This window comes from Diceros bicornis, chromosome 38 (genome assembly GCF_020826845.1).
Source record: "Diceros bicornis minor isolate mBicDic1 chromosome 38, mDicBic1.mat.cur, whole genome shotgun sequence".
Classification (NCBI taxonomy): Eukaryota; Metazoa; Chordata; class Mammalia; order Perissodactyla; family Rhinocerotidae; genus Diceros; species Diceros bicornis.
In genome coordinates this window covers 29,777,821-30,022,159 of record NC_080777.1, presented here as the reverse complement: position 1 = coordinate 30,022,159, position 244,339 = coordinate 29,777,821, and the positions used below count along the sequence as shown (strand labels likewise).

Genomic DNA, 244,339 nt, shown 5'->3' with positions numbered 1-244,339 from the left:
TTGTTACCGCAGCTATATACAACAGGTTGCTTTCCAGGTTGTTTTGCTTCTCTACATTGGATATAAAAGGGGGTCGATTGGAAGAGGGGAGGGTCAGATGAGAAAAAACATAAACACACAGACACACACATATCCTGGTTTTGGGTTTTGTGTTCAATAAATTAAAAAAAAAAGTGTTGCAAAAATTCCTGCCCACCTTCCACCTGAGGTTCGCCATGCATTTGAGAAAGAAAGACTCCATCACATAAACAGTGCTGCCTAAAACCGGATGGGGAGGGGAGAAGGAAAGGAATCTAGCAGGGGTGGGAATTTATTGTAAAAAAGATTATTCTGTTAAAACAAAAACAAAAACACAAACACAGCAGGAAGTGGGAGGCTTCTGCACAGCAGCAGCACAGAGACCAGCTGGGTATGGGGCTCTTGCCTTATAATCAGACATCTCCAGTCTCAGAGAAATGGCAGGGAAGCAGGAAGATCCCACAGGAGATGACCAAAGGACCCATCGCCTGCCTTCTGGGGGTGAGGGGTGATTTTAGTGCAATTGTTTTAGACTCTCCTTCCTCTGTGGCTTAGTTCCAGAGCTCAGGAGGACTGGCATGCTTGTCTTCCACCCACAAGCTCTCTCCCAGGGAAAACAGACAAGTTTGAAACAAAACCAGCTGTCAACAGCCTCATCTCCCCCATGGCCCCATCAGCTGGAGTCAGTGAGTTTGGAAAGATCCAAAGCTCCTTTCAGATTTTTAAAGGGTTTTATTCTCTGGCCATGGCTGGGGAGTTGTGTATCCGAGTCCTGGTGTGGGGAAAGGAAAAGGGGAGCCCAAGGACTGAGGTGCCCCAGGACTGTGCCTTCATCGAGCTGAACTCTGTCCTGTGAGCCAAGCAGAGCATGGAGAGGGGCCTTCGTGGGAGACAGCATCACGGCTGTCTGCCGCATTGGGAAGGAGGTTCTGGCCAGGTTCTCAGACCTGCAGAGCCCAAAACTGGAGTAGGGAGGGGGATGTTCCTAAGACAAGTTGTCATGGAAATACAAAGGAGGTGTTTTGACTTTTCTCATCCTGTTACATAATCGGAAAAGGCTCACAGTAGACACAAGTAATCCAGAGAAGAGCGATCTGGAAGAGACTTCCAGCTGCCGTCTTCTGTGGGAGCCCCTTAGTGTGCCAGCCAGACACTTCAGAGCCATGGGATTTTTCTCTGAAGGTTGTGTTCAACTAGGAGAGATGCAAACATCCTGCTAACCTCAGCCCAAAGGCACACATACCTTTTCTTTCTGTGTTAAATAAAAGGAGAACCAGAAACATAAAGAAGCATGAGAAAGGTAACTTTGGAATTAATGTTGATGTCTGCATTATAAATAGGACCTTCTTATTCTAGGTCCCAAAGCTCCTCAGTGTGGGGCCTCTGATACTTGGCTTTCCCTCTAAAAGTGAATTTCAGACTGTAGTGTGCATCAGAATAACCAAGGGGTTTCGTTACAACACTCATTGCCGGGCCCTCTCCCCAGCTTCTGATTCAGTGGGTCTGGGATGGGGCCTCAGAATTTCACTTTTAACAAGTTCCCAGATGCTGCTGATACTGCTGGAAACACACGTTGAGCACCACTGCTTTAAGAAATGAAAGAGCTGAATCAAGGAACCAGCTGCTCACTTACTTCCATGACCACTCTTGTCATAGAAAATGCTCCATGGCATAATCATTAAGAAAACTAGCCAAAATATCAAACTGGGAGGACCCAGTATACACAGGTTTAGTTTTCAACTGTATTGGTCTCTCTGCAGCTTCCAAATTTCTACTGGTGTCCTCACTTTGAGACTATACCATCTTCCAGTTTGCTTCCATCTTTCCCAGGGTCTGTGGCTGGCAGTGCTTGCTTCCATGGCTAGGCTGAGCATACAGGCACCCATGGCCCCTCGGCAGTGGGGGGAGCTAAGTGGGTGGCCCCACATATCCCTGATCAGGTTGATTGAGGACTCGTGAATACATAAAGCTGATTCAATTATAAAGGGCAATATCTTCAGGCTTTGGCCTTTTGGGAACATAGTGTTCCTGGGACCATTTTGTTACTTATGGCCTCTTTAGTGGGGCCATGAATCAGAACTCGCTAGCAGCTATTGGTCATCCTAAGAGTGTCCCAGCCTTCCACTAGCATATCCTTCTCCATGAGTAAACTCTGCAAGCACGTTTCACCTCATCGCTGGGGTTGGCTCATAAAGTCTACTTATTAGCTTCAGCTTAGCTAAGGCCCAGCAGGAAGGAAAGGAAAGAAAGGCATGATGAGGAGCTACATCTGCTGACCACGATCCCTTCAGCACTTGAGCCCTTGTGCTGTGTGGTTAGGACAAGACCAACTTCCTCTCCCAAACACCTTGCAATAAAGAACCCTAAAGCCCCACGTAGGCTCTCCTTGATCCTGGTTTGCATGACCAAGTCCTACTCAGTCAGGCAAACTTCACCTGGGTGCAGGGTTTCTGTAGATGGGTGCTGTCCCAAGTGGTGACGTGAGGTGTCTGTGAGAAACTGCAGGCTGCCACTGCTCCCCTCCTACTCTGCTGGAACCCTAGAGGAAACAGTTACCTCTCAGACCACTCCAAATAGTGTGACCCTTGTCTCAGGGAGCTACAAGTGAAGAGACGGTGAGGTTAAATCTACTCAGAGTCTTGCAAACCAGGAAACCCAGAAGGCAAGAAATGAAATGAAAAAAAAAAAAAATCACTATTTTGTCTTAAGTCATTAAGGAGTATGGATAGATTAGTTAGAAGGTTGGTGATTCAAGCCAAAAACTTGGCATGCTAGCCAATAAGGACTTCATTGTAAGGTCTCTCCGTGGACTTTTTGCAAATCCTTCTTCCCTGCCAGCTTCTAGCTTCCCAATGGTTAGACTACATAAAAAACACATTGGTCTCAGGATTCACATAAAGACAGAGATAAGCACTGTAGAGCTGCCACAAAACACAGATTTTAAAAAAATACTCTACGAAGCTTCAGAAGATAGACAACAGTAACAGCAAACTGCTCCTGTGAGAGAAAGAGACACACACAGACATCAGGTCCCATATTAGCCTCAATTACCTAGTATTTTATTTGACGCCTAGGCAGGGATGGAGAAACAAATACACTGGACAGAACATGTTGGTCTTCTTCATCCAGAAACGAGAGGGACTCTGCTGAGGAACCTCTCCTGGAGCTGTGGCTCTCCCCAGAGGTTAGTGTTGGGTATTGAACCATGTTGTCTGTGAGCCAACTTTGGTGAGGAATGGAGTTGGGGGCTGGAGAGGAAGGGCATAGCACAAATTCCAGTATTAGGTAGGCTGGATTCTTCTGAAGGTGCTGGGGGTGGGTTGAGAATTTAGCTATGGGACCCAGTTTCTCTTTTTTGAGGGACCCCGGTGGTCTCCACCAAGAAGCAGGTGCGTAGGTAGGAGAACGCTGTGGATTTGCTCTTGCCATTAATTTCAGGGCAGCGAGGGGGAGCTCAGGTTTCCCACTTCAGAGAAGTCTGGATGAGCATCCCAAGGGGTTATAGCACCATGAGGAGGCTCAACCTTCTGCAGTTGCCACATACCCATGATTCCTTGGTGAGATGATTGATCCCCACAGTGAGGTGCCCAGGTGTGCAGCTGTAAACAGGGTCCCAGGCTCCAGAGGGGAAGCTGAGGCTGCAATACCAGCTCATCAGATGGGATCACACTTTCTGTAGGAAAGCAGCTGGAGACCTGGGCTAAATGCAGCAGTCAGCTGAGAGCAGAAGGTGGTGGATCCAGGAACAGAGATGAGAAGTCCTAACATGAGAGGCCTCCAGAATCAACCTGCTGAGGATCCAAATAAAATTCACGATGGTATCCAGGAAGGCAAGAATCTCTTTGGGGTCTGAGGCAGTTGGAATGGAGGAAGGGGTTCTCCCCTTTCCTCTTTCTCAAGTAGCCAGTAACATCCGTGACAGAAGGCACTGGCTGGGCAGCACCAGAAAAGAGAGTTAAGGGCTCAACCACCTGATCAAGAGTCTGAAACTTGCCACGGGACTGCAGCCAAGGAGAGTGTTCAGAAGAAGCCTGGGTCCAAAGAAGGCCCCTCTGGTCCTCCCTCCTTCCAAGTTAGAATGCTCACTCCAGGGCCGCCTCATTCTGCACAGCAGAGACCTTAAGGCAGTGATTTCAGCACCATCCTTGGACAAACAGCCTCTTTCCACCACAGAGTTGCATATCTTACAGCTGGGTTGGTTGGGGGTCTTCACAGCTCATGGATTTAGCAGCAACAGCAATACTAGTCTCCAGCATCGAGGAGCCTGTCAGCCCTGGGAACTACCAGGTGAATGCAGAAGCTTTCTTGGGGAGCAATGGACCATCTTTTGGACCCAAATGAAAATATTCTGAAGATTCAGAAGCATCTGCTCCTTGCTTGGGTGGGACAGTGATCCAGGTTAGGATGCCCATAGATGCTGATATGGTCTTGTGCTACTTAGGAATCTGCAGAGCAACCACTTGGGCCCAGGCTCATCACAGCTCCCTGATCTGCACAGCCCTGACACTTCAGCCTCACTGGGCAGCTCAGCCTGGATCTGGCCCCACAGGGTCTTTCAGAAATGGAAGGAAGCGGACTTGTCCACTCGAGATAAGCAGGATGTCAGAGTCCTTCAGATTCTATCTTAACTGATCCCAGATCTTCTGCCCTCAAATATGGGACATCTAAACAAAGGCTTCTTTCCAGCTGGCTCCTTGGGTTTTGGTGACATTTCTTAGATGATCCTGAAGGTCTGGATAACAAGGGGATGTGTGCTTAACGGAGGTTAACACTTCCTACTGCGTTGTGAACATAAAGGCCCAAGTCTTATCTTTTTTTTTTAACCAATTGACTGGTACACAGTAAGTACTCTATAAGTGCTTGTTGATTGAAGGAATATAGACTGCCAACCCTGAGGGCAACTTCTGCAAAAGGTGGATCCCTTTGGAAGGCAGATCTTTGCCACCAAATCAAACTCCTTGAGCCTCCTATTCTGATTGGGACTATCTCATGTGGATGTCCAGTCCTACATGAATAACAATTAGTAAAGTCCAGTGTGGGATTTTGGACTCCGTCAGGCAAAGGGGCTGCCATCAGAATAGCGCAGTGAGGGGCTAAACAGGCCGCCAGCTAGAGGACTATTTCTAGTCTCCTGGTTTCCTCCAGGCCATGGTGAAGCTTAGAGTAGATCTTCTATCAAGATGCCAGAGGCTGGCAGCTGAGTTCCCAGGCAGAATGTGTGTTTTCTCTAAAGGGAAGTCAAGGTTCCTCTTCTCCCAGTACTTCTGAGCCAATGCTTCATGTCCCACATAAGCCCCAAGGATGCCAAAGATAGTGGCATAGCAGGTGTCTACTGGTGCCAATTAGATGGCATCAGATTCTCCAAAGAAAACCCACTTGGAAAAGCCAAACCAGCCCCTGGAAAGGCAACCCAAATGTCTTGTGAACATGTAAGGAAATGGAAAAGAACAAACCAAAAAAGAAAAGGAAAATAAATAGGCAAATGGGAGAAAAAAATAGAAACAAAACAAAAATAAAAAATAAAAAAGTAGGGTTTATTGACTCTCATGCATGTTAAATTATAGGGTATAAGACAGACGTAGTCTTTCTCTGAAGGCTGTCATGTTATTTTTGTGGTTTGGTGACTTCTTAGCTTGGCAGCTGTCTTGTCAACGTCCCCATGTCATCCAGAGGGCAGGGCGGGCAGCGCTCTCTCTACCTTGGCATTGGTTTCCCTCTCTCCAGCTTCATCTTTTCCATTTTTTTTTTTTTTTTTCCTTTTACAGATTGATTTAAACATTTTCTAAACCACATGCTTCTTTTTCTGGGCTTCAGCCAGATCTCTGGGGGAACAGTTGTTGGCAGTGGTGATGGAACTGGGTAGGGTCTGCGAGAATTCTGGGGAGCTTCTGCCTCCCTCAGATTTCCCCACACAGGACTGTGTCTCTCATAGTTCTTCATGAGAATCAGGAACTACTGCGAGTTTTTTTGCTGTCTTCTGAACCCCTCCCCAGAAAGCCCAGGAGTTTGTAATTGACATAGGAAATCAAGGAAAAAGACTCAGAATCATCTTTACCCCAGAGTCATGAGAGGAGGCCAGTAAATGTATCTAGGGGACATAAGTTCCCAAATTCCACCCCACCAATCCTTATGAGGAAGTTCTCAAAGAGGCAGCACCAAGAACCTGCGCCTCTTCTGTCACCTCCTCCTCCTCCCTTCTGTTCTCCTCTTGGGCTGGAGAGCCAGTGGTCTGGAAGAGGAGAGCGGAGAGGAGGAGCTGACATAGCTGATATCAGTGTTCTGCTGTCCCAGGGCAACAGTGACTGCTGGACCCTCAAAGCGTTGCCTGGAGGTTGGGGTCCAGGATGGTTTCTCGATCTGGAGACTCAATGTAATTGGCAGCTTCTTGAAGTTTCAGCAGCATGGCCATCTGAAGAGGGGCAAAAAGATGGATTAACGAGAGTTGGGACTTTAAGTCTTACCCACAAAAGGGAAACAAAAAATCTAGATCGTGGGTCTGATCCGTGGTTTGAAAATGATGAAGAGCCCAGAGAGTCTAGAGGCGGTTCATTAAAAAGAGCAGTGATGACTGCTTTAACCCTATTTGTAGACACGCACTTGTGTAACAGATACTCGGGAGTGCCTGGGCTGTACAAGGCACTACGCTGTGAGGTGAGGGGGAATGGCAAACAGAACAAGACCACCTCTGCCTCCAAGGTGCTCATACTCCAGTGGAGGACAGAAGGCCCTCTGTACATATGTGTATGTTGTATGTACATACAACAAGGTACATACCAGCTAGTACTGGGAAGCATGGGGAAGTGCCAGAAGAAGGTCTCTGTCTAACAACTTGTCCCTCCAATAGACTATAACCCAACAGCGAGACTCAGTGTTATCATGAACCTGTTTCTCCGAGGCTCACAGACCCTATTGATTCACGTCAAGTCTAAACTCCCCAGGGTCTTTGCCTCCTCCCTCTTGACCTCTTCTTTCCCCTTCCTACTTTCAGTCTGTGACCCTCCACTCCAGCTGACTAAGCTTGGGGGAGTCTCTAGTGAATCTGCCTTCTACCCTTCTAGTTACACGATTATTAACCGTCTTCCAATTTAAAAGCGTTTTTACACACATAACATCTATTTTCAACAAAGTAAAAATTAAAATAAAAATGTATTACGACTAAAGAAGGAGAATTTCTTATTGAGAGGTAAAATTGCAAGGTCATAGGCTATGTGCATGTTAAGTTTTCATACAATCTGTCAAATTATCCTCCAAAAAGCTTTCACTAACGAACACTCCCACCAGCAGAGTGGGCAAGTCCACGCTTGCACACACACTATTGTTGCCAATGTGGATGGTCATCTCCTTGTTGAAATATGCATTCCCTCAGTTACTAGAGAGGTTAAGGATCTTTTCATGTTTTTATTGGCCGTTTGCATTTCCTTTAGTCAAATGCCCGTTCATATCCTTTATCCATTCGTCCGTTTGGAAGTTTTTGGGAAGTTTTATATGTTCTAGATATCAATACTCTTTTGGTCATAAGCATGGCAAGTATCTCCCCCACTTTGTTACTTGTCTCAGCTTGCTTTCCACAGGGGGTTCATGAAATCTTATGAAGGAAATTAGTCCTGAGGATACCTCAGAGAGCAGAAATACTGCGCAGCCGTCGGGACCCGTCAGAGAGCGAGGGGCGGAAGCCGTCCCAGGGACCCCCGGAGAGCGAGGGGCGGAAGCCGTCCCGGGGACCACCGGAGAGCGAGGGGCGGAAGCAGTCCTTGGGACAGGTCAGAGCAGCAGTGGAAGCACAGAGAGCTTGTGTGTTGGCGGCCTGTTCTTTGGCTGATACTCCCACCCGTGATTTGCCTGAATCAAGTCTTTGCTAGAATACATCTTGCTGGCTCGCATTATTATGGAGCTTAAGCCAGGTTGCAGGCATACAATTTGTATGACCCAGGATCCTGCCAGTCAGAGCTCCTCACTGGCCTCATCCTGGCCCTGGCCTTGCTGACCCTCTTCAGCCTCCAGGCCCCCATCAGGGTATGCATGAAGAGTCAAGTCTGTAATACTCTTACTCTTACCTTAGAATGGCTTCTACTCACCAGAGGGTCCGAGTCCAGGGAACTTGGGGTGCTGTCTTTGACTGTCCTATCCTCAGGAGGGGAGGCAATGGTGTGAGGGCCCACGGTGGGTGGGGGCAGGTGGTACAGCTTCGATTGGTCTTGTTGGGCTGACGGCCAGGGAAGAGTGTCCCGGACCCACTCCACTGGGTCCTCCCAGGCGGCTTTCTGTCCATGGACCTGGAGAGAAGGAGAGATGTGATCACTGAGAGAGAAGTCCACAGACTAGAGGCTGTTCATGCAGCCTCCCCATGGTGTGTATTTCCTCAAATGTAAAGCCTGGAGGCTCCCATCCCCAGGGAATTTTCTTTGAGTCTCCCAACAAAGTAAATAGTTGGCATAAATTGGTAAAACCATTTTAGGGGATAATTTGGAAGACTATGTTAAAACTTAACAGTTACAAATCTTATGACCCCATAATGTTTTTTTTCAAGTAGGAAATTCTTCCACTTTATTAACAATACCTTCACAAAAGTTTTTGACTTTGTTGAAAACAGATGTTATCTGTGTAAAAATTCTTTTAAATTGGAAAACTATTAATATTAATGCAAAATTAAATGAAATAATGATTTCTGGCATCAGTGCGATAGAAAGCATCTCTAGAAATTTACCATGTCGTCAGGAGATATCTTTCCATCACAATGAAAAATTACTTTCACGGACAACACATGACCAGTAGGGTCCAGTTGCTGCAACATAGCTCATTAGTGCCAGAATGGGCCTCAGTGATCATATGCCCTAATTTGCAAGTGAGACAACTGAGAGGTTTAAAAAAAAATGACATCTTCCTCTTGCACAAAGTTCTTATTCTAACTTTTAAAAATTTTATCACATATTTCATATGTCTTCAAAACAATCCAGTGATTTAGGCACAGCAGAATTTATCTCCTTTTTTTACATATGAGGATGTTAAAAAGGTTAAGCAACTTGGCCCAAGCAACATTTTTATTAGGAATAATCAGGTTTTACTTAATTCTTAGCTCAATTATTTCTCTCTTTGCTCTGATCCCTAGAGAGTGGTCTGAGTTTGGCATACAGCCAGAAGGCCCAGGACTGGAGACACGGCCTCAGCAGCTGTGGTCATCTAGCCCTTTACTGAATAGTGGTTGAAGGCAGGAAAGCAGTGTAGTCTCTCCAGTGCCTTCCTGTACCTGCTAGGAAGGGAACCTCACTAATCTCAGTAGCCCCAGGTCTAACACTGAAGAAATGTGTCTGCTTTGTTAGGTAGGACAGCCTGGCCTTGGCGAATGAGTAGAGTCAGAGGGTAGGGCTCACCTTGATCCCATCCTTGGCTCCTTCTTGTAGGTAGGGAATGATAGAGTTGTTCCACAGGTCAATGAACCAGGTCCGGAAGTCCTCAATGCCAATGGGACAGGACAGAAAGAAGCAAGGGCCTGGGGAAAAAATGGGGCTGTGAAGATAGTGCCTGGCTGGCAATCTCATAAATCATGCTTCACAAGGTGGAAGTGCGGTCAGAAAGTGAGGGGAAGCTTTAAACACCCTCCTACATATTTTCCCTCCTTTTTTCCATTAATTGTGGGAAAAAATGAAGGAGAGGGGTTAGCTTTCTGATAGTTGAAGTGATTTATCCAAATCGTGGTGCTAAGTGTGTTGGGAATGCTTGTTAAGTAATTATGTGGTTCTAAGTCTGAAGCCACAAGGTTTGCAGCTCCTTTACATGCTGAAGACACCAGAAAGAAAGGGTAGCATCCCTCTGGGGTGGCCAAGTCGGAAAAGGAAGCCACCTCCTGACCCCAAGGGGAAGCTGCACCCCAGTACCGATGAGGAAGTCTGAGGTGCTGTGCTTCTCAAGGAAGGTGTGGAGGTGGTACCACAGCTTGGGTACCCAGTCGAGCACCCGGAGCAGCTCCTCCTTGTTGGCATTGATGTCGCTGTCTGACTCTACCAGCTTCCTCCTTAGGTAACGGACCAGGAAACCATTGGCTGGCTCCACGTTGTTGGAGAAAGTCAGCATCCTGCAGCCAGGGGTGGGGAGAGTGGGGTCAGAGTGGCAGTGGGGATGTTGTCAGGTTCATCCCCTGCCAGTCTGTCCCTCCTCTGGCCTGCCTCCCACTGATGCCCACTTGGTCTCTTCTCAAGTAATAGTGAGGTCAAGAGAACTCCCTGGGCAGGCAGAGCTGATTCTCAATCAGTGACCCTTTTCAGATAACCACCTGACCTCACTGACCCGGATGAGGGAGTGTATAGGCATAGAACCCGAATTCCAGCAACCTAGCTGCGTCTCTCGTAGTTTTACGGGTCCTCCTCTGCCCTGTAACTGTCATGGCAGATATACCTGCTCTCTTCCGAGCCCATGGCTCTGGCTGGTTCTCCTTCCTCCTGCTCTCTACTGCCTTCTGGCCAGATCCTGGGATTTAACTAGTATATAGACTCTTGGGTAGGGTTGGAAGGTTCGTCCAGGGCCACAGTTCTTACCTGAAGCTCAAGTGCAAGCCGTGATTGGGCGTCATTTTTACAGGCTGATTGGTGGTACCGATAATATATGGACTGTGGGAAGAAAGAAGAAAGAGATCCACCTAGACTTGTATACTTGCTTTCTGCCAGGTGCCCCAAAAGGAAGCTCATAGGTTGGCCTGGACCGGGTTCCCCTTCTTCCCATTGTGGTGAGTTTCGGCCTGACTCCAGCTTACCATTTGTGGTACTTGCAGGTCAGGGCCCCATTGACCAGCTCACTGATGGAGCCTGCTTCACTCAGGTCATCCAGGAGGATCACCAGGGGCACGTCTCCAATCCCTGTTTCCCGGTCTATCTGGTTGGCCAGGTTGGAGAGATACAGCTGCAGATCCTGGAACAGAAGCAGGCAGCAGGTTAGCACTCAGGAGTCGTGAGCACGTGGGTCAGCCTTGGAAAGAAGGGTTTAGGAGAAGCTGTGCTAGTTCTGGGTTTCCCTAGGGCCCTTGGTTCCTGCTTGATGCATTCGCACATTTGACTGTAGAAGCAGAGACTGATAAAACAGTGGTCCCAAAGGCTCTAAGGCAACCTTCGTAAGCAGGGGCCCCTAAATCCCCCAGAGGTGGGGAACACGTGCTATTTCCTAAATGGACTTTCATGGGTTGGTCCTATGAACTCTTCCAATGGACATGTCTCCCCCAGCTGAGAAGCCAAGATGTGAACCAGCTCCAGAGTGTTAGGGTGTGCCTAAGAGACTTCAGGATTTTGCAGGGGATGGCACAAGATGCAGCACTTAGTTCTGAGTGCTTCTCCCAGAAAGCCCAAAGTTAGAGAGTGATACTGAAAAGAGAGGTGGACGGAAGAAATAACAGACACGGGATGGGACGGACAGGGTCAGAAGAGAGGGAGGTGGCAGTGAGGAGGATGCAGTTTAGTCAGTGATCAACCGAAAGGAAAGGAGCTCAACAGAGGCAGTGGGTGAGAAGACAGAATGGAGAGGAAAGCACGGAAGAGGGGGAGGAAGGTTAGGCAGACGAGAGGAGAGGGGAAAAGGAAATGACACGGTGGGAGGGGTCTGGGAAGGCGCTGGGGGAAGCTGAGGCCTGGACAAAGGCTGGTGGGGGTCTCGGGAGGCACCCACCTTGCAGGACTGCTGGTGCATGTTGAAGGTGCTGACGATGCCCTCGGTGACCTCGCGGCCGGAGCGCTCCACTAGGTACTCGGCCAACCGATTGGTCAGGTAGGTCTTGCCCGTGCCACTGGGGCCCGAGAGGACGAGGCGCCGGTGCTTGAGCAGGAGGCTGATGTAGTGCTGCATCATTGGCTTGGGGATCAGTGTCTCAAACACCAGGCTGTCGACGCACTTCTCCTTCAGACCTGAACCCCAGCCCCAGAAAGCACGAGTCTTGACCAGGGCCCTGAGGATGGCAAGTGACCCTGAAGGGCTCTCTTTCTTCATCTAGGAGCCCAATGAGAAAACTCAGAGCCACCTGCCTAGTGGTTCCACGGGAATCCCCTAACCCCTAGTTTTGAAAATGTAAATCTTACTTTTAGGGACACGCTCTGAGCTACAGGTGCGTGGGTGGTATGAGAAACCCAGGCTTGGCAGAAATGTCCCTGGGAATAAAAGTCAGGACTGGGTCCTACTCATGTTTTTGTATCTCACATTACTTAAGCACAGTGACCTTCATATTGGAGCTTCTCAATAAATCCTTATTGAATGAATCATGATGGACCCTCTGACGCTCCTCTCCCTCCATTCACTCCATATCACCACACCCCAAGAGACAAAGACTGACCTTTGAGGGAAACTGATATGTTATTGACACCTCGGCGGCAGGGAGGCATCTCTGGGGGCTCCGCATCCAACACTCGTTTCACGTGGCTGATGCTATAGCCATGGATGGACTCAGTGCTTAGTCCCAGGGTTGAGGCTGGGTCCATCTTAGAAATATAGTCCTGACAGAAGAGAAAGGAAGAAAAAGAAGATGGTGAGAAACACTGCAAAGACACAAACACATGTAAGAGCCACAAGAAAAACAAGCATTAAAGGGAACAAAAGTAGATGGAAAAAGGGAGGAGCGTGCTTTTCCTGTTTAGCATTTCTCCATATAGCATCCGAGGTCCCCAAGATCCCAGTGCCTGATGAGCAACCTCTGTGGGAACATGTACCCTTTACCTTGAACACTTGGAAAACAGCTTCATCCAGCATCTTCCAGTCGACTTTTCCACTGACCTTGCTGCACCCCAGGAAGAATTCCTGCTGCTTCAAGTCCTGTGCGGCCAAGGTGGAAGCATGTGAGCCCCAGGGCAGGTAACTCCAAGAAAGGGAGACCCTCAAAGGAGTGGAGTACTCTGGTTTTGGGGGTATTCAGAGCCCAGATTCTCTTGGATAAAAATGACAGTGTCACTGGCCCTCCATCAAGTTCCTTACCCCTTTGATGATGTGCTGGGGGGGCATCCTCACCACCACCCGAAGGGTCACTTCCTCCTTTGGACCACAAGTGCTGATGCCATCCATAGGTGACAGGTCTGCAGGCAGAAAAGGGACTACCAGTTTTAGAGGCCCCCACAGGCTTTCTAAAACCTTCCATCATTAATCCGTTCCAAATAACTCTTGATTTACCACAAAGAAGAAACAGAAGCCCCAAACTGAGAAGTAATTAAGGTTAAGGGACCATAACAGCTCTTGGTGTCCCATGGCACTGGCGTCTCCTTGGTTTAGGCTTCGTTACCTTCATGACCCAAGGAAGATGCCAACAGAGCAAGCAGAATGGTGTAACAGTGACCCAACCCTTTTCTTCCCTCCACCCTATGGGCTCTTCTCCCACACAGGTACCTGTGTCTGTGAGACTTGGGCTGAAAGAATGGGTGAGTGCAAGGCCCAGGGAGCGGCGAGGGGATGATAAAGCCGATGATCCAGGGGCCTGCCCTGGAGTGGAGCCCGAGGAGGGGCCCGGGGCCACCTTCAGCCGGTCATTCTCTGCCTTCAGCAGGTCCACCTCCAACTGTGGCAAGAAAACAGGGAGGGTGGCAGGGCTGGACAGGTCTCTAGCCTTGGCCCTCCCTTTCCTCAGCTCTTGGCCCAGGTACTGACTTGCATGTTGTGCATGGTCTCCCGAAGCTGGTCCAGTTGGTGGGCAGAGTTGAGGGCCTCCAAGCGGATATCTGTAAGCTTCATCTCCTTCTCCCACAGCTCAGAGCGCAGCTCTGACACCTCCTTCTTCTCTGGCTCCTCTTCCTCATTGGCATGGAACAGCCTCGTGTGGGGAGCCGGGTGAGCAGGGCCCCTGTAAAACAGCGAGAGTCAAGCTCGGCTACGAGAAGAAGCGCTGGAGGTACTAGGGGAGACTGAGACCCGTGGCTGGTAGTCTTGGTTCCTCCTGCCCGAAGATGCTCAAGCAGCAGTGAGAGGAAAGAGCCATCTCCTGGTCTCGTCTGCCCAGGGAGAGGTCTGTAGCGGGGTACTGTTAGTTCAGGGTCTGATGGGCTTACTGCCAGCTCTGGCCAGCAGTTTACACTGGCTCCAGGCTGGGTGGCGGGCAGTTGGAGAGCACTTACTCAGTGACATCAATGCCCACAGAGGACGAGTTGGAGGACTTGATGGAGGGCGAGGCCGTCTCTGTGGAACCATGCTGCAGTTTGGGCGAGGAGGGGGCTGAGGAGTCAGGAGTGGCAATCTCCTCGATATCAGAGTAAGAGGAAGCTGACTTGGGTCCCTTTTTTATACTGAAGGCTTTGTTGAAGGAACTTCGAAGCTAGAAAAAAGCAGATCCAGGGAGGGAGATGTCAGGGCTCCACTCTGGGGATGGGGGAGGACTGGTTTGGGACTTCTGGGACAGGTATAGAGGCAGGGGATCTGCTTGCTGTAATTCAGGCTCCCTCTTTAAGGCTTCACTTGATTCATGGGATATGGACGTAAGAGTTGCCTAGAAATTAGGTCTGAGAGAAAGGGGAACCTTCTGTCTCCTGCTGTTGTAGGCTCTGGGAACTTCTGGGGTCTTCTCTCTCCCCTAGGGGAGCTGTGCCCAAGAGGGACAGAGAGAAGCCCCCAGGGGTCACTAGTGTCTCTCTCAGTGATGGAATCCTGCCTTCTCCAGCAGACCAGTACCTGCTCAGTCTAGACCCTTGCTCACTTTGGGCCTCAGGATCTACCTCTGCCCAGGCTCATCAGACTAGAATCTATTCACCTACCCACCAGAAACTGACAACGTGATTCTGTGGACATCAACGGAAGGGAGTGGTGTCAAGTCTCTTTCAGCACATCACAGAATGGTTAAAACAACCAGATATAAGAGCTTCTCCTATTTCCACCAAATGTCGTAGGAGAGGGGATATTTCCCAGCATTTCCTCAGAGTATGTGGGGTAACAGCTTGTTTGATCGTAGGAGTCGATGAGCTTGGGTGTTAGGGATGTGAGCTGGAGATGCAAATCAGGGTCCTGGCCCACACCCATCCTCATGCATCCGTACAGCATGCACACACACAGGGACACATGTGGAATGGCAGCAAGAGACAGAGAGTAAAGGAGGGGTCAAAGGCTAAGGGGACAAAGGCAAACCAGACCTCTCACAGTGAGAGAAAAGAGGGGAAATCCGAGGGTCCTCTAAGTGTCTCTCCTGGAGCACAGGAAGGCTGTGGGGTGCTGGCTGGAGCTGACTGGTGGTGTGTGTTGGCGTCTCTACTACGTAGGACATAAAGGAGGACCTCTCTGGCTGTGATGAGGATAGGAGTGAGAGAGCATGTGTGCAGGGGACACACGGTCACTGAGCAGTCGGGGCTCCAAGGTACCATAAGGCTCAGTTCTCTGTAGAGGAAAAGCAGAGAGCTGACTTGCTTGAGTTGCATAACTTTCTAATTTTCAATCTGATGAAGTCTTCTCTGCACCACTGCCTCACGGGAAGCCGTGTGTCTGAGTGTGTGTGAGTGTGAATGAGAGTACATGTATGAGAGTGTATGTGAATGTGTGAATGACAGTGTGTGTATGAGTACATGTGTGTATGAGTGCATGAGTGCATGTATATACAAGTGTGTGTGAATGAGAGCATGTATATGAGAGCATGTGAGTGTGTGAATGAGTGTATGAGTGTGCATGTGAATGAGTTTGTGCAAGTGTGTGTGAATGAGTGTATGAGTGTGTATGAGTGAGTGTGTGAATGAGAGTGTGTGTGTGAGTGCATGCAGAAAGAGAGCCTGTGACCACATCTGCTGGAGCCTAAGCCCTCTAAGATCACTAAATCCTAGGTGAGCAGAGAGCTCTATGTGTATTCCCAGAGCAGAACTGCCAGGAGGTGTTGACTGGTGTCATATGGTGAAGGATTCCGTGGTCAAATGAGTTTAGGAAACAATGGATCAAGCAAAACGAGACAGGACTTGTCACTGAGGGACATCTCAGAACTTCTATGCGATGTGTGCTGTAGAAATGCAGTGCATTTCCAATTTGATGCTGGCATCACCTTTTTTTTTGAGGAAGATTGGTCCTGAGCTTATATCTGTTGCCAATCTTCCTCCTTTTTTCCTTTTGTCTCCCCAAAGCCCCCATAGATAGTTTTATGTCATAGTTGTACATCTTTCTAGTTGCTCTATGAGGGATGCTGCCTCGGCATGGCTTGATGAGCAGTGAGTAGGTCCGCCCCCAGGATCCAAACGGGTGAACCCTGGGCTGCCAAAGCGGAGCATGCAAATTTAACCACTATGCCACCAGGCCAGGCCCTGGCATCACTTTCTAAGGAGCATCTCAGTAGACTAGTGTGGACCACGCTTGAGGAAATGTGAAACTAGAGAATCAGGTTTAAGTAATTTTCCTAGCATTTCAGGCCCTTCATATCTGTGCTCACTCCACTCACAGTGCTCCGGCCAGACTGCTTTCTCCCCACCACTGCTCCCCTTGATCAGTGTCTGTAGAAGGAATGCAACACACTCCTCTCTGCCTATCGCAATCCCACCGCAGTGTGGCGTTTAGCTCCTTTGTGGTATTTTCCCTGCCTTCTGATATGAGCCTGTCTCTCCATGAACTCCGTTAGCACTCATTGACTGACTTAAACATTCTGGCACCACTGAATTGTCATCAGTTTTATATACAATATTGTTTTTTGTCTCCCCAGCAATTCTGCAGGCTCCTTGGGGGCTGAGATGACAGACTCCAGTTTTCACAACCTTCACAATGTTGGGACAGAGTTAGGGTGGACCTCAGATGGCTGGTTTGTCACTTAAGTTCTGGGCTCACTTTCCATTTGCCATTTGTCTGAGACTATTCTCTAATCCCTGAAATGTCTTTGCAAGCTCCATGGATGCTCAGAGGGCTTTGGGCTTGAGGGTGACTTGAGGGTGCCCTGGCCTGGACCACATCCCTCACCTACCTCTGCCTCATCTTACTCTAGAGCTACATCTGCAGGCTAGACCCAAAGTGAGCTGGCCTCTGGGAAGCATGGTCAAGATAATGTTCGCCCAGTGATTCTTTTCCATTTTGGGCTTCTAGGGGTTGATGGAACAGAAAATAAGAAAGCTCACTTTCTGGGTAGGAGGAGCTCCATTTGACTGCTTTTATAACAGGCTGATTTTGTCACAGGGGAAGATGAGAAGACAGGAGGGAATAGGTCAGGATTCTGTCTGACGTTCCCATTTGGCCCCCAACCAGACCACTCCTCTGTCCTCATGTGGGGCAGCCGTGGATGGACCATGCAGTGGAGCGAGTTAGGTACTCTAGGGTGGTTGTTACGGTTAGTTTCATGAGTGGCTGTTCTTTTTTTAAGGGAGGGGGTTGCTCTCGAAATGGGGAAGGTATGGCGAAGGGAAAGAGAAAATGGGGGAGAGGAACTGGGTCTCTTACCTCATAGACCTGGAAAAAAATAGGGATTTGAAGTCAGCATTTTGAAGGGAAAAAAAAAGAAGCAACACTTAATCACTCATTGCACACAGCTGGTAGCTATCTGCACTACCCCCAGGTTTGCGGCCAGGCTTACTGCACAGAGACAGTGGGACAAGAAGTCCTCTCCAGACCATAGGCAGCAGAGGAGCTGAGAGGGTTTTAGACCTGCCTCAAGAATTTCAGAAGGGTCATCCAAAGTCAGTTTACGGTTATCTGGGGGAAAAAAACCCCAACTATCTCTGGACCAGTCAAAGGTAATATAAAGGTTCCTCTTGAAGTAATCTGGAAAGTTCCACAAATACCTCTCCAAAAAATTGAAGAAAAGGACCTCCAGGAACATCTAGAATGAATGGCTTTGTTCATAAAATCTTCTCTCCATAGTATAGAAGGGGGTGGGGGTGGGGGGCCTGATAGGACATTCCCTTCTGGATATTTCCTTCTGTTGCCCATGCACTTGACCTAATCAGAATGGAGAGCCCAAGGAAGCAGATGTGTATGAGGGATGGAGGGATGGCCTTAGGACAAGCAGGGAAAGACTGGGGGAAAGGGAGAGTTTAGCAGACCTTGCTCTGAGCAGACTCAGCCTGGAGCTTAGTATTAGAGAGACTATATCTTGGTTAATCCTGGAAGGATCTGCTCCCTGTGCGGAGGTGGAGGTGGTCCACCATGGTTCTACATAGTGCCCGCCCCAAAAACCTTTACCTACCCAACTCTTTTTTTTCTTTTTTTTTGCATCAGCATCCTTGCTGCTGCCAATGCTGGAATGGCTGGTGATGCTGTTGAGGCTTGAGATGCTATCCGAGGAGTTCTGTCTCTTGATCCGAAGTTCTAGGGGCCAAGTACAAGTAGGAAGAACACAGTCAGGGCAGATTTAAAGATGACAGGAGAGGCTGGCCTGGTAGTGTATCGGTTAAGTTCGTGCACTCCGCTTCGGTGGCCCAGGGTTCGTGGGTTCGGATCCCGGGTGTGGATCAATACACTGCGTGTCAAGCCATGCTGCGGCAGTATCCCATATAAAGTAGAGGAAGATGAGCACGGATGTTAGCCCAGAGACAATCTTCCTCAGCAAAAAAGAGGAGGATTGGTAACGGATGTTAGCTCAGCGCTGATCTTCCTCACACACACAAAAAAGAAGACAGGAGACTTAAGGCAAGTCTAGCTGCAGAAGGTAGAGGAGAAGGAACCAACCAACACCTAGGTCCACGTTACTCACTCAATTTTTGGATCATTCTTTCAACAAACATTTATTGAGTGCCAACCATGTTTCAACATAAAAAAAATGCTCAAGGTAAAAAGGTAGGAAATCATCCCTTTCTCAAGAAGCTCCCAGTCTTGTAGGAGCAGCCGCAGTACATGAACTAGTGAACTCAGCGTGAAGAGGTCTGAGAGGGGCTTCCCTAAAGCTGGCCTCTACGGTTCTGTGGAGACATCACCCTACCGTTTGTCGTGATTTTCTCCAGCAATACTTGGATGCCTGGGCAGCCAAGGCCAGATGCCCTGCATTTAACCTGAATGAGCTTTAGTTTTCTCATCTAGTAGGTAGAAAATCTTTGGCTCCCTGAAGTTTGTAACGGCCCAAAAGATGACCCACTTTTCTGAAACAGGGGAGGAAAGGGTTAATAAAGGAGGTGATGTCTGAGTCCTGAAAGAACAGAACTTCTTTCAGATGATAGCATTGGAAAAGGTATTTAGGGTTGAAGAAACAGCATATGCAAAGGCCCTGTGCAGGGCCAGAACCTCGGGGATGGAGCAGCACGGGGGCCAGCATGAGAGGATGGTGGAGAGGGGGCCCAGGCCAGGGCAAGGAGAGCCCTACGTGCCTTTTACAGAAGTCTGCCTTTGTGCCATAGGCAATGGGCAGCAGAGGGTCTGAAGCAAGGGTACACCATGACCAGATTTTTAAAACTTTTTATTTTTAAATAATTACAGATTCACAGGAAACTGCAAAGAAATGCACAGGGAGGTCCTGTGTACCTTTTACCCTGTCTCCTCCAATGTTAACATCTTGCATTACTAGAGTACAAGGTCAAAAGATATGTTTCTTCCTAGAGCCTACCACAGTAACGAGGAGAAAGACGAAGTGGAGGGAAGCGAGTCTGGAGGCAGGGGGCTGTCTGCTATGGCTCTCTGAGAAACAAGAGCTGGTCAGTGAAGGAGCTGTGGGTCATATTTGGTCATTTTCTCACTCTCTCTGTCACCAGAAAAGGATCTTTAAATTCTAATTTTCCCTTCAAACCACAGGGAAAACAAGACCCTAGGATCTGATGTAGGAACTACCTGAGCTCATAAAGCACATGGAAACCCTCTGTTCAATGATTATCCAAACAGGTTTATCACACAACAGAGTCCTCTCAGTTATTTAAAAGGGATGGAAAATTCTCAAGAGAATACACTGAACTGAACTAAAGAATTTTCCATTTGTATGAAAACATATATGTATCTATAGATATTTGTTTGTATATGCATAGGAAATTATTTCTGGAAAGATTCACAAGAAACTATTAGCAGTAGTTACCTCTGGGGAGTGGGATTTGGAGGGGGGTTCAGGGAGAGGGGCTTTGTCTTTTACCATGTACCCTTTTGTGTACTTTACATGAGGGGCTAGCAACCTTTTACTGTAAAGGCCAGAGAGTTGATACTTGGGCTTTGCAGCCATAGGGTCTCTGTCACAACCACTCAGCAATGCTGTTGTAGCATAAAGCAGCCACGGGCAACATGTAAATTCATGAGTGTGGCTGTGTTCCAGTCAAACTTTATTTAAAAACAGGTGGTGAGTCCGATTTGGCCAGTGGGCCATGGTTTGCCAACCCCTAGTTCACATTTTCCCCCAGAACATGTATTGCTTTTATGATGAAAACAAATTTAATTAAAAATGAGTTCATTAAAAACAAAATGAGGGCCGGCCCCGTGGCTTAGCGGTTAAGTGCGCACGCTCCGCTACTGGCGGCCCAGGTTTGGATCCCGGGCGCGCACCGACACACTGCTTCTCCAGCCATGCTGAGGCCACGTCCCACATATAGCAACTAGAAGGATGTGCAACTGTGACATACAACTATCTACTGGGGCTTTGGGGGGAAAATAAATAAATAAAATTATAAAAAAAACAAAAACAAAAAACAAAATGAAGCACAGCAAAATAAGCATGTGCATCTATCTATCATCAGTGACTTGGAGGTTCCAATTAGTTGTGAGCCTATAAATTAAATTTTAAAAATAGGCTATATAGTACTTTTAAGAGCAAAAGATGTATTTTAGAATCAAGCAGTCTTCAAAAAGTTAGGAAATCTTTTGGGGCATTTTTAATCTTGTGCCATGCACATTTATGACCTATTTACAAATGAAAAACAGTTAGGCATCACTGCCTTAAGCATTAACTCTTTGAATGCCCCCAGAAATCCTCCTGACCAAGTTGCGCCTGGGTCAACATGAACTGAGGAAAGCGTGAACACTCACAGCAAGAGAGGATGCGTTTCTTCACTCAACACACACACATCTGAAGAGTAGCTGTCCTTGGGAAACCAGAAATAGCTTAATACCCCAGACCCATCACTTAGGGGCTGTGTTTGAGCAGCTTACTTATTTTCTCTTCTCTTACTCTCCCCTCAACTACAAAATATTGAGTTGTTATCTGGAATAAATTAATTAACATAAGTAATATGCTTAGAAAATGTGTAGCATATAGCGAGTGCTCAGTCAACACTGGCTGTTACTATTGCCACAGCTGGAATACAGAATGCAGGGGGACAAGTGATGGGAGAAGAGGCTAGAAAGAAAGGCCTGCCTTAGGTCAGGAAGAAGAGGAGGTGCCACGCTAAAGGGTTTGGGATGTATCCTCTTTCCCTTTAACTTGTTTTTCTGAAATGTTTCAAACACACAGAAATACTCAAAGCACAGTACAATGGACACCCGGATGCTCTCCCCCTAAGTTAACAACTGTTAACATCTTGTTGTATTTGCACTTGTGTGCTCTCCTTCTTCTTTCACATACAAATGTGCATGCACATACACACAAACACACATACACAGAGATATTTTCTTGAACAACTTGAAAACAAGTTGCAAACATGACACTTTACCACTAAATTCTTCAGGATGCACCTTCTAAGAATAAGGACATTATCCACAACATCATCACACCTAAGAAAATAAATGGTAATTCTTATAATTTAATCTTTAGTCCATACTCAAATTGCAATGATTCCTGGTATTAACTGATGCGACTGGATTACCCTGGGGGCAGTGTGAAGGGAAGGACCGTAGCAACACAAGACCAGGTAGGAAGTTATTCTAATAATCCAGAAGAAGAGTGGTGAAGACCCGAGCCAGGTCTGACAAGACACAGGAGGAATAGAAACAAGATCTATAGATACATAGATATATTTAGGAGCTATATATATAACTGACTGACCATATAGTGTGAAACAGTGAGACGAAAGCATGACTCTTGTATCAGCAGTTTGGGTGACCAGGCAGATGATAATACCTAAAATGAGGAGAAGGAAAGGGCTGGCTTATATATTCATAAGGGAGGTGGAGGGAACGCCTTTTAACGTTGGACATGAAGAGTTAGAGATATCTATCAGGCGAATTAGGTGGACACGTCCAAAAGTAGTTGGAAACAGGGGTATGGAATTCAGGAGAGTGATACAGATTAAGAAGAGAGTGTAAATCCTAGAGAGTCAATAAATGAACTCAGGAAGTTTGCAGGATATAAGATCAATAAACAAAAACCCAATTGTATTTCTATATACTAGTAATGAATAATCTGAAAAGGAACTTAACAATTCTATTTACAATGGTATCAAAAAGTAAATTCAACAAAAGAATTGCAAGACTTGTATACTGAAAACTACAAAACACTGTTAAAAGGAATTAAAGACTATCCAGATAAATGGAAAAGCATGCCATGTTTATGGAAGACTTCAGTTCATATACAGAGTCAACATAATCCCTATCAAAATCCCAGCTGGCTTATTTGCAGAGATTGACAAACTGATCCTAAAATTCACATGGAAACACAAAGGGCACAGAGTAGCCAAAACTATCTTGAAGAAGAACAAAGATGGAAGACTCACACTTCCTGATTTCAAAACTTACTACAAAGTTATAGTAATCAAGGTAGGGTGGGACTGGCTAAGGATGGACGTATAGATTAATGGAATAAAACCGAGTCCAGAAATAAACCCATACCTTTATGGATAATTGATTTCCTACAAGGGTGCCAAGATAATTCAACGGGGAAAAAGAGTCTTTCCAACAAACGGTGCTGGGGCGACTGGATAGCCACTTACAAAAGAATGAAGTTAACCCCTACCTCACATCATATATAAAAATTAACTCAAAATAGACTAAAGATCTAAAGGAAAAAGCTAAAACTATAAAACTTTTAGAAGATAACATAGAAGTAAATCTTCATGACTTTGGATTAGGCAATAGTTTACATACAACACCGAAAGAACAAAAAAAACAAAGGAAAAAAAAAGATAATCCTTCATTAAAATGGAAAGTTTTATTCTCCAAAGGACACTATCAAGATAGTGAAGACAATCCACAGAATGGGAGAAAATATTTGCAAGTTATATATTTGTTAAGGGTCTAACATCCAGAATATATTAAAAACTCTTAAAACGCAAGAGTAAAAAGACAAATAACATGCTTAAAAAATAGGCCAAGGATTTGAATAGACATTTCTCCATGAAGATATACAAATGGCCAATAAGCACATAAAAAGATGCTCAATATATCCTTAGCCATCAAGGAAATTCTAGTCAAAATCACAATGAGATAGCACTTGACACCCACTAGGATGGCTATAACAAAAAAGAAGGACATTAACAAATGTTGGCAAGGATGTGGAGAAATTGGAATCCTCATACATTGCTGGTAGGAGTGTAAAATGGTGTAGCTATTTTGAAAAACATTTTGGCAGTTCCTCAAAAAGTTAACCATAGAGTTACTGTATGACCCAGCAATTTCACTCCTAGGTATATACCCAAGAGAACTAAAAACATATGTCCACACAAAACCTTGTACATGAATGTTTACAACAGCATGATTCGTAATAGCCAAAAAGTAAAAACAACCCAATGTCCATCAGCTGATGAATGAATTATGATTATGGTGCATCCAGAGTGGAATATTATCCAGCCATAAAAAGGAATGAAGTACTCATATATGATACAACATGAATGAATCCTGACAACATCATGCTAAATCAAAGAAGCCAGTCACAAAAGACCACATAGTATGTGATTCCATTTCCATGAAATGTCCAGAATAGGCAAATCCATAGAGACAGAAAATAGATTAGTGGATGCCAGGGGATGAGAGGCGAGGGGAATGGGGAGTAACTGCTCAGGGGATGGGCTCTGTTTTCTCTGTGGGATGATGAAAATGTTCTGGAATTAGATAGTGGTGATGGTTGCACAACCTTGTAAATATGCTGAAAACCACTAAATTTTATGATATGTGAATTATATCTCAATTTAAAAGAAAAAAGAAAAAGTTATAGAAGCTACAGGAGCGATGTGAACACCAGGGAAAGTATGTGGAGTCCTAAGAAAAAAAGCTGTGTCTGGAGTCCTGAGAAATAGCCCACTTACTTGAGGAGTAAGTAGATGAAAAGGAGTGGGCTCCACGAAGGAGTCGGAGTAGCAGGAGAGACGAAGACGGGAATGCTGACTCAGAAGATAGGGGAAGAATTTAATAAAGAAAGGAGATCTTAACAGGGCCAAATCTTGGAAGTCTTGGAATACTGGTTGTCTGTGTGTGTGTCTGTGCGCGCGCGCGCGTGCGTGTAGAAGAGGTTTTCTTCGAGCACCTAGTCTATGCCTGGCACTGTGGTGGATGTTAACGTACATTCTCTGATTCATCTGAGCCCCATGTAACTTCTGTGACCTTTGTCTCATTTGAAGAGTAGATTGCATCTCCCTTGGAGAACTGAAATGAGGATCAAATAAGATTATATATGAGTGTGTGTACGAATAACACGTTTATGTAAAAATGTAAAGTGCTAATTCCTCAGACTTTATTTTTTGGAGCAGTTTTAGATTCACAGTAAAATTGAGTGGAAAGTACAGAGATTTCTCATATCTCCCCTGCCCCCACACAAAAACAGCCTCCCTCATATCAACATCCCCCACCAGATTGGTGCATCTGTTACAATTCCTGAGCCTACACTGTCACATCATACTCAGCCAGAGCCCACAGTTTACATTAGGGTTCACTCTTGGTGTTGTACATTCTATGGGTGTGGACAAATGTATGATGACATGTGTCCACCATTATCATATCATACAGAGTAGTCTCGCTGCCCTAAAAATCCTCCAGGCTCTGTCTACTTATCTTCACCTCGGCTGCCCCACCCCTGGCCACCACTGATCCTTGTACTATCTGCATAGTCTTGTCCTTTCCAGAATGCCAGAGTTGGAATCATACAATATGCAACCTTTTCTGATTGGTTTCTTTCACTTAGTAATGTCATTTAAGACTCCTCAATATCTTTTCATAGCTTGATAGCTCATTTCTTTTTAATGCTGAGTAATATTTCATTGTCTGGCAGTTTATGCGTCCATTCACCTACTGAAGGACATCTTGGTTGCTTCCAAGTTTTGGCAATTATGAATAAAGCTGCTTTAAACATTCACGTGTAAGTTTCTGTGGGGACATAAAATTTCATCTTCTTTGGGTAAATACCAAGGAGTGTGATTGCTAGATCATATGGTAAGAGTCCCTGTAGTTTGGTGAGAATAAAGTGCTATTTGAGTGATTGTCGTTGATAGCTCTTTGGCTCTGGCCTAATGGCTCAGGGGAGGACCCCTGGGGACTGCAGGCCTCCTCTCCTCTCCCTCATCCCCAGGGACGGCAGCATCGTGCCCCTGGCACTCCTCACTGACCAGTCCAGAGCGTCACACTGAAGGCTGTTCAAGGACCCTCACCTAGGAAGTTGGTATAGGACCCGGCATATTGCATCAGATAAAAAATTGCAATAACCTTCCTTGCACCCCATTCCTGCGCTCCCTCAACCTGCGGGTGGATGTCTTACCTTTGGGTGTGGTTTCTGAGGCATTCAGGGCTCCCTGAATGACCGCCTGGGCCTCAGAGTTCTTCTTCTTCAGAAAGTCTATGGTTTCTCGCAAATCCAGCAGCTCGGTGTCCTGAGAGAGAAATGAAAATAGTGTCCTTATTTGGGACTGGGAGCTCCTATCATGTGCCGAGCACTGGAATCCACCAGAGTCGATGGAGAAGGGCAGGAATTGGGACCAGTGTATCAAGGGGAAGGTTGAGAATTCGGGGTGACAGGGAGGGAGGAGCTGGCAACGAGGAAAGGGAGGAGGTCAGCCGCAGCCTGTGTGTCCAGGAGAACCCTCCCTGCATCCGTCCCTCCCATCCAGGCCTCTCACCTTCTCCTCTGCTGTCTCTGCCAAGTGTCGCAGGCGGGAGGTCATATTCACCAGGCTCTGCTCGAAAGCCGCCACTAGGTTAGCCTGAAACAGACACATGAGGAGTTTCTATGGTTGCCTGAGGCCTAGGGAGAGGAAAGGATTGAGGTGGAGGTAGTTTTAGCTGAGCTTCTGGCTCAAGCTGAGCACTGCCCACAAACCTCTTGGGGATTTTTAAGAATTGATCTCCCTGAGCAGACAAGGTGCAATCAGACGCCTTCCTGGCCTGAGGAAGTTTTCTGGCAGGGACCAGTTTTCTGGCAGGGAGCAGTTTCCTGAATAACGAAGTGGTACAGAGAGCATGAGGGCAGGTTTCTGGAGGCTCTTGGAGACTTGCGACCCGGCACCCATCATTTACCAGAGCTGGGACTGTCCCTCTGCTCAATGGGAGGGCCAGAACCTCGGGGTCACGCCTGTGCTCTTGGTCTAACTCCTCCATTGTCTAGCAGGCTGGCCCCCAGGATCCGCATCGCCTCCCAGTAGAAACTGGCACATCTTTCCAGCTCTGCTCCCAGGTGGCCTACCCTTCTTAACTCATTCCTGCTGCTCCTCCTTTCTGGCTTCTTCAGCTCCCTGTGCAGGGCTGGAGAGAAGCAGCTCAAGGAACGTCAGGGCATCCCACAGTCGGCCACTAGATGTCAGGTCTGTATCAGGAGTGAAGGATGCCCGGGACCAGGGTAAGAGGCGGCTGGGGACAGGTGCTCAGTGGAGCTGAGGCCGGCAGAGTGTGGCTGGAGCTCTGGCTGTCCAACTGGCCGCAAGGTGTGCGGGAAGGGTGAAGGGACCAAGGCACGGGGCTATAGAAGAGACACTCGGGGACAGAAAAACAGGCACCAGGGGAGAGTGTCTGAGCAAGCTGATGACCCTAGCGATGGATACAGTCTGGGCAGGTCCTTCATACAGAGCCCTAGGACGTCGGCAACACTCTCACTGCCTCCTGTCAGCTAACAATTCTTCCTCCCTGTTGGGCCGATTCTAGTTTCCACCCACCGCCCCTGAAACATTCCTGAAGGCTGCTTCTCCTTGACCATGGCTGGAGGCAGTCGCTCTGGTCCTCTGTGAGCCCTTCTTCCACTTGTACTACAAATGTCAGCTGGGCGACCGGCTCATTTGTCACGACCCTGGGCGGTTTACTTTCACCCACTGAACAAGGAGCTCCTGTCTTCTTGGCCTCAGGTCAGCTCCTGTTTGCTTCTCCACATCCCACATATCTGTAGACAGACTGCTCCTGGTCCTGGAAACCCACTCCAGGGACCCCGAGACCCTGGCTTCTGTGTGCTTTTCTGTGCTGCTCTTCTCGCTGGGCTCTCTTGACAGATCTGGGTGGGCTCTCCTCCTCGTCCCTTCTCTGAGCCTCCCCAGCCCTCAACCCCACAGGGAGCCTGTCAGAGCTCAGGGCAGAGTGGTGGTACTGAGAGAGGCTGGCATTTGGGAGGGAAAGTGATCCAGGCCCTTCCCTATCTAGGGATGCCCTCAGCATGGGCAGCTGGGAAGTTCCACGGAACGAGAGCAAAGCCGAGCTGGGTCCTGAGGAGAGCTGCAGACCTTCCCCAGTCCTGCATCACATCTCCTGCAAAACCCTCAGCAAAAGTCTGCCTCTCAAGTTCAGAACCCGTCGGGTCTGGGCGTTTAGTTTGTTCTCTGTTAGCCAAAGGAACTTCCTGTTCTAAGAAAAATCACCCTCTAATCCATTCTCTTGGCTTTCACCCAGCCTGGAGAGCACGATGGCTGACAGACTGCAGTGTAAATGAATCAGACACACTAATGTTCTCTGCCTCCCTGGCGCCTCTCCCCGCAGCATCTCCCAGACATGAATTTCCTGGGGTGTGCAGGACGTGACCCAGGCCACCAGCCTTGGTGGGAGGGGCATAAGGGAGAGAAGAGATGGTTCTTGTTTATATTATAATTCTTGTGGGTTCCCAAGAGGGGAAAACAGTGCTGGCCGTGAGCTTCAGACAAACGGGTGAGTACACGACTTATGAACTGAGGATTTGGAAAGAGAATAACCAGGGAACTGCTGCTGAAATAGACTGGAAACAGGCAAAGTCTTGGTGAGAGTCCTCCACCTGATTACAGGGGAGACCCTGGGCCTGATAGCTGGGTCCCCAGAGGGGAAAGGAGAGAACACCAGAAACTACTGCGGAAATTGCACGTTACTTCTGTGCAAACGCTTGGAAAGCTCCTACAGATCCGGCTCAGCTGTTGTTTACAGCTTTGGGGGAAAATGGCTCTTGTGTTCTCGGTTTGCAACTCGGTCACCAGGGAGAAACGGCCACTGCCCAGTTAGAGGAGGTGGCTTCATTCCTCCCTGTCTCATAGGGGAGAAGAACCAAGGAATACAGAAAGAAGAAACCCATTCTAAAGGGATGCACTGTGGGCAGGTGGAGGGCAGGAACAAATTCTGGCTCCCAACTGAAGCTGAGCTCATTTCTGCCAACTGCCCAAGGAGGCTACTAGGAAAGGCAGCTGTGAGTGAAGGAGCTGGACTAGAATGGCAGTGGGATTCCTAAGGGTGTCATGGTCACCAGACAGAATTCTAACAACCAATCCCGTGCCTGCCCAGTTATGTGGCGTAAACAACGACATGAACACACCCCAGGGCAGTGGTAAAGGACTCTGAGGGCTCTGTGATTATAATCCAGAACTATTTCTGTCCACGGCCAATGGCAAGGTGGTTTCCACCTCCATGCAGAACCACTGAAAATCTTTAGGGAGTTCAAAGACCGTCAGACATGAACTCATCCATACCTATTAATTAGGCTGGGGGCAAAATGGTTCTTTATAAAAATCGAGACTCGGAGAAGGGGAAAGCAAATCCCCAAATCCTCTGTGGTGGAGCATGAACAGGACCCGCTCCCGCGGAACCTAAGCTGGGGATGCCTCATGAGATGATTCTCCTCCTCTGGCTGAACTTATCTAACTTACGGCCAGAACAACTGCCTGGGCCTCCCCGACTTTATGGCACTCACGTTGGCAGACAGTTGAGACGTCAGGGTAGCCACCTTTTCCTGGGACGATTCCAGCTCCCTACGAAGCTTCCGGATTTGCTGTGAAAGGAAGAGAAATACAAACTTGAGGTGGCAGAAGTAAGTATCAGACTTGGGAGGGAAATGGGGTGCAGCGGTGTTAACAAGCAGAGACAAGGGCTTTGCACCCTACCTCAGATTGCATCCTCTCCTCAGCCTGAAGAAGGGAGCACAGAAGGAGAGAAAGAGAGAAAGGAGCTAGTTACTATGGAGGTGAAGAAGCCAGGCCCAGAGGCAGGCAGAGAACTTGAAGCAGTGACTCAGAGGTGCAGACTCTTTCCTGCCCCTGGCTCCTCACAAGATCGGCTCAGACCCTACCCTAGGGTTTACAAAACAGACTTCTCTGCCCACTTTGTCACTGCCAAGAAGGCTAGGAAATGAAGACTAATCCTTACTGCCACCAACTGGAAGGCGGAAAGAATTAGGGGCAGAACAAACCTAAGAAATAAGTTATACTCTACAGCCAAACGCAGTGCCCAGTGCCCCACAAGGAACACTAGGTAAATTCTGTACACTATTAGGGTCCAGAGTCCTAGAAACCTACCCATCTCACCCTCCCACTCACCATGACACAGAATCGGCTCCACGACAAGGGGACTCTCCATCTTTCAAAGGAGGGGAACTAAAGGCACTGGAGTTGCTTGGGCATTGGCAACAAGGCCAGAAAGACCACTGAGGAACTAAAGGACCCAACCGACTAGTCCCAGCTCTGGGTGCCTCCCCACCCCCACCCCAGAACACAGGGTGTAATGAAGGGACAGCGTGTCCCCACCCCCACCCGGTCACCCAACCAAAGGAGGTTCTAGGGAGCAGAGCAGCTGTGGTAGGGGAGGGCAAGGGGAGAAGTTAATGCTCTTACTGAGGAGTAAGTGGAGGAGGCACTGGAGGCCAGGGACAGCACCGAGCCGTGAACTGCAAGAGAAGCAGAACACAGAGTTAGACTTCCAGGGACAAGGGTGGGGTCCTGGGAAGAGCCCTAAGGCAGGAGTTTGGATTCTGATTCTGGAGAGCATCTGCAGTGAACAGAAAGAACAGAACAGGGGAGCCCACTGGTATCCCAACAGCCCAGAGCAGGAGCGTCTGCTGAGCAGGCAGGTCCTGAGAGAGCCGGCCTCCTCCTTCAGGCTCATTCTCTGGCAGCCTGGCCAGGGTGGCCCCTTGCTCGGCCTGCTCCGAGGAGCACAAGGGTTAAGGGAGAGGGAAAGGGGACGTTTTGGCGTCATCTTATCTTCCCAGTCAGGGAGGTACTTCAGCTGTGGAAAAGGGGATTCTCCTCAGAGCTGCTCGGCACAAACACTGCATTTCTGCCTGTGCCTCCTCTTCTCAGCACTGGGGCACTTGCCTAGGAGGCTGGGGACCATTCAGATGAAACAAACATCGAAGTGTAAATACTTGTTCTGATTATTCAGTAGAGCCACTGAGAGAACTACAGCCCATCTGCAAGGAATGAGCGTCCTGAAATAACAGTGGGAAGCCTCTTCTCCCGGAGAGCCTGGTCTTCCAGGCTGACTGGTAATACCGAGATCACCACCAGCAATCCACAGGGCCCTCCCTGACGCTAATCCTTGGAACATTCTTGAAAGAGGAATGAGATGCCTAATTCTTCATAAGGATTTAAGAGCTACCAGCATGCGCCTGAGACATGGGATGTACTGAGAGACTGTGGGGAGGAGAGACCACTGCTGGGATGAGGAGGACGGGAGCCATGGGTTCCAGAGCATTCTGTGGGGCACCATGTAACCTTCTGTGCTCCATTCCCTCCCCAGCCCCAATGGCAGATGCTCCATCCCAAGCTCCAGTGCTAGACGGTGCCACCCACAGTTTCTGGGCCCCCAGACCCTTCAAAGGGATGGGAAGAAAGAACTGAAATGGCCCAACTCAATGTCTGTGAATCATATAGGTGTGTGTGGTGGTGGGAGTGGTGGGAGTGGAGTGGTGGTGGGTGAGGGGACCCAGCAGAGCTGGAATGAGCGTGAACCGCGCTGGCATGAAGTCTCACCATCGTCCGTGGGGTCTCGGAAGGATCCTGACCGAATCATCCCCTTGGGTCTCTCGGCCAGGGACAGGGTGCTCCCCATTTGGGAGCCGCTGTACAGCTCGAAGGCCGCCTCGTGGGTGGGGATGCTGTTGGAGCGGGTGATTCTTGGCGTGGTGGCCGCAGTGGGACTCACTGGAAGGACAGAGGGAAGGGGACAGGAGAAGGGGGGAGGGCAGAAGAGGCAGGGTCATCAGCTCTCTGGTCCCTTGGGGAATGGAGCACCAGAAGCATGAGAGGTGATGGAGAGAGGGCAGGAGAGGCGGGTGGTGGAGCAGTGGGAGTGTGCAAGCGGCTGGTGGTGAGGAGCTGGGTCTCCCGCGGGAGATCTAGGCCTAGTGGAGAAGGACCTGCTATCTGGAACAGGGGGTGAGCAGCGCCCCCGCAGCCCTGCCTGCCCCGGAGTTGTCACATTCTAAGGTCTGGCTGGGGGCCTGGCAGTTTTTCTGAAACCTTCACATCACTTGGATGTGCCGATGAAATGGGATGCTGTGCTTCGCTAAAATGCAACCAGCAGCTTGGAAGGACTGAAGATTCAGACCAAGACTCAGATCTGAATGATGAAAACGAGCCAGCTGGACAAGGGGGCTGGGCCATGGGACTACAGGCTTGGCATTACAGAAGGGAGTGCGACTCTCCCCACAAAGCAGCGTCCTTCTACATCACGGGCCTGTTCTAACGCAGCAAGAAACATGGTCCTCTCCACCCAGCACTGCCCCGGCTTGACAGTCGGAGTAGGTGGAATGTCAGGTCAGGCTGTGGAGTCCGTTGTGAGGCCAGGCCCAGCTGACTCCCTGCCGCCCTGCAGGACCTCTCCCTGTGCCCCACGCTGGAGTGACAGCCTCCAGGGGCTCACACCCACACGGAGCCCCACACTGTCCTGCTGCCCCCACACAGGTGATGTCTAGTCTCTCCATCCAGACCTTCACAGAAGGGAGCTCACACCCCTCTCTCAGCCCTGGGGGTGTAACGCCCTGGGTGTGTAACGTGATCAGTTAGCCCAGCCCCTCAGCCTGCAGCATAAATGAACTTCCTGTGCGGCCTTCCTGGAGATGGAGAACGAGCTGGCCCCACCCTCCATTTGATAGCCCTTCAGGGACCAGACGACCTTTCCTTAAGAATCATTCCCTTCTCTAGGCAAAATGACCTTATTCCTAGTTTTTCCTCAGGTCCCTGACAGCCACTACAGGCACGTCATGGGCCCTGGAGGTTTCCTCACTCGGCTAAAGGAGGAGACAATCAGGGAGACACAGTGAGGGAACGCCAGGCCTGTCCTCGGCACCATCCTGAAGGGCTCCCACGGCGGCCAGTCCCCGCACGCTGCCTCCCAGACCAGGGTGGTGCTGGAGGCCAGCCAGGCCCTCTCCTGAGCTTCTTCCCTCCCTGTCTCTGAATCATGCTGTCACTCCCCTCCTCCCTGGCTTTCCCCTCTCCTCGGGCTTTAGAAAGGGTGTGGCCAGGACGTGTCTGAGACAGCTCTGCCTTTGGGGCTAAGATGGCCCTGGCCCAGCCAGAGAAGTTGGGCAATCTGGACTTTCCTGGGTCTGGAGGCAGATCCCATCCTTTGCAATCAACAACCTCTCCCTCCTTCCTCCCCAGCAGCCCAACATTTTAGAATGGCAGCCCTGGGCGTGGCGGCTCCTTTCTGGCAGTGACTGCCTCCTCACTGCATGACTGTGATGTCCGGCCTTGGGTTATGGCTTTTCCAGGCCATCATTCCAACTCTCTGATGCCACAGGGATCCTATAACTTGTGACCGGGGCAACTTTTCAGTTTAGGATCTTGGAGCATGTTGCCATCAATCTTGTTTTGGATGGATGACCTGAGGCACCATGAGGCAACCCCATGTAGTGCATCAAATGTGAGATGAAGCCGAAGCTCAGCTGCCTTGCCTCACCCCGCAGGGTGACCCCTGCGTCATCCCACGCCACACACAGTGATGGAGACACTGACCTATGTTGGTGAGCTGGCCCTTTGCACTCAAGGACATGGAGAGCGCAGGGGGCGAAGGCAGCTCTGACTGGTCGTCAGACTCAGGCAGCCCACCAATGGTGTGGGAGTGTCGCCTCTCCTTCGTCTCCTCTTGGGACTGAAGCTGGTACCTGCAGGAAGTAGCAGAAGAACTTGGTACTAGTAACTACGAAGTGATACCAGAGGTTTGGCTGGCGTGGAGGTTCTGAAAGCAGGACAAGGAAGGGGCAGCAGACAGGGCCACCCAAGGAGGGAGCAAGAGGAGGTGACTCAGTATCCTCTCCCGACGATCAAGAGGGTGCTGAAGGGCTGGCAGGTGTCTCTATGGGACCTTCCTGAGGTGGGGACCAAAATGATGGCGGAGGCAGGAGAACATCTTCCCTGAAGCTCAGGACAGAGCTCTGTGATTCCACATATGGCTTCCAAGTAGTGGGGTCACCCTAGTGGAGCCCTCAGTGCTGCAGTGATGGAGCAGGACCAGGTGGTCCCACTCCGCCTGTCTGCATGACCCTAGGGCCAGCCTGCACTCCCAGACTTCGAGGGGGGAAAACCACCGAGGAAGTTCAGCCAGCGTTGGGATGGCACAGGCCGGTGCACGTAAGTGCATGATTCCCACGTGCAAACCTGTTTCTCCTCTGTAGCCAAAAAACAACGCTGGCTGTAAAGTTGACTCACACAGAAGAGTGAGCTTGGGCAGGATGATGCGAGGTCTGTGTACAGGAACCACACACAAATGCCCTGATTAAAACGGTCACTAATTGTGACTGGGGCCCGGGACGGGTCAAGTTATGGTTATTTCATACAGACCACGAGCCCCAGGTGGAGGGAACAAAACACATTGAATGGTTACCTGAGCCCTTTCTTGGGAAGGGTGTTCCGATCCCGCTGATTACTGTGCAGAAAGAAAAGAGAAGCATGTGGGTCCACCTTAGAAACCGGAGTTTCGGACAATAGGTTTGAGGGACGCAACACCTGACCCAGGACATCAAACTGTTAGCCCCTTTATCTCCGTAAACAAAACAAGACAGCTGCAGCCTGGGTGTTACCATTTAAGAAATGCACCTGAAATGCTCAATGCTGTTCTCTGGTTAGGAGTCGGGGTGTGGCTAGCTATCTACAAGATCACATTAAGGTGTGTGAAAACCAGGTGTGATATATCAGATCATTTTGGACTAGGAAGCAAAAGCTTTGGATGACACGTGAAACTAATGATGAGATCTCGGATGAGTCATTTAACATCTTTGTGCACCGGTTTCCCCATTTATAAGATGAGAATAATAATTTAAAAATGAAAAAATCCTACCTATCTCATGGAGTTGTTGTGAAGCAAATGGAATTACTTAATGTACCTGAAAAAATCTGGGAAGTCATGAAGCGGCAATCAAACACAGGACAGTGTTAGCAACAGCCAGAGGGTCTCTCTCCATCCACCCACCTGTCCAGTTGCCCAGTTCTGGGGCTCCCGCTCCAGGTCAGCTCTTCTGTCTCTTCCTCTGCGGGTGCAGCAGGGGGAGCGGCTGGGGTGGGGATTGGGGTGCTGCTGGGGAAGGCACTGGGCAGGCTCATTGGCATCTGGAGGGACTCCATGCTCCTGTGCAGGCCTGAGAGTTTGGGGTACATGCGGGTCTCTTTGGGGACGCTGAAACCACTCATCAGCTCCAGGCCCTGGGAGAAGCTGGCTGAGTTAATGTTGAGAATGGGTGCTGGACTGGGGGTGAAGCAAGAAGGGAGAGGGCCCCCGGTTCCTGAGCCTGCAGCATGCGGATCCGGGACCTTCGAAGCATGGGTGTCACCGGACGATGGCAGATCCAGACTGTTGGAGTTGACCTTGTCTAGATTGGCTAGTGAGGGTGGCTTGACAAAGCTCTTAGCTGTGGCCCTGAGAGAAATGAAGAGAAAACAAAATATTTAGAATAACGGAGGTAGAGAAGCAAGAAGCAGGTGGATCTGAGAGAACTCTAGTCCAGGTTCCTTGCTTTCTGGCTGTTTGCTAAGTACGAGGCTTAAGCCGAGGCTGCTGTGAAATACACGGAGGGAAATCCAACGCCTGACCTAGGGGCACCTTCAGTGTTAGAAGGGGGCTGGCAGACGCATATGGGAGACACGGCGGGGTGTATATACACACACGGATGTGTATAAACAAACAGTAAAACCACCCGTACAAGTGCCGAGGACAATTAAGGGTTGATCAGGGACTAGTACAAACGAGGTGAATTTGGAAGACAGTTTTGAAAGAAGAAGGAACTTGGCCTATAGGGGAGTGGAAGGGCCAGCCCAGGCAAAGGCCCAGAGGCAGCAGACAGGCCACGCCTCACTGGTCTAAGGAGTGCAGGGACATGTGAAGGGAGTCAGGGCAGACAGATGGGGAGGAAGCCACCCACTTTGGGTACCTGAGAGGGGTTGGTGGCAGCTCCGCCAACTTGGTGGCTGGGGGGTGGCTGGCTTGGCTCTTAGGAGTGCTCTCTGGGGAGCCAACGCTCTTCAGGGAGAGGTTATCTGAGTCCAGGGCCACTGCCTTGGCTTTGGCCTTCTCCTTTTCCCGATCTGTCTGGTTGACAGGGGCTGGAGCAGTCCGCGCACTGGCCACCTTGGAAGGCTCCTTGAGTCTGGAGGGTGTCAGGGCTCCCTGCTTGGTGCTGAGGAGGCTGGGGTCGATGCTGCTGCTGACAGGGCGAGGGCCGCCCCGCCCGCCCGTCACGCTCATGGAACTGGACTTGGCCGGCCGGGGCAGGCTGCGGTACTGGATGTTGGAACGGGCTCCGGGAGCCAGGAACCCGGGCTCTGCACTGTTGGACACATCGAGGCTCGTTTTGCGTCCGTTCACGGGCTTGACAGGGATGCCCGAGGACTTCTGGATCTTGCTGAGAGTGGCCGAGCCACCCGTCTGCATGACTGTGGCCGTGCCTGTGGCAGGAGGAGGTTTCTTGTAGCCGAAAGATCCTGAAGTGGAGGGGCGAGCGATGCCCGAGGGAGGCTTCTTGGCGTCACTCAGGCGGTCCCGGCCAGCGTCAGAGGAGGAGCGCTGCAGCCCGGGGTTCTTCACTGCGAGCTTGCTCTTGTCCGTGGCTTTGCCTTCAGGTTTGCCTGCAAGAGGGCAGGATGGAGTGAAGAGAAGCTGAAACCAGCTGTACCCCGGCAAATCCTTCTCCCCCTCCACGGGAGAGGGGAACACTGTCAACATGTTCTAGAGTTTCAGGGGCCTAACGATGGGTCAGCAGGTGAAATTTCTTGCCAGAGGGAAGGAGACACTGTGGAGGAGTGGCCTAGGGATTTTTGTTTGTTTTCTATTTTGTTGTTTTCTGCTCTCAGAGTAGGATATTCCATTTTGGTTAAAGTGGCTGAGGCAACCACAAAAATTACTAAGAAGTGCATCTGACAAGCGGTCAAGGGAGGAAAAAATGGAGGGAAGCAAATGGCCTAGAGTATGGCACCATCTCCTGGGGATTAGAGATCAGAGGCGAATGTCGATTAGGGTGGAAAGTTCCACAAAGGGACGACTTGGGGAGCAATACAATTCTGATTGATCGGTTTCTTAGGACTCCCCCTGGGATGTAAAGCAAGCACCCTGTGAAGATAAGTACACCAACCAAACATCTTGGGAGAGGAAAGAAAAAGCCCATTGGGAAGTGTTTGAAGGCAGGTCAAACTAGCCTGTGAACACAACATACTCCCTCCTCTATTGCTTGTTAGCAGTGTGATCTTGGCCCAGCCTCTTAAACTCTTTGAGGTTTTATTCCACATTTGTAATGCCCGTCCTTCCTAACTCACAGGACTGTTGTGAAGACCAGATAAGACACATTGGAGCACCAGGCAAAGGTCTGCTACCATTCGAGGGGGTGATGGCTGTCAAGAGCAGTGACGGTTGTCCCTTCTGCTATCCCTTTGCCCCTGTCCTTTTGTTCATTCCAGGCTCACCTGCAACTTTAAGGGCACTCTGGGCCGTGTGAGTGATGGGGGAAGTGACAGCCACTGGCGGGGTCTTGCCCTTCTTCAGGGAACCAGGCTGTCCCAGGCTGAGGGGCTTCTTCAGTTCTCCAACCTTGGATGAATCCTCACAGCTCTCAGGCCGCTCTCTCCGCCACTTGGAAGTCCCAGGTTCCATCTTCAGGCTACCACTGTCGTACTCCAGCTTTTTGGGGGCCTTCTCCTCCGATTCACTAAACCAGCTCAGCCCACTTTCTGCCAGCGAGCGCTTCTCTGAGTCTGTGCGTAGCTGAAGAGCAGAAGAGAAAAAGCAGAGTGAGTCACTCATTTGGGGACAGGAAAATGGCAGGCTGAGAGGATTTATTTTGGTTGCTGGGTGGCCCTGATCTTCCTAGAGTATTAAGTCAACCCAGGGTTTCTACCTGCCCTCTAGGTGCAGAGGGAAGGCATCATACATGTCTTCGGGTTTCTTTGTCTTCTCCAGTTGGAACAGCTCTTACGTGTGTCACTCCAAATTGGGGTGGACACTAAATACAGGCACTACTCACTATGACAACAGCCAATGTCTTGGGTGACTGCTTGGTGGCTTCAGGTTTCTTTTTGCCAGCTCTAAAAGGACTCGGCCAAAGGCACGTGGGAACCAATCCCATGGACTAGGGGAGTATATGTGCAAACCTGCACATGGCCAGTCTGCCCTGTGGTTCTTCCTGAGATGGTAGCCTAGGTGTTTGCGAGCTCACGTACCACTATTGTAGAGTTCCTGCGAGAGGCAGTGGGAGTGGTCGGGAGGGAGTTGAGTGAGGAGCTGGCATTGAACTCTTCCGAGCTGAGGTTGTCTGAGGCATCACTGAGCCCACTGCTGATGGAGCTGCTCTCATCCCAGCTACAGGACAAGAGAGATCAAGGTGAGCAGTTAAAACAGAAGCCAAAGCAAGAAATAAATTTTTCGTATTGATGGAAGAATGGCTGTATTCCAGTATACAGATTGGACAAAAGCTTAGGGGTTAGTCCTGGGTCTAACCAGTAGAGTAACTCAAAGCGTGGCTTAAACTTCCTTGTCATTTGGTGAGTGTCTTTTATAAAAGGGAGAGACTCTGTCTTTATCTGGCAAAGGAAGATGTTATATCTCTTTAGCAGAAAGGTATATCCTAAAGACAAGGCAACTCTTGGATCGATCTAACTAAACAAACCAATTTTCTCTCCCTGTAAGGGCCTCCATTCTTATAATTACCATCTTTGTTCATTTTCCGATGTGTCTCCAGGTACTTTCCCTCCCTTTTTCTAAATTTTTCCATACCTAATAACAAGGGCCAGAAAGAGATTTATCTTTTCTAGAACCCCTTAAACCTGTCATTCCTCATTGCTCCCTGTTTATATAGTTCACCCCGTCTTGGGATTCTGCTTCTAAACAGCCTGTACTGCTTTGCTGGTAAATGACCCCACTTAAGGTGCTGTGGTCTAGGAGAAGTGCAAAATTTGTGCTGAATGGTCTTACTTTTCTGTCAATCGCTTGCAATATCAGAGTTGTGGAATCTGGGAGAGACTGTTGTTAAACATCTGTATCTGAACATCTTTATACTAAGTGAACTTAGCACAGCCTCCTCCTCTTCATAGCTTGCACTCTACCACATTCCATTGGCTGTTCATTTTGTGTTTAACAAGTCTCCAGTCAGAAAGTTTATTCTTAACACCTAAACTAAATAGCCTCCTCTACATCTATACCAGTTTCCTTTTGTTCCATCCTTGTTTGCTATTCACAAGTTGCTTTTGATCTCACATTATTTTCTAAGCTCGAATTCTGTCTCCTACAACCTTTCTTCAAAGGTTCCATTTTCCAAGTCGTTCACTGTTTCTATTACTTACTGCTGGGCCCTAAAAAGTTCTTCAGATTTCACTCAAGTTTTAGAGCCCAAAACTGAACACAGAACTTCAGTAAGACTGCAGCGCATGAGCATCTGTCCGTCCTGCAGGAATTAATCTCTAAATCCTTGAGTCTGTGTTCAAAGGAGGTTTGTTTAGCAGCTTTGCGTGTGAGCAAAGACTTAGAGGCTGTAGATGTTTTTTGTGAATTAGCTGCTATCTGAACAATTTTCCTTTTTGATTTATTTTGAGTTCCATATCATGGAACTAAAGTCAGACAGACAAGTCATCTAAGTGCTTGGCTTGGATTTCAGCTGGCCTCCCTCTAATTTGTGTGCAGGGAATAGGAAAGTGGGTGGTTTGGATATCTGGCTTGGTTCTCTGTAGTGATGAATCCAAACACACTGAGAAAGAGCAGAGAGAGCACGGGGATTAGAACACCCTACAGAGTGGTTTCAACTGTATTCCTGTGAAATACAGCCATTATCAAATGAGAAATCAACCCCTTCCCCCCACACTTGTGACAGAGTAAATCTGACATTCGTCCTGGACTAAGATATCACACCCCCATTCTGTAGAGAAAGAACACTGAGGAGGAAAGATTGATTCTGGTTTTACGATCCCATCAGCTCTTCTGGGTCAAGATAAGATCTCTGGCAAGCAAACAGACCACTCCCAGTGTGTTTTCTTAGGTCAAAGACAGAGGAGCCTGGAGCACTGAACCTTCCTTCCAAGATGAGTTATTGGTGAGCAAGGTCTTGGAGCAGAGGAAACTCTTAGGGAAGGGCGCTTGCAAAAAGAGAAGCTCTGCTGCAGTCCACCAGTCCAAAGAAACCCTTCCTTTGCCCAGTGTTTATGGAAAGCCTGAGACTCAAACACGAGAGGGGAGTTTATCTTCTCAGAGAGAGTTCAGGTCCAGACTCTTCTCCTAAAGTAAGAAAGTATAAACCTAAAATGACCAGGGAAGGTTGGCGAGAGGATTAAAGATTTCCTAGCAAAACTCCTTTGCAGGTTCTGAACAAAAGGAAAATTCTGTTGTCATTATCTAAGGGTTAAGCATCCCCACTGGAGATGCTCCACTGGAGGGAGCATATTTTCTTTCTTTTTCTAAAAAATCTAGAAAAATAATAAGTGCTATAGTCAAGACCCAAACATTATATAAAAATATGAAGGGAAAAAAGAAAAATGCCCCTCGTTGCCCTCCCCCTTTTACTTCTAAGGTAAGCATTGTCAACAGTTTCTTGTGCTTCCTTCAAGAACATCCCTGTACATCTCCTCGTCTTCTAGCTGTCTGCCCTCTGGATCTGCTGTATTGCTGACATTACGGGACCACACCTCATCCTCTGGGAAGTCCTCTTTACCTGGCTCTTAAATGGAGCCTCAGTATCCCTTTCTGGTTTACTCCCTTGTTGTAAGTAAGCATCTCTTCCAGTAGGTTTCTGGAAAAGGATGCTTGGAAAGCAAACTTTAGAAGATCTGACATATTACAAAATGTCTTTATGCTATTTGTATATGTGAGATTTTGGCTAGGCACAGAATCCTAAGCTGAAAATAACCTCTTTTCGGAATGTAAAGGCATTGCTCCATTGTCTAGCCTCTGTTGTTGCCGTCTTGGTTCCTTGTCCTTAGTATGTGACCTGTTTCTTTGTTTCCTTTCTGGAAACTTTTAGCATCTTCCGTGGTGTTCTGAAATAGCATTAATGATGTACTTGGTGGGGCTGATCTTGACCCAATCAGTGGGGTACCTTCCTGCTGGGCCTTTTTCATCTGGAAGCTCATGCCCTTCAGTTCTGGGAAATTTTCTTGAATTATTTCTTTGATGATTTTCTCCTCTCCATTTTTCAGTTCTCTCTTTTAAAATGTCTGTTATTCAGATGATAGATTTTGAGGCTGCTACTCTGATTTTCTTACTCTCCAGCACTATATATATATTTCTAACTCTACTTTTTGGGTAGTGGCCTCAATTTTATCTTCTATTGCCTCCATTAACATTCTCTTTTCTGCTATTATATATATATATATTTTTTTTTTAAAAAAGATTTTATTTATTTATTTTTTCCCCCCAAAGCCCTAGTAGATAGTTGTATGTCACAGTTGCACATCCATCCAGTTGCTGTATGTGGGACGCGGCCCCAGCGTGGCCGGAGAAGCAGTGTGTTGGTGCACGCCCGGGATGCAAACCCGGGCCGCCAGCAGCGGAGCGCGCGCACTTAACCGCTAAGCCACGGGGCCAGCCCCTGCTATTGTATTTTTAATTTCAAAGAGTACTTAAAAAAAAAAGCACATTATTTTTTCTTTCAAGGACGCAATCTCTTCTCTTAACTCTGAGAGACACTCATTCATTCACTCCTTCATTTGGAGGGGCAGGTTTACAACCTCTGCATAGTTTCTGGTTCTAAGACACTTTTTTCTGTTTGAATTGGTCAGACTTTCAGGTTATAGACCTTCTCAGACATCTCATGATCCTTGGCCGCTTACTCCTATGTTAAGACTGGGACACTCATTCTAAGTTATTTGGAAGCTGTGTGTACGTAGGTAGGACTTGTTAACTACGGCTTCAGTACAGAGAGATGTGATTGGACTGGTTCATTTAAGTTTTTTCTCTTGGGCTGGTCAGATTTCCTAGAGATGAATCTTTCAAGCTCCTGTCTAGGGGATATAAGACCATTGTTCCGAGAGTTGAGTTGGGGAAGGGGCCTGGGGGTTTCAACACTCAATATGCAAAGTTTCACTTAACACTCCTTGTTTTTGGTTCAAAATATATGCCCTTACTTGTGCCAGGAGTCCACTAGCTTAGGGACCCCCTTGTTTTATTCTCTCCAGAGTCTCCAGTCTTCTGTTGAGGAGGGTGAGGGAAGTTGCCTCTCTAAGAGTAGTAGAGGAGGGGATCTGAGAGTCTCACGCATCTTTGTACCCCTCATACAATATCTCGTACACAGTGGGCTTGTACACACGTGCAGACTTGAATCTCTGGCTTATGTGAAAGTGGGAATGCATAAACTCAGGGAAGGGGTTACAATTCTGGAACTGCTACTTATCTGTTCTCCAAGAATGACTAGTAGTTTGTTTCCAAATAATCCTTGCTTCAGTGAGAGTTTATAAACATTCTCTTTTCAGAACTTCCAGTTCTCTGCTTAAATTTGCCATCTGTTCAAGAATGTAATCCACCTTTTCTATTAGATAATTAAATATTTACAAAAATTATTTTACAATCCTTGTCTGCTAATTCTAACATCTGAGTCATCTGATGGTCTGCTTCTATTGACTATTTTTTTCTCAGTTATATTTTCCTTTTCCTCATGAGTCTTACAACTTTTTATTATATGCCAGATGTTGTGTGTAGATGAATGGCAACGTGTATACCTAAAAAAGGACATGCCCCTTCCTCTGTCAGTTTGCTGGGGTTGAGAGCTGAGTCAGTCTAATCTGTAGTGGAGCTAGGTTTGGGCTTTGTTTTCACTGTGGTCAAAATCAGTTCACCACTGGTTTCAGATGTTTTGAGGGCAGAATCAATACTGTCCTTCCAGTAGGGCTTGGGATCTGACCATAGTGAGACTCAGGGGTCTCTCTCTATGCTTTATGGCCCAGATGCCAGCTTTTTGGGCTGCTCTGGAGTTCTCTTTGCTCTTGGTGGGCCACTTCCATGCACTCAGTGAAGGGCCCTTGTGCTTTGGAGGGGTCTTTCTCTACCCTCCTGCTCTGCTCTCAGATTTCTCTGTACTGTGCTGCTGCTGGGTACCCAATGAATGCCCTGTGCACATGGGGTGGATGCCCTGCCCTCAGCAGTCAGCTCGCTGCCACTGTGTGTATTCAGCGAAGGCCTCATGGGGAAGAATTAGGAGTGGATGGGTACATATTTGCTCTGTGATTGAGTCTCCTTACAGCCAGTTCACACGCAGGCTTCAGAAGTCTGTATGAAGTTCAGCCATTTTCTCCACATCCTCATCTACGGTAGGTTACTCCTCCTCCTGCCATGCCCCTGGGGCGTGAGCAGCCACACATTCTCTCTCTCCGAGGAAGGGCTCATCCCTTTCTGGAATTTAGTTCAATCAGAATACTTTGCATCCTTAGATACATATTTTTTTCTTTTCTAAGTCATGTTTGTTACTTATCTGGCTTATTCTTATTGTTAAGGTGGGAATGACAGTGTATTGTGACACTAAACGATTCCTTTCAATAAATCAGCCCCTTGAGCGCTAATTTATCAAACCCTCCAACTAGGGCTTTAAGAATGGCAACTGACTCCTCCTCTTGTTCCTTTCCCCACTTCCTAGCATTGACACCATAGTCTAAGGGACACTCTGGTACACCCCATCTCCTCCGTAGGATGAAGAGAAGGACTGTGAGGAGGCCAGCTCAACTGAACACTGCTCTGTTTGTGTCTGTGCAGACACGCGGCAATGCACAGGGCAGGGAACACTCCTCCCCTCTGGGAAAAGCACCAACACTCACGTAGCTCTTGGCTAGGACCGGTTGCCCCTCCCAGACTTCTCTCACACAGTCTGCTCCTCACATTTCAGGTCCAGCCATTCCACAGAACTGGAATGGCCAAAGGAGCCTGCAGGCAGCCAGAGGGTCAAGGGTGTGGGCTAGCTAAGTGGGAAGGGTGGACTACCGTGACTGCATAGGAAAAAATCCTTATTGTTTCTCTAGCACAGCATGGTTCCCAGAAGTCAGACTTGAACACTAAATCAGTTCTCCTTTTGTCCAGAATATATATGTCTGGTGAATCAATAACCAAATTTCTCTAATTATTTACCACTTAATGGATAAGAGCTCTGCACATGAAACCTTACTTCTCTTCTGCAAGTGGAGAAAATCTGCAATGCAATAGGCTAGTTATAAGAGCTGGAGTTTATTTTTTTCCTTTTGGAATTATTTTTACTCTCAGGTAGAGCTGATGGAATTGGAAGCCTAATATTATAACCCCAGGAGAGACCTAGGACTTCCTGCTCTCCTGTCTAGGAAAGAGAAGAGCTATCCCTCCCATCTAAACTGGACACAGGCTCCAAGACAGCAGGAACATCTTGGACCACACAGTGTACCCAACTGCTGGGAAATGAACGCCCAAACTACTCGTAAAAAGAAGCCAGAGTCAGACTCGGGATGCTTCTCAGTCCCCATCACTGTACCAACAAGGGTGACTGTATTCTAGAAAACATACAAACATCAAATGGGGTGGAGTGGGAAAAGGTCACCAATAGCCACAACCTGATATTGTCTCACTCGTGGGGTTGTTGGGTGGTGGGCTAGGTCAGGCAGCTAAATAGGCAACAGTGACTACTGGTGAGACAACGTGTGCACAAGACCCCGAGGCCCAGAGCAACCTGACAGCCAAGATGGGTGGGAGGCCAGCAAACAGGATGAGCCTGGCTCTAGGTCCCCTGCGGGCCGGAAAGTCTGTGGATCACAATAGAAGGAACATTTTGCTAATGCCAGTGCTGCAGATAATTTTGTCATTGGATGGTTCTGTAGCCAGGGGTATATCATGACATCTGTCCCTAAAACTCAAATTACTCTTAGTACTTCAAGGGAACAGAGAAAAGAGTACATAAAGCTTGGTCTAGGGTCAGCCCGAATTAGAATTAAATACATAAAGAGACTCAAAATTAATCTGTCCTCTTGGGGAGGCTAAGTTTATGGCTGGAAAGGGACCAGGCTGACTTCAAAGAGCACATTTCCAGGGATCAGAATACATTCCTGATACTTGTGCTAGTTTTGAAAATTTCCACAACTTCCTTGGAATAACACCAGCTTACAGTTAAGACATAGCTTTCCCTGCTGACTACCTCAAGAATACTCTTGCCATCTATGATGAAATTCAATAGGTCAAACCTCATGAAATTGCCAATTTTGTAGGTAAAAAATGGTTAAACGTGGGCACTTTCATATGGTTCAACATCAAATATGTTTATTTTCATGTTTGTCCTATGCTTCAGCACTCATTTGCTACAAAAGTGTGGTAGTGGGTTCTAAACTCTTCATAGGAGGAAACTAAGTTCTGAAATCTCAGTCAAATAACAGAAATGACAACCCGTCCTGACCAGGCCTAGTTTGGTACATCTGAGCAAGCGATTGTGTTCTGGACTCTTCTCAACCCAAAGTTCCAAAGATATCCCATTCTTCGTTCATCTTTTATACTTTCCTCAGGCCCATTCTTAGAGGTAAGCCACCCAATTGATAGCCAGCCCAGGTTTCCCCAAAGGTCCTTCAGCCAGCCATGGAGATGTGGGATCCTAATGAGAGAATTAGTCAGCGATGTCCCATCACTGGTCCCTACAGCAAGTGGACTCACTTGCTCTCCTTTGTTAATAAGGTGGTAATCTCCTAGATCTATGTAACATGGTAGCCACTAGCCATATGTGGTTACTGAGTACTTGAAATGTGGCTAGTCCAAATTGAGATGTGCAGTGTGATTTCAAAGATTTGGTACCAGATTTCAAGAAGTTAGTATGCAAAAAGAATGTATTATCTTATTAATAATTTTATGTTTGATTTTAAAATGGTAATATGTTAGATATATTGGGTTAAATAAAACATGCTATTGTAATTAATTTCATCTGTTTTACTTTTTAAAAATGCGTCAACCAGAAAATTTAAAATTACATATGTGGCTTGCATCACATTTCTACTGGAAAGCACTGTCCTAAACAGGAAACTTTTGGTCAATGAAATTGTCAGCTCTGAAGAGCTGGAGTTCATTAGCTGCTACAGTAGATACAGTTGGTCCAGAAAAAGCTATGGTTTACAGTTAAACTTCAGCTTACTCTTCTCTTGATGGCATCAAATGTGGTAGAACTGTTGGGTACATACATTGAATTATTAGCCACAATCCTCAGAGAGCATTCAAGAGGTTAAAGAAGATAAGTGATTTAAAAAAAAAAGATAATAGAAGAGTCAGAGTGAAACTGGGCAATTTTGTGATGTTCAGTTTTGAAAATGAATCAAGGCCATGTAGAAAAACCAACCAAAGTTCTCAAAGTCAAGAAGCTCTCCTGCTCCCCACCCCCACATGGCCTCGGAGCCCTCCAGGATGAGGGCAGCACAGGCCTGCCTCATTATTGTGGTTGGCAGAGACCACAGCAAGCTAGCCCACTCTGGCTGACAGAGCCAGGCAGTGGGAGGAAACGAAGAATGGCACAGAGTGAGAGATTTACAGGAAGAGGGGATGGAGCAGAGAAGAAGCCAATGTAAATTTTTTGAGCTAAGGGTTTCCCAAGTCTTAAGAGGGTAAAGATCATCAATAAGAAGAGACTCTAGGGGCCAGTCCAGTGGCGTGGTGGTTAAGTTCGCACACTCTGCTTTGGTGGCCCGGGGTTCGTGGGTTCGGATCCCAGGCACAGACCTATGCACCGCTCATCAAGCCATGCTGTGGCGACATCTCATGTACACAAAATAGAGGAAGACGGGCACAGGTGTTAGCTCAGGGCCAATCTTCCTCAGCAAAAAGTGGAAGATGGGCAATGGATGTTAGCTCAGGGCCAATCTTCCTCACAAAAACAAAAAACAAGTGACTCTAAGGAACAAAGTGACCAGAGTCTGGACGAGGTTCGAGGCCAGGTACAATTAGGAACATTCATTTGTCCCCTTGATATTTCAGCAGTGAGCGCATACTCCCATCCCATCCATAAGAAAACTGACGGTTTCAGTAACTTGTTAAAGACACTTCCTAAACTCCAGTTTGAATCACAGATCTATCTGATTAATTTTGCTCAACTCTCAAATGTGGAGGCTAATTGTGTGCATGACTATGGGCTGGGGACCCCAAAAATTCAGATTTAATTCCTACAGACTGGTTACACAGCACTACCTGCACAATTGAAAAGTCAGAGAAAACAGTCACCTCAACTTTGGAGCCTATCATTTTAGGGTATCTGTTGCAACATCTAGGTGATTAATTCTTACTCAGACCAAACTGGGAAGATTATAAAGATTAATACCACAAATTTTGAAAATATTTCCTGGAGCTCAAACCCAGCTGAAGTAAAAGCCAAGAAAATTAGGCCTCAATGCCCTACTGTACCTTGATCATTCTGTAAAATTCTGAAATCAAAGATTTCCACGGTTGCCTTTTTCCTTGATTTCTACAGTGACTGCCAGAGATCTTGTGGCATCTAGAAAGGGGTAAGTGTAAATAAACACAGGGCTGCTTTACCACCAAGAAGAGGAAAGGTCACCATGATGGACCCACTGAGGGAGGACTTCTACTGTTACTTCTGATGATGCTGGATGCAAGAGAAAAGAGAGAAAACTCCTGTCCCTTTGGTCCCAGTGTGAGCTCAACTAACTCTTCCCTGCTGAAGTTCTAACCCCAATCAGCATGTCCATTTTCACTTACTCTCCTTTCCTACAAAGTCGAAGTTTTTTTAGCAGTTGCAGGATCACAGGCCCCGTCCTGGGCAGAACCCCAGTCAGAATAAAGCCGTGAGTTTTTGTTTCGCATCCTGTGCCTGAATCTGTACAGATGTCATCTCATCAGTGGCGAAACAACGTTTTCAGAGAGAATTAGCCAATGAGCATGGAGTACTGACTTGGTCTGGAGAACTGGATGACCTTGCAGCTATGTACAGAATTTTGTGCACATGTGCAATTTTCTGGTCTCTGATCATACTTTCAGATTCTTAAATGTCTATGACCCAGAAAAAATTTTTTAAAAATTATCATCTTGCCTCATAACACCCTGCTTCAAGCACTGCCTTCTTGATTCTGGCGTTTACTCTTTGCCTGAAGGTTAAGAGTTTCTTCAACTTAGACCATTGTTATGAACTGAATTGTGTCCCCCAAAATCCTTATGTTGAACCCGTAACCCCCAAAGACTATATTTGGAGATAGAGACTTTAGGGAGGTAATTAAAGGTTAAATGAGGTCATGAGGGTGGGGTCTTTATCTGATAGGATTGGTGGCCTTATAAGAAGAGACACCAGTGAGCTCTTTCTCTCTTTGCACACAGAGGAAAGGCCATGTGAGGACACAGAGAGAAGCAGCTGTCTACATAAGCCAGGAAGAGAGGTCTCACCAGAAACCAACCCCAATGGCACCTTGATCTTGGAATTCCAGCCTCCAGAACTGTGAGAAGATAAATGTCTGTTGTTTAAGCCCCCCAACCTTTGGTATTTTGTTAAAGCAGTCCGAGCAGACTAATATAACTATGTTTTTTTAATTTTTTTTATTTTTTATTTTGTGAGGAAGAACAGCCCTGAGCTAACATCCATGCCAATCCTCCTCTTTTTTTGCTGAGGAAGACTGGCCCTGGGCTAACATCCATGCCCATCTTCCTCCACTTGATATGGGATGCTGCCACAGCATGGCCTGACAAGTGGTGCGTCTGTGCGTGCCCTGGATCCGAACCCGGGCCGCCAGCAGCAGAGCACGCGCACTCAACTGCTACGCCACGGGGCCAGCCCCTAATATAAGTATTAAGTGATGACAATTAGCTTAGTCTTCGTCTACACATCAACACCCCCACTAGGCTCCAATGGACACTGACCACCTCCACGATTCCAGCTAGTTCTCAATTCAGAGACTTACTAACCTGAGGTTTTTGATCATGATACCATAGGTCATTACCACTGAAATAAAATACACAGATCCATCAGCTGGGCTCCGTAGAAGCTGTGGACCGAGAAATCAAGGACGCAAGCCAAGTAGAAGGCATTACCACCGGCGCTTTGACTTGGAGCAAAACAACCCGGGAGAAATGCCCTCTTTTATGATGAAATCAGCTTCTGTGTGTGCTCCTATAATGACACCATGCATGATTATTCAGCCTGCCAGCAGCTCACAGAGCACTCTGAGGAACGAGATGGATGCAGCCGGACTCGCGGCGGCAATGTCTCTCACTGGGATCTTAATGTGGGAGGGGTAACTGCAGGGGCTGGGTGAGAGACAGAGAAGGCAGAATACAAGGGGAGACAGGAGAGGCTGGTCCTGAGGTGTGGGTTAAAGCTTTGCCACGTCAGCTGGCAGGGCCAGAGCAAAGAAAAAATGAGCGGAAAGCTGAGCTGGTTGACGGGAGTCTCCCTAATTGGGACCAACTGCGGGTGAGGAACGCTGACTCGGCTGGCCACAGCTCGTTGAGTTCTCTCCAGCATCGGAGAGTTCCCTTTCTGCCTGCCCCAAGCCTTTCCCTCCTCTGCTTCTTTCACGGGGGAGCAATGGAAAAACAGGGCACCTTCCTCTCTTTTTCCAAATGAGGCAATTTAAACCCTTCACGAAGTAAAAGATAACCGTGAATCTCTCAAGAAAAGGGGAACACTCTCAGGGAGGCCCTCAAACTCGCCTTCAGAGGATACAGGCAGCCTCCGGAGCAGGCTCTGGAATATTGTGTGTGCACATCTCTCCCCACTGCTCTTGCTATGAGAGGTGAATCTGTCTACTTGTCTTAGCCTCAGTTTCCCCAAGTCTGAACAGGTAATTCAGCACCTACGAACCAAAATGCTTGGAAAGTTGAACATGAGGGAAAATAATTTTGATTCTTAACTTGGGCAAAAAAGTATCTTGATAAAAACTAAAAAGTCACAAAATTAAGGTGCCAATTAATAAAAGTGATCTTAATTTGAGTTTCCATGCTTTTATCAGAGAGGGCCTGAAGGGGGCTCTAAGAACAGCCAATAGGGTACTGTTGGGAACCAGCATTTCCTTCTCTTTCTAAAACCAACAGAGAAGTCCCATTTTTATAGATTTTTGGGAAGGGATGAAAATGATATTTAAAATGTCGTGAGGGCCCAGCCCCGTGGCATAGCGGTTAAGGGCTTATGCTCCACTGCTGGCGGCCCGGGTTCGGATCCTGGGCACGCACTGATGCACCGCTCGTTAGGCCATGCTGTGGCGGCGTCCCATATAAAGCGGAGAAAGATGAGCACAGATGTTAGCCCAGGGCCAGTCTTCCTCAGCAAAAAGAGGAGGATTGGCATGGATATTAGTTCAGGGGTAATCTTCCTCACACAACAAAAAAAAATAAACAAAAAAAATCAAATAAAATGTCATGAGATACTTCCTGCTTCCTCCCCTTCTCACTCATATCCTTCCCACGGCGCTTCATTCCAAAATCCCTGGAAACTAAAAGGAAGTGACACAACAGTGTTTGCATTTCTGCATTTCCTTTAAACCAATAAGGAATTAAGAGACAACTGACAATACTCTGAGAAGTAGGAAAGTTTCAGGTTAAATGCCTAGAGCAGGGCGGCACACTCCTTCTGTATAGGCCCCAACAGTGACTATTAGGCTCTGAGGGTCACACGGCCTCCGCCACAACGCCACAACTCTATGCTGTAGCAGGACAGCAGCACAGACACGACGTAAACAGGTGAACGCAGCTATGTTCCAAAATAACTTTATTTATGTCTAATGAAATCTGAATTTCATATAATTTTCATGTGTCACAAAATATTATTATTCTTCTAATTTTTTGCCCCAATCACTTAAAAATGTGAAACTATTCTTAGTTTTGTGGGCCAGAAAAAAACAGGTGGTAGACCAGATTTGGCCCAGAAGGCCAAAGTCTGCCAACTGCCAGGCTAGACCGAATTAAAAAAGAAAGGGAAAAGGAACAGTAATTCTTCAGCTAACAAGTCCTGGACCAAAATGCAACTCTGGACCAAGAAGGCCCTCCATCCACTCTTATCCCCTTTGAAGGCCTTTCTGATCCAACCCGCTTGGTTTTCGAGTCAAAACAAGATTTCCTACTAGCAATATGACTCGCTCAGTTTTGACCCAGGAGAAAAAAGGGTGGGGGAAGGAGGAGGGAGGAGGCTGTGGAGACTAAAAAAGAAGCACCAGCATTGCTCGCACCTTACTGCGAATCCTCCAACGGGGTCAGGCGGTGCCCCAAAGTAGGATGAGATTCAAACATGCTTGTAGCTTCTAGAATGATTTATGCAGGGTTGACAGAAGCAAAAGGCTTTTTCAGTTAGAAACACAAATCCTGCTACACAGACGGGTTGGAAGAGGTCATAGACGGCATATGTCCTGTGTTTCTGTTATGCTCATCTTCAGATCTCAAACCACCGTTAGCTCAACGTGAGCAGCAAGAGGAAAAAGGGCCCTAAAGTCAGACTACCAGGCTAAAGAATCTGTGCACCTTCAGGCATCTTCTGTCAGGTCCAGGAGACTCAGGCCAAGACAGCTGGTGTGAAACACTGAGCTGGCAATGAACACCTCTTGCCTGCAGGCTGCTCTCTCTTGTGGAAGGAGGCTCCCACCACGAACCAAGTGAACTGCCAGGCACTCCCTCTGGACACATCACTCCTGTCCTGACTTCTCTCTACCACATTCTACCTTCTCACCCTGAAATCCCGGGACTTCCATCACCACCTTTTCTCTCTTTTACCGTATTAAATAAAAAGTCCACTTTCCAACTTCTGCTCTAGTGTTTTCACATAAACAGAGGAGATCATATTTTTTCTCTTCCCTGAGCCTGCTTGTTCAGTCAAAAATCCAGACTCTAACTAGAAGGTGAATGTGCCACCCAAGCTTTCTGCCTGTGGCCTCCCTAATGCTGCTCACATTTCATCTACCAAAGAAAAAGGAAAGCCAGGGGCTGGCCCCATGGCTTGGTGGTTGAGTTCGTGCACTCTGCTTCGGCGGCCCGGGAATCACAGGTTTGGATCCCAGGAGTGGACCTACACCACCTGTCAGCCATGCTGTGGCGGCAACCCATATACAAAATAGAAGAAGACTGGTAACAGATGGTAGCTCAGGGCAAATCTTCCTCAGCCAAAAAAGAAAAAAAACAGAAAAAGAAAAGCCAGCAAAACACAACAAACAAAAATTCTAAATCCTAAAACCTAAAGAGAAAAGTACTGGACTCTTGTTCCTCGTGTCTGCCTGCTCACACGCTATCATACTGAACACATGGTGGCACACTGGTGAGAGACCCGAGGGCCTCTTTAGATCTAGAGACTTAAGCACCAAGGAGGATCCACTCAGGATAAACACAAGGTATGTGACAGTGTGACACTCAGTAATGCACACAAAGGGAACGCCATCCCAATCCATGGGTTCACCGAAACCACTCAATTTGTTTTCCACTTCAAAAATAATACCGAGAAACCAATCCACAGCAGAACACAACCACCCCTCTCAGGAATTCACACCCTCTTGGGATCCCTCAGGAAGAATTCCGTGAACAATCTTGGATGAAGATGGTCACTCTACTACAAGTCAAATGCAGGGTCACACAAAAACAGCTGTTGTCCCTTCACTAAATACAAACGAAAATCATATCCCAGGCTGGTTGGAGAGTCATACAGAAGATAAAAGATGAGGCTGTTTTCCAGGTTATAGAAACTTTTACTACAGCCTACCTGGATCACTTTGAGGTTCCGACCTCAGTGACTTTGGCTAGATTTCTTCATTCCCGTGACTTCTGCAACTTCTATTTACGTCCCATCCTCACTTTAATTCCAAACTAAAAATATCAATTATATACGAGAGCAGTGGCCACAAGGGTAGGAGTACAAGCTGATAACTTCATAACTGAATATTTCTTAGCCTGTGTGGATTCAACAGTGAAGGTTTTCGTTGTAGCAAAGCCATCCACGTAAAAGTCTGAGGTCTGAGGCTGCTTTGTGGAAAGCTGCTGTTCACTTCATCAGCAGGCGGCTGGGATCTGACTCAACGTTAGCTATTCCTTCTACCCACCCAGTCAAACACAACCAACATACCTCAACGTTGCTGCACAAACACGCAGCAACGTCCTGCACTTAACCAGAGGAACATCTGCAGTGTTACTAGAGACTCGTGGCTTTCTGGAAGACAACCCTGAATAACTTAGGAACCTGAGAAGAACCAAATGAGAGTCACGAATAGTCAGGATCTCTGCATCACGCCATCCAACATCAGAAATGCTGACACCTGGGTAATGGTCCCCTCAGTCTGTGGAGTCAATGCACTTATCCAGCTCACTCATTCGTTTGTCATCTGCCTATAAGCTTGCATCAAATCACAGCAGTTTCTCCACTTTTCTGCTACATAATGCACTGTGAAAATCCAAACAGTGTTTCTGAAATACCCACTGTTAAAAGGCAGCTTTAATATGCTGCCTGTTATACTGACCCATGGCACCTGCTTTTGTCAAAAGGGCACACGTTTTACATTATTTTCTAGTGGAGATGCTGATCCACGCACATATTCTAATCTTATTTTTCTTTGTGAACATCACCAAATCACTATTAAAACAATAGTTGCCGTATGTCCAGTATTTAAATATGTATGCCAAGCACTTTGCCGGCCACTTTTACATACACGTACAACCTCATTTAATCTTCATATTAACCCTGAGTTAGATATTACTTCCCTTTTTCCTGTAAGACAGCTGAAACTTAAGACAGGTAAAGTTACACGCCCAAGGTCCCACAGCTAGTTAAGAACCAGAGTCAGTTTAATATCAAGATCTGTTCTGACTCTAAAGACCCTGTTTTTAACCACCACACATACTATAAATACTCCCATCATGAGAGAGAGAACTGAAGTTGCGGTGGTCACAGAATAGCCAAACTAAATTAGGCATTTACTCAGCTCACTAGGGAACCACTGGGCATTACTGCTGCACTGCATTATTTGGCAGCTTTCCAAATGGTGTTCCACTGGAAGGCCAGGATCACTTATGTATCTCGAGGGTCTCTTTGCACAAAAAGGTGGTCTCCAGGTCAAATTTCATGTGTGTCTGCTCCATCACTTTTACACCGCACCTCATTAGTTACTGAGGTTTGGAAGACCCCGAATAGCTAAAGGAATCCTGAGAAAAAAGAACAAAGCTGGAGGTATCACACTCCCTGATTTCAAAATATACTACAAAGCTATAGTAATAAAAACAGCATGGTACTGGCACAAAAACAGACACACAGATCAATGGAATAGAATCGAAAGCCCAGAAATAAACCCACACATCTATGGGCAGCTAATCTTCGACAAAGGAGCCAAGAACATACAATGGAGAAAAGAAAGTCTCTTCAACAAATGGTGTTGGGAAAACTGGACAGCCACATGCAAAAAAATGAAAGTAGACCCTTACCTTACACCATACACAAAAATTAACTCCAAATGGATTCAAGACTTGAATGTAAGACCTGAAACTATGAAACTTCTAGAAGAAAACATAGGCGGTATGCTCTTTGACATCAGTCTTAGCAACATATTTTCAAGCACCATGTCTGACCGGGCAAGAGAAACAATAGAAAAAATAAACAAATGGGACTACATCAAACTAAAAAGCTTCTGCACAGCAAAGGAAACCATCAACAAAACGAAAACACAACCTAACAATTGGGAGAAGATATTTGCAAACCAAACATTGGATAAAGGGTTAATCTCCAAAATATATATAAAGAACTCATGCATCTCAACAACAAAATAACTAACAACCCAATTAAAAAATGGGCAAAAGACCTGAACAGACATTTCTCCAAAGAAGATATACAGATGGCCAACAGACACATGAAAAGATATTCAAAATCATTAACTATCAGGGAAATGCAAATCAAAACTACAATGAGACATTACCTCACGCCCGTCAGAATGGCTATAATTAACAAGACAGGAAACAACATGTGTTGGAGAGGATGTGGAGAGAAGGGAACTCTCACACAGTGCCGGTGGGAGTGCAAACTGGTGCAGCCACTGTGTAAAACAGTACGGAGATTCCTCAAAAAATCGAGGATAGAACTACCATATGATCCAGCTATTCCACTGCTGGGTATTTACCCAAAGAACTTGAAAACACCAATGCGTAAAGCTACATGCACCCCTGTGTTCACTGCAGCGTTATTCACAATAGCCAAGACTTGGAAGCAACCTAAGTGTCCATCAAGGGACGAATGGATAAAGAAGATGTGGTATATACACACAATGGAATACTTCTCAGCCATAAGAAATGATGAAATCCAGCCATTTGTGACAACATGGATGGACATTGAGGGTATTATGCAAAGTGAAATAAGTCAGAGGGAGAAGGTCAAATACCGTATGATTTCCTTCATTAAGTAGTAGATAATAACAACAACAAACAAACACATAGAGACAGAGATTGGATTGGTGGTTACCAGAGGGGAAGGGGGGAGGGAGGGGGGAGGGAGGAGGGCGCAAAGGGATAATTCAACACAAGTGTGTGTTGATGGGTTGTAGTTAGTATTTGGGTGGTGAACATGATGTAATCTGTGCAGAAATAGAAGTATAAGGATGTACACCTGAAATTTATACAATGTTATAAACCAATGTTACTGCAATAAACAAAAAATTTAAAAAAAAAAGAAAAAAAGAAGGATTTAGGAAAATAAATAAATATAAAAAAGCAGCATAAAAAAAAATAAAGTTACTGAGGTTTGGGATTGAGAATCATGAAAAAGAAACAGGGTTAGTTCCTAGACCTCAAAAAGCCTGCAAACCAAAAGAGAACTTGCCTGAAGGAGTGACATGCTCCTAGCTAACTCCAGGAAGGGCTTTAGCAAAAGAAGAATGTAAGACAGCCTACCTTGACAAAAACCTTTCCTATTTGCTCAGACTGGTTCCTACAGTTTGCAAAGGCAAATTAGTGCACTCATTTAACACGAACACCACCAAATAAAATCTCCACGGTCACAAGCCTGCAGTGGAATGGGTAAAACTAGCTGATGCCAAGGTACCAGCAACACAGGCTGAGAGCAGCTGGTGATAACTGAACTGACTTAGCATTCCGCAAGTGGTCGCTTTTTTCGGAAAGCCTCATCCCAGTACTTTCCCCTCTAGGAAAACTGCTCCAGGACCCTTGAATATTAAGTCCAATCTTCTGGGCATTGCTTTGCAAAGGGAGTCTTTGTAACCCACCAGTAAGAATCCAAACACCACTCCCTCTTAGAGGGGCCACTACATGGGGACATCTGGCTCGGGCAGGGCACCCTGTGGTCCCGAGGGGAAGGGAGGCCACAAGGGTGCCCCTACACATGGGGGCAACCCAGGGCCTCCACCATGGCTGCGTCTTCCCTAGGACCCCTCATGACACCCTCACACGCTACGACCAGGTTGGCCCAGAGCACTGGTGGTGCCTCCTCTTCGGACACCTCTGTCTTCCTCTTCGCGCCTGGGCCTCTTCAGGGTCGGAGTCCTATGCCGTGGCTCCCCAAAGCTGTGGGGGCAAAAGCTTCAGGATAGGGGCTTCTGCTCACTTCCGCCCCAGCAGGAAGTCCCGCCCACTGGCCTCCTCTCCGCTTGTCTATCAACCTCCGGGACGACTGCCGATTGGTCTTCTGCGCTGAGCCTGTGTCCCACCCTTCCGCCCGTTTGGTTTCTTTCCGGCGGTTCTCCTGCCGGTGCTGATCTTAGTGGCGCAAGTCCGGAGGCTTATAAATGGCGCGGCCACATGTGGGTGGGTTGGTCTGTGCTAAAAGGAGACAGGGATGGAGTAGGGCCATGGGCTAGACTGAGCATAAGGAACTCCAGAGACACCCCCTTCCCCAACGCATAAGAGCTTGTCCCCTAATCTTGCTGAAAACCACAGACCCGTAAGCACTGGACATCTCAAGTTCAGGAGCAAATGTTCCTCTCTCGTGCCTCACCGGATGACAATGAATTCAAAATCGTGTCCCAAGTTAATGGCAGATGTCCCAGGTCAGCTGATTTGGGGGAACGTCATTTGATGACAGTGCTGAAGATAGTATATGGTATGAACCACAGCGCTGTGTGGGCTCTGTCCCAAGACAGATGATCAAATACAGAAATGGAAGGAAGCCTCTAGGGACGCTTTCCCTTTAGAGATCCTGAGGAGGAGCTGCTTTTTCAGATATTCAGTGGAGGGCAGGACATTAAAGTCAAGCCCCAGGGGCAAGTTGTTGAACAGCAAAATAACAGGGATTGCTTTTCTGTCGCTGATAACAGAACATTATAACGTGGCAGTGGTGAGAACCAGGAGTGTTGCGTTGGTTGCCTTCACATACTCTTACACCAGACGGGCCCTAGCACTGTGACCACAGAAGGACGTCTTTGGTGCGAGAGAATCATTTTCTGATCAATCACAAAGATAGCCAAAGTAGAAAAGAAAAAAAGAAAAGAATTTCTCATTAGTTCTGTGCCCCTTTTCAGATCCCTGGGGAAGGATGAAGTTTAAAAAACGTTGGATGTGTTGGAAGAGAAACCTATTAGTGTGGAGAAGGAATTTTTCTTCAGAGTGAAAATGCAGAGAATTTTTACATATTCAGATAGGTGAAGGCAAAATACTGACTGGAAAACAAAGCAGCAAGGAAGTGGGGATCCTGAGGCATTATAAAGGACAATGTTTGCTGGAGTCTGCCCCAGTCAGTGGCAACCCAGGACATCATCAGCCAGAGGTCAAATGTTGAGTTTTCAAATGTAGAGGCCCTTGAGACACTTCTTGGCCCCTGTGTGGACATCTTGAAGAGATATGAAACAATACGAAGAGTTGATAAAATGGTCTTGGTTCAGAATTAATAAGGAAGTATGACGTATTCAGAGAACTAGGCTTTTTAAATGCCTGAAAGTATGATTACAGTGCTATAATCTAGATAAACTCTGTAAAAACACATGAAAACTGAAGATTTAAATACTTTTAAGTAGGCTCTGCGTTATACCTACATTTGTACATTTTCTCCTTCATTTTCAGTCTGTTCCTTGGGACATTTTAACTCTTAGAGGCAACTCTGAACTCTTAAGAGGCTACTTTTTCATGCTGGAGCTATTCTGCCCACGCTCCATAATTAAAAAAACAAAAACTTCATTTCTAGGACCCTCTCCCCCATTTCAGGCATCAGGAGTGAGCACCCTTCAATGATTTCACCTTCTAGGTACTTCCCCACATATAGTCTAGGACATTAGTGGCCAAATCTCCCAATCCACACCACCCTGATTCTTGTGTTATAGTTTCCAAAGAAAATCAAACTAAGAATTCAAATAATTTCTCAGCCTGCATCTGGCCACCAGTGCAGAGTAGTTCCTACTCTGTACCAATGTGGACAGCCAATCGTTACTGCCCCTTCAAAATAACCATAAAAACTAAGTTAAGCTAAAAATAAGTATATCCTCCCTCCATCTTAAGTTTTTTAAAAGTATTTTCATGCAAAAGATTTAATTTTTATTTTACTGAGATAAGAGGATTTTTTTTTTTGTCAATTCTTTCTAGTGTTGCTGAAACAGTTGAAATGTGCTGTGTGCAAAATGTCAACTGGGCAATATTTAGGCAAGGTATTAAGTAACAAGTTGCCTGGACTTTGAATTCTTATTACTGATGTTTAAAGACACTAGTTTCTTTAAAGTTTTATCTCAATGTATCTAAAGTTATTCCTCTGTTCCTGACTGGCATTTTTTCTTTTTTTTTACATTATACCTGATACTACATTTTCTTTAACATTTTGATAAAATTCCACTGTCTGAAACAAATTATTCATATGGGTTTTATTGATAATTTTGAGACCCCATTATACATGTTGAATGAAATGGATTATTTCCCCATTTAACAAACTGGTTAAGTTTGTGATATTGGATTTATAGTAAGAAATATATATATTTGGTCTTAGTCCCAGTTTCTGGCACAAAGTTCCTATAACCCTAGGAATTTTATAAGCATAGGAAGAGATGAAAGTTTCTTTTGTTATGTTAATGAGGTGACTTTTAGATGGGACCTAAGAATGGGGCTGGTTGCCAGAAAAACCAACCTTGTGGTTAGAGGGTTGGAACTTTCAGTCCCACTCCCGACCTCCGGGGAGGAGAGGGGCTGGAGGTTGAATCAATTGCCAATAGCCAGTGATTTAGTCAGTCAGGACTATGTAATGAAGCCCCCATAAAACCCAAAAGGATGGGGTTCAGGGAGCTTCCAAGCTGACGAACACGTGGAGGTACTGAGAGTGGCGCACAGGAGCTCTGCGCTCCTTCCCACGTACTTGGCCCTTGCATCTCTTCCATCTGGCGGCCCCTGAGTTATAACCTTTTATAATAAACTGGTAATCTAGTAAGTAAATGTTTCCCTGAGTTTTGTGACCCGCTTCAGCACACTGATCGAACCCAAGGAGGGGGTCATGGGAACCTCCAAGCTATTGCCAATTGGTCTGAAGATCAAGGGACAACTGGACTTACAATTGGTGTCTGAAGTGGGGGGCGGGCAGTCTTGTAGGACTGAGCCCTTAACCTGTGGGATCTGACGCTATCTCCAGATAGACAGTGTCAGAATTGAGTTGAACTGTAGGACACCCAGCTAATGCTGGAGAATTGCTTGGTGGGGGGAAAAACCCACACATCAGAATTGGTGTCAGAATTGAAGTTAATATAATGCGACAAAATAAACTTGTATCCTGTGGTACAAATAACACAAAATGTAACTTTCTACCACAGATGAGAGGATTAAAAAGGTAAAAGCAGACACAGCGGGAGACGGTCATCTCCAGTCTGATCCTGGTGCCTCATCACTCAGGAGCTGCGTGGAAAGGACTCACCTCATCTGTAGGCTCCCGCCTGTCCTTTCAACCACCTACACTCGTCTCCACCTCACCTCTCACTTCCTCCTCTGCTCTCTGGAACTTGGCTTCCATCCCCACTGCTTCACTGACATCTCTCTGGCAAGGGTTACGAAGGATTTGTACACTGCTAAATTCAATTAGGACCTCCTAGTCCTATCTTTACAGCCTCTCAATTGCATTTAACAGTGTCAGTCACTCCTTGAAATTCTTCCCTTTGTCAGCGTCAGTGACAGCATTCTCTTCCTGTCCCCCTTATCCAGACTCCTTCCTCTTCCTCTGCCTACCCCTTAAACTTGGCCTCTCATTGTGTATGGCCCTTGACTTACTGCTCTTCTCATTCTGCCCACTGTCCCTGGCAAAGATGATGGCAAAGCCTCTTCCTGGACAGGGTAAGAGAGGCTGGATGGAAGGGCCTGGCACAAAGTAGATTCTCAATAAGCACTTGTTGACTGAACGAATCAAGGGGTCATGTTAAAATATTTTCCCCAGAATGGACATGGTTGAGAACCCTACTAGGGTCTGTGACAGGAAAGAAGGCCAATATGGAAAAACAACAATTGCTAAATGTTTTCAAATCAATTTTATCCCACTGGGAGTTCCTGGTTCTAGCTTTCCTTCACTTTCCTCTTCCTGGGGCAATCATCGGCCATCAGATTGGCCATACACCTACTTTTGGCAAAGAGTTTAATAGCGTCAGCTTGGGTTCCTGTAGGGTCACACAAGGATCTTATTAGCTTCACCTTTAGTTTAACAACAATAATCCCACCAGAGGCCAACACTTTATGTAGCCCCAATACATTTCTGGGAAGCCCTCCTATGCAGAGTTGGCCCAGAACAGCTTAAAAATGCAAGACGGGGGTCCGGCCCCATGGTGTAGTGGTTAAGTTCAATGTGCTCTGCTTTGGTGGCTGGGGTTCAGTTCCTGGGCGTGGACCTACACCACTCATCAGCAGCCGTACTGTGGCAGTGACCTACATACAAAATAGAGGAAGACTGGCACAGATGTTCGCTCAGGGCCACTCTTCCTCAGCAAAAAAAGAAAGCAGCAGCAGCAGCAGCAGCAAGATGGAAGCAGAATATGCTGTGAAGTCGTGTCTGTGCAAAATCTTTTGACCTTTCACAATGAGAGCTCCTGGAGAAGCTGAAGCCTTGTCACTTCTCTGGAAAACACTTATCCTGGCCAATGCAAGACACACAGCATTTGAGCTGAGCACTATCATTTTGCAGGAATCATTGGAGAAGCATCACTGACATGAAACATTATCCCAATCTCTTTCTCTAATAAGGACATTTGAAAGATGTGTTCTTACACCAACTTTAACCCCTGTCCAACCCCAGACAGTAGTCAAACGTAAGGTCACCAAATTTCACCGTCCTACACTGGATCATGGAATTTAATTAAATAGGAGGCTTCTCGAATTACCCAATTACGGGCTGAAATTTAATACAGCACAATTGCTTCTGCTTTTTCCACTTATGAAATATGCTATGTACTTCCTACCGGGGCCCATCATGTCTGTCCTCCAGGGCGGGCTGCAGTGCTTATACCACAGTGGCTCCTAAATAGACAATTTTAGAAGTCATTCCATTATCATCTTGTCCCTTGAAATGGCCACTTCTCAGAACTCACGAATGCTCTTCATCTGGGAAGAGAGTTATGGGCGACCAACACAACTTTCTTTGCTTGGAGGGATGTGGATTTCTATTCCATTCTCAGATCCCAGACAGATCTGAGATACTATACAAGGTAACCTTTAATTTGAGCCTCCCTTCCCCCCAAAAAACAACCCATACATTCTTTCCTAATGTAAAGATTTCCAATAACAGCATAAAACTAGCAGTTAATAATAGGTCCCAACATGTAAATTACAGTGGCCTCCAAAAATAAAGCTTCACAGGGGAAAAATTTGCAAGTTACCACTGTGAGGTGGATGCAGTAAAAGAACCGTGTCCTCACACCACGGAAATCTGGATGTCCTCGCACAACTGGCAGACAAGCTTTCTGAACGCAGTCCTTGGAAACGATTTTTCTGTGTAAACCAAACCATGACTTTTCCCTACCTCGCCTCTCTGTCTCCCTCTCCTCAACCAACCTTACAATTAAACACCCAAAGGCTTGTTCCTCAGTCTAAGTCCTACATTTCTATTTTATTTTATTTTTTGTGAGGAAGATGGGCCCTGAGCTAACATCTGCCAATCCTCCTCTTTTTCCTGAGGAAGACGGCCCTGGGCTAACATCTACGCCCATCTTCCTCTACCTTATACGGGACGCCGCCACAGCATGGCTTGACAAGCAGTACGTCGGTGCGCGCCGGGGATCTGAACCGGCGAACCCGGGGCCGCTGCAGCGGAGCGCGTGCACTTTACCGCTTGCACCACCGGGCCGGCCCAGTCCTACATTTCTAGAGATCACAAAGGGGAAAAAAACGCAACATTCTAATCCACTACCTCCTTAGCACTTTGTCTAAGCTGACAGCTGGGACCACAGGTTATTTACGAAGTTTTCTTTCTTGCCCACCAGCCCATAAATGGGCTGAAACCCTTGAATGAGAGTACTCATTAAGGATTTCAAAAGAAGTGCTCCCAAGAGGCCCTCTGGATTTGTGCATTCTGAATAGCTTCCTCCCCCACTAAGATGCTCTCCTCTTCCTTTATCAGTTCTACCAAGGAACCCTGGGCAGGTGTGTCCAAAGAAATCCTAGCATTAAGAAATCCTATTGAATAGAAAGTTTACTTGTCTCTTTAATCCAGGTCTTAAATTGTTGCCCCCACTATGGCAAGATCCGTGGTCTGGCCGTGGTGGGCACTGTAATTTTTATAGACCTCTAGCCTTCATCTTTATCTCAGAATTAACGGCCTTCTTATCTTGAGTCATTTAGTTCATGGACTGCTTACTCGCAGTGAAATATCTTTGTTGAGGGCTCTGAAGGTTTTCACTCCGGAGAACAGGGCAGCTGAATACCACATTGTGCGTGGGGGCAAAGGTCAGCGCCAGAGAGAAAGACCCTCACTGCTCTGGTGAGTCTTCCGTGCATGGGAAAGTAAGCGCCATCTCTCACCTACTGCAAAGCCTCAAACAAAAAGAATGAAAAGGAAAAGGGATCTTAATTCTTAACTACTTTAAGTGGATGAAGCAAAGATCTTATTCCAGAGAAACAAACCAGCTGCAGGTGTTCAGGCAGGGTGAAAAGCCACTCACGATATGCCCCAGGCAAGACATCCTGCACACTTAAGGATGAAGGATGAATGGAGGGAACAATAACAGGGAACTGAAAAGACTGAAATGTCCCAAACCCTCACCTGCAAATGCCAGATGTACGAAACATCTCTGAAAGGCAGATGTCCTACCCAGTTCTTACAGAATCAGGTACTGAAGTATCTGTAGTGCTTTGCAAACACAAATACCTGGCCATTTTTGTAACTGGTTATTGCTTTCAACACCCCATGAGATTGCATTGCTGTAATTCTGTAGCAAATCCTCACTGATGCACTTTCCATTCAGACAACATTCCATTCCCTCCAGACTATCTCATGCTCATTATGCATTAAATGCCTCTCAGCTGCCAGTGGCCTCCTTCTCCTTCAAAGAAGGGGAAATCAGGGCTGCAAGGTTTGCCCGGGGTCATGGAACAAGTCACTGGCCAAGTCAATATTAAGACTTCCGGGTGCTTCATCTCTTCACTTCAGCATCAAAAATGTATGGCAACCCTCGCTGATATAAAGTGTACACTTCACATACGCTGGATACAAGTATGCACTTCACATACACTGGATACAAGCGTGCACTTCACATACGCTGGATACAAGCGTGCACTTCACATACGCTGGATACAAGCGTGCACTTCACATACGCTGGATACAAGCATGCACTTCACATACGCTGGACACAAGTGTGCACTTCACATACGCTGGATACAAACGTACACTTCATATAACTGGATACAAAACATGCACTTCACATACACTGGATACAAAGCATATACTTCACATACACTGAATACAGAGTGTACACTTCATATAACTGGATACAAAGCGTGCACTTCATACTGGATATAAAGTGTATACTTAGCACAGCATCAACCCTTCTCCTGGCCTCTCTGAAGTGTCCTTTTACTCATGCCTTCCTCAAAAGGTGTCCTGCCACATTACCTCCCCCAAGTTGAGAGGGAGAATACCTCCCCCAGGTTGAGAGGGAGAACGGTTTTTGTTATCTAAAGATACATATCTCGGGAAAAAAATAACAATTTTGAGAACACAGGAAATGACTGGCTAGGAAATTACTTTCGGTATTAACATGGTTTTTCTTGGGCAGCTATGAGCTGAAATCTCTGTCCTGAGGCTTTAGGATCAGTCTTGGGCTTTTGGTATAATCCTTAAAGACTTGGGCTTTTGGTATAATCCTTAAAGAAGTCAAAAGAAGGAAGAAAATTAAAATAAGAGAAAGTCAATCAAAATCAAACTGGTTTTGTTCCTGGGGATGGTGCCTTCAGGCAACAGACAGGAACAAAAACATCTTGCGATTTCTTCCATCCTGTTCTGGTGCAGGACCCATCCAGAACCCCTTCTCAGCTTAGAACCAGTCCTCGCGGCTCCACCTTGCCCTCCAGCCCTCCTCTGCCATCGAAAGGGGTCTGTGCCAAGGAGTCCTGCCTGCCTTTCTGAGATTTGGAAGAACAGAGCCTAATGGGGCCGCCCTCAGAGGTGACAGCCCCCTGGGCAACAACCAAGTGTTAGGTTTGGGTAAATATAAAGTTCATCAATTGTCACTCCAAAGGAGTTGAAAATGAATGGATATGAAATACGACTTAAGCACTAAAAATATGTCCTCTGGTCTCCCTTGCGGGGAGCTCAGTTCAATCTCACATGGATTTGGAGAAAGGAGAAACACAGAAAAGAACTAATCTAGGAGTCTGCAAGCTCTTTTTAAGAAGAGAACCCTTTTTACTAACATTTTTGCCAGAAGTCTCCAATGTCTAAAACAGGTAAAAACAGGGCTGCTCTGGTTGAAAGGGAGGCAGACGCTCAGGGTCGACCTGTTCCCCCGCTACCCCGCAACGGGTGGTCCCCCCCCCCCCAATCGCGCAGTTGGATCTCAGCCATTTCCTCCCCCATCACCAACACACATGGCATCCGGGCAGGTGGGTGTCTTTCTGCGTTTAAAGACCCCCAGGGAAGGCCTTCCCCACCCTCCTCAGGCACTCATCCCTATAAAATCCTTACAGCAGCAAGTCCTGTTACAGAAAATTACACAGAAAGGAGCCAGTGAAGCTCCGTGCTACTCAAAGTCTAGAACCAGCAGGATTTCCCCCGACACACTTCTGCTTTCCCAACTCCACTCTTCATACCTACACCCACAGTGCATTAAAGTGGAGCGAGATTTTCAGGACACAGAGCCATGTGAGAGCAAAATCCTTCTAGAGTTTTATAATCTCCCCCAACCTTTTGAGTCCTACATGTAGCTCATCAACAGTTTTCCTAACAATCTGCCTTCTCAAGCGTCCCAAAGCCTTCAATAATGTATTTATAGGAACAATTTTCTTTGTACACTCACACTTCATCAATTTATGTAATAATTAAAGGGTACGATTTCAACTGGCATAAACAGGTTTGGGAACAAACAACTCTTGGAAAGCACTGAACTGGACGGTGGGCGCAGAAGGGTTCAGGGACACCAGCGAGCAGCCTGCTGGCAACTAGCGGTCAGCGTGCAGAGGGCACAGAGGGCGGCAGGGGAGAGGGTTCTGCTGTATGTGATGCCCAGAACCATTTCAGAAAGACAAGAGTAAAACCCACAGGCTGAAGCCATGGTCACAGCTCCACTTCTGACCTTTCCTGCTTCTCAATACCTTCCTACTTGCTTCACCTCTGGATTTCTTTGCTATATATAAAGACCAGAGGTGGGGATAAGGAAGTGAGGCTGACAGAAATAAAAATTCAGGTTATTTCTGAATACTCGGGCTCAAATCATGTGACCAGTATTATTTTACTTGGATGGCATTATTTTACTGGTAGAACTGTTCTGGGTTAGAGAGAGTCCTAGTTCAACTCTATAACAGGAACATGGAGTGGCTAAGAGGCTCCCCAGAGCAACTGTTATGTGCAAACCAGATACCAACCCCAGGAGTCTCGACTGCTCTGGGGGGCTCCGACAGGTTGCAGTGCCTCCTCGGCACAGCAAGATTTTTCCCAAGGGCTTTTGGACTCTCTGGGGTTCCAAGCAGCTTTCACAATGAGCAGCTCTGTGCAAAATCCCAGAATTCGTTTCTCAGAGAGCAAGGCAGCTCCTGACCCAGGTTGCACATGAGTGAGCAGTGACTTCCTCCCTCCCGCTGGAGGTGCATGGCTAGTTTCTCAGACACAGGGCGGACTGGTCTTCTATCCCAAGGTTCTGAGGCCAGGGCTGGAGCTCAGAGGAGGAGACTCTTAGGTTCCCCGCTGAGCTAACTCAAGTGTCACAGCCCAGATTCCATCTCCCTTTCTCAACCCCACATGTGCTGATCCTCTGGGACCACAGCTTTGCCAGGGATTTCCCTATGGGAACTCCAGAAAAGAAACCCACTTGAAGATAATGGCAAATATGAGATGCATCTGTAGAGGATGAATCAATTTCTATAAATCACAGGAGAACTGGTGGTGTTACATATGCCACCTCCTTCACATTTAATTAAATGTGAATGAATCGACACTATAAGAGCAGAGAGAAGAGGACCCAGTTAATAACTGGACAAGGAAAATTAATAAATTAACAGACTGCTCATTACACTTCGAAGGTAATAATTCTAAAATGCATTATAAGCACTGAGAATCATGGTCTTCATGAACTTTCCTCATTCAGAGAGCCACCTCTCCAGGAAAAGGTGATTCGTAAGTCTTCCACAAGATCGGTTCAATGCTTGCTTGAAAAGCATCTGCCGAGTTGTGAGGCAGGAACCCCATATAGTAAAGGACTCCCTGGGGGCTGCTGCAGGAGCTCTGAGTTCTGGAAGAATGTTCCACAGGTAAGCACTCAGGAGGAGCAGGTATAAGACTCTGGGCCTGGAAATTATAAGGATGCTTACCAAGAATTTATGAGAGATAAGCTCCAATGGGGAGAAACAGTAAATTATGGGAACCAAATACATATATAACATGGGAAATAGGAAGAAATGGCACAAATTTCCAGAACATGGAAATATACCACAACATAAACAGGATTCCATGAGGGAACTATGCAGACAAGAGGCATCCATCTCCAGGGATCTGATTCCCCCAGTCCAGGGCTGCTTTTCAAGCATGTATCAGAGAGAACTAAGAAACAGGGTCCAGGATGTGCGGCACGAATACCGCTGCTGTCTCAGCCACCGTGTCCAGGGGGTCGAATTCCACAAACCCATGACCCCAGGAATGGATCCCAACTATCTGTTTTCCTTGAGGGCTTTTGAGCCATAATTCCACCCACTGGCAGAAATACTATTTTTGTTTTAAAGCTGTTAAAACCTATTTTTAAAATCATGCAGTTGGCAGATCACCAGGATCAAAACCTGGTAGTCTGGTGAAGCTTACTAGAAGAATTTAAAATAATCCATGGGAAACTGTTTCAAGCCTGAAAAATAACTTTCACGCACGTGTGCACGCACTGGACAACTGCCCGCACAGCCTTAAGAGCAGGGGCCCAGCAGGACAGCGAAGATGACAGAGGGGGACAGGCTTATGTTCTACTTTTTAAACACGTTACCCATCCATCCCACTGCCCCATAAATTCTCTTCAGGATGCATCCTCCCTCCCTCTTCCTTCACACCCAAAAGCCTTCCTCCTTCCTGAACACTCTCTCCACGTTCCCTTGCAATCTACATTTGACCTTTTCATGACCTGGCCACACTCACCGCCCTCCTGACACATTGCTCCTTGACCTGGGCATAAATCTTCCCTTATATTTCTGACTCGTTTGCTTCCTATTTCCAGCTCCTGTGATTCCTGGTGTCAGAAATCAACATCCAGCTCCATGACAAGTCAACCAGACCGTGATGTGGACTGAAATTAGCTGTGGTTGCTCCCTCTGCAGCCATCAGCAGGATTTGTGGCACAGAGTAGGCAACTAATGTACACTTGCCAGTGGATGACTGATTTGCTCCTATCTCATGTAGCTGTTGTGTTTTAGGAGATCTGATTTGCCTCAATCTAAAGAGCTCTAAGTGTGACATGGCACAGAATAAATATGGTACGTCCAAATCTGGACTGTCATATAAGCTCTCATAATTGCGTCCTGTTAGCTATTTGTTGTCATCATCAAAAGACCATTCTTAAATTCCACATACGCATCACTGGAGTACGAGTCCCAGACCCCCAGGAACTTAGGAATGGACAAAACTATCACCATGGGATGAATGAATGTGGGAAAAACCTATATAAATTGGTAAATTGGAAAAGCAGCTCCCCTGGAAGTGGGAGAACCTCATTAACAGCTCTCCTTTACAGAAAATGACCATCCCGAAAGGGAGCCGAGGCATTCTCAAGTCTGCAGGAAGCACCAAGCTCCTTAGGCTTCCATTCGGTCTGGAACAGAATGGGCTATGGAGCCAGACAGAGCTGAGTGCGAATTTCTGCTCTACCACTTAACGGGCTGTGACTGTGGACGGGCACTTGCCCTCTCTAAACACACACCCACAGCACAAAAATGGTCATATGGTCTGAATGACCCACCTACTACCCACGTGGCACCTGTAAGCAACACATTAAGTAGGAAGACTAGTGGATGAGGAAACCCAGGTTTCCTTCAGCCTCTGTGACATCAAGCATTTCTAGCCTGTGCTAACAGGACCAGCGGCCAGGCTGCTGTGTACTGTGCACATGTGCACGTGGGGAGGGGGGTGTTGATGTTCTTTCCTTTTCAATATTTATTCCCCAATGACATGCCAGAGTCTTCATGGGATGGAGGCTTCCTAAGATTTAAATGTCCAAGAATTTAATATTTCTAGGAAATTCCTGAAGCATCCCAAGAAAGTCAGGCTGAGGATGAATTCTCACATCCTACACATTCTCCACCTGGGTAGAATTATTTGACTCTGCCTTAATGGCAAGGGCATTCTACTATTCCAGACATGAACTTAACTGGAGGAGACACTGACGCCCAGGTCCGGAGGAAACAAGCCAGTCGCGCTATCAGAGGCTCCCAGACAGGATGCCTGGTGGTGCCGAGCACTGACAAATTCATCGAGTGTCTGTTTCAGAGGATTCCGTCTTAGACACGGAGTGTGTGATCTGAGAAGCCACAGTGATGGCGGTCTGGCTGGAGAAGCTGGAAGATGACATACAGCCTCTCAAGTGAGGAAAACTCCTCCTTCTCTCCTCCAATGAGCTCTTGTTCCTCTGGAAAACTCTCATTTTCACTTCACGGCCCAATGAAAATGCCACCTCCTCTGTGAAGCTCTCCCTGACCACTCAAAGTATGGTCCCTTCCTGCTTGGTTCCAGTTACCACACACATGACCTGGCATCAGTTATCCGCTCTCTTCTGTCTGCTCCAGCAGACTGCATCCTCCTGCATTACTCCCCTCATATTTCTCATGATTTGAAATGACGTTATGTATGTATTTGTTGACTTTTATTTACCTGTTTTCACTGCAAGACTGGATACTTCCTGAGGACAGGGACTCTACCGGTCTTGCTGCTCACACTGTATCCCAACAGTGATACAACACAGTACCACAGTGATCCCCTCTACCCCCAGTTCCCAGTGCCTGCCTGCATCTGGGAGGTGCTCACTACAGTGTGAGGAAGGAATGAATGAATCAACACTAGCTCCTCAGGGGCCAGCTCTGTTTCTCTAGCACCTGGCACCATGGCTGGCACAAAGTTATCACATAGTTAAAGCTGAATAAGTAAGGTTTACTTTTTAAAAGAACAATTAAATTTTTAAAATAGTGGTCTATTTTTACATAAATTGCCATCAAAAATAGGATGTATAAATATGCCATCCTAATTAGGATAGAATTTAGACTGAATAGAAATCTGAAGATGGGCAATTAAAAATGCAAGTAAAAATCAAAGATATGCTCTAAGCTGGGAACAGAGAGGCCTCCTCACTGGGGTCTCAGCAAGATGGAAGGAGGGGATGCTAAGGAGAAAAGCAGTCTGAAGAACCCAGGAGAGAACCCTGCTGCCCAGGAGGGCCCTCGGTTGGTGTAACACCACGTGTAAAGCTCCCAGGTTGGAAACACTCTGATCTTCATCTCATCTCTTTGTCATGACTGCCTCCCAAGGAGGTAGACAGTCAGGAGCGAGGCCCATTTTACAGAGAAGCAAACTGAGGCCAAAGGCTAAGCAGCCTCTGTAAGGCCACAGAGCTAATCAGCAGTGGAGCCCGAGTTCCAAATCAGGTCAGCTGACCCCAAGTCCAGTGCTCTGCCCTCCACACCCCACTGCAGTTCCAGGTCAACTCCAGGCCTTTGTGAGGCCTCGAAGACCCTCAACTTCTGCATCTTCAGCATTTAGTATTGCCGGGGCTAGATCAGTGTCAGTGAGAAAAGTCTCCTTATGGTGTGTTTTGGGGTTGGCTTTAGAGTCAGACAGATCTAGGCATGAGGACGAATCCCACTACTCCAACCTTAGGTATGCTGACTTAACCTCCCAGTGCCTCAGTTTCTTCATCTGTCAGCGGGATGATCATAAAATATACCTCAAATGGTTATTGTGGGGACTAAATGAGTGAATGTTTTTAAAGCACTTGGCACAGGTGGTGTTTTAGAGCAACATGCTACTACGGTGGGAAAGGTGACCGGCTCAACCCAGGCTGCTGCCAGTCTCCCTTGTTAGAATCCTTCCTGCCCAGCTCCTCTCTCCTCCTTGCCTCCCAAGCAGAGGCAGGGGCTTTGCAGGAAGAGGTTAAGCCAGCAAGTGTGGTCTGCCTGTGGTGTGCGTGCCTACCGCCACAAAACCCTCTACCAAGCCGCAGCTCAGGGGCTCTGCTGTCCCTAGGCATTGTATCCTCTCACAGGCTGATTCTTGATTCTGTCCAACTGGAAGCCCTCAGCCCCAGGGGTCTCTGTGGGCTGAGAGAGCAGCGGCTGTGAGCGGGTCTTGTTCCCACTGAGCCCCAGGCTCTAGCTAAGGGTCCTTTCCTGGAGGGAGTCCAGGGGTGCTCCATGGGACAGATGCCTAGACTCCAGGCTTCCTACTAGAAGACACCAAAGGATGGCGTCTTCTGGGGCAGGAGAAGAGACAGGTCTCCAGGAGAGACCATGACACTTGAAACTGCAAGAATCATGCTTATGGAGACAGCCTCCCACAACAGATGCAGTAATCCCAGGCATCTCCTCTGAGGAAACGGAGGGGCCAAGGGCTGCTCACAGCTCAACTCCTCAGAAGCTGGCCGTGGAGATACCGGAGGGCCAATTAAGCCATTGGCCCGAGACCTCACATCTTCCCATCCTGCCTCCTTGACAGCTTTCAGGGAACCTGAGCCTGCAGGGAAAGCGTCTCTTTGATCCCTGCTGGCCCCAAATCTAGCATCATTTACAGGGAAAGTTTTGAGCTGCCCCCAGAGCAAGGCTTGGGCTAAGCTCTCCCTCTGTGGATTACAGCCAGGGTAGTTAAATTTTATATTTGAACTCCGGCAATTCGAAGACTGACCTCCACTTTACAACATCCTCTCTCTCCTTGCCTACTAACAATTCCCCCCAAAGCCTCGGGCTTGGATGGAAAGGAAACCACAGGCTCGGCCCAGCCCCGCAGGCAGACACCAGGCTGGGTAGGTGTAACAAGACCTGCTCCTCCCTGGGCTATGGCAGACAGGCCCGCCCTGGCACACCTACCTAGAAGTCATTTCTGGTAAAGAGCTAGGTGAGCACTCACAGCTATGGCCCCAGGTTACATAACTAAGCTCACTGTACAAAGCTAGGTCCCCTGGGGTGGGGTGGGGCGGGGCAGAGCAGAGGAAGGGGGCAGGGAGAATACCAATTGAAAAGAAATGACGGGGTAACCTCGAAAAGGCTGTGGTGTAGGACAGAAGGAGTGACGGGCTCAGGGTAAGGGTGCTTGAATCACCTAGAGAATTTTCACATCTTCCAGGGGTTGGGGAGGAGAAGAACTTAAGAGCAGAGTCAGTACAAACCTTGATTCGGGGGCCACACCCTGCATGGACTTGCAGTAAGTTCTAAGCTGGGGAGGCAGTGGTCAAAGTATGGGAGGAGGTTATGAACAGCCCATCCCTTCTAGCTTCTCCAGGGCCCAGGGACTCAGGGCTCAGCCCAGGATCTCACCAGGAGTAAGAATCCCCAGAGGTCACTAAACAGATCTATTCTCTGTTCATGAACTGGTTCCTCTTATGACATCCCCCACCATCATTTTAGCAGAGTGACTTGACTCCAAGAGTCCCAAGTCACATTCCAGAGGGGCTGCAGTCTGTCCTACTGTGGTGGGGACAAAAAGTTTGGGGCCAGCAGGACTCTGGCTTCCAAGGGGCTCCCTTCCCATGCTCGCCCGATTCTTTTGCTTAGCCCTAAGCCTGTGAGTTCAGAGCTGCAACAGAGCTCCTGGAGAGCCCTGGGGGCTCCCTCCAGGACCCTGTGGAAGCAGGAGGGGGTGTTACAGGGTGCAGCTAGGCTCCAGGGCTGAGGACTTGAGGAGGTTTGGGGGTGGGAGCGGTCACAGCCCCAGGCATCCGGCCTCCATTCAGCTCCCTAATCACCAACTTCCCTCAGCCCCAGGTCTGAGGGAGGCTGAGGGGAGGGAGGGTGGACACTGGGGCGGGAAGCTCCCAGAAAAACCAGAAGGCATCAGCCCTCTTTCTCTGGGCTGGAAGTTCCTAATCCTCTCTCAGAAGTGGAATTCCCAAGTCAGCTCTGAGGGTCGGGACTGTGGGCACACTCACTCCTCCTTCAGGAAGGAGCCTCTGTGCACCCTTCTCCTTACAGGACCCCGTGCTATCCCCCACAGTGCTTCTCCCCAAATCTCGGGGGCTCCATCCCTTCATGGAGTAGGGCCCCAGGCTTCACTCCCTCTCAGAGGGATCCGACTGGCTGTGTGTGGGGTCACGAATTCGCTCTCCCACCCCCAGGTCTCACCTTCCCGCCTCCCACCACCTCCTTTCACCCCAGGAGGCCCCCGACGCTTCCGGGGTTAGAGAAAACCACCCTGAGCCGGTCTAGGGCTGCAGCCCCCTCCCCGCCCTCTCCAGGCCCCCAGCACCCCCGTCCCCCACCCCGGCCCCCCACACTGCAGCGGCGACCGTCCAAGTTCAATCAAGTTGTGCTATTGTCTCAGCCTCATCGCCGTCTCCGGGGAGCCCCGCGCCCTGCCTTCTCCGTCCTCTCCCTAGCCCCCCCTCCCACCTCCTCCGCCCCCAGTGCCAGCAGGCCCTGTGTGGGGGCCAGAGGCTCCGGCGGCGCTGGCACTGCCCCTGCGGGAGAAGCGAGCGCCAAGACCCTCCTTCCCGCGGACCCCACGCCCACGCCCGAGGCTGCGGCTGCGGCGGAGTGGGGGGCGCGCGCGACAGGGCCTACAAACGTGACCCCCGGACTGCGGTCGGCGAGGCGGGCGCTTACCTGCGGGCCAAATTCACCGTCCTCCCCGACCTGGGCAGGGGCAGATGCAGCATCTTCCCAGCTCGGGCGGCCATGCGCTGGGCAGCCTCAGGCGACCCCGGGAAGGCGGACTCTGCACCCGGGCAGATGTACCCCTAGAAGGCGGACCCCGTGCAGGCGCAGCCCGGGCAAGGAGACCCAGACCGGCGCACCCCGAGAAGCCGGACCTCGAACCGGGACGTGGGATCCGCGCACGCGAGGACAGAGCCCGCCCCCCGCGCACCCGGCCCCGCGCACTTACGGCTCCAGCTGTTCTTAAAGCGACAGAGCCCCGTCTCCCGTCGCCGCCTGCTGTCCCGAGCGCGCGACTCCGGCTGCGCGCGGGCTCTTTAACGCCCGGAACAGGTAGACAAAGGGCCACTGCAGCCCTGCCGTCCGGCGGCCTCCAGCCTAGGGGTGCGCACGGGGCTGGGGGCCGCGACCTCCCCCGACTGCCCCGGCGCTAACCCCTGGGACACCAGTGCGTCCCCGGGCGCGCTTACTGGGGCGCACAGGATAAGGGGGTGTGGGCAGCGGGGCGTCTCCAGGTGTCGAGCACGGGAAGCCCACGTGCGCGGTACCAGCTGGGGAGGCCTGGCTGAGCCCTCCCCAGAGAGGGCTTCCTCCCGGCCCCTGCTGGCCCCTGTCCAGGCTTTTAAAATTGATCAGAATAAGGGCCTGGGATCAGTCCATGCCTATCAGCACACGTGGAGGTGGGGGTGCATATAGCCGGAGGTGAGCTCAGGAACTGCTCAGTTTACAGAGAGGGGGGTGGGATGGTGCGACCCCCTCAGGTGCCCACAACCTGAGGGCTGGGGCCTAACCTTTCTCCCGCGCTGGGGAATCGTTGGGGCGAAAGGGGTGCGTGTTGGCGGGAGCTGGTGGGGGAAAAAGGACTGTTCACACCATGCGGGGGTCTGTGCCTTCATCCAGGAGGCACTTGCAGAGGCTTGAAGCTTTTAGCGCAGAGTATGGAAAAAACAGAGGGACCCAGGAGCAGGGCTCTCCCCCTGAGCCCCTCTCCCCTGGGGTCTCCCTGGTAACTGAGCTCTCCCTGTTCCAGAGAATGAGGAGAGCTGCACAGGTGCCCGCTTCTTCCAGGCCTCATTCCTTGCTCCTGGAAGGGATCAGTGTCTCCCGTTGGGTCCCAGTCCCGATGTGACTGGACAAACTGGGAAGGCTACCTTTTAGAAATGGACAGATTATATCTGCCATTTCTTTAAGCAACAAAAACAGCAGCAATGATTTTTTTTTTAAAGCCACCCACCAAGTACTGAACTAAGATGACCGGGAAGCACAGAGCAGCAGTTGTCTCTGGCACGTGGGCAGCCTGGTGTGGCTGAGCCGCACACAGAGGTCCAGGCCACCTGCGTTCACTTTAGCTTTCTGAGCCCCCCACAAATGTTAAGGGAGGGGTGGGCCTGGCCTGGTGGCATAGCAATTAAGTTCATGCACTCCGCTTCAGCGGGGCAGCCCAGGGTTCACAGGTTCAGATCCTGGGCTTGGACCAACACACTGCTTATCAAGCCATGCTATGGCAGGCATCCCATATAAGTAGAGGAAGATGGGCATAGATGTTAGCCCTGGGGCCAATCTTCCTCAGCAAAAAAGAGGAGGATTGGCATCGGATGTTAGCTCAGGGCTAATCTTTCACACACACAAAAAAAAAATTGTTAAGGGAGGGGAGACACACTCCTCTTGAGACCCTGCCTCCTCCCCAGCAGTTAAAGAGTTCTGGATGGTGCTCTGAGTCCTGGGAATGGACCTTCCCCTTAAAGCCCACCTCGCTCCAGTCTCCTGACCACCCAGTGCTGCTGATGTGGGGCTGCGGCCCTAAGGGGTGACTCCCATTCTCAGAGGGTGGGAACCCTGCAGAGGGGGCTCTCTTTCAGGATCCCTGAACTGTCCGTCTAGGTTGCAGAGGGGTTGTTGTTTCTGAGGATGCGCACTGTGGCCAGCTGTCTGATTGTGCTTTGAGATCAAAGGGGAGTAAGGGCTGCAGCAATCCCAGCACCCATCCCGCAGGCCCCCAGTGGGAGGCACGTCGACTTTTATTTTTATTCCCTTTATTCTTTGGGGAGATGCATCGGGTCCCAAGCAGACCAGCTTTGAGGACAAATGGGAGCAAGGCAGGTGGTTCTCTCCAGCACATTCTCCCATCTCAGTCCAGGTGGGGTCCCTGGACCAGCCCCTGTCCTGGTGATGTCCCCAGCATCCCCTCCTCAGCACCACCCTACATGGAGATTCTGCCCCTGCAGCTGTGTTGGGCTGCCCTGGGTCATCTGGGGAACAGCTTCTGGTGACGCGCACCATAAGGGATTCTCTTTAGCCTCAGCCAGCACGGAATCCTGAGTAAAATGACTTTGTCTCAGCCAGAGGAATGTCACCAGCAGGGGATGTTTTTCTCCAGATCAAGCTGTGCGTTTTCCATACGGTTTCCTCCTTTGCTGCTTTCTGGTCAGAGCCTGGAGGGAGGGAGATGAGGCCTGGAAGGGGCACAGGGTTGACTCGGAGGGACGAGAGTCTTCAGTGCAGGAGACCGAGCTGTCCCTGGACATTCCTTCACAGCCCCACAGAGCCTGTGTGGCCCTATGCCCTTTCCTCTCGCCTGGCAGCCTGCCTGCCCTCCCTCCACCCTCCCCTCCCCGTGCATTTCACCCCCCACAGGGACTGGGGGACAGAAAGAGAGAAGTCTCAGCCAGCAGCTCAGCTCACAGGAGGGGCTCTCAGCTTTCTGAGTCCTCGCTAAGAGGATTCTAGACTAGGGGGTCTCTGAACCTCCTTCTCCTTGGGACAGATTTCTGTGCTGCTGGAACCCACAGAATCTGAGGTTTCTCTCTCTACGTTCCTCTTGCCTTCTCGAGGAGGAGGGTGGGTTCCATGGCACTGTCTGCCTTCCTCCACCTGGTGAGCCACCTTCTCGCCTGATGGAGCAGGTCCTGGAGGCTCTGCCACTTAAATGAATAGCGTGCAGGCCAGCTCCAGCTATCTCCAGCCCCCGAGCCAGGGCGCTTTGTGCAATGGACAGCAGCGCGGGAGGGAAGGCTGCTTGGGGGTTTTGTGAAGACAGGAAAACAGCGCCCCTGAAGAGGCCCTGCCCTGGCCCATCACGGGGTAGGCAGAGTTGGGGAAGGGTATTGTGGCCTAGTTGCCTTGACACAGTGGGAGGCATGCAGGGGGTGACTCAGAGCTCTTCTTTCTGGCTCCCTGGCCGCGTGGCTGTGGCTTGGGTAGAGGGAGTGGGGGCCAGCAGAGGTGCACATGGTGGAGAGGGAGACGCCTGCTGAAAGGGAGCGGGGAGGCAGGCACTTTTCTGGAAAGAAAACCCGGCCAGAGAGGGAGAGAAGAAAAAGGCCCGTCTATCTCAGATAGGCCTCCTCTGTCTCCTCTGGCGCTTCTCCTCCAGGAGCCCTGGCAGCCATGATCTCGTTTGTCTCCTGTGCCAGGGCCAGCAGAGTGGCTCATTCCAGGGGGAAACTGAGGCATGGAAAGGCCAGGAAATATCCAGAGTGGAGGGCAGAGCCCAGGCCAATATGCAAGAGGTCCTTCAGCCAGATTCCCGTGGGGGGTGATCCCCTCCCCCACCACCTCTGAGGATGTCTGGAGCCACCTCGGCTCTGGCCCACGGTCCTCTGGACTGTGCTCCATTTCCAACAGAGACCTGCAGAGAGGTCTGTGGGAGGCTCTGGTGGTTTCCCTGACAATCATCTCAAAGGTTGTTGGGGTTGGTTAGAGCAAGACAAGAAAAAGAGACTTTCAGGAAATTCCATGTGGTCTGAGTGGGTTCCAGTGTCACCTGCCTGGGGCCTGACCACACCCCTGATCTCCTGGTATGCCCCAGAAGTGAGACCCTTGAGAAGACTAGGGCCCCCGGGTGGGTGTCCGCTCTGTCCCTTGACCTACCCTCACTTCCCTCTTCCCCATCAAGTAGGAGGCTGTTTACTTCCTTAGCTAGAAAGGCTCTGCCCCTCCACAAGTCTTGGCCAGTCAGAGATGCTCCCTGGGGACTTTGGGGGAAAGCCAGCCTGAGACCCCACCACATCCTGGCCAGGCTGCGCTGGCAGCATCTTGGCAGAGGCAGAACAAAGAGCGTTTCACTGTGTGGAGAGGGGTGATGAGAAAGAGAAGGAATTAGACCAAAACAGAGGGACAGGGACAGGGGAGAAAGGACTTAGGGGAGTCAACCCTGTGATCACTCTGCGGGGGGATCCTATGCTGTCCTGGGGAATGACCTGGCCACATCTCTAATCCTGGCTTTTAAAAACTTACCCCCAGGTCCCCCAATCACCCCACCGAATCCCAGAGAATCATCTGCTGTGACCTTGATGGAGACATCTACCACAGTCATTCCCAGCGTATGTAGCACTTTCACATCCAAGGTGACACAGGTGTTATTATAGTTGTTTAGAACATGAAACCCAGACAGGTTAAGACAGTGGCCTTGGGTACTTTGGCCACCTGCGTGGAAGCCGTGACGACATTAGTCCCGGGCCAGGGATCACTCTCGACTAGATCTCCAGTGGGTTTCTTGACCTCTCAGGGGATCTGAGTTTTCAAGAGCTCCTTGTGCACGACCCCGGAGAGGTTCTCTCCACTCCTGACCTAGCAAGATTGTCCCTTTCCTCACCAACCTCCAGGCCCTTCCTGGAGGACATGCCAGGGAGCCCAGAATAGCTCCACTTCATGTGGTCAGAGAATCCAGAATGTCAGAGCCGAAAAAAGTCTCTGGAGATCATCTGGTTCACATATGGAGGAAATTGAGCTCAGAAAGGAAAAGTGACTTGCTCAAGGCCCTTCTACAGAAGCCAGGCTTCCTGACTCCCAGGGCAGTGTTCTTTCTACTAGTCAATGCTGCCATTTCTCACCAACTCCCTCCCTGGGCCAGCCTGGGCTCAGATGGAAAGGTTTTGAGGGTAGTGGGAGAGTCTGGATGGGGGCACTGGAGTCAGGAGATGCCCAGTGGAGGGTCCCAAAGCCTCGCCCTAATCCCAGCTGAGACGTCTCTGGGGAAGCACATGAGCCTGCTGGAGGACAGGGTCCTGTTCCCGCCTGTGTTCCTGCTCTGCAAATATTTATCCAACCTCTGAGGAGCCCTGCCCCTCTCATCACCCCCCAGCTGGGCGAGGCGGCCCAGAGGAAGCTCCCCTGCCAGGTCTGAGAGAGTGAGCTACTGTTCTCCTCCCACCATCCCAAACATCAGTCTCTGTGTGGTTCTGAGCACGCGGGACAGATGAGACAATGGGGACGGAGACAGGAGAGAGGCTGCCTCCCCAGTAAAGGCCTGATGGGCCGTCAGCTGGCCTCCCTGGGCAGAAGCGCACACGTATGTGTGTGCGTGTGTGTCTATAATCCCTCCAGCTCAGGTCCCTGAGGCCAGACGCAATGATTCCAGAACAACCTGAGCACCTGCTGCCCCAGGTTCTCTGCTACCAAGTTGGATCACTAATCTCCGGAGAGAAAGAAAAATAAAACCTTATATGATTTGAGAAGGCACTGTAAATATATGGCCTCCATTTATCCTCCAAACCCTTCACACCACTTCCACCTCTATGTCCCTGGCTAACCGCGTCTTCTCTCACAGTGATCATCTCAACCACGTCCTGTCCATGCTTCCAGGCTTCCCTGGTTCCCTGTGGTCATTCTCCTCATCGTAGCCAGGCAGATGCTTCGCAAAACATGTCAGATCTTGTTCCTCTCCCTGAGAACTTCCCTTGGCTTCCCCTCTCCCCACAAAGTCCTCCCCGTGGTGTCCAAAGCCCTTTATTACCTGGCCCCTGGCTACCTCCTGATCTGACCTCATTTCTAACTACTCTCCCCTTGTTTGCTCTGCTTCAGCCACACTGACCTTGCAGTTCCTTGAACACAAGCCCGTGCTTGCCTCAGGGCCTTTGCACATGCTCTTCCGTGCACAGTTTACCAGAGATGCCTTCCCTGACCACCCAATCTCAAGCAGCCCCACCCATCCCTCTCTGCCCCTACCCTGCTCTATTTTCCCTCGTGACATACAGCACCACCTAATCTACTACATATTTATTTGTCTGCTTGATTGGCATCTCTTTTTGGTGTGTGAGTTTAAGAACATGTCTGTTTTTTCTCCTGATGTATCCCAAGTGTCTGGTGTAGTAGGTCTCTACAAACATTTGTTGAATATATGAATAAACACCATGAGGTGGGCATTATTATCATCCTTCCTTCCAGACAGTGAGACTGAAGCACAAGGAGGCGAAGTAACTCATCCCAGGTCACGCAGGTAATGAGTGGCAAACCAAGGATTAAATTCAGGTCAGACGGACTCCAGAATGTTCCACAGACTTTGCCACCCTGCCTCCCAAGAGCAGGAGACAAACCACAAGGACTGATGGAGACATAAGAGACTGTAGCTGCTGCCTCCCAGACTTCGGGGGCACCTGCTCAGAGCCAGGAAGGGCAGCATCTCAGCTGGAGCCACACACCAGGAGCTCCGTGTCCCAGCTACATCCAGACCACGGGGGCCATCTGAGGAAAGTTCACTCCCACGTGGGCACAGGGCGGCGGCTGTCCCCGGGGCCCCTCTGTGGAGGCTTATGGCTTGGAAAGGGACGGTGACAGCAGATGACAAGCTCTGTCCCTTCTCTAATGACACTCGGCAGGACGCCAGTGGTCCTGGGAGGCCCTGCTGCTAGACGTCCCACCACTCAGGTCTGTCCATGTGGCCGTGGACGTGCAGAGGGTGTCATTCTTGAATTGCCCCGTGATCAAACCTACAGGGGCTGAGAGAGAAGCCAGACAGGCTGGGAGATTGAGGAAGTTGACCAATGAGAAGAGGGGCCGGGGGAGAGAGCTGGAAGAGAGGGAGCAGTCAGGAGAAGCCGGCAGGAACTGGGTCGGAGATGTGTCCCTATCTTCCAGGCTGGAGATGCCCCACAAGAAAGGGGGGACTGGGCACAAGACAGACCCCTTTTAAAGCGAGGTGGCCCAGGGAAGCAGGAAGGGTGGGTGGGTGACAATCCGTTGGCCCTGCTCTGGCTCAGGCTCCAGGCTGAGTGCAGGGTCACTCCCCAACTCTGCAGAGTCCCTCCCCTCGCAGACACTACCTGTTGGGGTCTGCACACCCCTGCGCATCGGCGGGCACGTCCTCCGTCCTCTGCCCGTCCAGCTAGTGCACACACAGCCTCTTTGTATCGCCCGCCTCTCACACACGTGATCGGATGTGTCCGGCACAGTATCTGTCTGTCTCTCATCCCTCCTTGGCGTGCACATCACGAAGCCTGGCTTGGTTTATCTGTGGCACAGGCCCTGACATCCGCTCTCCTACCTTGTCTCTCCCCTACCCCATCTTGCACAGTCAGTAAGTGTCGATCTGTCCCTTACATAGCTACGTGCTTTGGGTCCCTCTGGGTCTGGCTCTCTCTTTCTGCCTGTTTGCCAATCCAGACTTCTGTGCATCTGCCTGGGCTCGACTCATCATCGCCCCAACACAGAGGCAAGAACAATTCAGTCCCGCGGCCTCTTCAGGGCACCCCCATGCACAGCTCAGTGGGTAAGTCCTCTGCCTGGCCTGCTGGCCTGTCTTCAGCAGCAGTGAATGGTCTTTTGCTGTCTGGCCAGACACATCTGATAGCCTAGAGGCCAGAGCTGCCCCTCATGAACATCCTGGGACAGCTCAGCCTTTGAGCCAGAGTCAACAAGACTTGTATTCACACAGGCTTGGGCTGTTCCTCTGCCCTTGGCCCTGAGCTCCTGGCTGTGGTGACTTTGTGGCTCTCCACAGCAAGACCCTATCCTGAAGATGGAGAGGTCAGTTAGGGGCATTCCAGGACGGGGTCTCTAACAACGATTCATTGGTCAGTCAACAGCATGGCCTTAGAATCTGTGCTGCTGGGTGCTGAGAGGTAGTAGAGAGAAGACAGGGCCTCTGTCCTGGGGAAGCTCCTGCTCCAGTGGAAGGCACGGGATCCCTGCCCCCAACATGCTCCCAGGCTTTGGGGGCGCATGGGCTGCCCACGGAGGGAAAAGGCTTCGCGGTGCGCACAGCAAGGCAGTGGGCGTACCAGGAAGAGCACGAATGCAGGAGTCGGGTGGCCTAGGTTCTGCTCTGCTGCTGCCACTTTCAAGTTTCAAGTTACGGGATCCTGGTAAGCCAGTTCAGCCAAGTTCCAGCTTCCTCATTTGTAAATTGGGAGAAAGAATACCTAACTCACAGTGTTGTAAAGATTAAATAAGATAATGCCATATTAGTGTTTTTATAAACCGTATGTGCGGTGCAATTGTTAAGGAATCATAAAAGCACAAGTTACTACAGTACAAATTACAGACACACATTCCAGGACAACCCAGAGTCAGACAGCAACATCCCGCAGCAGGATGAATCAGGGCATTGGGCAACTGGGCATCACCAACCAGGCGGGAGAGTGCCTCTCCAAGGTCCTTCATAGTTTTGGTTTTAGGAGCCAACAAAAGAAGGGAGAGAGGTAACATTTAACCAGCACCTACTGCATACCTAGTGTAGTAACATAGTATCTTCTATAACATCCTGACAACAATCCTATGTCAGTGTTACTAGAATGGATCCAGTTTTCCCAAAGCCTCGGAGTTGGGATCTGAACCCAGGCCTGTCATACTTCCAAACTTGTGCTCTCTCTGTAATATCAGATTGCATGGAATTTCCAGACACCATGCGAGCCCAGCCAGCTTATCAGAGAACAGAAGGTTTGTGGGGAAAAGAAGGAGGCTGACAATTGGAGGAGAGACAAGGGGACAGGCGGGCAGGTGGGCAGGGCTGGTGGGGAAAAGCCAAAACCATGGCAACAGCTTCCTCAACCCCTTGTCCACCTTGACTGTCAACCAAACTGTGTGTCATCACACTCAGTGAAACCCCAGCAGCTCAACTGTAGGTTACTAGGACACACCAGAGGAGGGGCCCCGCCTCAGCCTATCAGTCACCATGGCAACCAGCCTGCCTCCAGCTGCCCCTCTGGAGTACCTGGTTCTCTCTAACCTTCGCCGACCGCTGGGTTTGAACAGACACTGAGATGCCGATTAACCCACAGGGACCTAGGAGTGCAGTCACTATTGTTTGAAGAATTAAGGGCTGTTTCAAGAGCTGGGGCTCTCTGAAGATACCCCTTCCCTCCCATCAGACCCAGGAATCTGACTCCATATGCTCCTTCCCTCCCTCCCTCTTTATAATTGATGCCATTTGTGTCCCACCTGCGGTCACTGTTCCCATAGGTGCCAAGAGAACTCTGCAGGCACCTGTGACTGTCAGCCTGAGGGACTGCTCTCAGCCCGTGTGGAGCAGGCTAGGGAAGCCGGGACGCAATGGGAGTTGAGAGAGAAACATCCACACTCCCCTGCCCTCTGGGTGGGGCGACTCTGAGGGGTGTCCCAGGTAGTCTCCCAGAAGTCCCTCAGCCCCGGTTCCCACAGCAGTGACCTGCACAGGGACATACCTGCATTGGCTGCCCTTCTCTTCCGACTCACTTCCCACCCCCATCAGGCCTTTCTGGACTCATCACCCAAATAAACCACCTGCCCTCAAATCCTCATCTCCAGTCGGCTTCTGGCGGACCCCAGCCCACGATACTCTCCATATACGACAAACAAGTCTGAGTGAGGGACAGACAGCCCAGTTAGCCAGGTCATGATGGGAAAGAGGCCGCGTTCTCTTGTGTGACCCTCTGCACAACTAGCTTAGCTGTCCTGCACGACCACATGCTGAACCCATGGCCCAGAAGTCACTGGGTGCTGTGCAAACCACAGATGGGCACCGTCTGCCACATGAGAGCGTTGTATGAACAAGTGTAACTGGGTCAGGACATGCCCACCTTGCTTGGCAAACCACTTAGTCTGTCGTCTTCCTAGGGAGGATCAGAAACATCATCTTCAAGCATGAAGGTTAACACACACTTTCCCAAGCAAACCACTTAGTCTGTCGTCTTCCTAGGGAGGATCAGAAACATCATCTTCAAGCATGAAGGTTAACACACACTTTCCCAAATACCGTGTTATCATTGAGAACGTGCGTGTGAGGCTGAGGTCCATCAACCTGCTGCCGTCTGTTATCAAACGGCTGACAAACAACAGCGAGCGTTTGTTGACACTTGTTATGTATGAAGTAGGGTATTGACTAATCTACTCATCACATCTATCTTACCTGGTAGCACCATTAACTCTCCACATTTCTCAGCTGAGATACTGGAGCAGAGGGAGAAGAGCTCACCCAAACTCACACAGCCAGTCAGAGGAGCCAGGATTCCACCCCAGGCAGTCCAGCCACGAGCCTTCACTGCACACCACCCCGGCCACACTGCCAACATGCAGCACGCCTGTATTGGTTAGCCTGCTCTCAAAGCTGTGTATTTAACCACACAGCACGGGACTAAAAGAATATTAAGGCAGTGTTAAAAGCAAAATAAGATCATCCTCACCACAGAGGTCAAAGCCCAGATTCAGTGAACTCATCTGCCAAGTGTAAGACATCTAACTCTGTGTCTCTAGTAGCCTCTAACGAAGACAGAGGCCATCAATTAAATGAACACAACAGTCAGTTGAGATCAGAATCATGTATTTCAAACCAAGAGCCCTTTTTACTTTTCAAAAAACTCATATGTTCTTTTCCACTAGATCTTCACAAGGTAAAAATGCTCACCTCTTTATAAATGAACGAACTAAGACTCAGAAAGATTAGGTGACTTGCTCAGCGCCACACGGCAAGCTAGAGGGGTGCTTAGGATGGAACTCCAGCTCCCTAGATTAGCCCAGTGCTCCTTCCCTGCACCACAGAGAAGCATCAGCCAAAGCTATGGGTGTGAAGCTGCAGGTCAACGCTGTAATTGTGGATGTCACCCCCAAAAGAGGCAGCACCCTCTGTCTGCTTCAACCACACATCACTTCTTTTGCTGTGAACCCAGCAGGCATCCTACCTCCCTTTTGGATTTGAAGGTCTTCAAGGACAGAAACTGAGTTTCCTTCCTGAGCTTGAATGTTGGGTCCCTCCCCAGTGGCTCCCTACCGCCCTCTGCCCCTATCCTTGTGTTCCATTGGCAAAAGGCAGGCCCGGTCCAGCTGCTTACTAGGTGGGAAGCCTCAAGAACTGCCAGGAGACAGAGAAGACGAAGGCAGAAGAAGAAGACCCTCCTCCCCACCCACTCAAATCCAGACGGCTCCTCTTCTCTTTTTGCAAACCCTACAAACCCAGTGCCCACTGCAAGGGAATTCTTGCTGCTGACGGTGGTTGTGTTGGGCATCCTGGGGTAAGCCAGTCGGACGTCAGCCAAACTGGACAGCAGCGAATGAGGCTCCTTCGCAGGAGGGTGGCTGTGGAGGCTGAGGCCCGCTTAGCAAGGCTGGGAGGTGTCTCTTTAAGGTTTGGGCTCATGGCCTCTGGGAGCAGAGAGCCAGCCTGGGAGAAGGCAGGGCCTACGGTTTATTTTATCTGACATTTTTCAACGTCAGGACACTTCAGAGCCAAGGAGGAAACGAGTCCCATCTGTTCCCGAGCGCTCAAGCACAGTTCAAGAGGACAGGCTGGGGAAGGGAGGGGCAGGTGAGGAGGCAGCAAAAAGACTGGGACATCCAGCCTCACACTCGGAGCAGGAACCACCTAAGGAGAGACATAGGGCACAGCAGACGGTCACCAAGAAATCCTACTGTCACCCAACACACACCCACAGAGCCTTCTCAAGATGGGGCCTGCTGGCTCTGTCTAAGGTTCTGCGGCCCTGGCATAGGTTGCTGGACATGACACCACTCTGTACAAGTGAATGGCGCCCCCTGGAGGTGTGTGACATGGCAGGACTGCTGCTGGCTCTGCCCAGGATTCCTGCCCATTAACCTGCAAAGCTCAGACACGCCTGCCCAGGCTACCATTCACAAAGACAGAAATGGAGACGCTGAGAAGTAAATCCGAGTCAAAGCAGGAGGGGATGGGGAAGGCCGCCTGACCTCCTTCCCCTCTGGGCACAGTGGCCCCTAGGCCTGGCGGCTGCATTCACCCCTGCAGGGCGTCTGTCTTCTGCACCTCCCGCGCCAGCCCTGGGCACCCGGGTTGGGAAGGACAGAGGGCTGCCGAACTTATCTTCTTACTTAGATTAAATTCCAGACCTCCCTATTTTTAGAAAAACAAATTCCTTTTCTCTTTTCAAGAGGTAGGAATGTCCCGAGCTGTCATCTCAGACAGTCAGCAGCCAGCTTAAAGTTGTCACAATGTTGTGTTTGGATGTCACCCTGGCGGGACTAGTGTCAGGCAGTGACCCATCCAGGTGCCAGATTTTAAGAGGATCGTTGACAACTTGAGAGTTTCCAGAGGAGGGTGACCAGGATAATCAGGAGCCAGAAAACTGGGTCATTTAAGCAAGTGCTGGAATAGCTGGGGACTTTTTTTTTTTTTTTTTGATCTAAAGAAGAGAATCTCTGAGCCATCATTAAGAACATGTTGAAATATTTGAATGAAGATTTACACTTAATTCTATTTTTCCCAGACGACAAAATTCAAATCAATAGGCAGAAGTAACAGTGAGGCAGATTTCTGGTGAATATTCAGAAGCTTTCTGATAATTTTATTCTATCTGAAATGGAATAAGCTCCCTGTCAGTGTGCCTACGTGAGTCAAGGCTGAAAGACCAACTCTCAGGGACACTATAAAGAAGATTCTTGTACTTCATGGGAAGATGGACTGATCCAAAGTCACTGAGAAGCTTTAGAAAAATATGGCTTCCTGGGGAGCAGAGAATCTGCTTGGGAGGTCTGGGATGAGACTTGGAATCTGTATTTTTAAAAAGTCCCATCAGCTATAAAACTCAGAAGAAAATACAGGGGAAAAGGTTTATGACAGTGGATTTGGCAATGATTTCTTGGATGTGACACCAAAAGCACAGGCAACAAAAGAAACAATAGATAAACTGGTCTTCATCAAAATGAAAAACTTTTGTGCATCAAAGGACACTATCAACAGAATGAAAAGACAACCTACAGAACAGGAGAAAACATCTGCAAATCATACGTACGATAAGAGATTAATATCTGAATATATAAAGAACGCCTACAACTCAACAACAACAAAACAACCCAATTAAAAAATGGACAAAGGATTTGAATAGACATGTCTCCAGAGAAGATATACGAATGGCCAATAAGCACATGAAGAGATGCTCAACATCACTAATCATTAGGGAAATGCAAATCAAACCACAATGAGATATCACTTCACACCCATTAGGATGGCTACTATTAAAAACACAAACAGAAAATAATAAGTGTTGATGAGGAAGTGGAGAAATTGGAATGCTGGTGCATTGCCAGGGGGAATGTAAAATGGTGCAGCCCCTGTGGAAAACAGTATGGTGGTTCCTCAAAATATTAAAAATAGAATTACCATATGACCCACTAATTCCACTTCTAGGTATTTGCCCAAAAGAACTGAAACCAAGGGCTTGAAAGGATATTTGTACACCAGTGTTCATAGCAGGATTATTTACAACAGCCAAAGGTGGAAACAACCCATTGACAACTGAATGGATAAACAAAATGTGGTCTATCCACACAATAAAATATTATTCAGCCTTAAAAAGGAAGGAAATTCTGACACATGCTACACACGGATAAACCTTGATGACATCACACTGAGTAAAATAAGCCAGTCACAAAATGACAAATACTGTATGATTCCACATATACGAGGTCCCTTGAGTAGATAAGTTCATAGAAACAGAAAGTAGTACGGTGATGCTGGGGGCTGGGGGAGGGGAAAATGGGGAATTTTTGTTTAATGGGGACAGAGTTTCAGTTTGGGAAGATGAGAAAAGTTCTGGAGATGGATGGTGGTGACGGTTGCACAACAGTGTGAATATACTTATTGTCATCAAACTGTACACTTAAAAATGGTTAACATACTAACCATATATAAAAAACATTTAACACAATTTTAAAAATACATAATTTTTTAAAAGCATATGATTATTTTGGCAGCAACAGCAGTTCACCTTCCCCATGTTTGAGGAATTCGCCTCCCCTGAACTCACACGGATTGGTGACCCAGGAAAGGCCTGGTGTTGGCTGGAGCAGAGAGAGATGACCCGGCCTGAATGTGGTCTGGGGAAGAGCCCCCGGGGGGATGATCTCCCAAGATAACTGAGAGCACTGAGTCACCATCGTGTCTCATGGCTCAGTGATAGCTTGTGGCTGATCATGTCACCCAGTGGAGGACAGGGAGGCCCATCGGTCAGCGCACCTCTCCCACTGGCCCCATGTTGGGAGCTCCTGGTCGGCAGAAATGCGAATGGCAGGGGCCAGCCCTATGGTGTAGCAGTTAAGCGAGAGCGCTCTGCTGCTGGCAGTCCGGGTTCGGATCCCAGGCGCGCACCGATTCACCGCTTGTCAGGCCATGCTGTGGCGGCGTCCCATATAAAGTGGAAGAAGATGGGCACAGATGTTAGCCCAGGGCCAGTCTTCCTCGGCAAAAAGAGGAGGATTGGGATGGATGTTAGCTCAGGACTGATCTTCCTCACATACACACACACAAAAAGCGAATGGCAATGGGCAGTGGCTGATGGGGGTGTATGGGGTGTCACCGCAGGGGTGTCACCACGGGGGTGAGAAGGGAAGCATTGCGGCCCACCTCTACGAGGAACAGCTCTACCCATCTTATGAACAGGAAAAATAATTTTCTAGATTACAAAACCTGGATGGAAACCCCACAGGATGGGAGGACCAGAAAGAGGCTGAGCTATAGTGTCTCAGGTTTGCATTTTCTCTTCAGGATTTGCTGGAATCTAAGATGCCTCGTTTCTAATGAAAAAACACAACGCTCAACCACGAAAACACATAATTGAGGAGTGAATGTTTACATTAAAATTTCTGGGATTATAAATGGATTCCCCTCAATTCTGACTTCCTTGGCACATGTAAGGTGTGTTTACAGTCCTGGCAGGGAAGTTAACAATGGAGAAAGCTTACAACCCAAGCGTTGAGAGTTGCTACTAATTGCAGACTGACCATACAAGACGTGTGTGAAATTATCTTGGCAACTAGCGCTGCAGTTTACAGGAAGGCCCATGTTATGGACAGCACCCAGCCAGCACTCTGTTCTGCATCCCCCACGACCTCCAGGCTCCCCTGGGCTTAGGGTGGTGGGCACAGAAGGGACACGTCCTCATTCAGGCCAGCTTTTCCAACGCTGCTCTTTTTACTGACTCAGGAGCACACACACTGCCCAGAGGGAGGAGCATAAAGAAAGGTTGCCAGGGAGTAGATAAAGGGCGTCTTTCCTGGCTCCCCCTGCCCAGCATTCCACACCCCCACACCCCCAAAATCTATGTTGGCAGGACTGGTCAGCTGCTACCACTGATTCTGTGCTCTGGTCAGACTGCACCCTGAGGGCAAGTCTGGGACCCTCAGAGGGCAGGAGTCCATCCCCCCATCTGCCCCGCACCATGGTATTTTAACAATGACAATAACAATAATAACAGTAATAACAGCAATAAAAACAATAGCTAACACTGAACATTTACAGTGAGCCGGGAATCATTCCGAACACTCCCTAAATCAGTCCATTTAATCTTCACCATCACCCTGGGTAGGTTCCACCATCATCTGCATTTAGCAGATAGACAAACTAAAGCCTGCAGAGGTTAACTAACCTGCCCAGTTCACACAGCTAGTTAAGTGCCAGCATCCCCACCGCCTGCTCAGACCAGGCCCCTCCACAGGTAGGAGTGTGGTGCCTTCCAGCATTTGGGGAATTTTCTGCCCTGGCCAGTGGGCGGGGGAGGGTGGGGGGTGGAGGGGTGGGGAGGCTCCCAGAGGGCTCTCGCCAACCTCCGTCGGGCAATCCCTGAGGCCGGGGCCCTGTCTTTCCAACACATGGGAACTTCCAGAGCACTCTGCCCGCCCCCAGGGGCTGTGCATCCCTCTGCCCTACACAGCTGGGAGCCCTCAGAGGGCAGGGACATGACACTTCTTCAGAAGGAGCCTCCTGGGGCAGGGGCCATGCAGGGCAGCCCGTCAGACGCCGCGGCTGTCCTTGCCCAGCACAGGCCCTGAGCACAGCAGGAGCTGGACGGCTTCCCTCCCGTCCCAGCTCCAGGCCGGCGGATCTAGTGTGAAGTTGGCCGGCCCCTGGGATTGAACAGGCAGTAAACAACCCCATTCACGCGTCAGCTGTTTTGCTGCAGAGCAGCCTGATCAGCTGGACAGGCCCTGAGCAGACTTCTCCAAGTTTATCCCCCGGGGTGGGGAATGGTGGATGGCCTGGAACTCTGCGCCCTGTCCTTTCTGAGGAGGGGCTACTTTCTGTTCTCTTGAACTTTGAGAGTTTTCTTGGGGAAAGGTAGCCCCTGAGTGGGTAGGGGATGGGGTGCTGCTGCTGTCTGTGTGGTCTACCTGTGTGGTCCCCCGAGGGTCCCAGCAGACCAAGATGGAAGAGTGGAGTAGCGGTCAGCTGAGAGATGCCCCAGAGACCCTTCCAGAACCCCTGCAGCTCTCTGGTCTTAGGGCTTACGACTGCTTTCTTCCCATCCTCTCCCCTCACTTCCCTTCCACGCTATTCCACAGGCCCAACCCTGTTAGCTGAGGCAGAACAAGAGAAAAAGATGAGGGTTCCTGTGTGGCATAGACCAGGGTGGGGACCAGGAAGCTGTATTAAGGGCAGAGGTTCGTGGAGGAAGAAACCTGAGGGGTAGAAACTAAGGGCCACAGAGGAGGGACAAGGGGGCTGGGGACCCTGGAGACGGAAGCAGAGAGAGAACCACTGCTTCCCTCTTGGAGGCTCCCACCTCACGCTCTCATTCTTTCTTCTCAGCAGCTGCCCAGACAGATATGGGACAATCACGCTCTCTTTACAAATAGGGAAGCAGGTTAAGGTGTCCAAGGTCTACACAGAGTTAGCAGGAGAGCTGGGCTAACACCGTTTTCCAGGCCCTTCCTGCAGGCCTTTTGAGGGCAGAGGACCGGGGAGGACCGGACATACCTCAGAATGATGGCCACAGGGCTCCGGCGGGGGCGGGGGGGGGGGGGCGCCTTCCTTGACCAGTGGGTTCCTCACATGTAGCCCCCACCGACACCCCAAGTTTAGAACACGCCCCATCAAACTTCAGGCGCAGTCACCACCACGTGCCAAGGCCCTGCATGGCCCCATCCCAGCACAGCAAACCCAAACCCCTGATGTGAGCCCCACCCCACTTCCAGGGAACCCCATTCCACGGGCTTTCCGCGGCGTCCCTAGCCCCCTCCCCAGCCTCCGGGGCCCTGCCCTACCCGGTGGTGATGTCATCGTCCTCAGCCATCGTCTTGCCCATGAGGTCGCTGTCGCTCATGTAGCCGGACTTGAGGTCCACCTCGTCCGAGTTCAGGGACTCGACCAGCTCCAGGCGGGAGATGTGGCTGAGCTTGCTGGGGCTGCGCATGGGCATGGTGTGCGAGTAGTGGGTCCGCTCGCCGTGCATGTACCAGGTGGGCGGCCCCTCCGAGCGGCAGCTCCCACCCACCGAGGGTGCATCCCCAGCCTGCAGCCGTGGGCTGGACTGGCCGTAGCGCCAGGACAGGGGGGACGAGCGGTTGGAGAGGCTGGACACGCTGCGAGGGTTGGCGTCATCGCTGTCATAGCAGGTCATCTCCAGGGAGCTGGGCAGAGAGCAGAGGGCACCGGTTTACTGAGTGCTCCCTGTCCGCTCAGATCGCGCCCCGCAAGGCCCCCTCTCCACCTGCCGAACTCCCCCTCCTCCAGGGGCCTCTCACTATGGACGTCAGCTTGTTCCATGTCATCTCAGGTCATCAGAGGAAGTGATGTCCGTTCTAGGGGAGCAATCCAACATACTGTTTTTTTGTTGTTGTTGTTTTTTGGGAGGAAGATCAGCCCTGAGCTAACATCCATGCTAATCCTCCTCTTTTTGCTGAGGAAGACCGGCTCTGAGCTAACATCTATTGCCAATCCTCCTCCTTTTTTTTTTCCCCAAAGCCCCAGTAGATAGTTGTATGTCATAGTTGCACATCCTTCTAGTTGCTGTATGTGGGACACGGCCTCAGCATGGCTGGAGAAGTGGTGCGTCGGTGCGCGCCTGGGATCCGAACCCAGGCGGCCAGTAGAGGAGCGGCGCACTTAACCGCTAAGCCATGGGGCCGGCCCCCAACATACTGTTAAAGGCATAGGTTTGCCATATGGCCTGGGTTGGAATCCTTTTTTACCATTCGTTAGTAAGTGAGCAGGCAGAAACGGAGCAGCCTTGCCAAGCCTCCGTTTCCTCATCTGTGAAATGGGATAACAGCATGACAGCGCTTCGTGGAGTTGTAAGGATCACATGTGTAAAGACCTGACATGGTGCCTGGTCCCCAGAAGCTGCTCCATAGACGGGAGGGCCTGTGAGGCCCCCTGGGGACGTGGAGACTGGTCCCCTGAGCTTAGAAGGCCTTGATCATTCCTTCTGTTCAGAGTGTGTCCATCACCTCTTTTTAACTAATGAGCTAAGGGCCGGTCGATTCCCAAACTGGAGATAGGAAAGTCTGGAGTGGGGTTCTGAGCGTGTAAGAAAAGCCTTGAGAGCCTGGGAGGTATGGCCGGTTCCCAGTTAGACCAGTCCAGCCAAAGGCCCAGGGCATCAGGGGAAGAAGCAGAACCTCCCTAGAGGACAGAACTAGACCGAGGAGAGAACACAGGCAATGGACGAGGGGCGAGGGCAGGACATCCAGGGCCTCAAGCCTCAGGCCCATTGGGCAGGCCAGGGAAGCGATGACCAGCTTAGCAGTGGACGGCCGGAGCCTCGGGGCATCTAGGGGCTGGGGAGGAGGTGCCTTCCTCCCTTGGGGGCCAAGGTGGCTGCAGAGAAAGTACAGTTGAATCTGCTTAGAGAGGCGGCTCGGATTTGGCTTCAGAGAGAAATGGATAATCCCGCCCAGCCTCGTGGTCCCGCCCAGCCTCGTGGTCCCACCCAGCCTCGTGGTCCCGCCCAACCTCGTGGTCCCACCCAACCTCGTGGTCCCGCCCAACCTCGTGGTGATGCCCACCCAGCCTCGTGGTCCCACCCAACCTCGTGGTCCCACCCAACCTCGTGGTCCCGCCCAACCTCGTGGTGATGCCCACCCAGCCTCGTGGTCCCACCCAGCCTCGTGGTCCCGCCCAGCCTCGTGGTCCCACCCAGCCTCGTGGTCCCACCCAGCCTCGTGGTGATGCCCACCCAAGTCAGCTGTAGGTAAGGGCTCAGCAGCTTGGCCTAACTAAACCAGACGGGGTCGAGCAAATGAAACAGGATCTGGCGGCCACGAGAGCTGCACAGCCTCGGCAATCTGTGGCTGGATGTGAGTTACACAAAGTGCAGGAGTCTTCTTTCTGTGAGCACATCCATTTCTCAGTCACCCTGGGGGTCAGGATGGGAGCTGGACATTGATTTTTCTATTCTTGTTTTTTTGGGGTTTTTTTTGGTGAGGAAGATTAGCCCTGTGCTAACATCTGTTGCCAATCCTCCTCTTTTTGCCGAGGAACACTGGCCCTGGGCTAACATCCATGCCCATCTTCCTCTACTTTGTATGTGGGATGCCTCCACAGCATGGCTCGATAAGCGGTGTGTTGGTCCGCGCCCAGGATCTGAACGTGTGAACCCTGGGATGCCGAAGTGGAGTGCACAAACTTACACTACACCACTGGGCCGGCCCTCTATTCTTGTTTTTATAAAGTTCCTTGAAAAGAAAGAAACTCTTCCCAAATTGTCTCTACCAACCCTGAGAAAACAGGGTTTTATTTTTATTTTTGATCAGTGGAACCAGAGCGAACCAAACAGCCCTTGAAGCTGGGCATGACGGTCCCTGAAGAAGTGCTGTGGGCGAGTGGGGAATGTGGCTGGGCAGGGCGGTTAGTGACTGCTTTTTCTGATGCTTGTGGGGTCTTCCTGACCTGGTCTCCACACGGCTTCTCCCCTCCAGGCCCTCCTTTATGTTCTGTGTGCACTGCGTCACACACTGTGCTATTTCTGTTTCTAAGGACTGTGGACCCCAGAGAGAGTAGATTTTCCCTGAAGGACAGACTGTGGGCCTGTTGACTCTGTCTGCCTCACTCACCACTGCACTTCAGCACTCTGCACAGGGCCTGGCATGCAGTTGATGCTCAAGAATGAAGCAAAGAGGAGAAACCCAAGATGAACGTGCTGAGTTGAAGAGCAGGGACGTTCCCGCCATAAGACTCAGTTCAGGGCCTCGCACAGTGAGTGCTTAACAACAGACTGCCCATGACAGCGAGACGAAGAGGAGAGGGAAGAGGATGACGACGACCACGATGAGCTCCCGGAGGATTAGGTTTTGAGTTAGCCTACACCACGGTAACAAAATTAGTGCAGTGTGGGCTGTGCCAAGCACCCGAGTTCCTCAGTCCCATTCCCGGCCCGCCTCCTGTTCCGCTCTCTGCACTCAAAGTGCCTCCTGCTCTATTTCAGTTTTTCATCCCCTAAATGCGTCTCTGGACATCTCTAAGTTGGTGGGGTAGGGGAGGGTATGATTCTAGCTCAGCAGGGTGGTCTCTGACTCCCAGACCTGCATCCAGCCCTGGTCCTGCCTCTCTCTGCAGAGGACACTGGGGTAGGGACGGTGGTGGGCCTGGAGCAGGGGAGGGAGTTTCATTTCCTCTCCAGCCCCGGCCCACTGACCCAGACGCTCTCCTCGTGGGGGAAACAAGCCAGTAGAAATAGAGGAAGCAGAACAGGAATAAAAGTTTCTGAAAAGGAATTGAATCTAGAATTAGCCTGTCGGTTCCAGGGTGAAAATAACCTTGCTGGAAGCACACACTGGACTATAAGCCTCAAAGATGGAGCCCACGTTTGTTCTGAGGGTCAGTGGCCGGGACAGGTTCTAAGCCTGCTGGACACAGGCCTCCCCTACCCCCTAGTGAGCCTGGGTGACTCTGTGGGACTCTGGCAAGAGACCCTCTCCCCAGCCTCCTGTTCCTTCTCTAACACAGGGATCTGTACATATCCTGTCGACTCCCAGGGCTGATTGATGGAAAACACTTTAAAAAGTAAAAGAGCCATAAAAATTCAGGGAATCACTGTTTGGGCTGTCGAAGTGTGGGACAGGAAGAATATAAACCACAGGCTAAGAGAGGAAGTGGCTCTGGGTCCACAGTAAACAGAAAAACCAGCTTCAGGGCTCTTGGTTCCTTTCCCGTAAAGGGAGACAGAAGCCAGAGGCCTGAGGCTCTCCCCCAAAACCAGCCAGCTTTATGCAAAAGGCTTTCAGCCTCCTTCTTCCCCCTGCCCCCAAGCAGAAGGCAAACAGGCCTGCTGGGGTCCAGCTGTCCTGCCTAACCTGGGGGCTGGGGCCGGCTGCTCACAGTCAGTGGCACCCGGAGGCTGGAGCTGCTGCCCTCCCCTGTGGCTGAGTCATCTGGGTGTGGCCTTCTCAGCAACTCAGCACTTTCTGCCTTCTTTGGCTTGGGGCTGGTGGTGACTTGTGCTGAGCCCTATTCCAACAACTTCCCCCGATGGGGGATGGAGGACATTCAAGATTTCACTCACTAGGTCCCCAGAACGGTGAACCAAGCAGAGCCAGACCTGTCCCACCTGGGTTCCTGCTCAGGGCTGTGAGGGATGGAGGCTGGAGACATGTAAGGGGCCTGAGTCCCAGGGCCTCCTGGAGCCTCACTGTTCACTTTTTTCTCAGACCTCCTTGGTCACATCCTTTTCAGTAGTCAGGGTCCTCTGGCCTGAGCAGAGGTAACCCCAGAGAGTAGGGGCTTTGATTTATCACGTAAAGTATCTTAGATGCCTGGGAGCACAGGGCTGAGTGTCCAAGCTGGAGGGCGGGATGGGCCGGAGGAAGGGCAGCGGAGGGAGGAGAAGGGCGGCCTCACGTGGGAGAACTAGAGCCAGTGGGTGACAGCTACCGACCCTGATTTAGTTTCACTTCACAGTCATGTCAGTCCCACAGTGGACCGAGATGACCGAGAGGTAAAGAGCTCTCTGTCGTTGTAGGTATATAAATTAAGTCTGGATATCACTCGGCCACACACTGGGCTAAGAAAACCCCTTCTCCCTCCATTGCCCCTATGTCCCAACTTTGCTCTCATTTTCCAACCCCAGGAGATGGGGAGGAACCCATCTCCAGTCCAACTGGAGAGGCTGCCTTCCTGCTCCACGCCCCCCATGATTTCCCAATCCTGGCTGTCTGCTCTCTCCCTCTACCCCCCGAGTGTCGCCCAGCCCCTGTCCCCCTTGGAGCTGACAGCATGAGCTCATCTGGGGAGCCGGGGGGAAATTCTGAGTCACAGCAGAGGCTGTGGCCAGGATGCACTCCAGGGTGCTGTGGGGGTGGGGGGTTGGATGCAGCACAGCTGGAGGGGTGGGCGGAGGGGTGCGCCCACATGGCATGGAAGCCAGGTGACACTGCATGGGCCCTGCTGTGCACTCAAGCCTCCCTTCGCCACTGGCTGAAGCGGCAGGAGGGACTTGCCTGACAGAGTGAAAAGATCCGGGTGTCGGAAGGGGAAGGGCATGATCCTAGAGTCCGGGATCAAGGGAAACTTCAGACCAGGAGGAGAAGTATGGAATAACCCCTGTGACAAACGAGGAGACTACGTCTCAAGAGGGAACGTGGGCAGTGAAGTCACACAGCCCGCACTCCAGTGGTTTTCAAGCTTATTCACTTAAATGAAATCAAACGCTTGAGCTCAAGCAGACAGCAGATGAAGCCAGCCCTCTTTGCTGAGATGGCTGGCCGCTCCTCTCCCTGTGGTGGTGGCTCCGTGGGGCTCCGAATGTCTGTGCAACTGCAGCAGGCCCTCTGCTGACCTCTGGTGCCCAGGTGCCCAGGAGACCCTGGGACCCTGCCCCCCCAGAATGGGAGATGGGAAGAGGGCAGCAGCGGGCAGGACCCCTCTGCAGCTCGCACTTACCTGTGTGTCACCTGGGACCCTCGCAGGCTGGACATGGTCTCTTCCAGGTTCTGTCGAAGATCCAGGACGTTCTGCACTGTCCTCTTTCTCTGGGACTCTGGGTCTGGGAGGGAGAAAAGAAAGAGCCATGTGAGTAAATAGGACTTACTGCTGGGAGCCTGGCAGGTTGGTGTCCTCTGGTCTCGGGACACCAGATCCTGAGAGGCCGGTCTCCAGGGCATGCTGGTCACTGGCTTGCAGGCCCACCTAAAAGCCCTGGACTCATGCCCTTGAGCCTCTGAGGTCTCAGCCTTGGAAGATGGATGAAGACATGGGGCCTCCTGTGTCTATGCACTGCTCCCAGACTCCCCCACCCTGAGTAACCGCTTTTGCCCCTGACTTCATTTTGGGAGGCCCTGCTTCTCACAGCAGAGGTCCTGGGCAAGGCTTCCGTGATTGAGGTCAGCCGGAGCATCCGCCTGAAACTGCTTCTCCAGTGACGTGCTGGTAAATGTTTAACATGGCTCCTGGAGGCAGGGACCCCCCTCACATGTAGTGTTTGCCGATTTCTGCGGTGTCAGTATTTCTACCATGGCTGCTTTTAAGCACCAACATGACGTCACTGACCACAGAGTTAGGAAGAGACGCTAACAGCGGGCTCTAGGGAGATGGTGTGAGCATATCACACTCCCTGAGCCTCAGGCACTGATAGGGAACATCGGAATTGCTCCCTGGGGTCCAGGGGAGATAGTTCAGAAAGAGCCCCCTAAAGTGAGGGGCTGGTGGGGAGGTGGGGAGGACAAGAAGTCATCTTCTGGAGCATAGACTGAGCTCTGGGCAATTCAGACCCCAGACAGGAGGTGCGACGAGTGACGAGGATGTGTGGGTGTGGGCCCACTCTCAGAATCCTGAACAGTCAGGGTCATTTCATCCAGCCTTGGTTTTCAGGTGGGATATTAGCCTGGACAGGGGAGAATCTACAATAGCAAACACATTTCTCCCATCTCCTTTCCAGGGTGGAACACCACCCAGAAGACTGAGGGTACCTGAGCATGAACTCAAAGATCTTCTCCTTCCTTCCATCAACCCACCCAGGAAATCTCTATTAAACACACACTTCATGCCAGGAACCATGGTAGGTCCTGAGGACACCAAGAGGAAGAGGACCTGGCCCTGCCCCCAAAGTCGCTGAATGGGATCAAACCCCCCAAAGCCTTCCAGAAAGTCCCTCTCTGAGACAGTCAGGGACCGACAGAAGAAGGTGGCAAAGCAATGAGAAAACCCGAGATCTTGGGCCCTCTGGTTACGTCCCTTCCCTCCATCCTCAGACCCTCTGCGACCCTCTCCCGAAGGCCAGAGTGCCCACTCGCTCCCTCCCCCACCCGCAGACTCAGCAGGAGCAGAAGGTGCTTTTAGCTGCCAAAGGGAACATTTCTGAACCCCTTCAAGAGGCGTTTGTTCCCCAAGATTACACTCAGGCCGGCTGGCAGGCACTGCCCTGACTGTCTTGTCAGCCCAGGGAGGCTGGCAGGGCCAGCAGGGAGCCTTCAGGCACCTTTTCTGAGAGTGGACTCCACACCCAGACCAGGCCACCTCTCTTTCCCCTCCCCGGGAGCCTGTAGAGGGCTGCTGGTGGTGACGGAGGAGGTGACGGGCTCTCTTGTGGTCAGCACCACGTATCCAGGCCTCCATGCTGGTGGCAAGGAGAAAGGACAAATGGCAGACCTCTGTGCCAGGGGCCTGAGCTCCATCCCCAGCCTGGCGTCACTTCTGTGGTTGCCAATGCCTGTTTACCCTGGCAAGTGCCACCTTGTGAGCCGCCCATGGCTCTGACTGATGGCTTGGCATGGAATACAGACAGGATCAGAAAGTGCATGTATGTGTTTTTATAGCTTGGTTCTAAAATGCCTACATGGGGACCAAGAACAGGGTGCCAAGATGTGGGTTTCTGGGCCAGGGCAATGCTTTCTATGGGTCTGGCACAGATGAGGGAAAAGGCACGCTCTCCAAGGGTTGTGCAGTCCCCAAGAGGAAGGTGAAGGGTTCCTCCGAGACGTCTGCAGGTGCCGGCCTGGCCCTCTGCATGCATCAGCGAGGCGAATCCCTACAATGTTTATGGGAGACATGCACTACTGTCCCCACGTCACAGATGAGAAAACAGACTCAAGGAGGTGAAGTCAATGCCCAAGGTCAGCCTCCTGGCCTGTAGCACAGGGCAGAGGTGAGTCCAGAAGAAACTTGTATTTCTTCTGATGTCCCAGGGCACCTGTACCACGAGCATCAAGCACAGTGAGGGCACACAGTGGGTGCTCACTGAGCATTTCAGGAATGCATGGATGCTACCACCATAGAAAAATACAAAAATACCTTAAAAAAAGAATGGATGGATACATGTCCTATTAGGAAGATGTCTTTTTTTTTTTAAAGGGAAGAATATTTAACTCACCCCGTGGCCAGCCTCCAGAGGGTCGCTGTGCCCTAATGCTCCAGGCTCTGGGGCAGACAGGGGGCTGTGGGAACCTAGGTCTCAACGTTCCAATGGTGACAGAAAGAGACACTTTGCTACTTCTCATTGCGCTGATCACAGTGTGCTCTTTCCCCACAACTCTTCCCTCAAAGGCACCCACCCTAGCCCCCACCTCATTTCCACGTCAGTGGAGTGGGGTGGGACACCCCAAAGTCTCCTAGACTTGCCAAAAACTAGAGCCACAAGAGTCCTTGGAAGAAGAGAGGGGCTGAGGTCCCGGGAGGGGTGACCAGCAGGAGGTCACAGAGAGATGCTAATGGGAGAACATCTGGCTCCAGGCAGCCTCCTGCTGGGGTAGGTCTGGGGCGTGCGGAGGAGGAGTTTGGGACAGAGCTGACTTGCTGGGGCGACCAGGATCTGCTCTCCCCTCCGAGGCCTGGATGGTCCTGCAGAGGCGACACTCGAAAGCTTCCTCCATGCACACCCAGCAGTGTCCCCTGGTGGTCATCTTAGGCATGCCACCCTGCTCTGGAAGGCTCAGCAGGGGAGGGTTTGGTGGGTCAGAGTGGGTCTCAGGGGCTCCTGAGGAGTCTGGCTGTGCTCCACACTTGTGGGCACGGACACATTCCTGGGGGTGCAGCACTCCCCAGGGTGGGAGGACTGACCGGCACACGAAGGGGCTCCGGACACTCTGCCTGGGGTGGGGGGCAATTTGACTTGCACATCCTGATTCCAAGGCAAATCTTTACATTTTTAGCTTAAAAATATGAATAAGTTGCATTTGCAAAAGAATTAACCCCACCCCCTTGCCCTCTCCTGACCTTCACTCCTTCCTCACTGTCTCCCGTGGGACAGAGCAGAGATGGGGTAAAGGGATCAGAGAAGGTATCACACTACCATGTAGTGATGAGAACCGAAAGCTCGAGGATTTGTTTTACTGGCTAAGTCAGGATGCTGTGGAGACTGCCTCCATGTGTCGTTGTCAAATGCTTGGGTGTGGGGTGGTGGGCCCTGGGGACAAAACAGCATAGACCAGCAGAGATGGAGGGCCCTGGTAGCTCTGCTCCTTCCCCCTGCGTTCCTCAGAGTGGGATGCGCTCAGGACACTCCCAGCCTAGGTGGCACCTGCGTGCAGATGAGGAGGCTCTCCAGCCGACTCAGCTCTCCCCGAGGCCCCCGCTGGCCAGCAGAATACACCTCGCTCCTTCTTTGGATGCCCTGGTTGGGACACACCTCACAGCCTTCTTCTGAGTGCCTGAGTGTGCTTGCTGTCTCAGCTCCTACAGCACAGGGTCCAGCTGCCAGAGTGGGGTGTGTGTGCGTGCATGTGTGTGTGTGTGCACGAAGCAGGGCTGGAGGGGGGCCAGGTAGGGCTCCTGGCATTTCTAGGCTGACATGGATATTCCTGGCCGCTGCCCCAAGCCTTTCCCTGCAAATGGAGCAACCAGGGAGGATGTGTGTGCTCCTCAGGCTCAGAAGAGAGCAACAGTCTCCTCCAGTGCAGCCATCACCATGGTAACTCACAGTCGCCACAAACAACAGCATCCTCCCAGCATGCACTGGGGCACTGCAGGGTAGGGAGGTGTTCCTTTCTACACACTGTTGCCTCTTATGCAAGACCACAGAGAGCACACTGTCTTTGTCACGAGTCTTGGGACGAAGGACTGGCAATCAAATAAACCTGACACACGGGTGCCCACACAGGCAAACGCAAATAATGCCCGGCTACCGAACATTTTCCACGCGCTGGGCACTTTCCATTGACCCAAAGCCCCTGTTCTTTCCAAGACAATACAGTGCCTCATAATACACACCCGGGTCTCCAGACATACACATCTACTCATGGTCCAGCCCGTAGTTTGTGGAAATCCTCACATCAGAATTGTACACACGCAGTTCTGCAATTCTGCAGACACAGGCCTGGAGATTCACGTGGACGTGTCTTCCATTGTAGGTGAGGAAGCAAAAGGACTAAAGCGGTGCACAGGGGAAATTTAACCTTGAGAAGGGGTGGTGCACTGGAAGGATGGTGGTAAACAGGGTCCTTCTTTCTGCTCTGGAGTCAGAACCGGGAAAAGAGGCTTCCCCAGGAGGGCAAGACTATGAACTCGCTAACCGAGACTGAGTCACTGAGCAAGAACTGAGAGCACGGTGCGGTGGCAAGAACACAGTTCTTAGAGTCGGAAAGACCTGAGTTCAGACCCCAGCACCGCCCTCTCCCAGCCTGCTTGACCTTGAACGAGGCACCTCCCCTCAACGCAGTTTTCCCCTCTGTAAAACGGAGAGAATAACAGTACCTGCCGGGTAAGGTCCTTGTGAGGATGAAAGAGCTAATTCACATAAGGAGCTTAGTATGGGGCCTGCACACAATAGGTGCTGTATCAAAGATAGCTCTTGCTTGTCAGAAGGCACAAAGGGGCGGGTGGGCGATGGGCACACACCCAGGCCAGGGCTGCAGCAGGCTCTCTCATCTGCAGGAGGGTGGTGCTGCCCCACAGGGCGCAGCTCAGGTGGACCACACAGAACAGAGAGGGACCCCGCTCTGGTTGGCGGAGGCCCTCATACTTGGAGGTAGGGGTGATGAGGTGGTGACAAACCCCTGTCACTGAGTCATCAGGCCTGACTCCCTCCGTGCTGACATCACATCTTCAACCCTGGTCCCTTGCAGCCAGTCTCAGCTCTGGGAAATGCTGGGCCTCAGGGGCCTTCTCTGGCCATAGTCTAAAATCTGCTGTAGTAATGCATGGGAGCCTCCAATGGACCGTTATACCCCCAACAGATCTGGGGGCATGCAAGAAGGAGCAGGGCTCGAGGGAACCATCACCCAGCAGTCAAACTTCCCCAAGTTCTGAATAGTTTTAATGATTAGCTGACAATTAAGTAAACTGCAATAAGTGCCTGCTGAAATCTTAATTACTTCCACCAGCGTTTCAGCACCCACACAAGAGGTGTAGCCGAGGGCAGAGGCCACAGAGGACGGGGTCTACGTCTGATTTCTGGACTGGGTGGGAGCCAAGAGGAGGAAGGGAAGAGTCGAGAGGAGGAGCGCTTTCCAGATACCGCATTTCAGAACTCGACAGAGTCATCTGCCCTCATCCTACAGACAGGGAAACACAACATCTCGCTCAGGCCAGTGTCACAGGCTGTGAACAGCGGGGCAGGGGTCTCCTGGCCCAGGGATCTTTGCACCAGAGCCCTCTGTCTCATCGTCCACGTCGTGAGCCAGGTTGATACGCACCGAGATGCACCACCTAAAGAGTGATTGCAATGTAAATTACCGTGCAGGACAGTCTGGGAACAGATCCACTTAGAAATCCAGGCTAGACAAAATGAACTACTTTCGTCTGGGAAAGGAACACTTAAGCACCACACACACACACACACACACGCACACGCACGCTCACACTCTCCCAACAACTCCCTACAAGAAGAAAAAAAAACCCTCTCCCGACTCGCTTAGATCCCAAGGGTAGGGTCCACGTCTTCTCTAAACTCTAAAATTTGTCACAGTTTGGGCTCGTAGTGCACACAGGCCAAATACCTTTATAATAAAAGCCATTACAGCACAAATATCTCCTAACAAAATGATTTCCAGCCCTGGCCAGTGGGCACCCTCCTCCTGATAATATTTAGCACAACCCCCACCAAAGATTCTCGGAGTCTGCTCCACCACATCACGACCAGCATTTGTGGATGCTCATTTTGTGTTGACGCTGAGTCCAATGTCTTTGGGAATCTGAATCACTTTTATCCCTCTCGTCTGCCCAAGGACAATCCGTCCAAGCCCAGCCACAGAGGGCGGTGCAGGCCCACCACCGCGCACCCTTCGTCTTCTGATACCGTTCAGGTCCCTGCCCACTGCTCAGGGGTCCCACTGCTGCGTTCTGGTGTTCCGGCAGGAGGCGACCTTGCGCTGGATTCACTCCTCCCCTGAGCGTTCGAAGGCTCCATCCTGCGGTGTGGCTCAGAGACAGATGACCCGGCACACACATATCCCTGGCCCTCAGGCAGAACGGATTCCTCCCCCCCATCCTCTCCTCACCATCTGACGACCCCAGAGGCCCTAGAAAGAACGCTGGATGGGCCCCCAGGCAGGAAACACCCCACTTCCACGGAGTATGCAGGCAGGGGACTATTTATTCTGCTGCTAATTCTATCGTTTCGCTCATCCCCCACAAGTCACAATATTGTCAGAGGCGGCTGTCACAGAACCTGCAGCGTGACGAATAGCAGGCTTCCAGCCACTCAGCACACCTGCTCCCAGAAGAGCTCCCTGGGACTTCCATCCTTGCCCCGAAGAGTCCCGAACCCTCTCATCTAGCGAGTGGACCCAACTGGAGCTGAGCGCTCAGTGGTCCCCCTACTATTTGCCACATGGGGCAGAATACTGAGAAAGAGCCAGGACTAAAGGAATAATGTACTGGCTGCATGGGTGTGAGAGGCAAGGAAAGAAAAACCAGGAGGTAGAAGCAAATCTGGGGCCAGAGAGAGGGGCATATACGGTCACCCTGGCCCAGAGTCGCCAGGCAGGTGCCTCTCCAGATGACCTACAGGTTTGATTCTGACTGGGTGAGGAGGCTTGGATCAGAGGCTCTCAGGACTGTGTCTCCAGCAGGCACTGGGCTGGGAGGAAGAGTGAGGCAGGGGGCGTGTGGAAGGAAGGCAGCTTGGGGTGGGTGGAGAGGTCTAGCTTAGTTTTCCAGAGGCACATACTAATCAGCTGTGGGGCCTCAGGTAAATTCCTTCCCCTCTCTGGGCCTCAGTTTCCCTGTGTGTAAAATAAGGGAGTTGGGGGAGAAGATACCGAAGACCCTACCAACCTTGACAGTCGGTTCCTATAGCTTTGTGGTTGGCTGAAGCCCGTACAAGCATCTTTCCTCCCAGAATGCATTAAAAACACAGGTGCCAGGGTCACCCCCAGAGACGATGACTCAGCAGGCTGGAGACAGGGCCCAGGGGTCTGCATTGCTGCAAGCCCCCAGTGTGGGTGCTGTGATACAGAAGGTCCCATTTTGAGAAATTCTGACATCCTGTTGCACCCCCAGAATAGAATGACCGTCACAAACCTGGGGCTTGACTTTCTGATGCCCGGCCGCCTTCAAGTCTACACCCTGTCTGTTCTCCGTGAAAGCCCACCCCTGCATCTCCAGACTTGGAAGAGAGGAGTCACCTTTGTCCTGCTCCTCAGAGGATGCAGCCCAGTCCAGCCCTGCCAGGGTCTCTGGGGCTTGCTGCTGAGAAGGGCCACCAGGAGGCGCTGCTGGCCCTCAGCCGGCCTGGCCTTGCTGCGGCTGTGGTGCTGAGAGGCATCGGCCCTGCTCATATTTGGGAGCGGCTGCCCAAAGGGTCCTCTTCCCTCTGCATTCTGTTGAGCACAACTCCCTTCCTCCTGGGCTCTGCACTCCCAGGACAGCCATCCTCCCCCCACCCAGGCCTCGGTGTCCACGTTGGACTCTCATCCTGGAAGAACAGGCAAGAGTCTGCACTCTGGGGAGCCTGATCTAGTCCAGGGGAGAGGGAGTAGGGCCTGGCTCTGGGCTGAGCCAACCAGCCCCAGGCACAAGGGAGGGGACCTGTGGGCTTCACTCGGCAAGCTCAGATGCAAGGCCCAACTTTCAGAGAGAACTCCACTGGCCTTTCTGCTCCAACGCCCAGCAGATGAAGAGCTGTCTGTGGGGAGCAGATCGGGATTCAAATCCATGCTCTGGAGGTCTCACTTCTGTTCCTCTAAGATGTTCCTGAGGCAAGAAGCTTGCCTGACGAGGAGGGAAGAGAGTCACCCCCTCACTCCCCGGCCATGCCCAGCCTGGACCTGGCTGGGGGGAGAGTGGGAGGAAGTGAGCCGGGGTCAGCCCAGCTCTTAGGGCTCAGCTCAGCCTGTAAGCAGGTGCAGCCTTGGAAGGGGATTCGGAGAGTGAAGATTAAGGCTCCAGGAGTAAGTGATAGCAATACCTCCATGGTCACTTCTTAACATCCAGCACCCGATGTTGCCCAGGGAAGGACTTGCTCCATCCAGGACAGTCAGTGCTGAGGGCTGCGGGACCAGGAGAGGGCGAAAGGGTTTGCTAATCTTGTCTTCCCTACCCCTCTTGTCCCATTTCCCTCTGACGGTTACGCTCTAGGATCAGACTATGGAACATAGTCAGTCTTCTCTCATTTAAAGACTATGACTCTGGGCTCAGTTGGGAGGGCAGTCCTCTGCAGAAAATGGCCTGCCTGCCTCAGCCGGGGACTCGGCCCATTCCCTGACAGGCTGCCTCTCCTGCCCGGAGGACCTCAGGGTTTCCTGGAAACGTTTCATTAGCGATGCTGCCAGACCCTTCATGTGACGCCTGCTCCACGGAAGGCGCTGCTGCTGGGAGCTGGAGTGGTTGTTACGGCAACAGTTTACGCATCAGAGAACCAGCTGTGGCAGAGGGCAGGGAGAGAGGCCTAGAGGGGGAGTGGTACCCAGGTGTGCAGGACAATCCGTTGTCCCCGGGGGTTTCTGGGTGTGAGGCAACTGATATCAGTGTGGCTAACCCTTCTGTAGTGCAGCGTGCTGGTCCTCTTCTAGGGCTTTCCGTAAGTAAGCCCATTTCATCTTCATGCCAACCCTCGGAGGCAGGCCAGTATCATCCTATTTTACAGGTGAGAAAACTGAAGCCCAGCGAGGTGAAGGAAGCTGCCGGAGGCACATACAGTAGTAAATGGCAAAGCCAGAACTGGAACCCGATACCTCACCCTAGAGCTGTGTAGTCCAATATTGTAGCAACTAGCCACAAATGGATACATAGAGAGATCTAATTCACAAAGCACAACATTCACCCTTTAAAGTGTACAATGCAATGGTTTTTAGTACATTTGCAAAGTTGTACAACCATTGCCACCATCTAATTCCAGAATATTTTCATCACCCCAAAAGAAACCCCACACCCATTGGCAGTCACTTCCCAATCTCCCCTTGCCACAGCCAATCTATTTTCCATCTCTATAGATTTGCTTATTCTGGGCATCTCATATAAATGTAATCCTAAATATGTGGCCTTTTGTGATAGGCTCCTTTCACTTAGCACAATGTTTTCAAGGTTCATTCCTGTCGTCGCATGTGTCAGGACTTCCTTTTCATGGCTGAATAATTTTCCACTGTGTGGATAGGCCACATTTTATACACCCATTCATCATTTGATGGGCATTTGGGTCATTTCCACTTTTTGCCTATTTTATCAATAATGCTGCTATGAACATTCACATACAAATTTTTATACAGACATACGTTTTATTTCTCTTGGATATATGCCTAGTAGTGCAATGTTGGGTCATATGGTAACTCTGTTTAACATTTTGAAGGACTTTCAGACTGTTTTCCAAAGTGGTTGCACTATTTCACATGCCCAGCATTGCATGAGGCTCTGATTTCTCCACATCCTCTCCAGCACTTGTTACTGTCTGGTTTTTTACTACAGCCATCCTAATGGGTGTGAAGCACTAGGTTTAATTTGCATTTTCCTAATGAGGAATGATGTTGAGCAGCTTTTATATTTAAATTAATTAAAATTAAATAAAATTAAAAATTCAGTTCCTCAATTGCACTAGCCACATTTCAAGTGCTCAATAGCCGCATCATCTCACTGGCTAGTAACCACCATTGCACAGACAGAGAACATTCCGCCACCTAGGAAGGTCCTATTGACATCGCTGTTAGACCCAGTGGGCTTTGTCTGTACTAATACACCGGGTTTTTCTCTAAGGCATTGCCTTTGATTCACTTCAAGTCCAGTAATCTCATTTTACAGATGGGGTCCATCTTGAGGTTCACGGGGCCCTGACACTGAGGCCCCGAGTTGGTCAGGCAGAGACTTCCAGAGCACGTAATTCGAGTTCGTGGCAGGACAGAACCAGCAGCAAAGGTGAGGGTGGGCTTTGGCTACAGCTTCTGTCAGCTGCATGCACACTGCCCACTCTCAGTCCCTGTCCAGGCCCCCATGCCAGGCCCACCCCTAAGTCCCTGACATGACTTCCTTTTCCAGGACCACCAGTGGCCGAGAGACAAGAGGCACTGCCTCTCAAGACGCCATGTTCTGATGGGGTGGACCTGCCCCGCCTTGCCTCTGCTGGCACCTGAGGTTCAGGTGTCAGCTCTCCCGGCTGCAGACCCCTCCCGAGCTCTCCAACCTAGGCCTTCACCGTCTCCTCCTCTAGACCTGTGTCACTCCTGACTCCCCTGGAAGTGGCTGCCCTTCAGCGAGGGGACAAGTCTGATGGAGAGACTACCACTGCCTTTGAAGCACCAATTGTCCCCAGAAGCCTCTGGCTTCCAGCTTAGCCTTCCGTGCAGGCGGCTTGCCCTCTGGGAGGCTGCCGCTGAGAGGCTGGCACACGCACCTGTGGGCAGGCATCATCGGCACCCAGAGGCGAGCTTCTGTTGGGGACAGACTAGAAAATACTGAAGCAGGGGTGGGCTGGGGCAATCGGGGAAGGGCTCCTGGAAGAGGCAGCCACTGATCTGAAATCAAAGGAAGGGAAGTAGGGAGTCTGACGGCGGGCAGCAGAGCGAGCCCTGGGTTCTGGCTGGTGCAGCCCGAGCCGAGGCCAAGCCACAGGAGAGGCAGGGCTGGCTCTGGGCACCGGATGGCGGGGCAGGGAGCCAGTGCCATCCCGACTAGTGGAGGTAATCTCTGGGCTCAGCACTGCCACCTGTGAAATGGGATAATGGCACATAACCCCCACACTGTACTGTGACCTCCGGGAGGGCAGAGTCATGTCCTATTCACTCTGCCGCCTACACGACACCCACGCACGGTGGGTGCTCCACACATTGCTCCAGAGCAATACAAGGCAGAGGCTGTGGATCTAGGTGGGGGTGGGGTGTGGTGGGAGACAGACAGATGTGGAGGGTGACCCAGCTGCTGGACACGGTCTGGCCAGCCTGTGCATGGCCAGTAGAGACAGCCCCCACTGCAAGCCTGGAGGAGGGTGGACGGGAATTCTCATCAAAAATCAGAGCTGGCACGAGCCTCACAGATAGGTTCACAGAAGGAGAAACTGATGACACGTCGTCTGCTGATCTCAGAGTCAAGCTGGGAGTTGGGGAGGAGGAGGTGGGGCTTTGAGGAGGACGCCCAGGGAGAATGTAGGGGAGGGTATGGGCCCGTGCAGCGCTGCCTCAGAAGCGGGGGAACCCCTCCCTAAGGAGGCCCTCACCACACCTCTTCCCCAGCCCCGGCTCTGCCTGCAGAGCATCTGTTCCTGCATCAAAGAGCTGTCGTCCACCCCGCCTGGCTGCCTCCCTGGAGGATTCCCATTTCTGGAAAAGCTTTCTGTGTCACCGATCCCCTTGACCCTCCACTGCCCAACCCTGGGGACCCTCAGGCTCAGCCCATCTGCCACCAACACGTCTCCCCACCTCCAGCATGGTCCCACTACCCACGGAAAGGACGAGGCTGGGACAAAGGCCACAGCCCTCCCCCAGAGCGCGGGCACAAACTGAAGCAAGAAGGAGCAAGGTTAGCTTTAAAGAAGACTTCTAATTAAGAAGACAGAGAAATCCAACAGTGAAACTCAGCAAGGTTTGCTGAAGATTTATCAAAAAACAGACAGTGTTCTCTGGGGCAGGAGGGGAGGAGACGGTATTTACTTAGCGTTTCCTCTGTGCTGAGCACGGCTGATGACAGGCGTACATTCTGCCCTGTCACATGACAGCCCTGAGCCAGAGTATAGTTACCCCAATTTTATAGATGTTGGCCTCAGAGAGGCCAGTGAACTTCCTAAGGTCACACAGCTCGTATAAGTGGTATAGCAGGAATCTGAGTCCAAGTCTGACTCTGAAGTCCATGCTTTTTCCAAAATAAATTATAAATGACAACAAGGACACTAAAGCTGGACACCAGGAGGCCCCTCCGGACGGACGTGCTGGAACCGTGCTCCTCACAGACCACAGGACAGTGTCCTCTGCGCTGTGGAATGAATGAGACAGGACTGCCAGGAGACTGGGGAGTCACAGGCCACGGGCCAGGCCAGTGTTTCTCCACCTCCAAGATTCAGGGCCACCTGCCAGTCCCTGCCAGTCTGGGCCTTGTGGCGGTTGCTGCTCCTGCCGGCACTTCCTCGAGGAAGCCCTTTCCCCCACCGGGCTATGTCCCAGTTCTGGAACCTGCAGACCTTCTGGCCTCGGAAGAACCTTCCTGGAGCGTCTGGCAGGCAGGTTGGGCGGCTTGCCTGCCAAGACCCATGGCTGTGCTCCGCTGCCTCATCGGACCTCTCAGAATTCTCCTCCCCCGTCCAAGCCCAATTCAGGAGCCTGGGAACCAGCTGCAGCCAAAAGCAGGGCTCCGGCCCCACTCCCTCCGCCCACACCCTCACCTTCTCCTTCACGGGGAACACATGTGTGGGACTGGAGCCACCCGCAGTCCTGCCCACTAGCTGGCCTTTCGCTGGAGGAGCCAAGGGGTCCCCTCGCATCTGGCAGCGAGCTCGAGGGGCAGGCTGGAAGCTGAGACCCCTGGGTCCAGTGCCTGGAAGCGAGCTGCCCAGCCCTTCTGGGCCTCGGTTTCTCCTTCTGAGAGAAGGAATCAACCCCATTCCCACACTCCTGAGAGAGGGGGAGGGGTGTGAAGAGAAAAGAAGTGAGCAGGGGCTTATGCACTGGGCATTCTTCTCCAGAGGAACAGCCTGAGCTCCCACCACGGTCCAAGGGTGGGCTGGGGACAAGGCTGGGGTCGCTCTGCAGAGCCCTGCACCCATATCAAAGTGAGGCTCACAGGCCTTCTCCCAGCCTGCGCCCAAGCCCACCAGGGCCTGCAAACAACCCATGGCAGCCCAGGCGCTGTGCTGCAGCCACCAAGCTGCTTAGAATTGGTCACCATTTGAATGGAGCCAAATTCCCAGGAAAAATATCTCCCTGCAGGGATCACCTGGTCTGCCAAGCCACAAAGCCCACCCCAGTTCAGTGACAACACGCTCCTCAGTGGAGCCCCAGCCCCTCCCCACACCCCACCTTCCCCCTCTGCTGGCCAATGTCTTAGGGTTCTTGGAAGAACCCAGCACAGTCTCTTTCTGCAGGAACCCTCTAAAGGAACGGCAGAGGTGGGGCGAGGGGGAAAGACCCCACTCTACGTGCTGAATAAGGTCCAGCTTGGACCAGGAACCACACACAGGGGGAGGGCCAGCCTATCCCAGGAGGTCCTTGGGTTGGAAGCAGGGGCTGGGGAGGGAGCAGGCACAGGCCATGAGCTGCCTGCACTCAGGCAAAGGTGCAGTGAGGGTTTGTGGAGAGGATGCTGTGCAAGTGCCCTGGGGGCGGGCACAGGGAGGCACTGCCTCTGGTGGACACGGAGAAGCCAGATGCTCTCTGCTATTTGCCTTCCTCCCTGGTGCAAAGAAATGCCCTGAACCCATGCAGGTGGGGGCAGGAGGCCTGTGCACAGAAAAGGCTGGCCCAGGACGAGGCCAGGCTCAGAGGAAGGTTCTCCAGAGGAGAGTGGGCAAGGAAACCAGTACTTAGCGCCTTGATTCTTGAAACTCTATAGACCCTTCTGGCAGAGCAGATCACATCTGCCCTCTACCTTTGGAAGCAAGCCTACTGTGTGCCAGGCCCTTTCACATCCCTTACATCATCTGAGCCCCATAATAATCCCGTGAGACAGGCACTGGGATTTTGCAGTTGTGGAGACAATAAGCAATTTGCTCCAGGTCTCAGCTTCGAAGCAGCAGGGCTGGGATTTGAACCCAGCCTCCCTGCCTCCAACTCTAGCGCTCACCCCAGTGGACTTTGCATCTTGCCCATCATACATTTTCAATGACAAAGCAACCTAACAGAACCAGGGCCCGGAGCACATGCACTCCGAGCTATTCCCGGCTCTCTCAATTAGCTTCTAATATCCGTCAACAGGATGAGCCTCTTCTTAGGGACAGGCTGCCAACAGCCCTCGAGGCCATGGTCCCGGCACTCGTCCACCGCCTGGCTCGCCCTGCTGCCACTGCAGCCAGGCTGGTGGTCCAGGCTGCCTTCTCTCTGCAAACGATCCCCAGCCCATGATCCCCAGTCCATTGCGGGGCAAGAGGCCCTAGCAGCTGGTGACCCCTGCCCCTACCCTCCCTGGGGTCGTCTATCTTTAATGAGACAGAGGACACAGAGGGGCGCCCAGCTCAGAAGGAGGGAGGTGAGGAGATGGGGAATCTTGCTGTGCGCAGCTCCTGCTCCGGTCAGCACGGCTCTTTCTCCTTCCAAGGACAGAGGGAGCCCTGGGCCCTCCAGGCTTCCTGGCCACTGCCCCACTCTCCACTGCAGGGAGCAGCCCCCTGTGCCCCTGGCCCCACCTGGGGGAGCCCCGGTGATGGTCGGGGCTGCTCCTCCAGCTCCGTTTGTGCTGCACAAATTGCAGCTGCCATGGGAACAGCAGCAAGGCTGCGCTCCTGGGGACGGGAGAGCAGACTCCACTGAACCGATGTCTGCGTGTGACCCCTCCCCCACCAAGAAGCCAAACTGGGGGACATGCTGGGCAAAGAATTTTGTTCAGGAGTGCCAACACCTGGTGGGAGGCTGGGGTGCCTCAGGTGACTTCAGACAGGCCCTTCCCCCATCGTCAGCCCAAGGAGTCGGGGGGCATGCCATCCCCCTACCTTGGGCCTCCACAACGTGAAGCTCAGGATCCCTCAGACAATATTCAAGTCCTTGCCCCAGCGATCCAGGCCCTCTACAATAATTTTTGGGCCTGATCTTCCACTTTTTCCTCACGTATTCCCTCCATCCATTCAAGCTGCTCTCTGCTGCCTCTCATTATCACACCCTCGCTTGCTCCATCCCCTCCTGCTCCCATCTAAAGGGCTGTCCCGCTGAGTGACTTCAACCCATGCCTCAATGTCCAGTTCAAGTCACACCTCCTCCAAGAAGCCTTCCCTGGCCACTCACTGATCACTTCTACAAGCCACTCTCGTCAAAGTGTGCACACTACACCTGCAGCCACCACTCCTGGGGCCTGCCAGTCTTGTTTCCCCACTAGACTAACAATACTTCTTGTGCAGTCCCACCTCCACCCAGCACACTGGGCAGCACACAGCCAGCGCCGCAGGAAATGTTTCACTGATGGAGGGAGCAACCTTGTCCTCTGGAGAACGCAGACTTGCCTCTACCTGGCTCCTCCCCTTGGGCAGAAATTGCTAGTCCTGTCTTAGGGTCCCTGCTGGGGCCTGCAGGGGACTCCTATCACAGCCTCATTGTTCTTCACACGTCTACCTGCCTCCGGCGTAAGGACCACACGTCACCCATCCCTGAGTGCCCGGCACCTGGTGCAGGCCCTGGGACGCAGCAGGTCCTCAAGAAGATCCTGCTCCACAAACACATCCCTGGGCATGTAGCCGGGGCACCCCTCACCACCCCCCCACCTGCCACACCTGTCCTGCCTCACGGTCTCTTGGGTTCACAGACGGGCAGGGAGGCAGCCTTGTGTCCCCAGTCGCCACCCTATAGCCTCCCCCTCCGGCACTGCCACCCCACCCCATCGCATCTCTCCAGCTAACTTCCTTCAGGAAACTTCCGTGCCATCCCCCACCCCAAACTCCCAACCTACGGTCTCAAGTCTTGCCTTCTGCCTCTCAGACTCCAGCAGCCACCATCTTGGCCAGTTTCTCCTGGTTCTCTGAGTGTCTGGCTTGACTCTCCAAAGGCAGGGACCACGTCTTTCTGCCCTGTCTCTGCAGGTACCTAACCCAGGGCTCTGCCTCTGGTCTCACCTGCAGGGGGACTTCGAGGAAGCCTGCTCCGCTGTGGCCCAGGCACACCTGACTTTTCCAGAACACACAAGGACCTCTGACTTCCTCCCTCACATCTCAGCCTCAGTCCTCCCTTGTCAGACACAGATCAGAGGGAAACGGCTCCCCCGACACCACAAACCCTTTTAATGGAGATCAGGAACTCACTCTCAAGACGTTCCTGCATTTTCTAGGCCACTACAAAGTCCTATTACCGGGCAGCCACAGTGACCTTCCCTGGGCAGGCAGACATATATATTTTACTGGACATACAACTCTGACACACGTTGGAAAAACCACAATAAAATTCACTGACCCAGACCCGTAAAGCAGGAGCTCTCCATCACCTCACCCAGAGCCCGGCTCTCGGACTCCTTCCCTAAAATGTCCCAACAAGCCTCACTTGGCGGCTCCACGTGAGGCTCCTCTGGGCTCCCAGGGCACCCCACCCCCGACACAGCGCCCACCACAGTGTGATGCGCGTGCCTGGCGCATGTCCTCCCTATGTCCTCCCCTGAGGCACAGCAACTTCGCTGTGTCCACCACTGCATCTCAAGTCTGCGTAACACAGACTCGTTAACCGTTTGTGAATGAAGGATGGGATGAGACGGCAGGGAGAAGAGACGAGGACTCAGCCACAGAGCAGCTCCACGGCCAAGAGGGAGTGGGGTGGGGCTGAGGGACAGGAGATGCAGCCCAGGAGAGTGCGCAGCACACAAGCGTGACCCACGACTGGGAGGGGCTGGTGCGCTCCTAACAGGCAGCTTCAGGCAGGACACCATCCCCCACTTCTGCCATCAGGCCCCTGGACAGTCGCCAGGGCGGGAAAGACAGGTGACACCCGGTGCTCTGACTCCAAATGATGGTAGGGTTTGCTCAGACATATCCGAGGCCGAGTCCAGGGAGTGACACACAGCGATGGTTGAGGGATGTTGTGATCAGTTGGCGGAGGTTTCTAATTTACAGGCAGAACTGCAGTTACAGCCGGCCCACTCACCTCGAAAGACCCAAAACTTCAGGGTCTCCAGAAAAGGAGATTCCATAGCTTCCTGGCCAGGCTGCACAAGCCACAGCCCTGTCACCCATGGAATAGGGACTGGGCAGCTGCAATTCCCCGCAGACATCCCCCTTCCACCCCAGAGACGGGCTCAGTGCTGGTCCTTTAACCCAGAACGCATGTCCCCTCCCGTTCCCTGCAGGTTCCACCCTTCCTCACTTATCCACCCATTTGTTATCCACTCAGCGAGCATAGGCTGAGCATCTTCTGTGTACCAAACACTGGCCTAGACTCTAGGGACAAAAAGCTGAACAAAACCAAAGGAAAAAAAAAAAATGCTGCTTTCTCAGTGATCACCAAACCTCTTCTTCCAGGGAGCCTTCCCTGATGCCCTCGCCCAGGCTCAATCACACTCTCCACTGGGGCTGAGCACATAGCTTGTGCATCTATTATGAAGGTTCTCAACAGGGGTGACCACCCACCAGGGGACAGAAGGAAAGTCTGGAGACAGGTTCGATGGTCACAACTTGGGAGGGGTTGCTACTGGCATCTGGAGGGTGGAGGTCAGGAATGCTGCTAAACATCCTACAGTGCACAGGACAGTGCCCCCCCACCCCAAAAAAAGAATTATCTGGCCCAAAATGTCAGTAACGCCAAGGTCAATCCCACTATTATGCCAACTCTCTTCTGACCTAGGGTAACTGTTAACATTAGGGAGCCCCCTCCCCGCTTCCCACTCCCTAGGCTATAAGTTCCCTGAGCACACAATCCACGTGCTGTAACATGTGGAGCAATTCAGCAAGGCTACAGCAGGTCCGGAAACTCCCTGCAAGTGTCTTGACCTGGAGCCCAGCACTACGCATGGACAGGCCACGGAGGTGACGCACGCAGTCCCCGGGGGAGCAGAACCCCCGCCCATTGCTCTGAGACCCCCAGCAGAGCTTCCATCACCCTCCTACGTTGCTCACACCCCTCTCCACATCTGGGCTGGGATTCGGATCAGAGAGGTTGGCTCGGCAGCGCTCCCCTCCCGGGGCCCCCTCTGAAATCCCGCCATCAGCACCCTCCTCCTGGTGAGTTCAAGAGAACTAAATTATGTAAAGAAGTTCCGACAAAAAGGAGGAGGACTTCCGCCTTAGAATTCCTTGAGGACGCTCCAGCAGAGAAGGGCACATGCTTTCCGTGGGTGTGTGGGGAGCCCAGGAACACACCGGGTCCTCTGCTGGGGGATCACAAAGCTTGTACTAAATCTCCTCGTGTTCCCACTGGATAAACTGAGGCCTTACACTCCAGGTTGGGGGGGCAGGCAACATGCCTCGCAACCCAGGGCCCAGCCTCTGCCGCTCCACTGACCAGCCCCCCTGCTGTGGAGACAGAAGTTGTCAAAGTGAGAGCCAATTTCACTCCATCACGCCAGGGACACGGAGGAGAGACAATAGTACAGTCGACTCCCGCTCTCAGCCAGAGACGCTAATGAATCCTCTGTTTCCGAAGACGATTATCGGATGGAATAATTCATTGCTCGAGATTAATTGGACTAATTATGTTGGCTCTCAGAATCCCCTGAATAATTATTTTCTATCGGGGTGGGTGTCAGTGATAACTGGGGGACATCCGAGCCTCTTCCCCTCAGTGAAAAGTCCACAGCAAGGCCCCTGGTTTGGAGCAGTGGGCACGATGTAAATATCACGGACGGCCCAGTGTCAGCCCTGGACTGGTTACATGGTGCCCAGATTTCGTGTGGAAATCCTTTATTCAGGGAAATACTACCACTTCGAATACCCTTCCTCCTGCCCTCATTCAACATATTCTTCAAAACATCCCTCTGTTCCCAGGAAGTCCTCCTTATTCCATGGGAGTAGGGAGAAGCTGTGTGCCTTCCCATCCCTCCTGTGGGAGATGCCTACCCACTCCCCACACACCCACCCAGCCATGGCCCCTTCTCTCCCAGGGCCAGCCTCCCTGGCCCCCTCACCGCCCCCCACAGTGAGCCAAGAGCCCCCAGACCTGCGCATATCCAGAACAGCCCACTGCATCGGAGCACCTGACGGCACCTTGCAACCTCTCCCTCTTCAGATTAAGTCAACATCCTCGCTACGTGAATAACTACGAAGGCTGAGCGCACAGCAAAAGAATTTGGTGTTTCAATAAAACTCACAACCAAGTTAATTTGACACGTGTAATAATCTGCATTGTCACTCTCCTGTTATGTGGCAATTAGACATAAAATGGCTGGGCAGCCATTCCTCTTAATTACGGACAGCCCAATGAGGAAAGCTTAGGACCAGGGGGCCGCCTGGAGGTGGTTGGGGGAAAGGAAACTGGCTTCTGCTCTGATTCTCCCCATCAGCCTCTGGTCGACAGATTAAGTCGGTTTCGGGAGAGGGCGAGGTACCACATTAATTAGCGTTAGGCTCCAGTCCACTCTGAACCAGTATCCAGGGTGGGTGGGTGGTGGCTTTAGAATCAGACAGATATGAGTTTGAATCTTGGCTCCACCACGAGGTATGTAAATTCAGCCAAGTCTTAATGTTCACAAGTCTCATTTTTATTTCACCTATAAAATGGAGGTAATTAAATATTTACTTCTTAGGATGACTGGGAAGATTAAATTAGATAACATATGTTAGGTGCTAGCACAGTGCCCAGCTCATGGTAGGCACTCAAATGGCAGTAGTTTTATTATTATTATTATTATCATAAATGGGAAAGCCGATCCATCTCGGTCCACTTTGGTTATGGACCTACAGGCCTCCAGACGGTCCTCAGCTTTAAGCTCTTACCAATCCTCCACTCAATGGAGGAAATGTGCCCGGGACATAACGCTCATTTCCCCTCTCTTCACCTGGAGCTGGAGACACAATTGATGTACACCAGGCTGAGTGGTGATGATGTAAGAGAAGACACCTCCTGTCCACCTTCCACCCAACTCCCCCTGAAAACAAAAAGCAATCTGTGAAGCCTCCCACAGTAGCTGCCTAGACTCAGTGAGATATACCCAGATTCAGGGGTCAAGGCCCTGGAGCGAGGGTCACTGGTTAGTCATTCCGTGGCGTAATCTACATGATACTGTACACACTGGCAGAGACCTTCCTAAACACTGCAGGCTTATGAAGACTTCTGAAGTGGGAGGAAAGCGTTTAGGACGAGCGGAAAGGTTTCTGTTAATGGGTAACCACACAGAATCGCAAACACCTCTCACACCAGGAAGGAGCGTCTGAATCGAGGGACAAGCAGCTGCTGGAGCTTTCTGCAAGGACAGCAAATGGGAGCCTGGCCCCACCCTCCTCGGCTCTTCCTGCAGCGATGGGGAGGGAAGGCGAGTGCGGGGAGGCAGGCTGCAGGGCTGGGCCATTCTCCAGAAAGACAATGGTAGACAGCCCCAGGAAGCCACTTCAAGGCTCTTTAGGAGGCAAAGGTGGCAAGATGAGGAGCAGGAGAGAAGCCTCCAGAAGCTACTGAAAGAGGCACACGGATGGGGGGGTAGGGGTGGGGATAAGGGGCAGACAGCAAGTAAAGGAAACCTCGCAACAAAATCACAAGAACTTCAGTTCGGCACAAAGAATTGCGGTTGTAAATGCCTGGGCCACACTGAAGACCAAGCATAAGTGCAGTTAACAAGGGGGCACCCAATGCCTAGAGTCAGGGGCTCGCACCCCAAATATTCAAAATGGGGTCACAAATCTCTGAATTTTGTCCTATAGTTTAATCAGACTGCTTTCCAAACACCTTGACTAAAGAAATGAGTGTTTTGATGGGGACTTTGGGGAGGGCTGATCTGGATGAGAAACATTGGGGGGCAGTGATGGGGGCAGCAAGGTACAGCCTGAGATGGGTGAGTATGGGGGGACTGAGAAGGAGGCAGATACAGGGATGGGGGTGAGGGTGCTAAGGACACACCACGATTGCTTAGGACTAAGATGACCCCTTCCCTGGGAGCATGGGCAGCAGTCACCTGACTCCGGTTAGGTCTGCCCCTTTCCACACCCCCTTCTCCGGCTCTGGAGCCTCAGGCGAGTGTGGAATAAAGTCAGTGAGCTGAGGACCTCTTGTGCTGAGGATCTGTAGAAAGGTCTCAGGCACTCCTTACCCAGACGCTCTGCAGAAGGCCGGCCTAGAGAGTCAGGGGTACTGCAGTTTACAGCGGCCTTGAGGACACATAGCTGAGGGCTTCCCTACGTGTCAATCAGGTACCATCAGGATTCCAGCCCGGGGCGTTTAGAAGGATGGCTGGGGACAGAATGGTTCTGAAGAGCACAGGGGGCTTAGGTTCCACTTGCTCTGCCACTGACTGGCTGTGCTTCCTGGACCTGTTCCTCATTTGTAAAATGATCACTTGTAAAATAATCCATAACTGATTTCCAGCTTTGTGGACTCTGATTAGAGACACACATGCCCTGATCGTCACCACAGGGAAGGACGTACTGGCTGCTGGGCCTAGGGGGACATGCAGGGCTGTCACTGAAGATTCTGCCGCAGGCAGTAATGGTTCCCAGACAGTCTGGCCTCACACCAGGAGTATCAGGTGTTCGAGGAACGAGATACAAGAGGAAATGAGCAGAAACACCCAAACACGGGGTGACAGACACCTAGGGGAGAATGGCAGGCTCCTTCCTACAAATCTTCATGTGGGTGAAAGTGACAGCTGACTCGTCCACAGCCCCAGGGGCAGAGACACACCAGCAGGTCTGGAGATGCTGCCTGGGCAGGTCTGCATTTCTCCAAACTCATTTAAATTTAATAAACATTTGTGTGCTTGTTACAGTGTTTCCCAGCCTTCAGCCCAGGCTGGAAGACTGTGATTCAGAAGAACTGGGGTTTTAAAAAGCTGCATAAAGGAAGGGAGGTTAGAATGAACCGTGTGGTACTAGATTAGAGTCTGAGGCATGAGTATGAACTCATGTTTATTATATTAATTATATTAAATAGAATGATAGGCATGTGTGTCCACACAGGTCAATACATACATATATTTCCTGGCTCTGTCGCCTGAGAGGCCTGGCAGCAGCGACACCCCAGCAGCCACATCTTGGTTTCTAACACCATCCTCCAATGAAAGGAACAGGGCTCCTTGGAGAAATCACTGATTCTTGGACCAGCGCTGGGAATACGCAAGATGAGTCTAGAGTATCTTGTAGGGCCCAAAACCAAGGAAATTAAAAAAAAAAAATGATTGGAGTATGTCAAAGGGACACAGGTATCAACCGAAAGAGCTCCTGGGAGCCCGTGCAGAATGAAATAAAAAGCGTCGTATTAGGTTATACCTCAAAGCGCCTACAGCCACGAGGCCACAGTGACCTAAACAGTCAAATGGGGGAGAACGACGACTCTCCCACAACAGAAGTGCACACAGACACTCCTCTCTCCAGGAGGCGGAGCTTGATTCCCACCCTGAACAGGGGCTGCCCATGGTGACGTCCTTCTAAAGAACACGGTGTGGAAAAGGGGGAAAAAGAGTAAGTCTGCAGTAGGAACCCTTGAGGAACACCACTTTAGCCAGATGATCAAGGCCAACACGGTAACCTTCACATGATGTCACGACAACGACACTTTCCCTCTGGGGTCTTCAATCCAAAAACCCCAAGTCCCTGTCTAACCATGAGAAAAACATCAGACAGACCCACATCGAAGCACATTCTACAAAACACCTGACCCGTACTCTTCAGAACTGTTAAGGCCATCAAAAACTTGGAGAGTCTGGGAAACTGTCACAGCCTGGAGCAGCCTAAGGAGACCTGAAGACTAAACATAATGTGGTGTCCTGGATGGGATCCTGGAACAGAAAAAGGACCTTAGGTAAAAAACTAAGGAAATCCAAATAAAGCCTGGGCTTTAGTTAGTAATAATGTATCCATATCGGTTCATTAATTGCATCCAAGGTACCACAGTAATGTCAGATGTTTGCAATAGGGGAGACTGGGCATGGGGTATATGCCAACTCTCTTTCCTTGCAACTTCTCAGTAAATCCAAACCTATTAAGTTTATTAAAAAATAAAAAGCTGCACAGATGAGCTATCTGAGGCACAACCAGGGTGATACACTACGTAGAAGTTACTGAAGAGAATAAAATAATGAGTCACACAGAGTCTGACCAGGGAGAGAACGGGGGATTCTGCCAGACAAGCAAACAAAAGAGAGAGAACGAGTCGTTTCGACTGATGAGCTCTGTCAGAAAGACCCCGGAAGAGGCGCACAGCTGGGGACAGGGGGGCAAGGGGGAAAAATATTTTTAAAGGATGGGTAAGATTTTTATGGGTGATGATGGAGGAAGTAAGTGTTCTCAGACTGGGATGTGGCTTAATCCAAGACACAAAGGCCAGAAAATCTGGGGCAGACTCTGGAAATGGCAAGGAACCCAGCTTGTCCAAAGGCTGGGATAGTCTCAGGGACCACTGGCCCCACAGAATATTCTGTGAAAACAAGGCCCGGTGGACAAGTGAGTTGGGGAAATCCTGCCCACTGTTAACCCATGCTGGCGCGTCACAAAGCCCATGAGGATATAAGGCCCCTGAGAAGTCCCTGAGAAACCTATTTCACCTTGTCCAACCCAGAGTTCCCCAGATTTATTGACCACAGGGTCTTTTCCTTTTAAGTAATGTCAATTAAGGAAATTCCGCAGGGAAACGCTGGCAGACGGTCAAAGGGGTGAGGAAGAGAGAGCGGAAGCTGAAGGGGCAGGAAGGTGCAGCGGTGGAGGCCTTGGACGTCGGGATAGGAAGGCAGGATGTCATACTGTGGGGAGCTGCTGAAGGCCACCGTCCCGGGAGTGACAGGGTCCCAGCAGTGCATTAGGAAGGCACCCCCGAGCAGTGGACAGGGACGAGCCGAAGGGGGCACGGAAAGCTTTCCTCATGCAGGGACGGTGTCTATTACAACAATGGCTGGGGCGAGGAAGAGGATGTGATATTTCAGGGGTAGAGGCAACAAGACTTGGTGGTAAGTGATTGAACGAGGGGGGTTAGATGCAAGAGAGGGAGAAACAAGAGACATGGGAGGGGGTGGCAATACAGGGACATCACAGCTGGGGGGACAGGCCAGCCGGCTGGTCTGCAGCAGAGTCGTCCTCACCCTTCTCCTCCTCTCTGTCCCCAAAACTAAGACCAGAGGGGTGGCATCTCCAAACCCCCACCACGCAAAGGGCACAACAGAAGAAATTTAATCTGAGCAACAAGACAAAAAATGCAGTGTTGGCTCATAACTCACAAAGATAAACATCCATGAGGACATACTGATATAAATCAATGATTGTACAAATAAATCAATGGGGGAGAAAAGACAAATCCCCCATACAGAGGAATTCCAGACAATTTATGTAGATTATGATCTACATACTGACGGGGGACCTGTGCCCAGAGGATGTCCCATCACTCCAGGCACCACCCCAGAGCATGGCCTCCCAGAAAGGCCACCGAGTGGAGCGGTCAGGAACCAGACGCCTGTGCAGACCCCTTTCCCACCACTTACGAGCTGGGTGACTTCAGGTAAGTGACTCAACCTCTCTGCCTCTGTTTCTGCGTTCACAGAAGCAGGACAAAAATAATTCTAATTTTGGATGCTTATTATGAAGAGTTAATGTATGTAAAGTGCTTTGAATGGTATCTGGTCCGTAGTAAGTGCACAGCAAGTATCAATGACTATTCTGATGGGGAGGATCAGGCTGTGGGCATGGATGGGAAGGAGTCCATGGACCCTGGAGAAGCTTAAATATCAAGTGCGCCCAGCAGAGGAGGCGCTCAGGGGTGGGGCTCGGAGTCCCATTTGGAGAAACGGGGACCTGAGCGCCTTTTCCCTTCACGGGATGGAAGCTGCTCTTGGCTGCTCATCTGCGCATGGCCGCCTCACTTTCCCAGATGCTTGCTGGTAATTAAAGGCCTAGGGTTTCTGTTCCCCGAGCACCTCCAGGCCTTCTGGGGACGAGCTGTGATCGCGACCACCGCTTTGTGTGAGAAAGGTGTGGAGAGGGCCAGCTGGCCTCCCTCCGTCTGCCCGCAGGCTCTGGAGGTTGGCTCTCGGCTGCAGATGGGGCGGCACCCCCAGACCCCCAGCAACCTGACCACCTCCTCCCTTCTGGGCTCCCCTCTCCAGCATCCTGGGCCTCAGCTGGCAGCAGATGGAGGGGAGGGGTTGCCAAACCCCTCCTGCCCCCCTGATTTCTCAAAGCCTCTGGCAGGGCCCTTCCTCCTTTTCCATCTGCACTGATGCTGTTGGGCGGGGAGGACGGACAGAGAGGGAGGTGTGGCCCTGAGTTTGAGCCCATGGTGAGATTCCCACGGTGGTGAGTAGGCGGTAAGAAGCAATGAGTTTCCAGGGATGAATGGAAGCAGCCTCTTTTGGTGGAGGCTGGATAAAGTCAGAACGCTGAACACAACTGCTGATAAAGTTACTCCTTTCTCACTGGGTTTCTTCCTCCTTAAATGTTGCTGGAGTCACCAGGAGACCCACTACAGGAGAAGAATTAAGAGTCCAGGGTTCAAATTCTGGCTGCACCAATGAACAACTCCGGGACCTCCAGCAGGGTGCTCACTTTCTCTGTGTGTCTACTTCCTCATCTGGAAGATGGAACAACAGCACCTGCAGCTCTGAGCTATGGTGAACTCTGAGCAAACCGTCATGCGTGACATGCTCAGTACAGTGTCTTGAGCACAGTAGGTCCTAGGAACACACCAGCCACCGCCAGCTTCAGTCAGACGCCTCCACGGAGAGCTCAGAAAGGCTGGCTTCAGCAGCAACGGTCCAGATCGAGGCAAGAGGCCGGATTCAGGTCCTGGCATTCCACAGACTCGTTGCCTCATCCGTTCCTAAGGCGGCTCCCTCATCTGTCTAACGGGGCTATGAACACGTGTCCTACCGACTTGATGAGGATGGTGTGAGAACAACGAGGCCTGTGTGGCAGGATAGAATATACCTGTCTGTGATATTTAATTTGCTGTCTCTCTCTCTGCATTCTACTCCCCAGCCCCACTGTGAGCAAACCCTCAGGTTTCAAAAGTCTCCATTTCAAGAACATGGGTTAGGGTAGAAGCAGAACCAGTCAGAGGATCTGCTGAAAGCTTCAGGCTGTCAGGGAGGTGATTTTAGGGGAAGGGAAGAGACCATCTTTGAGAAGCAGAGAGGGGAGGGGGCAAGGCTCTCCAGAACTAGAAATGGAGAGGCCTCCGAGTCCCAGGAACAAGCAGTCAGAGGCTTTCCCAGGCCCTGGGGGAGGACGGAGTGGTGCAAGGAGGAAGGGGGGACACGGGCACGCGCTCCCCCAGCCTTGACAGGTCCAGGTCCCACTGCGGTAGAGCTGGGAGCCGCCGGCCCATCGAGGCCATTCGGGGTCTGCGTGCTGAGGAAAGCTGAGGGACCACAACAGAGCCTTCCTGTCCCCGGTACAAGCCCGGGTTGGGGGAGAGGACTCCTGTCATTCTGACGTGAAATACCCCACCACTCTAGTGGGCAGGGGCTCAGAACCAGAATTAAGTTGATTTAAAGAGAAGCAAGAATGGGATGTTTCCTGAATGCCGGAGTTTGTGGGCTGACATCTGTATCTATTACACACGGATTCCAAGTTTAAAAAGTAAAGTTCCAGAAACACAGTACATGACATGGTCATTAATTACCTAATTATTTTGGTATAAAAACGCTTGGCAGGAGGGGAATAGGAAAGATTCCCCAGGGCCAGGGAGGGTTTGGGCTGGAGCCCCTGAGAGTCTGCGCTTACCTTTCACAGGGCTGGCTGGGCGTGGGGGGGACAGTGGAGGAGCCGCTAGGGACCCTGGCCTGGCCCTGACCACTCTGGTGAAACTACTTCCCACAAGGTGTGGCCGGCTTGACCTCCCTGATCCTCCCTCCCTTCGAGGTGAGGACTGGGGACAGAGCTGGGCCTGTGCCCAGGGAGCCTCCTCAGCAGTTGTGGCAGCTGTGCTTCAGTCTTGTGAAGGATAAAGGGGAGAGAGACAGAGTCCCTGAGCTGGAACCTGAGCTCAGCCTGCCTTAAGTAAGCACAGCCTTCAGCAGGGAGTCAAGCTATCTCAGACTCAAGCTCCCTCTTAAGTAGCAGAGGGAGAGACAGGCCACTGGGATGCCCAGGTCTCCAGAATGCGGCCCCTCTGACCTCTCCGGAACCTCCCCGCACCTCCCTTCCACTCCTCTCTCCTCCTTCCATTCTTCCACTCCCCTCTCCTCCTTCACCCCGTCGTCCACTCCTCCCTCGATAGCCTGGCCTGGCCTGGACGAGGCTGCCGGGCCCCGGAGGAACCCAGGGCACCAGTGAGGACTCACTGGCAGCCCCATCTCAGAAAGAGCGGCCGGCATCATCTCCTTTTGGTGCAAGGAACTGCAGCCCGAGAAGGTGGTTTGGGAATAACTTCTCCTAATCATGAGTGACAGCCCACGGGCAGGGCACTGGGCCAACGAAATGCTGTTCTTTCTCCTGAAGACCCCCTATCATCTGACTGAAGGAAGCAGCTCCAGGTAGGCAAAGCCTCATTGGCCCAGGAAACTCCAGGCCCAGAAGGCCAGGTCTGGGGTGGGGTGGGGGTATAACGTGAGTCCCAGAAGATGGGAGATGAACTGGGCAGAACTGTGGGATCCACCGGGTGCCGGGAAGTATCTCAAGTTCACTGCTTTGTTTTAAGCACTGTCCCCGTTACAAAACGCTAACTGGGGAAGGAGGAAGACGAAGGAGATGAGATGAGATTTAAACATGCAGATCCCTCTGGCCTGGGGAAAAGAGAAAGACCTCACCCAGCCCTGAGTGCTAATGGAGCAGGCCCTCTGAGCAGGACCGGGTAAAGTTGTTCTACAGTTCTCCAACTGCCCACTAAGCGGGCCATCCATCACCCTCCTTGGGTGCTGTGGCCCATCCCCTGCCTTGGGTGCTGTGACAGGAAGGGCCCCATCAGAGAAGGGACTGCAGGTGTGGATGGGGACTGGGGGCAGGGGACAGGCGGCAGAGGGACATCACGTTTGGTGTTTTCTGGGTTTTGTCAAGAAGCAGATTTGGCCTGGAAGATACTGTCAGACATCCACCAGGGAAATGGAAGAAATATCTTGCTGTGGAGGCCCTCTGTGAGCATTCTTGATCCACCGATGACTGCTTCCTGGAGAAGCCCCCACCCCTCCCAAGGGGGACCCTGAGAAGGAACAGAACAGGATCGTGGGCAGCGTTGCACTGCCGCAGATGGTCCCCACCACCCTTCCTCTCTGCTGATACCCCTCCCCCAAAATACTTTTTGGTTTTAGACAGTTTCCATAGCAACTGCAGTCCCTATCAGGCAGAGGGTTACCATGACGACTTAACTTGGCTCTGCGTCCACAGCCAGGAGGGCCCTCACACCTTATCTGTCAAGCAGGCTCACAGGAAATCGTGTGAAGGGAGGATGGAGGCCTGGGCTTGCAGAGGGCACTGGGGGCCGGGCTGGCCATTCGCCAGCCTGGCAGGGAGGTCTCGGAGCAGCGGTGGCTCCAACAGGACCCAGAAACGTTGGCTCAGGCTCCTCCTCCTCCTCGGTTCTCCCTCCAAGGCTCTACCTGGCGTGCTTTCAGACGATGTACCTTCCCCACAGCTGCTTCTGCTAGGCCCTTGCCCTTCCCTCTTCCAGGAGGACTTCCCTCACCCCATCGGCTCCTCCTCATTCTCTCTGCGGGTAGAGACTCAGTTTACACGGTCTGCACATGGCTCCTGGTCAACAGCCCCAAGTCTAGGCTGCAGGCAGGGCTGGTGTTCAAATGCCGCGGCCTCAGTGTGCGCCTGTGGCTGCATCCACTCTAACTGTCCAGTGCCGGCACCTCCCCTTGCTCAGTCTTGTCCTCTGGGTCCTTCCTCCCCATCAGACCGGAGGCTCTCTGAGGGCACGGCCTGTTTCCTCGCTTTGAATTTCTGCATTGGGCTTGGCTGAGGAAGCAGAGGGCTGGGAGCGGCGGATGGTGATGGGCTTGACACTCCCAGCTGTAGAAAGAAGGGGCGTGAGGTGGAGTCACGCTTTGTGGGGGGTGATGATCCAGTCTGTGGACAGTGGCTGCTTCTACTTCAGCTACTTCAGTTTCTCCCCGCCCCCCGGCTTCAGCACTCGCCAGCTCTGATGCCAAGAGGAGAGAGCAGAAATGAAATCTGATGCGTGTGAGCCTCCCACGACCATCCCTCACAAACACACGCTCCCTTCGCTCCTGACGCCAGCCCATCTGTGGGGCCCTGCCTGCCCACGGGCGGAAGCAGTGGGCTCAGATCTTAACAGCAATCTATCAGATGCGGGGACACAGTCTCACTGTGCTCTGAAATAGACTTTTAAGACTTTTGTTATATTCTCACTGAGCCAAAAACAACAAATTCATTAAAAAACAGTGAAAGTGTTTGGTTGAGTTCACTTTTTTTTTTTTAGCCTACAAAAAGTGTTATGTTTAAAATTAACAGGAGTACTTTTTTTTTAAAAACTAGAGTCAGGTTGTTCTTTCCACTCAGAAAGGTCCTACTTGCCGATTGGTCAGTGGGCAGAGTCCTGCGTTTGAGTTTTAACGGGCACTCCACTGGCCTCTCCATCGCTCTGTGTGCATCCTCAGGGCAGCCGAGCTTGGGCGTTTGCCGGGGGGGCACTCCCACGGCCTGCTCCACAGGTTCTTTACTGCATGCAAACCAGGCCTGCTTTCTTGAAGCGCCGAGTCCAGCTCTGACTGCAGGGACACGGGTTGCTGGCTTTCCCAAAACATCGGGACGAATGCCGTGCGGGACCACCTTGTTTCTGTGGCATCCTGGCAGCCAGCGCAGTCCCACCCCTGAGCATCTGGTGCCTGGGGCTCCGCCACTTCCCAGCAGCATGACCTTAGGCAAGTAACTTCACCTCTTCTCTGCGCCTCTGTGTCCTGGCCCATAAGATGTGAAGTAACAACATCGACCTCAGAGTGGTTTCGAGGACTGGCTCAACTACCACACAGGAAGCACTGGGAACTGGCCAGTTGGCAAGTGCCCGGCACAAAGGGAACGCCCTGTTGTCCAAAGTCAGGGTAAACTGTCCTGACACCCAGTTCCCAGGGACCTTTTCAAATTGCAGCTGGCAACTCATCTGTGGATCATGAAATCAGTTTAGTGGATTGCAACCAGCAATTTAAAAAAAAGACCACATACAATAAAACAGAAAATGAAGCACAATGTACATAATTAGCATTGTTTCATCAAACTTTTGAGTCTATATCCGTATACTGGATTTGCTGGAAAATGTTTCTTATTGGGGGTCAAGGTAAAAAAAAAGTTTTAAATACACTGCTTTAGGGTGTTGTCAGTTAGTGACAACCTCAGTGTGAACGAGTTCTTGGTTCTGTCCTGAGAGGTAGTAGGGAGGAAGAGAAGATAGGAATGCTTCGGCAGGCTGAAGAGAAAACACAGGACACCACTCACAGGGTGGGGTGGGAGCAAGGGCAGGATGTGGAGGGTCAGGACGGCAAAGACAGTCTTGGATCTGTCACATTGTGTGCCCTAAGCTGCGCCTGTTCCTCGTGGAGGACCGGAAAAGCCTTTGAAAGAGTTTTAGCTCAAGACAGCCTTACATTACTCACCAGAGGTAAAGGCGGGCATCCATGCTGAGGCTAGCGGCATGGGTCCCCGTGGGAACCTGCAGATAAGGGCCCCTTAGTGGGTCAGGTCTGCTGACCAGACAGCTGGGAGACTCAGTGAGAGACACTCAGCTTACAGAGACCTCTGCTTGTTCCCGCATGCCCACAGGGCTGGGTCTCCCAGGGACGTCCGTCCACTGCACCCATGACTACATTGGAGCGAGAAAGAGTGGGGAAAATATTATCCTCCATTTAGAAGAGACAAGTAAACTGAGGCTCGGGGATGTCAAATGATTTGCTCAAGGTCATATAGTCACAGTTGGTCCCAGAGTCCACCCTCCTCCCTGTTAGCCCAGTGAAGTTCCATTAGCCCATCTAACCTAGACTGTACCTACACAGAGGCTTATGTGACCGGGGTGGATAGGGGGCAGGTAAGGTGAGGGGGTGGCTTTGAAGAGGGCGCACCTTAGCGTATCTGGAGCTCCCATAAAAGGAAGGTATGGAAAGGGGAAAAGATCAGCATCGTGAGATGGGACACCGAGATTTAGCACTTGGTTATATCCTAGGAAGATGGTAAAATCCCTGAGGGCAGGGACCACTTCTGTACTTCTGCTGTAACCCCACAGCATCCAGTATGGTCCTGGGCTCAGTAACACTTGTTGTCTAAAAGGAAGAAAGTAGGCCCTTGGCAGTCACCTTTAGCTCTTATAACTGGGTTCATTTGGGCCAGAAACTATCAGCATCACAGCTGCCCTGGCTTATTAAACTTGCCTCTGAGGCTGCAGACAGGATGACTGCTCCAGATGTCACCACTGTGCCATCACCACCCAAACCATCACCATCATCTCTACCACCATCACATCACCAAAACCACCACCATCACTAAAACATCACCAAAACCATCACCATCATCTCTACCACCATCACATCACCAATACGATCACCATCACTGCCACTGTCACCCCAAAACCACCACCATTATCTCTGCTATCATCACCAAAACATCACCACCACCATCATCAACACCATCACCATCACCACATCGCTGGCACCACCGCCACCATGGTCACGACCACATCTGCCTGCTCAGGACCTTGATTGTTCCTCTCGCTTTCCTGAGTTCAGTCTGTATGAGTCTCATGTGTCCTAAGTTCAGTTGAGATGAGCTTACCTTTTAAAAAAGGCATCGTTACTAAAAAACTAGAGGATTTTGTGATCAAATTTATGTGCTTTACACATAAGAAACTTTTGTATTTAGGCAGAATGAAGCACAGCTGTCCCTCCCCCCCGGTGCCCCTGGTCAGTTCTTCGGCCTCTCCACTTCAACTCCATCCCTGCAGCCTGCAGGAGCGCGTTCACTGCCCTCCAACTCCCATCATCTGCACTGCCTGCCCCCTCCCCCAGGCCACTGCCGCGTCACCTGGATGGCTCCACCTGGGACCTTCCAGTTGGGACCCCATCAGTCTTGCCTCCTCCAATTATATTCTCCCACAGCAACCTGAGTGACTTTTAACAAACACAAACCTACTTAAAACCTTTCCTGTCATCCCATTGGACAGGGACAGAATTCAGTATCCTGACCCTAACCTCCAGGGCCCTGCTTGGCCCAGCACCTCCCACAGGCCCATCTTCGGAGCCTCATGTCACCTCATTCCCTTCTCCATGACATTCCTTCACTTTCCTCAAATGCCTGAGCTCACTCCTATGTCAGAGCCACTGCACACACTGTCCCTCTGCCGGGCCAACTCCTGCTCACCTCAGGGCCCTATGCAGGCTCCTTTCCCTGGGGAAGCCCTCCCTGACAGCCCCTCTAATCCACATCATGGCACTCTTTGTTTTTCCTACACAGCACTCACCAGTGTGAACTAAGGATTCCTTTCTGTGACTATTTGCTTCAAGCTGTCTCCTCCACAAAACTCTACATCCATGAAGAGAAAGGATGGGTCTGTTTGTTCCCTGCTGTAACCTCAAAGACTAACACACATGTTGAGGATCCCCACATGTTGAGGGAACTGGCCTGTTGACAGCCTGGGCTCTTAACCATGATGCGGCATGGGCTCCCTCATGCCCGGGCTCCCACCCGGGACGCCGCCCTCCTTTCCTACCCCAGGGCTAGCCATGCTTAGGCAATGGTCTTGTATTTTCTCTAGAAAACCACAACCGAGGACCCAATTCTGTTAGCACATTGCCCGTGGTTCTGCTCAACAGAGGAGTTAGGAAACAGAAGTGATGGAAAAGGACCCCAGTTCAGCTGACAAAGAGTGTGATGATGATGATGGTGAGGAGAGGGCACAGGTGAGGAGAGAAGGGGGAGGGAAGGGAGTCTAGAAGGGGCAGCAGGGCTGGCAAGCCCCAGGGACAAGGAACTGGCATCAATTTTATCCCCCCAGAGGTGGCTCTCATAGCAGCTGGGCTGCATGAGGGCTGTACAGACCATTCCCAGCCCTCCTTCCTTTCCCCTTGGAATCTCAGTTCCCAGAAGGTGACTTTCACAGCAGTATCCACCCAAGTAAGCAGTGCTGGGGCTAAGGGGAGGGGTTTGGATGCAGGCAGAGACCCTGGGAGGAAAGCCAGGGCTGGGCAGTGGATGAGGAGCGACGGGCAGAGGGAGCTGGCATGGCTGCTGCCCAGGGCACACCATGCTGCACGCCAAGCTAAGTGCCCAGGAGAAAACATCACATTTTGTCCTAAAAACTCACCCCAGGAAGAGGCAGTGGAGACACAGTTCATTTCCCTCTGAGCACCAAAGCCATCAGAGCTGGGCTTGGGGGATGCCAGAGTCGGGTGAAGCTGGGGGAATGTGAGCTCCTGGCTCTGGGTTGAAACACCGAACCCTCGTCTGCTGCTTCTGGAGAGTGGGGCCTGGACTTCAGCAGACGTGACCTCATTCCCCTGCCTCCTGCTGTCATCAACCTCGTTTTTCCAAAGGGGGAAACTGAGGCAGCCTTCCAGGTCCCAGGGACTCTCAGCAGGAGGAAGACGTGGGCTCCACGGTTTCAAGTGCCTCGTGTTAAGACCATCAGGCCCAGAACTTCCTGGTTGGGGCCTCCACCCTCGCCTCTCAAGGGAACTGCATTTCCCTGCAGGTGGAACATCTGCCAGAAGAGGTCCCTCAACCAACCCTGAACCATGCGAAGCCAGCTCTGACCGCCCCCAGGCTTCCCTGGAGATTATATGAGTCTCCGCAGGTGGGAAGAACGCAGGTGGGAAGAACGCAGAGTAGCTTTTAAAAGCATGTTTATGAGGTTTAAAAGCCACAGGGAGAGGTGCGTTTGTTAACTGACCCTAAAACCTCAGCAGATACAGTTTTAAAAATCCATGGCTCAGGCCAGCAGCCGCCATGTGCCGAGGTGCTGCTGTGACAGGCAACGTCCTCCTCTTTCCCGGGGGGACCTCCCAAAACAAGAAGGATCGCAGGACAGGATTAGAAGTCGGGACACCTAGATTGGGGTCCTCAATCTGTCACCCATTGGTGGGTGACCTTGGGCAAATTTTGCTTTTTGGCACCTTGGTTTCCTCACCTGTTAAACAGGGGACTGGAAGATGACCGCTGATGGCTGAGGCCACTCCAGGCTCTAACGTTCTGAGGAGAGCCCGATGCCCACCCCGCCCCGCCCCATCCCTCTGTGGAGAGCGCCCGCCGGGCGGAGACATCTGCAGGGGTAGGAACAGGGCTTAGCCCACCCTTTGTTTCAAGGCCCTGCTGCGGGGTCAAGTCGGGGTCCCCTAACTTTAAAGCCTGAGGAAGGGGATAGCTAGATTAAATTTTAGTGGGAAAGGCACTGGACCAGGAGTCAGGGGCCTCTGGGTGACGCTGAGCAAATTCTTAGTCCTCTCTGGCCTCAGTTTCCTCATCTGCAAAATGAAGGGTTTGCTACGATCCCCTCCAGCTTGGACACTGTGACACTGTGGCTTGCCACGGAGCCAGGGGTCCGGGGACATCCTCAGCAGTGCCCCCGGCCTCAGCTAGACTCCCGCTCTCGCTGAGGGAGAGGTGGCTCTGGCCTTGCCCCGGGGACTGGCTTCACAGAGAGGGAGCGAGGCACCCTCACCTCCATTCTGGGCTCTTGCTGAATTCAGTTTAGAGACATCCTGATACTTGAATGCAGAGGGCAGCTGCCTGCTGGCTCTGCCTGGAAGCCCAGATGGAGCCAGGGACTACCTGCCTCCCAGGAGCCCTGAGTCCTGGAATCCAGGGCCCTTGAAATCTCAGGGCAGGAGGGAGTGAGCCCCCAATCAGGAGAGCCAGAAGGCCCAGCGCCCACTCCCTCCTCCTTCTCCAGGTTCTGGCTGGGCCACAGCCTCCAGGCAGGCAGCAAGCCCAGGTGTCGGCTGCCCTGGGGATGGGGGTGGACAGAGAGGCCGCTGGCTTCCTCCACCGTCATTCCCGGGTCTCCTCGATCGTCACAGCACTCTTGCAGTCTAACCGCAGTCCTTCTTGCTACTCAGTTTTCTCCTGCTCTCCCCTCAGTCACAAAGGACAGTTGCTCTCCCGCCTCACAACCCATCCCCCACCCCATCTGTCTCTTCTCCAGACTTACTCTCCTGCACACAGCGCTGCTTCAGATCATAGATGATTTTTTTTCTTTTTTGGTAAGGAGGGAGGCAAGACAAGAGTGGGTATGGGGACAGATCCCCTTCCAACTACGTCTGCCTCAGGCTGATGCCACTGTCCATTCGCATTCCCTGAACACCCAGGAGCCAAGAAACAAGAGGGAGGCGCTCACCTCCCCAGCCTTCTCCACCGGCAGGCCACAGGACCCAGGGGGCGGGGATGGAGGCATCAGAAAGGTGGTCTGTCTGAAAGATGGTGGGAATCGGGAGCCCCATTCCCTTGGCTCCGCCAACCGGTCCCCTCTGGCCTCAGATCCTCACCCAAACAGGACTTACCTTTGACGGTGGCCTTCCCCCGCCCCTCAATCAGAGCTCTCTTCTCCTTCACTTCTTTGCACATGAGTTCAGGGAATGGAAATGGATACCAGCCGTAGTCAAAAGTGATCAGAAACCAGAAAAGTCAAGCTGCCATCCCAAGTCTCAAGGAGAGCAGTTCAAGGCAGATGGAACGGCTTTTTTTTTTTTTTTTTAACTTTTACACTGGCACAGATAACTGAGAGATGAGTGCATTTCAATGTGGATGGCAGAAACTCCAACCTAAGCAGGTTTTCTGTCAGGCTGGGAGTGGGCAGGAGGCAGAGGCAATTCTGGCCTCTTAACGAAAATTCTCCAACAGTGTGACTGCAGAGGAGGAGCCAGGAGCCATGAGCACCACCCGGGTTTACTCCCTCCTGCTGGTCCCTCAGCCAAAGGAGGAGGGACGATGACCAGCTGCCCTCAGGAGGGAGCGCTCTCATCTGCCCACCTGTGCTCTTGCCCTCACCCCTCCAGAGACAGCGACTGGAAAAGGAGGAGGCTCTTCCAAGGCTCCTCCGCACCTGGTGGCTCCCACATGCGGTGGTGCTGGCCACAGTGGGAGCGGAGATGGGAGTGGGCCTCTCCCGTCTCCAGAAGCGCCCGGCACGGGCATCAGACTCCTCAGCCAGCAGCTGAGCTCTTGACAACAGCTCCAGGAACTGACAGTGTTGGAGGAACAAGAAGAGCGGGCTGTTCCCAGGCAAATCTGCGGAGCTGGCCCCAGAAAAGAGGCAAAAAGCAGAGGACGTCACGCAGACCTGTGGCAGCAGCGGAGGCAATGCAGAGGAGACCGACGGGAGGGCATCCTGAGCTCTGCGAGGGAGAGGGTTGGGAGAAGGTGGTGCACTCTGGAGGGGGAAGGTCGGGAAGGAAGAAATGTGGGTGGGAGGATGCTGGTGCCTTTTAATCAAATGCAAACTGAAGGCAGACGGCACGCAAACTGACATGTCTAATTTTTGTGTCTGCAGTTGGGGCGGTGTTTGGAAAGGAACTGGCATCCTGGGGGAGATGCTTCTGGAGAACGTGCTCCGCACACAGGGAAGGACCCATGAGCAAGTTGCCTGGTGGACCTGGCCGGTGGTGAGACAGCACGAGGGAGGCAGGGCCCGAGGACACCAAAGGCAGAGAAGGGGGCCTTCTGGAGCTGCAGGGGGACGGGAGGAGGTGGGTGGGCTGGTGGTAGGCTGTGGCACAGGGGGCAGGCTGAGTGCATGCTAAGGCTCAGGAGGAAGAGATCTGGGACAAACAGGCTGGGCGCCCCAAAGCGCAGGGGCTGTCTCCCCCATCAGGACCGGAGCTCCCGAGAGCAACACCCATGCTCCCTCCATCTGACTGGTGGGTCCCTGAGTCTCCCCCACTATGACAAGGAGCTCCTGAGGGCAAGGCCTATGTCTCTGACCTCAGACTGAGGGCTTCCTGGGGACAGGGGCCATGTCTCCTTCCTCCACAACCCCATACAGGTGGGGTGGACAGAGACATGAAATCATGACATAAAGCTACCATTTCCTGGGTGCTTCCCTGTGCCGGGCACAGTGCTCAGTGCCTTCCGTACGTGATCTCCTTTCATCGTGGGAGCCATCCTCCGAGGTAGCTGTTATTTGACACATTTAACAGGTGAGGAAACTGATGCTCGGAGAGGTAGGCTGGCCCAGGGTCTCAAGACTGGTTAATACAGTGGCAGGACCTGAACTCAGGCCTGTCTAACCCCATACCCCATGCATCTGACCACTCTGTTCTGTGTTCTCCCTCCCAGGACCCCATGAGGAAGGGTGATGACTTAGGATACGCAGAGCTGCTGCAAACAGCCTGGGCTGAGAAGCTGGGAACTCTGTGATTGTGATTCAGATACAATTTCAGCAGGAAACCCAATCTCTGTGCAGAGTGTGGGAAAATGCAGGAATCCGGCCCCTGCCCAGCCCCAGGCCAGGCTGGGTTCCTCCCGTTCAGAAGCGGGGCTGGATCCTCCGGGCAAATTCCGTCCCATCTTCCCCAAGCAAGGCCATTGGGCCCCTCACCCCACACTCTGGCCCCAGCAGCTGCTTGTGGGAAATGGTGGGTCGGCAGCAACTCTATCCACCTGTTCTCCCCTGAGACAAGGGAGGGAGCCAGGACATTCTTGGCCTCGCTCCTCCGCAGATGTCTTCCCAGCTGTGTGATGACAGCCACCAGGCTGGATGTCATGCCTTAGCCCCTGAAGGACCTTTCAGGGACCACCAGAGGGACTGTTGGCCAATGGAGGGACTGGGGACAGGGCAGGACCTGGGTGGAGAGGGGACAGACAGCCCAGGGCAAAGTCTGGATCAGGCCTGAGTCCCCACCCCCGTGCAGAAATGAGGATGCTGCCGGTTTCACACTGATCTAGACAGGACCCAGGCCCTGGGAATGGGCAATGAACTTGAACAAAATGTGCGACCTTCGACAACCTTCTTCACGTCCTCTTATAGTTCAAACAACTCTTTCGTACTGTTTCTGCTATTTCCTGTTCATCAAAGCCTAAACAGCCACTAGGCTAACGCATTACCTTACAAACTCAACCAAGCCAACTCCTGAAGAATGTGCAAGAATGTGAAGAATCTCCTGTGGTGGGTCAATCAGAGCCCCGCACCCCCAGGGGAGACTGGCTGATCTCTTGGACAGAGGAGGCATGGAGCTGTGGGCATCCACATTCTGCCACATGAACCATGGGCAGAAGTGCTGGTCTGTGGTACAAAAGGAGATGGATCAGATGCTGGAGGAGAACAGAGCAGAGGAAGAAAGAACGCCGAGCAGGTGAAGATGCTGAATAAGGCTGGTTCCCTTCCCCTGGAAACCTGCTGATCCCTGCCGCCGGCCCTGTGAGACAGCTCTGTGTCCTAAAATAATCCCCCCTTTCTGCTTACGCTGGCTCCAGGCACCTTCCACACGTAGAACCAAGAGTCTGAACTAAAACATCAGAGGTGAACCGAAACAGGGTCCGTGACGGGAGCCAATCTGTGAATGAGGCCACTGGCATGACTGTGACCACTAGGGTCTGCAGGCCTGCAGGGGAAGACAAGGAAGTGGTCAAGGGCCACTGAGGCTGTGGTTAGGACAAGGAGGGACAGAGTGTCTGCAGGCCAGCAGGTACTCTTTCTATTACCGCAGGCAGTCAGGGGCCCAGAGACACCCGGGGCTCTAGGCTAAGGGCAGACACCAGAGCAGTGGCCGTGCTGGCCCTCCTGGACACCAGGACCGTGTTCAGGGTGGAGAAGTGAATGCAGATGGTGGTGAAAGTGTAACAACCACAGACCCCAAAAGCTGTCCCTAGCCTGGTAGCAGGTCCCCAAGTGTTGGGGTCCAGGGGACGTGCTTGGCCCCCAGCTCCACAAATTCCTACAGGGGACCTCAGAATGGGCCACTCTGTTTAGAATGAACGGTCTGGCAGCTGCCCAGGAGGGTCTGCCATGCTGTGGGGCTCTGCAAGGCCCGTGTTCTCTCTCCACTGGTAAGAGGCCTGGCATGGTGATGAAGGGGGCAGGTGAGCCAGGCTCCTCCACTTCCCCGCTGTGTGACCTTGGGCAAGTTCCCCAGCCTCTCAGTTTCCTCCTCAGTAAAATGGGGATAAAAACAGTACCTCACGCACTAGGTCGTCCTAGACAATTAAATAATTAATACGTGTAAAGTGCTTAGAACAGTGCCCGATGCCCAACACCCGACGAATGACAGACGCGATCATGAGTTCCGGATCTGCCATGACATCGACACCCCGGCAGACGCAGCCCTCCGGGAAATCTAATCTAGAAATCAGGGGCTTCCGGCCAAGGGGGAACGAGTGAGGAGACAAAGGGGAAGTCTCCCCTGAAACGCAGAGGGGCTGAATACGCAGCGCCAGCCACGCTATGCCACGCAGCATCCTACCCAGTCCTTCCGGAGCTGGAGGCTGGCGAGTCTGATTCCCATTCCATGACAAGGAGGCTGGGGCCGAGGCAAAAAGTGGCTTGTTCAAGACCCACAGGTATGAGTGACAGATCTGGGATTCACAGTCAGAGAGGCCAGATGAACAGCTCATCCCAGGCTGACAGCTCAGTTGACTCTTCCTAACTGTTCTAGTCACACTCATCATGGCCACCGCAGCCCCGATCCTCTGGGGAGGTCCACATGGAAGCCTCCCCAGAGAGCCTTCCTGCAGGTCCAGGGCTTGACGCTGTCACAGCCCTGGCCACGGTGCTGCACCACCATCGCCCGTGTGTGTGTCTGCCTCCTGGACTGGACAGTGAGAGCCTGGAGGGCAGGGTCCCAGCAAAATGTTCCCTAGGGAACATTTGCCAAGGGCAGGAGAGAACCGACCCTTACAGACTGGGGCTCTCAGGACCACTGCAAGACTGGTTCGGCCTGAAGGTTCTAGAATGTCTAGAGGGCAAGGGAGTAGAAAGTTGCTGCTTGTTGTGCAAGAGGCAGTGGCATCTAGTGGCAAAATGGACAAGGCTGAGTCAAGCCGTGTTGGAATCTTAGCCTCTCCATGAACTTGCCACGTGACTCTGGGCAAGCTCGTGGCCTCCCTAAGGCTCCCGTGTCCTCAGATCTAAGTTGTGTGTAACAGAGGGGTTTCCAGTCAACAAGAATGCCCCAGGAGGGCCACACTGGCTATAAAAGACTATGAAACTCTCCTGACCTGTAAGCAAGCAAGGGCTTCCTTGAGCCCTCGTGGGCTCCCTCGCCACCCTGGCCAGGCGGGCCCTTCCTCTGTGGCTCCCACAGTCCAGCAACCAGAGTCAGCATCTGGTAGAACAGGTGGCCCCCAGGACTCCTCCAGTTCTGCAGCCTGCAGGGTTGTGAAATATTCTGCACATGACCCTTGAATAATATCTCATTGTGAGGATGAAGTGGGTGTATACAAACAATGCTCAGCACAGCTGGCAAACAGAGTGGTCGAGAAATGCAGTCGTCATTGTCACCCATCTCCAGTGACTCGTGACCGTGAAAGTCGAACGGTTCACCACGGGTCCTCAAGTGAAGGGTTCGGATCTGCCTGCGGATGACAAGGCCTCGAGCAGAGTCTCGGGGGCTGATGCTTCCTTCTAGGGGACCCAAACCCTGCAATCAGGCCCTCGTGGCCCCGAAGCTATGGGCTGGGCTGAGGTGCCAAGCAGGGAGGCCTTGCTCTGGTGCTCCCAGGAGCACAACAGGTCCCTTGGTGGTGGCGGCAGGAACAGGGACAGCCTCTCCACGCTGCCTGCTGAGCTGTGAGCAAACCCCACCAGGTGGTCAGGGGGTCAGACGACCCGGGGACTGAGCCCTGCCCCTGCGGCTGAGGCCGCCCTTCGTGGCTGTTGCCATCCACTGTGGTGGTGGGAGCAGCAGCAGCTGCACCAGCCTGCCTGGCTCCGTGCCCCAAGTAGGCATCACTGCCTTTTCTGCTGCGGTAACGGCCCCCCCCACCAGCACTGCAGCCAGGGGCAGGATGATAGGGAGGCCATGCAGGGAACACGGCAGCAACCTCCGGACACCATGGCACCAGGAAGGCCAAGGAGGATCCATGGAAACATCAACGCACTAGGACAGTACCCACACCCTCTGGAAACCCCCAAACTCGAGGACCACACCTCCCAGAGAAACCCACACTCCAGGACAAACCAAGTCCTCTATGGCGAACACCCCAGCTCCTATCACAACGGATCCCATGGCAGCACCCAGGGCATGGCCACAGGAGCAGCCTGATAACATCCCAGACAACAGAAGAAGATGAAGACTTGAGTTGAGGATCAGGTTCCTAACCCTTCCTCCCAGTGGGCCCCCCTATCCGGCCGGCCTGCTCCCTTCCCTTCCTGAAGGACCATCTGCTCTGAGGGCTCCCAGCCAGCTAGTCCCAACCCAGTGCTCCTACTCCATCCCAGCAAAGCTAGGGGACTGGAATGCCTTCTCCTCCTGGGCAGGGGTTTCTGATTCCTTTAAATAGCTCCTCAACTTCCACCTCCTTCAAGAGGGCTTCTTGGATGGAACAAGGAAGCTCGGAGCTGAAACCTTGCCCCCACTCTACTTGTTCCCGTCTGTCTGAATTGCGTGTGATTGACAGACTTCGCTGTCTCTTCTAAGATTGGTTTACATGGTGGTCCTGCTGTGGACAGTCTGGTTCAGGCTTTGCTGTGGGTTGTGGGTCTGCCTTCGGCCGGGTGCTCCCAGGGCTGGGGCAGAGCAGAGTACTAATCAGAGCTGCTGCTGATCAAGGGACCACCTCTGGGCACACAGGCATCCTCTCTTGGTCCCTCCCATGTGGACACCGCAGGGCTCCAAGGGCAATCTTCACTCAAGCAAAGATGCAGAACTCCAGAGGCCCTGGGCGGCTGACCTCCCGCCAGCAGCCTCTCCAAGGACTGACGGGCACAGGACTCTTGGGGATCGTTGGGGGTGAACCCTGATTGCTCTCCTCTATTCAAATGTCTGTCCAGAGCCTGCAGTCGGAGCCCAGCGCACCTCACGTGGGGTCCGTCATGATCCCACCCCAACCTGCCTTTTCGGTCTCATCTGCTCTTGCACCTCCCCTCCTACCTCTCCTCCAGCAGACAGTACCCTCCACAAGCCTCTCACTCACCTCCTCCCTTCCTTTCCAGTCCCTCCTGTCTCTGCTGCCAGAATCCCAACCTTCTTTCAAAACTCACCTCACTTCTCTAGATCTGCCCCCCATCTGCCACACCGCAGGCTGGAGCGCGTGCACACACTCATGCACACACCGATTCCAGCTCCAGGTGACCTGCTCTCCTCAGCAGCCCCTGCTAACTTGCCCCGCAGGGACTATACCTGCCTTGTCCTGGACCAAGCACAGGTCCTTCTTCCTCCTCATCCCGCCTGGCCTGCTGGCAGCTGGCGAGCAGGGCCCAGAGCCTCTCTCGGGAGCACAGGGCTCTGCCCACGGTGACTACTTGACTCTGAATCTTGAGTTAAATGGAATCAAGCTCGACCTCTGGGGGTCTTAAGGCTCCTGGAAGCAGTGTTATCATAGGGGTCAAGTTCAGATCCAGGCTCTGCTGCTCACTTGCTCTACTGGCTTTGGGCAGATGACCCACAGCTCAGGGCCTCAGTTTTCACATTTGTAACAACGCCGCTCATATCCCAAGTGACTGATCATCATGAGATGACTGCATCCTCTGGGCCTGTTTCTTTCCCCCGGGGAGAGTCTGGTCCCAGAGCTCCCAGGAGGCAGCTCCATGGCCTGGGATGTTGGAGTCCTAGGCCCCGTAGCAGCTCAGGGATCCTGCAGAGAGGAGCCAGAGCCTCCTGGGTGGCTGCCAGCTTCCCCGAGAGGGAAGGGCCTGTTGAGAGTCACCGAGGGCAGAGGGAGCCTGTGTCCTGAGGAGCAACCAGCATACACAGTGCTGCTTTTCTGGGAGATGAGCCAGGGAGACTGAGCCCCTGCAGTCTCTGCCTGGGGGTCTGTTTGGGGGAAGCAGTTCTAGCCTGGTCATATTTCAGGCTCTTTTAAATCCATCCAGTTCTTGCATACACACACACACACACACGCATGCACACAAATGTACCTTGAGTATGTGCATATTTTCTGGAGGCCAATGAGTGTGCAAGCTCCATGTCTGCATACTATCCATTGCACATCCATGTCTGTACACACCTTTTGTGCTCACACCCTGACTCCCGAACTCACCTAGTCCTCGGGGTCTCCGCCTGTCTACTGCTCACCCTATTAACCCAGTGCCTCCCCTACACTCTTGCCTAAGTCTTGTTCTCAACATTCACTCTCTTCCCACCCAGCCCAAGGTCACAGTTTATAATCTGGCTCTGCATGGAAACTCTGGGAGCTTATGACATTATCCACCTCCCAGACCAGATCTCACCCAATGGCAACCCCCCAACTGGAGACCCTTCAGGACAAGCCGGGACTCCCCGGGGACCTGCACTGGGCATTTACAGCACACCTCGGTCCGCTGGGTCTGCCCTTGCTCTGGTTTCCACATCCTCAACTCCCAGGAGCAGGCACCCTGAGAAGCCCAGAGTGAGGGCTGCCGCTCAGAAATCTGAAGACTGCAGAGAAACCGCCCATTCCAGGGCCCCGAAATGTATCATTGGGATTTCTAAAATAGATTCAATGATGGCTCAGGCCCAGGCGGGCCTCTGCTGAGCCCTGGCCGCCTGGCTGAGGTTTGGCTGGAGCTGAGCTGGAGAATTGTGTGTCAAACACTCAATGGACAACAGTGTTGGCAGTGAGAGCCTGGAAAATGCCAAAGCCAGAGCACTTAGGGGGTGAACCTGCAACCCGCCGATGGGCTGCGCTCTGCACTCTCCCGGCCCTACCTCAGCACCAGGACAGGCCTGAGAGGCTGGGGACCCCCACTTAGGTCCTCATTCTCCCCTACTGAACTTCCCGCCCTGCATCTGTCCCTTTTCCCCCAACAGCATCGGTGCGGATAAAAGATGACAAGTCGTGACCCGCCCCGTGATCCAAGGCACGCACCACTATGCCCACACTCAGCCCATGGCAGTGACCAGGCTGGACAGACCCTGGGCACAACACGAATCCTCCCTCGGCCTCCAGCTGGGAGGCAGAAATAGCGTCTGGAGCACCTGCCCAGTCTGGACCCTGATCTCTGCTGGTCGAGAGGAAGCAGAGGCCTGTGTGCACTCAACGCGGTAGAACTGAACCCAGGGGCTCTGGTTTCCCCTCCCTGCAGGAGGCCCCGCCCCCAGGAGCAACAGTGTGGGGGCAGGTGTGGGGGTGGTATCTGCCTCAAGGGCTCCTATCGCCCAAGCCTGCCCACGCAGGGCCAGAGAGCTGCGCCTGCCACGGCCCTTCCTGTGCACGAGAGAAGGCTGCGGGCCCCGGGGCCATCAAACGCATCTGGGTAATCCAAACAGGGTGTGGGAGGAGGTCAGCCAGCGCAAATGAGAAACACGTGGCGGCCATTTCCCCTCCTTGGGCTGGGGCTGGCGAGCAGAGGGTTTCCGGGCAGAGGGAGAAGCCTGCGGGGGGAGCAGGGCTGGGCCAGGAGACAGCTCAGCCAGGTGCAGCGATGAGACACTGGGGGCGGGGGTGGGGTCCTCGTGGGGAGCTGCACTCCACCCGGCTGGCAACAGGGCGATCAGGTCAGCTCCTTCTCCTCCTGTCCTCTTATTCCAAAACAAAAGACAGATGGAAGGAGAAGGCAAAGGGAGAAAACATGGGATGGAGCACGGGTAGGTGACCTCAAACAGGAGAAACAGGGTCTGTGGCGGGCAGGCCAGCTTAATCGTGAGGACCCATGGGTGGAAATTCTCAGGGGAAGGAAGATCATTCTAATAACAAGTGCTTTCCAGGGAAATGAGGTAGTGAGCCCTCTGTCACCAAGAGTGTGCAAACAGGATACCCACCTGCCCATGATGCTGTAGAAGATTCAATTTGACTTTAGGTGGGCGGCTGGACTAGACAATTCCCCTTCCATGGTTCTGTGAATCTGGGAAAGGGGGAGCGGGGCAGGGCTCTGCATAAAGGAGAGGCTCCTCTCTCCCTGGCTATGGGGAGACACTGCAGCGTGCTGCAGAGGTGGAGCAGCAGGCAAGGGTGCTGTGCAGCAGTGACAGGCCCTGGGGCTCTGCTCGGCCTGGTCATGCAGGACTGGCTCTCCCCTAGGCCCCAGGGAGTAACCCGGCCATTCAGCCCTTGGAGTCAGAGGCTATGAGGTGGGGACGTGTGTGTGGAGGGACAGCTGCAGAGAAGGGTGAGACTGGAGGTCAGCAGAGGAGAAAGTGTGTGATGTTGGTGCCTAGCACTGGGGACAGGTCACAGGGGGTGGGCGTTGTAGCCACAGAAGCCAACGTGGTTGGTGTGGAACAAGATGGCGGTGACAGAAGACACCCCAGGACTCCAGGTGGCTTGATCCTGTTACCCATTCAGTCCACGTCTAGAAGGGGCTGTGGGGTTGGAGCCACCACTGATGACAAAGGGCAGCTCCCTGGGTTGGTTGGTGCTTCAGGGAAGGAGAGATGCTCTGGGCACTTCTGCTCCATCTATACCTTCTCCCCAGAGCAGAGGAGCTGCCCTCAAGACCTACCCATCCATCCACCCACCCACCCACCCATCCACGTATTATTCTCAGAAGCAGAGCTGCGGCTGCCATGTGGACAGGAGAACAGCTCTGGCTGCAGCATCTGAAGAAGGTGATGCCCAGAGGAGGGCAGCAGGGCCTGGTGGGGCCTGGAGAGCACCAAGTCTGGCCTTGAAAGAAAAACGTCTGAACATGGGAGAAGAGAAACGTTCTCCTCACACCAACCTTGAAGAAGGTAGGAGGCCTCACAGCTGGAAGGTTCCAGGCCAGTTCCTTCTCCACTCACGAACACGCTCACCTGCAGACCCCGCACCTTGCCACGGCCTGTGAGCCTACAAGCAGCCTCCAGCTGTGCCCAGGGCAAGACAAGAAGTGAGCTCTGCCCTCACTCTCCTGCCAGGCCTCGGGGGAGTCCTGGGAAGGCATCAGGAATGGCTCTGGGTATGGAGCCTCCAATACAAGGGTGCTGGTGAGTTTGCACATCCACCTGTCTGCTCTGGGCATCAATACTTTGGAGAACTTAAAAAACTCCTTTACCCACCCTGACCCCCCAGTGCATTGAATAAAAAGGAAGAAAAAACTGTTTGAGAAGCCATATCTTCCCTCCCCCTATTCAGAGCATCCCAGAACACACTCGCTAGTGTAAACCCCACCAGCACGCCCCCAAACCCCACATCAACCAATTGGCTTAGAAACCAATAACTTCTTGACTTCTTCCCCTCTGAGAGCCTGTTACCGTGGCAACCCCTCACCTGGATCCAGACACCCAGGTGGGACTAGGAACTCCAGCCACCCCAGTTCCTTTGCACACTGGCCTTGGGCTGCCTTTAGCTGTCCTGCTTTGCCCCTCTGCCTGGAGGACTGAGGAGGGGAACACTGGACGTATGGGGACTGACTCTGCCTTGAGATCCTCAGGCCCAGGGCTGAGGGAGGAGGAGTGTGGTTTGGGTGGGACTGTGCACTTAACTGCTCTGTATTAACACCAGCTCTCTTTAAGCCGCCCAGGACGTTTTAGGTAAGGAAGAGCCATGGGAGGGTCTCTTCCATTCACAAATGGGGAAACTGAGTCCCAGAGAAGGTCACAGAACTTAGGACTCCCAGACAGGGGACTCAGGATGGCAGACTCCCACCCTGCTCCAGACCAGGCCAGGGGCCTGGTGGCCTCTCCTCTGAGGGCCAAACTGCCTGATGTGGAACATCGACAAGGGTCCAAGAGCAACAGATTCCTGGAATTGGCCCATGTCCCCTGGGCACTTACCCCTCAGCCTTCCGAGTTTCTAGGGTTCCCCAGGGGGACACAAGTTATCTGGCAACTTCCAAGGCGAGGGAAGGGGCAGGGAGCCTGCCCCACCATCTGGACCCCAGCTGATTTCTAGGAAGGGGTGATCAAGTTCCAGCTCTTCCTTTTACTACAGAAAGGATCTCATTTGGGGCTGCCTCACACCCCTCTCCACCCGAAATTGGGTCTTGGCAGCTTCTTGGGTCTGGGATGGTACGAGGAGTGAGTGCAGCCTGATTCTGAGCCTCCTGGGTGGGGACAATATTCTGTGTCTTTAGCCACCATCCTGAGGTGTCAAGGCAGCCATTTTTCCCCCCAGAGGCCACCTGTAGTCCAGTGAGGGTGGTCCTGACAACCTGGGACACCTTCATGGGCTCTACTGTCCCTCTGGCTCCCCTCCTGCCCACCACCTGATGCCAGCACTGCCCTCCTAGGCCTCCCTCCCACCCTGGGTCCTCTCAGCCACAAACAGGCCAGCGTGTCTGCCAAACTTTCCAGACCCCCAGAGAGCTAAGCCTCTCGGCCTCTGTGGGGTCTTCAGGGCAGGCCCCTGCCCAGCAGATACCCGCCTTTGCAGGCTCCTCTTCACCTGCCGACTCCCCTCTCTCATCCAGGTCTCCTAGACAGAGTGGCAACTTAGGAATCTGGAGGTGCATTAACGCACAGGTGACTCTAAGACCCTCAGAGCTTTGACTCTGCATTTCCCAACTGGGAAGGGGGAGGCAGTGTTCTCATCTCCAAGGCTGCCAAGAGGCTCCTGTCTCGATGTGCTTTGAGAAGTGACACCTGCTGAGCAGAAGGAAGGGACCACAGCTCAGCTTCCCCCCTCTTCTACCCTCCTCCCCCTACCCGGCCAGCTCTAGGATGATTGGTCAGGGTTTCTGTGGTTCCTGCCTCTTGAGAAGCAGCTCCAAGGGCCAGGTCCTGGGGCAGAGCTGGCACTGGCAGGTCTGGGGACAGCCCAAACAGGTGAAGCCCTGACCTTGAAGGGAGCTATGCCCTCTCCTGTTCTGTGTCCCTGACACTCCCTTCCGCCTTCCTCTCCTGGATGCCATTCCCACTCTCCTCTCAGTCCCTCGGGGAGTGTTGCTCCCCCAGTAGACCAGTGCCTCCTCCTCCTGCTTGGTCACAATTCAGTCATCGCCTCCTTAGACAGCCCTGATGCAGACTCTCCTGTCCAGTCCCTCTCTATCCCTGGTCCCCTCTCATTTTCTCTGGAGCGCTCCTTGGTGCCTGTCTTCTTGTTTCCTTTATTGTCTGTCTCACCCCATCAGACTGTAGGCTCCTGGGGGCAGCCCTCAGCACACGGTGGCCCAATCTCTTTGCACACGAGGCTGCCCTGTGGCTGGTGCACCACCCCCATCCCACCTGTCTCTGACCAAGCAAGGCCTTCAGGAGGGGCTCTGGGAGGGAAGGGGCTGCCCTTCCCCTCTTTCCCTTGTCCACTCTCCTGATTGCCCCTACAAAGCCCATGTGGGCTCCTGCGCGAGCGTCCAATTCTACAAATCCAAATCTTGCCCCGGGGTCAGGGGTCCCTCAGCCTGGCCCACCAGGAGTCTAGGGGTCCTAGGGAGATCTCAGCAGGAGAATCAGTCCTCTCCAGCCCTGCATTCTCCAGGCCGCCAGTGAGCACCCGCGCATCCCCACCGCCCCACCTCGGCCAGCCTGTCACTCGGACCACAGCCGCGTCGGCTCCGCCCCTTCCCACGCGCACGGACACGCCCCTTCCCAGCCCCCAGCGGGCGGCTGGTACCCGGGGAGCTCTGTCCCTCGGCGCCGGGAGACACATCCCAGCCACCGCAACGAGTCCGCGGAGCTAGGGCGGCCGCCGGCTCCAGGTCTGGCTGCCGTCCCCGCGGAGGCCCTAGCACAGCCCTGCCGGGGGGCACCGCAACCCTACGTCCCGCACGTCCCCCGCTCCATCCCTTCCCGGGCACGGGCTCCCGGGAAAGCAAGCGCAGTTCCCGGCCCGCTCCGGGTTTTTTACATAGACTCTTCAGGCTCAGAGAACAATGGAGCAGCTCTCCGCGCTTCCTCCGCCCGAGCAAGCTTTGTTCCTCCCTTCCCGCCCGCTCGGCTTCCATCAGCCAAAGGGCAAAGGCTTCAGTCTAGCGAGAGTCTCCGCGCAAAAGCCCAGACCTTTCCACACTCTCTAAAAAGCCTGGGGGTTGGGGTTTGGGCCGGAGCCGGGCCGAGGTATAGGACGTGCATCCAGATGCGCGCAGCTGGCTGCCCGCCCGCCCCCTGGCTCCAGACCAGTCTCCTTGCCAGAACTCCCACACCCGGGAAATCCGACTCGTGCTCCCACGGGGATCCACAGAGGAAGTGGGGCCTCAGTCATGCTCCGCGGCCAAACAGCCCTCACATCTGCTTTCCCCACATCCGTCCTCTAGATCCGGCTCCCCCCGGACGCCCCCCTAGCAATGCTGGACGCACAATCTTGCCGAGCACAGACCACCACACAACTGAGGTCTCCAACAGCTCCAGATTTTGCCACATTAGGATTCTGGGCTTTAAAATCCGAGGAGGCTAATGGGCTTTATTTCTGGGAATCTGTGACCCCCACCCCATTGTCCAGCCTCACCTCAGGAAGGCCAGAGCAGAGCCTAGGCTCCCGCCTGGTAGCATCTTGAAGAAGGCGCACTTTAGCCATGCGCATCTGGAGGTGGGCCAGCCCTGCACACCTGGGCGCAGTGCCCCTCATAACCTGACCAGGGATCTGGAGAGCCTCACTGGGAGGAGAAGCAGCAGGCGGAGCTGCGCTTTCCCCACACCTTCCCAGCAGCTGGCTAGGAGGGAGCCCGGGCGGGGCGGGGAGGCAGGACTCACCCAGCATCTGGCTGAAGAGCAGCTGCTCCAGGTCTCCCAGTACGGTCACCACGAGCTCGGGGTCCACCTTGAGGAAGGCGCGCTCCTCTTGGCCCTTGGCGGAGGGCACGGGCGCGGAGCCCTTCTGCGCCTTGGCCTTGCTGGAGAGCAGCTCGTCGTCCGACTTGGCGTCGTCGCTCACGGCCGCCTCCGGAGCCTTGCTGAGCGGCTTGACCTCGGCGTAGGGGCCGCGCGGGATCCGGCTCGGCTTTCCCAGACTGGGCGCGAGCGGAGCCAGCGGGGTCTTGGCGCCGCCCGCCGGGCCGCCCTTGGCCTGGAAGAGCGAGTGCTCGGACTTGGACAGCGTCTTGGACATCAGCGGAGCCTCGCGGCCTTTGGACCCCGCCTTGCCCAAGCCCTTCGGCGCCTTGGCCATGTCGTCGCTCCACTGGGGCTCGTAGAGCTGCATCTTCTTCTCTGAGTCCGTGAGGAAGGATAGGTTGGTCAGCGACTTCTGCTTGCGCAGGTTGGAGGCGGGCGGCCCGCCGGGGACTCGGCCGTCCACGCTGCCGGACTTGAAGACCTTCAGCTCCGCCGCGCTGGCCTTGGCCATGCCGCCGCTGCCGCCCGGCGCCTTGGCGCGCTTGGGCAGCATGCCTCTGCCGTCCGCCGCCGCCTTCCTGCTCGCGCCACGGGGCTCGTCCGCGCCCTCGCCGCCGCCGCCGCTCAGCCCCACCTCGGGCTGCGCGCTCTTGACGCTGCTGCCCAGCATTCTGCCCGCGAGGAGCGCATGGACGATCCGCGCGTCTGCAGGCACGGGGGGCGGGGAGCGCAGGGCGGAGGAGGCGGGAGGAGGGGGAGAGAGAGGACGGAAGGAACGGAGGAGGAAGGGGAGAGGGAGGGAGGGGGCGAGCAGGGGGCGCGGGGGAAAGAAACGCAGGGAAGGAAGCGGGAGAAGGAAAGAGCGAGGAAGCCGGGGAGCGATGGGGCGGGGTCGGAGGCAAAGGGGCGGGGCGGGGAAAATACGAATTAAAATTGAAAGATCAATCAAAGGCAGCACGCGAGCCCGCAGCCTCGCCGGCGCTCGGAGGCGCTCGGGTGCCCGGTCCCCCCCGCCCCGCGGCGCCCTGGCCGCACCCGCCTTGGGCTGAGCCGAGGCCGCCGCTGCAGCTCCAAGCCGAGGCCGGAGGGGAGGGAGGGCGCGGCGCGAACCGGAGGAGGGCGGAGTGTGCCAAGCCGAGGGAGGTGGGAGCGCGTCTATTTCTGGCTCTGGAGGGGGTGGTCTGTGCAGCAGAGATCCAGGGGCGGAGGAGTAGGGGGTAGGGGGGGATGAAGGGCCCCGCCAGTGTTTCTCCTCGCTTTCCACGCAGAGGCGGGGCAGGTTCTCCGAGGGGTACGGGTGGCCCCCTGCCGCGCCCAGGGGAGGGGGGAGGATCTGCTGAGGAGATGTGGGGGTGCGGGTGTAAGGGAGTGAGACAGGGCAGCTCGTGGGGCCTGGGGAGAGATGTGGGACGGGGCGGAGAGGTCGCTGGTTCCCCCAGGAAACGCCCAGTCCCCCCTTACTTTAGTCTCTGAGGCACCAGGCTGCACTCCTGAGGTAGGGTCTACCTCCCCAGGTAGGGGTTAGCAGGTGGGACAAGGGCGGCTTGGAGAGACAGGGACCAGGGTTGGCTGGGGAGGGGGCTCAGGGCATTGGAGGAAAGGACCAACTCTTGGGTTCAGGAGACTGGGTTCCCATTCTAACTGACTGCAAGACCTTGTCAAAGTCATTGCACCCTCTAGCTCTGTCCTCTCTTATAGTGGTTATCGTGCCAGCGTCACAGGTGGAATGACTCTGGAACTGTAAAGTGCTGTGTAAACCTAGGGAACCAGGACCAGACCTAGCACAGGCCCCTAGCCTGCCAGAGCTAAAGTGGGCTGCAGAACAATGTAAAAAGACAACATTTTCCTAGCCCTTCCCTCTCCCCTCCCACCTGGTGCAGGGAAGAGAGAGGGTGGAAGAAGCCCAGGGCTGACCCTCAGTAGAGGGCGACACCGCACCTCCTCCCCTGGCCTCCAAGTTAGGGCCAAGTTGCCTGAGCAAATGGCTCTCAGGCAAGAAAGTGGGGGACAGGAGGAAGCAGAGGGGTTGTCTCTGAAAGCAAAGCTTGCTCCAGGAGGGATGGACCCCGGATGGAGCCACACGCTGAGGCTGTAAAGCCCTAAGAACTCTCTGCCAGAATGTGCTAGCCATCACGTTATCTGCCCACCCCATCCCCAACCTCCGTCTCTCCATCTCTCTCCCCCTTCCCCCTAGAATCTGAAGAACTGTGTCAGTCTCATGGTTCACCCACTCTCCTAGCACTAACCATCACAGCCTCCTGGTGTGCGAAGTTGTCGATGTAGACCTCCGTCTCCCCCACCAGCACCAGAGCTCTCCGGTGCACCTCTCAGGGAGCAGGCGCTGCCACTATGTTGGTTAAATGGATTTGGAGGCCTGTGTGCTGTATCCTGGGTCTGTACCCTGCATGACTCTGGGGTGCTGTGATGTCCCCCGGATTCTGCCTTCCATAATCCTAGGGCTGGATCGAGATGCCACAGAATGTGCAAGGACAGGGATCGTAGCCGAGAGGATGTGCTTACCACAGTGCTGAGAACAGAGTCCTCAAGCAGAGGGTAAGAAGCAGCGATCCTTGGCTGGGCCTTGGAGATACAGAGAATGGTGGAGATTCTGCCCTCAAGCAACTCAGTGTCTGGCAGGGAATACAAGACAGACAGTACGAGACCTGGGAAAGTAATAATCCTGTCCCTGTGAGAAAGCAATGTCACACACATCAGCACATCCTCACAGGTAGACTGACGTGGGTGTGTGTATACCAGTTACAGGAACGACAGGAGGGAGACTCTGGGGAGCAGGGACCCTGGATGTCTCACTGACTACTGGAATTCCAGAGTGGGGCCCTTACTCAGTAGGTGCTGAATACATATGAGTGGAGGAGTAAGAGGTGCTGGCAGGCAAGCGAATACGATGGCTTGATGGCTTTCTGGAATACGATGCAGTGTGAGTAGGGAAGCGTTCGGACCGGGAGAGCAGGAAGCAGGAGGCTGCTCATGCCTGCACAGCAGCGGCACTGCCTCAAAGGAGTGGAGGAAAGGAGCTGGGTGCAGAAGTGCACCAGAAGGTCTTGTGACAGAGGGCGCAGCGCAGCCTGGCCTCGGGGCCCATGTCCTGCACTGAGGAACCTCACGGTGGAACCAGGGCTGATGATTTCAGACAACCAATGACAAGCCACGGGATCTGGTTGAAGGGACTTAAGCAGGAACCTGCCAGAACTTGGCATGGGCACAGAAAGCACCCCAAGGATGAGGCCAGTCATGAGATTTTCTCTCTGGGTGCACAGGAGGTACGCGTGCTCACACCCAAACACAGGCTCCAGCTCAAGGAAGGGATCAAGCCCATCCCTGGTGCCAGATCTCTCGGGAACACGCCCCTCCCCCATCCCACAGGCCACTTCTAATGGAATCACAAACCACCCCTCCTAGTCTTCTTCCTTACTTGGAGGGCATGTCTAGTTTGCACAAGACAATGGAATTCAATCACCACCTTTCCTAAAAACAGCAACTGGCAGATCTGGGGACACTTGTTCTCTGATCTACCAGGTCACACTAGTTCTTGCTGGTTGTCTGTAAGTTCTTTTCCTGCATATGAATTCATCTCCTCCTAGCAGACAAGGAAAAATTAACTGGCTGCCATCTGGCTGAAAAACATTATTTCCACTGTGGTCCACTCCACCCAGTGTGGACTGCTATAGGCAAAACCTGGCACGCTCTCCTCTGGTTAATGGCCCCTCATTGCTGGTTTCCACGTCTGGAGATTCACTTCTGTCAAATTAGTCTCTAGAATCGCTATGAAACACCATTCCACTTGTTGCTCTGTCCACTGCACTAGTCACTGGAGGCCCACTGCCCCGCGGCCTGCTCTCCCTTCTTCCTGGTTATCTTATACCCATCTCGTTCCTGTGGTTCAGCCTAGTCCCTTCCCCTCTCCTTACGCCTCTTTGGTCCTCCGTGCCTCCTCTCGAGGGATATCTTATGCCCCAAATCCCAAGTCCTCTCCCATCCCTCAATAAACAGCTCCTGAAATTCTGCCTCCTTCCAAAAGAGAGGGTGGTCCAGAAGAGAGAGAGAGGTGGTCCTAGCCCCCTCCCCACCATCTAAACCTCCCCACTCCCTCCTGTGTGAAACGCCACCTGTCAGTTTAGGGACGGAAACTCCTTCCACACTCATCTCATGAGTTCACTCAGTGTGGATCCCCTGGGGGCTGGTCCCCTCTGTCCACCCGTACTGCTCATCTTCCCACTGTCACTCTCTAAGGGTCTCCGCATGGCCATGTGGCGGTCCCTTTAAGTAGCCATCTTGGCATCTCGGAACTTTCAGATGCTCCCTAACCCTAACACGGCCCTCCCTCTATCTGCCTCTTTTTTGATTCCCTTCACATCCCTGAGTTTCCCACCATCCTCTACTGCAGTGGGAGCCTCTGCTGCCGTGGCAACCGCCATTCCAACCTCAGTCGATAAAGCTAATATGTGCAGAATGTTTCCTCTAGCGATTCCTAAAAAGAGAGGGACTTGCCCCGTCACACCACCCCCAAGCCCAGCCGTGAGGCTCCTGCTCTGCCCTTTCCCCACTCTGTGGGACAGATGGACAGTGAATGCTCCGGAAGACAGATGCCGTGAGGAGCTATGTGATGAGGGAGAGGCCTGGCTGGGCAGGGATGGGTGCTGCTGATGGCAGTGGCCTATGGAAGGGGACCGGATCCTGCCCAATTTCTAAAGGGGAGACGGGGAAAGAGGCTGGTTGGGAATTAGGGAAGTCCCCAATCCCCAGCTCCCCAAAGTCTGGCTCATCACCCCACTCCTCTCTCTCCAAAGGCATCGGCAGTTTCTGGGATGGGGAGTGGTTGGGTAACTTGACCACATCTGTTGACCAATAACTTAAAGCAACTTGAAGGATGAAGATAAGGCATGCAACCAAGGAAAGAAAAACATGTACACATCCTCACGCCCCTGCGACTAGAAAGGGATGGAACCCAGGTTGTCTGTGGTGTCTGGGGGGCTCTGCCTGTTGGACTGGGTTAGGATCCCTGGAGGAGAGTGGGAGAGAGAAGAAGGTGAGAAGGAGGGCTAGCCTGCTGTTGACCTTGAAAGGCGACCTTGGGAGAAGAGGGGATCTCAGGGAGGGGTAGTGGACAGGTGAGTCTATAACTGGCTCCCTCAAGGGCTAAGGGCTAAGAAGGGAAGAGGGAGGGTTTTCCTGATTTCTGTGCCCACAGTCAGGATCTGCAGAGCAAGGGCTGGGCACCGACCACCCACCCGAGGCCAGCCCAACTAAGTGACAAGCACCTTCTGTAAATTTTCCTGCTCAGACCCCTGTGATGAGGGTTTTCATCACCTCCCAGATTCCAACTCCTCTGCTTTTGTGGAAAGCCCTCGAGCCACTGCTCTCTACTTCCTTCTGCCCTTTTCTCTGCCATGTCATCCCTATGGCATCCCACCTATCAGCAGGGACTTGTTGAGCACAAAATGTGCACGAGGCCAGGCTGAAGGCTGCTCACATAGCTGGTGCACAGAGTCTCCTCTGCATCCAAACAAGCAGCTCCCTCCCACTGCTCACATCTCATCCAATCCGTGCCATTGCATGCCAGCTCTGACAGGGCAGAGGACAAAACAGACAAGAATTCCTGTCCTCATGGAGCTTCCATTCTAACGGGAGGGACAGACAATAAATTAGAAACGTTAGCTACTTAACAGTGCTAAGGAGAAAACACAGAGCAGGAGAGGAATAGCAAATACCCAGGGGCCAAGGTTGAATTTTCAATGTGGTGGCAAAGAAGGCTTTCCTGAGCAGGTGACATTTGAGTGAAGATCTGAAGGAAGAGAGGGGCAGTCTGTAGGGCTATCTGAAGAAGAGATTTCCAGGCGGAAGGAATAGCCTGAGCAAAGGCTGGTGGCGGGGGGTGCCTGGCCTGTTTGAAGAACTGCAAGATCAGCGTGGCTGCAAGGAAAGGAAGGAAGGAAGGAAGGAAGGGGCCAGTGGTAGGTGATGAGGTCAGAGACGGAACAGGTCGCCAGTGTGTGAGGGCCTTTCAGGTCATTAGAAGGACTTTGCCTTTTACTCCCAGTGAGATGGGAGCCACCGGCAGGTTTGGAGCAGAGGAGAGACATGACCTGGCGCCCTCCTTGAAAGAGTCACCGCGGCTGCTGTGCTGGGCTCATGGGCAGAAGCAATGGCGATAATCTAGGTGAGAGACGATGGCAGCTTGGAACTGGGTGGTGACTCTGGCGGGGGCAAGAAGTGGTCAGACTCTGGATAAATTGTGAAGCTGTTAGAATTTACTGATACCAGATGTGGGTGTGTGGGAGAGGGGAATCGAGAATACCCATGGATTTTGGCCTGGACAGCTCTAAAAGCGGAGATGCCATCAATCAAGAAGAGAAGGACTTCAGGAGGAGTCAGTTTTGGTTTGAGAAAGGATTAGAGAGCTGTACTCCCTGGCCCTTCTTGACACCAAATGTGCCTCCTCCAGGAGGCCTTCCCTGACTCTGCACACAGTCCACTGCAGCTGCTTTAGTAATTTCCCGACATCCGTAGCCAGCATTCTGCAGTCACTCATCTGTTTCCCAAGGACCCATCTTTGGTTGGTCTACCGTGATGAACTTTTTCTCAAATCCCATCGCAGCTCTTCGCACATAGTGGGCTCTCAGACATATTTGGAGAATGACGACTGATTCAATGAATGAATGCGTGACTCAGAACAGATGTGTGGGGGATTGTAAACAGCAGTGACCTCTCGCTACCCCGTGGTGAGAGACAGCACAGCTGGTGTGCTGGAATGGAAGCCAGGCTCTGGGATGGGGTCCCAGCAGCATCTTTTCTCCCTTGTCTGCAACCCTGGGCCACAGGGAGGCCAGCAGACCCTCTCTTTGCCCCTTTGAAGAAAGGTCCAGTTCTTTAGGGGAATGACCTTGGCACAGGTCACAACAGAGGCCCTCTCCTCCCCACATCTCTGCTCTGCTTGGAGGCACAGCATGAGTTTTGCCACACCTCTGGGAGACAGGGGCAAGAGTGGGCAAGGTGTCCTCAGCTTCTCCAGCACATGTGGCAAGTCCCAGCTGGAACTTGAGCCCCACCGTCCACTGCCACTTGGAGAAGAAAAGGGGCCAGTGGACCCAGCAGTCCAACATGGACACACCAGCTTGCTCACACCTCAAGGGCCTCATCCAGGAAGCCCTCCCAGATTGATCCACTCGCTTCTTCCCAGACTAGTCATCACCTTTGCTTTGCCAGGGCGTTGGCAGTGAGACATTTCTGTGGACTCTGCAGGGCCCTGGCTCAGCCACTCTGGTCTTAGGAGGTTCCCTAAGCTTAGAGGTTGGGGATTTTTCTTCTGGGCCACAAGGTCAGGAGTGTAGGCTCAGAAGAGATTTGCTGTCTGCCTGTCTGTTGGGGAAAATGGGGCTCAGTAAACTGAAGGTTGGAGGTGGAGCCAGCAGTCATGTGCCTCGGTCTGCCTTCTGGGCCAGCCGTCTCAGGGAGAGCTTCCAGGAGGGTGGAAAAGGCAAGAAATTCTAAACTACTACCCCTGTTCCTTGGAGCTCACAGCAGCCTGGACACATTTCCCCCGGGCCTCTACACCAACAGGACAGGAATGGAGCTAACAGGACAGGGATGGAGCGGGGATGGGCTGCCCATTGTGTGAAATGGGAGGACAGAGACTAGGCCCCGAGAAGGAAAACAAGTCACCTCTGGTCACAGAACAAGACAGGACCCGAGCCAAAGTCCAGCGCCCCTGGCTGGAGGACAGGGCTCTCCCAGGCTGGGAGGAGCACAGGCCCTGCCTCCAGAGGCAGGGTGCGCGGGGCTGTGTGGCTAGGGAGTGGGGACTGTGGCCGAGGGACCACTCGGAGAGCCTGCCCCAGGCCTGGGAGGTGAGGGCAAGACTGGGCCCACGGGGCGGGCCCTCCTTTAGCAGGGGCTTCTCGGCCTACCCCAGGGCTGGGAGTCCAGGGCTAGGGAGGGCTGACTAGGGCTGAGCTGTGGCTCCTTGTTCTGACCCCGAGAGGTCCCCCGAAGTGTTCTGACTCCCAGGCTAGAACATGGGACCTCTATTCCGGGTGACCCAGACCCCCAGCAGGGGAGCCCTCGAGGTGTGCAGCAAGGCACTGTTCCTCCTTCCTCTTCTTCTGAGGAGGGAGGGCCAGGACGTCCAAGTGTTGAGACCTCCCTTCTCCTTTTAAAGCCAGAACTGCGTGAGCTCCTGCGGGGGAGCGTCTCTCTGACTTGGTGACCTGGATGGCTTCCCAGGGAAGGACTGTCCCCTACCCTCTGATACCTGCTGCCACAGAGCCCAGGGCTGCCCAGCACCACACTCAAGGCCTCACCACTCTGGCTTCACCTGCCTGGCAGTCATGCCCTCTAATGCTCTCCCACCCGCCCTCTGGTCCAGGCCTCATCCCACCCTGCACCTGCTGTGCCCGCCCATCCCCCCAGTGCCTTCTCTGCTATGAATTCAAGTCCAATTCCCCCTTCACGGCCCAGCTTCAGGGCCACCTCCTCTAGGAAGCCTTCTCTGACTACATCCCACACTGATCTTTTCCTTTCCTATCTATTGATTGTGGTCAAATTCTGCCTAGTTACATCCTAAGGAGATATCCCCTCCCTCTAGATCCATTGTAAGCCCCCTGTTACAGACTGCATGTTTGTGTGCCCCCAGAATTCATAAGTTGAAACTCTAATCCCCGTGTGATGCTATCTGGAGATGGGGCATTGGGAGGTAATGAGGTCACGAGGATGGAGCCCTCACGATGGGATTGGTGCGCTTATAAGAAGAGACCCCAGAGAGCCCGCATCCTCTCTCTCCACCATTTGAGGACACAGCACGGAGACGGCTGTCTGCAAACCAGGGAGCGGGCTCTCCCTCGACACAGAATCTGCCAGCACCTTGATCCTGGGCTCCCCAGCCTTGAGAACTGTGAGAAATGCATTTCCGTTGTTGAAGCCCCAAGTCTATGGTGTTTTTTTTACAGCAGCCTGAACGGACTCAGACCCCTCCCCACAGGGAACAGTTGGTCAGGGCTTCTGATGCCTGTTGAACTGAATGGCCAGGGACCTCACAGCTCTAAGCACCTACTATTGCTGGACATGGTAACGTGCATTATTTCATAGCGCCCTCTGAAGCAGGGCTTGTCTTATCTGCATTTTACAGAGAAACACACTTGCCCGAGATCACACAGCAGGCTGCTGGTGGGGTCAGAATTTGAATCAGGTCCGTGGTCTCCCACACCTTCTCATAACTTCATGCTCTTACCGTGCAGCTCTTTCTGGGGGCCTGCCTCATAAGTGCATGAGACCCCAAGAAGTGTGGAACCCCCACAGCAGGAAGCTCTGGGGTCCTTCAGAGAAAGGAGGATAGGTCCTGGAGGGCGAGTGGGAAGTGGGAAGGAGGGCCTCTCCTGCCCGTCCCGCCAAGGATACCCCGTAACCCAGACGCCCGCTGCACCTGAGGTCTGCTTGGGTCTGGACCGCAGTCACAGGAGATGGGCCCACAGAATCCGGGGAGTGGTGACGGGATGGAGGATTACTCCTCGGGGCACCACCAGCCCCTGAGCTAGGACCTCTGTCCTGGGTCCTGGTCACTCCCAGTGGACCTTGCAGTCCCAACAAGTCCAGGACCCCTTGGGGACTTCCCTATTCTCAAGTCTTAGGGGTCCTGGGTTCTCTTCTTGACTTGCTCTGTAGCCTCAGAGAATGCCCACGTTCTCTGCACTTCACCAGGTTGTGTAAGACAGTGGGTGGAAATGGGGGAACCTCTCTCCCTCTGCTCACTGGCTCTCAGGAGGACACTCAGTCTAGAGTGTTCTATCTGGAGCTGTACTCACTTAACATCAGCTCCCTCTCCTTAGGCCACAGACCAGGGTAAGAAGTCTAGATGTTTCCCACATGTGCTTGGCCTGTGTGTTGCCGTGGCAACTGTCCGTACACACCCGCTGGGGTGTCCACTGCACATCGCGCCCCAGATGAGCTCTGCACCACCCTGGTACGTCGCCCCAAGACCAGGAGCAGCCCAGATCAGTTGTCACGGCAACCGCAGGCCTGTGACGGGGACCCAGGCAGGCGAAGAGGAGGGTAGAGTGCGCGCTGTGCCTGCGTGTGGGATGGAGACGCGAGCTCCTGTGTGAGGATGCATCCTTTGATGTGGGCCACGCTGACCATCCACAGAGTCAGTTGTTTCAGGGTTCTTGAAGCACCGTGCTAAGTGGAACCTCAAGATAATCTTACTCAACGTTTGTAATAAATCCTATGACCTCACCGAGGGCCAAGGAAACCCAAAAACCTGAGAAGGAAAAACACAAGGCCGAAGCCGAGGTAGTCTGGCCAACCCTGTGATGACCTCACTACCGCAGAGCAGGGCTTCTTAATCTGTGTTCACAGAGCGGACTCACAAGGTCCGTAAGACCAACCTTCGGATACAAGCTTCGTGCTGTCAAGACGTCCATTTGTCTGGGGAGACATGTTGTAACGTTAACTGGTTCTGAACGGTCCCTGATGCCACAAAACTCGAGACAAGTGCAGAGGAAAGAGGAAGCTCCTCAGCCCGGACCGAGCCGGGAGGGACCGCTGGTTTAGAGAAACCACCGGGAGAGAAGACATCACCGTGTCCTGGCTGCCTCCTTGTCTCCGGGGGCACCTCTGTGCTTTAGGAGAGTTTCTGTTAGGTTTTGAAACGAGGCATTAAACTTAACAGAGGAGTGCCATGGATTCCTATTTCAATGAATTTTAATAGAATAATCACCGGCAATTACCTGGAGTGTAAAACTGCTCTGCGAATGTTAGGAGTACTCATTGGTGTGATGGTGGGAGCTCCACAGGGATGAGAGCCTCACCCTTCGTGTGGCCTGATTTCATCACCGGGAGCTTACCTGCTCCGTATTCCTTCCTGCCCCCCTGGAAGTGCAGGCTCCTAGGCAGGGAGGATGCGGCGAGCTCATGGGGTCAAGCTCCTGCCCTAGGCAGTGCCCCCTCCTGCCAGGAAGTTCTCTCTCCATCTGACCTCAGCCATGCTGGCCACAGAACACACTCAATTCCTTCTCCAGCCCTCTGTGGGGGTGGAATGAGCTCCTTGAGAGAAGAGACAACTAAGGGTTTCTCTGCCCTCCCCTTCCCCAGGGCTTGGATGACCCCACACTCTGACCCTCTGCCCTGAACCTTCATTATCTTCAGCTCCCTTTGAATCCTGGGCCTCCCACAACCCGAAGCCACACACAGGAAGGCAGGGTTTTGATTCCTTCCACCTCTTAAAGGACTTGGACAGAGGAATTAGAGGACTGCAGCTAATTCTCAGCACTTAATCTCTGGGTTATTGTGTCTGTGTCACCTCCCTCTCTTGAACTGTCCCCCCCAGACCTCTTCTGTGTCCACCTGCTGGGCAGCCTTATTGTGGGGAAGCCTCTAGGGAGGGACCCTAATCCTCTTATCACAGGGATGGGGAGTTTGGGCGGGGACAGTGCGTTCTGGTTTCCACCCATTCAGTGGTGTGGAGGAGAGACTAAAGCTTGAATGTGACAGCACTCCTAGAGAGGAAGCCCCTGCAGCCCCCAGGGAGACCTGTCTCAGAAGTTATGGAGAAGATTGGCCAACCTTCGCACGGGGGGGGGGGGCAGACACCTGGGAGCCGTCTTCAGGGCAACCCCTGAAGTGAGGTTTCTCTCCACCCATCATGGAGGGACAGTGGGGGAGTTTACCAAATAGTCCAGGTTCCTTCCGCCTCCCATGGCTCAAATCTCTAGCTGCCCCACAGCACCTTGGATAACTACCCCCAAGTTGTAGGGCAGTCTCATCTGGAGAGATTCCTAGTAACCAGGCCTACCTCCTCTCGGTGAACAGCCTCATCCTCAGGACCTTCCCGTGGCCCAGAGGCACACGAGGACCAAACAAGGGCCAGGATTTTCCAGGAAGAGCTGAAGCTGTTCATCGCAGGTTGGAGAGTTGAATCTCCAAAACCTGCCAGGAGGAAGCTGAGTCCAGGACAGATAGGTACGGGAACAGGGGGCAGTTCTCCAGGAAAACCACAGGGGGACGTTTGCCACCTTCCTCTCCCAGTCCTCTTGCCCAGCATCGAAGGCTCGGGGTGAAGGGGGTGGCCCAGACTGCTGTTGCTTACACTCTCAGGGGTGTCATGAGGCCAGAGCTCTGCACTTGCTCCCTGGATGGGACACATATTCCAGACCTGGCTTCTCCAGGGCCACCATGCAGCTCATACACAGCTGCCCAGGCTGTGTACTGCTCCAGACGGCTACATAAGCCCCACATGGGCAGAGGTCTTGGCCTGTTTTGCCCTCAGATGTATCCCGATCATCGAGAGCAGCACCTGGCACATGGCAGGAGCTTAGTAAGATTTGGCGGGTGGATGTGAATTCCCTCTGCACTTGGGCAACGCAGAGGCCTGCTGGCTCAGATGGAGCAGCCTTGCCAGCCCTGGGTGTTGTTTTTTGAGCACTCGTGGGTGCAGACGCCATGTAGAAACACTCCTACCCCTTCTGGGTGGGAGAGTCTGGGGGCAGGCCTGGGCCCAGGTAGCAGTGGGGAGAGGGTCCAGGCTGCCCAGTCTCCGCTATTTGTGACACTCCATGAAAATGGCTCCCACTGGGTCCGACTGACTGCTGGAGATGAATCCTATTCCTGCCCAAACCCTGTCTCGAGGAGAGGTCACTCATCTCCTCCCTCCCCCGTCCTCCTCCAAAGAAATAGAATCCAGACCCCTCGGTTTCTATTTTAAGCCCCTCCAGCAGGGCACCTCGGATGACCTCACTTCTCCGGCCTCTTCCTTCTTGGCCCCTCCCAGAGCCAGGCTCTGCCTCTCCTGGCCTCCCTGGGGCACCCGGGACCCGTGACATGCCCCCTCCAGCGAGGTCATGGCATGTGTGGCTAAGCGCAGGACCTCTGAAGACCTGCTGCCTCGGTTCCAATCCTGCCCAGACCACCCTGGGCATGTCACTTAACCAGTCCTCATCTGTAAAATGGACATGTTCATAACAGCACCTCCCTCAATGACAAATCACGCCAATCACGTATTAAGCAGTTACAACACATGGGCATCCTTCTAAGTTGGTGTATTTAATCCTCACAAAGCCCTAGGAAGATGGTATTGTTATCATCACGGAGGCACAGAGAGGTCAAATAACTTGCCCAAGGCTGCTCAGCAAGCAAGCAGCAAAGTTGTGATGCAAAGCTGGGGAGTCAGGCTCCGACTCTCTCACAGTCATCTGTGTTAGCGCCTGTTCAGAGGAAGCCACTGCTCTCCAGTGTTATGATCACTTCCCAGCCCCGCTCCTGGAAGTCTGCCTGGTCCCAGGCAGCTACTGTTTATCCAGATGGGGCATCCAGACACGCCCTGCACCTCCAGCCTCCTCTGCCCCCCAGCACGGACCCACTGAGCCCTGAGAACAAAGCTACTGCCATCTGCCCCCGAACTTGGTCAGTTGTCTGCACGTCCACTCTGCACGGATGGTGGGACATCAGGCTCAGCTCAGCTTGCAGATCCCAGAGGGCAGGGAACACGGCGCTGTGAGCTCAGTGTGAAATGACACAAGTGCGGGTGACAGAGGAGCAGTGGCATCCTGGGGCTTGCTCAGCTGAGGGAGGGGTCAGCAGGACTGTGGCTCACTGACTCGCTTCCTTCCCCACCACTTGGCAGAGGTGCAGGGAGACCAAGAGGACGTCGAACAGCGTGCAGCTAACACAGTGAGGAGCGGCAGCAGCGGGATGGCCAGTGAGCAACTGGAGAGGACGAGCCTGGACTCAAATCCTGGTGCAGCCCCCTCGCTGCGTGTCCTCAGACAAGTTATTTTATGTGACCTCTCTGAGCCGAAGTTTCCTCACCTATGACACAGAATGACAGGACCACTGCAAAGGGCCGTGTGAGGGGCTTATGAAGGACTTTATGTGAAGCACCAGCATTGTGCCCTGCACACAGTAAGTGTTCAATAAATGGTGGTCACTCTTACCATTTGGTCATTTAGTGTCTGGGGAGTCAGAGGGCAGTGGTCCAGGTTTCAGTTCACTTGCTAACTAGCCGTGCAATCTTGAGCAAGTCACTGTTCCCCTCTGAGACCATCTCTCCCCATCGAAAATGAGGCCATATTTGGGTGATGGGTTAAGTCCCTTAGAGCTCTGACTTCCCGAGTCCTTTGTAGCCCTGGGAGACCTGGACTTGGCCTGGAGCTCCTGGACAAGCACGGGGGGTTGTTCCACGGCGCTGGGGCCCCCTGAGAGCCCAGAACGACCCTCTCCTGGAGAGCGGTTACCAGACCTCTCCCACCCCGGCCAAGGGCCCACCAGGTCTGCGAGTTTTCTTAAAGGGGGACTCTGTCCTCACTCCCAAATCCACAAGACATGAAAAACTTAATTGTGGCTTGAAGATGGAGCCAGCTCCACAGGGAGGAGAAAGGAGAGAGCTAAGAGCCCGATGTGCAGCCAGACTCCCGCTGCCCTCCTGTTCCACACACATCGACCCTCGCACGGAGTGGGCTCCAGCTCGTTCCCAGCGACATGCCACGATGGAAAAGATTCTTTCATTACGTGTCCACTTGGCGCTCATTCAACATGCCACAAAGTGGAAATAATGAGGAATGTGTGTCAACCTTGGAGTGACCTCCTGCAGTCCTCCGCACGTCACCTCGCACATGTGGGCCAGCAGAAATGGCAGCCCTGGCTGCCCTTGGCTTTCCAAACACACTCTGCAGGCGCCGAGGGAGTGTCTGCGGATGGGACCCGCTCACCAGCACAGCCAGGGGGGCTGCGGGGCAGGGCGCACCTACAAATGCCTGCGGGCTGGGTGGTTCCCCACTTGCCCAAGGGCAGAGGCGGAGGGAGCAGCTGGTTGTGGACGCCTTCAGGGCAGACAAGGCCAACTTCATACCCCTGCATGGTGGCAAAGCATCGTGGGAAAGTCTCTTCCTGCTGCACAAAGGTTGCTGAGCCTCACTTGGACCCTGTTCCACGCAGAGTAAGGAAGAAAGTCGTGCAAGGCTGAGAAAGGTCTTCAGCCCTCTCCTGCTCTCCTCAAGGACTCTGCCCCCTAGGCGCCCGGATGCCAGAGAGGACCGTACTGGGAGGAGAGCAGAGAAAGGCTGCTTGCTCCCCCTCAGCTGGCAGAGCAAGAAGCAGGCCCCGGAGGATGAACGAGCTCCACAACCACTGACGCTGGGTTCCTGACCTGCTCGCCCGATTCACCATCCGACCGGGCACGGAGTGGCAGGCACCTCGGAGGTGGTGGGGAGCAGGGCGAGTCCAGGACAAGAAGGAGGACTGGAGAGAACGTGATCCACAACTGAAGTACCTGCACTGGGCCCGGGGAATGGTATCGATATACGGCATGGTGCTCTCCAGGGCACCCAGTGCTCCTTCTACAAAGTGCAGGGAGAAGCCCAGTGCCCTCCTCGGGCCGCAGGGCCTCGGCGGGAGGCATGGCTGAGCGGGATGTCTTATCAGCTCCTAGAAGGGCAGGTCACTGGGCGGGCCTTTGGGGATGCCAACAGATTCTCTAGAGAAAGCTGCAGTGAATCCCTAGACCGTGAACACCTTGAAGGCAGGTTCATGGTCTGATTCAACTTTACCGCCCGTGTCGATCACAAGACAAACCCTCACTGTTGGTTTGTTGATTGAATTAAAGAATAAATGCCCTGAGGGAAGTTCAGGGAGAGCAGGGCAGAAATGGAAGCCTTCTGCCGTCTCCTCTCTTCCTCTCATCTCTGTTTTCTTCAGGCTCAGAGTACAGGTCCCCCTATAAAGCACAGGCAGATCCTAAGTCTCTCCCGCATGCAACCCGTCAAAGAGCCCAGTGTCCTTGGACGGGATGGATCACCATGACGACTAGCTAGTGCAGGAGCAGAGGCAGCGCCGCGAACCAAGCTCCCTTTCCCCAGGAGCCTCGCCGCGAACCAAGCTCCCTTTCCCCAGGAGCCTCGGAGGAAAAGCCCACCTCCAAAGGCTCACTGAGGCTCCAGCCTGCAGAGTAACCCAACCTGTGATCTACAGATGCTTCAGATCTGCCTGGTGACAGTGGTCCTCCAGCGGACCAGCCTGGGCGAGTCCCAGGGCCAGCCTGCAGCAGACGTTACAAGTCCCAGCCCTCCCACCAGTGCATCGGGGAATGAAGGCAAGCGCCTGCCTGGTGAGGTGGACACAACCAGGCTCCAGCAATGTTGCGCACACGTGAGGAAGCCATCACACAACAAAACTGCAGATGGAAAACTAGAGCTCCACGGAGCGTCCTGGTTACCACGTTCTAATTCTGACGGCTTCTCTGTGCCAGTGAATTTGGTTTCTTTTGTCTCCTGCCACGAACTGGTCCCCCGTTTGGATGCCTTCTGTGGAGGCAACGGCTTACTTTTCAGGTGCCTGGTCTCTACCCCACAACCCTCCTCTGCAGGGCTTGTCATGGAAGAGTGAGTGCTGCTGCTCTATGTTCGGGGTCACTGGCTCCAAGACCACTGCTGGAGAGCAGGCTGGCAGAGGGCTCGAAAGGGCCCAGCTCCCAAGCTAGAGGGACACCCAAAGACCTGCCCAGTAGGGGACAAAGAAGGCAGGAATGCACACCACCAGGGTCCCACTGGAGCAGGGCTCTAAGATGAGCTGTAAAACAGACCCTCTGGACAGCTCAGGTTTGCCAAAAGCAAGTCCATTCCTTCCTGGGGCAAGCATCCCTTTGGAAACCAAAGGACAGAGCAGATTCCCTGCAGTGTGGAGTGTATTGTACCTCTGCTGTGGATCACAGCGATCCTCTAGGTATTTTTTTAAGGTTGTAAGAAAACCAACACACACCTCTAAACCCTGCTAGGAGTTTAGGATCTGACCCATTTAGGGACCTGATCTGCGGTACACAGGCATTCACTCATCATTTATTCATTCAGAGACACCTACTGAGCACCTGTGTGGGCAGAGACTGGCCTGAGGATGCACCTGGGAATGGGCGGGGTCTCTGCCTGTAAGGAATACCACCGTGCTTGAGTCTCAGGGGTCTTCTTGGTGAGTTTCACATCCTGGGTCCTGAGGCTCAGTTAACAGTGCTATGCACATCAGGAAGGTGCCACTTGTGTGAGTGGCCTGTGAAGAGAGGTCCTGGGAGAGGGAGCGGTTGTCGGGAGGTTAGCCGATGGCTCTGCACTGCTCCCTGGTGCCCAGTGCCTTCACTGTTAATCTGGGGCTGCGACCTGGCTCCTGGCTCTCAATCTGTTACTTTCCTGTCATGGCCTCAGCGACCCCCACAACTGAGCACTGGATAAATGGGGCGCCCATGGGCCACTGTCCTATCCTGACCCTGAGGTGCCCCTGGATTTGATGGACCAACACTGGCTCCATCTGCCAACATGGCAGTTCTCAGGCTGGTGTCTCGTTGAGAGCGGCTGTCTAGCTAGGTTGCTGCTCCTCCCATGGGGGCAGTGGGGAGGGTTCTAGTCTGGCAGCCTCCCCACCCCAGGAGGATGTCTTCCCCCAGAGTACTCACCCATGCAGGAGAAGCTCTCCTCAGGCCCGCCGGGGGGGCCAGAGAAGCCATCCAGGGCGCAGCTATCCTGGGGGAGGAAGCCAGGTTCCTCCTGGTCTGTCTGCAACCTGCGGGACAGAGAAGGCGTGGTCATGCGCAGCAGAGGTTGTCCTGGTGTCAAACCCTCTCTTTGGGGCTAAGGAAGCCCCTGGAGCCTGGTTTTTCTCTGCTGGTGCCCTGTACCCCTGTGGGCTGGGCCCTCCTATTGGGCATACATGTGTGTGCCCTCCAGCAGGCGGCAGGCCTTCTGGGCAACATTAGGCCAGGGCAGGGGGGACCCCTGAGCACTGGGATGGCTGAAGCCAGTCGCCCTTTGGTGTTCTGCCTACTCCTCCTTCACAGGGCGGAGGGATCCCACAGTTTAACTCCAGGCCTTGGGTGTTTGTCCTGCCATGGTCCCTGCCCTCAGGATGTGCATATATGTACAGCTGTATGCATACACACAGGGAAGAACTCCCTCTGAAGCTGAGGTCACCAAGTTCTTATGAGAGCTCCGGGGGCACACGGGCCTCCGTGGGCTTGCTCGTGGTCCAGGCAGTGAGGAGGTCAGGGAAAAATGAGGGGCCGCCTCAGCTGGGGTCACAGTGACTCCCGGGAGAAGTCCACACGGGGCCAGCTGTGGCAGCAGGACGGAAGGGTGAGGTCTCTGGGCACCAGCTCCCAAGTGCACACAGACCTCTGAGCACAATCCCAACCGTGCAGTGGCTCCCAGGAACAAAGGCTGTGGGAGCCTTTATTACAGGCAATTACCCCGGGCGGGATCCCGGAGCTGGCCGGCCCAGCCGTCCGCCCGCTGTCTCCAGCTAAATGGACCTTTGGCAGCTTGGCTGCAGCAGGGGGGAGGGTGTGCAGGCAGGAGGGGAAACTGATGCTGGCCCCGGGGAGGGGCTGGGCCAGGGGCCCTGGGCGGCTCCAGTGTTGCTGAGATTGGTCGTCTTCTCTCTCCATTCTTCCTTGGTTCAACACTTAGCTGGCGCTGAGAAAGGCAAAGCAAGTCTCTTCTCTCTGGTCTCACTTCCCTCGTGGGGTGGAAGAGATGTCTCCAGGCCCAGATTGGTCTGACAGTCTAGGGCTGTGGGAGGTGTTTGATGCTCCTGCTCGGCTCTTTCTAAGCCGCGCAGGTGGGGTTGAGCTCCTGGGTGTCTGCAGGCCCCTCAGCTGGGTGCTGGGGATGGGGCCGGGGGGGCGTGCTCAGAGAGAGCAGACCTCATCTTGCCCTGGGGGGTGCTCAGTATGATGGGGTCACTCCTCATGCACTCCCACCAATTCAATGTCGGCCCAGCTAGACGAGTGTCAAGGGGACAAGGGAACACTGGAGTTGGTTGGTTTCTTGGAAGAAATGAGTGTAGACTTGGGTTTTTGAAGTTAGGGATGCAATTTGTTGGTGAGAAAGTCATAGGACATTCTACTGGAGAGAGCGAATTCTAGATAACATATAAATGTTCCACTGGATAACATCATATACGTGAAGGGTGAACACCGCCTGACCTAGAGCAGGCAGGCCATAGCCAGTGTTAAGAATGGCTGGCTGTCATGCTTGTCATCACTGTGGTGCAAGGACGAGGGAGTCGGCCTCGGCCATGTGGCCAGGACCCCAACCGCAGGAACACTGAGGAAGGCAGCCTTCGTCTCGCCAACCTCAGTAGGCTCTGCACTCCTACCTCCACCTGCCTCCACCTCCCAAACACCGCCAGGCCTCCATGTCTCCCCTCACTTCCCAGCCTGAATGGACAGGACTAGCTATGCTAGAAGGTGGTTGGAGGTTGAACGAGAGAGAAGAAAGCCAACAGCCCAACACTCCTCATTGAAGTCCGACCACAGGCCAGCCCGAGGAGCGGGAGAGAAAGCACTGGGGCTGGAAACAGGCAGCAAGTATGGTGGTGAGGCTGCCGGGGCTCTTCCTGGAGGGCGGAGGGGAGTGAGGTGGCAGCTCTGATGGAACCCAATGGACGAGACCAGAGGATCAGAGAGCAGACCGAGGACAGTCATGCCTTCCCTGCGTCCAGGGAGCGGGGGATCCAGGAGATAAACGTCACTGGGAAGGACAGCACCCAGAGCCTTGGAAAGAGCCGGCTATGGAGGATGCGGCGGGGGAAGGATGGCTGATGGTTTTCCCTGGAGAGGCAGGTCAGGCAGGACTAGAGATGGGGAGTGGAGCTGGAGCTTTGCAGAAGCCAAGGTGCCAGGTGGGTACAGATTTCCATGAAGACAGGATTCTGTGACTTCTAGGCAGCAGATGGCACCTCCTTGGCTATGAAACTTGCAAGGGTAGCCCAGCCCCGCCCTTGGCCCAGTTCCCCATGGCAGCAGCTCCGGGCCTGCAGGGAGTGCTGGCTCCCGCCCACGGGCCTGCAGCACCTGGGGGCGTCCTCGGTCCTAATCTTCCCTTGCCCAACCATGACCCTAGCTGCCACCCTAATCCGGGCCTGAGACAGGCAGGGCTCAGGGGTGAGATGGGGAAGGAACCCCCAGTGAGTCGCTGTGACACATTTCCACTTCTGTTTAAAATGCAAACACGGAATAAATGCTTGCTGGGTGGAAGAACGTGGTTCTGTTTAGGCTGCACTGAAATGTGCAGAGGAAAAAGGTCTGACCTCTGTGGACAACGTCAGATTCTAAGTATGCCGGGGACCTGTAGGGGAGATAACGTAAACTCTTTAACAATTTAACACCCAGACACTTTTCCCCAAAGACTGAATTCAAAACGAAAGAAATCAGGCAGGAGAAGAAAGTCAAGGAGTCTCCAGGCAAAGCATTTACTAACTGGAAAAAGGCTGTTCCAGGGAGGGTCTGCCCTGCACCTCTGCTTCCTTCAATTCTCTCAGCAGCTTAGACTCGACATCGAGAAAGTTTCAAGGGACAGAAGGGATTTGCTCCTCAGGAAGAGGAACACGGGGGCGCCATGTGGGCAGTACACTGGTCAGAGAGATGCGACGAGAGGCAAGGATCGGCCGGTAAGAACTCCCTGCGGTGGTGGACTCAGCTAGAATTCCCACAATGATGGGAAGCTCACTGCCTTACAGGTAATTTGTAAACCTCTCTCGTTGTTGGAAAGTTCTTCCTACTGAGCTTCAAATCTGTCTCAAACTAACTTCCAACCACCACAACGCTGACTCAATTCTTTGGCGCTGCACCAAGTAGATCTAATTCATCTGACAATGTGACAGCCCTTCAGGTACTGGAAAATAGCTCTCAGACGCTCTCTCAGCCTTCCTTATCCAAAGTGATAGACTTCTCTAGTGTGTTTTGTGCATCAACGTCCTTTGAAAATGTGGTGTTCGTAACTGAATGTAATGCTCCAAATGAGGGCTCACTGCACACAGAGGTAGTGGGACCATTAACTTCCCTGTGCTGGACCCCGCATATCTACCACTGGGGATAAGAGCGCCTGAGACCCCCAGAGATCGAGTTGCACTGTTGGCTCCTAGTGGTTCCCTACCCCACCATCCCCACGCTCTGCCACCTCAGAGCCCCCAGCATCCAGGGTACGACGTATGGGCTTCTCTCTCCCCGAAATGTGACTGAGTTTCTCCTCATGTTAGCATAGAGAAAAAACCCAGTCAGTTAGGTTCTTCAGGAAAGGACTTAATTTGCATGTGAGCACTTCTGAACTGCGTAATCCTTAGTAATTAAAATTTAGTTGACTTAATGTGACCATTTTAGTAAAGAGTCATATTTTTATTAAAAAAGCATAGTTGACGGAAGCGTTTTTCTATGCACTCAACCTGCCATGTCTGAAGAAAGCTGGAGAGACCAGCTTGTTGACCACATGGTTGTGAGCAGTGGCCCAGCCACCACCAGTAGTGGCAACCCCCATCTGACCATTTGAGAGCATTACTGATCACCCTTGGTGTGCCGGGCACACATACAGACACGCAGAAGGCAGTATGGTAAGTGGAGAAAGAGAGAGAGCGACAGACAGACAGACAGACATACACAAGGTATTGTGGGAGCACCAAGGAGGAGCAGGGAGGATTCTTCCATGAACTGAAGGCTCGGTGCCCGTGACAATGCAGTTAGCCTAACTCACAGAGGCAGCAAACGTCCCAGATGAGCTGGGTAAGACTGACTTGCCTACCTACGAATCTAGCTGCTTAAGCATCCATAGTACTCTAACATTCTGTCTCAGAGAACAGGAGAAATGGACATTTTAGGGGGACCCTCCTTAGGAGCTTCTGCTTGTTGTGAAGTCCTCAGAACTGAGAAAGACCAGAGCTGGGATTCAGGCCCTCTTTTTATGTTCCCAGTCCCATCTCAGCTCTCCAGACCCCCTGCCTAACTTCTATACGCTGGGGCCCTCTGTCTCCACCAGCCACTCATCATCCGGGCCCCTCTCCCCTTTGGGCTTGCCCCTGGGTCCCAGCTCCACGCCTCCCCCTCCCTCACACCTGCTCCCTCAGCTCACCTGTACTGGAATGGGGCCACAGTGGCTGTGACAGGCTGACTCTGCTGATGGGCGGAGGAGAAGCTGATGGCCCCTGGGGCCGGGGCGGGACGTTTGCTCTGCACTGGGCTGCAGACGGGGGAGGAAGCCCCTGAGGCTGCCCCGGCATCAGGCTCCAGAGAGCCGGGGGCCCCAGAACTTCTGTAGTCTGTGTCTCTTTGTTCCTTTCCTGGGTGGTTAGGAGCCTTTCGACCTTCAGGAGCCCCTGGTATTTGGGTTTCTCCACGAGAGCTCGTCCGGGATGGGCTCCTGCCCCGGGTCTGGTGGGTTGGAATCCCTTCCTGGGCCACCTTTTTCTTTCTTGGGGTGCCCTGTGTCTCCCCAACTCTTCTGGACCCAGCCCGGCTGGAGAGGGCTGTTTTTGGGGTTGCCCTGGGACTGCTCCATGGGGAGCCGGGGAGGCCTTCGCCACCCTGGGCCAACTCTCTCACTGCCCCAGAAGGCTTGGGGGAGCCTCTCCCCCGAGAGGCCTTAGGAGAGGAGCTTCTGGAAGGGCCTCCAGCCTTGCCCAGTCTTGGGGAGGCTGCTCGCTGGGGGCTCAGGGCTAGGCCGGCCTGGCGTGGCCGCAGCTGGGGAGAGGCGCCCGGCGTGTGGATCCTGGTCTGGGAAGTAGCTCGGGGCACAGGGATGGAGGAGGCATAGTGCACGCGGCTGGCAGAGTTCAAATTGGCCATCCCATTCATGGTTAGCGAGGCTGGTGATGCCGACTACGGTCCTGCAGGGAGAGGAGAGAGAAGACCATCAGGTGCTGTCCAAGCTTCTGTCCCTGAGGGTACAGAGATGATGTGGGGTGGCGGGAGAAGGCTCCAGCATCCAGCCTGAGCGTCGGGATTCCTGGGTTCACATCCTGACTCCTTCACTAGCCACTTGCCTGACTCTGGGCAAACCCCTTTACCTCTCCGCTCTGGAGGCCATTGTGAGGCTCATATACAAACACAGGTGTGAAAATGTCTCATGAATTGTGAGGTGCTGTACAAGCGGGTTCATTGAACTTTCCTTGACTCTAATCCTGTCCATTGATGGGGATAGACTCTCCTTCTCACAGCCCCTCCCTCCTAGATCTTTCATTGTACCCTGAGTCTAGAATGTTCTGTTCATGGTGAACTGGCTCCCTTGTGTCTTCAGCCTTTTCTCTGCATGTTCCTTCCACTTGCCACTTCACCTGACACCTGGCTCTCCCAAGGGTCCCTCTCCAGTGGAGTGTAATCTTCTCCCAGATCCCACTGGGTCCAGAGGAAGGGCAGTGAATCACATCCCCACAAGTCCAAACTTGTAAGCCTCCACCCCAGGCCCCTGCCACCTGGCTCACACCATCCCCTGGTCCTCCTCATTGATGCCACCTCTCCTGGTCCCTCTCCACTGCCTCCGCCCCCTCGGTCACTGGAGATTTGGGCACCTGGCTCATCGTCTTCCTTCCTGGCCCATTCCCTACCTACCTCTTGCCCTGGCAACACTGACCTCTGGCACCCCCTCCTCGAGTCTCAGAGCCTGAGTGTCCCACCTTCAGATCAAAGCAGATTCTTCTACGCATCCCCTGCCCCCAGCACGCGATCCCTTCTTGTCCGGACCTTGATCCATTAATCATGTCATCTCTCTCCCGTATCCTCAACCTCTCCTCCTCTACCAGCTTCCCCTCCCTGCCTTGTTAATTAATGAAGTAATTGGTCTATTAATCATTTTCATCTCAAAGGGAATTTGAAGTAGTTTACAAAGACACGAGCAATCAATTCCACATCGAGGAAAGAGTCAAATGTAGAAAATGAAGCCATAAAAGAATTTGGAGTGCACATGCATGAATGTTCCCATAATTTTGGTGTGGGAAAGGCCTTTATAAGCAACACATCACAGCAGAAATCATCAAAGAAACACTGATAGTTCAGTATGTAAACATTAAAATCCCTGTATGGACAAAAAAAGCCCTTTCAAAAGGTTCAAGCCATCAACAAATGATAAAAATACTGCAACATATACGAGAGACAAGGAGTTAATACCTTTCAATACAGGAGCTCCACCAATAGAAGGCAAAAACCCCATAGAAGAAAGGGCAAAAGACTTGAACAAGAAATTCACAAACTAATAAATATAATTGGCCAAAACATAACAAAACAGAAGTCTTCATCAACGTTGCAGAGATGCAAATGAAGTGTTATCCTCTGTTGCTATCAAATTTACTCTCCTTTGGAAAATGATAACACCCAGGATCAATGAGATGTGGCGTGTGGGCTGCACGGCTTCACACACGGCTGTGGGAACAATGCAGATCCAGAAACGCCTCCGAGGGAAGAAATGATGAAAGACGCGGGCAAATGGGTTTGTATGAGGCAAACGCTCAAGCTGACTCCCGAGGTCAGTGAAGGTGGAGGCCAAGGGTGTGTGGACAGAGACAGGACCACCCAAGACGGCCGGTCTGCCTGAGACCAGCGGGATGTCCCCTCGCACGCTGTGAGGAAAGCTGTCAGCACAGCATGGAGCGCTGATGGCTGTTGCTGACCTGCCCCTGACCTTGGCCTCTGTGGTCCAGGACCAGTGAGAAGCTAAACAGTAAAGAGTCGTGTAGACCCCGGAGCAGTGAGGGATTTACAGAATTACGGCTTGAAGTGACTGTAAGAGTCACTGCTCCTGGGACTGCTCTACTGACAGATGAAATGATTTCCACGAGAAAGAGAAACGCTGTGACCCCCACCTCCTTTCCCCTAATTTATCCTTTAATGACTTGATTCCATTATTCGATGAACTAAAGCAACCCACCTCCTCCGGCAGAGAAGGATGCAAACCGTGTACATTCAGGGAACCAAACCAGCTCACCTGCACCCTTCCAGTGCTACCCATCACGTGGACCTACAGGACCGGGTCCCATCTTGGCCGGCTCCTGCTTCCTCCCCCGTCTCGCTCACGCCTCTCCCTGCCCACCCACCAAGCCACAGACTAAAAGGACATTGAGTCTCCCTCGGCCTGCCCATAGTCCCCCATGCAGGGCCCTGTCTCCAGCCCCAGCATGCCAAGGACAGCCCCACAAGAGGGCCTAGGAAGAACTTCACACAGAGTTTTCAAACCTGCAGCTGTGAAATTTGGGTAAATTACTGACCCTCTCCATGCCCAGCCTGCAAAATGAGGGTAGGATCAAATTTAGAAGCTGCAGTCAGGTGGAGAAACAGGGAGTCTAATAAGACAAGAAGAGAACCCCATGCTCTAGCCTGGCCAGGGACCTGTCGTCAGAATTCTCCCCCCACAGAGCCGAGGGTAGATTTACTTTGTCATCCTCCTTCCCTCCAACACCCCACCAGTATCAGCGACGTGCATCTCTGACGATGCAAGCAGGACCAGAGGCACAAGTGTGGACCTGCTCAGAGGCTCCTGTGGGCCCCGAGCTGCTGACCTTGGCCTCTGGCACAGAGCGGGGCCCTGCGCTGGCCAGCTGAGCTAACCAGCTAACCACCCACGAGAAGGGCCTAAGACCACTGACCCACTGCAGCCACACCCCTGAGACTGCGGCGTTCTCAGGTTCAATCTCCAGCACTGGCACAGGGCCACACGCCCATGCCCCTTCTCCCCTCAGCCCCAGTCCCCACCAAGTCCTAGTGTGGGGACCAAAGCCACTTAGGCCCCCAGACCACCCCTTCTGGGAGCTGCATGTGTGAGAGCCCAGAACTGCTTCTTGGCTCCGCCGCATCTCTTCTGGCAGCTGCGCCCCCCCAGGGCTGTAATGCCCAGGGATCCCCAACCCACCTACATTGTCCTCGACGCACCCCCAGCTCCCCTGGGCTCAGACTCCCCCAGTCCCTACACCTAGGCCTGGCTGATTTCCAGCCAAGAGAGCCCTGGGGCAAGGAGGCTGCTTATACCTCGCTTGCTAACAGAGCTACAGGAGCCCTCATTTTTTCAAAAGCTCAACGGGAAGAGGATTTAAAAACATTCCTGTGGTAGGTCCCAGAGCCCCACGCTCCCCCTTCTCTGCGGTTGGGGCCCTGTGCTCTCCTCCTGCCTGATGACAGCCCTCACCCAGGAGCAGCCTGCGTGAGGGATGTGACAACCACTGTCCCAGGAGGGAGCCTGGGAGAGTCAGACACCTTTGGGGTGGGGGAGAAAGGCCCGCAAAGAAAACGAGCTGGTTTTCACTGGTAGGAAAAAGGCTCAAAGGAATTTTTCTGGTTTGCCTTCAGAGAGAGAACTCAGGTACTCAGCATCTTTGAGGGAGGTCAAAGGGCACTCAGCAGATCCCTCTGACCTGCACATAGTGACAGTATCTGTGTTTCTCTGAGACATTGTTTCTAATCCTCACAACAACCTTATAAAGCAGGTTTTACTACCCCTACCTTACAATAAGGAAAGGAAAACCAGGCGGAGCAGGCTGAAGGAGGTGTCCAAGGACATGCAAAGCTGGAATGTGGCAGAGGCCAGCAGATCAAATGCAGAAGGGCAGGAATCTGAGGCCCGGGGATGGAAACCCTCAGCCACACCACCAAACCCATGTCCAGCCTCAGGGTGCAGACCCAGCCTCCGTGAGCAACACTGTCGCTGCTGTGACTGACAGCTTCACGCCTTCCAGAGATGGGGAGGGGGGTGCATAATCCAGTTTACAGAGTGGGAACCAGAGAGAAGAACACCAGTCCTGGGCAGCTCTGAGGGAGGCCTCTTTCCCCTTCCTCTTTCTCCAACACTCCTCAGAGCTAGCCAGTTTGCCCTGTCCCCTCATGTCCTATTTGCCTTCGGTGGTGCTGGGGGCCAGGGTGGTCCTAGGGCATTGCTCCATGAGAGACTGCAGGCAGCACGAATAGGGACGGGGAGGGAGATAATGGGCCAAATGCAGCCTGGCCACAGGCTTAATATGCCCAGCTGGTGGCAGGTGGCACCCTGGGCTAGGGCGGGAGTGAGGAGGAAGACTCTGGGTTACAAGTCTCTGGGGGGCCTGGGGCAGAGAGGGAAGAGAATGCTCATGGGGGGTGGGCTCCTAGCTGAGACCCATGGGCAATGGTGCCTACAAGGCTTGAGGGTGGCGCCTCTGCCCAGATGGTCTCTCCTGGGGCCCAGAGAGATGCCTGCTGGCCATGGCACCCGACTGCATTCTTAATGGACCAATGACCTGGGAGACTCCCATGCTGGCTCTGGGCTCAGTCTCGCCTCCTGTGAAATGAGGGGAATCCTTTCTGCCTCCCCACTGCCTCCTGTCCTGAGCAGGGTGAATAAGGTAATGTCGGGAAAATGTTTGGCTTCCTGGGTGAACAGGGTGAGCTGTAATGTCCCCATCTCCTGGCTCTCAGTGTTAGACAGAAATGTCCCAGAGAAGCAGGACAATCTATGTCTCCTTTTGGACAGGGCTCTGTTCAAGCCAAAGAGCACGGCTATCCGTGCTGGTCACCCTGCGTGACGTCTGGGGGGACTCAAGGGCAGGAGGCGGGGGTGGAGCTGGGAGTGGAAGCAAGGAGCCCATTTCTTTCTCACATGAGTGGATGTGCGTTCACGTGCACGGTGTTGCGGGATCCACCACATCCCTCCTCCTAAACGTGCTCTCTTTGTCCCTCCTCCTTCCGGTGCCCTGATCTGGAATTCACTTAACCTCAGTGAACAGATTCAAACAGATGGCCTCAAGTGTCCTTTGCCCCCTCATTCCGGGGACCCTGGCCCCCTGAGTTACATTAGGGAGCTGGTGCTCCCCATCACAAAAACTTGTTGCCCTGATGAAAGTGTTCCTGGCAGGACCCATTTGCTCAGTGCCCACACACCTGGGGGGAGCACGTCCCTGTGCTGGGTGCTGTGCAGATGCTGGGCAATTGCAGCAGCTGAGCCCCAGGCTCTGCTCTCCAGGAGCCCACAATCTGGCAGGGAAGAAACATGCACACGCCTCCCAAGCACATGTGCGGTATGTCGAGAGGCCAGACTGCCAAGGGGATGCATGTGAGTCATGTCTGTCCATGAGGCAGCATCTGGGAAGGCTTCAAGGAAGAGGCAGCAGCAGGGTTGGGGGTTGGGGGTTTGAGGCCTTGCGAGCAGTGGGTTTGATCATTGAACTCCCATGGCCAGGGCCTATCTGTCAGTGCTCCAGTAGAGACCCTGCTCTCCAGAGAGGCTCTGCACACTGTGGGGAGCCCAAGTGCCTGGGTCCAGAGCATGGCCCTGCCATTTGTTGGTGGTGTGACCTCAGGCGAAGTCCACAACCTCTGAGTTTCCCCATCTGTAAAATGAGGCTGAGACTAAACCTGCCTGTAGGGTTGCTTTGCAGATTAAATTAGTTAATAAATGTGAAGTGCTCACAACAGTGTCTGGCTCACGGTAAGGTGTGGTTATTATGAACACAAGGACAAAGAACCTTCTTCGTCAAGTGTCCCTCCATCCAGGTGCCCAGGGACAGAGGCTGAGCTGCCAGGTTCTCGTGGAGCTTCCAGCAGAGCAAAGGGGGATCAGAGGACCTGCCAGGCTCCTATCAGAACCTGCAGCATCAACAGGAAAACCACCGTCCATGCGGGATATGATAACACCACTGTCCACCCATGGGACGGGCAGGAAACTAGACATTTGGAAAATGTGTGATGGAGAGAGTAAAGGCTCTTGAGTCGGGAAGAGCTAGGTTCAAGTCCTAGCCCTGCTACTTCTTGCCATGTGGCTTTAGATAAGTTATTGGAGTTTTCTGAGCCCAAAGTCCTCGTCTGCAATAAGCACTCAGTTCTGTAAAGATTACATGAGCGACTAAAGGAAGGACGACTAGCACGTGCCTGGCACACAGCAGTTGCTCCAGAAATGGCAGAATTATGCTAAGGAGAGTGGCTACCCCTCTTTCTGGATGGGAAGGAGACAAATTCAGACATAGACTGGGACAGTCTGGCGGATGGCAAGTGAGTGAGAGGCTGGTGGCTTCCAGGCTGAGGTGGCACAGTCGCAGCCCCTGAACACGGTGTGCAGCCCCACCCAGCATGCACTTCCACCGTGTCCCACTGCTCCCTCTCCAGCCCACACCCCACTGCCTGCTTTCTCATCCCCACCCGGGTGCTTGATTTATTTTTGGGTGCTTTATTTATTTTTAAGTCCAACATTGTTTTTAGTTGCATTTGCTGACTGCGTGCCAGCACTGTTCTACTGCTTCAGCTGTTATGTGGCAGCTGCCCTGTGAGTTGGTGCTATTATCATTCCCACTCCACAGGCGAGGACACCAAAGCACAGAGAGGCTCAGGAACTCGCTCATGATCACACAGCTGGGAGGCGGCAGAGCCAAGACTGGACCCAGACGGTCCACCTCCAGCCTGTGCCTGCAATTCCTCTGCTCTGCTGCTCACTCGCAGCCTGAGCCCAGGCCTCTCCCCAACTCCCTTCCACCCCCAACCTCCCAGCCTTTCAGCCTGAAGTCATTTTGGCCCCGGGCCCCAACAGGACAAATGGAGGCTGCTGGCTCCTCAATGCTCTGCAAACCCCAGAGCCAGGAAGTATTTTTGGCCTATAAATATTTAACTCTTGCTCAGAAGGTGGTGAGAGCTGTTCTCCAGCTCTCTCGGATCTGCGGGGCCGGCGGCATGAGGGGAGGGAGGGCGGGCACTGTATGGGGGTCCCTCCCAGGTCTGGAGGACTAGCCAGGCTGCAGGTTCCCTGCCTCCCTTGCAGCCCTTGAGGCCCCCAGCGGGGCGGGGCGGGGCGGCGCAGCCGTGGTGCTGACAGGACAGCTCCTCCCGCAGCGGCCGTTAAAGGGGCCGCGTTTGCGGTTTGCCGACGCGATGAGGACGCCCATTTCAACAAGGTGGGAACATTTTAACCACAGCATCAGCATCGAGAGGCTGGAATGCTTAAAAAGAAAGAAAGAAAAAATGCAAAAAAAAGGAAAAGTCTGGGAGGTGGGACTCCTGGGTGCTGGTCTCATAATTTCATCGTGGCCTGAGTGAATTTGGGCAAATCATTCATCTTCCCTGGTGTGTTGTGTACCAGCTGCAAAACAGGGAGGAAAAACTTGGCATCTCAGGAAGAGGGCAAGAAAAAGACTGGACTCGTCCATGGAAAAGGGCTGGAGTGAGCCTGGACACGGGCAGTGAGGTACAGACCCTGCACAGTAGAGTGGTGGGGAAGAACACAGGCCCAGGAGCCAGAACTACTCCTCCACCCCCAACTGGCCTCCATCCCCATCGTCCTTGCCATCTCCCCCGCCCCTCCAGTGCAAACTGAGCTGCACTGCGTCCTGGCTTGGGGTCCTAAGCAAGTCACTTAACCTCCTGGGCCTGATTCCTCATCTGTAAAATAGGAATAATAATAGCAATACTTGTAATGTTGTTATAAAAAATAAGTGAGTTATTATAGGAAAATTACTTGAGACAGGGCCTGGCCCATAAAAATCACTGAATAAATGCTAGTTATTATTAAGTCAAATAGACCATCGGCCAGCATTTATCTCCCTTCTCTGCTCCCCCCACGTTTCCCACCAGCACCTGTGTCACAGGTTGCAGTCAGAATAACACAAACACTGTCACCAGCACGTTTCCCTCTAACCTAACTTTCGATGTCCTTATTTGAGTGTGAATAGGACAGCCAGTTCACATGAGGTTGGGGAAGGGTGGGTAGGAAAAGTTAGACAAGTTTCCAAAATAAACCATGGCCCGGGTTAGTGAGAGAGATGGGGAGACTCTGTTCAGGGAGACCCTTCTGAAGTTGAGACACTCCTGACAGTGTGAGGATGGCTTAGGGCCACCTGTTCAGAGGCAGGAGGGTGGACAGAATGACTTTCAGGGGTCCAGAAGACACAGACAGAACTCCTGGCAAGCTTTCTTTCTCCACCTGCCACATACTGTCTTCTGCCCATGAATCCTGTCCAGTTCCTTCCAGGTCCAAACCCCAGCTTGGGTCTCACTTCTGGTTGGAGGCCATCTGGTCCCTGGAGGCTGAACCACCTCAGGGAACAGAGAGCTATGCCCTCTGATGTCAAAGAGGTGACTTGTGCTACCGCACACCTTGGACAAACAGCACATACATAGTGACATACACACTCACATAGACATACACCCACTCACTCACACCCATCCACTGACACACACACAGACCCACACACGGATACATACACACACACACATACACCCACTCACTTACACCATCCACTGTCACACACACACACACACCTCTTGTTTCAGTCTGTGCCCGCTCTCACTGTCCCTTGCTGTCCCTCCCCTTTGGCCCATTTCCCATGAGCCCAGGAGGACACAGACTTCCCATCCTTGTCCGTCGCAGGGGTTCCAGGCTCTCCAGCAGTGTGCTCATGGGCTTTCTCTGGGAAAATGGGCCCAACAGCCCCAGCATGTGTACACAACTTTCTTTCCACATTTGTGGGTTATAGACTTTCTACAGCTCGCACATGGAGCTAAGCATGAAGGATAAGGCAAATGGGAACATCCCTATGCCAAGAGGAAGTAACGTGTCCCCAGCCACCCCACTGAGGAATGGCAGTGCCTGGGGTGATGCCTGGTACAGTGCTCTTCTCCCACATCACACGGTCTCCCCTCCACGTAAGGCCCCAAGACTGGGCATCGTGGGGAGGGTCCCAGGGCTGAGGACAGGACTGCAATAGCCATTTACTGCAATAGCCATTACTTCCCTTCTTGTCCAGCCTCTGGTCTCTGCCACTCTCTCTGGACAGAGATGAAGGATGATCTGAGATGGGGGGCATAGTAGAAGGGATTTGAGGCCAGCCCCTTTCCCAAGCTCTTGGCCCGTAGTCCCTGGCTTCGGGCTCCAGCAAACCAGCTGGGGGCCATACAGCTGGGTCTGGTCCTTGGCAGAGAAGGCGATCACCCCAGTCAGCGTTGAGAGAAGGCAAGATGGGCAGCCAGCAGTGTTGCCACCTCAGCGTGGGCACGGGCCGAGTGGACAGAGCACTGGCAGGGACCAGAGGAAACTGGGGTCTGCTGGCCAGGACTTGGCAGGGGTGGGGGAGGCTCAGGACTCCCAGCGCCCGCCTGGCTGGCTCCCGGCTCAGAGTGAGGATCAGGATTGTCCATGAGTGGTGGGACTCATGCCCTCCCCATGTCCACCCCCAGAGCCCAGGGCTCTGCCAACACCCTCAGGAATTCCTTTAGCCTTAAAACCGTTAAATGGTCTTCTTTCTGGCCAGATGGCAACATGTTCTTATGGACGAAAGATGGGACCAGCCATGATCATCTCAGATAATGCCAAATAGGTAGAGGTCAGTTTCCCGGCATTTAGAGTAAGTAATCAAGCTGGTGCCTAGACTCCACCTTCCACATCCAGCCCAGCCCAGCACCTTCTCCCAGGAGAGCTTCTGAATGCTGTACTGCCCAAACTTAGCATTCTCAGAGCAACTCCATCACTCTGCTTCCCAAAGAGTGTCCCCCAACTCCGGGCCTATGCCGGCTAAGTCCAGGCTACAGGCAGGACGTAGACAGCTCTCCAACCACCTGCAGTCCTCAACACTTCTCCCACAATTGCTCATCCCATCGCTCTAGGCTAGAAGTTCTTTCAAATATCCAACCTCCATTCCTCCTGCTAAGAATCAAGTTGACTTCCTGGCTCTCCATCTGGAGGGCTGTTTCTCACAGCCTCTGGTCTCCGAGAGAAGTGAATTTTGAGCTCCAGGGAGGGGGCCCAGAGGCGCCCAGCTGACGACTTGCGCTGTGTCAGCACATTGGCATTTTCCACTGATTTGATTCATACAAATGGCTCCACTGTCAGTATCCTCGGTTCCTTTTCAATTAGCCAAGAGAAATGCTTTAGTGCTAATGAAAATCAATGGTTTAAAACTGTCCCACAAGTCACAGGGGGCTGGAAGGCTCGGTTATAAATACCTCCCAGGAAGTTGAGTTGCCATTGGAGCATGTGCAGCCATGCACGCCTTCTCTTTGCTCAGAACATCTGCCCCAGCTCCAAACTCCCTCTGGGTGCTCCCCGCATGTGGCATGCCCTTCTATGACGCAGATGACAGCCTGGAGTTCTAAATCACAAGGGTACAATGCCTAGGCCCCTGAGGAATTGCCCCGAAGACGGTCCACGTTGCACCCGCATCTTATTCTCTCTTTCTGTGTGTGTGTATATGTCTCTCCTCTCTCTCTCTCTCTCTCTCTCTCTCTCTCTCTCTCTCTCTCTCTCTCTCTCTCGTTACTTCCTCCAGGCCAGTGTTACCAGAGGTCTGGCTTCCCAAGGAATAGCTTAGATTCCAGATGGGCCCTGGAGCTGATGAATGTGGGAGGAGCAGGAGTAAGTGGAGCAATGGGCAGGGAGGGGGGCTCTTCACAGAGAAGCTGGAGCCTACGCAGACCCGCAGGCAGCTAGCCAGATGACCATGTCTCCCACCAGGCCTGTCAGCTCGTCTTTCTCACACTCACTTTATTATTATTTTTCTCCCTCAACTTAAAGCGTCCAATGTTCTTCCATGGATGGTTTTTCCAGGCAGGCAGATGGAGGAGGCATCATGCAACAGGCCTTACATGCTTCCCAGGCCCCAAAGTCCAGGGCCACAAGGCTGGGGCGGGGGAGGGCAGTTCCTTGGGGCTGGGGCAGGAGAGGTCTGGGGGATTCTGGACTGCTCTTAAAGCCCTCCAGGTCAGAGACTCTGTCACTTGCAGTGTGTGGGCTGGTACCCTGCCTGGAACGCCACGTCCTGGCTTTTGGAGAGAGCCAGACTCTCAATCTGACTGCAAATCCACCAGTGAGTCTGCGCTGTGAGGGGCAGACCAGACCCCCGGCCAAGTAAGTCAGCATCAGGCTAGCTACAGCAGCAACAAGCTCTACCTTCCCCAAAGACCTCAGAATGCGTGAGGTGAGAGAGGACAGTCTCTTCAATAATGGTGTTGGGAAAACTGGACAGCCATATGCAAAACAATGAAAGTAGACCACTATCTTACGCCAAGCACAAAAATTAAATCAAAATGGATTAAAGACTTGAATGTAAGACTTGAAACCATAAAACTCCTAGAAGAAAACAAAGAAAACTCTTTGACATCGGTCTTAGCAGTATCTTTTCAAATACCATGTCTACTCAGGCAAGGGAAACAAAAGAAAAAATAAACAGATGGGACTACATCAGACTAAAAAGCTTCTGCAAGGCAAAGGAAGCCATGAACAAAAGGAAAAGCCAACCCACCGACTGGGAGAAAATATCTGCAAATCATATATCTGAGAAGGGGTTAATTTCCAAAATATATAGAGAACTCATACGACTCAACAGCAAAACAAACAAACAATCGGATCAAAAAATGGGCAGAGGATATGAACAGACATTTTTCCAAAGAAGATAAACAGATGGCCAACATGCACATGAAAAGATGTTGAACATCACTAATTACTAGGGAAATGCAAATCAAAACTACAATGAGATACCTTACACCTGTCAGAATGGCTCTAATTACCACGACAAGAAATAACAAACGTTGGAGAGGATGTGGAGAAAAGGGAACCCTCATTCACTGCTGGTGGGAATGCAAACTGGTGCAGCCACTATGGAAAACAGTATGAAGGCCCCTCAAAAAATTAAGAATGGAAATATCATATGATCCAGCTTTCCCACTACTGCATATTTATCCAAAGAACATGAAATCAACAATACAAAGAGGTTTATGCACCCCTATGTTCATTGCAGCATTATTCACCATAGCCAAGACGTGGAAGCAACCCAAGTGCCCATCAACTGATGAATGGATAAAAAAGTTGTGGTATATATACACAACGGAATATTACTCAGCCATAAAAAAGATAAAATTGTGCCATTTGTGACAACATGGATGGACCTTGAGGGAATTATGCTAAGCAAAATAAGCCAGACCAAGACAAATACCAGATGATTTCACTCATATGTAGAAGATAAAAACAACAACAACAAACAAACACATAAACACCAAGTACAGATTGGTGGTTACCAGATGGGAAGGGGGAGGGAGGAAGAGGAAAAGCGTAAAAGGGCTCATGTGTACAGTGACGGATGGTAATTAGTCTTTGGGTGGTGAACACGACATAGTTGACACAGAAACTGAAATATAATGATGTACACCTGAAAGTTACACAATGTTATAAACAATGTGACCTCGATAAAAAATATTTTAATTCTTAATAAAATCGACAAACACTAAAAAAAAGACTGTGAATGTGTGAGGGGAGAGGTGGGGGTGAGAGGCATGAGTTGGAAGTCGGGGGCCCAACGGTCAGGAGCAGCCCAGCAGTCAGACCACTGGATACATTCCAGGGCTAAGCATCCCCTGAGTGTTTCAGTCTTTAGGCCTCGGCGTAACCGTCTGAAAAGTGAGCAAGTGATTCCGGCAGAAAGAGAAGCTAAGTCCCGTGGCCTCTCCCATCACAGAGCAGTGGGGAGAACAGCAGCTGCCTGTGTGTCTCAGCAAAGCCAAGCTCCCCTGTCCTGCTGGCTCCACCAGCCTCCCTCAGAGCCAAGCTAGCCCCGTGCTCAGGCCCGTTCCTGCCGGGACAGTGCCGCCAAGCCAGGACAAGCCCCCTTTCGGCAGCAGCACATTTGTGTGGGAGTCACGCACAGAGGAGAGGCCAGGCCTGGCTGCAGCCCCAGGCCCTGGTGCCAGGCCGCAGGAGAGAAGGCTCCCCTCCCCCAGCTGACCCCAATCTCAGGGACAGGGTCCCACGAGCCTGAGGCTCCCAGAACGCAGCTCCCCAAGGCCCAGGGTCCTGCCAGACACCAGGAGGCTGACAGATGAGCTCACGAGATCCCCATCGGCTGAGGTTGGGGAGGCACCTCTTTGTCCTCTCCCATCATGCTGGCAGACCCAGGAGTGCAAACCCCCACCCTGCCTTCACGGGGGCCTCTCTCAGTCACTGTCCTGGGACTCCCGGCATGGGGTCTGAGCAGGGTCGCCTCTGCCTGGAAGGCGCATCAGGTTTGACCAGGGCTGCCTGACAAGCAGAGCCGGGGCGACAGGGCCACCGAGGTGGGATGCATGGGCGTTTGCACACTGAGACCAGAAACCCACAAGATGTGGGGACCAGCACCACTCCCACCCCTCCCCCACCCTGAATGACAGCATCAATTTTCTATAACTTTTTGGGGGTGTTGTTCAGAGTCTGGTTCTGCTATTTACAAACTGTGTGGCTTTGGGAAAGCTACTTAAACTCTCCAAGCTTTGGTTGTTTCATCTGAAAAATGAGGGAACCTACATCATGGAGTTGCTGTAAAAATGAAATGAGACAGCGTGTATATCTTAGTCCATTTGGGTTGCTTTAACGGAACACCATAGACTGGGGGGCTTAGAACAACAGAACTTTATTCCTCATGGCTCTGGAGGCTGGAAGTCCAAGATCAAGGTGCCAGCAGATCCCGTGTCTGGTGAGAACCCGCTTCCTGGTTCACAGACACCATCTTCTCACTGTCCTGACATGGAGGACAGGGAGGGAGCTCTCTGCGGTCCCCTGCCTAGGGGAACTAATCCCATTCACGGGGGCTCCACCCTCATGACATAATCACTTACCAAATACCCCACCTCCACATGCCATCACCTTGGGGGTTAGGATTTCAACATCGGAATTTTGGGGACACAAACATTCAGCCTACAGCAGTGTGAAAACGCTCAGTGCAGGAGCACACAGGAAGTCTTAATACAGGGGGGTTCCTGTTGTAAACACAATAACATGCTCATTGGAAAAAACTAAAGCAATCTAGAAAAACATAAAAAAGAAAAAGTCCATCAGCTATGAGCCTACTAGCCTACATTTAGCAACCTGAAGTGTGTTGGTTTCTCCCAGGTTTTTTATTATTCACATGCATACACATCTATATTACAAAATTGTGATTATGTTATACACACATTTTATATCTTTTCACTTACTGTGTGTCAAGCATTTTTACTTTTCCTTTAAAAATCTTCTTTGAGCCAGCCCTGATGGCCTAGTGGTTAAAGTTTGGTGTGCTCCACTTTGGCGGCCCGGGTTCGGTTCCCAGGCACAGAACCACACCACCCGTCTGTCAGTAGCCATGCTGTGGTGGCGGCTCACATAGAAGAATCAGAAGGACTTACAACTAGAATATACAACTATGTACTGGGTCTTTGGGAGGAAAAAAATATCTTCTAAAATTTTTCAAAAACATACTTGTTAAAAGATAAACTATTATGTGATTGCATTATACAGAGATTACTTAACATTCCAACATCGCTGGCCCCGTAGGCTGTTTCCACTTTCCCACTGTTATGGACAACACTGTGATGAACATCTAGACAAGCTTTCCTTGAGCCTCTGATTACTCCTCAGGCTACAATCTTAGGAGGGGAATTATGGGGTCCCAGGGGAGAGTGGTATAAAGACTCTTGGTTACAAATTGCAGATTGCTGTTCAGAAAGATTCAACAACTTGTTCTCCCTCCAATCGTGTCTGACTTGCTGCGTCCTTCTCAGGATTAGGATCAGGCATCTAAACCACCCAGTTCAGAGCGGGCTACAGCCTCTGCTGGGGGCCCAGGCCCCCATTTGGCCATACAGGCCAAGAGCTTCGACAGCGTTCTTGAATAGTCAGGCCAAGTAGGGGGGGCAAAGCTGGAGGCAAGAACGTTGGGGTGGCCCCACAGCCACAGCTCCTGCTCTCCCTCCCCACTGGACACAGAGAAGAACCAATGACCTGCTCTATTTTGGGGATTTAAGTTAGAGCTTAGGAGGAACTGTCTGTCCATGAAGACCACGAAACACTGGGACCAGGGCCTTTCTGGTCCTTCTGCTTTGGAGGTTTGGAGAGGTGGAGAATGGTCAGAGCCAGGCACATGACAGGATGACAGGATGACCCTGGGCCTTAGGAGAGCCCCGAGGTACACGGCAGCACCGTTGGGGAAAGCGCCGGGGAAATGGGGTGGCTGGGTGGGTTCAGGGAGTCCCTATAAGAGCCAGGCACGGCTTGGTGCGTCTTCCATGCACCATCTACCTTGAACTCTAAATACAGCCCCAGCAGGCCTGCTTTGCCCACAGGAGAGGAAGTTTTGCAATATGAAGGTCCTGGCCTTCCCGAGGGTCCTGGAGGTCCTTGACTGGTCCCCACCACACGTGCACGTAGGTGGTTCTCAGGTGCTCTAACTGGCTCAGGCTTCCTCCCCTTTCCTCTCAGTCCTTGCTCTTTCTGAGACCATCGCCCAACTTCCCCATCCTGGGTGGGTCCCGTAGCCACCTGGTGGACACCTGTCAGGCCCTCGGGGCTGCGGCAGGAAGAGCCAGGGTCCCCTCTGTGAACACCAGCCCTGGCATCTGACCCGGTGCCGTCCTCACTTCCTCTCCCGCCTCCTCCCTCCCTCTTTTCCCTGCAGGCTTCCTCTAGGCCTATGGAACAGGAAGGCAGAGTGGAGGGGCTGCAGAGGCTGCCGGGAACCACCACCACCCAGAGGACAGACCAGGAGGACCTCACAGGTCCACGCACACCCCCAGTCTTTGGGCAGGAGCTGTGTGTCCACAATCTCGTTTACGACACCCCCCTCCTCCATCTCCTATCCTTGGCCTTAGCCCTTCCCTCAGTGCTGCTTGCTTCAGTCACAGCCCTGTTCAGTTACACCCCTACCCATCCCCTACCGAAAAATCCGCCCTCATCCAGGCTGCCCTCCTGAACTGACCCGCAGAAAGGTGCTCACGTGACCCAGTCTCACTCTATCTAACAAAAAATGCCCATGGCTCTCATCCCCGGCCCTCGCACGAATGTCCCTGAGCTGCAATCTATATCTGCATGTGCAGAACTGTCAGTCTCATGACTTGCATCTCATGGCGTTTTGGTTTAGGTTATTTGTGACACCCTCTGGGGGCCCTGAGAGTGAGCAAGTTATGGCTAGCAAAACTGCACGGATGTCCTGAAACACAAGGTCTCACCACCTCCGCCTACCACCACCTAAGTTTTTTTCTCTCTTTTGGCAATACTTGTTGTCATGGAGATTCTAACACAATGGGGCAGGTAGGAAGCCTGTTGCTTGGCAACGAGATGCTGGAGGTGCAGGATTGGCTGCCGAGGTCTAAAGGAGCAGAAATGACGATGAGGGAAGGTGGGAAAGTAGAGAAACACCCCGGGGGACACAAAGGCATGGAGAGAAGCTGAGACAGCAGCGGGGGGGAGAGAGAAAACCAAAGCGAGAACACGCAACCTCCCAGGGACTGGGTCACCGCTGTGCATTCACTAGGATGCCCTCGGTAAAAACAGAGCAAAACAAACACACACTGATGTATTTTCATAGCTGTGTTTACACTGGAGTAGGGTGAACAGAGATTTAGACAAAAAGAAATTCCTAAATATCAGAGTGGGAAAATTCTATGGAAGACTCTACGGTCCCATGGGAAGAACTCAGGCTTTGGGTCAAAAACTCGGGGTTGAATTTCTGCTCTACCCACTCCTGACATGTGACCCATCAAATGACAGAACCTTGTTGAGCTTCTCACCTGTAAAATGGGTATAGCAACATGTACTTCACAGGGCTGCTGCAAGAATAAATGCAATGATGCGATGAGCGCCGGCACGTTGTGGGGCTTAGGAGGGGGTCGATCGCATGGTTATTGTTGTCGGGCTCTGTGACCACCCATTCATCCTTGTCCTAATCACCATCACTATGACCAGAATTGAAAGGCAGTATGTGGGTGGAGAGAGCCCTCTTCCCGATGTCCAAAGACCTGGCTCCATCAGACTAACTCGCCCGCTCTCTGAGCCCTGGGCAGACTGTCAACCTCTCTAGCTCTCAGTTTTGTATCTGCAAAATGGGGACAATAATTTCTCCCTCAGGGTGTCATGAGGAGGATCACTATCAAGTAGGTTGATAAAGAGTCTATCCCGGCGCCAACCCCAGGGGGCGTCCTAAGGGCAGGGCGCTCCCACCCCTGAGCACCCAGGGGACATCCTAAGGGCAGGGTGCTTCCACCCTAACTCCCCGCCAGGGTCCAAGTTACAGGTGAGGGCGCAGAGCAGCCGTTTCTGTACATCTCACAGTGACGCAGCAATTCCTCGCGGGGACTATGAGAGGACTGCTCACGGAGATGGGAGTCACCAAGTCACAGAAGAAGAGATATTCAAGGGGCAGGACTGACCTCGGTTACCCCCAGCAGGTGGAGCTTTCGCAAACTCACGGATGCCTCCCAGGAAAGTGACACCCTAAAATCCTTTGGGGCCCGTATAGTTCAGGGAATTATTCTTGAAGTCTAGCCTGAACCTCTCCTGCTGTCATCCTCAGTTCTGTCCTTCTGAGTCTGTCCTCAGAGAGCAATCTAACTGGCGGAGACGGTAGTAGGCTCACGGCCCCGCCAGGCCTGGGAGGCGGCAGGAGAGCGGTGACTCACGCAGACACTGTTTAATTCAGCTGCCTCACTGTCTGCGGCGCTTCCGAGCTCCAGCCCCAAGCTCTCGAGATCCCTCTGTGGTTTCAAAGCCAACTTTTCCAGTCAGGCCATCAGGCATCAGAGGTATGCTGGTACCATTTCTGCTTGGCCTGAGCCAGGCTCGCCAGGATGGGGGAGGTGGTGAGAGCGGGATGAGAGGGCCTGGGGAAGCCGAGAGGAGTGTGAGTGAGAAGCTGGAGGGGCAGCTGGCTCCAGCTCTGCCCCTGTGGGATGGAGATCCCGCCCCACCTGGAGCAGCGCCTTCCTCGAGATCCTGCCCCACCTGGAGCAGCGCCTTCCTCCGGGCCCTTTCTCAGGGGGCTCAGAGGGCCTGGCCCTGTGGCCCAAGCCAGAAGGACTCTAAGGGTCTTCATGGAAAAGGAGAGAATTTACAGGATCAACTGCAGCTCCAAGAACACAGAGTTACTTCAGGTCTGATGGCGTCCAATCCTTTTCCTCCTGCACTGGGAGAAACATGAAGAAAAAACTTGCCATTGCAGCAGCAGGAGAGACTTAGGGAAGACTGAGAAGGATGGCTTTGGCAGTGAGCGGGTTTTGCAAAACCATTCCCTCTGGTGGGTCGGGGAGGGGTGGGTGTGAGAAACGCACACGATGAGCTCACCTTGAGGCGCTCTGGAGAGGGGGCAGTTGACAACCCTCACTGGGCAGGGCTCAGTCATTTCCAAAGGGCTGGTGGAGACACCACCTCGGGTGCCGTGTGGGAGAGGATGGGGGGCTGGTGGGAGGCCTCCCCTGCTTTAAGTAGCTTCAAGTTTATCTGTTTTAAATCTTGGTTCTCCATGTTAGATTGTATGTAAACGATGTGTTCCCAGCTAAAAGAATCCGAGGACCATTCCAACTGAGTCACTCCCTGGAGTTGGTGGGGATCAGTGACCACTGCGGCCTAATAGATCGGTGACCACTGTGGCCTAATCGATTGGTGACCACTGCCTCCTTAATCCATCAGTGACCACTGCGGCCCTAATCGATCAGTGACCACTGTGGCCTAATGGATTGGTGACCACTGTGGCCTAATGGATCGGTGACCACTGCGGCCTAATCCGTCGGTGACCACTGCCGCCTTAATCGGTCGGTGACCACTGCAGCCCTAATCGATCAGTGACCACTGTGGCCCCAATCAGTCGGTGACCACTGTCGCCCCAATCGGTCTGTCTCTGACCGTCTGAGAGCTTAGAGAGGAAAAGAGAAGAGCAGGTTTATGAGGGGCTTTTGCGGAGGCCCTAGGAGGGGGCAAACCTCCCAGGAGACAGCTCTGAAGATGGAAGAAGTGAGGCTCCACAGCTGACTTCAGGAGGGAATCTGTCAGGGGCTCGAGGGCAGTGAGCTCAGGATGAATGCAATCCTAGGGCTCTGCCTCTGCAGAGCTCTCTGCTCTTCCTGGGATCAAGGGGTCAAGGGGTCAGACACCTAAGGTCGTAAGCCTCAGTGTTCTTGAATTTTCTCACTCATCTTTGTCCATTTTTTGCCCTCCCTCCACCTTTTAAAACAATAAAGTTTGTATGTTGAAGCAATTTTAGATTTATAGAAAAGTTGCAAAGATAATACAGAGCTCACGTGTACCCTTCACCTGGCTTCCTCTAATGTTAACATCTTACAGAACCACCGTGCATTCGCCAAAACTAAGAAATTAATGTAGGCACATTACCGCTAAGTAAATGACAGACTTTATTCAGAGTTCATCTGTTTTTCCAGTAATGCCCTTTTTCTGTTCCAGGATCCAGTCCAGGCTCCCTCATAGCTTTTAGCTTCCCTCCACCTTTTCAAAGTTAAACTTCCTTTTGCAGACTCCAGCCTGTCTCCACCGTGCTTCAGGGGAAAGGAGAAAGCATTGGGGCTACTGTCCACTCTTGGGATGATCAGAGCAGGATAATTCTGGGCGGGGCCAGGGCAGGAACAAAAGGAAGAGGAGGCCTCAGAGATGTGAGCCACAGCCTGCCCTCCACCGGAGAATCTCTCTCCTGGAGCTCGTCTCTGCTCCAGCCTTGGGACCCCTCCGTGCAGAGTATTCAATGGTACAAAGGCTTTCAGGGATGACTGTGGGGTCTCTGTCCCCAGAGCCATAAAAACGAGGTGACCAGAGTCACAGAGGAGCTGCCCTGCTCCAGACCCTTCCCCTCTTGGGTAGATAACCTGGCCTGAGCTGCCCCCTTGGATCGGAGCCTGGAACTGGGCCTGTGCCTTCAGAACTCAGCCTCTATTTCTGAGTACATCGTACTTTGTAATAAACAGCAGGGAAGGTGAAGCTGAGATGAGACTGCATCTCAGCAGAACTGTTTCCAAATAAAGTGTTATTTTTTTTCCTCTCCAGCTCTCCTTGGAGACGACTATGGCACTAAAGAACCACTAAATATCTCTCCTTGTTTATGACACAGACACCTTCCCCTCCTCCCTCCATCCCCTGGCCTGGTCTCTTTTAGAGCAATGACGTGAGTGGCGCTGAATGAGAATCAGAGCAGGCACTAGGAAGCCTGCCCGACGGGTCCTCTCCTCGGAAGAGGGGCTCACAGTCGTGATGGCGACTGTCACGGGCTTTTATTTCCTAGAGACGCAGATTCATGGGGAGAAGCTCCCCAGACTGGAGCATCAGAGCTGGCCCTAAGGCCTGGATTTGGCTGGCCGGCCACCATGGGCGCAGAGCTGCCAGAAAATCCATCGTCCTGTACCAGCCGTGGGTCAGAGCCTCAGGAAACGCCCAACCCACACATTCTGTGCTCTATGGCCCAGAGAGGGTACAGGGAACTGGAACTGCATCTGGGGGAGGGGGCGCAGAGTGGGGCCAGCCAGCGAGAGGCTGATGGACGGGGCTGGCTCATCCCAGAGAGAAGGTCAGGGGAGGCTGACTAATGGGCTTTGCAGGTCTTAAGCCTTAGTTCTCCATTCCCACTGAAAGCAGGGCCTTGGACAAGGAAGTCCCCTTCCAGCCAGAAGGACTGGGGTTAGACACAAGAGAATGAAGAGGCAAGGAGCTGGGACCCTCTGCAAAATGGGAGCCAGAAGAGCGAGACCTCATCTGCCCAGACGGCCCTCTTCCGTGGGGTTCTGCTTCCTGGACGTCCCACCCTGGCCAGGCTGGGCAGGTGCGGAGGCCGGCAGGTTGGGCAACTGTCAGCAGGCAGAGATCCAGCCTTACTCCTCATGGCTGAGTGGGGCCAACAGAAGCCCTGTCCCCACAAGAGGCTCCAGAAGGGCAGATCCCTCCTGATTCTAACACCCCACCTGATGATGACCACCTGTCCCGAGGAAGGGACTGAGACGAGGGCCTCCTCAGGGCTCTGTCAGCTCCAGGATCAGCCATAGAAGGAGATGGCACCTGGCTGACGTCTTCCCCCAGGATCAGCGTGGCAGGATACCGACAGGCTGCGGTTCCTCGGCCTTTACCAACCAGCACAACGACTGCCCTCACCGCCGCCCTGACCTCCATTGTCCCAGACGCTTCTGCCAGGTGCGGAAGGCACCTGAGACAGGACGAACTCGGGGTTCAGAGAGTGTGAAAGATTGTCCAAGGTCACAGAGCCACCAACGGGCCAGCAGCCAGGTCCCCGATTCCAGGCCCAGGATGTCCAGTCAGACCCGTGGTCCTGCCAGTTTCTCTTGACCTTGCACCTAGTGCCACCACCCGATTCAGGCCCCTTGTGTTTCTCACCAGGAGGAACAACTTCTCCCAGCCCCACGCAGGGCTGGTCCACTCACACCACTTCTTCACTGACGCCGAGGACCCGGCCAGGACCTGAGCCTGACCACGACCCTCCCATGTAATAAAGTCAAGCTTCTTGGGGACCTCTAAGACCCTCTTGACTTGACTCCTCCCTGTCTCCCAGCCTCATCTCCTGGCCCTCCCTGCCTCACACTTTATCCTCAAGTTTTACTATACAGCTTATCATTTATCCACACCTCATGTGGCTCCAAGCTCTTCTTCAGCTAATTCTATTTATTCTTCGTGTTCAGCTCAGATGTCACCCCCTCGAGGAAGGCCTCCCTGACCTTCTGTGGGAACTAAGTGGCCCCCCTGAGCTCCCACAGTTTTGTCTATACGGTGCTGGCTTCTCAGTCTGTAAGAAGTCTCTACTCAGCTCAGATTCAGAGCCACCTTCCTGAAGTACTTGGTCTTACTCTGCTTGGGACTCCGGGCACCCGGTACAGTGCCTGGTGCATAAAAGATGCTCAAAAGATGTTGGAGGAACTGGGCAACACCCCGACACCTGGGCGCCGTGGCTGGGCTCACCTCTCCTGCAGAGCTGTGCTCTGCTCCCCTACAGTGGTGGGTGGGGTGGACTGCCCCTCCCACGGCTCCCTGGAGGCCCAGGGAAATGGAGTCAGGCAGGAGATGGTGCACTGCACACCAAGCCCGGCGCCACGAGAGGGGGAGGAGGAAATGAGACACAGCTGGCACGGAAACAGGCCAGGAAACCATCCCCACTGAATGGGAAGCAGGTGGAACGTGCGGGCAGGGCTTCCTGAGGAGTGGGAGGAGGAAATCTCACCTCCTGTGCTGGTCCTGGCTACAAGGCCTTCCCAGCTCTGCGCTCAGCCCAGGGGAGCAGGGGCTCGCAGCCTGGGGAAAGTGTCTCTGCAGATCCTCTCCTTGGGCTTTAACCAGAGGGCATCCGGGCACGTTATGTGATAGCCTGTGGTTTGCACAGGGAAGCCTGGCTGGGAAGCCCCAAGTCAGAACAGCCACAGAGTCCAGAAAGATGGTGGAGCCACCTTCACGGTGAGGTGGGAGGGTGGGAAGGAAAGTGGGGGATGTTTGGCCAAGGCAGGTCTGCGTGAATCCTGAGCAATGCTGGGTGCCTGGGGATGGTGGAGGCTGGGAAGCCAGGGGGGCTGCAGAAGGCCTAGACTGCCCCCTCCTCATCCCCTTCCCTGACCCCCTTCCTCATCCCTAACCTCGCAACCCTGGTCACTCCCTCGGCGATGGTTTCCCTCACTCCCACACCAGACCGATGGTCCCGTTGCTTCTCCCTTGTGAAAGCTGTTCCGCTTGCTCAGTGTCTTTGCACGAGGCCGGCAGCTCCTGGGGTAGGGGCTGTATCTGTTCACCACCTATCTCCCGCACCCGGCACAGTCCCATGTATGTAGCGGATGCTCAATAAACAAGGTCGAGTAGGTGCTACATGAAGTAACTCGAGAATGATGGAGAAGGGACTCTCACAACCAGGCCCCAACTCTGGGCCAAGCAGAAGGCCAAAGAATGACAGGCCAGCTCTTGTGGGATCCATAAAAGAACTGAGGGCTTTTTTGAAGTCTATAGCCCATGAGCTGCCTCCATTTCTTGCACATGAGCCCAGCCAGTAGCTGGACTGGCTTGATCATGCTCTGTCTTCAGTGTGTCCAAAGCCCTGGGCTAACATGGGCTAACTCAGGGTTGGGGTTGGGGTACCCCAAAAGAGGGAAGAGAGTCCCTGTCATCAGGAAGCTCTTGTGCTGATGGGGGATAGATAGGTGAATGTGCCCTTGGCCATCTCCCAGCCTGATGGGAAAGGTGGGGTCCACGGCTGGACAGAGGCTTACGATTCAGAGAGGTGAGAACGAGAGCTAACATTTATGGAACGCTCTCTGGGTGCTGGCCATGCTCCCAGCATTTTACATGTATCAGTTCATTTCATCTTCACAAAGACCCACGAGGCAGATAATGTTATCATCCTCACTTTACAGCTGGGGAAACTGAGGTGGAGAGAGGTCAAGGGACTTGCCTAAACCACACAACTAAGAAGTGGGGTGGGCAATATGCAAGCCCAAGCTGCTGGCCCCCGAGCTGACACCCGTAACAGCTATCCCACAACATGTCTGGTACAAGGGATGCACGGAACTGCGAGGAGACGGCCACAAAGGGGGCTTAACGACAGGTAGTCAATAGCTTCCTGGAGGAGAACGCTGGATCAGGACAGATATGGCTTGGTGTGGGAGGCAGGAGATAGACATCCTGGTTGCAGGGGACATGTATTCAGTGACCAAGGGGGCACATGGAAGGTTGCTCTCAAGTTAGCCAAAAAGCGGTGGGATGGAATTTCTTCCTGTGCCCTCAGCTGGATGACAGTGGCCTCTAATCCTGACTCTTAATGTCCTAGATCCTGCCCATTTGCAGTGACAGTGTGCATAGCTGCTCCAGCTTGCCCCGCTCAGCCCCCAGCCTGCCCCCAAGTCACTGCCTCAGATTGATCAGAAGCCTGGTATGGTCTGGAGAGGAGGGACCTGGTGCGTGAAGGTGAGAAACAGACCCAGCATCCCCTGTGACTTGGGGAAAGGGGGGCTTCAAGGCAGCCCTTGAAGAACAGGGAGTGTATGGGGCCAGAGCATAGGGCAGGAGAGAGCCAGCGGGCCTCTGAGGACCTGGGTTATTGAGAAGGCATCAACCGAAAGGGCAGGTGTGAGGAAGAGAAGCACACCGGGGTTCACCTCTAAGCATTAGGGTCAAGTGTCCTATGCTACTCTTACATGTCCTTGTGCCTAGCACAGCGCCAGGGCCACAGAAGGGCCTGACAAAATCAGCTTACACGAGCGATCCTGGCAGCAGAGGCAGACATCTGAGATGGCCTGGGCCATCAGCACACAGGACTGGAGGTCCCTCCAATGGAGCATCTCAGAACTAGCCCAGACCCGAAGACTTGGAGGTGGGCCTGGACACATCAGTCCCCAGCTATGTAGCAGGTCCAGTGGCCACCCAAGTGAGCCACTCAACTGTTGGTTATACCATCAGCACTAGAGGCATGAAGCAATCCTCACATGCTTTCACGCCCCTCCCCTCGGGGGCAGAGCAGTGCACCTCACCTTGACTAATGCTCAGAACTGAACACTGCGTGCTTCTTGAACACCGCGTTGCTTCTCTTCCCCCCACCGATGCCCTTCCCCGTAGAGAAGGTGCAAAGATCCTCTGCTCCATGTTCCCTTTCTCGGGGCTGACTTGTAAGGTGGTCTCTCAATCTCTGGAGCAGAGAGGGGGCAGTGAGCCACCGAGGGCACCCGGGGAGAGCCACCACACCTTTCCCCTGGGGCCCCTGTTGGTTTCAGCAGGTCCCGTGCTGGACAGCTCCCAGTTCGCCAGGGCGGAGGCTGGAGCTGCCCTCCCATCCCGCTGCTCTGCCCCAGGGAAGGCTGGCTGAGGAGAGGGCCAGCTCCCCTCCCCACCACCCCTCACTCTCCTTACTGCTACCATGTGTCCCAGAGAGAACCCTCCCTCAGGAATAATGCCACCCCCTGCCTGCCTGTCCTCCCTCCTTCGCTTTGGAGTAAGCCAGAGCCTCAGCCGTCCTTGCTGAAGGAGGCTCCACGGTGGGCTCTGTCAGCAGTCCGGACTAACCTGGCTCTGCCTCTGGCTACTGGTCCCGATGTGTCCTCACATTAGCCTGATCACAGACCTCTCTACGAGCTGGCTCTAATGCTTCCTCCTGTAGCCTGGCCAGACCCTCTGCTGGGAGCGTTCCACATCTTTTCATTCCAGCAGCCGCCTCCTCCCCTCCTTTTCTCCCGGGTCATCCTGAGAACACCAACCTTCCAACCTTGGAGGCTCTGAAGTGCACAAGTGAGGCAGAAATGAGCCACTGCCTGCACGATGCCCTCCCAGAGCACGGGGCTAAGAACTGCAGGGCCCAGAATGGCCTTTGGAGCCACCGATGGGGCTGGGAAGTGCACTCCCTTCTCAGCAGACAGACTAGATTCCTTGGCTCCCAGCTCCTGGCTGGTGGTATTCTCAGGACGGCTTGGTGCACTTGGCCTCTTCCCCCCTGCTTTGAGGGTGGTCCCACTGCACTGACCCCTAGGGCCAGAAGTTGAAGATTTAACACCTGCTCTAATTCATCACCATCCCTGTGAGCCTCCAATGAGCATCGATTCTCCCTGCAGCTGTAGCTGGAGCAGAAGTGGGAGGGCGGGGGGGGGGGGGGGGGGATGGTCCCGGAACGGGGTGTGGCTCAGAGCTGAGGAGCAACCTGTGCTGAGGCCATAGTCAGCCCAGTCTGATGGTGGGGGAGGAGACAAAATACTCAGGCTCATGCTAAACTGCCCCCCACACCCACAAGAGCATCAGTAGAGATGCTGCCAAAGAAACTCACACATGGCTGCCAATACGGTACAGGCCCAGCACACAGGAGCTTAAGGAACTGCTCAGAAAAGGGGGAATCAGGAGAGAATGGGCCAGCAGGGAACGGTCACCGACATTTGGATAAACTCTCCGTTCTGGATTTGGTTCTGCAATCCTCTGACTCATCTGACGTCCAGCTGCTGCCCCAGGGCCTGACTAACAGGAGGAAAGTTGAAGAGGGCCAAAGAAAACAGGAGAAGAGGCTGCAGAGCCCCAGGTTCCTGGGCTGGGAGGGAGAGCAGATGTCTCAATTTATGGGCCTGCGTTAGTGCCCTCCGGGGAGGGGAAGTTGTCTCTAGCCTGGCGTGGACTGAGCCCTGAGAACCCGAGTAGCCCCAACCTGCTGACAAGCTTCGTGGGGCTGACGGATGAACAGGCTGGAGGCAGACTGGGGCTGGGAAAGGCCTCAGAGAGCGAGGGAAGGGCAGCGGTGAACACCTCTTCCCTACCCCACACCCCAAGCTCTTGGTTGCAGTCCCTACTCAGTCCCAGGTACTCAGATTTTACCTTCCAGATGGGACAACACTGCTCAGGGGCTGGGGCAAGCTCAGGCATGGCTTGGCAGTGTCTTAGCTGTCAGGGGCCCAGCACAGGCTAAACTATGTCCCCAGAGGCCCCTGGTAATCAGGAAGAGGGAGTGAGAAGAGTGACTGGGAGGGGACATGGCCCCGAGCTGAGAGTGAGCATCTGAGAGAGACAGGAGAGGCCACCAAGGGAATCCCAGTCATCACCGGACTCACTCCTGGTACACAGGTAGAGCTCTGAGCTGCGAGGTGAGGGCTGTGGGACCTTCCGCCCCTTCCTGCAATGAGCCCCCATTTTGCTATCTGGACCACAGACCGGTGCATAAGCTCTCCTTCATGTCCCTTGCTGGGTACAACCGGTTATCTGCTCCCTGCCACCCCTCACGTGTGTCAGCCTTTAGAGCACAATCCTGACACACCTCCTCCAGGAAGCCTTCTAGGTCAGGCCACCCCTTCTTGACTTCACTGCCCACCCCTCATTGTCATTAAGTGGAATCAGTGAGCCTCCAGAGCACCAGCTTGGAAATCAGGAGGCCCCAGTCCTGGCTCCAGCACTGCCATCCCTGCTGTGTGGCTCCAGGGACGCCCCTTCCACACTTCGCATCTGTTTCGTCAACAACCAAGCAAGGGGTTGAGCTAGGAGCTCTCTAGACTCCATTCCAGGCCTTGCGGTGATGGAATTCTCTGGTTCTTTGGGCCTTTGTGTCCCACCCCGACCCCCCCTTGCCAGGGGACTGGAGGTCTTCTTGGGGCAAGGCCTGTGTCTCTCCCTCAAACTCTGGTTCAGGATTGTGTTGCTGTCACTGGTCCCACTAAGGTTTGCTGACGGCAGACGGGGGGATGTTTGCGGGAGCAGAGGGGAGAGCTGATGGCAGTGAGAGGAGGGCAGGCTGCATTGTAGAACATTAAAGGCCCAGACCCAGACAGCCTGCTTCCCGCACGGGTGGGGCAGCTTCCACACCCAGGACCCTCCTCCCCTCTCCAGGAGCTCTGCTGCGAGAGGAGGAGGGTGGGAGGCTGAGGGGAGTAGAGGAGGCTCACTCACATGGACTTCCCATCGCTTAGCCTGCATCTGAGACACTGCCAAGCCCTGCCCAAGATTGCCCCAGACCTCGAGCAGCGGTGCCCCACCCGGAAAGCGGAGATTTTGGTATCTGGGGTTGAGCAGGGACGGCAACCAAGAGCCTGGGGGCCGGCAGCCCTGGCCTGTCACTCTCAGGTGCTGTCCTTCTCAGTCTGGGCCGTGTCCCTCTGTTCCCCACCCCATGACTCAGCATTCTCACTTTCCCAGACCTCCTGTGGGGAAAGGGGGGCGCTAAGAGGAAGAAGATGCTCTTGGGAGGGAGAAGCAGGGATTCATGGCCAGAAGGAGACGACACACCTGGGGTGGGGCCAGGGTGGGCTGTGGATCTCCTACCCAGAGACCAGCACTGCGGCTGCAGAGCTGCAGAGATTTGCATACATCTGCACGTGCTGATTTTCCTGGTGCCAGCCCAGCTCCCTGCCTGCCCCTCTTTATGCCAGGCTTGCTCAGCCCCTGCCCAGGCAGGACCAACCCCTGGCTGGGAGCAGCGGGGTCCACCCAGCTGCACTGAGCCTGGCTGGGCCCTGACCCAGAGGGGCTGTGCAAACCACCCTTTCCCTCCCCACTCTCAATGAAGAGGCCCTCTGGGCACTCACCTCCTTCTTGGACCAACGTGTCACTTGCTCTCTGGGTGACAACTTCCCTCCTCCCTCCTCTGCCTCTTCTTTCCCAGGGGAGCCCATGGTAACTGCGAGTGAGGAGAAAATTAGAGAGAAACCTAGACATCTCTGGATTCAGCACCCTTGTCTTACAGAAGAGGAACAGGAGAGGCTGGACCCGGTTCTGATGCCAGGAATTCTGCCCCAAATCCTCATCCGCAGAGTTAACTACATCCCAGTGAGAAGGGAGGTGACGAAGAAAAAAGACAGCAGGTTGGATGGTGCTAAGGATGCAGAAAAAGAAGCAAGAAGAGCTTAGGGGGTGCCAGGAGGGGGTGACATGGCCCTTACAAAGACAGGTCACTGTCTGGGGTCATCGGTGAGTCAGTCACAGAATCAGAGGTGCAGTCAGGCCTCCGAACTCCTAGCTCCACCCAGCACTGCAGTACCCCACCCCACGTGCCACCCTGCCCTCCACTTCCGGTGCTGTGCTCGAAAAGGGGACAAGAGGACAGTTCTCCGAAGGGCAGGAGGCCTGGCTGACTCAGCTGACGAGAGGAAGCCCCGCCCCTGGCCTGTAGCCCCGCCCCAGCCCCTACGCCCCGCCCCTGGCTCCGCCTTGGCCGCCCCGCCCCCGACCCCACAGCAGCTCCCTGCAGCCCCTCCTCCTGGGCAGGGCACCTCTCTCCTGCAGTCATCAACATCTGTGTCAAAGAGGGACGGCAGGGGCTTGGGGCCAGGGGGCCAGGGACTGACGGAAACTTTGGAAGAGATGGAAATGTTGTAAATCGTGGTTGTGATGGTGGTGCTCCGACTGTATACATTTGTAAAATCTCACTGGATTTCATTTCATGTAAATCACACCTCAACCTCCATACACACAAAGAAGTCAGGCAGGGCCTTATCGCTGGGAGAGTCTAGACTGGAATGGGGGCAGCCTGGGCCTTGGAATCCGAGGGGCTGGAATCCGAGGGCATTTCCCACCCACCCACCCCCCACTAGCGACCCGGCCTTAAAGGGGGGCTGCCTGTTCACCCCCTCAAATCTCACTGTACATATGCTAACTCATTTAACAGCACAGCCACCCTACAAGGAACTAAATATTATTATCCTCATCTTATAGATGATAACACTGAAGCACAGTTGTCTATTTGTTTCTCCTTTCCCCATCTATAAAGTGGGAATTTTCAACCTTTCCCTATTTTTAACTGTTTCTGCTGGGTACTCTGAAGTAAAAACGGCCTATATTCAAATAAGTTAGAGAAATGCTGGCTTGAATAGGTCTCATTTTCTTTTCTATTGAGATATAGTTCACATATAATAAAATTTGCCCTTTTAAAGCAAACAATTCACTGGTTTCTAGGTTACTCCCAAAGCTGTACACCCATCACCTATCTAATTCCAGAACATTTTCACCATCCCAAACAGAAACCCACACCCAATAGTAGTCACTCCCCATATCCCCCATCCCCAGCCCCTGCAACCACTCATTTTCCATCTCTATGGATAGTCTTAAAATTTCATATAAATGTAAATATGCCTATTCTGAAAATATCATATAAATGGGATCATATACTATGGTCTTTTGTGTCTGGCTTCTTTCACTTAGCATAATGTTTTCAAAGTTCATCCATGTTGTATCATATATCAGTAGTCCATTCCTTTTTTATGGCTGAATAATATTCCACCGTATGGATATGCCACATTTTGTTTATCCACTCATCAGCCGATGGACATTTAGGTTGTCTCCACTTTGTGGCTCTTATCAATAATGCTGCTGTAAAAAATTCATGAACAAGTTTTTGTATGGACATATGTCTTCAATTCTCTTGGGTGTATCCTAGGAACAGAATTGCTGAGTCAAATGGTACCTCTTTGTTTAACTTTTTGAGAAATTGCCAACCTGTTTTCCAAAGCAACTGCACCATTTTACATTCCCACCAGCAACGTATGAGGGTTCCAATTTTTCCACATTCTCATCAACACTTGTTATTTTCTGTCTATTTGATAATAACCATCCTAGTAGGTGTAAAGTTGTGTCTCACTGTGGTTTTGACTTGCATTTCCCTGATGACTAATGATGTTGCGCATCTGTTCATGTGCTTGTTGGTCATTTGTAATCTTCTCTGGAGAAATGTCTATTCAAGTCATTTGCCCATTTTTAAATTGAGTTGTTTTTTTGTTGTTGAGTTGTAGGCATTCTTTATATATTCTGAATAGCAGACCCTTATCAGATATATGATTTACAAATATTTTTTTCCAATTTTGTGGGCTATCTTTTCACTTTCTTGCTAGTGTCCTTTAAACCACTAAAGCTTTTAATTTTGATGAAGTCTAATTTACCTATGTTTTTCTTTGGTGCTTGTAAATGAGGAGCTTCTCAGAGCCTTTCCTATGTTAGTGTAGATCGAGATTCCAAAAGGCTGATGGATTTTACTGCACTTCCAAATCTTAGCTGACCGCAGGAACCGCCCCCCTCATCTTCTTCTCCCTCAGAGAGTATCTTGCAGGACTAGAAGCCACAGAACATGCCCTGAGATTGCTGCTCTGGGGGCTCTCAGTCCATAAACAAGCCCTTGGCAAAAGTTGAGGCATCACAAATTCAGAATCCTGAAGCCAGGAGAGATCCGGCCCAGGGACCGACTTCAGGGACGAGGTACCAAGGACCTGCTCAGAGCTTGAGAGACTGGGGAGAAGGGCAGGCCCCTGGGACAACTGTCCAGCTGGGGACTCAGGTCAGGATGCATTTGTCTTACCAGTTGTACGCGGGGCGGGGCTGGGTGGGAGGACCCCTGTCCGTTGCTTCCAGGGCAAGGATTTTAGGCCTGTCTCTCCCTCTTTTGAGTCCCTTGGTTTGGAAATGCAGGGGCTCTTCTCCCCCCACTCCCTCCCTCCTGGGGCGCCGGGGTCTGGGCTCCCTGCCAGCCAGCCAAGAGCTTCCTGGATCCCCTCCATCCCTGTCTGCTCCAGACTCTCCCCGGACCCCTCTCTCTGGATGACTCAGGAGCAGATTACCCAAAGGTCCAGAATCCAGACCTCGGTGAAGCATCTGAGCTGTCCCAGCCTGGCAGCCGGACTGACAGGTGAGCCCTGGGCAGCTTCTTGTGGACTGAGAGGCAATTCTAGAAATGGGCTCAGCAGGACTCTCACTAGGCTGAAGTAGGATCTGCTGCCCACAAGCACATCCCAGCCTGGAGTGGCTGCTGACTTAGCAGCTGTGTTCCATCCTTGGGCCTCAATTTACCCAGATGGCAACAAGAATCCAGTGCCCGAAGATTATATAAACTTCCTCTTTTTGCTTGAGGAAGATTCTCCCTGAGCTAACATCCATGCCAATCCTCCTCTATTTTATATGTGGGTTACTGCCACAGCATGGCCACTGACAAGTGGTGTAGGTCCACACCTGAGAACCAAACCCACGAATCCAGGCCACTGAAGCAGAGCGTGCTGAACTTAAACTACTAGGCCACAGGGCCGGCCCCTATATAAACTTTTTTTACCTTCAGGGTCTGCAGAAATGTCTCAGGTGATCTCTCAGTCACACAGGGAGACCAGAGGAATCAGTTTCTCTCTCATTCATTCTTTCCTAAACACTGTGGTTCCAGAGAAGTTGAGGAGTCAGAATTGAGGCTCCTTGTCTTCAGCCTGGTTACTTTCTCCCTCCACACTCAGCTCTGTCTCGTAAGGAGCCATCTAGATGGGCAGGCCTCTGAAAACACAGTGTCACAAAAAGAGCGATAGTTTCACGGCCTCATGAAAGTGGATGTGCATACCGAGTCCCCAGTGTACTAGACGTTTGGCCCGGGACAATGTATTTAATCTCTCTGAACCTTATCTTCCTCATATTTGAAATGGAAATACTGATAGAAGTGCAGGAGCTGGCAGTATCAGGGATTCGGTAAAGGCCAGCTTCCTTCCTTCTCAAATTGCGTCGAAAAGAAGAATCATTGCGAGTGATGGGATTTCTTGGTTGGAAAGGATCTCGGAGGTTAGCCAGTCAGATTCCCTAATTTTTTCAGGGTAAGAACCTAGAGCACAGGGAGATTAACTGACTTGCTGAAGGACACCCTGCAAAGTGAGGCTGCAATCCTGCTAAATCCAAGTCCCTCTGGGCAGTCCAGGGTCCCGGCCAGCAAGTCTCCCCTGGGCACAAACACCGCTGGTTGTTGGGCCACTTACGTGCTTTATCTTGAGGCGCGGTGTTGGGACCATGGGAAGCATTGTTAACCGTGATAACACAAGACTGGGGATTTGCACAGCTACTCAAGGGAGCTGACAGCTTCTCATTCATTTCCACAGCTTCCTGGGCAGAAGGGAGGGGAGGAAAGGATTTCCAAGGTTCCGAAAAGGTCAATTGTTTACCCAAGGTCACCCAGCAAGTCTGTGACAGAGCCAGGCCCAGGCCGCAGGTGCCCCCCTCTCTCCCAGGGCCTTTCCTGCCAGCCCAGCTGCCTCCTTCGCCTGCTTTCTTGGGCTCAGAGGCTCCCAGCAGCAGCAGGGAAGAAGTTAATGCCAGCCTCTGTTGGCCTCGGGAGCTGCTGCTCTAGAAAAAGCCCTCAGCAGAGTCTGCAGATAATGGGAGCAACAGAGATAACGAGCTTTCTGTCTTAACTGCAGACATGGAAACAGGGTGGGCTTGTTGGAGGGCCAGCACAATTAACACAGCTGGGGTCCAGGGGCCGATGCGCCCTGGCTGGGGCTGTGCCCCTGCCGTCTCCTCTCCGACTGACCGATGAGCACGGGGATCAGAGCTGTTATACCAGGGCGGCGAGCCTGGTGCAGCAGGAGCCAGGCCGAGGCTCAAGAGGAAACCAGTAGGGCGGGGGGAGGCTGAGAAAGCACAAATGGGCTGAGCCCGCAGGGTGCACGGCCTCCGTGCTCGGCCCCGCTCAGACACCCGGACCGTGGGGGCTCGGGCTGGGCCCCACAACGCCAGGCCGTGGGCCCGGCCTCCCGGGTGTGGAGGGCGTGCTGAGCGATGTGGTACACGCTGTCTCTGAAGGCTGGGCAGACGGGGAGCAGCAAGGACAAGAGCTTGAGGTCGGGAGGGGGGTGTGAGCTTAGATTTCAGAAGGGAGCAGCTGTGTCCGGATCGGGTCTAGCTTGTTGAAGGGTGCCACGGACCTGGGCCCAGGTCAGCAGCTCCACAGTCAGCAAGCAGGGCTGTTGCCCAGACGGGGACTGGACCTCAACACTTTCCCTTAAGGTCGCCGGTGCTTTCCTGACCTCCCAGTCCAGGGCACACTTCAGGTCAGCCGGCCTCCTTGAGGCCCTGGACACTGCAGCATACTCTCTTCTTGAATTCCCTGCTCCTCGCCTCTGTGCCAGTTCTGGGCCTTGCCCCCGTGTCCGTTCCCCCCGTTCCCCAGCTCGACCCTGTGTGCGGAGACTGCCTGATTCCTGTAGGCTGCCTGTCCCAGGGACCAGGGCTCCTGCGTCTGGCTGAGTTCCACCAACAGGAGGCACTGGCAAGTCATGGGGGGAGGGAGGAGGGAGCCGCCAGGGGGTTTCTCTCCCTCCCCCTCTGCCTCAGAGGTGTCTCTGGCAGCATCTGAGTCTCCTTGGGGCCCCAGGCCCTGCCAGACTGGCCTCTGTGGTCCCAGCTCCCACAGGTCTGGGTCCTCCTGCCTCAGGTGGCAGCTGCTTCCTCCTGGTCTGGCTCTTCTGTCACTCGTGTGGCGTGTTCCCTGCATTCAATTTCTTCTCTTGCGAATATGGAAGTAGGTTTGGTAAGACTGAATGATACAAACTCAGGATGGCCTTGCTCTCCCTCTCGCGGTCCCTCCTGGTATCCTCCAAGGGACTCCTGTTCCATTGTCCACCCCTTTAACATGGCGGCAATGTTCTTGGTCTTAAATTCGTGAATGCTCTCAGTGAGCTCCATGATTTTTTGTTTTTGTTTTTGTTTTGGTGAGGAAGATTAGCCCTGAGCTAACATCTGTTGCCAATCCTCCTCTTTTTGCTGAGGAAGATTGGCCCTGGGCTAGCATCCATGCCCATCTTCCTCTACTTTACATGTGGGGCGCCACCACAGCATGGCTTGATGAGCGGTACATAGGTCTGCATCTGGGATCTGAAACTGCAAACCCCAAGCTGCCGAAGCAGAGCGCATGAACCTAACCACTGTGCTACCAGGCTGGCCCCGAGCTCCATGTTTTTAACTTCAATTCTCTGTGATGACCCCCGACTCCATCTCTCTCCAGCTTTAACTTCTCTGCTGAGACATTTGTCAGTCTGACATCTTCCCTCCAAACTCAACACGCCTAAAGCTGAACACATCTCTTGCCCTCTCAAAACCTGACTCTCCTTTTCTCAGTTGGGGCTACTGAGCCGAGGAGCCAGGCTCCTCCCTTCTCCCTCATCCATTGCATCCTGTGACCCCTGGCTCTTAAATCTCTCTCAAATCCATGCCTTCAGTCCGTCTCCACCACCACTGTCGATGGTCAACCTCACTTGAACCATAAGGAAAACCTGCTTTCTGGCCTCTGTACTTCCTGTGTTGTTCCTCCTGGGGTGACTGGCCAGAAATACAAACTCGACCACATAATTTAATGCTTGAAACCCTTCGAGGGTTAGCATGGCACACAATGCCCTCTGTGATCCGTCCCCACTCCCTGGCCTCCCTCTGCCAACTTCTCCGGTTTCATCACCCCACCCGCTCCCATGCCGCCTCGGTCACGGCCAGAGCCCACAGAGAGCTCTCTGAACCCTCTTGCTGTTTGATGTTCTAAGCCTTTGTATCTGCTGCTTTCCCTGCTGGAATGCCCTTTCCCATCATGTCATCCAGAAATCTGCTTATCTTTCAGAGCTTAGCTTAGGCACAATGGGTTCCTCCAAGAAGCCATTCTTGCCCCCACCCCATCCCAGGTCGGGTGGTAACCTCCATCTCCTTCAGCCTCCAGCATGCCTCATAGGCTCCTACTGAAATACTCATAATGCAGTATTTGATCTATTTGTTTGCATTTCTCTCCTCTGCTAGACTTTGAGCTCTTTGAAAGCAAAAAAATAATTTCATTTGTCTCTGTGCCTCTAAGGGCTGGCACAGACAGGTGTCCACAAAAAAATCCCAGGAAGATGGAGTACTGTTCCCTATGCCTCCCATGAAGCACAACTAAAAATCCTGGACATTATCCATAAAACAAACATCAGAAGACTCTGAAAGGTGGCGAGAAAAGGGCTGATTGGCCAGGGAGCCTTGGGACTGGAGGGCAACACAGTGGCGAGGTCCTCGGGTTTTCTTTCTGCTTCATCCCCCCCAGACTTGGAACTGAAGACACTGGCAACCCAGAGACGCCAACGGGCACAAACAAAAAACCCCTCAACAAAAGGCTGCTCTCTCCCGCCAAAGGACCAGGGAAGGGGCAGCCTAGAAGACAGAAAACCTTTAGGCAATAACTGCTCCACTGCAGCCAACACCACAGAAATAACTACGGCTCCACCCCTGCCCACACCAGCAAAGGCAAGTCCACCCTCCCCAGGCTGAGGCTGTCATGAGAGGCCCTAACAGCCCCGCTGGGTGGTGTCACAGAGGGCCAAGTAGGGAGCAGGGACATCCCTGCCTGCTGGTAACGAGGCCACATCTCCCCCCTTCACTGTCAGTAGAGACCAAGTAGGGAGCCGGAACTCCCACCCCTGCCCAGCAGAGAATAGAAGATATAAAGAAGAACTCAATGGAAAATTCAAAACAAAAAATACAATAACTGAAATATAAATCACAGAGAATGGAATCAACAGCAGGACGGAGGACACAGAACAAAGAATCAGTGAACTGGAAGATAGAACAATAGAAATTACCGAATTGAACAACGGAAAGAAAATAGACTGAAAAAAGTGAGCATATCCTTAGAGACCTGTGGGATTATAACAAAAGATCTAACTTTCATGTCACTGAAGTCCCGGTAAGAGAGGAGAAAGAGGATAGGGCTGAAAAAGTATTCCAAGAAATATGGCTGAAATCTTCCCAGAGCTGGAAAGAGACATAAACCTACTGATCCAAGAAGCAAATACAAAACAAGATAAACCCAAAGAAATCCACGAGCAGACACATCACCATTAAACTTCTGCAAACTAAAAGACAAAGAAAAAATCTTGAAAGCAGCCAGAAAAACAGGAAATCTTATCTTTCTGGGAAGAACAAAGAAAATGACAGTGGATTTCTCATCAGAAACCATGGAGGCCAGAAGGAACTGGCACAATATTTTTCAAGTGCTGAAAGAAAAGAATTATCAACCCAGAGTCCTACAGTCAGTAAAAATATCCCTCAGGAATGAAGGGAAAATCAAGAACATTCTCAGATGAAGGGAAACTAAGAGAATCTGTTGCCAGCAGATCTGCCCTAAAAGAATGGCTAGAGGAAGTTCTTTAAACAGAAAGGAGAGGAAAAGGAGGGAATCCTGGAATATCAGGAAGGAAGGAAGAACCCATTAAGCAAAAATATGGGTAAATGCAATAGGGTTTATTCCCTTGAATTTTCTAAATTATGCTTGATGTTTGAAGCAAAAATTATAACACTGTCTGATGTGTTCTTAATGTATATAAAGGAAATATTTAAGACAATGATATAAACAGACGAAGGTAAAGGGATGTAAAGGGAAGGAATGTTCTATACTTCACTCACACTGGTAATTTGACAACACTAGGAACTGTGATAAGCTATGTATATATAGTTTATTACCTGTAGCAACCACTAAAAAGCCTATGCAAAGAGATACACTCAAAAACACTACAGACAAGACTTATTGTGGTGACCATTTCATCATTTCACAACATACACAAATATTGAATCATTATGTTCTACACCTGAAACTAATATGTTATATGTCAATTATATCTTAACAAAAAAACTACAGATAAATAAAAATACAATTCTAAAAAATGTTCAAGTAACTCACAAGAAGGCAGGAAAAAGAAAATAGAGGCAAAAAGCAAAGAAAACCAATAGAAAACAACACATAAAATGGCAGACTTAATCCCTAACACATCAATAACTACATCATTGTAAATGGGTCTACATATATGAATTGTGGGGTGGCCCCGTGGCTTAGTGGTTAAGTGCGTGCACTCCACTGCTGGCGGCCCGGGTTCGGATCCCGGGCATGCACCGACGCACCGCTTCTCCGGCCATGCTGAGGCCGCGTCCCACATACAGCAACTAGAAGGATGTGCAGCTATGACATACAACTCTCTACTGGGGCTTTGGGGGGAAAAATAAATAAATAAAATTATTAAAAAAAAATAATAAATACATGAATTGAAAGACAGAGATTGGCTGAATGGATTAAAAAATATAATGCAACTATATGCTGTCTACAAAAACTCACTTCAAATATAACAATATGGTCAAGATTGAAAGTAAAAGAATGGAAAAAGATATATCATGCAAAAGTAGTGAGAGGAAAGCAGGAATGACTATATCAATATCAGATAAAGATTTCAGAGCAAAGAAAATTACCAACGACAGAAAGGGACATTATATAATGATAAAAGGATCAATCCACCAAGAAGACAGTAATCCTAAATGTGCATGTACCAAACAACAGAGCTGCAAAATCTGTGAAGCCAAAACTGATAGAACTGAAAGAAGAAATAGAAAAATCCACAATTATAGTTGAAGACTTCAACATCCCTCTTTCAACAACTGATAGGACAACTAGACAGAAAATCAGCAAGGACAGAGAACTCAACATCACCATTAACCAATAGGATCTGATCTGCTGATCAACAACAGCAGATACACATTATTTTCAAGTGCTCTTGGAACCTGTACCAAGATAGACCATACCCTGAGTCATAAAACTAACATCAACAAATTTAAAAGAATTGTAATTATACTGAGGGTGTTTTCTGACAATAATGAAATCAAACTAGAAATTAGTAATAGAAAGATAACAGAAAACTCTCCAAATACTTGGAAACTCAGCAACACACCTCTAAATAACCTAAGAGTCAAAAAGGAATTCAATGGAAATGAAAAAATACATTGAACTGAATAAAAATGAAAATGCAACATATCAAGATTGTGGGACAAGCTAAAGCAGTGTTGAGAGGAAAATTTATAGCGCTAAGCGCACACACTAGAAAAGAGGAAAAGTCTCACATCAATCATCTAAGCTCCCATCTCAAGAACCTAGAAAAAGAGCAAAATAAATCCAAAACAAGCAGAAAGAAAATAATAAAGATAAAAGCAGAAATCAATGAAATTGAGAACAGGAAAACAATAAAGAAAATCAATGAAACAAAGAGCTAATTCTTTGAAAAGGTCAATGAAACTGACAAACCTCTAGCAAGACTGACAAAAAGAGAGAGAGAGAGAGGAACTACACAAATTATCAATATCAGGAATGAAATGAGGGACATCACTACAGACTCTGAAAACATCAGAAGGATAATAAGGGACTACTATGAACAAGTCTACACAAAAAAATTTGACAACTTAGATAAAACGGACCAATTACTCAAAAAACACAAACTACCATAACTCATCCAATATGAAACAGATAATTTGAATAACCCGATAATTATTAAGGAAATTGAATTCATAATATAAAAGCTCTCTCAAAAGAAACCTCCAGGCCCAGATGGTTTCACTACAGAATTCTACAGACGTTTAAAGAAGAATTGACACCAATTTTACATAATGTCCTCCAGGAAATAGAAGAAGAAGGAACATTTCCCTCTTTTTGAAACTTTTATGAAACTAATATTACTCCAATACCAAAAGCAAAGACAGTCCGAAAAAGAAAACTATGGCCCAATATCCCTTATGAATATAAACATGAAAATCCTTAATAAAATATTAGCAAATAGAATTCAGTAATATATTAAAAAATGCAAGAATGAGTGAATGAATAAGTGAAAGAACACACAAGTCAGAGAAGAAAGACCCCACGCCTGGAGATCAAGGATCAAGAAGCAGATACATGCTCTGCTCCAGAGCTTCTCTCTCTTCACAATTTGTCCCTTTCCTTCCTTCCTTCATAAAAAACTCGAGACACTTTATCAAAGAAATATTTCCTAACTGACCTCAATTTTGATATGTCACCACTCCGTACTCCTTCAGCATTCATGCTCACTTTTAACATTAAGTATTTACTGCAGTGAGATATGACCTCACACCTGTTAGAATGGCTTTTATTAAAAAGACAAGAAATAACAAGTATTGGCGAGGCTGTGGAGAAAAGGGAACGCTTGTGTGCTGTTGGTGGGAGTGCAAACTGGTGCAGCCACTATAGAAAACAGTATGGAGATTCCTCAAAAAATATAAAAGAGAACTACCATATGATCCAGCAATTCCACTTCTGAGTATTTATCCAAAGGATGCAAAAACACTAGTTCAAAAAGATATTTGTACCCCTGTGTTCATTGCAGCATTATTCACAATAGCCAAGACTTGGAAACAACCTAACTGCTCATCAAGGGATGAATGGATAAAGAAGATGTGGCATATATACACAATGGAATACTACTCAGCCATAAAAGAAGATGAAGTCTTGCCATTTGCAACAACATGGATGGACCTTGAGGGTATTATGCTAGGCGTAATAAGTCAGACGGAGAAAGACAAATACCGTATGATTTCACTTATATGTGGAAGATAAAAAACAACAACAATAAACAAATACATGGATACAGAGAACAGACTGGTGGTTACCAGAGACAAGGTGCGGGGGAGGTGAAAGGGTTAAAGGGGCATATGTTTATGGTGAAGGATGGCAACTAGACTTTGGGTGGTGAACACGATGTAGTCTTTACAGATATCAAAATATAACGACGTACACCTGAAATTTATATAATGTTATAAACCAATGTCACCTCAATAAAAAAATAAAAATTCAAAAAAAAAGATTAAGGAAAAAAAACCACATCAAATATTTATTTGTCCTTGTTTGGGTTCGGACCCTCCTTCCAAACTGAGGGGTCTGGGAATGTCTCCTCCATCAGATTGGGGGCAGCCTGAGGGCAGACACCTCATCATCCCACTGGACATCAGTCCCCCAGCAGAGTTCCATACCAAGACCCGCCAACTTGGGTGGATTTGGGTGTTTCTAGGGCGGGTGTCCACAAACACTGGCTGGATTGACTGCACATGCTATAAAGTCCCTTCTGCATGGGACTAGAGCCCACAGCTCAGCAGTTAACAGGCAAACAGGCCAAGAGGCAGGAATCTAGGAGACAGAAGGCCAACAAGGACCGAGGTCGAGGACCAGGCGGAGATGGTGGAGACCCTCAAGAAGACACGTCTGTCTCCTCATCTGTCTCTGGTTCTCTCCCCGACTGCTCCCCAAATGCATCACCAAGAACACAGAAGCACTGGGTGTCCCAGAGGCTAGACACATGTTCAGAACAGAGAAAAGTGAATTTCTTTAAGCCATCCTCTGCCTCAGGACTTCGAGGAGAAAGTGCCAACAAGCTGGGCAGCTCGATCTCCTTCTGCCCAAGACACCGAAGCTGGGCAGACGACGAGAAGAGGCAGGGAGGGTCAGCACTCACAGCCCTGGTGATGGTGGGGTGGCAGACGCAGTGGGGGGCTCCGTCTAGTTTCTGGCGGTGGCAGCAGACCTGGTCTGAGCAGGCTTCTTGCAGCACGCCTCGGCTGCGGGTCTGGACACCAGCTTCCCTGGGAACCTGCGGGATTTCCAAGCCTGGTCCTCAGCCTTCCCACCAGCTCAGTGAGTTACCAGTATGTCTGACAAATTCCTCGTTTGTGAAGTTAAGCAGGGGTGGCTCCCTCTGTTTGCTAACAGGAGCCCCGATGGTCCAGGGGGACTGACCACCACAACCTCTGTGGGTCGCCCACTCTGACTCAGCACTGGGTGACATGGCTTCTTCTGCCAGCGTGACCCACAACCATCACCCTGCAAAGTCCACTTCTCATGCCACCTCCTCCACGGAGCCTTCTTGGATCTCTCCAGGGAAATAATGTCCCCTCCTCGAAACCCCCCTAACTCTCAGGGCCTTGACACTTCCCCACCTTATAGACTGTGCATATCTTACCTTATTTGCCAGCTGGTGAGCCCCTGAGATTGAGGCCACCTCTTGTTTCCTCCTTTGTGCCCTGTCCTCCACATTGAAGAGTGCTCAGTAAATGGTTAGCAATAGCACTCCACAGTTTGTCCAGATTATGGGTTCTTTTTTTTTATAATTTTTATTTATTTATTTTTTTCCCCCAAAGCCCCAGTAGATAGTTGTATGTCACAGTTGCACATCCTTCCAGTTGCTGTATGTGGGACTTGGCCTCAGCATGGCCGGAGAAGCAGTGCGTCGGTGGGCACCCGGGATCCGAACCCAGGCCGCCAGCAGCGGAGCGCGCGCACTTAACCACTAAGCCACGGGGCTGGCCCCAGACTATGGGTTCTTAATTCGGGGTCCAGGCACCCCCTGAACTGAATGTGCATTTTTTGGACTCAATGGCCACAGCTTTCCTCATGTTCCCGGCAGTATTCTACGTGCTTTTCATCTATCAGCCTATTTAATCATCACAAGAACCCCAGGAGGTAGATACCGTGATTATCCTCATTTTACAGATGAAGAAACAAAGGCTCAGAGAGGTTCAATAACTTGCCTGAGGTTACACAGCTAGAAAGAGCAGACCCCAGAAGTTGAACCCAGCGAACCTGGCCCAGAGTCCACTCTGTATCCTATAATGGCCTCTCTCAGAATCTCTTGGGCGAGACTACTGTGGGCTGGGCTGGCCCTGGGCTGTCTAGAGACTGGGTGAGCCCCAGGGCAGCTGGAGGTCTAGGGACAACTTTCCCGTCACCCCCCTGGGCAGGGTGGGCAGTGGCTCTGATACAGCCACGCACCAGCTGCCTTCTGGGAAATGTAGGTGCTCAGAGTCAGTGGAGGCCACGCAAAGCCACACAAGCTGCCAGGGCCAGTGGCTTGTGACCCCACTGCTGAGCTGGGCTGGGCTTTCTTGTGGCCGTGCCCAGGGCAACCACATCTGGAGCCAGCCACAGGGGACAAGCAGGCTGGCCTGGAGCAGAAGACAGTTTGGGCCTCCCTCTGTCATTACAGAGGGTCCCAACTGCAGGATGGCGAGGGGTGTGGCCAATGCGGTGGAGGGAACAAAAGCTCAGTGTGAGGACTGGGCTAGAAGAGCTGGTCCAGAGGGGGCAGGGCAGGAGCTGCACATGCTGCACCTGGGCCACATGGCCCCTCTTAAAGGTCTGCTTTTGTCCCCCTTCCTCCCCTCCCTCTCTCCTTTCCTCCTTCCTTCCTCGGAAGGAATATGTCACAGGTGCACACACACAGACACACTCTCATCAGATGAAAAATTCTCCGGGGTTAGGGAATTTTCTGGGAAACCCATACTCCAGGGTCAGCTCCCGGTGCCTGGGCTGATGTCCTGCTGTCTCTGTGTCCTTCGAATCAGCCAGGGTGTCTGGCCTAGATGGTAAATTCCTCAGGGACAGGCCCTGTGCCCACGTAGTTCAATCTGAGCTTGACCAACCCAAATAACCACTCCATCTGGGCTTTAAACAGTTTGACTCTTTACTCTCAAGGAGAGGACTCATCCGCGGACCCTCCCCGGTGATGACTGCAGCTTTAGATGGCGCTGCCCTGGGCTGCTGGGCTGACAGTGCCCGGCTCAGGCTTCTTGGGGCTGTGGCGGGAAAGGACGGGATGGGATGCAGAGGGGCAGAGCCAGGCAGCACAGGAGGAGACAGCCACTGGAGCAGAGGGGAAGCGACTCCTGAGGACACCCCCAGATGCCACCCTGAGCCCCGGGCCTCTGCTGAGCAGTGAGGATCTATTGTTCTGGAAGAAATAAGTCTCCGTGTGTCCACCCTGCACAGTGTAGAGAGGGCCACTGTGCTGCCTCATCTGAGGCCCTGATGGCTTGCTGGCAGCAGGTCAGACAGGATCATTGTCCCCACTTCACTGACGGCAACAGAGGCTCAAAGAAGCTAGAACCCAGTCTCCAGACTCCAAGTCCTGTACTTGCCCTACCACACAGCACTGCTCGCGGGAGCCACAGAAGCCAGCTAGGGACCCAGCACCGTGCCACGTGGCATGTCACACGTCTCAGCATGGAGGGGTCCCAATGCCCTGCTCCCTCAGTGTCCTCACCATCCCATCAGGAATCTCAGGCTTTCCCCCACTCCCCGATCACACCCTCATCCACGAACGAGCTGAATGAAACTCTCTCTTGTAGGGGCCTTTGCCCCACAGCTGAACAGATGATGGAATGAATGATGAAATGAATGAATGCACCGCTAACAATTCCCGACGGGTGCATCGGCACAGCAGTACCCCCTTCCCACTAGAGGGCCATCCCTGGATGACAGTAATGCTCTGGTATTGCTTCCCTAAGACTGTGGTGGTAAACAGTCCCGCAGAAACATTCTCGCAGCAGCTAGATCTTTGCACACACTGATGATCATTTACTTGGGATAAATTCCTACGTAATCCCACTTTAATGGTGGGATAAACAAAACCAAATTAGGAAGAGAAATTTGCTGCAAAGGAAAAATAAAAGCTATAATAAGCAATTCTAGGCAAAACAGTAAGCCTGGCCAGGACCCCAATTCTGGACTGTAGAGAACTGAGGGGCCCCGCAGTACTATTGCGGGATTCCCATGGCCAGGGACCCAGTGACAGGCCCAGAGCCTCTCTCTGTGGTCCCCACTGTCTGTGATCTCATCATGGGGAAGGGGGGCTCCCCGGCTGTGCTGCAAACACCCCGCCAGCAGGAACTGCATTCCCCAGCGCCCGGAGCCAGCAGAACCTGGGACACGGAAGGTGCTCAGCAGGAGCCTGACGCTCGTCTGCAGGCATGTTGAGCCACACGATGTAGGAAAGGGAGCTGTCATTTATTCACTGGGCGCCTGTTGTGTGATAGTGTGCTGGGAACCCTGCGCACAGCATCACATCCACTATCGCATTTCATCCTCCCAGCGACCCCCCCCCCACCTACACTCTACTGACGAGAGGGAGGCTCAGGGGGTGGGCCTGACGCCCCATCACACTGGCCAGTGTGGAGCCGAGGTGCCTGCGGGTGCTCACAGCTCGGTGCATGCTGACTGCTCTGTGCTTTACAATCGATGGTCCCCAGACCCGGCAGGCCTGACACGGGGAAAGAGGCAGTCACGGGCACCTCCACCCTGGCAGACACGGCGAACTGGGTACCAGGATTCTGTGAAGCGCAGGAGACTCAAGGGCTTTGTTGCCTTAGCAACAGCGACCAGGGTCAGCTGCAGAGCAGAGGCAGCAGCGGGGCGCACGGGAGAAATAGGCCAGGCTGTCAGGCCCGAGGTTCCGGGGGAACCTGTAGAGGTGACCTCCCTCCTCCATCTGGGCTTCCAGAGGCAGGCTTCCACGCAGGGACAGGTCCTGCGATGAGAGATGCCACAGCCTGGAGCCTCCAGGGTCAGAAGGGGGAGACCTCCAGCAGAGGCCAGGCTTTGTCCCACCCACGGCCTCTCCGTGGTTCCACCACACACAGTCCTGGAGATTTGTCCCCATTCCCTCTCAGGACAGACAGCCCCAGGGCACGCCATCTGGCTGCCTGTGGGGCCCATTCCCATCGGCAGACTTGACTTCTCACAGGCTTGGCCCGCAGAGGCCAGAGGCAAGGAAGGAGGTTTGTGATCTCATGCCCCTGGAACTAGAGGGGGCGGAACTCAGGGCTGTCTTGTGGGGCATCCCCTGATGGCTGGAAGGAGGGCCGGACCCTGGTGGTGGCCTGGTCTCTGGGTTTGTGGGGCCTGCCCTGGGCACAGCTGCCTGAGGGCCACGGGCTCCTGCCGGGGAGGGAGGGAAGCTGCTTCCTTCCACCTGCCCAATTTTTGTGTTTGATGTTTTCAGGTCACCTTAACCAGGACATGCAGGAGGCCAGAGACGCTCCCACTCTGGATGGCTGTGGCTTCTCTATCATCATCAGTAATAACTCACATAAATTATAACTTATAAATCATAGTAAATAAAACAAACACGGTATTTACAGTGAGAATACAGACACCGTCTCATCTGGCTCACACAATGACCCCGGGAACGAGGCAGGGCAGGAGGTATGTTTCTATTTCGTGGGTAAACCGCGTATCTAAAACTGTAGAAGCAAACTGACCTGTCCACTTGTCAGAAGCCAGCGATCTGGACTTCCGCTCCAACACCTCTGTTCTTGACCACACTGCCGTGGTCAAGGTGTCCAGGGCAATGCGCAGGTGACGAGCTGACTTCACCCTGAGGTCCCCAGTCCCATAATGACAGCCCCTCCTTGGCCTGCCTCACGAAGCAGGGCAGAGAAATGGGCCCTCCCTACATCATTGCTTTTCCCCCAGATAATTTTTTTCCTGCCAGAATTGTTCCATAAATCTCTTCCTCGAGCTTAAGGATGTAGCCCCCTTCCTGCCCCTCCTTCCTCCCACCACACCGGCCCCAGTTCTTGACGTATTAACCCTGGGTCTGCGTGGAGAAGCCAGCCATCCCAGATTTGTGAGAGATCTGTGATATATCCAAGCCAATCGCTCAGACCACATGAATTCGAACCAGGCCTCAAATTGCAAAAGATAGTGGAAACGCACTTAGAGGACCACAGACGTTCCAAATAGGAAAAAAGCTCAGGTTGGGCCCCGGAAAGCTGTTTGTTTGCTTTTTAACCTTTTCTATCTACTTATTTATTTTTGACGAATTTTTGAAAACCGTCTTAAAATTAGAGACAAGTTCCAAGTTTTAGTACCAAGAACCTTTTCCCCTGAAGCATTCAAGAGTAAACTGCTGGCATTACCTCACCACTTGATTCGTTCAGTGTTTATTTCCCACCGTCAGTACCTTCTACACGACGACACACAACCCTCAGGATCAGAACACTGACACTAACGCATTCTGTCACTTAGTCCTCATATTCTTTCCAAGTTTTGCCACTCAGCTGTGGTGTCCTTTACAGCAGAGAGAGCCTGCTCTGGCCCATGGATGCATTTACTTGTCCTGTCTCTCCCTAGATAATTTTTTAAACGCAGACATACTCTTGGCAATCCGGAATGTTTTATATGGTGTCAGACCTCAGAAGGCATCTTCAGTAACCTTGAAAGTGGAGAAGGTTATCAGCCTCATGGTCCATGACACCCTCTAAGCATCCCGGGTGCTGTATAGACAAGCGTGCTTTGAGATCCCTGGAGTCGTTTGCTTCCAGAACTTAAGGTGATATTAGTCTTGGACATCAAAATCCCTCGTAAATCAAAGCTCCCTGGGGGCAGGCCCTGCAGCAGGGGAGTTTGCACTGTCACCGTGGACCCCTGTTGCCCTGGGGTACCAGGAGGTGGCCAGGCAGACCCCTCACTGGAACAAATCTGCCACAGGAGCCCACCCAGCATCAACCACAGTCCTTGATGGTTTGAGCATCTCTGATCAGGGCTGGCTGTCCAAGCTTTCAGCCCCGAGGACTGAGGATGGTTCTGAACAGGAGTCCTGGGAGGGTGAGGGAGTGGCCTGGGTTTGCCCAGTGCAGGAAGGAAACGGCATCTCCCCAGGGGGCCTGCTAACAGGAAGCAGCTGGGAGAAGTGGGGGACTGGGGGGGCCTCACCCTGCACAGCTGTCGGGCTCCAGGCCCACCTATCCTGCCCTTTCAGTCTGACCTTCCTCCCTGGGGCCTGTCATCCACGCCCCGTGACCAAGAGGGGCCTCCAGAAGCTTCTGTGTGTGCACGAGGCACACTGGACTGTCAGACCAGAGAGACACTCTGGGAAGAGAGGGTCAACGAGCAGCCTGAGGACCCAGAGACCTGAAAATGAGATCTCCTTCTTGAGCACACACGTAGGGACGGGCCCCGTGCAAACGTGAGATGCTTGTGTCATCTTGTGAATCCTTATGACAACCTCATGAAGTGTGGACGATTAACAACCCCATTTCACAAAAGAGGAAATTGAGGCCAAGGAGGTGAAACCACACACCTCCGTTCCCCAGTCATTATCAAACCCACCTCTGCTGAGCCCACTGTGCAGTCGGCGTGTTTGGGGTCACGTGTGTGCATGTAGCCACGGAGGCCCTCACTGGAAATGTGCTGGACCCGAATGTGGCCAGACACGCCACTGTCCAAAGCCCAGAGGGAACAAACACAGCACCCAACAGGAATTCAGGATGTAGCCTGGGAAGTGGGGGCAGTGCTGACGCTATGTGAACAAGCAGGGTTTGTGCATTATGGGAATCAGAGTTCCAGGGTTCCAGGGACTGGCAGCCCTGATCTACCCACAGGAAACTGCCAACTAGGGACAAGAGCACATCTGCACAAGGGGCAGCTCTGGGCTGGTGCCAGCCCCTCACCAAGCGGGAGCAGCAGCGGGACCCTCAGCAGCCGTCCCTCACCTTTTCACTCCAGGCCCCACAGTCTCCCCTCTCCTTGTCAGCCCGGCATGCCCACACTCCACTTCCTCCTTTGACACACGGCCCCAGCAGCCCTGACATCCAGGCACTCAGAGATGGTTAGGGGGCTCGCTCTGCATTGCGGGGTCCTGATGCAGGAAGACGGTGAGACACCGCTGGGCCACACAGCTGGTCAGAGCACTCGGTGAGGTTCAGTGCCCTGGTTTCGATCCTCATGTGGGTCAGTCACCTTTGCTGTGTACCATATAGAGAAAGGCCATTCTAGAAGTGCCGCCAGGGACCTCACCAACACGACGAGTGCAAGGCCTTGGGCACAGACATGACTGGGAAAGCAGGCATCTATGGACTGGGAGGAAGCCACAGCCTCTCACAGGTGCACAATGACCAAGCTGAGTTTGAAAAGAGATCCGGGGAGCTGTCAGCTCCATCTCCCTATGCCTGACGCCTTGGGCACCTCAATGCTGTCTATACGCAGTAGATCCTCACTGCTGGTTAGACCAGATGGATCCCCGAGACGCCTCTCTGAGCACTGTCGCCAGGAGAACTAACGGGGGTGGCAGAGCCTGTCCAGATGTACCCGGAAGCCCGTTTCCCCCTGAGTGGGCAGCGGACCCCATTAATCTCTGCAGGGCCCAGCTCACGCCCTCGAGTCTGGGGATAGCCCTATCAGAACAACAACAGAGGCGACCCCTGGGCCACCAGAAACTGGTTCCCCAGGAACAGGGTGGGGTGTTTGTGAGCTCCCCTGAGCTGATGGCTTTCCCACGTGTCAGGCAGGAAGGGCAGGGTGTGGGAGGGTGCGATACTGATTTCCAAAGCCACCCAGTTCAAGATCCTAATCAGGGTCCCGTGAAGAGCAGCCAGTCACCTCTTTTGTCTTCTATGGCTGGGGGTGGAGGGTGGGAGGGGCTAACTTCCAAAACACTCGCTAATGAAGTCCTCATGAAGTCCTCGCTCTACAGTTTGGGGATCATGAGTGAGGAGGGACCACAGACAGTGGAGCAAATTACAGTACTCCCATACAAAAGAATGTTAAAAATGATGCGTACAGAGCTTTGATGGGTATGGAAAAGGCCCGAGATAATGTTAAGCAAAAAAGCAAAACCACAAAATTGTATGCAGAGTAGGATAGCTTATAGAGACAAACTTGCCTAAGACAGAGAGGAGACTAGGAGGACGTGTCACCAGCGCTTGCTTCTGGAGTGGGAGATTGTGGCTACTTAACACTTCTATTTTCCTGTGATAAGCTCTGTTAATCAGGAAAAAAACTCGAACACCTGTGAAAATTTAGGCGGAAAAGGAACCACAGGTGGGGGGAGATGTGGTGCATACCATCGTTTGCCAAGGGAAGAGGGGTCCGTTTGTGTTTGCGGGCGGGCAGGGGAAGAAAGCCCTGCATGTGATGCCAGTGTGGCCTGGAGCCGGGGGCACTCTCTGCCCCACGGGAGACACATCTCCCAGAGAAGGAGGGTATAAAGCCAGGGACAGCTGAGGCTGCGAGCCCCAGGTGGTGCCCCTGGGCACTGAGGGGCCAGGGAAGCCAAGAGTGGGGGTGGGGTGGGTTCAGCAGGAAGCCTTCCTGGAGGTGGTGGGCCCCAAGCAGGCCTCTGAAGTGAACTGGGATGGAGGTGGGGCTGTGGGTGTTTAGTGGGGCATGGGAAGGGGTCCTCAGGGAACAATAGGAGTGCGGGGGAGGTGGCCTGCCTCTTGGGGCAGAGCGTGGGGGAGAGCCCTGGAGTCCCTGGGGAAGAGTCTGGATTTGATGGGGAGCTCAGTGCTGTGGGGGAGGAGGAGCCAGGATCTGAAAGAAAGGAGCAGACGGAGCCTTGACTTGACAGGCAGGAGGGTGGCTGCATTTCAAACTGACCTTGTAAAGAAAAGCGGGAGAGGTGCCGAGGGGCATTTGGGTGTTAATTTTTGGTTCAGTTCAGTGAACTGGGGGTGGGGAGAGTGTCTGGCGCCTATGGTGATGAAGTGCTGGTCTGAAGCCACCAGTCCCCTAACAGTCGAATCCACCTCCTCATGTGGCCTGGGGTCCTGCCTCCAACTGCGTGGGCCTCAGTTTCCCCCCCAAGAGGCAGGGGGTGGGTGACAGCCCTTCTATTATCCTTAGGTCTGAGGGGCTCTGCTAATAAAAATGATTGTAAAACGCTTTGCAAATAGCGAGGCTGCCTGACAAGGAGGCAATTCTTTCCCACAGAGGGGGCTCAGTTCCGGCAGGGGTCTGCTTGGAACCTCTCTGCCCTGGAAGAAGGGGCCCTTCTGTTCCCTTGTGATCTCCATGAATGCTGAGTCCCTGGGATAGCCAGGGGCCGGGCCCTGTGCCCGCTGCTGGCAGCCGTCCGCGCACAGACAAGGGGAACTCTGTGCGTCTCCCAGGCCAGAGTCAGAGCTGCCAAGACCAGGGTCAGCTTCGCCTCTGAGGGCAGAGGAAACCGAGGCCTGGGGAGGGACAGTGACAGAGAGCCCAGCGGAAACCAGAACCTGCACCTTCTCCCTTAGAAAAGCAGCCTCAATAACTCATGTCGTGATGATGGAACCAACAGCTGAACATCCACGGGGCACATGGTGTGTGTCTGTCAATTTATACATATCACCTTCTTTTTTCATATATTTACTCCTCCGAACAACCCTCTGTGATGGGGACCATTATCATTCCCTGCAGCTGGCAGAATAACGGACCCCACAGACATCCAGCCCTAACACTCGGAACCTGTGACTGTGTCACCTTAAATGGCAGAAGGGTCTTTGCAGACATGATCGAGGTTAAGGACTAGAGACCGGGATTATCCTGGATTACCCAGGTGGGCCGAATCTAATCACACGAATCCTTAAAAGCAGAGGCCCATTCCCGGTGCAGAGACCTGAGAGAGGGCAGCACAAGAGGGACTTGAGCGGCTGTTGCTGGCTTTGAACCGGAGGAAGGGGCCATGAACCAAAGAACAAAAGGGGCCTCGAGAAGCTGGAAAAGGCAGGGGACAGACTCCCCTGCAGCCTCCAGGAGAAGCCAGCCCTGCCGACATCCTGATTTCAGCCAGTGAGACCCTGTTGGACTCCGACCCCAGAGCTGTAAGGTGATACATTTGTGTGGTTCTAAGCCACTAGGTTTGTGGTCATTTGTTACAGCCGCCAGTACACTCTCCTTTTACAGGTAAGGACATATCCTCGAAGGGTAAGGCCACACGCCAGAAAGCAGAGGAGCTCAGACTGAACCACTCCCTCCCCAAGTAGGAATGGACCACCCCCGAAGCTCCAGACCCCATGCGAGGGCTGAGGAATGTGCCGGGCTGCAGAGAATGGGGTCCCAGCCGGCCGGGCCTCCTGCAAAGCTTCTGCCTGTAACCCCACAGCATTCTGCCTTCCGCTGCTCTTGCACGCGTCACCTCATTTATCCTGACAAGGCCTACTGAAATAGGAATCAATACCCTCATTTTGCAGATGAGGAAACCGAGGCTCAAAGAAGTGGGGTGTCAGTCACAGAGTCCCAGAAGGCCTCGTCAGGCCCGGAGCACACACACCTGGCATCCGGTCCCAGATTCTGGGTTCCTCCTTACTCCAGGTTTGGAGGGGTCCTGGGGTTCGCCTTGCTGTGCCGTGGCACTTGAAGCAGACATTTGGGGTACCACCCCACCAAGCAGCATCTTGGGGTTAACAGTCTCATATATGTTCCCCTGGCCCAGATCCAACAACTTCCCCCAGCCTGGGCCACAACAGAGAAAACCATGCTGGGACAATGACACCCCATGGAAGGGAGGTGACGCCCCCTCTGCCGTCCAGGCTGGGTCTCGGGTCCCGAGGCTCTTTGAGGGGACTTCTCCCGAGAACAGACATATCCTGCTGCTGCAGATGCACAAGAGGGGTGAGACGGGGCAGCAATCCCAGGCTCCCATGCCCGCTTGCTAAGCATGTCAGCAACCTCTGACCATCCTGTCACCTCCTAATTAGTCTGTCACTTTCCCCACACAGCCCACTTAGGACTTCACCGCAAGACCAGGACAGCTCGATCAGGGGACCCAGGCCACCTTAATCCTTACAACCACCCACTCTGCTGAGACCTGCTTACAAAGCGCTTGCCTACGCGTGAGCTCATTGATCCACCCCACCCTGTGTGTTTCAGAAGAAGAGAATGATGCTCAGACAGATTCCACGATCTAGAGACCATCCAGCTGCAGACAGTCCAGGATTTGGACTAAGGTGTTTGACTTCCGAGCCCACCTTCCTTCCTGGGGACTCGCTGGCTCCCATATGGACAGGCACCATAGACAGGACCTGCCTCACCCTCCCTGGCTGCCCCATTCAAGGCCAGCTCTCCTCCATCCACCCCAGCCCAGGACGGAGCACGAACAGCCTGGGAGACCCCCGAGCTCAGACTGGAAGAGGTGCCCAAGGTCTGCTCTTGTGTGGCCCCAGGACGACCTGCTCACTGTGATGCTTCAAGCTGCACCCAGAGGGGAGCGGGGCTGGCTGTCAGAGGCAGGTGTACTAAGTGGCCCAGCCCTGCCAGCATCCCTCCGTCCTTTCTGCCGAGATGCAGCTGCACCCCAGGGGAGGGCACCCTGTGTGGCCCAGCTGCTGATGGGTGAGTCACAGAGCCTGGAATCCGAAGCCTTCCAGACCCTCACCCCATCCAGCCAACTCGGCATCTGCCCTCCAAACGTCTCCACTCCAGAAATATCCTCTGCAGCGAGGACCCCACACAGAGGTCAGAAGGCGCCCTCAACCTCAGAAAAGTGCCTGCAGAGCCCACCAGGTACCTGGCCTTCGGTACCCACCCTCCTCGGCTGATCAACGATTCTCACACCTAATTGTCCTGAATCCTCAGATGCCTTTGTTCCGACCTAGAAAATCTCACTCCATAGCTGTGCTTCCTGCCTAAGAGCCCAAATATGAGGCACTCCCAGTCTGATGGAGGAGACAGACCCCTGCCTTCAGAGAGCTCCCAGTCTGAGGGAGGAATCACAGCCCCTGCCTGCAGAGAATTCCCAGTCTGATGGAGGAAACACAGCCCTGCCTGCAGAGAGCTTCCAGTCTGATGGAGGAAACATGGCCCCCACTTCAGAGAGCTCCCAGTCTGATGGAGGAAACACGGCCCTGCCTTCAGAGAGCTCCCAGTCTGATGGAGGAGATACGGCCCTGCCTGCAGATCTCCCAGTCTGACGGAGGAGACACGGCCCCTGCCTGCAGAGAGCTCCCAGTCTGATGGAGGAGACATGGCCCCTGCCTGCAGAGAGCTCCCAGTCTGATGAAGCATGGTCCCTGCCTGCAGAGGTCCCAGTCTGATGGAGGAAGCATGGCTTCTGCCTGCAGAGCTCCCAGTCTGATGGAGGAAACACAGCCCCTGCCTTCAGAGCTCCCAGTCTGATGGAGGAAACATGGCCCCTGCCTGCAGAGAGCTCCCAATCTGATGGAGGAAACACAGCCCCTGCTTCAGAGAGCTCACAGTCTGATGGAGGAAACACAGCCCCTGCTTCAGAGAGCTCCCGTCTGATGGAGGAGACATGGCCCTGCCTGCAGAGCTCCCAGTCTGTTGGAGGAAGCACGGCCCCTGCCTGCAGAGCTCCCAGTCTGATGTAGGAAACACGGCCCATGCTTCAGAGAGCTCCCAGTCTGATGGAAGAAAGATGGCCCTGCCTGTAGAGCTCCCAGTCTGATGGAGGAAACACGGCCCCTGCTTCAGAGAGCTCCCAGTCTGATGGAGGAAATACTGCCCTGTCTGCAGAGCTCCCAGTCTGATGGACAGGGCACAGTCGCTAACTTCATGGAGGCCCACGGATGAGTGGGGAAATAGTCTCCAGTAAATCCCAAATGGATGGGGGAGACAGGGTCGTGTCCTGAGGGAGCCCACAGTCTGACAGGGGAGAGAGTTCTGTCCCTTGGGAGTTTCAATGTATGGAAGAAAGGACTCAGAAGAAAAACCTAGAAACATAGATGATGAAACGTGAAACTACTTTTATTGAGTGCCTCTCAGGAGCCAGCTCCTTTACAGGTTTAATCCTCCTTAATGCTCACAATAATCTCATTTACAGTCAAGGAAACTAAAGCACGTGCTTAGTGACCCGCTGGAAAAGAGTGGCACCAGGATTTGAACACGGGTCTGCACACCTCCGTCCTGCTTTTGCATCACACCACGTGTGACGGGCAGATGGGTCCACCTTCTTTTCCCACGGCATTCTTTAGACCAGAAGCTGCTGCTCCTTCTCATCCACTAATCAGCATTCTCACGACATTAAGAAGTTACATTTAGGATCATCTCATTGATGGACAACATCCCACTGTCCCAGCAGCAAGCAGGGCTGCCAAAGCTGTCCCTTAACAAAGAGAAGGGCCCACAGCACAGCTGCAGCCCTGTCCCCTGCAAGCTCTGCCCACACAGAGGCTCTTACGGTCAAGGCAGGGACTCTTGGGGTCTCAGAAGGTTCAAAGTGGTAAGCCCCACCCCAGGTTGGCCCCAGGCCAGTCCCTGGAGGAGTGCACTGCTCAGGACCTCTGGAAAGAATAATGACTGGGGAGTGTGGTAGGAAAGCCTGTGGTGGTGGAAAACGCAACAGAAATGCTGAATATGTTCCCCGAGCCCACTGTCTGCTCTGTGGCACCCAGGGCTGGCCTGGAACAGCAGCCTGGCCTTCCCTGGGAGGCCTCGGGGCTCCTGGCACAGATCCCGAAGCTCCATCCCAGGAAAGGGCTCCGCAGAGAGGGGAAGGCAGAAATGCTGCCACGCGGCAACAGCGACCCAGACGGTAGAGACCTCGGTTTCTTCCCATGGGAACAGGGCCCTGGGCCCTGAAGGAATGGGAGATGGGATTCATTACATCCCTGCCTCTGAGGGCCTGCTATGGGGCAAGGAACCCAGGGCCCAAGGCCATCCCAGCTCCTCCTCTGCCTCACTCTGGGGAGTGTCTTCCCCTCGGCACCCCAAGCCACCCAGGTGCAGGGTCACTGGGCTCTTATCTGTTGGCCACTGGCCCAGGAGGGCCAAGGCCAGGCCAGCAGTGGTTTGGGGAGACCTCTGCCCCTCTGCAGTGGGGCAAGTTGTCCTGGGCTTGCAGGAGGGTGGTGCGGAGGGTGGAGGGAAGCCTGCCCTGGCTAAGGGCCTTATAACCAAAGGGGAGAATATTCCAGAAGGAAAAGCCAGGCTGGAAAATCTTTGACCTTTTGCTCTTGCCAAACAATAGCATCCCAGCCTGCTCCATATCCCATCACCGAAGACACCTAATGGGCTTTGCATCCTGAAAAATGAAGCCTAGAGGAGAGAAGACAAGAACTTTGTTTTTTGGCAGGGAGGGTAGTGGTTAGTAGTAGCTGGAACCAAAATCAAGAATAAGAGACTTTTTTGACACCACCCAGCAAACTGGAGGCAGACAAGCACCCAGGGAGACAGACACAGCTCTGCTCGCCTCAAGCCTCTGAACCTCCTCGCTGACCCACCCTGCCTGGCCGTCACACATGGTGCAGCCCCCCCCACCCCAGAGCCTCCTACCCTAGACTTTCCTCCAGTCTGGAGAAGAGCGGATACGCACAGGGCCTGCTGCCCCAGCCCAAAGGATGCAGAGCTGCCCGCCTGCCCAGGAGAGGAGGGCGTGGGGACATGGAGGCCTTCTGCTGGGCAATTGCCCCCTCTGGTGGTAGTGCTGGGAAGATGCAAGGACATGCAGACAAAGGGCGAACCAGGCCCCCTCTCCCTTTCCCAGAATCCCTTCCCGTGGCCTTCCTTTAGCATCTATTGGCGGATGCACTGGGCCCTGCCCAGAGAGAAGTGGACAAACACCACCCTGCTCCTGAGGGCTTCTAAAGGAAACCCACCCAGGAGAGCGATGGCCAATCCCTCGTCACACTCCAGCTCCTGCCACGAGTCCTGAAGGGCCGACCTGTTCCCTCTGCCCACATGCGTGGCACCTGGGCATCATCCGGCCACGCCTCTCACCTCCCTCAAAACCCCACTCCCAGCTCTCCTGGTCTGAGAAGCCACCTCTGGCTCAGGCGCTCAGCCTCCCCCACCCCACACAGGCGCAGAGGCAGCAGCCGCTGAAAGTCACCATGTGCGACAGTTTATGTGGGCGTGCCAGTCTCCAGTCTCGGATCCTCCCAGGGTGTGTATCCAGTCTCTCCAATTGGACTGGGAGCTTCCTACAGGCAGGAGACAACGGATCAGAGACAAGACTCATGGGAAACCCATTTCAGCCAGCACTTTATAATCAGCATCTCATCCAAGCCCCTTGGCAGGCCTGAGCTGGAAGGACCGTGAATAACCCCCAATTATGGAGAGGAATCTCAGGCTCTGGAAGGCCGCGAGGCTGGACCAAGAGCCACCACTGTCCATGTGCCCACACTGTGTTAAGTGTCTATGTGAGTCATCTCACCTCACACCAGGCCAGTGAGCCGGGTTAAAAATTATCCCCATTGTCCAGATGAAGACATTGAGGGGATAGATACATAATTTGCACAAAGTCACAGCACTAGAAAGTTGCAGAGGATAGGAACCCGGTTCCGCCTCACCCTTTTCTTATCCCTGTTTTTTCAGAGGGCAAGGCCTCCCCTTTCCTGCCCCTCCAGGCCCCCAAGCAGGGCTCCACACCCGGCTCAGACACTGCCCAGCACCAGATGGCCCCGAGGAGGCCTCTCGCCCTCCTCCAGCAAACCCCAGAAACTACACGTTCCTCTTCATCCCTACACTCCTACTGGAACGAAAACCACACTTGACAGCATTTCTCAGCATTATTACAGTAAAGGGACTAGATCCCAGCCAGCTGTTCCTGGGCTGTAATTACTTATTCTTCCCAGTCTAAGAGGTGTGGGCAAGGTGGTCCTCAGTTTACCCATCTGAAAACTGGGAAGATCCAGAGATACCCCCACACTGGATTACCGGCAGAAGGCTGTCACTGCGTGTGTGGGGGCAGCTAAGTGACGTGGGACCTCAGCTCTCCCTTGGGCTGACCGGGGACCCTGGGCCAAGGAGCAGCTTGGTAAATGACCTCCCCATGGAGAGTTAATGTCCTCTAATGGCAGCCCCATCAGTTGTTGCACTTGTGTTTGGGCTTACATGCACCAGGCCATGTCTGACTGCCGTCCCGTGGGCTGGGCCAAGCGACACTGGACACGCACACCCCCACCTTCTGTCTTTCTTCCAGAACCACTATGCGCCGTTCCACAGAAAGGGGAATGCAACAGCTGGAATCTTCCCAGATTCCTCAGAAGGCTCCAGGATCCTACCTTCCCGGCACTGGCTGAATGGTCGGGGCTGAAATGTGGCATTACAACATCACGGTTGGTGGCGTGGGAATGCAGAGGGATCTCAACTTGACACCAAAGCCGACTTCTCTGGGGCTTCCTAACAGACAGCCTGTTTTTATCTCAGTCCCCTCCGGCCATCGGGGGGCCTGTGGTCTGGCGGGATCCTGGAGGAGGGCTGGGAACCAGGAGTCAGGGCTCCGACCGGCTGACTCACCATCGTCCCCACCCCGGGGGTGAGCCTGCTGGTCTGAGCTGTCGCCTGTGGCGTCTGCCCCTGCAGAGCCTCAGCGAGATTAAGCCTCTGCGTTCATGGGGAAGACTTTCTAGGGCTCTTCAAGGAGACAGGAGGACAGCGCTGTCTGCTGGCCGAGGTGGGGGGCACTTCTCCAGAGAGTGGTCCGGAACCAGCCCAGAGTCTGTGGAGGGGACCGGGCTGCTCCTGAGACCCCCTGGAGGCCCAGACAAAGGACGGGGCTAGGAGAGCAGAGGTGAGGAGTCCCCGCCCGCAACGCCCCACCCTCCTCCCCTGCACACCTGTTCTTTGCCTGACTTAGTTCCCACACGCCCAGTGGCACTCGCTTCCCAGGAGGCCTCTCCTGTGCCCCCAGTGCTTACAAGTCCCTGGCCTCCCCCTGCCCTGAGCTGCCTCTGCTGCACCTATTATACTGGGAGTGCAGTCGTGGGCTTGCTTACCAGACCACTGTTTGTGAACGACCCTTAGACTGCTCGTCCTCGCATCCAGCACGGGCCCGAGCTGAGGCAGATGTTGAGGGAGTTAATGAACACATCAGTGAGGGAATGAAGGTGGAACATCCAATCCTCTCCCTCGACCCGAAGTCCTAGGTCTCCCTCCCGGGCCTTTCTCCCTGGCTGTTCTCTTGGGGTTCCTGAGTGGCAGACCCCTGGTTCTGCCCCAGAAGCTGGCACTAAACCCGCCACTGACCCCTCTCCCAGCACCCTTCCTCCAGCACCCGGGAACCCAGCTGGCTCCCGAGTACCCCCCACTCTCTCCCTTTTCTGGCCTCTTTTTCGGAAACACCTTTTTCCTGCCTCATGAGGCCGCTCTGTTTCCGGCACAGGAAGAGGCCTTTGGATTCGAGGGTCCTATTTATAGCAGGCCTCCCTCCTTCCAGGTGAGGGTTGATGGCCCAGGGGATGCAGATAATAGGTGCTTGGGACTTTCCAGGGTCCCAGACACCAAGGGAAGGAAGCGGGGTCCCCAAACGAGGGGCATGTAGAGGAAGCATCTTCTGATATTCACACCAGTCCCCCTCCCGACTTTCCATATCTGTTAGTGACCCCACAGCTGTCTCACGTCCCCAGACTTGAAATCTCAGAACCTCAGAGGCAGAGTTACAGGATTTAGACTGGAGAAGACCTGGGAGACCAAACCAATGAGGAAACGGAGACTCAGAGAGGGAAAGAGATTTGAACAAGGCCCCACATGAAGAAAAGTAGGTCCCCAAGCTAAAGGTCCCCTGTGGTCACTGTGCCCAACACGTCACAGTAACAAAGGACTTCACGTGCATTGCCTCCTTCCATCTCATGAGGCAGGTGGTATGTTATGTGTTGAATTGTGTCACCAAAAAAGAAAGTTGAAATATGAACCCTCAGTATCTCAGAATGTGCCCTTATTTGGAAACAGGGTCACCGCAGATGTAATTAGTTAGGATGAGGTCATAGTGGAGTAGGGTGTCCTTATAAGAAGAGGGAAGTCTGGACACAGGCACACACAGAGGGAAGATGCTATGAAGACACAGGCAGAAGACGGGCACGTAATGATGGGGCAGAGACTGAAGTGAGGCATCAACCAACCAGGGGACGCCAAGGATTGCCAGCAAACACCAGAAGCTGGAGAAGCCAGGCAGGATTCTCCACTATGGGTTCCAGAGGGAGTGGGGCCCTGCCTAAACCCTGATTTCAGACTTCCAGCTTCCAACACTGAGACAATCCATTCTGGTGTGTTAAGCCACCCAGTTTGTGGTAGTTTGCTGTGACAGTTGTAGCCAACAGGTACATGGTGTTAGACCTATTTGACAGAGGAGGACTCTGACACCAATGCGGGTTCAATGCATTACCGGGTTACACACCAAGAGGTGCAGCAAGGACTCGAATTCAGGGCTGACTCGCAGCCCAGTGCTCCTCCACAAAGACTGCAGGCTCCTTGATCTCCTCCCAGCTGTGTCCTTTCCATGTCAAGTCATGAACTTCTGGTGGATTTTCCTTTGTGAAAACTCTCTCCCACCCTCTCTTCCTTTCCTCTCCCAGCAGGGCTGCCCTAGCACAGACACTCCATGTCAGGAACGTGATGGTAGATCTGCTGGCCCAACTCTCTCACTTCCAACCCATTGTTCACTGGACACCTCTGTCTCAGTGTCCACTGTGTGCCGGGTTCTGGGTGAGGTGCTGGGGTCCCCTCAGCGAGCAGAGTTGACTCGGCCCGTACTCCTGCTAAAACACCACTTCCTTGTGTCACTCCTGCTCCGAGCCTCCCGTGTCTCCCCCAGCTCCAGGCTGAAGTCCTGCATGTGCCTTCTCTGTTCCTCATACGTGGGGCCAGACGTTCCTGCCCATTGAGATGCGCCAGCTCAGTTAGGGCAGAGAACACCTTCTGACTTAGGGGGAAGACAGTGGCCTCTCTACCAGTGATCTCAACTTTCCAGCTCTAGGACGTAAAGGTGGCTCCCCGTCCACAAAGGAAAGAAGAGGCATGGTGGCTTCTACAGGAAGCCATGAAAGTGGGAATTGGTCTGGGAACAAAGAGGGAGACTGTGAAGTCTGCAGAGTCTCAACCCTGGCAGGTACCCTACTGACGCTGGGTGGAGGAGAACCCTAGAGCAGCGAGAGCCATCGAGAGGTTCCCCCACAGACAAACGGAGGAGGCTTCCAACATCGGAAATGAAAAGGAACCAACTACGTCCTTCAACCCAGACGAATCTCAGAAACTGCATGCCCAGCTAAAGAAGCCAGACACAAAACAGAACGCGCCATCTGATTCCGCTCACACGAAGTTCAAGGACAGACACCGCTCGTCTAAGGTGACGAAAATCAGAAGAGCGACATGGTGGGCGGGGAGCTGTGTTGACTGGAAGGGGCAGGGGGAAACTGTGGCCAGGGAATGTTCTATATCTGGGCGACGAAGCCGCATTCATTTGTCAAAACGCATTTGACTGGACACAAGATTTGTGCATTTCACTGTTTGTAAATTATTCCTTAGTCAAAATACAATAGAACGGAAAAAGAAAAGAAGAGAAAGGGTTCCCTCCCTCCCAGCTGGAGGGAAGACGTGCTGATGAAGGTGAGGAGACGCATTCCTTCTACTCCTCTCTCGACGTGGAATATTCCTCAGGCTCTGCTCAACCCCCCAGCTGGGTTCGGGCAGCAGCTCAGGTGTCTCTACAAAGAGGCAGATGGAAGCAAATAGAGTAGGCAGCTCTGGCCCACGGGCCACTGAGCACGGCTCTTTCTGGCTCACAAGCCAGGCATCCAGGCCACGTCCTCCCTGCCCAACTGCCATGGAGATGGCCCCAGCCTGTATTTTGGCTCAAGGGCTGAGTTCATCATTTCAAATCTCCCACCTTCCCATATACCTTGCCTCAGCCACATCTGCGACCTCTCCTTCTGAAGCCGGTGCTATTTATAATGCCCTGAAAACATAGCCGGGGCCAGATAATAGGCAGGCTTTTGCCAAACAAAACCCCAGGCCGCCCCACTCCCCCACACCCCCCAGAGGCCTGCAGTTTGGAGCCTAGGGAACTATACGTCTCAAGGCCGGCACCTCTCCCAGCCCGTCCGTCTGACCCCAGACAGGGAAACATTTCCCTCGTCTGGCATATAAACACCACTTCGGGGATAAATGCACCGGAAGCATAGTCTGCAGGGCCGGGGAGCCGAGTGTCTGCGGCATCCTCGGCTCTGGCCGGCCACTTGGCCTCGCCTGCATTTACCCTCTGAGGACCAAGTGCCGTGAGCCATGGGGGCATCCAGATCCAGAGGGTGACAATGGCTAGCATTAGCTTCATGCCAGATGGTTTGTGACGCCCCTAGGAGGATCCTCAGACTCTGTGGGGTAGGCATGACTGTCCCCATTTTATAGGTGAGAAAACTGAAGCCCAGGGAGGCTGCAGGAGCCCAGGTCAGGCCGCCTCCAGAGCCTGGCATCTTCTACCACGCCACGTCAGGGAGCAACCGAGGAGGCAAGGAGGTGGCCTCTGAGCAAGCCAGGTAAATTCAGGACCTAGGGTGCTCCCAGGGCAAAAGGAAGGGGGAGGACATTCACGGCTGTCTGTCCCTCAGCTTAAGGACAAACCTAACCCTTACCCCAAGGAGTCAATGAGCAAGTACTTCCTGAGCCCCCACGATGTCCCAGGACCCAGCCAGGCCACCTCCAGCTCCAAGGCCAGCCGAGTGTGGCCTGGCGGGCTCTTCTCTGCCCTGGGCAGCCTCTCCCAGACCGTGTCAGCACACCAGCACTGCCCGCACCTGGCCCCAGCCCTGCCACCCAGACACAGAGGCCTTTGTCTGCGACTGAATGTGGGTGCAGGAGTGTCATGGCCTCTGTGGCCAGCTCAGCAGCGGCCCTTCCCACCTACTTCCGGCCATCCCAACCCTGTGGTCACCTTCTGGGCCTCCCTAGTGGCCTCTGATTTCTCTCTGGCCGTGGCCAGCCACAGGAAGTGGGGAGATGACTCAGTGGTGCGACGTGGCCTTAACAGACACATCTTTGCGGCGACATTCATAAGGAGGTGGGCAGTGAGCGACAGAGAGACCTGGATCTCGCAGGAGACATGTTAAGTGGGGAGAGGCCAGCTTATTAGGTCCAGACCGGTTAAAAGCAAAAGAGCCTTAATGCATTGCCAGCCTAACACAGGCCTAAATTCATGCACAACAGTATTTTCAACTCTGAGGAGAAAATGAGAAACAGGACTCAAAATATAACACTTCTGCAATGTTTCTTTGACTGTGTAAAATTAGCAGGAGTGGTAAAATTGGTGATGTGCTTTGAAGTAGCCTTTATTGAAAGACAGATCTGAAAGACTTGTCAAAATAAATGCAATAGCGAAATTAATAATAAAAACTCAGTGTGACTTCTGCATTTGCATAACAGATAATGACGTCTGTAGTTAAGGTCCATGGCCATTACAGACGCTGCCCACCTCTGCTCTATATGGCCCCGGGGGGAATTGGAAAGGACAAAGATCAGAGGTCAGGGTTCACCACCTGACTCCTCGAAGCTGTGTGGCTTTGGGCAAGTTACCCAGCCTCTCTGAGTCCTGTTTTCACCATCTGTAGAAAGGGGAACATTCATCCTGCCACCTCATGGGGTTGCCACGAAGAGTGACTGAGATGTAGGATGTGACATCGTTCAGCAAGGGTGCTCCACTAAACCGGAGGAACTTCCACAGTAAAGGCCTGAGAAAGCCCGTGATGCGAAGGCGGGATCTGGGTCTTGGCATTTCCGTTTGGCTCAGCTCTGTTCTCAGGGTTGGGCCATTATGGACCCACAGACCCCACCAACAGTGTGGGTCTCAATTACTCACCCACAGATCCCCCTGCAGCCCACTGTGCTCTCCCCACCCACCCCACCTGTTCCTAGGACAGAAGGCCCCAGGCCAAGGAGCTTCTCAGAGGCTGATGAAGAAAATGTCACAGGCCCCAAAATACAAAAATAAAACTGCAAAATTGAAAAGAATCAAGGTTTAATCAAACCTCTGTAAAATGTAACATCGTGTCAATTGCCTCAATACTTAAATTCGGTTTTCATAAAAATTCATTATATTTGAGGGCCGGCCCAGTGGCATAGCGGTTAAGTTCGCGTGCTCTGCTTCAGCAGCCCGGGTTCACCAGTTGGGATCCTGGGCACGGACCTACTCATCGCTCACCAAGTCATGCTGAGGTGGCATCCCACACACAAGAGCTGCAACTCTTCTGTAATACACAACTATGTACTTGGGCTTTGGGGAGAAAAAAGAAAAAAAGAGGAAGATTGGCAAAAGATGTTAGCGCAGGGCCCATCTTCCTCGGGAAAAAAAAACTCATTATATTTGAAAATAACCTGTAGGTACCATTTTTCTCACTTCACAATAATTTCTGCATATGTTCAGGGTGACCAAGAAACAGCCAATTTTAAATTACTAAGAAATGAGTTACCAATGTCTAAATACTTTGAAAAGTGAAATTATAACAATCTCTTAAAACTTTTACAACAAAAATATGACCACGTCCTGTGGGATGTGCGTGCGGCGCATCCTCCTGGGATGCTGTGTCCTGGGCTGTCTTGGGGAAGCATGCCCAGTGGGTGTCAGGCTCTTACATCGTGCTTTGGACTTCAGCTGCGCGTTGCAGAGGAGCTGCCCGGGGCCGGGCCTTCTGTCCTGTGCCGGCTCAGCATACAGAAGGCAGGATGCCTGAACTGACTGCGCGAGGGCACCATCAATCTGTACAGGAGACCCTGCAACAACAGCAACAGCCTCCTGGCCCGCCTCTGCCCAGCCCCACCCTGCTGCTCAGAGAGTTCTGTCACTCATTTTTGGTTGGTCACCCACATAACTCCAGATCACCAGCTGATGGCTCGAGTCCTGTTTTGTCACCTTTAGACAACACCCGTCATAACCAACTAAACAGGTGAAAATAAGGATAGGTCACTTACCTAAACCCATCAGTCTTCTCCTTCTCTTCCTCCCAATATTTGATTTTAGTTTCTCTTATTGGTTATTTTGCACCTTGAATTCTAAAATTTGGTTCCTTGTTTTATAACACTTGGACAGACTCTCTCAAGACCCCTCTGTAGGAGATGGGCATCCTGGGGCCCTGTCCTTCCCTCCTCCCTCTCACCTGCAGTCTGAATTGTCATTTAAGTCAGCCAGCAACTGCCACCACCCACATCAGGCTTGCCTGAAGATTACCAATAGATGTCACTTACATTCCCAATACCAATACCGATGGATGTCACTTACATTATCTCGACTATGTAAATAGTGTTTAATACCAGCCTTAGAGGGTCTCATCCCCACTTTCCTCATCTGTAAAGCGGGGACAAAACAAGGTGAAGAGGACAAGGAATGTGACCAACACTTAGAAGGCTTTCTGTAAACAGATCTTATTTTTCCATTTACATGACACGCAGCACAGAATGGTAATAATGGCTCCACTATCTGGACTACGAGACTAACTCTCTGAACCTCAATTTCCTCACCAGTGAAACAGGGGGATGCTGGTACCCATCTCACTAAGTGGCTGTAAAGATTAAATGAAATAATTAAACCGACATGCTCGCATTCAGTGCCCCACGACCCCACTTGAAGGGCTCACGGCCTCATTTTCCTCTTCCTGGGAGAGAAAACGCAGTTCAGGCCTCAACCCAGCAGGCCGTGGTTGAGAAAAATGCACAGCACTCTCTAAAGAGCATTTGGGAGACAAGTGGGAAATCTGAATATGGCCCATATATTAAATAATTCTGTTCAGCTCACTGTCATTGGGTGTGATTACGGTCCTGTGGTTATGTGGGAGAATGTCCTTGTTCTTAGGAACTGCATGCAAAGTATTTCGGGGTTACACGTCACGATGTCAGCAAATTATTTTCAAATGGCTCAGGAAGATTGTATGATATATACGTGTGTGTAGGTAGACACAGCAGTGTAGCAAAATGTTAACAATCGGTGAATCCAGACATTCACTGTACTAATCTTTCATCTTCTCTACTGATATGACATTTTTCAAAATGAAACCTTGTGGGGGGCAAAAACCTTTCAACTTTGGATGGCACCTTAACTGCCCTGTAGCCTGTGCGCTCCCCTGGGAGTCAGGGGCAGCCCTGGCACTGCAGCTTCCACAGTCCCTCCCAGAGAGGCTGGGCAGCTTTGCTGGCATCTTCCTAAAGCCCCTTGCGACACTGCCCATGCCCAGGAGGTGACGGGGAGCATGCAGGTTTGGGGGCCAGCAGACGGCACATGAAGGTGCAGGGGGGCATGTGATGGAGCCCTCCTTCTGCAGCTTTGGGGGACCGTACAGAACGGCCCCAGATGAGACACAAGGGAGGCAGCTGGCAGCTGTGGGTCCTGGCTGAGGCTCCTCCACCGAGGTCTCGTCAGCTGTCTCTCCTTTGTTAGGAGGAAAGCAGGAGGGGAACAGTTGGGATCTTAGCACGAAGGAACCCAGACACTCCTTCCCAGTCGACTCAATTATCTGCACCAGTGAGCTGGGAAGAGACACTGCTAATTGACTTCAGCAATCATTTATTAAGAACCCATTCTCTGCTACACTTGACATCTACAAAAAATTAGGTGACACCAAAACAAACCGAAACACCTCAACAACAAGCAGTAAAAAGCAGACGAAGCCTCTTGTACCCTCAAGCCCTCCTGTTCCCGTCCCTTCTCGGTCACCGGCTCTCAGGTTGTGAGGGGCAATCCATGAATGGAAAAAAAGCTGCTCTGCATCCCTGAGGATAGGTGATCTGCCACGGATGGGCTGTGCCAGACAGCTCACAGCCTGAGCGTGGCATTTCATTGTGGACACGACACACACAAATGGAGACAACATCCTCGCTGGTACTCAGGGCGGCGAGCACAATGTTGGGTGGGGGAGTCTGGCTTTTACTGAGCTCACATGACCATCCCAGGGCGGCAGGTCTTCCACGGTCTCACTTGATCCACACAGTCTCTCTCTGACTGTATTTCCCAAACTTGCCAGATCATAGGAATCACTGTGGTGGGTGTGGGGGGGGGGGGGAGGGGAGGGGGAGGGCACGCAAGGTGGGAAACCTTGTCTTGTGAGGAAGGCATCTTCATTCACCGTCTCCTGGGGAAGAAACTGAGTCTCTGAGAGGTTCCATGGCCTGCCTCAGGTCACACAGCACTAATGATGTTGATGAGGAGAACACGATTTACATGGCTAATATTTGCTGGATACTCATCATGAGCTAAGGACTTTCCATGCAAAGTCAAGATCTAAACCTTGACTCCAAGTCTGGCTCATTTCATGGTCTAAATTCTTACTATTACATCATACGTCTTCTCAGAAAATACTTGAGAACATGTCCAATGAAGAAGATCTGGAGGAAACAGAGCTGCTGAGAGCAGAGAGGAAAGGGCGGGGCAGGCGCATGGAGCCCTTTCCACACACTGAATGGCTGTCCTGGTGCAGGGCGGTTACCCTTGCTCTGCATGGTTTATTTTCAATATCCCCCACTTTATCTGAGGATGCCTTTTGGAGAAGCCTATTCACCTTTTGGTATCTCTCACCCATGACAGATTAATACAGGGAGGCGCTCTGAAGACAGAGCTGTCCAAATATGGAATAAGATGGTTTCCACAGACTGCCGTTGGGAGTTCCCCAGCACAGCGGGGTCCACGCTGGATGACCACTGTGGGCTATATTAGAGGGCTTGGTGTATCTGAAAAAGAATAAAATAGGGCTACGTGACAGTTGAGGTCCTTTCCAACTCTGAAAGTTTAATTCTACAGAAGTTGGCATTTATTCTATTTACAAATGGATTTAGAATCAGGGAAGGGATGTAAAGTGGGTCAGTCTTACTGTCCAGATGGGAGGGAACTGCGTCACCCAAAGCTCCGACTGGGCCAGGGTTCCAGGGAGTAAATGAGCTGACGCACTGTGCATCAGGATCACGGAGGAGCTTTTAAAAACAACAGCTAGGGAGCTGCATTCCAAACCAAAGGAAGCTGGATCTCCTGGGGTGGGCCCAGGAATCAGGAACTTTTAAAAGCTCCCCAGGTGATTCTAATGTGCAGCCCCTCTGGAGAAGCACCGAGCCGGAGAAAATGAAGAGGGCACTGAGGCAGACCTTGGTGCCTCCAGCCTCCTGACGCTCAGGAGTCAGTTCATCTCTACATCTGGGCCAAGCGTCTCTGATGTGGGGGCCGTTGTTGAGAGATTGTAAGTCAAGAAGATCTGAATCAAACTCCCTCCAGGATACTCCCTTTGGAAGCAGGGTGAGGCCCTTTAACGCTTCAATGCCTCGAAGTCCTGACTTTTCTAGTTATTACGAAGTTTTCACAAATTTGTAGAGATAGAAAGTACAAGGGTGGTTGCCAGGCCTGGGGTTGTGGAGAATGCAGAGTCACTGTTTAATGGGGACAGAGTTTTAGTTTGGGAAACTAAACTTCAAATTTTCAAAGTTTGGGAACTTTGAACAAGTTCTGGAGATGGATGGTGATAATGGTTATATAACCATGTGAATATACTTAATGCCACTGAACTACATCATTTTTTTGTGTGTGTGAGGAAGATCAGCCCTGAGCTAATATATGCCGATTCTCCTCTTTTTGCTGAGGAAGACTGGCCCTGGGCTAACATCCGTGCCCATCTTCCTCCACTTTATATGGGACGCCACCACAGCATGGCTTGACAAGCAGTTCGTTGGTGGGCACCTGGGATCCAAACCCAGGCCACCACAGTGGAACGCGAGTACTTAACTGCTACGCCACTGGGCTGACCCCTGAACTGCACCTTTAAAAGTGGTTAAAATGGGGGCCAGCCCGGTGGCGCAAGCGGTTAAGTGCGCGCGCTCTGCTGCGGCGGCCCGGGGTTCGCTGGTTCGGATCCCGGGCGCGCACCGACGCACTGCTTGGTAAGCCATGCTGTGGCGGCCTCCCATATAAAGTGGAGGAAGATAGGCACCGATGTTAGCCCAGGGCCGTCTTCCTCAGCAAAAAAGGAGGAGGATTGGCGGATGTTAGCTCAGGGCTGATCTCCTCACAAAAAAAAAAAAAAAAAAAGTGGTTAAAATGGTCGATTTTATGTTATATATATTTTACCACAATAAACATTTTTTAATGTTTAACATACAGTAACTATAAAGAAAAATATAATAAACACACACCAACCCACCCAACTGCAGAATGTTAGCACTTTGTCAAATTTTCTTCAGTCTTTTTAAGTAAAATAAAAGAAACTTTGCAGATTTAAAAAAAAACAAAAAAAGCTTTCAGAGAGGGATTTATCCCAGGAATGTAAGGGTAATTCAACCAAAGAAAAGCAGTCAATGTAATGTACCAAAACACATGATGATCTCAATTGACGCAGAAAAAAGTGTTTGACAAAAACCAACCCTCCTTCGTGATAAAAACACTTAGAAAACTGGGAATTGAAGGGTATTTCCTCAACATGATCAAGGGCATTTATGAAAAACCCACAGCAAACATCATACTCAATGATGCAAGGCTGAGAGCTTTTCCTCTAATATCATGAACAAGACAAGGATGCCCATTCTCACCACCACTGCTCAACATTGTACTGGAAGTCCTAGCCAGAGCAATCAGGCAAGAAAAAGAAACAAAAGGGATCCGAAATGGAAACGAAGTAAAACTGTCTCTATTCACAGTTGATATGATCCAATATATAGAAAATCCCAAAGAATCCACACACAAAAACACTACTAGAGCTAGTAAACACATTCAGCCAAGTTTCAGGGTTACCAGATCAACGCACAAAAATGAGTTGTGTTTCTACACACCAGCAACGAACAATCCAAAAAGGAAATTAAGAAAACAAGCCCATTGATGAAAGCTTTCAGAGCAGCTGAGGACTGGGCATCAGAACAGTCCCACAGTCCTTTGAAGTGGAAACATCTTGTTATTAATGGTCCTTGGCAGAGGCACATGCATCAGCACCTTTAATTTCTCATATTAGTGCATCTCGGATTAAAATTAAGTAGAGCAAATACATTTGATGGGGACAGTGGTGTACACTGCAGGAGACGTGTAAGAAGTGGGATCACATCCACAGGCAGGGCAGAGTGGTGTGGGTCTCAGCCTTCCACCTCCCTTCACAACTCAAGAGTCATAGGAAGCTGGAAGCAAAATTCCAGGCCCCTTGGAGGAAATCAGGCCTGAGTCAGCCTTCCTAGGAGGTTGAGAGAACACATTAGACCCAGGAATCTGTTTACTGAAGAGGGAGTTTTGTTACTTACAAAGTTGGTGGGGTTTTTTTTAAGTTGAAGAAGGAACTAAAAGTTTTTTTTTTTTTTAAGTGTTTTTAATTATTGTTTTGTGACTGGGGGCCAGGAAGATGAAGTGTTTGCCAAGTATTGCCACATTTCTTGGTTCCCCATGTTCCAGAGTCTCAGAGCTGGTAGCTGGTTCCATCACAGAGACAGCTCCCCATACCCCTTGTTTCTGTTGCTCTCTCTTGCCAACAGCTAAGTAACATCTGCTGAGATCTACGGATGAAACATTAGGGAGAGAAAACTGAGTGCAGGGAGGTGATTTGCTGAAAGAGAATGAGCCCTGGACTGGGAGCCAGGAGCCCTGGGTTCTAGGCTGGCTTCTGCAGCATGGGCTGTGGGGTTCTGAGACCCTCCTCTCCCTCTGAAGGCTTGTTCTTGTCTGTGAAGGGGAGGGGGTGGGGTAGGGGTTGGAGGGGAAGCGATCCTTTTGATGTTGACATCCTAGTTTTTCTAAAGGTCAAACTCTTTAAGAATTCAAAAGAACTTTAAAAGAAGAGGGAAGTGACATTGACCCCACATGGAAAGATGATAAGAAAGACACATTTTAAAAGATGGACAAGAGATTTTTCTACCCCTGGCCTCTCTTTTCTACTGGGCCAAAGCCGAGCTGACACCAGAGGCTCAGAGGACTCGAGAGGGGCAGATTGGGCGAAGGAAGGAAAAACAGCACCCTTGTCTTCAGTTTCCCCAGGCCAGGGCTCCCTGACGAGATCCCAGAAAAGGCCCAACTCAACCTCATTATGGACCACGTTTGGAGGGGAAAAAAGGGGGATGGAGGGTAATCAATTCCCAAAGAATGAATAAATGAGAGGAGGCCCCTGGGTGGAACTTAGATGTTTTCCAGTTTTATTAATTCAGCAAACACTGAGAACGTGCCTACTACATGCTGGTGTTGTGGGTGGTCAGACAGCGGATCTGGCCGGAAGTCATTCGAAGAGAGAGAAGGCATCTGCACAAATACCCACGTGTCTAAAACACAAAGCAGAAGTGAAACCTGCCCCAAGAGTTCAGACCAGCAGCTGCTCTCTCTTCACCTGGGAAGTGGGGGAAACGGACCCTGGAGGCTGGAGCACAGACCTGAAAAGCCGTCTCTCTCTTCCAGCCGCAGCAGTCTTCTCCAGCTCCATCTCACACAAGGGAAAACCAAGACACAGGTGGGGAATTTCTTGCCCTCTGATCATCCAGGTCGTTAGCAACACAGGCTGATAGAGAACTACAAGCTAATGAAAACTTCCCCCAGAAACCAACAGTGAAAGCGAGCACCTCTATATAGCTGACTTAGGGGCGGAAATCCACAGTCACAGCCATTCCCTGTTTCCCTTCCCAGTTTAATCCCGAAGAGGCACCAACCACCATTCAAAGCAGGCTAGAAAAATTCAAAAGCAGGCTGGAGTCACAGGACCCTTTGGCCTGAAGGGAGCCAGGGTCTCTGGGGTGGCAGCTCCGCCCACTTGGGGACGGTTCTTTGTGTAAAGTCCCGCTGCACCGTCATATGCGAGCTACAGGGGACACCATGTAGCGGGACAGGACGCGCCACCAGATGAAAACCCAGGCAAGCCCTCTGATATTGCAAAGCGAACGAGACCTCAGGCTTCTCGGCATTGAATTTGAACGAGCCAATGGTATCCCAACCATTGAAACAGGAAGCCAGATAAAGAGCATGTTATCAAGGGGGTTCCGGCGCTTCCCTTAAGCCGGCGCCAGCTGCGCCCTGTGGCTGTCCTAACAAAGTCCCATTGACTCACCAGCTGATTTTTCTGTGTTGGGCTCCGGGGGACAAGGAGCCCTCTCCGCTGGGTGGACGTCAGCCCTGCACACCGCCCCCCGCCCCCCACTCCGTCCTCCCCTCTCTGCCCTCTGCAGACTGGGCCGATTCTTTATCCTATGGTCAGTTTCTATCGGCTCTGAGGACAGAAGGGACCACACGGCCCCCGCACCGCGCGCCCTCAGGTGAGCTCCCCGTGTTCAGAGCCCTCTCCGTTCTCCTCCCTCCCGCCTCCTCTGGGGGCGCTTTGTCTGGGCGGACGCCAAAGAAGATAGCCTCGGGGAGCCTGGCGGGAGGCGCTCCTCCGCGCATCCCGGGGCCCAGGGAACATTCTCCGCAACAGCCCGCAAAGCCACCTGCCCCAGGTGTGCCGCTCGCTCCGCTGGGACGGGAGAAGGTGCGGGCAGGGCTGTGTGATAACGTAGCACTCGGTGTCTGTCTATAGGATCGCAACACACTTTAAGTTGCAGGTATTTCACAGGAAGGGAAACCGAGGACCAGAAAGGTTGGAGCGGGGAAGCCCAAGCTCAGCTCCCCGGGCTCCGTCCCGGCCTGCAGGACCCGCCAGCCGAGACCCGCAGAGTGCGGAGCGGCGGCCCAGGTCCCCGCGCCCGCCACCACCCCGCCGGGCCAGCACCCCGCCAGCGACCACTCCGCCGGGCCACTCACCCGCGCGCCCGCCCCCTGGGCTCCGGTGCGCGCCGCCGCCTCCGCGCAGGGCCGCGCATCCCCCGAGCAGCGCCGCGGCCGGGCGCCCTCTCCGCGCGCTGGGAAGTTTCCCGGGGCCCCGGCCCGGCCGCCCTGCGCACGGGTCTCGGCGTCCGCCGCGCGCTCCGCCCACTGCGAGCAGGGAGGCGGCGTCCTGCCCAGAGTGTGTCCCGGCCGGGCGGAGCCTCGTGACCCGTAGCCCCAGGCACACGCCGCCGCCCGCAGCGGCCGGGAGGGGTGCCCGGGAGGGGACCGGGGAAGGGGGCCCGGGGAGAGGTTCCCGGGAGGGGAGCCGGGGAGGGGGGCCGAAGAGTGCTACCCGGGGCGGGGGGCCAGGGAGGGATGCTGGGGGAGGGGACCCCGCTCGGACCGCCCTCGCTGTCCTCCTCGGCTCTGGGCAGTGTGACCTGTGGAGGGGCGGAGGCGTGAGTCCCTTCCAGACTCGGTCATGGGAAAGCTATTCCCGACCCCTTTCCTGCCTTCGCCTCCCCAGCCGCAGAAAGGCGGCTGCTCGGGGCGGGGCTGGGGCGGCGAGCTGGCAGGCAGGAAGCCTTCTCACAATCGAGCCTTTCCTCTGCGCGGGGACCCGCCACCACCACTTCCAGGGCCGGCCGCCCCCACCTCCACCCCCGGCCTCGGGTGGCCGCTGGCTGGGCAGCCCCTTAGGAGAAGGAGACAGACGGATCGGCCGGCCTCCTCACCCCGTCCCCCTCCTTTCCTCTCTGTACCCCAGTCTGAGCAGGGATTCTTGGGTGCAGAGGACAGGGGAGGCCCCAGGAGTGCCGGGAAAATAGTAGGGGCTCAGGACAATAGGGGACCTCTTCTCACCTTCCTGAGTCTGCCCCGCCTCCTTCCAGGGCCGTGGGAGGGAAGGAGAAGAGAGGGGAGAGGAAGTGAGACAGCAAATGGGGCTGAGGTCCTCTGTCGAACCTAATGCCACCTCTGCAATGCAAGGAGTGCACCCCACCCCTGCCTGGGCCTGGGGGCTGCAGGCTCTGCAGGAAGAGGAAATCAGGTGGCTTTGAGCTCCGCGGGAGAAAGGGGGGTGGCTGTGGCCATGACCCAGCAGACTGGGATCAAGACTTCCCCAGCTCCAGACAACAAACAGGAGGAACGATTTGTTTCCAGGGCGTTGGGGCTGGAGGGATAGAAAGCAAAAATGTCTGCTCCCTGGGAGATCTCTGGATGCTGCGTGGGGAGCTGAGTCAGGATGAGAGCCCCCACCCAGTCAGGCAGGTCACATTGCTGTGGACATAAGCTGACGGTAAAGGGACACTGGACAGTGGACTAGGAGTGACATTGGAGAAGTTTCCAACTGCTCTTCAAAAAGGGTTTTTATATGGTTGTTGTCTAGGGAGGGAATGAGTTCTCTTTTGGTGGGGGTGAGGGGGCTGTGTGTAGTGGCTGAAAGTGTGGGATCTTGAGGCAGCCTGCCTGGGTTCACATCCGGATCGACTACTCACTAGCCATGGGAACTTGAGCAAATTCTTTAACTTCTGACCACCTCAGTTTCTTCATCTGGAAAATGGGATCATAATAGTTCCCACCACATGAGATTGTTGGGAGGATGCAGTGACGTAATGCAGTGACACACAGGACAGTGCCTTGTGCCACTCCATAGACGCTGGGTATTGTCTGATCTCCGAGTCTGACAGCCCTGCGTCCTCCTCAGCATTCAGTGATGCGCTGACTTCAGTCCTCTCTTGCTTGCCATGGTCCCCTTGGCTTGCGAAGGGGACTTGGTCCTTTATGAAGAAGCGCTATCCTTTCTTGAGGGCTCACAGAGTGGGGCGTGCTGAGCTCCGTGGCCCTTGGAGGCCCCAGGACCAAGGATCACGCAGTAGGCACACAAACCGGTTTCAGGGATTGAACTGCCCCCTGACCCATAGTGAGGCTGCACACAGGCCCCCCCGCCCAATGCAACATTGGTAACGTTGGGGTGAGGTCTTTTCTTGGGTGATCTCCAGAATGAGAAAGAAGGCCAAAGCCGTCACTTTGTAAGGGTTAGACCTTTCCCATCAGTGCACGCCATCAGCATTTCTCCCCCATCATGGGTGGCTGACCCTACGAGTCCTCCGGGACCCTGCTCCAAATGCCCCAGTCACAAACCTCCGACAGTGAAGCGTGTGTGGATAAAGACGATGGCATGTGGACCAGTTGAGGGTGGGGTGGGCCAGCCTGGGTGAGTGAGACGCAGAGGGTGTGAAGGCTACTGAAGGAGGAGGTGGCTGGGACGGAGCATCAGAGAGGAGAAGCCAGGAGTGAGCGAGGAGAGAGCCTGTTTTTCCCAGAAGTGGCCTCCGGCAAGTACCTCCTCTGAACACGTTGATGACTCAGTTGCTCTGAATCAAGCAAATGGATTTTCCTTAAATATGAAAATCAATAAGAAGTAGAGGGAAAGTCTGGCTGGGGGGAGGAAGTGGAAAGAACAGAGGGACACTGGGGAGGGAGATGGCTGGGGGGTGATGAGGGGAGTGAGATTCAGGCTCATCGTGTCCCCACACCCTGACTCCCTCACCAAGAAGGTGGCCTCGGGGCCCTGCTGACCTTACTGAGACTCCTTAAAACCCGACAGCTCCCCCATCTCCTCCTCCATCCACGGCTTAGAGCCAGGCCTGCCTCAGGGAGGAGATTGTTCATGAGAGGATTAATGTCAATGTGACAAATGGGTTTTAAAAAGTCAGCCTGGGAGCCTGTTGTCACCCCATAGAGTCGCAGGCTAGAGATGAGATGAGAGCTTTGGGACCCCCCAGGGAGCAGCCTGATTTCTTTCTTTTGGGGGCTCTGCCTGTTTTCCTGCCACTTCAAGGTCTGTGGACCAGTGCTGATTGGTTTCACCACCTGGGTTATCTGACGGGGGCCTTGGGGATCTGAGCTGAGTCGGAGCCTTGGTCCACGTGGCCCTCGGAGGGCCTGTCTGTGCCTCTGGCTCTCTGGTTCCCGGCGCCCAGAGCAGCTTGTACGGCTGTTGGCAGGGATCTGAAGACAGGACATTGCCTTCTTTTCTTGAGCCTTTAATAAATGTCGTTAGAGCCTCTGAGCTGGAGTCCGAGGGAGCCTCTGACTTCCTCCTCCCGAGCACAGTGGAAAATCACTGGGCCTGGTGTTAGAAGACCTGAGTCCACGCTGTGCTTGGCTCAGCCGCTGCTGAAGTGTGTCACCTCCATCTGCTCATCAGTGAAAGGGGCTGCTGACCCCCAGGGGACAACAATATCCACCTCCTGAGGCTTAGAAGAGTGTTCAGTGAGATGATGGAAGGGGAAGTGGCGTGCACAGCACTGTGCAGAAACAAGCAGAAGTGCTCATCAAACAGAAAGCCCCAGCTCGTGCCCCACCCCAGCCACACTCACTCTGGTGATGGGCTCAGGGCCTGAAGACTCATGTGTCATAGCAATCTGACTGTCCACTAACAACCCTGGTCCTCTCAAGCTTGATTCATTAACCAGCGAGGGGCTTCATGCGGGGGGGAGGGGATGGGTGTGGGCAAAGCAGTTTGTCCCCTCCGTGGCCTCTCAGGCCTCATGACTGGCAGCAGGCCTCCTTTCAGAAGGGCCTCTGTGTTGGTTGTTTGCGCTTACGGGGCCCCGGGAGAGACAGTCTGTGGGGAGAAGTGGGCACGGTAATGGATGTTTTCTGAGAGGGAGCAAGTCGCTGCCTGACTGGGAAGATGCTCTCTCCCTCTCTCTGTTACCAGGAAGTGAGATGTGCTAAAAGTCATCACGGTGTTTTTCCAAAGATGGCTTTTCAAGAGAAGTGTTTCTTTAAGGGGCCAGGAGGGTAGGGATGGGGTTGGCAGGGCGAAGCCTGGCTCATCATAATAGTCCATACCTATAGCGCCCTGCGGTATGCCAGCTGCTCTTCCGAGCACTTAACAGATGTTAACCCCTTTAATCTTCGCCACAGCCCTGCAGAGTAGCTATCATTCTTACCTCTATTTTATGGGTGAAGAGATTGAGGTCAGTATCTTGCCTGGGTCTTACAGCTGGTAAATGCTAGAGCCAGGATATGAACCCAGGCAGATCTGAACCCCCGGGTCCACGCTTTCGAGTGCTGTGTACAGATGCAGGTGAGAGGGGCCCTTCCTTGGCAGTGTGCAGTGGCAGTGAGGGGGTCTGTCATTTCTCAGCTTCAGTACATTTCTTTCTTTCTTTTTAACAGCTTTTTTGAGGTGTAATTTACATACTATAAAATTCATCCGTCGTAAATGTACGATTCTATGATTTGTAGTAAACCTACAGAGTTGTGCAACCATCACCACAACCACGTTCTAGAACATTTCCATCACCCCAAGGAGTTTCCTCATTCAGGATGTGTTTTAATCTGAGCCTTGGCTCCCTCAGTCTGTGAAATGGGACAACAGGGCCTGCCACCCGGGGCCTGCTGTGAGCAGTGGATGAGCATGTAAATGGAGTATGGTGGATGCTCCAGAAATGTTAGTCCTTATCATCGTCATCTCTCAGAGTCATTTAAATAGAGACTTTCAGAACTGGGAGTGGCCTTAAAGACCATCTAGTCCCCCCCCTCACCTTTAACAGATAATGAAACTAAGGTGCCAAGATGTTAAGCAACTTACCAATTAAGGACACACAGCAAATTGAGTGGCAGGGCCAGAGCTGAGACCTGGCTCTCTCGGGTGGCAGTTCAGGGCTCTCATCTCCAGAGAGCCTTCCCCCCAAGGCACAGGGATGTCATTGTATAGCACCCCGCTCTTCGTGGGTGCCCCCAGAGCAGTGCTGACGGGCAGGACAGAGCCCGGGAGTTTGCTTGTGCTGGAGTGGAGGATGCTGCTGGCGAAGGCTGGGTGCAGAATCAAGGTCCAGAGCCAACGTGGAGACCGAGCTGGGAATGTCCACTGTCAGCACAGGGACGCACTGACGCAAAGCATCCGGGAGACAGCCAGTCTCCATCGAGCCCGTGGGCAGGCCAGCTTCACAGGCACATGGCCTGTGCGGTCACACCGGACCCCGTGTTTAGAAGGGCCCCTGCTTGGTTTAATGCCTTGCTGTTGCCATCTTTAAATTCTTGGTAATTTTTTAAACAAGAGATCCAACATTTTTATTTTGCATTGGACCCCGTAGATTATGTAGCCAGTTTTGCTTACAGGGCAGAAAGCAGAGCCCAAGTCAGACTCTAAAGGCCCCAGTAAGGAAGAGTGTTGCTCCCCCCAGAACTCACTCGCTCACAGACTGTACACAGTGTGCAACATAGTCGCAGAGTCTGCATGTTGAGGATTCAGAGGAATAACAGTTGCAAAACAATGTGCACACTATGGTCCCATGTATGTCAAAAGATGCCCCACGACACTGTATCTTTCTATGTGTACTTACACCTGTACGCAAACACGTTTTGTTAAAGGCTTGAAAGACCCTCCAAACTGACAGCAGTGGTTACATCTCGGGAGAGTCATCAAGGGAGTTGTTAATTTTTTCTGTACGTCTGAGTTGCTGTGGTTGTTTTTACGAGGAGAATGTATTCAGGTATTACTTATATAATGACAAAGAAAATGGTAAGATACTCCTAATATAGTCTGCGAAGATTTTCTTATATCAATAAATGTTCTTAAGACATTAAGAAGACAAGCGTCTTGAGAGGGGAAAGAGAAGGCAGGGTGAGGTGGGGAC

At 52.4% G+C, this 244,339-nt stretch overlaps 1 protein-coding gene across 7 annotated transcripts; it reads right to left on the bottom strand.

The window, feature by feature from the left end:
- Window positions 1-3,048: 3,048 nt before the first annotated feature.
- Window positions 3,049-238,770, bottom strand: NAV1 (neuron navigator 1). Of its 7 annotated transcripts, XM_058533784.1 has the most exons (32): window positions 238,680-238,770; window positions 167,137-167,890; window positions 162,693-162,799; window positions 145,172-145,957; window positions 95,468-95,570; window positions 89,854-90,219; window positions 37,533-37,671; window positions 36,780-37,077; window positions 35,255-35,948; window positions 34,300-34,743; window positions 33,715-33,756; window positions 32,847-32,995; window positions 30,858-31,028; window positions 29,718-29,770; window positions 28,992-29,015; window positions 28,802-28,879; window positions 25,794-25,877; window positions 25,436-25,547; window positions 18,098-18,219; window positions 14,085-14,281; window positions 13,621-13,813; window positions 13,363-13,531; window positions 12,958-13,055; window positions 12,703-12,798; window positions 12,323-12,482; window positions 11,665-11,900; window positions 10,763-10,917; window positions 10,548-10,619; window positions 9,891-10,087; window positions 9,387-9,505; window positions 8,094-8,291; window positions 3,049-6,427 (listed from the first exon to the last, which is right to left on the bottom strand). In XM_058533784.1, exons 2-32 carry the CDS (start codon window positions 167,856-167,858, stop codon window positions 6,332-6,334), a joined length of 6,480 nt encoding a protein of 2,159 aa, XP_058389767.1. In that variant the 5' UTR covers window positions 167,859-167,890; window positions 238,680-238,770; the 3' UTR covers window positions 3,049-6,331. The 7 variants fall into 7 exon arrangements, with proteins under 7 accessions (XP_058389767.1, XP_058389768.1, XP_058389769.1 ...); XM_058533785.1 differs by lacking the exon at window positions 28,992-29,015; XM_058533786.1 differs by lacking the exon at window positions 30,858-31,028.
- Between the last annotated feature and the right edge of the window lie 5,569 nt (window positions 238,771-244,339).

Coding starts and splice junctions, on each gene's coding strand:
- NAV1 (XM_058533784.1), bottom strand. CDS start 167,858: ATGAATGGGATGGCCAATTTGAACTCTGCCAGCCGCGTGCACTATGCC. Junction 95,571..145,171: donor GCTCTTCAGCCAGATGCTGG/GTGAGTCCTGCC, acceptor TCTCCCTCCCAG/ACCCAGAGTCCCAGAGAAAG. Junction 10,088..10,547: donor GGCTTGCACTTGAGCTTCAG/GTAAGAACTGTG, acceptor CCCTGGCTGCAG/GATGCTGACTTTCTCCAACA.